At 42.2% G+C, this 219,333-nt stretch overlaps 18 protein-coding genes across 37 annotated transcripts; 9 read left to right on the forward strand and 9 right to left on the reverse strand.

The window, feature by feature from the left end:
- Positions 1-4,354: 4,354 nt before the first annotated feature.
- On the reverse strand, positions 4,355-34,899 carry cltcl1 (clathrin, heavy chain-like 1). Of its 4 annotated transcripts, XM_010876484.4 has the most exons (34): positions 34,652-34,899; positions 26,259-26,466; positions 25,549-25,551; positions 23,189-23,457; positions 22,848-23,009; positions 22,252-22,365; positions 19,839-20,012; positions 19,430-19,627; positions 18,979-19,179; positions 18,722-18,874; positions 18,264-18,386; positions 17,468-17,605; positions 17,194-17,358; positions 15,350-15,530; positions 14,884-15,047; positions 14,563-14,688; positions 14,298-14,440; positions 13,912-14,146; positions 13,681-13,803; positions 13,295-13,440; positions 12,693-12,876; positions 12,317-12,509; positions 12,020-12,177; positions 11,751-11,915; positions 11,519-11,626; positions 11,240-11,407; positions 10,595-10,744; positions 10,350-10,481; positions 10,150-10,260; positions 9,654-9,824; positions 9,181-9,402; positions 8,576-8,602; positions 6,930-7,005; positions 4,355-6,261 (listed from the first exon to the last, which is right to left on the reverse strand). In XM_010876484.4, the coding sequence occupies exons 1-34, from the start codon at positions 34,691-34,693 to the stop codon at positions 6,140-6,142; spliced, it is 5,055 nt and encodes a 1,684-aa protein (XP_010874786.2). In that variant the 5' UTR covers positions 34,694-34,899; the 3' UTR covers positions 4,355-6,139. The 4 variants fall into 4 exon arrangements, with proteins under 4 accessions (XP_010874786.2, XP_010874787.2, XP_010874788.2 ...); XM_010876485.4 differs by lacking the exon at positions 25,549-25,551; XM_010876486.4 differs by lacking the exon at positions 8,576-8,602 and having other exon boundaries at positions 34,652-34,898.
- Positions 34,900-35,654: 755 nt separating this feature from the next.
- On the reverse strand, positions 35,655-53,135 carry si:dkeyp-117b11.1 (B-cell linker protein). 2 transcript variants are annotated; one of them, XM_010876490.5, is made up of 19 exons: positions 53,037-53,135; positions 50,511-50,536; positions 50,370-50,404; positions 49,008-49,048; positions 48,820-48,913; positions 48,275-48,369; positions 47,907-47,964; positions 47,253-47,369; positions 47,078-47,106; positions 46,865-46,901; positions 46,576-46,654; positions 43,668-43,695; positions 43,534-43,564; positions 42,320-42,425; positions 42,014-42,051; positions 41,590-41,633; positions 41,013-41,081; positions 38,229-38,387; positions 35,655-37,743 (listed from the first exon to the last, which is right to left on the reverse strand). In XM_010876490.5, exons 1-19 carry the CDS (start codon positions 53,037-53,039, stop codon positions 37,627-37,629), a joined length of 1,206 nt encoding a protein of 401 aa, XP_010874792.1. In that variant the 5' UTR covers positions 53,040-53,135; the 3' UTR covers positions 35,655-37,626. The 2 variants fall into 2 exon arrangements, with proteins under 2 accessions (XP_010874792.1, XP_010874790.1); XM_010876488.5 differs by having other exon boundaries at positions 47,907-47,967.
- Positions 53,136-54,983: 1,848 nt separating this feature from the next.
- plat (plasminogen activator, tissue) lies at positions 54,984-68,961 on the reverse strand. 7 transcript variants are annotated; one of them, XM_010876491.4, is made up of 17 exons: positions 68,787-68,961; positions 67,763-67,816; positions 66,721-66,768; positions 61,637-61,721; positions 61,401-61,443; positions 61,136-61,270; positions 60,575-60,685; positions 59,311-59,485; positions 59,120-59,211; positions 58,770-58,947; positions 58,556-58,641; positions 58,228-58,293; positions 57,838-58,045; positions 57,618-57,754; positions 57,319-57,459; positions 56,578-56,726; positions 54,984-56,309 (listed from the first exon to the last, which is right to left on the reverse strand). In XM_010876491.4, exons 3-17 carry the CDS (start codon positions 66,765-66,767, stop codon positions 56,145-56,147), a joined length of 1,818 nt encoding a protein of 605 aa, XP_010874793.2. In that variant the 5' UTR covers position 66,768; positions 67,763-67,816; positions 68,787-68,961; the 3' UTR covers positions 54,984-56,144. The 7 variants fall into 7 exon arrangements, with proteins under 7 accessions (XP_010874793.2, XP_034152619.1, XP_010874794.2 ...); XM_034296728.1 differs by lacking the exon at positions 67,763-67,816; XM_010876492.4 differs by lacking the exon at positions 66,721-66,768 and having other exon boundaries at positions 68,787-68,958.
- A 5,395-nt stretch (positions 68,962-74,356) lies between these two features.
- On the forward strand, positions 74,357-97,974 carry ikbkb (inhibitor of nuclear factor kappa B kinase subunit beta). 3 transcript variants are annotated; one of them, XM_010876496.3, is made up of 22 exons: positions 74,357-74,461; positions 75,673-75,797; positions 78,900-78,994; positions 81,733-81,853; positions 81,966-82,035; positions 84,561-84,649; positions 86,013-86,102; positions 86,497-86,621; positions 87,237-87,344; positions 87,482-87,614; positions 87,768-87,962; positions 88,336-88,450; positions 91,805-91,928; positions 92,055-92,206; positions 92,404-92,465; positions 92,769-92,872; positions 92,980-93,029; positions 93,161-93,260; positions 93,373-93,520; positions 93,737-93,837; positions 96,006-96,105; positions 96,254-97,974. In XM_010876496.3, the coding sequence occupies exons 2-22, from the start codon at positions 75,693-75,695 to the stop codon at positions 96,311-96,313; spliced, it is 2,247 nt and encodes a 748-aa protein (XP_010874798.1). In that variant the 5' UTR covers positions 74,357-74,461; positions 75,673-75,692; the 3' UTR covers positions 96,314-97,974. The 3 variants fall into 3 exon arrangements, with proteins under 3 accessions (XP_010874798.1, XP_019908214.1, XP_010874799.1); XM_020052655.2 differs by having other exon boundaries at positions 74,362-74,461; positions 75,678-75,797; XM_010876497.5 differs by lacking the exon at positions 74,357-74,461 and adding an exon at positions 74,483-74,543.
- On the reverse strand, positions 97,895-108,392 carry vdac3 (voltage-dependent anion channel 3). Of its 3 annotated transcripts, XM_010876498.3 has the most exons (11): positions 108,297-108,392; positions 105,708-105,826; positions 104,283-104,354; positions 103,773-103,822; positions 102,743-102,745; positions 100,761-100,913; positions 100,517-100,569; positions 100,130-100,357; positions 99,766-99,916; positions 99,585-99,642; positions 97,895-99,001 (listed from the first exon to the last, which is right to left on the reverse strand). In XM_010876498.3, the coding sequence occupies exons 2-11, from the start codon at positions 105,820-105,822 to the stop codon at positions 98,910-98,912; spliced, it is 975 nt and encodes a 324-aa protein (XP_010874800.1). In that variant the 5' UTR covers positions 105,823-105,826; positions 108,297-108,392; the 3' UTR covers positions 97,895-98,909. The 3 variants fall into 3 exon arrangements, with proteins under 3 accessions (XP_010874800.1, XP_010874802.1, XP_010874803.1); XM_010876500.3 differs by lacking the exon at positions 102,743-102,745; XM_010876501.3 differs by lacking the exon at positions 105,708-105,826 and having other exon boundaries at positions 108,297-108,385.
- A 1,513-nt stretch (positions 108,393-109,905) lies between these two features.
- enkd1 (enkurin domain containing 1) lies at positions 109,906-113,469 on the forward strand. 3 transcript variants are annotated; one of them, XM_010876502.4, is made up of 8 exons: positions 109,906-109,977; positions 110,798-110,896; positions 111,015-111,239; positions 111,320-111,492; positions 111,735-111,920; positions 112,165-112,310; positions 112,408-112,544; positions 112,692-113,469. In XM_010876502.4, exons 2-8 carry the CDS (start codon positions 110,812-110,814, stop codon positions 112,850-112,852), a joined length of 1,113 nt encoding a protein of 370 aa, XP_010874804.1. In that variant the 5' UTR covers positions 109,906-109,977; positions 110,798-110,811; the 3' UTR covers positions 112,853-113,469. The 3 variants fall into 3 exon arrangements, with proteins under 3 accessions (XP_010874804.1, XP_010874806.1, XP_010874807.1); XM_010876504.4 differs by having other exon boundaries at positions 112,171-112,310; XM_010876505.3 differs by having other exon boundaries at positions 111,075-111,239.
- Positions 113,470-113,534: 65 nt separating this feature from the next.
- On the forward strand, positions 113,535-123,079 carry polb (polymerase (DNA directed), beta). The gene is made up of 14 exons (XM_010876506.4): positions 113,535-113,731; positions 115,940-115,997; positions 116,136-116,202; positions 116,289-116,363; positions 116,553-116,611; positions 116,965-117,014; positions 117,133-117,184; positions 117,304-117,358; positions 117,471-117,543; positions 117,681-117,751; positions 118,633-118,719; positions 119,076-119,143; positions 119,311-119,450; positions 122,126-123,079. Exons 1-14 carry the CDS (start codon positions 113,671-113,673, stop codon positions 122,218-122,220), a joined length of 1,011 nt encoding a protein of 336 aa, XP_010874808.1. The 5' UTR covers positions 113,535-113,670; the 3' UTR covers positions 122,221-123,079.
- Positions 123,080-125,955: 2,876 nt separating this feature from the next.
- dynll1 (dynein, light chain, LC8-type 1) lies at positions 125,956-127,916 on the forward strand. The gene is made up of 3 exons (XM_010876507.4): positions 125,956-126,082; positions 127,001-127,139; positions 127,533-127,916. Exons 2-3 carry the CDS (start codon positions 127,008-127,010, stop codon positions 127,668-127,670), a joined length of 270 nt encoding a protein of 89 aa, XP_010874809.1. The 5' UTR covers positions 125,956-126,082; positions 127,001-127,007; the 3' UTR covers positions 127,671-127,916.
- A 1,026-nt stretch (positions 127,917-128,942) lies between these two features.
- rpl6 (ribosomal protein L6) lies at positions 128,943-133,832 on the reverse strand. The gene is made up of 6 exons (XM_010876509.2): positions 133,683-133,832; positions 133,459-133,557; positions 133,119-133,262; positions 132,193-132,241; positions 130,349-130,533; positions 128,943-129,132 (listed from the first exon to the last, which is right to left on the reverse strand). Exons 1-6 carry the CDS (start codon positions 133,830-133,832, stop codon positions 128,980-128,982), a joined length of 780 nt encoding a protein of 259 aa, XP_010874811.1. The 3' UTR covers positions 128,943-128,979.
- A 2,808-nt stretch (positions 133,833-136,640) lies between these two features.
- acaa2 (acetyl-CoA acyltransferase 2) lies at positions 136,641-141,886 on the reverse strand. Its single transcript, XM_010876510.5, has 10 exons — positions 141,711-141,886; positions 140,487-140,653; positions 140,257-140,385; positions 139,892-140,008; positions 139,641-139,788; positions 139,310-139,485; positions 138,968-139,097; positions 138,808-138,878; positions 138,449-138,603; positions 136,641-137,669 (listed from the first exon to the last, which is right to left on the reverse strand). The coding sequence occupies exons 1-10, from the start codon at positions 141,724-141,726 to the stop codon at positions 137,585-137,587; spliced, it is 1,194 nt and encodes a 397-aa protein (XP_010874812.2). The 5' UTR covers positions 141,727-141,886; the 3' UTR covers positions 136,641-137,584.
- Positions 141,887-142,448: 562 nt separating this feature from the next.
- On the forward strand, positions 142,449-145,874 carry mrpl40 (mitochondrial ribosomal protein L40). The gene is given in 5 exon segments (NM_001303723.1): positions 142,449-142,610; positions 142,872-142,955; positions 143,422-143,577; positions 143,768-143,849; positions 145,301-145,874. Coding segments are annotated over 5 exon segments (612 nt in total). The 5' UTR covers positions 142,449-142,548; the 3' UTR covers positions 145,529-145,874.
- c13h22orf39 (chromosome 13 C22orf39 homolog) lies at positions 145,871-148,047 on the reverse strand. Its single transcript, XM_010876512.5, has 3 exons — positions 147,922-148,047; positions 147,269-147,436; positions 145,871-147,123 (listed from the first exon to the last, which is right to left on the reverse strand). Exons 1-3 carry the CDS (start codon positions 147,946-147,948, stop codon positions 146,986-146,988), a joined length of 333 nt encoding a protein of 110 aa, XP_010874814.1. The 5' UTR covers positions 147,949-148,047; the 3' UTR covers positions 145,871-146,985.
- A 103-nt stretch (positions 148,048-148,150) lies between these two features.
- On the reverse strand, positions 148,151-155,955 carry ufd1l (ubiquitin recognition factor in ER associated degradation 1). The gene is given in 12 exon segments (NM_001303732.1): positions 148,151-148,695; positions 149,028-149,112; positions 149,537-149,625; positions 149,755-149,805; positions 149,895-149,963; positions 150,051-150,119; positions 150,290-150,362; positions 150,952-151,082; positions 153,097-153,218; positions 153,309-153,341; positions 155,304-155,436; positions 155,835-155,955. Coding segments are annotated over 12 exon segments (930 nt in total). The 5' UTR covers positions 155,838-155,955; the 3' UTR covers positions 148,151-148,623.
- Positions 155,956-156,159: 204 nt separating this feature from the next.
- cdc45 (CDC45 cell division cycle 45 homolog (S. cerevisiae)) lies at positions 156,160-163,056 on the forward strand. The gene is made up of 18 exons (XM_010876514.5): positions 156,160-156,340; positions 156,582-156,641; positions 156,747-156,839; positions 156,931-157,068; positions 157,321-157,467; positions 158,101-158,159; positions 158,244-158,292; positions 158,375-158,436; positions 159,145-159,195; positions 159,326-159,445; positions 159,629-159,760; positions 160,024-160,122; positions 160,255-160,416; positions 160,620-160,758; positions 160,864-160,947; positions 161,089-161,207; positions 161,319-161,395; positions 162,730-163,056. Exons 1-18 carry the CDS (start codon positions 156,290-156,292, stop codon positions 162,792-162,794), a joined length of 1,707 nt encoding a protein of 568 aa, XP_010874816.2. The 5' UTR covers positions 156,160-156,289; the 3' UTR covers positions 162,795-163,056.
- Positions 163,057-173,578: 10,522 nt separating this feature from the next.
- Positions 173,579-174,960, reverse strand: cldn5a (claudin 5a). Its single transcript, XM_010876515.3, has one exon. The coding sequence runs from the start codon at positions 174,725-174,727 to the stop codon at positions 174,071-174,073; it is 657 nt and encodes a 218-aa protein (XP_010874817.1). The 5' UTR covers positions 174,728-174,960; the 3' UTR covers positions 173,579-174,070.
- A 1,001-nt stretch (positions 174,961-175,961) lies between these two features.
- On the forward strand, positions 175,962-201,524 carry zgc:63587 (uncharacterized protein LOC393431 homolog). The gene is made up of 12 exons (XM_010876517.4): positions 175,962-176,075; positions 180,680-180,728; positions 180,929-181,028; positions 181,171-181,257; positions 182,237-182,360; positions 183,727-183,861; positions 184,015-184,132; positions 198,071-198,172; positions 198,841-198,986; positions 199,460-199,543; positions 199,655-199,712; positions 200,656-201,524. The coding sequence occupies exons 2-12, from the start codon at positions 180,702-180,704 to the stop codon at positions 200,719-200,721; spliced, it is 1,047 nt and encodes a 348-aa protein (XP_010874819.1). The 5' UTR covers positions 175,962-176,075; positions 180,680-180,701; the 3' UTR covers positions 200,722-201,524.
- Positions 201,525-203,449: 1,925 nt separating this feature from the next.
- Positions 203,450-215,051, forward strand: sept5a (septin 5a). Of its 4 annotated transcripts, XM_010876519.5 has the most exons (12): positions 203,450-203,584; positions 203,742-203,755; positions 211,197-211,287; positions 211,402-211,488; positions 211,571-211,694; positions 211,852-211,986; positions 212,258-212,375; positions 212,579-212,680; positions 212,779-212,875; positions 213,220-213,355; positions 213,558-213,660; positions 213,824-215,051. In XM_010876519.5, exons 1-12 carry the CDS (start codon positions 203,539-203,541, stop codon positions 213,887-213,889), a joined length of 1,119 nt encoding a protein of 372 aa, XP_010874821.1. In that variant the 5' UTR covers positions 203,450-203,538; the 3' UTR covers positions 213,890-215,051. The 4 variants fall into 4 exon arrangements, with proteins under 4 accessions (XP_010874821.1, XP_010874822.1, XP_010874820.1 ...); XM_010876520.5 differs by lacking the exons at positions 203,450-203,584; positions 203,742-203,755 and adding an exon at positions 209,568-209,600; XM_010876518.5 differs by lacking the exons at positions 203,450-203,584; positions 203,742-203,755 and adding an exon at positions 209,754-210,144.
- Positions 215,052-215,144: 93 nt separating this feature from the next.
- Positions 215,145-218,514, forward strand: gp1bb (glycoprotein Ib platelet subunit beta). Its single transcript, XM_010876521.3, has 2 exons — positions 215,145-215,822; positions 217,786-218,514. Exons 1-2 carry the CDS (start codon positions 215,801-215,803, stop codon positions 218,439-218,441), a joined length of 678 nt encoding a protein of 225 aa, XP_010874823.1. The 5' UTR covers positions 215,145-215,800; the 3' UTR covers positions 218,442-218,514.
- The last annotated feature ends 819 nt before the right edge of the window (positions 218,515-219,333 follow it).

The raw sequence follows: 219,333 nt of genomic DNA on the forward strand, positions 1-219,333 counted from the left end.
AAATTGAGCATGTTCTGAGTGAACCAGATGATTCGTAACTTGGAAGTGAGAAATTGAAAGTGTTACAACTAACCCATGTTGTACCCATCCCCAGTCTCCCCTATCAGTCCCAGTAGAGAGAGTATTGTTATTCCAACTTGCAGGCAACCCAGCTGAGAAGCTGAGAAAGAGAAAGAGAGAGCCATGTCCAAGGCTGTACAAAGGGGCTTAGGACCCAAAACACCATCAATCCAGTGTTGTCCCATCAATCCAGCCTCCAGTTCCCACCAGTCCAGCATCCATCCAGTGTGATGCAATCAAAACAATGTTTGTACATTTTATGTCTTGTAGAATAATAATATCTAAATAAAGTTAACCACAAACATGTTATTTGTTTCCTAACAAAATCGACTTATGCGTACATATAAATGGTGTCACTTCAGGGTGTGTGGTTCAACATTTTTTATTGCCTTGTCTAAGGATTTTCCTTTATTGCGGTTTTAATTTTTGTTTTTATTCTCATTCTTAAAAGTTAACTTTTTACCTTATACAAAAATTATGTTGTGTTTTAGACACCTATTGCCACCTATCTATACACAATATCCCATAATGATAAATCGAAAATATGTTTTGATCAGAAATATCTGATATACAGTAGGGAGAACAAGTATTTGATACACTGCCCATTTTGCAGGTTTTCCCATTTACAAAGCATGTAGAAGTCTGTAATGTTTATCATAGGTACTCTTCAACTGTGAGTGACAGAATCTAAAACAAAAATCCAGAAAATCACATTGTATGATTTTTAAGTAATTAAATTGCATTTTATATCATGACAAAAGTATTTGATATGTCAGAAAAGCAGAACTTAATATTTGGTACAGAAACCTTTGTTTGCAATTACAGAGATCATACATTTCCTGTAGTTCTTGACCAGGTTTGCACACACTGCAGCAGGAATTTGGGCCCACTCCTCCATACAGACCTTCTCCAGATCCTTCAGGTTTCGGTGCTGTCGCTGGGCAATACGGACTTTCAGCTCCCTCCAAAGATTTTCTATTGGGTTCTGGTCTGGAGACTGGCTAGGCCATTCCAGGACCTTGAGATGCTTCTTACGGAGCCACTCCTTAGTTACCCTGGCTGTGTGTTTCGGGTCGTTGTCATGCTGGAAGACCCAGCCATCTTCAATGCTCTTACTGAGGGAAGGAGGTTGTTGGCCAAGATCTCACGATACATGGCCCCATCCATCCTCCCCTCAATACAGTGCAGTCATCCTGTCCCCTTTGCGGAAAAGCAACCCCAAAGAATTATGTTTCCACCTCCATGCTTCACGGTTGGGATGGGGTTCTTGGGGTTGTACTCATCCTTCTTCCTCCAAACACGGCGAGTGGAGTTTAGACCAAAAAGCCCTATTTTTGTCTCATAAGACCACATGACCTTCTCCCATTCCTCCTTTGGATCATCCAGATGGTCATTGGCAAACTTCAGACGGGCCTGGACATGCGCTGGCTTGAGCAGGGGGACCTTGCGTGCGCTTCAGGATTTTAAACCATGACGGCTTAGTGTGTTACTAATGGTTTTCTTTGAGACTGTGGTCCCAGCTCTCTTCAGGTCATTGACCAGGTCCTGCCGTGTAGTTCTGGGCTGATCCCTCACCTTCCTCATGATCATTGATGCCCCACGAGGTGAGATCTTGCATGGAGCCCCAGACCGAGGGAGATTGACCGTCATCTTGAACTTCTTCCATTTTCTAATAATTGTGCCAACAGTTGTTGCCTTCTCACCAAGCTGCTTGCCTATTGTCCTGTAGCCCATCCCAGCCTTGTGCAGCTTTACAATTTTATCCCTGATGTCCTTATACAGCTCTCTGGTCTTGGCCATTGTGGAGAGGTTGGAGTCTGTTTGATTGAGTGTGTGGACAGGTGTCTTTTATACAGGTAACAAGTTCAAACAGGTGCAGTTAATACAGGTAATGAGTGGAGAACAGGAGGGCTTCTTAAAGAAAAACTAACAGGTCTGTGAGAGCCGGAATTCTTACTGGTTGGTAGGTGATCAAATACTTATGTCATGCAATAAAATGCAGATTAATTGGATTTTTGTTTAAGATTCTGTCTCTCACAGTTGAAGTGTACCTATGATAAAAATTACAGACCTCTACATGGTTTTTAAGTAGGAAAACCTGCAAAATCGGCAGTGTATCAAATACTTGTTCTCCCCACTGTACATAAAATACCCTATGAAACTTTATTCAGTAGTTTGTGGATTGCCTTTGGCGGAAATCAGTGTCTTCTTGTGTATATTTTTCCAGATTTGCACACCGGGATTTGTGGAGTTTCTCCCATTTGTCCTTGCAGATCCTCTCAATCTGTCAGATTGGATGAGGATTGTGATGGACTGTGATCTTCATATCTCTCAACAGATGTTCAATGGGGTTGAAGTCCAGGCTTTAGCTGGGCTACTTAAGACACTCCAGAATTGTTTTGATTCTGTGCTTTGGGTTGCTTTCATACTGAAGAGTCTTTACCCTAGTCTGGTCAGGACCTCTCTGTACTTTGCTTTTTCATCCTTTCCTAAATCCTGACGAGTCTCCCTTTCTCTGCCTCCCTCTCCCCAAAGCACGATGCTCCCACACTTCTGGTTTCTGCCAGACAGTGCTAATTAGATTTTTGTCTCTTCAGACCAAATAAGCTTCAGACCAGAGGTCTTGGTGTTCATACTTATTCCATTTCACATTGATGGGGCCCGCTGATTAAGATACCCAGCCTGAAACCCCAAAGAACAAGCAAGAAGAGTTAATGCACAGTGTTTAGGAAAAACTCCCTGTTAGGTTCCAAACTCACAAATAAACCTAGAAAGGAACCAGATTGAGCTTATAAGACCTTTTGGGCCACTCAATGTTTTTACATGATCAGAAGATAATCAGGTCAATAAATGCATGTGGGCCATGTCCAGAGTCCTTAGATAGAATCCAAGTCAGCAGCAGTGGCAGCAGGGACCATCAGGCTGCAACTCAACCTGTAACATAACCAGGAGGACTTTGGACAGGGGTCATTTGGGCCAGGCAGTCCAGAGGCTTTGTCTAAGGACTCATGTCCTCCTGAGGTTAAACAGGACACCAGATAAGTTAGAAGCCTTCCTAGAATTCACAAGGACACATGAGCATACATTTCCGACTGACCCTTGACCCCATCACATCAGCTAATGCCAAGTAACAATAGGGACTTAAATTCAGTCAGTAAAATGTATTTTATAAAGCCCTCTTTACATCAGTAATTATCACCAAGTGTTTAAACAGATACCCAGCCCAAAAACCCAAAAGAGCAATCAACAATAAGAGTTGAGAAAGAAACTCCCTAATCCCCCCAAACAATCCCAACGTAATAACTAAGGACTTAGACGATGGGCTGGGTGGATATTGAGACAATATTTCCCCATACTGAGGGTGGCATAATAACGAGAAGGTCTGAGTTTGGGCTACAGGACATTCTTCCCAGGGAACACGTAACCCCAGAATATTGCAGTTTTAAAACTAGGGACTGAGACAGGGGACAGGACACACTCTGCTACTTCCAAGGAGTACAGGGGGGGTAATAGCTAAGATCAAGACAGGACAGAACCGACCGACCATAATCCCCTGTTACAATAATATAGAATAATACGGGCTGAAACAGGGGGGTCCAGATACACTGTGGCCCTGTCCAAAGGTAACGGAGATATCCTGAGGGTGGTTTAGTAACTAGAGTTGTCCTCCCCCAAGTTTGGGCTAAAGGACAGTCCTCCCAGTAGAACCTCCAGGCTAAACCTAATCATTATTTCAAGGGGTTTAATATTTCCAGAAGGCCCTGTAGTTGAGGCTAAAGATGAAATGTCAATCGAAAACAAAAAGCTTCATTAAGCCTAACTAAAACTTTATTTAGTTAGAACTTAAGTTAGAACTGTCAATATTGGTTCCTGAGGAACAGATGTTAGGTGGCACCAGGTCAGATGGGACTGTTCATCAGTCCAAAACTTCATAGCACACAAGCGTCATTAAAGCTTTATGTCCACAATTACCATGGTAGGCACCTTTTAAGTATAGCTAAGCTTAATGGGGCTTTCATTGCATATTCCTCCTTATGATTACAGAACAGTACTCTTGATTAACATGCTTCAAGATTGTGTACTCAAGACAATATTTTTGGTTCTCGGGTGATAGAACCACCAATTAGCGTTTCTCAACGAATTCAAAGCATGTGAATGGATCCTCCCATTTAATGAATGCAATTGAATTATTAAATATTTAGTTTATTTTTTATGATTTAAACAAATACTGTAAATCCAAGTTCCCTCTATTGAGTTACTACTAAGAGCATAGTGAAATGATCACAGCCAGATGTGTGTGTGTAAACTTTATTTGTTTTTCAGAGAGCATGACTTGTGCAGATAGGGAAGTGTTCCTATACAATTTAGATCCTGTTTTTCCTATGGCGTTTTTACAGTGGTACAGCTACGGGTCCAGTGGTGAACCAGTGACAGGCCATCCAGATTTACACATAAGCACTGGAATTTGCTACTTTCACTGGAAGAAAAAACCCAAGATGATGGCTGCTGCAAGCAATCATGCTAAAGATGTTCCTTTTTTTATTTTTGTGTAGTCTGCTCTTTTTATTTTCTTTAAAAAAAGTATAATGAATATGCTTAGGGCTACAACAATACACAATCAACGGTGTGCCATATTATGGGACTTTGATTAATACTCACAACATTTTAAATTATACACTGTTTATTCAGTACATGAAATGATAACTCTGAACCACTGTAACAGGGACATATATTCCCCTATTGCATTGGTAGTCATTGTGTAATATTGGAATTTTCTTCACTGTTCTGTTAGTTGTCAGTGGTGAGACAGTAAAGGTTTAGTTTTGAACACAACATAGGTAATACTTGATATAAGTGTAACATGGCAATTGTGCTCCTGGTTGCAGCATTATGATTGGCAGCACATGCACAGACATCAGCATATCGCAGTAATGTTTCACATCATCATCATCATCATCATCAACATCAACCAGAGCTGTGGGATCCTGTACCACACATCACAGTGTAAAGTGGAGAGACCCAAATGTCCATCTTGACCTGGTAATGGTCAGACAATATGACTAGAGGAAGAACAGAGCAAATCTTTCCGGTCTTGATGTTTTAAGATAACCTCGGTACGTTAAGTACACCATAACTCCAGTAAGTAGTATCACTAGTCCATATAGTCCTGTAGTGTTGCATCTCCAAAACACGGTACCTGCTTAGATGGGCAAACAAAAACTATTGCACAGGTAGTTCCCAAAAAAACCACGAGACAGTCGTGAAGCAAACCTGAACAATGACCCATATGTGACACCACCTGAATACTAGCAGTGCTTAGGGGAGTATGAGGGACCTTGGCCCCGCCCCTTCAGAATACTAGCAGTTGCTTAGGGGAGTATGAGGGACCATTGGCCCCGCCCCTTCTGAATACTAGCAGTGCTTAGGGGAGGATGAGGGACCCTTGGCCCAGCCCCTTCCCTGGCTGCTCAGTGACAACGTCTCTGTATCATCACTGCTGTGTCATTACCTCTATAAAAAAGAATGAGTTCAAAAAAGCTGCTCTATGGTTGATACACTATATCTACTGAAGAGCAACAGAACACCCGGACAATGGTGTACTCTACATTAGCTTTCATGTGTTATTATGTCTTTTCTCTAGGAGCTAAGAGCTGTGGTGTGTCGTCATGCTGTGTAGTGAAGGCGGTAGCTCAGTCCAGCCTTGCTGTAATCCACTGGAGAGGGAGGGGAAGGAAAAAGAGGGAGCAGAACGAGGAGTGGGAGGGGGAGCCGGATGAGGAGGAGCTCTTCTCGGTTGAGGGTGTATCTGTATTCCAGTGCAGGCTGAGTGTGGCTGACATTAGGGCCTGAGGTTGGGTGGGGGTGTTAGGAGCTACAGGAGGAATGTGGGGTTATCACTGACACCTTCCAGAAGGTCTATTTGACATGATGTACATGTTGTAGGCCGGTCTGGAAGGGCTCAACGTGGGGGGGCGGGCTCTCCGTTGGGGGGAGGCGGTCTACATGCTTTAGCCGTAGGGGGGGCCTGGGTGGGGTCAACATGTCGTGGGGGGCGGGGTTTCCATTGGGTGGAGGCGGTCTACATGCTGTAGCCGTAGGGGGTCTGCGTGGGGTAGACTGGGGCAGTGTATGCATAGCCTCCTGGATACCCTGGCTGGGAAGCCACCGGAGCAGCACCTGCCGTCAACATCAGCTGCTGACCTGTACACACACACACACACACACACGCGCGCACACGCATACACACGCACACAAAGTTACACTCAATTTAATCAATAACCCACAGCCGGCTTACTAGCACTGCATTCACTGCTCTAACTCATTGGATTTCCCCATAATCATAATTTCTTTAAAAGGCATGTTCTCTCCTCACAAGCACCAGCATCCCAAATAAAAAATAAAAAAAATCAGCCTGTCATTATCTAGTTGCTTAAATGATATAAGATTTGCCTATTTTCAGTTTCTGTGATTAAAAGAGCAATGTACACGTTGGAGAATTAAAGGTTGGGTATAAAAGCAAAGCCAAGATGTACCCCTCGTCCCCTCCTGCTTGGGGAGCGGACGAGGGGGACAGGCAGAAAGAAGAGCTTTCACAAGTTGAAAGCATCTTAGAAGTCATGCATTGAAGTCATCTTCTACTCACACTCACTCAAAGAGACTCATAGTTGTGGAGAGTGCATACATTTTCTTATTTTCCCTCTGGTCCCCCAATGGAATCAAACCCACTTTCCTGGTAGCTCCACACTCTTCTAACTGAACCACATTGGGACCAGTGTCATGGCCACAGACTATCAACAGGTAACCAGGGAAAAGGGACAGGAGCAAGTTGGGGATTTTAAACATCACATAGACACCATAACCAAACATACCAAAAACTATTGGAGGGGGTTCTGTGACTTCTTCCTCAGTCTTCCGTTGGCTTTCTGACTCCTCCAGTTTGTCCACCTGAGAACAGAGGCCAAACAGAGGTCAGAGAGAATTGGTGGGCAATCAATAATAAACCTGTATCATATTCTAAAAACTCCAGAGAGATATACTGGTGATATTCACTTTTGTCATGAAGAAAACTATGCACAATTTAATATGCTTTAGGCTAGTATCAATCTAGTAACTATTTCTACAGTGAGGATGCCTTAGAGAAGATGCCATGGCAAATTAGTGAGAAACTAGCTTTCCTTAGTGGTGAGGGAGCATCTGTAAACTACCCTAAAAGCAATGCTTGTGTACATTTATGAGGATTTCCTTGAGTATTTAATGACCATAAAGTTTGGTCCATGCCAAGATGCAGACACCACTTTTATTCAAACCTAGAAAATGCAAACATCCCAGTCCAGGAGCAAAACAGAAAAACCTAAATCACAACATTACATGCTCCTGTTACTCCTACATTTATTCTCATCTAGAGTGATTCAAAAGTATTTTTGCTTTTTTGGGCGCATGCATATTTCTTTAAGTTATGCAAGTGCTATATTTTGTTTGTAAATATTTCATGTTTCTAGCATTTCTATGCAGGCGATGCATCTCAAAAAGCCTGAATTGAACAAATCAGTCATGGTTTGTGATGTATAAGAGAAAAAGTTTAACTCAATGTAGAAAAATACAAATAAAAATCCCAAAAGTTATTCCACAAATGGCCCTCTCTAAATTGATTTGAGTAATATTATCAGTCGGTGGAGATGTGACTAAAACAAATGGAATAATAAATGTCATACCTCCAAAATAAAGCAGCCATGCAAAAAGATGTCTCCTCTGATGATTAAATCAACAAACATCTTTTGAAATTCTAATGAATGGTTTGCGTTCCAAATACTAGCCTATTCTCTATACAGTGTACTACTCTAATGGCTTGGATCCACTATAAGAGTGGGTTCACTGCCAGGTGATTTCTGTCCTCTGCTGATGTATTGTTCATGGCTGCTTCTCACCATCTGGTCTTGTGCTCTTTTACTGTCTCCTATCTGTGAAAGCTAAATGACAACACCCTTACATGCATTGTGTGAAGTAGCTGGCATTTATTCAGAGAAACAAAAAATGCCACTGCGAAAATTGTCGCCTAACAGTATCAAAACTACTGATGTAGAGGATTACAGTCCAGCCCCTTGTATCATGTAGCCGTGGTATCATGCATTTAGTATTTTTAAGAATCCTTCCTTCCTTGGGTCTTTCCTGTGTGTTATTGTCAACCAGGAGCAAGCAGTGTGGGGTTAGACATTAGAGACACTGTAGGGCGTCAGGTGACCAACCCTGGTCCTATTGGCTTTCTGTGTGCTGGCTTTTGATTCAGCTCTGCACTTACATGTTTCATTTAGTCTTCAACCAAGAAACACAAATGGCTTAATCAGGTAGGTTCATGCTGGGCTGAACCCTGCATGCTCTGTAGCTTCCCAGGACCAGGACTGGCCAGTCCTCCGTTAAGCATTCTCAGTCTACAGTAAGTCAATGTTCCTACATCAGAAACCTAAGGCCTATGTTAGAACAGACTCAACAAGTCAGAGAGAAAAAGGGAGCCAGAGACCGTCACCTTCTCCGCAACCTCATCAACCTGGAAGAGAACCCACATGGTGACCTCACATGTATTAGGGTCATAGGATATAGGAAGTGGTGTCATTAATAACGATAGTTCTAGAGGAATGTCAGTCTTCCCCACACAATGAGGGGCTACTCATTTAATTAGAAACAAAAAGTGAAAATAAAAAAGAATCAAGTTGGATCATTGTAAAATGTTGCTTTTTAAAAGAAGCATTTGAAAGCTTTTTCTAGCAGTGTTAGAGAAAAACCTTCCGCAACTTTCTTCTTCATTTGTATTGCCACAGTTATTTCTTCATCTCTGGACCCTGTCAGTTTTTTCAATACATACAGAAAGAATGTCAAGGACAATTGTCTTTCCGTCTCTGTCACAGAAGGGAAAAGAATCTGGGGAGAATAAGCCGCTCACATTAGGAGGAAAACATCCATTATTTAGCGCATAACAACCTCACCCACTGAGATCAACATTTGATGCGATTCCCAAACGGCACCCCATTTTGTATGAAAGTGCGCTCATTTTGACTCTGAGACATTGGGGAATGGGACGCCGTCTGAAGGCCAGCCTGTGCTTGCTGTGTCTGGGCCAGGACTTACTTTAGTGAGGTACTCCCTCATGACCTGGATGAAGTACGGCATGGCAAAGTCCATGATGTTGTGCCTCCAGGCCAGCTCCAGCACCACGTCAGGGTGCAGAAGGTCATAGGAGGCAAACAGACAAGCAGCGAAGCACTCCTTCCTGTCCTCCTCCAGGAACCATTGGAGCAGGGACTCGGCCAGCTCGGCGTCTTTAGACTCGGCAGCATACAGCATGGCATCCTGAAAAACACACCGAGTTAAACACAGCCACGCTCATCTCAGTGCGGCCTCACAGAGCCCATCGGGAGACAGGCCGACAGGGGGGAGGAGTGGGCCGGGTGGATGTATTGATTCAACCATGATGGAACATGTAGTCAGGCCTGACCCTGACACCAACAAATGCACTCACATGTGGCTGTAGTCAGAAAAGAGTGTAGGATAGGTACACATTAACACTTGGATTTTGTAGCAACAACTAATAAAATATTTACTTTGTATAACTTGTCCTTCTTGCAGAGTTCCACGCTCTGTCTCCATCGGTTGTTGCCTTTGTAGAGGTATGCTGCGATCCGTCTGAACTCAATCAGCTCATGCTTCTCCAGTCTCTGGGCCAGACCAATAGTGTCAAAGTTGTCATACGCATCGATAGACACCCTCAGGCCCTATGGACAACACAGACAGACACGTCATGTTCACTGGAGACCACAACACAATGCGCGCACACACACACACGCACGCGCCCACATGCATCCTTGTATTTCTATCCTTTATGGGACCAGAAACAAACAAAAAAGGTTTCCATAAAATGTATGTCTAAACTTAATCTAACCATAATACCTAACTGAGAAATCAACCCCAATTTTAGCACAAAGGTCAATATTAGTCTAACCTTAACCCCTAAGCCTGAAAGGGTCTTTATAAGAGCAGGTTATTTTGAACGACTTTCCTTGTGAGGACAAATTCAGCCAGTAAAAGGAATACACACACCTGGTAGTCCTCCTCCTCTGTGAGGAGGTTGTTGAGGGCTTCATTGACTCCCTTGTTATTGTGAATCTGCACTGACCTTAGGTAAGGCTTCACCAACTTCAACTGCTTCACCTGAAAACACACATCCGCACTGTGTTGCTACCAAATGTACCGTCTTGTATTGTCTGATTATTGTCAGCGAATTCATTTTCATCGATTACCTTGGCGAAGTAGGCGACGGCACGGCTGTGGTCTAACCGTGGAGACAGTATGGTCAGCAGGTCGTTCATTAGCAGGGGTTTGTAGTCAAGGTAAAAGGAAAGGGATTTGTAGTACAGCTCGACATTGGCCACCTGGAAACAATCATAAAAACACTGATGTTTCCTGTAGAGAAACTAAAGACAAGAAGGAGGCCATCTCCAGCGGTAGTTATCTCCAGGAGTGAGAGCTGATTAGGTTACGTTACCTTGGCGATGATGTCCTTGAACTGCACCTCCTTCCATGCGTCAGTAGGATGTGACATCATTGTGAGGACGGCATTGTCATACTCCTCGTATTTATCGTAGAGAAACACCAACTCCGCCCACAGATGGGACTGCTCCGCTGCTCGCAGCACCTTATTGGTCAGGAAAATGAGGTGAGCTTACATACAGTGCCTGGAAAAATGGAGCACCACCTGTCTGGAGTTCTGCATTCGACACTCAACATTATCACATCAACCAATACCTAATATTAGATTTGTGGACTGAGCCAAAGAAAAAATAACGTCCGCTAGGTCACTACACTTATTGATTAGTCTCTCAAGCCGTGGAGGAATTATGGTTCCCTCCTTCAAGTGGAAATGTCAAAACATCTGAATGAGGTTTAGTCTGGATTTTAACTAGGTAATTCTAAAACTTTACATTTATTTTTCCTCAACCATTGTCTGGCTGCATGAACACTGATTCTCCCTTTCATTGGACTGAGTTAACCTCGGGGAAAAATCCCCATTTCACCTGATTAGTACCTCACACACCTCAAAAATGGGGGCAAATACTTTTCATGCATTTTACACTTGACAGATGAGAAACACATTGCAACCACTTTTCTACATACGCACACAGACACGCACCTTTGGGATGTTGACACGGGACCAGAAGAGCTCCAGGTGTTCCCTCATCTTCTGGGGTTTGAACTTGGAGTAGAGGATGGCCAGCTCTGTGAACATGCCCATGTGAGCGCGCTCCAAACCCAACGCTGCCTCCAACAGGGCTATCAGCTCCTCATAATAACCTTGGTCCTGATTAACACACAGCAAAAGTTACCCAGAACACACAGGCACCAGCCGCCTCCCAACAGCTTCCCTTTTCCAGACACTAGGTGTAAGCAGGTGAATGATATCAGTATTTACCTGATAGTAACTGATGAGCTCCTCCAGTTCATCAGCGTGGATGACAATGTGAAGACCACAGATCTGAGCCAATCGAAACTCCTCACCATCCACACACGCAAAGCACACCTGAGTGAGGAGAGACGGGGCTCAGTCAGAATGTACGCACACAGCGCCATCTACCTGTTAAATGGAGCGCACCATCTGTCTGTTAAATGTGCAGCAGAATGTGGGTAACAATGTTCAGATGCACCTCCTTCCAGGTCCGTGTGCTGTTGGCTTTTCTGGCGCTGTCCACGGCAGCCTGGTACTCTCTCAGGTGAACCAGCGTGGACGCCAGGCGGGCGAAGTTGGACACATTATTATAAAGCAGCTTGGCAGCATCATACATCTCCTCTTCATAACACCTATCTCCCACCTGAATGAGGAGAAAAGGGAAGAGCAGGAAAGAGGGATGAAGAGAGAGAATTGCAATGTTGCATTGTGTCTGTATTTTCCCAGCGTACACAGGAGAGACTTTACCTGTTGTATATGGGCATTGTTAGGGCCACTGACAAACTCCTCTAGTTCAGCCAGCCTGCCTGTTTTAGCCAGCGCAAAGATGAGCTCTGTCTCCACATAGGATTCCCGGGCCTTCTTACGAGCCATCTGAAGGAACTTCACTAGGTCCTCCCAGTTATCTACAACACACACACACCTTTATGTTAATACACAACTTAGGCCACGCCCGCTGCTGCCTTTCCAGATCCATTCCAGCGGACGCCCTGTTTCTCTGGTCCCTTGGTATTCCTCACAGTCTAAGACAGCGTGTTTTCTCACTGTTCTTGCTGGCAGCGCTGACCACCTCCATGTAGGCTGATGGGTCATCCGCTTTGATGTACGAGTCGATGGCCTCTTTCACCAGGTCTCTGTGGAGCTGGGCCCGGGCCAACTGACTCCACACCGCTGCCTCGTTACAGCGCTCGGCAAACTCATAGGCTCGGTCCAGGTTATGGATGTGTTCTATGAGAACCTGCAAAGACGTGTGCTCAGAACCAATATGCTGTATCACTGAGTAACAGGTACAACCTAACCATTTTTGGAATAAACGTACAACTATGAAACAGACAGACAACAAACGGCTTGTGGACGCATGGAAATGAGGACGGTACCAGCATGAGCCTAATAGTTGCATCATCTTGCAACTGCGGTGTACCTGAATGGCGGAGGTGTTGACGTCAAACTTCTTGAAGATGGCGAAGGCCTCCTCAAAGAGCTCGTTGCTGATGGCGATGTTAGCGATGTCTGGGGCGTCATAGTTGTCCAGGCGGTTGATGTACTCCATCACACGGGTTCGGTCTGCCTTGATGGCCGTCAGGATCAGCAGGTTCTGGAGATTTCTGGGGAAGGAACAGACAAGATTCACATAGAAACTAGATGAGAATAAAGAGATGTATTAGAAGAACAGCAGCATAGCACCTTGCACCCTCTGCTGGCTGGCCTCTGAAGATGGGATGGTTGGTCCTGGTTAATCCCTACATCGGAGATTAGATGCTGCTGGAAATGGTCTTTGAGGGCCAGTAGGGGGCATCATTTCCTCTGGCCTAAAGAGATCTCAATGTCCTGGCTACATTTCCAATCTGGCCCTGAATATCTAATCCCCAGATTCCAAATTATTCATCCCCTTTCCCCCTTTTTAACTATTCCCCAAGCTGTTGATGTAAATGAAAATTTTACATACTTACCAGGTGAAATATTAGAGTTATACACCTAAACAGTGGGGTCAAGTAAAGTGTGTGTACGTGCATGCTGACTGACCGGTGTTCACTGAAGACGGAGTTGTCCAGCACGATCTTCTCCAATAGTTCAATAAGCTCATTGGGCAGGTCAGCTGTCATAAAAGCCTTGACTGTCACAGACACCTCCTCTGGGTCCTGGGTCTCCGAAAGAGCTGTTTGCACTACCTGTGAAATACAGAGAGAAAGGTCAGACCAGTGGTAAATGAACAAACCCCAGGTCAGACTAGTGGCAAATGAACAAACCCCAGGTCAGACCAGTGGCAAATGAACAAACCCCAGGTCAGACCAGTTGCAAATGAACAAACCCCAGGTCAGACCACCGGCAAATGAACAAACCCCAGGTCAGACCACTTGCAAGGAGACACACAAACCAACATACTATAATTAAGAGGGCATTCTACTGACCTGGTCGATGAGCTGGCGTCTATAAGGGTTGTTCTCCTCTAGAACGGTGGCCCATAGTTCTGGGTCTTTTCGTCGGACCAGGTAGCGGGCCTCACTCTTGAACAGTGAGTTTTCATTGCACACCTACAACAGAAGACAATGGAAGGAAATTAGTGTATCATGATGTAATCTGGCCTGGGCTGTGTGTGTGGAAGTGTGCGCCCACATCTGGGCAAGAGCACGTGTTCAGACCTTGATAAGGTCGAGGTCACACTGGCCCCTCTCGTAGGCTACGCAGGCTAGGTGAGGGTCTCTCTTTTCACAGTACTTCCCCACTACAGCGCTGTCATAAAAGGGGTTCTCCTTCAGGAAGCGCTCCGGGGTGTTGTTGCTGTCAATGTAGATCTTAGCCAAGGCATTGTGGGTAGCCGGCTCCTCACAGCCCTCGTGGATACGAGACTCCAGCCACGGCAACAACAGCTTCAGTCTGGGACGGACAGACGGACAGACACACACACACACACACACCAAAATGTCTTTACAACAATCTTTTGACACTTGTCTCACAGGGGGATCGTTGGTTGCCATTTTGAGGCAGGAAGACGGCAGAAGAAAAGGCCATGTTGACGTGTCTGTACCTGTTCCTCTTCTCCACCTCAGCCACCAGCTCATCAGTGGAGAACTGGCCTCTCACCACCAAGATGAGGTTCTTTATGACGTCCTCAGAACAGTCCACGTCCAGCAGTCCTCCGATCACCACAGGCAGACGACTGGGGTTCACCTACACACACATGAAGTACAGCAGCATTCCTCTAGCTTAGTGTTCCTGGTAATACCAACGATATGATCACATGCTGTCTTTGTCACCTTCTACGCCCCCACGGCCAGGCGAATGCCTCTCACCTTCTGAACGTAGATCTCAATGTACTTCTGTAGAGTGTTCCGGTACAGATACAAGACCAGGTCATGGACAAAGTCAAAGCGGTCACACACAATGATCAGAGGCAGCTGGTCAGTCAGTTTAGCCTCCTGATGGGAGAATCAGAAACAATGCAGAACTATCAATAGCTACACTTTTATTAGGATTCTGTTTGCATAAGAAACCCCAAAACAACTGCTGAAGATAATTGATAATTGAGACTAGTTCTCACAGGTTTACAACTGAAAAGTGGAGAACTTGGGTTGTGTTTTTTAGGGTTCCTCAACCATCACTGTTCCTGGTACCTTGAGGAAGTTCTTGACTCGGTCTGGGTCGTAACAGTTGCTCTCTCTGCAGATGCGCTCCACCTCCTTAATCTGTCCTGTCTTGCAGGCTGCCTGGATGTATTTAAAATGGACGTCAGGGTCCTGGCTGAAGTTTACGATGGAGCCAAGGAAGTAAAACAGACCTGGGAGAGGAAGAACATATTTGAAAATGATTCCTAGTGTCACCATGAATGCCACATTACATTTACTTAAGGGGTTTAATGTAGGTTATGACAAAGAGTCAGGGAAGGGACGGGGACAGGTAGTTCTCCGGAACTAACGTCCGGAACGATCAATCATTATTTCGGAAATCCCTTTTCACATCAACATTTGTCAAAAAGTGCTTTTGCAGATTCCCAGCCTGAAACCCCAAAATTGCAAGCAACAACAAGAAACTATGAACAGGCTATAAGCTGACATCTGAAAACATAGAACAAAAACGTACCCTCATAGCTCTTAAAGGACTCAAAGAGCTCCACAAGGGTGTTGGTTCCCAGCTGCTCGTGGTATTTAGATGCCACCTGGACACACAGCTGCAGGTTCTGTCGGATGTTGGCAGATAACATGGCCCGGAGACACTCTACAGAGTCCTCAACTGACAGGGAGCCAAAGAAGTTAACCAGCCACTGCAGGGAGAGAGGAGAGGGTTAACACACACCAAGTTGTTAAGACATTTCAGGACAAACCTTTTTCACAAACCTCTAACCATAAACCAAACCCCTACCCAACAAAATGTCACCAAAATGAACCCCATGTCAACACACCTACAGGAACATATGAGGTCTTTACTGACATTTTCAACCTGTCACTGGCCCAGGCGGTTTTCCCCACATCCTTCAACACTGCAACCATTGCGCCAGTGCTGAAACAGTCAACTAGCCTGAATGACTTCTGACCTCTTGCACTCACCCCCACAATCATGAAGTGCTTTGAAACACTAGATCCCTACCAGTCTGCCTACCGGTCTAACAGGTCTACAGATGACGCCATCTCCACGGCTTTACACTCTGCCTTGACCCACCTGGACAAAACCAACACCTATGAGAATGCTATTCATAGCCTTTAGCTCACCATTAAACACAGTCATCTCCTCTAGGCTGGTCAACAAACTCCATGACCTAGAGATCAGCCCCTCTCTCTGCAACTGGACATTGGACTTCCAAACCAACAGACCCAAGTCTGTCAGGTTAGACACCTTCACCTCCACCCTGATCCTGAACACTAGTGTTCCACAAGGCTGCGTGCAGAGCCCCCCTCCTGTACTCCCTCTTCACCCACAACTGCGTTCCTGTACACAGTTCCAACACTATCGTCAAGTTCGCAGATGACACCTTGGTGGTCGGCCTGATCAGTGACAGTGACGAACCAGCCTACAGGGAGGAGGTCAAGTGCCTTGCAGCATGGTGCACTGGCAATAACCTGGCCCTCAATGCAAAGAAGACAAAGGAGCTCATTGTGGATTACAGGAAGTCACGGTTGCAGTCAGACCCCAGTTCTCATCAATGGCACTGAGGTGGAGCGTGTGTCCAGCTTCAAATTCCTGGGTGTCCACAACTCAGAGGACCTCTCCTGGACCCTCAACACCTCAGCCCTGGTCAAAAAGGTGCGGCAACGCCTGTACTTTTTAAGGAGGCCGAAATAAGGCCTGTCTGTCTTCCAAGATCCTTGTTAACTTTTACTGCTGTACTATCGAGAGCATTCTGACTAATTGCGCCACAGTGTGGTTTGGTGGTTGCGCCGTTACCGACAGGAAGGCCCAGCAACGGGTTGTGAAACCCACCCAGCACATCACGGGTACCCAGCTTCCAGCCATCATAGACCTCCAGTGCAAGCATTGTCTGCACCGGGCAAGCGGGATCATCAGGGACTCGCCACATCCATCCCACAAACGGTTTGCCCTCCTTCCATCAGGCACGTGGTACAGGTCTCTTTGTTCCCACACCAGCAGGCTCAGGAACAGTTTCTAACTCAGCACTAACCATACCCACCCTTTCGATTTTCCTCGACTGCACATTCAGAATGCCACTGAGAATTGCCACTTTATCCCACATTGACATACATTATACTTAATACTTGTAAACTTTCTGCCCTCCTCTATTTGCCTCCGTGGCACGTTTAAAACTGCCATATGTAATGCATTTATTCCACATCTATACACTCCACTTGTACATACATATATTTAATATTTTCTGCCCTCTTTCATTTGCACTTCTGGTAAAACGTAAACTGCATTTCGTCGAACAGTACATGTTCAATCACAATAAAGGTGAATCCAGTCTAATCCAGTACCTCTGGGTTGAGCAGGTGTGTGTGAACCACAGTCCGTTTGATGTCGTACAGGTCGGTGTAGTGTTCCAGAGCTCTCTGCAGCAGGCCGGCCTTCTCACACAGCTGGGCGACATGGGCACGGTCATAGTGACTAAACATCTGGTTGCCCAGGATGGCATCGGCCACCTGGTTACAGGACACAGCACAACTGATTTTATAAAAAACAACAACACAAAATGTACATTATGAAAAAATGACATTCATTAGTCTTGGCTAATGGTGTGTGTGTGTGTACCTGGGGGGCATGAATGAGGTTCATCTCCAGTAGACGTGTCTGTAAGTGTCCTTCAGTTGGCTGGTTGTTCTTCAGAGCATCCAATAGGAATGAGGTACACTGCTGGATCAGACTGCCCTCCATGAACACATCCACTATCTACACCAATCAGGAGAAAGCAATAGGACATCAGCAGCCAACCAATCATAAGAGACAACGTGGTAAGCAGGAGTTTTCAATCAAATATGTTTAAGTCCTGTATCGTCTCCGCTCTGGTGTTTGAAAAAGGAATAAAAGACAATGAATATGGGCGTAAATGGGTATGAAATTACAGCGGTGAATCCCTATTAACATTTATAAAGTGATAAAAACAAATTAAGTAAGCTGTTGAACACATTTGACTAAATTATGCAGAACTTTTAAAATGTGACAAAATAATTTTCCCCACTGACAAAACAAAAGCAGACTCAAAAGGTTTGAAAACTCTTCTGCAGCTGGACAGAACGGAGTGTCCTTGATGAAAGGCACCATTGGAAGCGCAAATCCTAAACTCAGATGGATTCTTAAAAACCCAAGAACACTTTTTTTTTTACGTAGCTTGGTTTTGGCTGGCTAGTAACCACCGATCAGGCAACGTCACATTAGAGGAAACATGACTGAACGGTCAGCAAGCAGTGAGACAGCAACATCACTTTCCTCTGTGCGGTCATTTGCCAGACCGTCCTCCACAAGCACATTTTTAAAGGAAGTAGCACAGGCGTCTTAACTGCGGCCATTCAAACATCACCCAAGTATCCGTCGAGAGACTAGGTATTACCTGGTTAATGTTGGCCAGGGGCTCCTCATCTGCAACCAGCATCTGTGCAAACTGTAGACCCTGTTCTGGACTGACCCGCATCACATTTCTCAACAGAAACACCCAGTCTGGAGTGTAGCCCACCTAGACCGGGAGAGGAGACAACACCATTACCTGATGACACAAAACAACCAAGCTACTCCAGTCAGACATGGCAACATAACAGCAGTCTAAATAAATAATCATCAACATGACAGACTGACTGCCCAATTCACAAGGATCCCATTCCAACTGTATTCATAAGGACGCAATGAAAATGTTGCAACCTCAGAGTGCACCCTCCAAACAGCCTTTCCACTGACACGGGGCAATAAATCCCTGGTGAGGATCAGCGTACTACATAGGCAACAGGGCGCTTTTACATTACATTCAGATGAGACATACAAGAGATTTCCATCCAGTCAGGAAGGGAAGGGTACCTTCTTGGCATAAAGCACAATCTTCTGGAACTGGCCTGTCTCAGCGAAGCACTGGATCACCTTGTTGGGTACGTTGGCCCTGAGGTAGACACTAAGGGCTAGAGTAGGATCTACTGCCTTTACCAGGTCACCAAGCTCCTCAGAACACTCCAGCTACACACACACACACACACACACACACACAGACACACACAGACACTAAATATACTGCATTTCTTTGGGTGAGCACTGCATCAAACCTGCCCAGTCCCTCTTACCTTGTCCTCTTTGAGCCACTTCTCCAGCAGCTGCTTGCGGCCCTGTGCTAGGACAGGCCTGCACAGCTCCAGAGACTCAAACTTGTTGAGCTGGCCTTGGTCCAGTAGGATGCCAAAGTATTGTAGCAACGGAGAGGCCTGGCCCGGCTGGGCCGGCACGCTCTGGAACTTACGGATGGTCTCGGCCGTACGCAGGATTCCCTGGAGGGATGGGGAGAGCACCGGTCAGGGTTACTGTGTGTACCAGGCTCAGGAGGACTCATTAAAGACCGCACTGGCCTCATGTCACCATCAAGATGACCAGGTTCTCCGGATATCCTGCTTGAAGTTTTCAATATTTTCTGCTTTGTCCTTCCAGTCCCAGTATTCCAACCAGGATATTGGGAGATTTTGCACCCGTCCTGACCCAAACCCAGTCCAAAGCTTCCTCTCCCCTGGTGTTTGACCTCACCTTGGGCGTAGATGCAGCAACCTTGGCTGCCTCTGAGTAGGAGCCCTGGGAGAAGAGCGTGTTGAACTTTCTGGCAAACAGCTCCTCTGCCCCAGCCAGGTTGGAGCGCACAGCCATCCTCAGGCCGAGGTCTGGGTTCTGTAGCACGTTGGTGGCGTAGTTCACAATGTTCTCCTCCTCCACACACACCGACAACACCTGAGGCAGCGTGCGGAATATCCATGGATCAATTCAATAAATCATCAAGGCTTCTTGTGAAGACTTGCAATAAATAAAAAATAAGCGATATATAAGTTATAGCTGTGCGTGTGCGCATGTTTTCACAGGTACACAACACAACGTCACTAAATATCTGGCGTTTGTGGTATACATCCATCTAAGTTCTCAGGGGTCTGAGACCAGTTCTGACCTGTCCCTTCTTGTTAACCCCGATGATGCCGGAGGTGGGTTCATGGGGGGCGGTGACAAAGATGGTCTCTGCGCTGATGCGGTTCATGTAGATACACACCCCTGACTCGAGGTCATACAGGTGGATGTAGCCATACTTGGTGATCAAGTAGATCACACCGTGCTTGGTTCCAATCTGAGGACAGAGAATAAAGGGCGTACAGATTACACCACTAACCTTAGCAGTGTACAACACAAATGTCTTATTAACACTGTTGACGTGTTTTGTGTGTCAAAAAAGTGTTGAGAGGTAAGTATGAGATGAACAAAGCAGTCCATAAGTATTTGGACAGTGACATGTTGTATTTTGGCCCTGTACTCCAGCACAGTGGATTTGAAAACAATGACTAAAGGTAACAGCCCTTTCTATACACAGTCCCCCCATTTCAGGGGACCCAAAGTAATTTGAAAAATATGACCAGCCTTTAATAACGGCATCCTATGTATTACTTGCCTGTGACACCTTTGCGTTTGATAACTGCCTGAAGTCTGTAACCCATTAACATCAACAGATGATGGTTCCTAAACGTCACCAGATGATGGATAATAAATGTCAACAGATGATGGGTAATAAACGTCACCAGATGATGGGTCCTAAACATCACCAGATGATGGGTCCTAAACATCACCAGATGATGGGTCCTAAACGTCACCAGATGATGGGTAATAAACCTCACCAGATGATGGGTAATAAACCTCACCAGATGATGGGTAATAAACATCAACAGATGATGGGTAATAAACATCACCAGATGATGGGTCCTAAACGTCACCAGACGATGGGTCCTAAACGTCACCAGACGATGGGTCCTAAACGTCACCAGACGATGGGTCCTAAACGTCACCAGATGATGGGTCCTAAACGTCACCAGATGATGGGTAATAAACGTCACCAGATGATGGGTAATAAATGTCACCAGATGATGGGTCCTAAACGTCACCAGATGATGGGTCCTAAACGTCACCAGATGATGGGTAATAAATGTCACCAGATGATGGGTCCTAAACGTCACCAGATGATGGGTAATAAATGTCACCAGATGATGGGTCTTCCCTGGGGATGCTCTGCCAGTCCTGTATAGCAGCCATCTTCACTACCTGTTTGTTTCAGTCATTTTTGTTATCAATCTTGTTTTCAGCAAGTGAAAAGCATCCTCTAGATTCGGGTTGGGTGATTGACTTGGCCAGTTAAGAACAACTCCTTGGTTGCTTTAACAGAATGTTTGGGGTCACTGTCCTGCTGCAAGGTGAAGTGCCGCCCATTGACCTGGGGCATTTGGTTTAATCCGCCCAATGACCTGGGGCATTTGGTTTAATCTGCCCAATGACCTGGGGCATTTGGTTTTATCAGAGCAGTCGAGATGTTTCTGTTCATTTAGAGTTCAAATGTTTGGCGTCAGCAGTGACATCAATGATGACAGGTCAACCAATTCCAGTGGCAGCCATACATCCCCAAACCTCACAGACACATTGGTATGACAGTTCCATTGTTTCCCTCCATGTTTTTCCTCCATGCTTTCCTCTTGCAATCACTCTAGCACATACTGATCATACAGCATGTTTTTCTAAAACTCTGCAGCCTTTTTGGTATTTTTTAGGCTATCCAGCCTGTTTTGGGGCTAACTAAGGTTTTTGAATCTTGCAGTCCAGCCTCTGTAGGCCTCCCCTAGTCTTCTGCAGATGGTAGTGGCTGACCTCCCTGCCTGCCTCCTGGAGAGGGTTCCTCATCGGTTGGACAGTGGTCTCTTATTTCCTTCACTAGGTGAAGAAATATTTGGCCATCAACTGTAGAGGTCCTTCCTGGTCTACCCAGTCATTTGCCACTGCAGAGCTAACCAGGGCTTTCTTTCTTCTTGTTAATGTACCAAACAGTTGATTTTGGCATGACTTATGTTTTGGCTATGTCTCAGATATTTCTTTGTCCTTGTGTGGCCAAACACCAGCAACCAACCCCAAATGAAAAAAAGCTTGTCCACGCTCTAACAATTGCTAACAGACAGAACTGCCTCATAAAAACAAGTTGTCAGTTGTCAAAACACTGTACTTTTAGTCCCCTTAAATGTGGGGGACTATGTACATAACGTGCTGTTATTTCCAAATGGTTAATTCGATATGGAGGACAAACTAATTAAAGCTGACAGTTGTACTTTAACCCCATCATCGGCAAATACTTATGGACCACACTTTAGGTTTCTGTAAAGAGAACAGGAAACTTAACAGGAACATTAACATCTTCAGTTGTATCAGTTCAATGTACAAAAAGGGACAAACTCCCAGCAGACTCATGCCAGCTCTACAAATATGCGGCCTTGATCCATTATTTCAGGCATTAATAAAGGCAGTAGTTCCCAGGGGCTGTGTAGGAGGAGCCTTACCTGCATGGCAACGGGGAAGTCTGTCTGAGCCTCAGGAGGGAAGAACACATCAACAGCCTTCTTGGTAAATGGCTGGTTCCCTGTAGCCGGCTGACCCACCTCTATGATGTGTAGCTAGAACACAACACGGCCACACAGGTCAACCTACGGAGCCCGCAGGTCAACCTACTGACCACTCATCTGGTATCGTCATCAGAAGATTCAACAACAATTGTCCTGCTGTTTAAAGAAACACTTGAGATAGTGGCTATGAAGCCAATCTAATCTGAGTGGACTAGTTTGCGCACCAATTAACTAACTGCCGGCCAGTTTTGCAAACATCATTGTATCTGTGTTGAGGAGAGAAATGGGCCTTAGATGACCTTAACTTTCCCACGTCCGTCCTTTCTCATGAAGAACAGCAATAGATTATTCATCCAAAGAAGATGTCTCTTCAATACTAGACTGACCAAAAGGAAATTCACTGGGAAACAGTCTGGGCCGGCCTGCTCTTTGAGAACAGATTGTTCCTTGAATTTCCGGAAATTGCCATTAACATTAGAATGCGCTCACAGGGGGCATTGCGGTCCAGTATGGAACCCTGCCTCCATCCTCACCTTTCCCCCAGCCTGGCTGCGCACAGCGAAACAGAACAGAGTGGAGGGTTTGGTGTTGCCCTCCACCTTAAACTCCCCAAAGGCCGCCGCATGGCCCTCAATGGGCTGGGACACCTTCCTGTCCACAGAGTACAGCTGCATGGCCCCCACCACACGGTTTTGCTGCAGGACAGAGGAGGAGGAATGTCATTACCATCTGAACACGCAGGGCCACAGACTAACGTACCGCGCTTGTGGAACACAAACACCAACTGACTGCGTACGTCTAACCTGCACGCGTACTTTGAAGCCGAGCGCTGTGTAGCATTATGGAGACACACAACGCGGACAAGTTGGAGTACCTGTGCCGAGATCCCTATGAGCAGGAGCCACTTCTGCTGCTCATCCGTTCGGTAGTTTATGATCTGGCATCCAGCCAGACTGGCGTGCCGGTCAAACACTTTCACAGGCTGCGAATCCCCCTCCATGCTCCAATGGTAGACGGAGCCTTCAGTCACCAAGGCGACGGTGTTGACCGAGATCCACTTCCAGAACATGACTTCCTCTGTCATGGTGTGGGCCTTCATTTTACTCTTCATCTCAATGTTGAAGATCTGCAGGCACTTAGCAGCTGAGAGTAGAGGCAGGGTGAGAGAAAAGACAGTGAGACACCACATGCCTTGAACCTGAGTTAGGGTAATGCTAAACTGCAGCTAATGATCAACTAATTCCTTTTCTAAATATCCAGCCGGACGTGTGATTGGTGTGAGCCATCTTTTTAAATTCCCAGAAAACAAGCAGAACTTGAAGGGAAGTGGGATTAGGGGGGAGATTGATTAGGGGTTGGTTTGATGAGCTATGAAATTCTATGGTCTTTGCAGTAACCAGATCTCAACCCAATTGAACACCTATGGGAGACTTTCGACCAACGTGTCAGAGAGCATTCTTCACCACCATCATCAAAACACCAAATGAGGGAATGTCTTTTGGAAGAATGGTGTCCCAGCCCTCCAGTAGAGCCCCTGATACTAGCTAAATCTACTGTATGCCAAGGCACATTAAAGCAGTTCTATTGGCTCATGGTGGCCCAATACCTTACTGAGACACTATGTTTTTCCCTTTAATTCATCAACTGTCTGTGTGTTGGTGTCAAGGGTGGGAAGACTCAAATCATTTTCAGAACTGGAATTTAAGCTCCCCAAATGTTTTGGAATATGATAAAACATTACATTTACCCCACTTTGTTAAGAAAGTGATGTAATTACAAACCAATATTTACTCACTTGTTTAGAATTATGACACTTCTGTATTTCAAATTGGAAGGAACTTTCAAAAAATAAATAACATATGTTCTCCTAAATCCTATCAATCAGGAAGGGGGTCATAATATTCTGTAGCTTAAAACACTTCCATTTAAAAACCTTTACATTATTTATTTAAGCAGATGATCTTATCCAGAACATATTTTACAGTAGTGAAATAAAAAAAAAAAAAAATGCTTTTTATTACAATTGCATTTCATAGCTACCAGTTCTAGCAAACTTGAATTCTCTCCTGTTTTTCTTGTAACCCCATTTTCCTATCTAAGTGATGATCAGTGTGAGTGAGGAATGAAAGTGCTTTCACAGAGACCACCACATGTGGGTGAAGAAGTCTGACATACCTGGTATGCTGTAGAAACATAACAAAAAATGGAAACAAATACCAAGCACGCATTCACATGCAGTACATAGCTCCTAGGATGTATATAATCTGTGTCTGTATCCACAAAGTCTCAGTGGAAAAATTGGTCATAAGTGCTCAGTCATTTTACTGTTATTAGAATAAACACAATCAGTAAAGCTTTATTCATCAAATTCAAGTCTCCAAATATTTGACAGGTGGTGTCCGAACAGGTTAGGAGTTAACAGAATTTCTTTAATACACAAAATGCAATGAGTTGTTGATTCCTGCAACATGGACAGACAATGTTAAAAAACAACCACATTAACAACCATACTAATCCCAAACTAATTGCCAAAATAGGCATATCTCTGAGCTTTTGACTGTGGGTCTAACTTACATGCCAAATAACTTGTAGGCTAACATTTACAACAGTAATATTTAACAGTAATATATGTAACAGTAAAATTTAAACAACATCACAGTAGGATTCACATTATTGAGAACATCGCAATTGGTTTAAAAAAAAAAGGCTTTCCATGCCAACATATTAGTCAAAGTAAAAAATATTTTCAAAGAGTGTTTGGATCTAATATTTTATCATTGCAAAATGCTTAATGTAGGTTACAGTCACATTAACCATGGTTGTCTGAAGCGTGCTATAAAGTTCACAGCTGGCGATGCCTTATCCCCATTGGTTATCTCCTATCAAATGTCCATGAGCAACATACTGTACTAGTGTGTTTTCTGAGAGGATTTGTGGAAACAGACCCTGGTGACGCAACTACATCCACCAGTCCCATGGGGAAACCGAACGAAACGCTCTGCCAGTCAAAGTCAGGGGACTTGACATGTACATTTACAATGTGAGAATCAAAAGCTTCTCGTTCTGTCCTCAAAACAGACTAAATTATTGAAGGTTACAGATCGGAAAGGAGGGGGAACTTTTAATAGAGGGGAATGTTGACCACAGAAAACAGACAGATGGATAGACAGACAGACAGACATACGACCAAAAACACAGTGACAGACACAGACATACAGACAGACAGGAACTCACCGTCTAAAAGAAGGTGAGAAGACAGAAAGCAAGGGAAAGAAAGCCAAGAGTCAGTCGGAGAAAAAGATGTGATAAAGCAGGGAAAGGCAGACTTCAGAGAGACAGGGAACACTCACCCTCTGTTAGATGACAGAAAGCAAGGACAAGAGAGCCACGAGTTTGGGGGTAGAGAGAGATGTGCAGAGCTTTAAGAGGACGCTCTAGAGGTAAGGCAGAACGACACTAACATGACGGCTAATGTGCTTGCATTATGGCTCTAAGTGCTAGATGCAGTGAGGGATAATCTATTTACATGACCAATTCAGTACATTTAGGTAATATTTCTGAGTGCGCCGGCTATATTTATAGCATGGGAGGAAACAGTGCAATACAGCACACATACACCCAGCACTGCTTTTGACAGCTATTTTAAAGCTGGAGCCGCATAAATAGCAATCCTGTGTCAATACACTCAAAAGATCTGAATCTATTGGTCGTTAGAGATCACATGACATTTCATGCAGGCTGTGATGCTATGACTTCAATGGCCTTGTGTGCATGGTGGACGGAGCCCAGGAAGGACAGGTCAGGGAGTGGGATCACCAGGTCATCGTGTGTCCCGAATGGCAGACCGTTCTTTACTTAGGGGCCCTGATCAAAAGTGTTGCACTACATAGGGGGGAGGGGAATACACACTCAAGGGAAGGCAGTGAGGGGTGATGTTAGCCAACCTTTCAGGGCGATGACCTTGCTGGCAGGGTTCATGATGGCACTGTCAGCGGAGATGGGTCGTCTGCTGGGGTTATGTGGGTCGGCCATGTCTATGATTACCACCTGGTTCTGTTCGCCCACCTTTTCTCGGATACAGATGAATTTGTCAGATTCCATGGTCAGGTAGCTGAACCCAATGTTAGCCGGGTTCACCCCTAGGGTCTGCAGCTGAAACGCAGAAACACACTTGTTATATCTCGGATTGGCATTACAGACACAACTGTAATCACATAACAGGACCCAAAATTAGCCTCCAGCGGTTTTTTAACTAATGTTGAGTGAAGATGGTGTTCTACCTGTAGCCAACCACATTCTACCTATAGCCCAATTCATCAGAGTAGGTTAGAGTATAAAAACATAACAGGAAGCTCCAGATCCCCTGGTCTGATGGACTACAGATCCTCAGAATGTGGGATCAGCAGCCACTTTAGTATTTAAACTGGCTGTGGGTAGCGGCCCAATATAAATAGACTAGTCTAAAACAGCATAGACCACCCAAAGAAGAAGTGACATATGTGCAGGGGCTGCACCTCCATGACAAATACAAAAAATGAGGGGAAAAAATTGTAAAACAAACAAGCAAGTTGCTGACGTTTGCCGTGGGGTCGGTGGCAATTGTTACCAAAATGTCTCAATCTATTAAAAGAACTCCATACTGTTCCAATGTTCCAAGAAGGTTGTATTCTTAGAAGGTTGTATTCTTAGAAGGTTAGGCGGTTATGGCAAGCACTCAGGCCAGGGAAACAGTGTGGGCATAGCAAAGAGAAGCCAGACAACAACAGGATATTAGGTCGACTCTGGAAAGCTTTATTTGCTGTGACATCTGCTATTCATCAAGCTGTCACTGAGACATCATAACACTAAATACTGGACTCATTTAATTCAACACACCCCAAACTACACAGCAGTAAGCTACTTGTTTCAGCAAATCTCAGAGACACAGAACAATAAGGACCATGTTCCCATGTCATTATGTTGGTGTACCATAACATGTAAATAGCAGTTAAATGCAGGTGCAGTGGAACCATAAACACTAACTGACTCAGATCAGACCTCTGCCAGTGGATTCACAGGATAGGCCCAGAATGGGCCTCTAGGCAGCGTCCCAAATGGAATGTCCTAACCCATGTATGAACACTGGACGGAAGTAGCACACTACCTTGGTAATGGGATAAATTGGGATATAAGTCAGGGCGGATCCCTCTCCCAGGGGATCATAATATTATGACGATATGATTTGCCGTAGCAAATGTTCTCTATCATTGGGCACATTGTTAACTTGAGGAGATAACTATTAGTCTGAAGATGAGCAAATAACAGAGAATACTTAACAGATTAGTCACAACCACTACTACATTAGGCCCATCTCCTAAAGGTTTCATATTAAACATAAACCACTCCAATATTACTGTTCTGTTTACTGTCAAACAATTGTTGTCTAAATGGGGCATATTAGTTTAGAATGTTTTAACGTCTGTGATGAAAAAACATTTTTACTGCCAGTACTGCATATTGTTCTGTTCAATGCAATTTTCTCTTTTAAGTAACTAATTCACCAGATAGAGTGCCTATTTAAAAAACTAAGAATGTCAAAATTTTCTTGAAATCTCTATATAAAAGAATATGTATGTATAGACAATTTGCACGTCCCTTTGTTGGAGTCATGATCGGAGAAAGTGGAGGCGGGGTGACTTGTTGATTCCTAGAAGAATGGAGCCAAAGTAGGATTAGATGATGAATGACCCCCTAGTAGTACACCAGGGGCAACTGGGCGGCATGGCTCCGTAATGACAAAGGATGGGAGAAGATGAAAGATGGAAGGGAGGAAAACATCCTCAGTATTCCATGAGAAGGAGAGACAGTCCCGGGAATACTGTGCTGTGTAAGGCCTGGATGAGGGTGTGGTGGCTGAATCACCAGAAGAACACCCCCCTTTTGAACAATGAAGATTAAATCACTAGCAACCACAACCCAGTGTCTACACATGTGGACACATTGGCACACTGTTTCTAAAAACCTGTACACACACACACACACACACACCAAAATCCATGCGCATGGGAATCTCATCTGGGTGTTCACCACTGTCTGAATCTGGTCCACGTTTCTGTCTGCGTAGCCCAGATCCTCAGGGTCAGACAGTAGGCCTACCTCCATACAATACCAGGTTGAAACTATAGTGAATAGCAAGTAACAAATATGAGATGTGTTCACCATTCTTCTGCTTTTAATAGCATTTGTGTCACAGTCCCCATCCTCCAACTAGGCCCTTAGGGACTCCAACCTCTCCACTCTTAAACCCTAAATCACACAGCCATGCTACTGAAGTTAAAGACTGACAACTTAAGACAGTTAAAGCACAGTATAGCGGTCAAGTTCATGACCTGATGTTAGCCATCTTCAGTATTACCAGTGTTGATATGAAAGTCATAATATAGGTTAACAACTGTATGTAGATTCATGACAGCTTTATCCAGGTAGTTGCTGAGGGACGGGTGTGTGTGTTAGAAGTCCATTGCTTTGCATTGTGGCTGGGGTAGTATGGCTGAGTGGCTTGATGGCTGAGCGGCTTGATGGCTGAGCGGCTTGATGGCTGAGCGGCTTGATGGCTGACCGGCTGTGCCACAGACAACAGCCCCAGATAGAGACATAGCAACTCCAGGCAACAGTTGTGCTGTGACCCGAAGTGATCTTGCTTGGCCTGATGATCATGATCTCACTTCCCCTTCCTGTCCTGATGTCATTTACTGGGTTATATGGGCCTGCTTACCTCATCTGTCTATTAGTGGAGACAGCAGCTTCAGCCATATCTGTTATTACTGCAGAGTAATGTCCCCAAGCACAGAGCAGACCGGTCCACAACCCAAATGCCACGCTATTCTACAGTGCACTGAGAGCTCTGGTCAAAACTAGCACACTCCATACAGAATAGGGTGCCATTTAGGACATTAGTGGTGATGTAGAGCCAACCGCCCCACAGACTCCTCTCTCTCAGCAAGGATGGCTGCGGCCAATAATACTGAACTTCTATGAGATGATGTCAGGTACTTTAACCAATATCTGGCCAACATAACACAGAATGTCCCAGACAGAACCCCTAAAGAATCACCAATCTGCTAATAGACTAATGAACACACTGAACGGTAACAGTACTACTAAAGGGCATAGATCACTAATCTATTTAACCAAAAAAATACTAACTCCACACACACACACACACACAATCCTGGGACAATGTTCTATTACGCTAAACACTTTAGTGTTAATGACATGTTTAAGACCACACAATGTGACACTGCCAATGCTTAATATAGTGTGTGTGTGTGTGTGTGTGTGTGTGTGTGTGTGTGTGAGAGACTGAAACAGTCCAACAAGAGAGAGTGACAGAGACAAAAGGGTGAAGAGACAAGAGAGAGCGGGAGACAAATATGACACACACATCCAGAGTGAGAGACAGACCAGAGAGAACAAGAGACAGATCAGACAGGAAGGGAGACAAAGAGACAGGCAGGCAGAGAGACAGGCAGGCAGGCAGAGAGACAGGCAGGCAGGCAGAGAGACAGGCAGGCAGGCAGAGGGCTTAGTGTGTGGATTGGCCTTAAGGCTAGTCATAAACATAGAAAACAGAGCTGCAACATGGATGTGTTGATTTACGTCACTAAACTGGCAGCTCCTTGGTGTCCTAACGAACACTGTGTGTAGAGATTTGGGCCCTTGAGTGTGTAACACAACAGTTCCTTGCAAAGTACTAGGGGCAGTGTTGCCACTTGGATCCTCACCTATAAACTTGATACAACCAAGGACACTACAACTGCTCAAACAAAAAACCAGACAACATACACTGCTCAAAGAAATTAAGGGACCACAATCATTACAGTATAACACCAAGTCAATTAAACTTCAGGGATATCCATCTGCTTAGTTAGGAAGCATAAGCGATTGTGAATCAACATCACCTGTTTTGGTATAAATGAACATGACAACAGGTACACTAGAGAGGCAACAGCAAGACAACCCCCAATAAGGGAATGGTTTTGCAGGTGGTGGCAATAGACAATTGCTCTCTCGTTATCCTTCCTGACTGATTCTTCTCTAGTTTAGCATTTTGCTAGTGTCCTTGTCACTACCGGTAGTATGAGGCGGTACCTGCAGCCCATTCAGTTTGCACAGGTAGTCCAGCTACTACAGGATGGCACATCTATATGTGCCATCCCAAGAAGGTATGCTGTGTCTCCCAGTACAGTCTAGGGATGTCACAGGAATCGATACTTCGTTACCAAGTCGATGCCAAAATTCTAAAAACATGATGGTACAGGTTTTTGTACCGTAAATACCGGGATCCAACACGTGAAAGATGGCTACAAGTGCAGCAGCTCCACCTCGCCTTGTTGAAAAGCAGTATGACCCGCAAACTTTGCTTTTAGGGCGGATGATCAGGGAGTAATAAATTCGCTAAAAACACTATGCAAACAGTGCCTTCAAACTTGAGGCTAAAGGCGTAAACATTTCCAACTTAGGGAAGCACCTCGAAGACAGACATGCAGATTTATTTGAAGAATTCAAGATGAGTGAGTTTCAATTAACAATGTATGCAAAGTATTATCCTTGTTATATCCTTATGCTGAAATACCCGGTCCCATGATTTTTGTTTGAGACAGCTGCTGTGTAGCCAAGCCAACTATGTTCCATACGACGTTTGCAATGGCTTAACCTCTTAAACCCGGCCTAGAATGTCACTAGGAGGCCAGACAAGTTTGGAGGTGTGGCCTCGCGAGACTCGCAATGGCTAACCGCTAAAGGCTACCGTAATGTAACCTTAGCTCATAGTAGTAGGCTACCGTAATGTAACCAAAGCTCATAGTAGTAGGCTACCGTAATGTAACCATAGCTCATAGTAGTAGGCTACCGTAATGTAACCAAAGCTCATAGTAGTAGGCTACCGTAATGTAACCATAGCTCATAGTAGTAGGCTACCGTAATGTAACCAAAGCTCATAGTAGTAGGCTACCGTCCTTACCGTTCAGTCTTCTATCATCAAAATAACGTTCATGTTTTAAATAAATATTTCCAGACTAATGATCTGTCACTATGTCAGTAAATTTAAACTACTGCTTGCACTCTGAGTAGAGGGTTGGTGTATGTTTGTGTGCGCGCGCGTGTGTGTCTAGCCTCTGCTGATTTCTTAGGGGCATGGGATTTATTGTTTTGTTGTAGTTTCTTACAGTGGTATTGATTTGGGTATCGAGATTCATGGAATTTCCCTGGAATTGGTATCGACTACTACATTTCTGGCATCGTGGCATCCCCAGCAGTCTCAAGAGAATGGAGGATATACCAGGAGACAGGCCGTCACACAAGGAGAAAGGGATGTAGAAGGGCATCAACCCAGCAGCAGGACCTGTATCAGCTCCTTTGTGTGAGGAGGAACAGGAAGCACTGACAGAGCCCTACAAATTGACCTCCAGTGGACTACTGGTGCGCATGTTTCAGACCAAACAGTCAGAAAGAGTCCATGAGTGTGAAATGAGGGCCAGACGTCCTCAGGGGGATGTGTGCTCCCAGCCCAGCACCGTGCAGCTCGATTGGCATTCACCAGAGAACACCAGATTTGGAAGGTGCGCCATTGGCACCCTGTTCCCTTCACAGATGAGAGTAGATTCACGCCTGTCAATGTGTTCAATGTGTAATAGTCTGGAGATGCTGTGGTGAACATTATGTTGCCTGCAACATCCTCCAGCATTACTGGTTTGGCGGTGGGTCAGTGATGGTCTGGGGAGGCTCATCCTTGGAGAGTCGCACAGACCTCCACATGCTAGCCAACGGTACCCTGACTGCTGTTAGATACCAGGATGAAACCCTTAGACCCATCGTCAGACCTTACAACGGTGCAGTGGGCCCTGGGTTCCTCCTGGTGCAGGACAATGCCTGGCCTCATGTGGCCAGAGTGTGTAGGCAGTTCCTGGATGACGAAGGCATTGATGCCATTGACTGGCCCTCATGTTCCCCAGACCCGAATCCAATTGAGAACCTCTGGGACGTTATGTATCGGTGCAGCCGACACCACCAAGTAGCGCCACAGACTGTCCAGGAGCTCACTGATGCTCTGATCCAGGTCTGAGAGGAGATCCCCAGAACACCATCCGCCGTCTCATATAGGAGTATGCCCAGACGTTGTCAGGAGTGCATACAGGCCCGTGGGGCCCAAACACACTACGGAGTGACATTATGAGTTGCTGTGATGAAATTCACACAAGTTGGAACAGCCTGTGATTTCAATTGTTTACTTTGATTTTCGGTGTGCGTTTGAATCCAGCCCTCAATCGGTTGGTGATTTTGGTTTCCAATGACTGAGAATATGCTGTATTGAACTAGCCCTGTGCTTTTTATTCTTCTGACGAGATAATAACATAACATTTTTAGTTGATGGGGTGAACACATTCGAACAGCGTATTAAACTGGGATAATGTATAACACTGTTTACTGATTTTTCCCAAAGTATACTCTTTCATATAAGCCTAAACCAGGTGGCGCAAACCTTGAGCACCTTATTGCTGGAGAAGTGGAGAGCTTAAAAAGGTCAGCTAGCTTGATTGCCTACATTGTTAGGGAAGACAATTCCAACCTGTCAACACAAATGAAAAGACCAATGAAAAAATCCCAGACATAAAGAGAGTAAAGTGCCCAAAAAAACAACATTAGTTCTACACACATATATAGCAACAAAAGAAAAACTTATCAGTCTATAGGGCAGCATATAAATCAAGACCAAATTCTACCCAGACTCTAATGTGTAGAGGCTGTAAATACCAAGACAGGAAGAAAAAACGCTAAAGAACTTAAGGCCCAAACTCCTGTTTGCAAATTCCTGGCATTTCTCGCTCAGCTGGAGCCACCAAGAATCAGAGGCCTACCAATCTGAGCATGGGAAGACTAAAGGCATCCAACATCAAATAACAGTGTGAAATATATAACATTGTCAACATGACCTTTCAATATATGCATTCGTAGCACTGGAGGTGGAAAAGACCAGTAAGACTTGAACCAGCAACTCAAGAAAGCCCACCACCTTCTTGTGTGCTACAAAACTTCCAGCTGGCATCCCTCTCTCTTGATCTGATTTTTATATCAGGAACTAACAGATTTGGGACTAGGCTGACTCACATTTTAGAACAACTATTAGCTTACAAAAAGGTTATACGTTATCAAATAACACAGATTATGTTGGGAACGACGAATAGACATGCCAAATGCTGGTCAAAGGCTGACAAGTGTCCAGAGAGGTCTTTCATGAAAGGCCATTTCGGTCCTGATGTTGCCACAGCAACGAGCCACTGACGAGGAGGGCAGAGTGAACGTCACAAACTTTCTATTTGGCCCCAAGAAACCGATTAATTGAAACCGGGACCGTTTACTAAAACTTAGAACCGTCTAACAAAGTTGACCACAATTGACTTAAGGTGGTCCTTTATGCACGCGATGAGGTTTACCGCATAGGTTAGTTTCACGGAGATAAGATGAATAGTTATCTCTTTAGTTTTCTAGGTCTAACGTTACTTGCTCAAATTATAGGAATCCCAATTGCCACATCACAGTTGTGCTATGTTTATCTAACTGCGTGATTTCATTCTAAAATAATTCCAACAAGTTTATTAAGGTTATTATATAGACTGGCGTATGGCTAAACATCAACTGCATACCAATACAAAATAGCTATATTAAGAGACTGCAAACCCTACAGTATCCAAAACCGTTATCGTGTTATCTTGATTCTAGCTAGCTAGAGTGGATAGCGCTGTGATTTACGACCAACGACAATGGGCTTTCCCATAGCAATTTTATTTTTCTGAATTAACGTTTTACATTATACAACTATATACAGCGGGGATAAACTTTGTGTGTAGGCCTGCTGTACTAAACTGACAGGAATTAGTTATAATTTAAGTTTCAAATGGTTCAGTAACAATGCTGCCGTTTCAGAGACAAGATCCTAGCATCAAAGTGTCAAAACACTGCGGTTTCGGCATTGACCGCACTGGCTCTGAATATTTGTGACAGCGACGTTACTCCACTTGAACTAACTGCAGCGTGAATCACTGGCTGTGTTTTCTGGTCCGCGCAGTAAGCAGACCATACCAATACGATCTGACTGTTCAATTTTTACAAGTCATCATCTGCCCTGCACTAGCTAGCTAGGCCTGAGGCTATATTGAGCCCCCTCCCAGCAGCCTTATGTCATATTCCATTAAAATGTGGCGTGGTGTTTCAATGTGTGGGCCTGAAAACCTAAAGAAATGTGCAAAAACGCATCTGTAATGGAACGGGTTTGTTTCCCCGGGTGTTTGCGTCTTCTTACCTGCAGATGTTCCTGAAATCGTATCGGCAGTATTTGAGCCATTCTTGAGGCTCTGTGTCTCAAGTGTCAAGAGAAAAGGAAAGGGGAAGGGGGACACGCGGAGTTAATATTATGTATTGTATTAAAAGTGCCCAAAACGACCCCAAAAGTAAAATATGATGAGCAATAGTCAGGGTCTGGCCGGCTTGCGTTGATATCACTCGAATTCACAGGCTGCTCTCATTCAGTACCATCCAAAACACTCCTGAACCAAAAAGATATACGTCCGCTAAGTAAAATAGTCCAACTACTGGATTTAAAAGCTCTGTAAAAAGCTGTTATTGTTATTAAATTAATTTTGTTTAAGTATTATTTATAAGAATACATTTGCTACTTATGGGCCTACATCCAGCGAAAATAATTTCCCCATAAATACTAATGCAGATAAAAAAAAAATCCAACGTCCTCAGTGTACCCCTCCGCAGCCCCTTCCCCCTTCATTTTTTCCAACTTTGAAATAAAGACACGTGATGAGCACCCCCTCCTCTTTCTGATTTCTGCAAACTCAAGTGCTGAGAAATCGTGAATAGATAAATAATCCGCGGTGCCCCACCTGCGGAAAAATCTCCTAGTGAGAAATGATTTTCGGATAGCAAAAGAGGGTCTGGAATTGTGTATTAGTAAACAGAAGGCAACATGCACATCTTCCACCATATCTCAAGTAGTCAACATCTTAATCATTCCTATCGCATATCCGCCGTCATTATAATCCTATTTTTTCCCCGTGTCTTAATTTAGGGCAACGTAGACTGCATAGTTTGTTCTACTATTTTTATGACTGAACAAACATTTCTATAGTGATAACTATTGTGATTTGGTATGTATAGTGCACAGTTTGAAATAGTGAAACGCATTCGATTTTCTAGATCTAACAATAAACGAGTAGGAAAAACTGCCATTGAAGAACACACAAGTAAATCAAAACATTTGACCCCTTTTTATTATAAATAGAAACGTACAAAAGCCTTGATACCCTTTCTAGCCTATCAACACATGTAGATAAAAAAAGTCCACCATCACTCACTAAAACAATAGTAAATAAGAGAGTAAGATTACATTTTCAAATATACATTTCAGACTAGATGCAAGCCTTAGTGAATTAATCACTTTTCTACAAATAAGGTAATACATATGTTATTACAGCATTGTTAATGTTAAAATACACAAAGTACAAACATTAGGCAATATAGTGTAATATGAAAGCTACATCCTTAGTAATTTTCATTACAAAAAGAATGGGTTGGTTGTAATATTTTTAGTTATTGAAGTGACACCATATACTGTTTGACTCTTTTTAGTTTCAAATATTATGTATTAATGAACCACAGCAATGAGGTCTGTTCCACCCCCATCTAAAGCATAACACTACCCCTATAAAAAAAAAAATACATCAAGGCGGGAAGTCCCTTCCCCAGACAAGAAACCAACACCCTTGGACCAATTTTCCACTTTACTGAGACTTGTACCTACTGTATTGACTCTTGAATAATATAACACAGTTCAATTCTGTTGTACCCAACGGAACCAAACCTGAGCTCTTTTTAATGTTATGTCTTTTAAACAACCGGATAGTGGTCACTGTATAACCTCAAAATATGGGGGGAAAACCTGACATTTTGTGTATCATGAATGGTCAGTCCATTTTGATGCCCATGACCGGTCAGTTCAAACTCCCAGACAGCATGAGACAGCGTTGCAAACATTGCCACCAAAATATGGAGTTTTGCAGAGCAACTATCTACATCAATGCTGTTACACATCGTAGGTTGTCAATGAAAGGTCTACATAAAATCTAACCACTGATCTCTCGAACACTTTACTGCTGCTGGATCAACCAACATCTGTGTGGCAGTAATGACTGGTTTTAATGGATAAGCTAAGGTGGATTTAGAAAAATGCACATGTGGTCAAAAACGATATACATTATTATTTAGACCTTTTTAAGAAGGATATAGCAGTAGTAACAGTAACTGCTCTAAAAAAAAAAACTAAGAGGAATTTGAGTACGACCGTCCTGGACATCCTAACAAGAATTAATCATATTTATCTTCTGTCTGCCCATATTCTGGTTCAGCTCTCTTTAAATGAGTGGTTATATTTCTCTGGTACAATCTGCTTGCTTTTTCCAAAAACAGTAGTGGAGATACTTACTTATGGTTGCAACTGCAAATGGGGTCTTTTATTAAGTTTATGGATGGCTGGTACATGTGAAATACATTATGTGGGTGTGGGTGTGGGTAGGGTAGTTTATAGTCATGCTGGGTGAGATATATTGTGTTGGGTAAATGGTTAGTGAAGTCTATGTTCATGCTGGGTGAGCTAAAGTGCATTTTGTGTTATGGTTAGTGTAGGTTATGGTCACGCTGGGTGAGCTACATTGTGTTTGGAGTTATGATTAGTGAAGTCTATGTTCATGCTGGGTGAGCTACATTGTGTTTGGAGTTATGATTAGTGAAGTCTATGTTCATGCTGGGTGAGCTACATTGTGTTTGGAGTTATGATTAGTGAAGTCTATGTTCATGCTGGGTGAGCTACATTGTGTTTGGAGTTATGATTAGTGAAGTCTATGTTCATGCTGGGTGAGATACATTGTGTTTGGAGTTATGATTAGTGAAGTCTATGTTCGTGCTGGGTGAGCTACATTGTGTTTGGAGTTATGATTAGTGAAGTCTATGTTCATGCTGGGTGAGCTACATTGTGTTTGGAGTTATGATTAGTGAAGTCTATGTTCATGCTGGGTGAGCTACATTGTGTTTGGAGTTATGATTAGTGAAGTCTATGTTCATGCTGGGTGAGCTACATTGTGTTTGGAGTTATGATTAGTGAAGTCTATGTTCATGCTGGGTGAGCTACATTGTGTTTTGAGTTATGGTTAGTGTAGTTTAAGGTCATGCTGGGTGAGAGACATTATGCAGGGGATTTGGGTTATGTATTGTCTACGGACGGGCTGGGTATGTGAGATATGTGGTGTGCTTGGCCTGACTCTTGCTATCAATAAGCAGCAGCTGGTTATTCTTGTGATGAGAGATGATCTCCTGAAGACTACAGAAAAACTAGAAGAGAGAGATGGAGCGATGGAGAAAGAAAGGTTGAGTGAGGGAAGAAAGAAACAGATAGCAAAGAAAAGACAAAATGAAAAAAGAACAAGAGAGACAACGAGCGTTAATCAAGTTATTGTAAAGGTTACTGTACAAGACTGTCCTTTACTCCCACGTCCTCCCCCATCCTCCCTCTGGTCCCTCCTCTCTCATCTGATCTGTCTTCTCCTTTTGCACATTCTTTTCCCTCCCTTCTAATTCTCCCTCTCCTGTCCCCCAAACCACTCCCCCTCCCTGTCACCTATGCCACCTATCTGGCTCTCTTCTTCCTCTCTCAATAGACTGCAGCCTCATTTCACAGCCTGTTGAGCCGTCCACCTCTCTCTCTCCCACTATCTCTACCTAACGTCCTCTTTCTCTGCCTCTCTCTACCCTCCTCTCTAAAACATCTCTTCCTCTCTCTTTTCTCCCTGTCTCCCCCCTCTTCACTGCTTTTTCACCTCCTCATTCTTCTTGCCCTCCTTTCCAAGGGCATAGCTGCGCGTCTCTTCCAGGAAGCGAATGGGAATGTTATAGACCTTCTGTTTGTACAGAACAGCCAGTGTGTAGGGCTGCCGGGCATTCTGGGCCGAACTATGACGGATCAAGAAGGACCCATCCTATGCGAGAGAGGGAGATGAGAGAATCAGAGAATAAATAACCTTTATTTGCTAAGTACATTTACAAATTACCAAAATGTGAGGTGGTGTAATGGTGCTGTTAGTAGTAACAAATGTATAGGGACAAAATAAACAAAGTCTACACAAAGTTTACATATTTCCTAGATGATGGGTAGTAAGCACATGAGATGATGGGAAATGAATGGTCAGGTGTATCCTATACATTCATTTACATTAAGTTTCCGTTCCAGGATTTGCACCAAGCTTGATGTAGATGAGCAGAGTTTTTTCAGCAGAATAGTGCAGTTGTCAATTAACAGTTTGGAGGTGTCTTGATGTGGTCAGCAGCCTTGTCAGTCTCTGTGGGACTCATTGTTGATTACTGAGGGCCGGGGCACAGGGAATGAAACTGTTCAGGTGGCGAGAGGCGAATTTTTAAGGAGAATGTTTGGACCAGTGTGGGAGGGAGGTGGAATGATTTTAGCTTCATGTAGTCCTGTTACAAGGCATATGGCAATCAGTGGCCCGGACCTGGAATGTAATGCATTGCAATATGTGGACTTGTCAACCAGAGTGGTGTTATCTGAAAACCTGAACCACTTAACAGTTGTATTGTTGGAGGTCCAGTGGTGGTGTACAGTGAGAAGAGGAGGGTTAAGTAGTGGTGTACAGGGAGTAGAGGAGGGGTAAATAGTAGTGTACAGTGAGTAGAGGTGGTGTAAGTATTGGTGTACAGTGAGTAGAGGAGGGTTAAGTAATGGTGTAGAGTGTGTAGAGGAGGGTTAAGTAGTAGTGAAGAGTGAGTAGAGGAGGGTTAAGTAGTGGTGTACAGTGAGTGGAGGAGGGTTAAGTAGTGATGTACAGTGAGTGGAGGAGGGTTAAGTAGTGATGTACAGTGAGTGGAGGAGGGTTAAGTAGTGGTGTACAGTGAGTAGAGGAGGGTTAAGTAGTGGTGTACATTGAGTAGAGGAGAGGTAAGAGCATGCATCTCTGTGGTGCACTGGTGCTGAGGAGTAAACAGTCCATAATATATGCATGTTTATCTCATTTGGAGCTGTGAGAGGGGGAAGTGGCAGGTCAGGTGGCGTGGGATATTGAGTCACCTACTGATTTGGGGGGGTAGGGTTAAAATCTGCAGTACAACCAGTTGAATTTGTTTACGGTTGTACAACAACAATAGAAGGGTTTTGGATGCTTGCAAATGCATTTTTAATCAGGCTTCAAAGTTGGATTCTGTTGACCAATTCCTGAATTCCCTGAATTTCTCTAAAGAGACCAACAAGTGAAATTTAGAGGCCAAAAACTGGTAGAGGTGTACTCTCTAAAGATACATCTCTACCAGTTTTTGGACTCCTCCACTGTGACAGAGTAGAGAGCCCTCGCTGTAGAGGCCCAAAGCCTCACCAGTAAACTATGGCTTGTGATAGAGGGGAAGAAGAAAGCGAGAGAACAAAGGAGAGGTGGAAAGGAGGTGAAGAGGTGAAGGACAGGTTAAAGAGAATGGGGAAAAGGAGGGACAAGGGAGCGAGGAGGGGGAATAGGCAGGAGGAGGAACAAGGTAAATCAGTATGAAACCTGCAGGACCTCTGAGTCAGTGCCAACCTCTCAGGCTTAGTGATGTTGTGTGAGTGCCAGCTAAACCTAGAGGCGCTCACACACGCAAACACAATGTGGAGAGATTCCACTATCATATTCTGCACTGCCCTGTGCTTCTGCTGCAAACCTTTTCTGCCATAACCTCCATGCTAACCTGTATATCAGCCTGCAGTCAAATAATCTCTCATCATTGCGTGTCCGTTTTCAGCCAATAACAACACTGTGTACTGACCGTAAAGAGCCAGGGAAACGTTCGTAATTAGCAGCATTAAAAGATGCAAACAGAAAATGTGAGCAGCAACTGATCAGAGAAGGAAGAGAACCACAGAGGAACAGCTCAGAGGAACAGCTCAGAGGAACAGCTCAGAGGAACAGCTCAGAGGAACAGCTATGAGTCATAGATCAATGCAGGAGTTATTCACTGGAGGAACATTGCCTAACTTTAAATATAGTCCTTCAAAGCTGGGAGATCTACTTCTCTAAGTAATTTGTATGGATTTAATTTTTATGGAAACGTAAGAACTGTTTGTGTGTGTGTGTGAGTGTGTGTGAGTTTACAAGCACTGTATTTGTTCATACAAATAGACTCATACAATTGTGTGTATAGACTGATATGTCGGCTTGAATCCAGTGTGTGTGAGTCTACTTGTATCAAGTGTGTGTGAGTCGACTTGTATCAAGTGTGTGTGAGTCTACTTGTATCCAGTGTGTGTGAGTCTGCTTGTATCAAGGGTGTGTGAGTCTACTTGTACCCAGTGTGTGAGTGAGTCTACTTGTATCCAGTGTGTGAGTCTACTTGTTTCAATTGTGTGTGAGTTTACTTGTATCAAGTGTGTGTGAGTCTACTTGTACCCAGTGTGTAAGCGAGTCTACTTGTATCAAGTGTGTGTGAGTCTACTTGTATCAAGGGTGTGTGAGTCTACTTGTACCCAGTGTGTAAGTGAGTCTACTTGTATCAAGTGTGTGTGAGTCTACTTGTATCAAATGTGTGAGTCTACTTGTCTACCAGAGTCTAGCAGTGTGTCCCACCTTGTTGATCCGCATTAAGACGTCCTCAGCAGTCTTCCTATCACAGTCCTCAGCAAACCACTCTCTGTCCTGTAACACACCACAGTTGGCTGACACTATGCCCTGGCTGGCGCTTTACTTCATCCAACAGCTGCCCATATATCAGGGTTTATTACCCCTTTAATAAATACTTATCCTGTTTAATAAATCTCCCTCTACTCAACTGTCTCCACCACAAGATGGCGTGCTGTCATTATATTCTGCTATTAATGTGCAAAATCTGCTGTGATGAATGCACTGCAAAACCGCCTATATAATACATTTGCAGGACCTTCCATTTAGAAATGTTACAATATCTTTGTAATGCATAACACCAATAAAGTCCAAGAAACTGTATTTTTAAAGAATGTACAATTATTTACCTACATGTAATTGTTAATGGTCTATTCTCTCTATATCTCAAAACAATTCCATAGATTGGCTTAGTACAAATCATCAATTTAAGAGCAAAGGAGGAGTTAAGCACTATTTTACTACCTCAATGCTGTTTGATCCATTACTAAATGATATGTACAGTATGAGAGGGAAAGACACATACCTCCTTTCCTGCCATCATGGCTGTCTTCACACCAGAGGAAGAAACTTAGGCATAGAGAGCAATAATGAGTGTTGACCAACATGTTGAGTGCCCTACGGTCTACACATAATAAAACAAAGCCACAAGTAAGACTGGCAACGCTACCAATCAAAACCAGTCACCCACGTTGACCCAGGGGTTAAAAACAAACAATAGATTCCAGTTAACGCAGGTTAAAGAAATCCAACAATGGGCACATCCAATTTCTTTTTGTACAGGACGGATTAACAAACTTGTTTTAAAGAAATGAAAGATGTATAAAAAACAGAAAATACCGGAATAGGGAACCTAGATATAAAAAAGCCAGACATCCTTTTGGAAATTGAATTTGTCTCTATCTTTCATCTGTGACCAAAAAGAGCTCCTGTTCCCAGCATGCTCCTACCTGCTGCAGTAATGTCTACAGTTGGAGGGAGAGGAGGACTGCAACACACACACGCACACACGTCTATAATTAGCTAAAATACAATGATCAATAGATGAGAAAAATGGGCTTCAACAATATGTGAAGGGTAATTATGTTCAAAAGACTTGTGTTTTAAAGATCCTCTTTACAGCCCATAAAGCATAGCGCTTCTGCATTGATTATTATAAACAGCATGGGAATAATGGTCAAGTAATATTAAGTTGTAATACTGTATGTGTGTTTGAGTGTTGCAGGTTCAGCAGTGGCAGTGTTTCTAAGCTTCACCTGGGCTTGGGTTCCTTTAGCGAAGAAGGGAGGGGTGGTTTGATGCCCAGGGTGGGTGGGGGCAGCTTGCCAGGAAATGTGGAGCGCCTGATGTCAGGGTTGAGAGCTGGGGAAAACACATGGAGCACCTCCTGAATGTTCACAAGGTACCAATTGATTCTCTGTGTAAGGTACCTTGTTCCCTACATAGGGTTCCATGTTCCGTATATACAGTGGGGAGAGCAAGTATTTGATACACTGCCGATTTTGCAGGTTTTCCTACTTACAAAGAATTTAGAGGTCTGTAATTTTTATCATAGGTACACTTCAACTGTGAGAGACGGAATCTAAAAGGAATGGGTGAAGGTCATGTGGTCTGATGAGACAAAAATAGAGCTTTTTGGTCTAAACTCCACTCACCGTGTTTGGAGGAAGAAGAAGGATGAGTACAAACCCAAGAACACCATCCTAACCGTGAAGCATGGAGCTGGAAACTTCATTCTTTGTGGATGCTTTTCTGCAAAGGGGACAGGACGACTGCACCGTATTGAGGAGAGGATGGATGGGGCCATGTATCGCAAGATCTTGGCCAACAACCTCCTTCCCTCATTAAGAGCATTGAAGATGGGTCATGGCTGAGTCTTCCAGCATGACAACGACCCGAAACACACAGCCAGGGTAACTAAGGAGTGGCTCCGTAAGAAGCATCTCAAGGTCCTGGAGTGGCCTAGCCAGTCTGCAGACCTGAACCCAATAGAAAATCTTTGGAGGGAGCTGAAAGTCTGTATTGCCCAGCGACAGCCCCGAAACCTGAAGGATCTGTAGGATGGTCTGTATGGAGGAATGGGCCAAAATCCCTGCTGCAGTGTGTGCAAACCTGGTCAAGAACTACAGGAAAAGTATGATCTCTGTAATTGCAAACAAAGGTTTCTGTACCAAATATTAAGTTCTGCTTTTCTGATGTATCAAATACTTATGTCATGCAATAAAATGCAAATGACTTAAAAATCATACAATGTGATTTTCTGTCACTCACAGTTGAAGTGTACCTATGATAAAAATGATAGACTTCTACATGCTTTGTAAGTGGGAAAACCTGCAAAATCGGCAGTGTATCAAATACTTGTTCTCCCCACTGTACGTCTGTCGACAAGAGTAGTGTATGTAGGGAATAGGCCATTTGGGATCATTATCGTCAGTGTTTTCACAGTCAAACAGAAGGTAGGATCACATACCTGTTGTTGCCTGACTGATCAATACAGAAGTCTGGAATGCAGCAAAGAGTGAAACTAATTAAAATATGTGGGTGGTGTGTTCAGTAATGTGCCAGGGCTGTTTTCAGTAATGTGCTGAACACGGAGAAACTCACCGACTTGGCTCTGGGCACTGGCGGTTTTCTACAGAGAGATAGACAGGGTGGGACAGAGATCAAGCAACAGCCCTCATAAACTATCTGTCAGGACATTTACCACAAAGACACTGATATCATGGATTAGGTCAAGACTAGTTTAATCCAGTCTTTTGAGCAAATTAATTGAAATAGAATTAATGCATTTACATACATAAGAACAGAAGGAAAGTGATGATATCGTAGAGTGGTTTTCAAACTTGGGTCAGCAGAGGTCCATAGTCAAAGCACAATCATTATTATTACAGTCTTATTTTGTAATAGTCATTAACAACAACAGATTGAACAGTTTTGGCAAATTGATTTGTGGGATATATTTTGACGGCTCAGTAGCATGAGATCTTTGTTACGTTTCAAGGAAGGAGACAGAGGCAGGCGCAGAGATTTGAGGCGTCCTTTTTAATAAGCACAAAGGCAAAGAAAACCAAACGGCGTGCCGGGCACTGTGACATACTTAGGAGCTAGGAACACATAAAACATGACATGCACAATGACCGACAGAGAGAAAATGGCTGAACTAAATACACAGGTGGGGGCTAAACACAGGTGAAAGGAATGTATTGATTAACTGAAACAAGAACAGGAAAGACCATACAAGGACAAGACAAGTCAAGGACAAACAGAAAAAACAAAGTGGAACGGTCCCCTCAGGCTGGGACCGTTGCAGTCTTCTCATTACAATTTTAGTAATTTTAGTAATTTTAGAAGTTTTTTAGTAATTTTAGAGGTTTTAGACAAAATTATCAGGCAAGGATTATCTTATTGTAGAAAAGGAAAAAAGAACTGTGTCTGTGCCACCAGGCATAAATTGTAGTAGTAATGATAACTTTTTCATGGTCACTGGAAAGAAATGCTGTCGACCAGCTAAACTTGTGTCTTTTTTTGAGTCAACAGAGATTCAAGAATTCTCTCCTTTTCAGACTTAAAGCAAATTACACTTTCTAACAACAGTCCTGAATAACTGAAAACATCCATTTCCAATCTGATTGAGGTGAACAAATTAATTTTCGATACAGTTGCAAATCCAACTTCAAAGCAATACTACACAGGTGAAGTTTGTCATCACTTCAGCTTTGATGAATTCCTGAACTTCTTTGATGAAAAGATTACAACTATTAGAAAACAAACTCCTACCTAAATAAGCCTACTTCAGTTATCCTGAGATTGCAAAGATCTGCCAGGATCTTGGATGAATTGAGACCATTTAATTCTGTATTGCTCAATACATAATGAGTTCTAAACCCACCAGCTGTCAACTGACCCCTACTCCAACAATATTACTTATGCACGTCCTGTGCTTGGCCCATCTATGTTGAACATAAAAAATTGTTTCCTATCACTCTGGATGTGTACCAAACTTGCTAGTAATTAAGCCTTTTTCTGCCAACATCAAACCTCCTAATTGGCCAATACCGAACCTCCTATTCCTGTCAAGTTTAGAAAATCTGTTTCCCAGCAACTCACTTCCAATAATATCTAAAAAGTGCTCCAATCAGGTTTCAGGCCATATCATAGTACTGAGAATGCAGTTACTAAATACTTTTTAATGAAATGGCATCAGACCAAGGTTCTACACCAGTCCTCGTAGTTCTTGACCTTAGTGCTGGCACCACATTTCTAAAAAGTTGGGACGCTGTGTAAAATGTGTAACAATCTAAGAAAACCCATGGTATTCCTCAAAGGTCGATTTTGGGAACACTTTTGTTTTTACTTTATATGTAACAGTAATCCACCAATAAAGTTTTCAGCGTAACACTTCTTATGATCTTATTTTTTTAGACATAATTGTGGTTGATTTGCCGAACATCAGCTTGAAAACGACAACATTTTCACACTCTTGCCATGAGGGAGGACATCTCAAATATTTTTCACAGTACCAAAGGCATATTAAAGCTCCACTATTTTTACTTTACTCCAGTTGGGTTCTAATTAGGAAGGGTTCCCTGATGAATTTTCTATTACAAGTGTGTCACATGCATAACGTTCCACCAAAATAAGTTAAGGTATTTTCATATGTCACTAACTGTTAGTAACTCTGGATAAGAGCATCTTGACAGGTATACTCACATATTAGTTACTCTTGACAGGTATACTCACATGTTAGTTACTCTTGACCGGTATACTTACATGTTAGTTACTCTTGACCGGTATACTCACATGTTAGTTACTCTTGACCGGTATACTCACATGTTAGTTACTCTTGACCGCTATACTCACATGTTAGTTACTCTCAACAGGTATACTCACATGTTAGTTACTCTCGATAAGTATACTCACATTAGTTACTCTTGACAGGTATACTCACATGTTAGTTACTCTCGACAGGTATACTCACATGTTAGTTACTCTTGACCGGTATACTCACATGTTAGTTACTCTTGACCGGTATACTCACATGTTAGTTACTCTTGACCGGTATACTCACATGTTAGTTACTCTCAACAGGTATACTCACATGTTAGTTACTCTCGATAAGTATACTCACATTAGTTACTCTTGACAGGTATACTCACATGTTAGTTACTCTTGACAAGTATACTCACATGTTAGTTACTCTCGATAAGTATACTCACGTTAGTTACTCTTGACAGGTATACTCACATGTTAGTTACTCTCGACAGGTATATTCACATGTTAGTTACTCTCGACAGGTATATTCACGTTAGTTACTCTTGACAGGTATACTCACATGTTAGTTACTCTCGACAGATGTACTCACATGTTAGTTACTCCTGACAGGTTTACTCACATGTTAGTTACTCCTGACAGGTATACTCACATGTTAGTTACTCTTGACAGGTATACTCACATGTTAGTTACTCTTGACAGGTATACTCACATGTTAGTTACTCCTGACATATTTACTCACATGGGCAAGTGCAAAGGAACCGCTGCTGTCTTGGGAGGGAGGGGTATTCTCATGGGGCTGCGAGGAACAGGGGGGCAAGCTGGAGAGAGGAGAGACATTGGATTTATCTGACAGAATCTCACTGTAGTTACAACAGGCCAATCAACCACAACCAATGAATCAATCAATTCAGATCCTAGTTACAGCCTATTAATGGTTTGGTGCTACGGTTGTATTATTATTTCATTATTACTAAGGCTGTATTATTCGTTGTTACTAAGTCTAAGGCTTATTTGGTGGAGGAACTGACCTGCTGTTGGTTCGAGATACAGGTCGTCACCGTCTCCCTGAAACAGAGACATATATGAATCAGCTCTCTTTGTTCCAAGTTGGAACAGTCCAGGGACAAGACACATCAGGGTCGTATGGAAGTACACTAATATACTGACTGAACAGATTGGGTTAACTAGGACTAAGGTATGGGGGCTGAGGTGTGTGCCTGTTCACAATGGGTTGGACTCACCTGTCCTTCATTTGGGTCCAGGTAGACATCTGCACAGAGCAACAGAGGGGAAAAAAGGCTAATGCAGCAGCACTTGTCCCTCTAGTGGTGAGATCATGTAATAGCAGACCCATGTCAGGTCAGTGTTCTAGTGTATGATGGGGAGACTGGTGACTGTGGTGACTGTAATGTTCACCTTCCTCTGCAGGTGGAGGAGGCGGAGCGGGAGCAGGGGCAGGACGCAACGGAGGAGGGACAGTCTTCTTAGAAGTAGACCACTTGGCTGGCTTCTCCCTCCTGTCTAACTCGGGAGCTAGACAGCGACAGAGACACAGCAAGGGAGTGACGGAGAAAGAATTACTTAAACTCATGGCTCAAGAAAGAAATATAGGCCACCATTGATGTTCAATGCTTATAATCATGTGGGATGGAGTAGAGGACATAGATGGTGAGGACAGAGAAGGACGGAGCGAGGATAAACACAGAGAGAAGATATGGAGAAAGATGAGCTAGACAGAGATAGTATAGAGAGATGGAGGATCTATGAGGCCCCTAAAGGAACTTGCACCTGGAGGAACCCTACAGGGAGGATCTAAGTGGATCTATGAGGACCTATGAGCATCTATGAGGAGCTACGTGGATCTATGAGGATCTATGAGGTTTGAAGGTATGGCCTTGTCAGACTACGTTGTTGGGAACAGTTAATCACTACTTAAAGTAAGTGTTTCTAAATAGCAGTACTAGACAACAATAGATCAGAACAGTATCATTCCTAAGTAGAGCAGGGCTAGCCAAGCTGTAAATAAAGCACAGAGAGAAAACACAGAGGGAGGACAAAGAGAAGTCTTACGTTTCTTGGTGTTGGGGTCGATGTAAAAGCCCTCTGGGTTTTCAGGGCGGAGGTGAGGCTGCTGTTTCAAGAGTAAAAGGATGACATTAAATGACCTGACGCAAACCCACAGTTACCAAAATACAAGAAAACTGATAACATACAGACCGACCATGACAGAGGTTGACCGACCATCAGGCAAACAGGCTGAATTTCAGGTAGGTATAGGAAGTGATCAATGGTGTATCCATACGTTTGATATTTTGTGGACATTTGATATTTTTTGCAAATTGCACTTTTTTTTATTGGGGGTCAATTTAAATGCTTCTAACAGTTCCCACCTGCCCCCTCCTGCCTCAATGCCCTTGATATTTGTTATGACAGTTTACCTGTGTTTTGCCAATGGGCGTCATCTTGGCTGGCCTTGGGGGCGGAGCTGCCTGCCTTTTGGGAAGCCCAGGATTGGGCCTCTCTGGTGTTCTCTCTGTGGAATCGAAAACAGCCAATGAGAGATTTGTCCTGTCCATGGAGGACACCTCCCTATATATTTCAGAGTGTGGCGTTTTTCAGTTCAAGGGCAGCCACTGAGGGCTTCAGACATTTCAGTAGTCAGCTAGATGCTGGGATTTCCACTGCTCCATTGGTTGATGTCAGGGTCCAATTGAGTCCTGTCAATAAAGTGCAATGAAGCTTCATCCAGTTGGCAACATTAAATTAGTGAAAGCACTAAAAACAACTGGAGTCCTATATTCTACTCAAACAGACAAAACTGTTCTCTCCTTCAAAGCAAACAGCTCCTGGTTTAAATGGTTTTACTATCAAAGCAGAGCATATTAAACACATACAGTGAATTTCCAAGTTGGGTGATCATACAAGTCTCCCCTTCCCAACAGTGCATGTTTAGGTGAAAAACAGACAACAGAGTTGGTTTTACCCAAATACACATTCTCCTCCACTGGTCTGGGGGGAACCTTTATGACAGGTCGTTCACACGGGGGTGCCTCGTATGTGTCTCCATCATCAGCATCCTGTGGCACAAGACAACAGTACAGGACATCTCACAACTAAATAGGAAATGGTGTGTCAGTCTGTCTATGTATGTGTGTGTGTTCTCTTACTTACAAACTCATCTTCCGGCCAGCCACCAAACCCAGCATTGTTCTCTGGAACAAAACAGAAAAAGTAACCTCTCTGCCTGAATTTGAAGCAATAACCATTTTCATAGCCTGTATTGCCCTTACTTTTTTCCATCACTGTCGTGTCTCTTGCTATTGCAATTCCATCCAACTCTCGCTTGAAGTGGGTGGACTGGGCTGACACTGAGCGAAAGGTCTGGCTCTATACTGATGTCTTGTTCCTGTATATTTCAAACCCTGATCTATTTTTACCTGTTGTACTCTGAGGAACAAGATTTTGATAGACAAGCAGGTTGCCACTTCCCTTATCACTAGCTGGTTAAATTACTTCAGTAAAATGAATACCCTCCCTAATTTATTTTCAATGTATACCAAAGTTTATTCTAAAATCTTTTTCCCACATTTTTGAAATAAAAATAATCCAAGGATCCACAAGGTATATCTACAGAGCCCCAAACCTTTAGAGGAATGGTCCTGTCTAATTTAAAATTCTCATACTGGGCTGCCAGCTTTCATTTAAGCCCATACTGGATGCGTGCTGATGTCCCTCATACCTCTCCAGCATGATTACAGATGGAATAGCCCTACTGTGTCCCTTCCCCTTTGGCTTCTCTGGTACCTTCCCCTATTAGCTCTTCCACTTTAGGTAATAACAGAATTTTTTAAATAAAAAACACTTTCAGGATTTTAAAACAATTAAGCTGCCACTTCAGATAGCAAACCTCAGGAGTCATATTTTTCTCACTATCTCCAGTAGATTGTTCTCAATCTGTTTTAACCTTGGTATTACATCATTTAAAGATGTGAACTGTGTAGGAGCATTTTTGAGCTAATATGAGCTAATGAGTTAATAATTGCGAGACATTTTTTGTTGACCTTTGATCTTATGTAGATTTCAGAAAACAAATTTAACACTGTTTATTGTTTTTGTCTCCCTCGTGGCTCGTAAAGACAATACATGTTCACTGGCCTGTGGCAGGACACCACTCGCTCATCCCATTCTATTTAACAAGGTGTTCGACTTTTTTTCAGCAAGTAACAAGTAGCATTTGATTGTGACAGGGCTTCTTGCATATTCTGGATTCTTCATTTTTGGTATTCAGACTTCTCTTGTTCATCTGTGGTAATTTTCACAACAGCACATTGATGGTACATTTGCATCATTTCAAAAACTGTCAGCTAAGTTTCAGGTTGCAAATTGTTTTTTCTTTTGATATGTGTAGGCTTGAAGCTTTGTCTGTGAAATGTCCACTCAGGCAATACATTTGTATCATTCTACATTCTAACGTCCATAAAGAGGAAGGCTTTCTAACCAGAGGCATAACAAATAGGATTTCCTGAGACTCACCTATCCTTTTAGGTGGAGCTGGAGGCCCACTGTGTCTGCAATGAAAAATAGTAAAAAGGAATTGATGTAATAATGTGCCATGTCATGGCGGGGCTTTACAGTTCTGCTGAGATGAATATATCTAACATGTTGCCTACTTACATGTTCTTAAATTTTCCGAAAAAACTCTGAAAAAGTGAAAAAGAAAATAGAATATCTGTAAAAATTGAACACCCACCTAAAATCCATTTGAACAACAACTTTCCAAACTGTCTGTGTGGAATCCTACAATACAGAAAAAACTTTATACTATCCCACCCTCTTATCTGCCTTGTTATCACAGCTATTATACAGGTTTTGTCAATGATTGCTTCATGTACAAAGGATGACTAAGCCAGACAAAATAGAGCTTTAATCCCGAAACGAGACAAAATATCTGAATAAATGCAAAGAGGATGTAAGTGTGAAACATTGTCTGCCTTTATGATGAAATAATAATAACAATAATTATGTGTTTTTTTTAAATGTGACAAAAACCAGGAAGTGAACTTGGCTGTTTCTCAGCAATGCTGATTAGGGAGGAACGACTGATGTAAATATTCACGGAAATACAGAGTGGGGAAATGGGAGAACGAGATCAAGTCAGAAAGTGGCAGATGGAAAGAGAAGTCTAGTTTGAGTTGTTGAATCAGGTTCAAGTCAGCCCACACTGTGTAAACAGTGTCATTCTCAATCAAATAATCTACATACTCAATGTAAACAAAATGTCTAGGCACCATTGTTACGGCTAATCACCTTCACCCCGGACTGTCCCCATATTGTCGCCCACACCTGTTTCCCATTCTCACTGATTTTTATGCCTATATATATATGGCCCTGTTTCCCCAGTCCGTGTTGGTTATTATTTCCATGTCATCGTGCCGTGAGTACGACTATTCTATTCTATGCGTATGTGTACTGTATCGTTCCGCTCCGCGTGTTCTGTTTTGGAGGCTTTTCACCTCACTTTACTCTGGCCTTGCCCAGTCAGTTTTTGACGGGCTTTGAGTTGGGTTATAGAAACCTTTACCACATTTCTTTACATTTTAGAATAAATGTTCCTTATTTTAGAAGCAAGCCAACTTCTTGAAAAAGTGAATTTATGTCATATATTTTAATCTGTACATTAGGACTGCTATGTAAATTTCCATCCCATAAAGACATTTCCTTCATGGGATGGATGAAGATACAGTGAAATACACATCTATAGTGTGCATTTCTGGTTAAATATGGGGCACTTCTAAAGGAGATACTTCAAGTTTGACTTCTAAACGCATCTGAGGTTTGAAAAATATTTACTTGTTAGTGTCCTAAGCTAAACCTTTAAGCCAGGGTGAGCAAACAGAATGAGCAGATATAATTACATTGTTCTGGACTCCGGGAGCCCATAAGCCACCAAAAGGAAAGGGGAAATGGCTGCTTGACAGTGAACCTTATCTGATGCAAACAGGGATAGAAAATAGTACAATTGCACTGGCTAGTACTAAGCTGTTCACAGGTACATTATACTAGTTTCTATTCCAGCCGGAACCTGGTTAGAGCGCAACTGTTGAATAGGTAAACATAATCTCAAATGAACCATTCATTCACCTGAAATGTACTGCTTGGAGAAAAAGTTAATGACTGTATTTTAACTTAACATTTTCATATTGATATAAAATTAATGGTTCACCACAGGGAAAATGACTTTCCGCATGACTTGCGCTGCATGACTTGCGCTGCATAACTTGCGACCATGGAGGGTGTGGATGAAACCCTTTGTGGTCCTTGAAGTCCTTGATAGCTAATGGCTATGCTTGTACAATAGTCGCCCAATACATGTTGAATCATTACAGTTTAACCAGCAATGTTCTCAAAATGTGCACAGGAAAAAGTGAGGTGCACTCTGTTCCTTTTCTACCAATACACTTTCAGTATTTGATAACAATAGTTTTTTTTATTAACACATAAAGTGAGGGTCTTAGTTGCTGTACCGAAGTTGTGGCTTTGATTCCAACCTGCATAAAAACCTTTGAAAACATATGCAGCATTGGGGTCAATCACATTAAAATATATTATGATAGAAAACCTTAATGTTCTTGAGTTTCTGTATACGCCAGACTTCCTGACTGTTATTTAAATTAAACTGACCCTAAACCTGGCACGCACTTGATACTGATGTCGCTCTGGACAAGCGTGCCTGACAACATTTATACATTTTAAAAATGGAAATGTAATAACAAATGATCCATAAGTACATTATTATCAACTCAATAAAACGTTATAATCACAGGCATTACAGCTGTGTTTTTAATAACTTAAAATGGTTGTAAACAGTAACTGACAATAGAGGATTTACATGACCAAGAAAATAGCCCCTGTAGGAAAAGTCACCCTGCATAACCCTCATTAACAGAAAAGTGAATGATGCATCATTATGACAATTATCAGTCCTATATTCCACCATGAACAAGTCTATTGCTGTATATTCCGTAGTTTGCAAAGAAGATCTTAAGATGTCATTTGTTAAAATTATATATCCACAGGCCTAGTAAGTTAGTTGTATCATTTTAACTGAGAAGTCAAATGTATGCTCTATTATTATTATCACTATATTTATCTATTATTAAATCGTGTCAGAAAGGAAATAAAATAAGAACTGTACGTTACCATTGTTATTATTCAGGGGTGTCTCTCGTCTCAACTCATGAGGAGATTCCTTTGTTTCTGGCCTTTGATGCAAATAGGCATTCGTGTGAAAGAAGGACAAGGGACACTGTGAACAGGTAGGCAAGGCAAACAGTTACAACTGTGCACATACGATTATCCCCCTCCCTCTTAGAATTTGCATACCTGTCCGTCACTGACACAGAGCCACCTGGCTTTAGAGCATACCTGCCTGGCTACTGCAAAGGATTCCACAGCACATTGGTGAGTTAATGAGTTATATGGTACTAAAACAAGTAGGACACCACTATGTGTCAGCAATAATGTGGTCACGTCAGCAAGGTTTATTGTAGACACTAATGGCATGTTATAATTGCATAACTGATATTATGCACTGAATGTACAACAAAATGCATTTATATCAAAATGTACAAAACATTTTTTGCACTGAAAGATTCTAAGTTCAACACTTCTCACTTCTCCTCATCTTCTTCTCAAAATCCATTGGAGAAAGCCATAGGTTCCACTAGTCCAATGGGTTTTGAGATAGCAAATAGAGAGGAAGCAAAAGGTATAGAACTGACAAATGTCCAGTGATTAGGATAATCCAGGGTTAATAAAGATAATTTTACATAAAGCGCACTTTCACTAGTAACCCTACATCCCAACCTGGGCCTAATTAACCCTACATCCCAACCTGGGCTTTATTTACCCTACATCCCAACCTGGGCCTTTTAACCCTACATCCCAACCTGGGCTTTATTTACCCTACATCCCAACCTGGGCCTTTTTAACCCTACATCCCAACCTGGCCTTATTTACCCTACATCCCAACCTGGGCTTTATTTACCCTACATCCCAACCTGGGCCTTTGTAACTCTACATTCCAACCTGGGCCTTTGTAACCCTACATCCCAACCTGGGCCTTATTTACCCTACATCCCAACCTGGGCCTTATTTACCCTACATCCCAACCTGGGTCTTTTTAACCCTACATCCCAACCTGGGGCTTTGTAAACCTACATCCCAACCTGGGCCTTATTTACCCTACATTCCAATCTGGGCCTTTGTAACCCTACATCCCAACCTGGGGCTTTGTAAACCTACATCCCAATTAAGGGTGTTGCTATATACTGGTATTCATGATAACTGTGATATAAAAAAATAAGAAATATGGATACCATATTAATAATAAACATATGACAATACTGTATTCCCTATGTGAAAATTACATTGTATTCTTCGCAAAACTCCTCTTGGTTTTTCTATAGCTTAATAATGTCACCTATGGACAAACAATGCATGTGCTTAAACTATGAGTCTGGACCTATACACTTGCATTTCAACAACGTGCTGTTTTCGTAGCCTATTCACTAGGTGAGAATTAGTTTTTCCAAAAACTATTTTCTGTGCTAGGCCTTTTGTTCATCAGTTCATCTGGCTGCCTTTTCACTATCCATTAAGCGTAATTGTTCTTTTTGTACACTTTCATTTTTTAAATTTGTTTAAAGTTACAGACTCTTTCTCCACATATTTTGAGTGTAATTAATTTGCCAAAACGAGACAAAACACACAATAAACATAGCTGAAGATGAATTTGACAGATTTTCTAGATATCGCGATAATATCGTTATCGTGAATTATTTTGGCCACAATAATCATGTAATGAAAATCTGATATCATGACAACCCTAATCCCAACCTTTCCTTCTTCCACTCTGGACGTTTGGTCATCCGGCCCCTATGGAAAACGATCCTTGAATAATGTGTAATAGCGATACAATACACCAGTAGCTCCTTAGTGTTATTAACATGATCTGGTGTGTACCGGACTCATGACCCATGACTGAAAATTATTTTTTTACGTGTCCTGCTGACTATTAGAGCTTAGATCTACTCTGACGATAGGGGTATGGATTGGCCTTGTAACAAAACGAAAGAGATGACCATCAACATTATTAAAATGCACTTTATTTAAAAGGCTTGGTGTATGTCTTGTTCAGAAAAAGGTTATGGTAGCCCCAAACATAAATTATGAACATCAAGTTCAACATATCCAAAACTACACAAATTATAGAAATATTAGAAATATACATAAATAAGAACTAAAAGAAATATGTTAAAATTAAATTAAATTACAAAAAACTACAACCTTTACTTATGAGATAATATACATAAAAAGAAATATGAAAGAACACACAAGCATTGTACTTGATGGAGACATAAACACTCACTCAAACATACATTGTGTTCTGAGATGGAGACCAAGGGCTTTGCAGTCAACACCTCCCCACTTGTTTTTTAACATAAAACCACCAGTAAAATACAGTACATGTTGAATGCTGGGCTCAACCCAACAGCTATAAAATGGGGACACATAATGGTGGCACTGTTCATAATCCGGCTATATTCAAATCTGACAGCCTTTGTTCAAGACCTCCAAACATCCTGAAAAATGGGATTTCCCCCCATATTGCTCAACCCCATACTGTTGAGAATCTGAAGGGCTGAGGGAGGGGGTTGAGTATTCAGAATAGAATGTAGCTGCTTTCTAAGATTCACTCTGATCCAGCAGATTGTCTAATAATGCAGTTAGTGTTAAAGTGGTTCAGGATTAGATACAGTCACATACATTATCACACCGATGTCACGTCGCAATGTTCAGTCAGCAAGCCACCATCGTCAGACACATTATAAAATAGGAGTTCAAATAAAACATCTCCATTGGAGTGGCTTAATACATTCCAACAAAACATTATGTGCAAAGTAAACGTCTAAATGTCTCAATTCTGAGCTGAGCGTGGAGTGGTAGAACCAGAGCCATATATCTAAACGCATGTCTCCGTGCAGAGTGGTAAACAGCTGAGAGGGACTGAGACTCACGGCAGGATGAGCTACAGTCAACTAACTCTTAAGGCATATTGTTCTTCTGTTTGGACCTTGCAGCATCCGCCCTCTCAGCCCAAGACAATACACACACTGTGCCGGAACAACAGAGGTCTCTTTGTGCCTTCAGTGGTCATCCGTTCCTAGGTTAAGGCATTTCTTTGAGGTTGATGGACAGGAGCCTGATGTGTTCCCTCAGGCATCCTCTCCCCGTGTGGCTGGTTGTTTACTGGCCACTTCGCTTCTTGCCGCTGATCCAGTCAGTGTATTGTGTGATCCGTGTGTAGACCCCGGGCGTGTCTTTCTTCCCACAGCCGTCTCCCCAGCTGATCACGCCCATCAGAGTCATCCTCCCGTCCTTGGGACAGACAAGGGGACCGCCAGAGTCCCCCTGCAGAGAAGAGGAGGAAAGAATCACGTTTCAGCCGTCAGCTTAGACCTCAGTTTTTCTATGTAAAACACTCTCTTAATATGTAAAACAATCACTGGTGTTCCAGAGAGTGTTTTACATTTCAGAGCTTCACACTGGAGGCCAAATCACACTCCATTCCCCACTTTCCATACTATGGAGCACTGACTTTGACCAGAGCCCAGTAGGGAATATGGTTCCATTTGGGACGTAAACAGGGTGTTTGGTTCCTAATCGTCAACCGGCTCACCTTGCAGGCATCGTCCAGGCCCCGGGTGTCCCCAGCACACAGCATGTTGGCGGTGACCTCTCGGCCATTCAGGACCCCAGAGACACATCGGTCCTGAGGCCATAACCTCACGTGACCCCTCTTCACACGCTCAGAGTACATCGCATCGACTACGGACACAAGGCAGGGGAGGGCGTTAAACACCGAACCTTCCTGATTATCAGGCCATGCTAACACCTACAGCCTATACGGCCTTGTTAGCATACTGAATCACGGAAAAAGCAATATAATGTATTAAATGTACGCAGGGACCTTTAGGGAGTTCAGCAATGTTCTCCAAGCTTTACAAAATCTGAGGGTGATTAATGCTACTGCCCTCTGCCAAGAAATAAACCACCTAGACAGAACATATACTGTGTCTTCATATAAAGTATCTTCTTCTGCCCTATTGAACATACAGAAAACCTTACACATGCATATAGTTATAGCTTTACAGTGTTCTAGCTTGTGGTTTCATGCGTACATTCAATGTTTATACATTCTGTCTGTATTCGTTGTAGTGTCTTTCAGTATACATTTAAAGTGTGTATTCTGTGTACTGTTTATTCTGAATGCTTCTCTTTAGTAGGTCAAATATCTTCTAAATGCTAATGTATTTGGCGTATAAAGGCTACGCAGATTTTGATAAAAACCTAGCTACATGAGCAGTGGTTCAAAAAGACAGGAGTGAAAAATTTGAATGAAGAATGATGTCTGACTTACACTCCTTCTCTTTGCCATAGCCAGAGATCTCACACTCGGTCCAGTCGGGTAGGACTAGACCTGGTTCAGGAAGACAAACGGGCAGGACCTCCGGGGAGTACACTGCACAGAGGCCAATATCACTCTTCAACTTCAGCAAGACTAAGGTAGGACGGGAAAAAGAAGAGGCAGGATGACAGGGTAGGGAAGAGGAGTTCACAATGAGTCAGTGTGTACGAGTCTGGATATAATGGCATCCACATATTCACATGCTACATATTCACGCCATCCTTTGAGTGCTTAGCATTGGGTTGGCTCACCAATGTCATTGTCAAAGTTTTCTTCGTTGTATTTCTCGTGGATCCAGTACTTCTCCACCTCAAAGATCTGCTCACTGCTGGAGGAGTTCTTACGGAATGTCCGGCCCAGAACTACCTGGAGCCGATCTGGATGAAACCTGACAGACAAAGCAGATCATTGAGTCCCTGTATATATGTGTCTCTGCATATGTGCGTGCGTGTGTGTGTGTGCTTGACATACTCTTCTTGGAAGCAGTGGGCAGCAGAGAGGACCCAGCAGGAGTCTATCAGGACCCCTCCGCACAAAAAGAAGTGTGCTTTGTTTCTGGGCCGGTACACATTGATGGCTGCCTGCCATGGCTGCTCCGTGATGTCAGTCTGTCGAGTTCCCCCCAGGATACGGAAGGAGGGGCGACTCCGGTTATTGTCAGCCCGCTGTCCGCAGGTACCTTTGGGGCAAGGGTTTAAAGACTGTCAGTAGGTCGTGTTCTGTTTTGTAGATTTAAAAAAAAAACTAAACATTCAGCGGAAGGAAAGGCAAAGATGCGGGAGAGACAGGCTGGGGAGAGAGAGGAAATGAAGGGTGGGGGAGGAACAGACGTGATGATGAGTTATTCTGGGGCGGCGCTACCTTTGTTGCTGTCCTGGTCGCTGGAAGGGCCTGGTCTTCTAGGAGTGACGGAGATCTGTGTCCTCGCTGTAGAACAACACACAGCTCAGTGTCACAGAACATGTCAACTGTTTATGCAGTGTGGCTAATGTTTATGCATTCCATTTCACAGACACATACATGCATCTCAACAGACTTGAACCCTGAGAGAGCTTTAAGACATTGTCTTGTTAGTCATCACCTGCTTTACAGTAAGCTAGTAAAAGAGCGGATGTCCGTTCTTGGCATCAAACAGAGCAGCTGTGAGAGGAGGATGTCACACGCCTGGCGCTGATACAAGGATACTCACAGCATTTGGTGATGTCACAGAGTTCCCAGGTCAGTTTCATGTTCCGGTAGACATGGCACCAGGGGCCGAGGTCACCGTCCGGGTTCCTGGAAGAGACAGGAGTGTTTAAGGATGTGTCTGTGTGTGTGTGTGTGTGTGTGTGTGTGGTGTGAGAATGTGCATAAAGGTAAATGTGTCAAAGAGAGATATTGCGTGTGTGTGTTTATGATCCTACCTGCAGAAATTGTGACTGCCCAGCCCCAGATCCCTGGCATCAGACCTCCATGCATTGTAGAACTTGCGGGTGATGAGTGGTGAGTCCCAGGGGAGACAGTTGGAGCCCCCCTTCGTGACGGCTGTCGTTCCCCTGTAGGTCTGCCCTGAGCCCTGCATGCATTCCGCTTGCCTCTGTTCTAGAATACACAGGGGGCCAGGCACCGCTTAACTCACATAGCATTAATGTTGTGGACCACACAGGAAGTAAAACACCCTGGGTCATAATCCATTTCTTAGATACTAGTCATAGTTTGGAAAGGATCCATTTTTGCTAAAGCATGGCGTACTGTCATTATCTGGTGTTATTACCTGCAGGGCATCTGGGTAGAGTGCAGAATTCCCAGGCTATCTGGGTCCTCTTGTACACATAACACCAGGGTTTGGTGTCATTGTCTGGATTCCTAAGAGACAGGGAGAATAGGGGAGGAGTACATGATTAATGTACTGCATGTGAGATTTGTGCGATTTGTGTGTGTTTGTGCGCATGTGCATGTATGTACCTGCAGAAGTTGTGGTTTCCCAGCCCCAGGCTGTTAGCCTCAGGCCTCCTGGCAGTGAACTTCTTCCCTCTGAGGACTGTTGAGTTCCAGTTAATGCACTCAGAGCCGGTGTGACTGATACTCCACGTACCACGGTAGCCTTTACCCTGGCCCACCACGCACCTCTCACTGGTGTCTGTTGACAGGGACGGACATTAGTCAGCCCAGTCCAGGCAAACCGACACATATATAGTGTCCCAAAGGGTGCATTTCCATTATAGTGCACTAGTCTAAGAAGAGTACGTAAGGTTCAGGTCCTAAGAGGAGCACTATGTAGGGAATAGGGGGGCCATTTGGGACATACACGGGTGTCTATGAGGAAACGGTCCTATCACAAATGCTGATCTGACAGTCTGCCTTTGTACGTGTCTAGCTGTGGTCCTGGTAGCATGAATAAGGAAGGACTCACTCATACATCTGTCTGTGTTTTGTCTCACGGGTCGTACAGTCAAATACAACAACACACTTGTGATTATTCATTACACTCGTTTAGAGAACATACAGAGAGTTTGGCCGCTGCGGTTTTAACCAATGGCCCGGGTTGAGTGATGACGCTGATAATCATCACATGATGTGACTCTGGCCTCTCTCATTCGCCTCTGAACTCAGTCAATAGACTGTGAACATGTGTTTTGAATTTCCATACTGAATGTAAAGAGGGTGGGGTGCATTCAACGGCCTCCCAAAGGAATTAAACACATTTATTTGAACTAACCATAGGTTTCCATGGAGTGTGGTTCCTGGGGTGTAAACCGTGTTTTCCTGTCTGGCCCACAGACCAAACCTCCATATCTTTTATGAGTAACTGTACCATTGTGTAAATGTCTATTGGACAATGCTAACCAAACAGTACTTGCCAATCATACTCAGAGAAAAAGGGCATTGCAACATGAGCCCAGGGACACGGCCTGTCCCATTAGAAAACATGCAGATATTACATTCAGCTGAACCCATTGGCCATTCAACTCCGGCCAAAACAATTGTGGTTTCAATCATCTCCTTTCATTAAGCGCTCCAGGACCAGAGATAAGAAGCCCTGGCTAAGACTGTGACTCTGAAGATCCAGGGAGGAGATGAATTGAGTGAGAAGCATATAGCGCTAGAACAGAGACTAGATGTGTCGTCATACCCCCTTGTCCGTGTGGTTCAATATTATGTGGGTCCAGAGGAGACAGAGGAGATTTTGTGACAATGTACTGTGTTCTCTGGTCTGAGTTCTACTTACTGATCTCACACTGGGCTCCGGTGAAACCTGGTGGACACTGGCACAGGTAGTCCGAGGAGTAGACCGCCTCCTTACAGGTTCCCCCATTGTAGCACCTTGACTGATAGCATGCTACAGTGAGAGGGAGGGGGCATTATGAAGGACCTGTTTAGTTTCCACGGCACTCATTCTTTTGCTACCTCACCAAGAAGCCCAACTATTATGATAAATCTCCAAGCTTCTTTTACGTCACACATACTCATAACTTTCCTGTCAGATCGGCCTACAATTTCTGTTGTTGGCGTATGAGCTCACACGAACAGAGAATGTGGTAGTCATTTGTCTGTCACCAGAGGTGTGGCCATGCCTCATAATGTTGGTCGGCGGGGGTGAAGAAATGTGCGTATTGGAGGGCTATGGCTAAGAGCTTTTAAACATGATGAACGTCAAAACATGTGAGTTTTCCAACAACTCTATCCTTGACCAGTTCTTTATAACAGCCACCCCTCTCTGTCACACGTGTGGAGGTTAGTGAGTGTGTGTCCATATCGTTATGTATGTACTGGTGTGCTTCCAACTCACTTATGACCGGCACACTGTGACAGCGCTCTTGTCCTTGCGATGTACAGCGACAGGACTCCATGCCACGCCCCCTCCATCTCACCCATGTCTCCCCAACACCCCGCACCGCAGCCGACTGGGCATCCACACACCTCGCTACAGACACACACATACACAGAGTCATGGGGGTCATTTACAACAAGACGGGAGTAACACGTCAATAGAAGCGGTCAGTCGGAGACAGACAAACTGATGAGCTTAGAGGGAGGGTGCGGTCCGGGCTCACCTTTATAGTAGCGAGTTCCTCTCTTGGCGCGACGAAGCGCAACCTGCCAACAGATTGGTAGAAGAAGTGAGATTAATATGAAGTGAACTCAGATCTATCCAAGGTCAGTTTAGCATTTTGTGAGATTACACATTCTTTTTAAATATCAAAATCATGCCTCGGGAACCTTTTGGCTGAACTGACTTGCACCAAAGTATAACAACCAGTAGCTTTTATTACAGTGGTTTGGTACCTACTTTGTCCGCTAGGCAGCAGCAGAGAGCTAACAGGAGGAGCAACAGTCCCAATACTCTTGCCATGGTGGTCACTGAATGTTTTCTGCTGCAAAATAAAGAAATATATAAGTACCACTGAGCTTTAGGAAAGGAATTACTTTGGTTGATTCAGGAGTCAAGTCACTTGGTTCAGAACAGATCCATGAGAACAATAGGACAATGTCACCATTGTATTTCTCTGATACATACAGGACAAAAGTCCTTGGGAATTGCCATTCCTGTGAGGCATACAAGGAAGTATACGGCTCCGATAAAAATTAAGAGACCACTGCACCTTTTTCTTTCCAAAAAAGTCGAAAAGTAAGGTTTTGAGTGAGGAACAGAAGGGTTAAAAAGAAATCTGGAGCTGTAGTAATGCCTTTGTATGAGTGTATGTTAGTACCGTTACACCCCTACTCCTAGTTCAGAGAAAACTGCTGTGTTTATAACATCATGGTCCCTCTGGAATAAACAGGATGAAAAACCCCTTCACTTTTCCTTTTCACAATTATTTTAAAGCATATCAAACAAACAAACTAATGACGACTGAACACGCAAGCCTCTCAGGAGCTGACATTAGTGTGTGTGTGTGTGTGAGCTCACATAGTGCTCAAGCACTTTCTTGTACCTTCCAGTCCAGGGCAGCATGCTAAAGAGCATTGCCAGGGACTTTACAATACCATGTAAATACTTTGGTGCAGATACAATACATACTGCAGCTTTACAGTTTTACTCCAGTTTCCAATAAGGCTGTTTGCACTACTACACAGTCTTGAATGCAGAACTAGTTTTTGTAACAAAAACACTGTTAAGAAATATTAAGATACATTTTAATTGTTGTATGTTGTAATAGAGGTCTTATCCAAAACTTTAAACTAAGAAAGAAAGACGACCACATATCACTGCCATTGCAATAAAATACTTCTCAGTGTAAAAATTGCACAGCCCACTGTTTCTCTGTCAGCTGTGACTAATGTCTGCACAGCTGCAGAGAGAAGGCAAAGTTAGAAAAACATTTGAAAAATTGAAAGAGTGAAACAAGACTTAGGGAGAGCTCCAGCATTTTGGTCATTGTGCATAATGAAGACAGAGACATGAACCTGAGCTTCACACACGCATACAGAGACACTGCAGCCAGTTGGTGAATGTCTGACTCATCCCCTTTGGTTGCCTGGATTAATAGTGCTCGTGTTTTGATAGAAATTAGGTCAAACGGCTACGCTGGCAACCACAGAAACACACACAAACCCTTCAGGAATTTGAAAGTAATTAATTCACCAGATACAGGGAGATGTTCCCAGGACAGAAACTCCCAGATTCCTCACTAAGATAACTCTACAGGACTGTGTTTAGATAACATACACGGAGACACACAGAAAAGAATACACACCCTTTTCAAGCCACTTATTTCTCCGCTGGAGTAAAATCCCCAATGTATTCAGGCAGTTTCTGCCCCTGGCTGAACCTCTCTGATCGGCCTGTGTTTGTTGTTCTCTCTCTGTTCTGCGGTGTTGTCCTCCCTCCAGCCTGTCAGGCCAGGCCATATGTTTCCTGCTAACATTGAGCCTGTGCGCCCCATGTCACATTCTTGTTTTATCTGTCACACACACACACACACAGTCCCCACGCCCACACATGTCTTCCGTCATTAGCATGTGTCTATCACACATGCACATACTCAAACACACAAACATGCAAATGAACAAACACACATGTTTAACTACATTGAACATGAAAAAAACTGACAATATGAAAACTCTATTTCTTACCTAACCTCAATCCTAACCCCCAAACCTCAATCCTAACCTTATACCTAAACCTCGCCATAACAGCTAAACCTAAAACAAATTTAACCTTTACTGTTTTTGAGGACCAGCCAAATGCACTCACAGGTAAAATATGTATACGCCCACACAAATACATACATTATATAAAAACACACAGCGACAAACATACATCCTCCACAGAAATGTTTGGGCAACCATCAAAGACCAAGGCTGCCTCTAAAACCACTGAATTCTCAACTGCTGTCTGACAATCTCAATCTCCTAAAGCAGTATGTCTGTGTAGGACTGGGTAGTGGCCTGGTATCACTGCTACTAAACTTTCTCTAACAAGAACCAAGATCCACCACAGTAAACCTCAAACACGGACAAATACAGTTGCACCTCCACATCTGTATTATAACTGTACAGTCTCTGATCACACCCTGAAGTCTCCCATCACACCCTGAAGTCTCCCATCACACCCTGAAGTCTCCAATCACACCCTGAAGTCTCCCATCACACCCTGAAGTCTCCCATCACACCCTGAAGTCTCCCATCACACCCTGAAGTCTCCCATCACACCCTGAAGTCTCCAATCACACCCTGAAGTCTCCTATCACACCCTGAAGTCTCCAATCACACCCTGAATTCTCCTATCACACCCTGAAGTCTCAAATCACTCAAGTCTCTGTACTTCTTCATTTAGGAAGGAGGATGCTTCACACAGAGATTAAGGAGATCACATTTTAGTGTTGAAGTTAAGGAGGGCTGTTGGTGTTAAATTATTCATAGACTATGAGTCAACAGAATCAGATCAAAACAAACACTAGGCTCATAATTATACTAGGATAATAATTAACACACACACTCCTAATCAAACTCACCCACAACAACCACGTAGGGAGTTTGGATATGACGGTCACTCCCTAGCTTTGCTTCTTGAACCCTTTCAATGTTGAGTCATGCGGCAGGCTTGGTCAATGAGGCGGATTATGAGGATGATGACGATAACAGAACTGGCTGGCAGCGGTGCTGAGCACAGCTCCTTCTCCCCTGTGGCTGCCAGAGAGGCTGGTCCAGCTAGCTGACCCAAAAACCCAGGATGGAGACGTGCTGACCAGTTACTACAGGAACACTTCTGCAGGTATCGCCTCATTAGTGGTCAGTCCACCGCTCAGGGACAGGCAGTAGGAGATAGTAAGGGCTAGGTGTTTGTGTTAGGCGTTAGGGCTAGGTGTTTGTGTTAGGCGTTAGGGCTAGGTGTTTGTGTTAGGCGTTAGGGCTAGGTGTTTGTGTTAGGCGTTAGGGCTAGGTGTTTGTGTTAGGCGTTAGGGCTAGGTGTTTGTGTTAGGCGTTAGGGCTAGGTGTTTGTGTTAGGCGTTAGGGCTAGGTGTTTGTGTTAGGCGTTAGGGCTAGGTGTTTGTGTTAGGCGTTAGGGCTAGGTGTTTGTGTTAGGCGTTAGGGCTAGGTGTTTGTGTTAGGCGTTAGGGCTAGGTGTTTGTGTTAGGGGTTAGAGCTAGGTGATGGGGGTTGAACTCGACATTATAGTATACTGCAGTCCAATCAAAAAACCGCAATCAAACAGGATGAAAGGATGTTTGGAAATTCTGATCTCCAGATGTTGGAAGAAAAACGACACTGACTACACAAAACAAATTGTGCAGTCATGCAGTGGTACTGATGCTGCTGTGATAAACTGTGATTAGCAAGCAAGTTCCATCATCTTTTTTATTTGAAATGAAGTGAACAGTAGACAGAAGGAACTATGTGTGTGTGTGTGTGTGTGTGTGTGTGTGTGTGTGCGTACATGCAATGGTAGCATGTACAGATAAAACAATGCCTGTTCGTTAATGCAAGAAACCAGGCATACAGTGAGCTGACTAGCATCAGGTTCAACTAGTGTGAATCAACATGACAAGAAGCTCTGGTTTGGTTGTAATTATCTTAATTTTCCCATCTCAGGTTTGTTCCAATACTCTGAAATAGCATTCTTTTCCATGGGTTAATGTAAGGAAGGTTAGTAAGGAACATGGTTTCGTTTGAAAACACTTAATTGTATTTTAGTCCTACATTGTATTTTAGTTAGGTCCGGAAATATTTGGACACTGACACCGGTTTTGTTATTTTGGCTGTACATTCCGAGGGGCATGTACTGAATCTGAAAATGTGTCCGGAGTTGTCAGCTCAAACAGATGGACGATGTGTTGGAGTGAGTGAGGTTCGTAAAAAAAAAGAATGGACGTCTCATGCCCATCGGAGTGAGTGACGCGCGTAAAAAAGACGGGCGACACGTCGCCAAGGCGGACGGGCAGATTTCAACTGGAAAGGGCACTAGATAGCAAAGGGGCATGTGCCCTGCCCTGGTTGAGCCTTACCTGTGCACGTGCCTCGTATTCCTAACAATTATAAATGTGCACAGGGGCATTACCAAGAATCCTGGGCCCCCTGAAACGATATATGACTGGGCCCCCTGAAACGATATATGACTGGGCCCCCTCACCTATGAATGATATTATTAGGATCTCTGGGCCACACCAAGCCAAGGGCCCCGTGAATCATATCCACCAGTCCCTAAGTTAGAAACGACCCTGGATGTGGTATCCCTAGCGGTTATAGATGTGGTATCCCTAACAGTTAAAGATGTGGTATTTTTAACAGTTAAAGATGCGGATATGTTGGATAACAATAGGGTCAGAGCTTCAGAAACGTAAGCATTCACCACATTATGTGTGCTTGTTCTGGGATGTATTGTTCAGGCTTTTGTGGAAAGAAATTGTTGATATTTGAAAAATGATGTGTTAGCAGAGCCTTTAGACAAGTGTTTATCAACGAACAGAATAGTCGGTAGGTAATCTTTTTGTTAATTTAATCCCCACAAATAAGTCCAGAAAAGTTATTTTCCATGGGGGCAGATTTTAGTTCATGGTCTAGTTTTAATTTACAGTTGGTTGTCAATTAACTTGAATTCAGTGTAAAATCAACAACACCATTCACTGATGAATTTTAGTTACAGTTTGGGTAGGAAACATTAAGTTGTTTGATTAATATTTGCTAATAAAGTTAGGTTACCAAACTGTTGCATAGTCATTACTCATGATTGTTAGGTTGAAATTATGTAAACGAAACGTGAATTGATCCTGTTTTTCCCTATTACAAGTCTAGACACATGCATATTATCTCTTTTTCACATTCTGTTACAATATTTCAGATAATTTTTATAAGTTATGTTTATGTTTGGAAACTGATATAATGGAATGATGAAAAAGAGACATTTTGAGGAGAAAAGAGGAGAAAGCTCACCCTGAAGTCAACCGCAGTAAGTTGTTAAGGAGTAGTTGACTAATCATCCTTCCACAGAATATGGAGAGAACGGAGTGGAGACGGAATACAGAGGAGAAACAGAGACAACAGAGAGGAGAAAGAGACAATAGAAATTCCTATAAGCTCACTCTTTAAAGGATAAAGGAATGTTTGAGAGTGCTGACATTATGTTCCAAAGACAAATCACACTTCCCAGATTATGCTCAGAAACCTTGATGTGTTCTTGAAATACTAAAATCAGATTAATTATGATGATACATGATAATTGAATAACGTACTTATTTTGGAAGAGACCCCATTTTATGCAACACATAAAGCACTCTCAGTCTAAGACATGTAACTCTAAATGCAGATCTCTAAAACCAGTTAGACAGGTCTACAAAACTCACTGGCAAAGATTGCACTAAATGGACTCATCTGTAATAAAGATCTGGGATCAACTTGTTTGGACCATATGCTGCCCCTTAACAGCTGGTTCCTGGCAGGCAGTCACTATTGCATGGAGGCCAGCTCAGGGTAATCTCTTTTGTCTGAGAACACTAGGGTACTATTGTAGTGCCATGATACATTTCAAAGGAATTTCTGAGGTAGGTGTTTAAAAGACTAATTTTCAATGCAGGGCCTGTCAGGTACAGGGTGGAACCAACACACACACACTCGTTTAACCCCAGGGCATCCACCAGATTCCAAGAAAGAATTCTCAATGTAATCTCTGTCCTGTTATCTGAAAGTGCACCGATTCACAGTGCACAGGGGGGGTTGGAGAGATTAAGATGCCACACTGCTGAGACACCCACAATATGGTGAAAATAATGCAATAGACATGAAGTACATGAAAGCTACAAAATAACCTACACTATTTCCAACAGAATGCATCCCCATGTGACGGGGGCATACACCAACTACAGATAAACTATGGTCCAGCGGTCAGCGCCACATATGGTGACTCGAGCTCCTCGGAAACAGCTAGACTACTGGGATTTTCACAAAGGGCCAATTGTCTGCAGGTTTTTGTTCTTACCTTGTACTTGATTGATGAATTAGGTCACTACTTAGTTAGGATCTCCCCTCACCCCTAAAAAAAAAACGCATACAATAGCCCCTGTGTGAAATCAGGTTGGGACACCTGCGCAATACAGTCTAGAGTTTGCAGAGAATGATGTGAAAAACAAAAAAAGCATCCAGAGACCACCTGTTTTGTGAGCAAAAACACCTTGTTAATGAGAGAGGTCAGATGAGAATGACCAGACTCATTCAAGCTGACTGAAAGGCCACAAATACTCAAATAATATTTACAACTATTGTGTGCAAAAAGGCACCTCTGCACAAAGCATTGGGCTTTAAAGGGATAGAACCTTAAAATGATAGAATCTTAAAGAGATAGAACCTTAAAAGGATGGAGGGAAAAGTGGGTCCTACCAGATATATTAGATAGGTATACCTAAAGGGTGGCTGAAGAGTAGATCAAAATATGTAGAAATGACAATGACCCCTACTTCTTCTGGCCGGCAAAACTATTTTGACAGACCAACTAGAAAGAGAAAAAATAAAAAATGTGCAGAAACTCCTAAAGTGACCCTCAAGCCAGAACTTTATCAAATCCCTACAACACTTTATGTTAAAATCTAGATGGGATAATGTCTTCAAATTGGTATATAAATGAATGTAAACACTAAAGTATCAAATAATGTATGTTGCCTAAACGATAATAGGTCATACTATTTCATATGAACCCGTGTAACACACCCAGAACCACATGTGAAACGGATATAAAGAGCTAATTATAATAATCTACAACATGTAATTTAGCTAAAAAAAATAATATATATATATCCATAAAGGCAAAGCATGGAAAAGCTTGACATTTTACATTCAATTTGAGTTCTGCTTGAGTTCCATTTGAAATCAAATTTGCCAACGCATGCTTCAAAGAAAGCATTCAGCATATTTGTGCAGCGAAATGCAATCACTTCTAGCATAGCCTGTAAATTCCGTCCGAAATCTGGAAAGCAGGGAAGCGATTGTATTAACGTCAGTATCCTTACCTTCAATTTCAAATGTGTCTGTTACTCAAAATGTCACTGGTAACTGTCCTTGACCTCGTCCGTCCAGAGTAGATTTACGATAAGGTGTGATCCCCTGCTTTTAAAGGCGCGTTGACTCGTTTCTGTTGAAAAAGGAGGGTTGCTTCGAAACAGAGGCGGGCTTGTCGGATGATGTAGTTGGCGAGGATGATGATGGATTTGGCGCGGGTTCTGGATTGCACCATAACCCGTATCTAGCAAAAGTAACGGATGTATTAAAGTAAGATTATGAGGTCAGTGTCAATGAGGCAATTAATATCCGAATCGGAAACGATTGCTCCTGGCTCTTGAATCATCGCGTGTTCAAAAACCTTAAGATATTTCAATTGCTGCATTATTTGGGCCAAGATCTGTCTGTTTGTCATTCTGTCTGTCTGACATTGTTCTTTTTGTACTTACGGAACATTTCTGCGATTTTTTATTTCAGCTCATTAAACATGGGTCCAACGCTTTACATGCTGTGTTTATATTTTTCCATTATACAATATACTGTACAATGCACTATAACAGTGTATGTTAATTACTTAATTTATAAAACATTACATTTTTAGAAAGGCACACACCTGTCTAAAGCCAAGCTATTACATCTAAGAAACTATCTGTAGACCTCAAAGGTAGAATTGTGTTAGCATAGTTTTAAGGAAGGTTATAAACAAATCACTACAGCATAGAAAGTTCCCAGGAGATGTGGAGAAAATGAAGGGGTCAGAAAACCTTCTGTAAGTACTGTACATAAAACTTGTTTTAACAATTTCTTTGTCCAATCAAGGCAATCAAGTAGCAATAGTAAGATTGTACACATAGGTAGTGGGGCGCTGGCTTCACACCCATGGGAAGGGAAGCTAAGCTCTGCCCCAGCCACAAGGACTTTTTGGCAGGTGCCTATTTAGAACAACTAGTTTCTTGGCTTAAGGGATAGATTTAACATAAAATATATTGTAATAATTGGGTTTACTTTAAAGGTTCAGGCATTAAATGTCATGGTTAAACAATTGGGCTGGATTAGATTTAGGCATAGGGGTTAGATTATTAAGGTTAAGTTAGGGTAAGGGTTAGGGCTATGGGGCAGGAAACAATGATTTCTCATAGGGTTAGATTTTAAGGTCCCTCAGAAAAGATGTGTGTGTGTGCGATACAGCTCTTTCTATTCAAGCTGGTTGGTATGGATCTCCTTATGGTCAGGCCAGAGGGAAAGCTATGGGTGACAGGGTGGGTCCAATACCTATGAAAATGCAATTAGTGCTGATGCCAAGCCTGACCCACTGTCCCCTGGGGTTGTCTAAAATCCAACAATTCCTGACTCATCCCATCCTCAGGAAGTCAGGTCAGTCACCAATTCAGACAACATCAATTCATTTTAACAGAAAACTTTCTGAATGACACATTTCCAATGCAACACCATGGATCTATGGTTTGGTGCCAGTTTGAACTACAGCAATAAATATATTTGTATTTACCTCTGCTGGGATGTATACTTTTATGTATAGTGAGTTAACTTAGGCCAAAGGCGTCTGTGTACTGCTGTAGTACAATGATCCAAAAATATACAGCCAAAGCCACATTGGAGTGACTTAAAAAGAAAAAGATCAATATATTGGAGTGGCCCAGTCAAAGCCCAGACCTCAATTCAATTGAAAATATGTGGAAAGAGCTGATAATTGGTGTCAACCAAAAATCCCCATTCAACTTAACGGAGCAATTTTGCAAAGTAGAATTGACAAACATTGCTCTGTCCAGAGGTACAAAGCTGGTAGAGACATATCCACATAGACTCATGGCTTTAATTAATTGCTGCCAAAAGTGCCTCTACCAAATACTGACTACAGGGGGTGAATACTTATGCAATCAATAATTTTCTGTTTTGTATTTGTTATTAATTTAGAACAATTTGTAGATTATATTTTTCACTTTGACATTGTGAACTTTTTTGTGTTGATCAGTGGCAACATTAAATTAATTTTGATTTTATGTTGTTACAAAATAAAATGTGTGAAGGTCCAAGTGGGTAAATACACTTTAGAGCCCATGTATGCATTTTTTCCAAAACGCTATAAATGCCTCTATGACGAGGAAAACAACCACCATATTTAGTAAATGTAATAACCAGAAACTAGTTTCTCTAAACACAGGCCACTCATGTAAAAGGATTTACTATGTACTCGTCACAAGTGTACAAACTGTGTCTACCTCATACAAGTGGAGTTATTGCTAATAAATTAGTGTATACAGTGTGACTATAAACAACAGTAATGTTGCAAATCAGCCACTTATGACAAGGATGTTCCATGTTGTTGTTGATCTGGACGTTGAAACACCGATTACAAAACAAGGAAAATTCCTTTTGATTACAAGCTGAGTTTTAAGTGCTGTCATCAGGCTGGTTCACTTGTAGATGACGCTCGTCCCTTCGCTTTTACAACGTTGTGCTGACGTGGGTGATGTCATTGCACAGGACTTTGTAGAGAATACTGTTGTGTTTTAGTCTAGATAGGTAGCACACCACTGTATGGTATGCATTTCCCAATTCATATTTTCACTTGCATTCTCAATGGTACACAATTTCTACATACAAAGAATGGGACCACATAGTAAACACAAGTGCTTAAAGATGCGTTTCAGGATTTTAGTGATTGTATAGATTATGGACATATAAACAACGTGAGAGCAAACATTTCCCGTTTTAATTTTCACATGTTCTAGCAAGCAAGTTTTTTTTATATAGCACAATTCATACATACATACAATGTGTTTACAAAGAAAAAGAAAACATTAAACATTACAATTGCATAAAAACAAATACTCAAATGAAAACATCAAAACAACATCATAATAATAAAACATAGAATAAGAAAATAGAAGTAGAATAAAAACAGGATAAAAACATAGGAAGCTGTAAAAGCTGGTAGGCTAAACAGTGCGGTTAAGTTTAAGTGCTCAGTCATAGGCGCGAGAAAATACGTGTTTTCAACCTGGATTTAAAAATTGATACGTTTGGGGCACGTCTAAGAACTTCTGGTAGTTAATTCCAGTTGTGTGCAGCATAACTGCTATACACAGCTTCTCCATGTTTGGTTTGGACTCTTGGCTCTACTAGCTGACCTGTGTTCATGGATCTAAGAGCTCTGCTGGGTTTATATTCTTCAAACATATCAGAAATATATTTGGGGCCTAAACCATTCAGTGATTTATAAACTAAAAGCACCACTTTAAAACCTATTCTGTAACTGACTGGAAGCCATTGCAAAGATTTAAGAACCGGGGTGATGTGCTCTGTTCTCTTGGTCCTGGTTAACATTCTAGCAGCAGCTGTTTTACAGTCTTTTTAGGAAGTCCAGTTAAGAGACCATTACAGTATTCAACCCTACTGCCAAATTGTTCTAAACACATTAAGCAACCAAAACAATGAATACCCAACCTCAACACTGCAGTTACCCACAACACCACCACAATTGCCCAGACAACCATCTTCGTAGATGACATTATCACCACGTTAGTCCACACCAACACCACCATAGTTGCCCAGACAACCATCATCGTAGCTGACATGATCACCACGTTAGTCCACACCAACACCACCATAGTTGCCCAGACAACCATCATCGTAGCTGACATTATCACCACATTAGTCCACACCAACACCACCACAGTAGCCCATATAACAAACCCTGTAGCTCACACTATCACCACGTTAGTCCAACACAAAAATATATTAGCTGGGCTTGTATGTGAGCAGGGTGTGCTGGCAGTGCTGAACACATATACACATGTGCCTTGGTTTCCCGTAAATAGTAAGTAATTTCAGTTATTGTTTGTGTTGGCCTTATCATTGTTTTGAAAGAAGCATAAGCAACATGTCAAGAAGAGAGAAAGAGCAATCCAACCTTTCATGTTATCATTCCTGAAAAGACTGACTACCTCTGACCCATCAGTATATTGTATAATGTATCTGATTGCATATCAACAAGTAGGTGGAGGGGAGAGGAAACCTGCAGGTTTGATAACATATGATTTAAAAGTTTTTAAAAATGTACACTTCATACGTATCTGATCTGTCAGTGTGTAGTTAACTACACACTATTTCCCTTTTTTACGATGCATCACATTTTTTGTTTGTGGCTGTGAAATTGACCTTTTCACTATGGGGTGGAAACCCTGCCAGTGAGGATGTCTTGTTGAAATAAAAAATGTGTTGTTAAAGGGCTAACCGTGACAAAGGGTCACATATAGCCTGGACCAGGTGTCAGCAACCTGAGACGGACATTCCAAGAAGGGCACGCAAAGTAATTCACACCAAGGCCTTCAATTATTTCAATACAATTAAAAATATGATTATAATTGATTAACATGTGAATTAAATATGATTGTCATTGACAAGTTTGTTATTTTAAATAATTAGTTTGTGTTTCTTACATTTCAAAATATTTTCACCCCCAAAGAATAGGAGAACATCCTTGAAGATGTAGCTTCAAACGCATTTCAATCTTGATGGAGATCAGCTTTCATGCTGTTGCCGCAATGGGTTCCACTCAATTTGCTTATTCTTTCCCTACTAAATTTAAAACTCCCTGCTAAATTCAAAACTCTAAACTGTGCTGACGAGATGGCACATTGCTAGCAGATAGCATTTAGGTTAGAAAAAAATATTTCTGCTAATTTATTCCTACTTGGATGAAAGAATATAGATTTGTTACCGCGACTAATAACGTCCTTAAATGAAAACCAACATTTAGCATCTTTACATAACAAAATACAGGTAGGCCTACTAAAGCCACTAAAATACTAACTTAATGCAGCCTGCCAAAATGACAATTGCCTACTTACAAATAACCAGTGCTTTAAATGCATTCTTGTCAGATCCACACAGGTTGGGCCTTAGAATACAAGACACTATACTAATGGTTAAAATAACAACATAGCCTGTGAAAGAAAATCTACAGATTAATTTTAAAATATTTGCTGCATTCACCATCCCAGAGATTGCACCATGAGATGCATGTATGTAGGCCTAGATATGTTGGGAGGGAGCTTCGTGGCATTAAATAGACATGCTTCTGTTTGGTTTAGCCAGCTAGACAGTTAGACATGCACATAATGAAGATCAACTGGAATGCAGATCAGTAGAAATATCTGGATAAATAGTAATTTAGTACACAACACAAAAAAAGTTGCTGACCCCTTGCCTAGAGGTATCTGAGTATCTGAGTTGCTGGATAAATTCCAGAACGTTTTGACTAACGCGGTGTAGGGCAATTTCAGGCCAGTCCCTCCCTACAGAAGCCTACCTGAACCGACCTCAACGTACTTTAGCCCATTGCAACCCTTTTTGACAAAACGCTTCGCACGTACAACGGTATGTTCTTCAGCAGAAACGGAGCGTGCGGCCGATACATCGCACAGTTGTTTGATTTGATACATTTCGAAACTGTTTCGTTCAGTTTTTTCTGTTGAAGGAAACGTTATATTTTACGAAATGAATGCCCCCCACTAATCTAACGTATCAGGCTATTGTGGGTGGATCCTTTATTCACGCGTTGCAGGTTTACAGGAAAAAATACTTTCAGGAAGTACAGCAATACTTCGTGATTAATGACGATTGTTTTGTCGCTGCTATCGTAGTAGTTCTAAATAAAGCAAAGGTACTTTGATTATTAAATGTGTATCCTAGGTAGTTGGGGCAATCATAAAGCGAACTTTTATGGGGCACATTTTACGTTCCAGGTAGGACTCTTTACTGTCACTACTTGCGGTCCTTGTGGTGTCTAGTTACTGTTCAGACTACAGTAGTATAGCTACCTAATGGAGTTTCTTCGGGGAACCCGGCTAACTCCATGATCAGAATTGTATCGAAAAACAAACTGAAACGTGTGATGTTGAAACGCAATCTAACGAACATGTATATTGTTTCTAAATTGAAACATACTGTCCGGAAACATTTTGTTATGCATGCTATGCTTACTACGGCTAGCTAATGCTTTTTTCATACTACATTTTATTTAGTCCTCCTCTCCGCCACAGTAACTGACAATAAATAAAGCAGTTTCTTTCAAAATGTTTAATGTCTAGGGACCCCAAGCAAGTATAGTCCACGGGATTCTTGAAAATTGCCTTGAAAAGTCCCTTGTAGTTTCGAGATCTGCAATGAGTTCCCTTTGTAATCCTGCTTTTTTAGTTTGGTACATACTTAGTATTCTACAAATGTTTTAATTGCTTAGCATGCTCGGCACTAGGCCTACTGGGCCCCTGTAAGTACGTTCTGTTTGGGGGCCTGTTTGCTGCCTAATTGTGATTGAGATGGGATGGCAAATTGAGATTGGGTCACATGTTAGCTAAGTGAAGAACAAGGGAAGTTGATAGCAAGCAAGCTAGAACACTGATGTTCTAGCATCACTGATGAAGTGCAATTAACCCCTGCCTGTTGAACACAATAAATGTGTTAATGTAACGGTAAGACAAGTAGCTAGTCAGCAAAATACCAGAACAAATTGTCTTAACATAATGTTAACATATCAGCTGTAAAACAGAATGAGACATGCTAGTACAAATACTTTTTGTGAAATATGATGATTACCATTAGGGATTGATCAAAAAAAGTTGAAGATTCTGGAAGTATTAAACAATATTTAATTTCAGTCTAAATTGGTAATATTTGTATTTATATTTTATTTTCCACAGATCCCCATTTGTAGGTGTTGCGTTGTATTTTTAGTGTTGCCACAGCGGGAACATTCTGAATGTTGACAGGTCCTAGTAGGCCTGTCTTTATTGGTAGTAGGCAAAGTTACCTGCTACCTCCTGTAGGTCCAGGCATGGTTACAGTATAATAAACCGTGTTTCTGTTGTGACTGAGGTGAGGACTGTCAGACGACCATGAGCCGTCTACCCCTGCAGCAGCAGCAAAGCTGTGGTTCCTGGGAGCTGAAGGAGCGCCTGGGGACCGGAGGCTTTGGGAATGTCACCAGGTGGCAGGACAAGGTACTTTCGTTTTTCAATGTTGTCACCTTATTTACCCGATTTTGTGTGCTTGCGATGTTTTTATTATGTGAGAGCTGCCTCAGTGGTGGCATTTCATACTTTTAACTTTTACATTTCGATTATTTACCACACAATAGTGTCATCAAACAAGCTATGCTACTGCAAGCCTAGGAAGACTGCCTGATGACTATGGTGTCTGTGACTAATTACGTTATTCAGAATGTACTTGAGTTATACAATTTGGTTCTCGGATCCGGACTCATTGCTGATGACAAACTAACAGGCTTGAGCAAGTGTACAGGCAAAGCGGGACCTGTGTAGTCCTCCGCGTTCATATTTTACATTATATTCCCTTACTAGAAGAATGCCAAAAATGGAACCTACAGGAAGTGCACTCAGCTTTATCCTTTCACTGGCCCATAGAATTCTGCATCCTCCCATGTTTTTGAAATCACCCCTAGTCACAGCAGGATGGGAGGAACGTTCATCACCCCAAGGAAAACCATCCGCACCCATTTAGATAGCCCCTCCGGTACCAGTCGTTGCTGTCTCTGCCAAGGCTCCCCCCCCCCCCCCCCCCCCCGTCTGGCTGTCTGCACAACTTCATTTACTAGGAGTGCTTATTATGGTCTGTGTCCGGTCGGTTCAGTGTAGAGGATACAGAAGGACTGTGGACCCACACCAGCGAAAGGACGTAGGTCAGTGGTAATAATGGCGTCTGCCTGTTCGTATCGTATCAAATTCCCTTTGCTGGCTGATACTTTATACGCTTGATTTGATCAGAAACATTGCTCCTTTATAACAGAGTTATTCAACCCTATCCCCAGGGGCTCCCATTCATTACATGTATTCAGTTTGATCCAGAGATTGCGCACCTGTTTAGGCGCGTCAGCTTATCATCAAGCCCTTAATTCGTGAATCAGGTGTGCCTGTTCAGGGCTACAACAAAACGATGAAACTTCTGGGGGTACCTGAGGTTGAACACTTCTGCTTTATAACGTCCCTGTTCAGGTACTTTCCTCTCTCTGTAGTCTCTGAGGATCTCATGGCCTGTTAGCCTGCTTTCAGTGTCTACTTCAGAACCAGACCTACTTCATTGGTCATTCCACTCCATCACACATTGAGTGGGACAGCCTTTTTAAACCTCAGCAGCAGCAGAAAGTATCTGGGAAGATGTTACACCTTGCCTTCGAACATGACATGCAACAATTGACCAGTTCCGCTATAAAACAGTTATCTCCACTATAAAACAGTTATCTCAACTATAAAACAGTTATCTCCATTATAAAACAGTTATCTCCATTATAAAACAGTTATCTCCACTATAAAACAGTTATCTCCACTATAAAACGGTTATCTCCAACACAAATCTCCTTCATCCTAATACAACTATTGTGGTGTAAAAATGCTCCAATTTCAATAGTCAGCAGAAAGCTAGAAAGAATTCCAGGCATCACTATTGAATGAGTGTGTACACTGTATGATTGATATTCTTAATCAGTTAGGGGCAAGGTCAGGGTTGGTGATAGGAGTTAAAATCTGTTTGTAGTTAGGCAGGGCATCACCTTGACTTGTTCACCACACAAGGTCATTACACACTCTTATTAAAATTGATTAAAAAGAAGGAAACTAATGTTGTAAGGCTTGTGCGGCCATCACAGGCATTAAATACAGGAAAATCTTAAGGACTTTGTTGTCTTCTAAAGGTTTTACATCTCAAGCAAAAGCCAAATCTGCACTTTGGTTTGGAGTGGGAGAAGGCAGGGTAGATGTTGAATTTCCTTATAGTAGCAGTGCTATTTCCAAGTATCTTCGATAATCTCTGGAAGTGACACATGAGGAAATTACATGGAGGGAAGCTGGTGAATGGGAAGCCAGTGAATGCCAGCTGGGAGTTCCTCTAATACAACCCAACTCAATGGTGATGACGCCTTCCATTACTTTCTGGTTGCTGATGGTGTCATTGTAAATACTCAGTGTAATAAGAGAAGGATGTGTGTAATTAAATGCTGAAAGTTGGGACCATCTGCTACCAGCGGGACACAAGGGCCAAGGGGCTGCCGAGCAACAGCACCCTGCCCTGGGCGAAAGGGGTAACAGGCAAAACGTCAAGGGAAGAGAGAAGGAATGGATGCCGGTGCCGACCGGACGACGTGCAGGAGAGAGTGCTGTTTTGTTTGATTCAGTAGGATTATTTGTTTTGCTCATAGTTGAGCTAGATTTTTATTTCCATTGGGGAAACAGGTTACTCGCCCTTGCAGTGAATAAAGCATGTCTTTTCAGTTTCTTTTGTGTACCACAGTTGGTTTCCTGCCTCATCTTTTACTACACCTGTCCTGTGAATAGTGAGACCCGAAGTCAAAAGCTCACAAAGATTAATCAATCTGTTCTGGTTCAAAGGTTCATCAATCTGTTATGTCACACCTGTCTCCTGTGGGGAATAATTGTTACAGCATTCTTAATGGTCATATGTAGAGGGCACCCAGGTCAAACCACTTCAGAGTCCAGATACTTTGTCTTTAGAACAGGGTCCTTTATTTTCAAGCAACTGCATCGTCCTCAGTGTCAGACCATGAATTGTACTAAAAACAACTTAGGCGGTGCTATTTTTTATAGGGCACACAATTGAATCTAACGTTATATTGTTTTACAGGAAAATAAACACTTAAAGCCCAAATAAGTAGCTTTAAACCTATTTCTAACACCTTTTAATAGTACTGTACAAATATAAATGTCACGTTTTCAGCATTCTGATGATCTCTTAGTACGACTCCTAGGGTTTTACTGGGAACCGGGGTAATGAGATTAATAGAGAATTCCCTCCTGAACTCACACACTTTTCCTATTACAGAAACTGTTGAGAAACCTATGGCAGAGTGTGCTAACAATGGTCGAACGTCAATAAGTACTTCTGGTTTGAAAAGGAATGCTTGGAAGCTCGGTCATTTCTTGCTAATATCTCGGAAATCACATTTCGTAGATTCTCTGGAAGATGTTTAACCACAAAGAGACCATATGCTGTGGTTCAGGCCCAAGCTGTAGTAGTGTTTGTTTATCTGTGTGTCTCTATCGAAGACTATGAGTGTGTTTGTTGTTTTTTAGGATACAGAAGAGCAGATAGCCATTAAGCAATGTCGTCAGGAGCTGAGTGAGAGAAACCGAGAGCGTTGGTGTCTGGAAATACAGATCATGAAGAGGTAAGAGAAATTTTTCATATGTTGAAACAGTTCTTAATGGCTGCACTAAGATGTAAGCATGCTGGTATTATATTGGCTTTACCTACCTTAGGGTGTCTGTAGGCCTATCCAATGGGCTTAGGGGGTCTGTAGGCCTATCCAATGGGCTTAGGGTGTCTGTAGGCCTATCCAATGGGCTTAGGGTGTCTGTAGGCCTATCCAATGGGCTTATGGTGTCTGTAGGCCTATCCAATGGGCTTATGGTGTCTGTAGGCCTATCCAATGGGCTTAGGGTGTCTGTAGCCCTACCCAATGGGCTTATGGTGTCTGTAGGCCTATCCAATGGGCTTAGGGTGTCTGTAGGCCTATCCAATGGGCTAAGGGTGTCTGTAGGCCTATCCAATGGGCTTATGGTGTCTGTAGGCCTATCCAATGGGCTTAGGGTGTCTGTAGGCCTATCCAATGGGCTTAGGGTGTCTGTAGGCCTATCCAATGGGCTTATGGTGTCTGTAGGCCTATCCAATGGGCTTAGGGTGTCTGTAGGCCTATCCAATGGGCTTATGGTGTCTGTAGGCCTATCCCATGGGCTTATGGTGTCTAGGCATATCCAATGGGCTTCGGGTGTCTGTAGGCCTATCCAATGGGCTTCGGGTGTCTGTAGGCCTATCCAATGGGCTTAGGGTGTCTGTAGGCCTATCCAATGGGCTTATGGTGTCTGTAGGCCTATCCAATGGGCTTAGGGTGTCTGTAGGCCTATCCAATGGGCTTAGGGTGTCTGTAGGCCTATCCAATGGGCTTATGGTGTCTGTAGGCCTATCCAATGGGCTTAGGGTGTCTGTAGGCCTATCCAATGGGCTTAGGGTGTCTGTAGCCCTACCCAATGGGCTTATGGTGTCTGTAGGCCTATCCAATGGGCTTAGGGTGTCTGTAGGCCTATCCAATGGGCTTAGGGTGTCTGTAGGCCTATCCAATGGGCTTAGGGTGTCTAAATGCCTATCCAATGGGCTTAGGGTATCTGAAGGTGTGACTTGAGTAAGACAGAAAATAGGCACTGTCAATCTGACAAATTAGATTTATAATTTCAAGTGAACATTACGCAAGACCTGCTGTTTTCACAATGCCTGTGTACTTTGTTTTTCTTTGCTAGCATCATCATGCCTCAGCCTGCCTTCCATTGTAAACAGGCCAATTAATGCCACGGCACATTCCATGACATGGGTGACATTCCCCTCATTTGTTTCCAAGTCCTCATTGGGGCAGGAAAAATACTATGATGAAGCCACTTTTAGATTCACCAGTAGTAAAAATGAGCAACATCATTAAAAAGACATAAAAGCTGTGGCTATTTCGGTCTGTGGGTTCTGCGTTTGGCCATTTGGCACTGGATAAGTTGTGAGCTGCCAGCTCGCCGCCACGGTGCCACTCCTGTGCGATGAGCTGTGTGGGCGTCAGATTGGGTGGTGAGGGGGAGATGTGTGTGGGTGGAGAGGTCATCTGTTAATCTGCATACTTCTGTTTGTATCTGGGGGAAATAATGAGTGAAAGTTTCTTGTTTTCATGTCATGCTTTAACAAGTGTTTTGTTCTCAGGCAGACGTGGTCTTGGCCACAACCCCTCTCTTGCACCCACACATTTCTAAACACACGGCTGAACTACACACCGCTAAACCACACAAACATGTTGTTGGAGCTGTGCACATTATTTTATTTTTTGGTTCAAACAGGAATTCAACTTAAAATATTTTCAATTTAAAATATGCCCACAAATAAAGTAAGATAAAATACTGTCCCTTTCTGGGATTAGTTGTGGTCATTTTTTAGTTGTGGTATAATTTTCATCTTCCCCTGAACCGTATAATTATCTTCCCCTTAATGACTAAGACTATTTGCCTTCCCCTGGTGTAGACTCAGGTTGGTTAAATAATATTAATGTAATAATAACAGATTTGCAGCCACTGTCAAGAGAAATATTTATCTCATTAGAATGGGATTTATTTTTCTTAACCTTCCCAAGTCAGCTTCAACCAAGGTGTGTGTGTGTGTGTGTGTGTGTGTGTGTGTGTGTGTGTGTGTGTGTGTGTGGTCCCCATGAGTATAGTAAAACCAGATTTTTTTTTTTTGGGGACCTTTTAAAAATGTAGGCATAAATGTTACTTTATTGAGGTTAGGTTTAGGATTAAGATTAGGGTAAGGGAGCATACAATTTCTATTTTCTGTTTCCCATGAGGATAGCCATACAAACTTGTGCGGGGGGGGGCAGACTTTTATAGACACTTTATAACACCTCACATACTGCCGGACATAACACCTTATACACCCAGGAAATCTTACACTAAGAGACATCCCGTAAATTCACGTTCCGTCAGCGAACCTATCAGAAGTCTCTAGAGAGTACAGAGAGATGTTTTTCCGTATCTTTTCATGTCTCTAATGTATATTACGTCACACCTTGTCCAAAAGGGATGGAAGATATTCGATCATGTTTGGTTTAGCTGTCTTCTGCTTCTCAGACTAGGATCACGTAACTAATACATTAACTATTCACAGATGATTACCTCCTGACTATTTGTTATCGTAATGAGTACTATCATGGGTGGTACGCTTATTCACTGGTATTTTAGATACAGTATTGTAGACATGACAGTGTTATTGTTCCAATGTTACTGTTTTGCTTTAGAATCCGGAACTAATGAAATTGATAGTTTTCTTAGTTTTCATTGGACAGTTTAAGGTCAGTCTTCCTCTGTGTTTTTCTTTCAGACTGGACCATGTGAATGTGGTAGCAGCCAGAGAAGTTCCTGAAGGACTGCAGTCGTCCTTAGGCACCAACGATCTGCCACTTCTGGCCATGGAGTACTGTCAGGGAGGAGACCTGAGGAAGGTGTGTTCGAAAAATACACAAGCATACGGACCCTCATAACATATATTGAGTATGAGACTAATGAGTGTGTGTGTGTGTGTGTGTGTGTGTGTGTGTGTCCGTGTCCGTCCAGTATCTGAATCTTTTGGAGAACTGCTGTGGAATGAGGGAGGGTTCCATACTCATTCTGCTACGAGACATATGTAAGTATCTGTCCTGTTTCTCATCAGTTCCGTTGACATGCTGCGGGTGCTCCCTGTTGCCACGGTGTCTGTGTCATGTGTCAGGAGGTTGGTCACGGTCCTCCCTCCTGGTGGTGACATCACTGGGACACTTCCTGTGGAGTGTGATCAGCTTCCTAATGGATGGAGGATACGTGCCGGGCCTGCCGGTGTCACACACGTCAGTATGACCTACAATGACATCACCAACAAGCCCACTATGGGCCAGGGTCACCATGGAAACCAGTCAGACATGTTCGAATTGTTTGCTTCCTGATTAGGTCACACGCACTGAATTTTAGGGAGGTGAGAAATTTAGATTAGTTCGAAACCAGGGTCAATTGCAAGCTATTGGTAGTCTATTATCAAGAACTCACAAATCAGTTATCATAAACATATCTGCCATCAGACACAGAAAGCCCTCAGCAACTTCATAATCAATGCACCATTGACATTACAACCCTGTTTAGATATTGTTGTCTTAATAAAAAGCCAAACCTAACACTGCTTTCAAAGTTACAGTAGATTCATTATTTAGTATTCAGCCCCTGAAATGTCTTTTCACCCCTTTTATCAGTACTTGGTAGCACAAACTTTGGCAGCATTATCAGATTTGAGTCATTTGGGAAAGTCCCTATAAGCTTTGTAAATCTGGTTCCTGAAATCGTACCCATTCATACCCAAGTAGTTCATGTTTGCTCAAGTAAGGTGGGCATTTTTGATTTAAAGCAACTTTCAAGTCTTCCCACAGGTTCTTAATTAGATTGAAGACTGGGCCATTCCAGGGACACTTAGTTTCTTATTTTTAAACAAATCCAGCTTGTCTGTTTGTCCGCAGCAGACATTGACAGGCTGTGCTGAAATGCGCCTGGTGAAAACGACGCACGCGTCCTCTTCGGTTGCACGTGTTTCGTAATAACAGCTTAGTTTATTTCCAGCACAAAAGATACCTGGGTCTAACCAAAAAAGCCGGGTATGGTAAACTGTTTTGTTCTCCAATGTTATATTAAAAAACATGCACTGATCAGCCATGACATTATGACCACTGACACGAGAAGTGTATAACACTGATAATCTCGTCATCATGGCACCTGTCAGTGGGTGGGATATATTAGGCAGCAAGTGAACATTCTGTCCTCAAAGTTGATGTGTTAGAAGCTGTAAAAATGGGCAAGCGTAAGGATCTGAGCGACTTTGACAAGGGCCAAATTGTGATGGCTAGATGACTGGGTCAGAGCATCTCCAAAACTGCAGCCCTTGTGGGGTGTTCCCCAGTGGGCAGTACCTATCAAAAGTGGTCCAAAGAAGGAAAAGCAGTGAACCAATGAGAGGGTCATAGGTGGCCAAGACTCATTGATGCACGTGGGGAGTGAAGGCTGGCCTGTGTGGTCCGACCCAACAGACGAGCTACTGTAGCTCAAATTGCTGAAAAGGGTAATGCTGTGACTGATAGAAAGGTGTCAGAACACACAGTGCACCACAGTTTGTTGCATATGTGGCTGCGTAGCCGCAGAACAGTCAGGGTGCCCATGCTGACCCCTGTCCACTGATGAAAGCGCCTACAATGGGCATGTGAGCATCAGAACTGGACCACAGAGCAATGGAAGAAGGTGGCCTGGTCTGATGAATCACATTTCCTTTTACATCGCATGGAAGGCCGGGTGGGTGTGTGATGCTTACCTGGGGAACACTTGGCACCAGGATGCACTATGGGAAGAAGGCAAGACAGCGGAGGCAGTGTGTTGTTTGGACAATGTTCTGCTGGGAATCCTTGGGTCTTGCCATTCATGTTGATGTTACTTTGACATGTACCAGCTATGGCATTGGCCTTTTTCAGCAGGATAATGCCCCTCCCACAAGACAAAAATGGTTCAGGAATGGTTTGAGGAACACAACAGCGAGCACAAGGTGTTGACCTGGCCTCCAAATTCCCCAGATCTCAATCCAATCTAGCATCTGTGGGATGTGCTGGACAAACCAGTCCAATCCATGGAGGCCCCACCTCGCAACTTACAGGACTTAAAGGATCTGCTGCTAACGTCTTGGTGACAGATACCACAGCACATCTTCAGAGGTCTAGTGGAGTCCATGCCTCGATGGGTCAAGGCTGTTTTGGGGGCAAAAGGGGGACCTACACAATATTAGGCAGGTGGTCATAATGTTAGGGCTGATCTGGGTAGTTTTCTACTTATTTTGTCGGATGACATATGGCTGATATTTGAAATCTATTACATACAACTAATAGCATTTTAATGAGTTCATAGCGCTGTAGGCTAAACGTGTCCGGTACATTCTCAAATGTTGTGTAAAATAAAATGATGCAGTTCGCGTTGTCCATCGACAGGTTTTCCCAACAGATGCCCTGGTCCATTATATCATTTGTAACCATAGAGACTAGGAGTGACATCTGATGAGCTCAATCCATACTGGGTTGTGACTGGAAACATTTCTTATGTTCATTGTATATACCTTCTCTATCTCTCACTCTTTCTCCCGTTCTCTCCTAGCTTCTGCTCTGACATACCTTCATAAGAAGAGGATTATCCACAGGGATCTAAAGCCTGAAAACATTGTCCTTCAGCAGGGAGAGAAGAGAGTGAGTTTCCCCATATAATTGTAGGGATTGAATAGTGTAGTCACTCCTGGTTACATACAAATGCCCAGGCTTTAGCCCTGGCTACACAATCTTCTGTCTCACAGAAAACCTGGGATTATTACCTGGCTAATCGAAAAAGGAAAACTGGAACAAACCTAAGCAGCCAGTTCCTACTTTTCCCAATATGTCTAATTAGAGGAATTTCTACATATACCAATAGTCCTTTAACCGATATGTTTGCATGGTATGAGCTTATGTAACTAAGGCCAGACTTATTAAAGTTGCTAAATCTTTATGTGCACAAAACACACATACTTGTCTGGATTAAACTGACTGTAAAACATTTTTATTGTGAAATGTTTGAGAACGTTAATACTATATAACTTCCTGGTGAAATTATGTGTTAGGATTTCAATGCTTTGATAAAGTAGGGGTAACAGAAGAATTACATAACATGTTTTTTTTAATTGGAGTTGATTACCAATGTTTGCATTCAGTAGTTATTAAAGTAACTGCCCAGTGAAAATCTCAGTTTTAAAAGTTAATTCTCAGTTTTAAAAGTACCCAAATAATGTTGTTGACGCTCAGTTTAAATTGGTGTTGTATTTAACTGGTGAGAAAAAAACATTACAAAAACCCTGTGTCAAATTTGCCGTGGTGAGGTAATATGATGAGGAGGATGAGCTGGGCAGTATGTAATATACTCAGATTAAACGCATTGTGACCTGGGGTACCGTGAGACTGCGTGGGATAACGAGCTGCAGTAGTTCTGCTGTTCATTTTTTTGTCTTTATTCATTTGGACAAATCACAATTTCAAAGGTGTCTTTACAGTTTTGGAAAGGAAAGTGACATTTGGCCTGTAGGCTTTATTATATTTTGCAAAGAGAAAAGTGCTTCCTGATATTGGATTTGCCCAGGTGTTCTGTGGAAAGTTGAGTAATTTGTCAGCACTGTCCGGGTTTGGGGGGGGGGGGGGGGGGGGGGGGGGGGGGGGGGGTTAGTACTTTGTATATGGTTGCTGTGCCTTGTTGCCTCCATGAGCACCTGTAAGCACAATTGAGTTGGAATGCTGGAGAGTGAGTTCTTAGTGGCATGCTTGGGTTCCGGTCTAATCTTCTTTATTGAGCAGCGTGACAACAACCAGGAGGGCGCTGGATCTGCTTAGGAACACACATCTTCACATCAATTGTCCCGATTCAGCTAGGAGTTGCGGTGATGACATTAATTAGTTATCACAAAGTTAAAAAAGAAAAGTGGTGAAACTACTCATTCAAGTCCTGTTAATGTCTTACTAAATTGTAAGAATGTTCCATAAATGGTTAAAGACTAATGTTGCTGTTTTTGTCTTCTTCTCTCTGTAGTTGATTCATAAGATCATTGACCTGGGCTATGCCAAGGAGCTGGACCAGAACAGTCTATGTACCTCATTTGTCGGAACGCTACAGTACTTGGTGCGTGGTGCCACTGTGGCCAACACTACTTTAATTAGTTCTATTTGTTCATCTCTCTATCTGTGAACATAGTGATCTCACTTCCCCTTTCTGTTGCCCTAGCTCTCCACACTTCCTCCTTTTGCTTTCTCTTTCTATATATTTTTTGGCATTCATGCTTTCGTTGAGGTGCGACCATGGGAAAGAGAGGAAAGGTTGTGTGCTGAAATAGCAGTAGGCCAGAATCAAGCCCATGCTGTAGTGGTACATGTGCACTGAAGGCCGCATCTCATAAGGCAAAATTCCTTTTTTTATTGCAGTCTTTTTACAGTTTTTATTTTTAGGGGAAACTATCTCTGCTTTCAATTTGTTTGTCTGGCTCTCACACACACACACACTTCCCCTTCTACCACAGGCTCCAGAGCTCTTGGAGAGACAGAAGTATACAGTGACCGTGGATTATTGGAGCTTCGGAACATTGGTGTTTGAGTGCATTACAGGGTTCCGCCCTTTTCTGCCAACCTGGCAACCCGTGCCTTGGTACTGCCGCACAAATCAACACACTCACAACACACACACCCACGTATACATACAAATGGCGCTATTCATATACCTTCATCAGACAATGTCCTCTAGCTAAGAACAATGTTGTCCATTTGTTATTGTTTTCAGACAGCAATGAGACAGCAATGAGAACCTGTTGAATGTTATTCCTAGAGGGTGGGATGTTTGGTTTTGCCAGGCGTAGTCCACCCTCATAATATTATCCCATTTTTAAATGCTGTCAGTGTATCAAAGCGTAACGATTAGCGAAGAATGAGGGGAAACGCTTATCCGCTGCCCATGTGGACCCCTGTGGCCAGTGTTGACTGGCGTTGGCAAGCTCCCAGTGCCTGTGTGCGTGTGTGTGTACGTACATCCGGGCAAACTTACAAATGACCGCTCCTCCTGTCTTTCGCCCTGTCTTTCGCCCTGTCTTTCGCCCTGTCTTTCTCCCTGTCTTTCTCCCCGTCTTTCGCCCCGTCTTTCGCCCCGTCTTTCGCCCTGTCTTTCGCCCTGTCTTTCGCCCTGTCTTTCGCCCTGTCTTTCTCCCTGTCTTTCTCCCTGTCTTTCGCCCTGTCTTTCTCCCTGTCTTTCGCCCTGTCTTTCTCTCAGGCATAATAAGTTGAAGATGAAGCAGGATCATGACATTGTGGTTTATGAGGACCTGGCAGGGGAGGTTCGGTTCTCGAAACACCTCCCTCAGCCCAACAACCTCAACACGTGAGTCATTACAAAGCTACCAGGGGCCATTTCTCATGCCCAATAAAGTACACACAGTACTGGAAGAAAAAACAAGATAAGTGCTTTGATAAATTATCGTATGTAATAAAATGTGCTTGTGTGTGTTTATGCTGTAGTCTGTTGTTGGAGCGTCTGGAGAGCTGGTTGCAGCTGATGCTGAGGTGGTCTCCCCAGGAGAGAGGCAAGACGGATCCCCAGGCCCCTTCCTCTAACTGCTTCTCTCAGCTGGAAACCATCCTGGAGCTGAAGGTTAGCCTCACCACACGCACAGACACACACACCAACACACAGACAGTCTCTGATGTACTCCCTCAGTCTACTTCTCAACACAAGTCTCCCAGTATTCTAATGGGCACAACTCTGGGTTGTAATCCAATTCATTGTTTGGTTTATTCTCTCTAGCTGGTTCACGTATTAAACATGGTGTCTGCTAAGATCCACACCTACTCCATCTCGGCGAATGAGAAAGTGGCAGATCTGCAGCAGCGAATCGCGTGTGACACCGACATTCCTCCAGCCAATCAAGAGCTACTGTTAGAGGCAGGCCTAGCTCTGGAGCCACAAGGAGAAGCGGGGCAGTGTGCCATTGACTACACTGTAATCTATGTGATTTTACCTACAGTCCAGTCAAAATGTGTTTGTATGGCATATTGGACAGAGCCAAGTTAAAATAGTGCAGGTGTAAAGGTTAATAAGAAAGGTCAGAGAATGAGATATGTCTTCACATATCGTTTGTCTGTCACTAACTCTCTTCCTGTCTCTTCTGGTTGGTCTGTCCCTTTCTGTCCCTGTCTGTATGTCTCTTCTTGTCCCTCTGACTTTTTGCTCTCGCTGTCTGTTGGTCTCTCTTTGTCCCTCTTTCTGTGTTTGTTGCTCGGTTGGTCTGTCTGTCTGTCTGTCTCTCCCTCCTTGTCCCTCTTTCTGTGTTTGTTGCTCGGTTGGTCTGTCTGTCTGTCTGTCTGTGACTCAGGAGATAGATGGGAGGAGGACAGACCTTCCTCTGGTTTTCCTGTTTGACCGTTCCTCCAGCAAGTACGAGCCCCAGTTCACTCCCCGCACAATGCCAGAGAACATACGCTTTGTCCGTGAGTACAGACAAACGCAAACTTCTGATGTGGAACATTAAGCTGACTTTGGCTAAACATTTAAAGGCTAATTAAGAAAAATAAATCCCATTCAAACAAAGGATAATATTTGTCTTGAACTTAGCTGCAAATCGGATGTTATTATATTAAAGGAATTTAATTGTGGGCCAGAGCAAATAATTATTTACATTTGACCTGATCCTAAAATTACATTATATTTCAAAATATAAATTTTACATCTTGATAACAATGGGACATGTTTTTACAAATTTTTTACCATTGGGGAGGATTTGTTGTTTTTGGGGGATGCAGGATGGTTGTGCTGTTTTTTTTATTTTTCAGGTAGAAGTTTTGACTATATATCGCTCTTTTTTTTGACAGAATGCTGATTACATCTTCTTATTTACATTATAATCACAGCAAAGGCCTTTGTTTAAAAAGTAGTAAAATGCATCTGGGTGAAAAATACCTTTCTCAGAACACAAAACTGGGAGCTGTTTTATTTGACAGAAATAAAGGTTAGAAATGGACAAAAAAGGGATGATCTAATTAACAACAAATAGACTGGTTGCTAATACGACTAAGATCGTTTCCTTGACAATTCAAAGAATGTTTAGCTTAATGGAACATGCCTATGTGTTGGTGGTTTTGCAATGCGAGGGTGTAGGACAGGGTTGTGGTTGACAAAACATCGAATGATGTCTTCGGAAAGTATGACATTTTCTTAAGTACTGATGTACATCAGTATTCTGACCCTTTGCTGTGACACACCAAGTTGAGCTCCGATGTCCCCCGGTGTCCTTCGATAATGTTTTAAATGCCTCTAGAACTTGATTAGAGTCCACCTGATGCAAATTCAATTGTTTGGACATGATGTAGAAAGGTAGACTCCTGTGAACATTGCATGTTAGAACCTGTAGACCGTTGTAAATAGCCACTAACAGAGCTCCAGAGTTTTTCTGCAGAGATAGGAGAACATACCAGGACAATAATTTCTGAAGCACTCAGTCCTTTATGGTAGAGTGGCTGGATGGAAGCTACTTCTGACATACCACCTGAAGGACTGAGAGCATGAGAAAAAAGATTCTCTGGTTTGACAAGACCAAAATTGAACTATTATGTCAAAATGCCTGAAGGGGTCTGGATACTTTCTGAAGGCACTGTATATCTCCACCAAAATGACACTTAAATAAAACTTTATCTACATGTGGTCCCATGTAAGTTAGTGGGGCATGGTGCTTACAATGTCAGTAGAGAACAGAGCACATCTCTTAGGTTCTTAAATCTTTGCATTGGCTTCCAATCAGTTACAGAATATACTTAAAGTGGTCCTTTTAGAATATAAATCACTGAGCAGTTTAGGCCCTGAATACATTTGTTATGTTTAAAGATTATAAACCGAGCAGGTCTCTTAGATCCATGAACACAGTTTAGCTAGTATAGCCCAGAGTCCAAACTAAACATGGCGAAGCTGCATTTAGCAGTTATGCTGCATACAACTGGAATAAACTACCAGAATAATTTTTAAATCCTGGTTAAAAACGCCCTTTTCACCTGCCTATGACTGAGCACTTAACCCTAACCACACTATTAGCCTTAGCTTATATACAGTGGGGAGAACAATTGCAGATTTTGCAGGTTTTCCCACTTACAAAGCATGTAGAGGTCTGTAATTGTATTCATATGTACAATTCAACTGTGAGAAGTGGAATCTAAAATCAAAAATCCAGAAAATCACATTGTATGATTTTTAAATAATTAATTTGCATTTCATTGTATGACATAAGTATTTGATCACCTACCAACCAGTAAGAATTCCGGATCTCACAGATCTGTTAGTTTTTCTTTAAGAAGCCCTCCTGTTCTCCACTCATTACCTGTATTAACTGCACCTGTTTGAACTCGTTACCTGTATAAAAGACACCTGTCCACACACTCAATCAAACAGACTCCAACCTCTCCACAATGGCCAAGACCAGAGAGCTGTGTAAGGACATCAGGGATAAAATTGTAGACCTGCACAAGGCTGGGATGGGCTACAGGACAATAAGCAAGCAGCTTGGAGAGAAGGCAACAACTGTTGGCGCAATTATTAGAAAATGGAAGAAGTTCTAGATGACGGTCAATCTCCCTTGGTCTGGGGCTCCATGCAAGATCTCACTTCGTGGGGCATCAATGATCATGAAGAAGGTGAGTGATCAGCCCAGAACTACACAGCAGGACCTGGTCAATGACCTGAAGAGAGCTGGGACCACAGTTTCAAAGAAAACCATTAGTAACACACTACGCCGTCATGGATTAAAATCCTGCAGCGCACGCAAGGTCCCCCTGCTCAAGCCAGCGCATGTCCAGTCCCGTCTGAGGTTTGCCAATGACCATCTGGATGATCCAAAGGAGGAATGGGAGAAGGTCATGTGGTCTAATGAGACAAAAATAGAGCTTTTTGGTCTAAACTCCACTCGCCCTGTTTGGAGGAAGAAGAAGGATGAGTACAGCCCCAAGAACACCATCCCAACCATGAAGCATGGAGGTGGAAACATCATTCTTTGGGGATACTTTTCTGCAAAGGGGACAGGACGACTGCACCATATTGAGGGGAGAATGGATGAGGCCATGTATCGCGAGATCTTGGCCAACAACCTCCTTCCCTCATTAAGAGCATTGAAGATGGGTCGTGGCTGGCTCTTCCAGCATGCCAACGAAACACACAGCCAGGGCAACTAAGGAGTGGCTCCGTAAGAAGCATCTCAAGGTTCTGGAGTGGCCTAGCCAGTCCCCAGACCTGAACCCAATAGAAAAGCTGACAGTCCGCATTGCTCAGCGACAGCCCCGAAACCTGAAGGATCTGGAGAAGGTCTGTATGGAGGAGTGGACCAAAATCCCTGCTGCAGTGTGTGCAAACCTTGTAAAGAACTACAGGAAATGTACGATCTCTGTAATTGCAAACAAAGGTTTCTGTACCAAATTTTAAGTTCTGCTTTTCTGTTGTATCAAATATTTATGTCATGCAAAAAAATGCAAATTAATTACTTTAAAAAATAAAACATCTGGATTTTTGTTTTAGATTCCATCAATCATAGTTGAAGAGTACCTATGATGAAAATTACAACTTCTACATGCTTTGTAGGGAAAACCTGCAAAATCGGCAGTGTATCAAATACTTGTTCTCCCGACAGTAGTTACACAGATTCCTCACAGTTTCTACTACACAATCTACCAGTTTAGTAGATGTTTTTTATTGGATTTAATTCTTTTTTTTCTTTCTTTGTAAATCCCATTGAATTGCTTCTATGTATGAATTGTGCTATGTAAATAAACAGGCTTACCGTTGTGGGGTCTCTTTCTCTGTCTCAGAGACGGACCCTAGGCACGTGTTATCCTACAGCCCACTGAGAAGGACCTGGGGCCAGGCCTGGCACACCATCCGCACCCTGAAGGAAGATTGGCAGAGGTTACAGCAGGGACAAAAAGCTGCCCTGTAAGACTCAGACCCGCCCCCCCATCCAGACTGTCAAATGTACAAAAACCAGAGGACAGATGGCTTGCCCACTGCAATAGGAGACTTGTATATGGTTTCAAAATGCTCTCTCTCTTCCTCTACCAGTATGAGTCTGCTGAGACATAACAGCTCTCTGTCGAAGCAGAAGAATGAGATGGTGTCTATGAACCAGAGGCTGACAGCTAAGCTGGAGTTTTTCAACACCAGCCTGCACATTGACATGGAAAAGTACCAGGAGCAGAGGGCTACAGGAATAGGTAGACCACATGAAAAGGATTTTCCATCCAGGGTTCACAGCTATTGTAGCATAATACTGAATTTATCTGGACTAAGTTACAGCTAGGGTGTTTATGACTGTCCCAGACTGCAGAAGAGCACGGGGGAAATGAGTGTACAGTGTGTATTTCAACTGAGCCCACTAGTACAAAACAGGTCTAATGTTTGGTGTTTGTAGCCTCTGAAAAGCTGCTGGGTGTGTGGAGGGAGATGGAGCAGACTGCAGTCAGCTGTGGCCAGGTGAGCCTGTGTGTCTGCAGGGGTGTGTGTGTGTGGGTGTGTGTGTGTGTGTGTGTGTGTGCGGGTGTGTGTCTGCAGGGGTGTGTGTTTGTTTGTGTTTGTCTCTGCAGGGGTGTGTGTGTCTGCGGGTGTGTGTGTGTGCAGGTGTGTGTGTAGGTGTGTGTGCAGGGGGGTGTGTGTGTGTGTGTGTGTGTGTGTGTGTGTGTGTGTGTGTGTGTGTCTCTGCAGGGGTGTGTGTTTGTCTGCAGGGGGGTGTGTGTGTGCGGGTTGCAGGTTTGTCCGTGACATATGTGCATGTTGCAGGCAGAGAAAGTAACTGAGCTGGAAGAGGAGATGATGCTCCTCCAGACAGACATCGTGGACCTCCAGAGACAGCCGTGGAGGAGTGGAGAGGCCCTGGACACACTGTAAGACACATCTAGACATACATCCAGCTAACCCCTTTCACCAGTGTAGCCAAGGCCTGGCTTTTATGGAACTAAATTGAACTGTTCATTTTCTTTTTTGACCACAGTGAAGGGAAGGCCATGGAATTGTTCCGCAAACTGAGGGAAAAACCCAGAGGTTGGTTAACCACTTGTGCCTCCATGTTGAATACACTCTGGGTACCTGATGTCAGCTGGAAAACCTCCGTCTTTTTCTCATCTTCCTGTCTTTGTCGTCTTTCTGTCTGTTTCTCGTCTTCCTCTGCACAGACCAGAGGTGTGGGGGGGACTGTCAGGAAGTGGTTCGTCTGGTGTTCCAGGCCATTCAGTTCTATGAGAAGAAACTCAAAGACTTCTACACACACCTCAGGTATATATGCACACAAATGCTATTCAGCACACACCTAAGGTGAGGTGACATACATACTTGCATGTTTACTCTCTCCTTTGGGGTAATGTGTGTGTGTGTGTGTGTGTTGCAGTAAGACAGTGATATGTCGGCAGCGTGTGATGGAGCTGCTACCTCGTGTAGAGGGTGTGGTTCAGACGATGGCTGAGAGTGAACAGGTGCTCATGAATCTACAGGAGAGACGACAGCGGGAACTATGGAACCTGCTCAAAGTAGCATGTGTAAGTACAAACACAGAAACAAACACACACACCCCGAAATACATAGAGAACCCCACACAGAAATACATAGAGAACCCCACACAGAAATACATAGAGAAACCCACACAGAAATACATAGAGAACCCCACACAGAAATACATAGAGAACCCCACACAGAAATACATAGAGAACCCCACACAGAGTCCTGATCAGTGTGTGTGCTTGGGTGTTCCTCAGAGTAAGGTGCGTAGCCCAGTGAGTGGTAGTCCGGTGGATGGGGGCCGTTCGTCCTCCTCTGTTCCCCCACTTCTGACCCCCCGACCCAGTCTACAGCAGCTGTGAGTACACACACACACACACACACCACCTTTACCTGCCAGTCTTTTGGTGGCTGTGGAGAACAGCTGTGGATCGATGGGAAGACGGCGGCAGACGTCCAGTGTTTCCGTGCGTAGGTGTGGTTTGAGGAGACGATCACAGAGCATCTTAAAATGGCGGGATGGCGACGCGACTGAGCCATGTTAGCTGGCGTTTTATTAAGGTGGATTCGATGCTACCGGTTCTTCAGTAGGTCACTACAGCTGCTGAGGGGGTTCTGCAGAGCCAATGGAGTGTCGGCGAGCAGTCATCAGCCTGGAACCCTGGTGAGGTCACTCGGGCTGGGGTCTGTAGTCTTGCCATCCACCTTGATGTCATTGGTGACTCCCGGCTGCTTCATTTCCCCCTGCGTAGCCGTGCACTTCCACAGAATAGCAAGACCTTGAAGAGTTCTGACAGCACACAGCCTCGCCCGACCACTACCGGGAAATTGAAAGGCTCCTAGTTCAGGTCCCCCACCACCACAACACCATTCCTTTGTGGAACTGTTGGAAGGATATTGAGAAATGTTCTGTGTGCTCAAACTTCCTCAGATTCCTGTTCAGTGTGTCAAACCCCTTGGAGTCTACGAAGGTTAAATATCTGAGTTTCTTACAGTATTTTTCCTGTTGCTGACATGTGACAAGGACCAACAGTTCCCCGGGCTTTCTGGAACCCACGGTCTGACTCATCATCTCCAGTCGCTCCCTTCCAGGTCGGCCTGTCCAGGGACACTGTTGAGTGGGCAACGCATGAGCCACCTTGTCGGTTGGGGTGAGCAGTTTGGTCCCTGTAAAGGTCTGCTCAGATGCTCAGCGGTCTGTCATAAGCCAAGGCCACTTGTTTTCTACCAGAAGGAATTTCTGAAGTCACACCATTGTGCACGCCTGTGTGTGTGTGTGGTATAAGATGAAGGTTTTTAGAGTGGCTAATCTCACGGTTGAGGAGATGGGTTCAGTTGACAAGTGCCAGGAGACCATCAGCACCTCCTCACATTTGAAGAGGATTGATGGAATTCCTGTTTGTAGGAGAACTGCCTCCAAGAGTGTCACCAGATTCCCTGCCGGATCCGCCTGGAGCCATGGGGCACAGTTACTTTGTGTTGCCAATTTAATTCTGAAGATAGACTTTCCCGGACAAGAACTTTCACCTTTTCTGCCTTGCAAAACTCCCTAGTTCATATAGCAGTATCTTGCTGTAGAAAACGTGCTTTCACATGCATTTTGCTGCTGCCTTCAGCAGTTACATCATCAATGAAGACAAGTGAGCCAGTTCCAGTGGTTTATTTCCCAGATACATTGGTATGCTGTGGATTTTGGCCAGTTCCTTTATTTTGCCACACTTTCCTTTTTCAATCACTCGGGTACATATTAATGTCTCGGTTCAGAATAGCTCTTCCCAGAACGTTGCGGCCTCTTTTAGGAACTTTTTAGCGACACTGCAAAAATTATTCCACAGAAATAAGAGGGAAGAACGGGAAAAGACATTTACGCCGGTCAATTTGGAGCGCCTTGCAACTTGTTTATGTTAATAAAGTTTACAACTTTGAGTTTGGGATAGCCAAGCCATGTGAAACAATGTTGATTTGTTCACTCTATTTTTGAAAGTAAAAAGGGTACTGTTATAGTTTTAATTATTGGTAGTATAATCACAGTCAATAAATATATATATACATTTTACGTTGGGATAACCGAGACATCTGAAACAAAGTTTGTTTTGGTCTCTGCCTGGAAGTGTTCAAGAAATACAATTTTAGGGTTAATTAACACTAATTAAGCAAAGTATTAATGTTTTGTTTTACACATTTTTGGTGAGAAATTCTACACATGCAAAATTAAGTTGGTTTGATAGTCCCGGCTGATAGTTATATTGCTGTTGTAATAAAAAAAAAGAAATGATGCATTATGAGAAACATCTAGTTTCATTCTCTGCCTTTGGAAAACACATAAAAAAACATTTTAAGTTGGAAATAATTGTTTAATTAAAGGGGGGGAGAATCCGATATCACTTAACCCGCATAGTACATGTTAGATTCTAAATCCAAACTTCTGTTATATACAGAGCTAAAACAAGAAGAGTTTTTCTGTCCCAGTAGTTTACGTGTGTGTGTGTGTGTGTGTGTGTGTTTGTGTGTGTGCGTGTGTCTCAGTGATGAGTCTCTGTTGGTAATTGAGGAGAGTAAGACTTTTGAGAATCGACTACAGAATCTGCTACAGGACACCATCCAGGAGTCTGAGAGCAACATGCAGGTACACACATCCACAAACACACATCCATATACACATACACACCCACACATCCATATACACACATCCACAAACACACATCCATACACACACCCACACACACCAGAGTTGTAAAAACATCTAATGCTCTCTGGCTGTCTTTGTCTTCCAGCTGCTGAGAGAGTGGACATGGCTGAGTGGAAGACAGGACCTCTCCTCTGATATCTCCTGACTTCCGTGGTTTTGATCAGTCGTGTTGTTATCTCTTGAATGGTCATTGGAAGGATTGGAGTTAGCATAATGTAATCCTAGACCTGAGGTCCAAAGCCATTTTGTTCTCAATGTGATGTCAACAGGAGTGACATTCTAGACCCCGTGTAGTACTCTGCTGCCACCTTGTGGTGGGGAACACTTTCTGCCACAGATTGCATTGAGCAGTTTACATAATAACGGACTGAACCAAAATGTACGTTATCCCCTTTTAAAGGGTTAGTATTGCTCAAGCTATCCCTCCTAGAAAGGTACATCTCGTTGCCATTTTTTGCCAGGTTTTTTTATATATATTTTTATAAACTAATTTCTGCTTCAAAAATAGCTTTCAAATAGTAATAGTATTCATATGATTACCTATGCAACTGACCTTTACTGGATTTTACCAAGAGGTTGAAGTGTAAAATGTCTCAAAACAACAGGGGTCTGAGAAAAGGGTAATATTTTGGTTATCTTTTTGTTGCGCAGAAATGGCAACTAAGTACATGAAAGGAGAGAAGATACAGCGGCCTTCTTACATTAATGGTTCCCCCTTTCCGATAGAAATCACTTGATGTGTGAAATAGTGTAAATAAACTTGCTAGTAGCAAAATCAATCCGTCAGAGACATTTTGCTCAATTACAAAGAATATTTTTCCCTCCTCTGAAAAATAAATACACCATGGTTCATTTTAGACAATACACAGCAAGTAAATACTGAAGAAGAAATGGTAATATTTTACATTCAATTGATTGCCTAAAGTACCATCAAAATGCCTAGCTTGACTATCTGTCTAATTTATGTATTTTGTTTTTGTGCACTATTATAATACAGTTTGATGTATTTTATTTTTTTAGATTGGACAAAGTATGTCTCTCTTGCATTATGCAGTTGTTACATTTATTGATTTCTACCCCCTTTGCTAATGAGGGTGTCCATTCACATGCCCATCAGCCAGTATTCTGTACCCTGGTGTATTGGAGAAATCCAGGTTTGAATGGGGGGAAATGGATGCTGACCACTATGTAATTATTAAAGACGGCAGTATTGCTGTCTTTAAGACAATGGCTCAGTCAGATCTAAAACTAGTAATCCAAATGGCTGTCCTCCTGATTGCACTTAGTAAGGGTTGGTCTAGATTCCTAATGTTTCCTAATCTTTCAAATGTTTTATTTCATGCTGCCACAAAATATTGTCTGAACAAAGAATTAGCTGTCACTTATATTCAGCTGCTATATACTGTATAAACGCATTTTAAGGTAGGTTTGGGAGTTTATATTTGTCTTTAACTGGACATTTTCTGGATCTCTATGTACAGTATGTAATTACAGCCAATGTAGGATGTCTGTATATTAGGATTGTTACTGTTTTTAAATAATTGATTTTGCAACATTTGTCGGCGCTGTAATACAAAAAATGTTGTAACATCAATTATGGGTTGATTTTGCTGTATTTTACTTACAAATCAGAGAAATACAACTGCTTCACAGATTTTAACATACTGTACTGGTGACAGAACATTCACACCATGACTGTTACATTTGAAGGCAGTGTTTGAACAGGTAAAGTGTTTGACATTCTTTATTCCATTAATTCCTTTTGAGGTTTCAGCTAGGGAAAACTTTCCCTCTGCGAAGCACAGACACAAAATGACAAGACAAAAACAGAAACCTAAAGAACAGGTAACGGTGCCTCTATACCATCTCAAAACTCAGAAACAAAAGATCGTTCAAATTGAGAAATGTGCTGGGGTATTAGTTTGGCAGTTAACGGTACGTACACAGAATGGAAAAGGTCATAATTACATTGCTTTATGTTCTGGATTGGGAATATAATTGAGAATTCACTGTGGAAATTCACTCTGTGAATCTTACCATTGTCATGGTAAAATGTACTTTCTTTGATTTAGAAACTGATAATGAATTAGTCAAATTTTTTATAAAGTTCTAAGATGTCCATTTCATTGCAGCATGCTCTTGTCAATATCTCCCAATACCTTGTCCCTTGTCTGGGACAAGTTATTGGCTTTAATAAAAATGTATGTACCACAAATATACAAAGAATGTAAACTGTCAATCAACATTTTCTGTTTGCCAGTCAAAAGTGGATTAAAGCATGGTCACAGTTAGTGAAATGATACCACAGTCAACCCATACTAAAAAGGTGCTTTAAATGTAATCCCACACAGGGGAAAAAAAAAGTCTGCTTATGGGGAGGAAATTGAAAAATCGCTTGATGTACATATTTTGCATGTCACACCACTTGACAGCCCTGTGTGAAGTATTACACTGTGAAACAGGGTGTCATTGGAGACCCACTGACAGTTCGCTCCAGTGCCACGGTCTGACAGATTTTATCTAGTGGTATTGTTAAGGAGATGAAACATGGGAACCTAAAAACAACCAAAATAGAACTCTGTTCTCCACAGTCTGTCCCTTTGAATATAGAACGGAGGGTGCTAAGGACTGCAGGGTTAAGGCCAAAACACGTGTGTGTGTGTGTGTGTCAAGGTGTCATTGAGGTCTTGTCAGATCCAGGCTCTTCCTGCTCTTCTCCCATCCCTCCCTTTCCTTCAGCCTTATGCCTCCAGCTCAAAGCCCATGCCAACCTTGTGACCACCAGCATTGAAGTTCTTTCCATCAATCAGAGCTGAAAGAGTCAGCTTCACTCCTATGGACAGAGAGGACATAGACACCAGCCTTAACACACAGTACAACTGCTCCTTCATACAGACATCTATTTATATAGAGAGTCAGTGAACACTTAAGTATACCTGCTAGTTAACACTAACAGCCAAACCGCAAATCCTGTGGCTTCAACTCAATGCGTAAAGCATGCAGACATGGTCAGGGTTTAGTTAGTACAACCAAACATGAGAATGGGAAGACGCAATCTAAGCGATCCAATCGATCTTAATCCAATGCAGAACCTTTGAGGTGACGTGGAACGGGAGATTCACAGCACACATATGTGGTTGGAAAAACCATAGGAACCACATGATGCTATAGAGTCAGCATGGACCAGAATCCCTGAGGAATGTTTCCATCACCGTGTTGAATCCACGCCGTGAAGAATTCAGGCTATTCTGGACATAAAAGGAGGTCCTACCTGATACTAGGTAGATGTACGTAATGATCTGGCCACAGAGTTCCTTTCAAATATAGAGTTATTTTTGCCCAGATCCTTAAATTCCCTGTTTGTGTAGATGTAGACAGATGTAGCTAGGTATCTGGTAAAAGGGAGTTTCATTTACCTGGCCGGAGAGCCTGCGTGTAGCCGACTCCAATCAGACTGGCGTTGTTGACTTTGGCCTACAGGGGGAGACATAGAGGAGGACATGAGGCGTATTTGGACGGTTGTGTTATCCTGGTCTTGGCGATATGGACAGATATGTGTTCTCTGTTCTAGTGGGTATGTGTGATTGGGATACTCACAGACAGGGAAGCATCTTTGTCCAGCTGGTATTTGGCTCCAATGCCAAAGCGTGTGTTGTTGCTGCCGGCCGTCCAGGCCAGGTTGATGGCTGTCTCAAGGTGGCAGTTCACCTTTTGGTAAATGGAGCCACCAAACTCTGTACCATCATTACTGAAAAGATTTTTAAAAACACTGGTGACTTATTCAGTAGGGAGCTACTGAGATTCTGAATTCACTTCTGGTGGATCAGGACTGGCCCCATGGTAAATGTAACACTGACATTAGATTTGTGTAAAATGCATGAGGAAAGGTAAACAGTGCAAACACAAAGGAACCGGTGCTGTTCTGTGGTTTGGGTTAGGTAAACAGTGCTATAATACTCACACGTTGGTGTGGAGCTGGAAGTCCCCAGCCTTGTATCCCAGGGCGAAGTTGTTCTGGGTAAGTTTGGACTTGGCTGTGTCAAAGGCCATCTGGTACCCAGCCAGCCAGCCCTCATAGCCCAGTACGGCAGCAGCATGGACACTGGGACCGGCCATGTCAAAGTCCAGGTCACAGCCCAGGTTCATGAAGTCCCGTTTGTAGCCAGTCTTCAGCTTGGCACTCTTCTTACTGCAGACAGAGAGGGGGGGAACAGCAGGACCAGAGAGAGGGCGTCAGGCTTCACATGACATTATGGGCCTTGTAACCACAGTGACTACTATTGCTGTCACTGGTGCTGTGTTCATGTCTACGTTTAAATGGCAATGAATCAGCCAGTTGTCAGCCTACCCGGTGTTGGGCACAAACGACGTGTCCAGAGCCAACTTCAAGCCCTTAGCCAGCTATAAACATACAGGACAGAGGGCCAGGAGCTCTGTCATTACATATCGAAGAATCAAAACACTAAGAATTATGTCATAGAAATGATCTCAAAACACTTTTTCTTTAATAACACAATATCAAGTGATGTCTGGAGCTGGTTTAGTAGGCTGTTAGGTGAACTGGTTTTGGGCTGATCTGGTTACACACTGACCTGGTCCTCCATGGAGACCTCGGTGGTCAGGGTGTTGTCTGTGTTCCACTTCTGGTTGATGCTCAGCCCCAGCTCCTTCACCTTGTACTTGGTCTCCAGGTTACCTGATGCCTTCCCTGTGTCTGTGTTACTGGACCCTGAGGTCGCGAACTCCTGAAAAAGGGAAAGGGAAGGGTGGCAGGGAGGAGGGAAGTTGCTGGTTAGTAGCCGATAACTAAAAGAGAATTGCAGAGGAATCCGCAGCAAGAGAGAGCAAATGGAAGAGAAGAGAAACAGGTTTTATATGAGAGTATTCTGTTAAAGGAGAATTTCACTTTTCTTTTTCATTTAACGGTAGATGCCTCTACACCCTGAAAGACGTATATGGGCCCGGATAAACTGTAATCCATCGCTCTGTTTCCTTTAAAAGCCATTACCAGCCAGGCCCGGCCGCAGGATGACGGGACTGAGGGGGCATTTCTTATAAATGAGGGGGCATATCTAATTCATAAACCATTTGTTCATGGGGAAACAAAACTGGGGAGGCACAGATTCTATCTGGAGGGCAATGCCCTCCTTTGTCGTCGTCGTCCCCCTCCACGTGCTCAAAATCCACTAAAATAAACTGCACATTTTGATTGGACGCTAACTAAAGGTGATTTAATACGGCCAAACTAAACATAACATAAACACGCTCATATGCCCCATTATATCCACATATATCAAGAGCACAAGTTGGCTATTCAAAGTTGGAATTGCTGTTTAAATTAACTGGAAAACAGTTTCTCTCGGAAGACAAACACATTCACAGAGATGAATCATCTAACATCAAGTAAAAAGAAAGTCAAATTCTCATTTAAGGGGAGCTTAGCACACGGATGAAATAGAGGGTTATAAGTAAAAGCGAGGAATTAACAGATAAGCAACCTAAGCTCATCCCCACCAAGCAATTCCTCCCAGGATTGCATGACTGATTATTAAGAGTAGCTACCATTTTGAGTAGTAGTATCTAAATACCTGCCTCAGCAGTCAACAACACTGTGTTCGGGCTGTTGTTCAAACCAGCACACATTACTGAATTAATGAAGTCATCCTTGAGCAGTTCAATCAGGTGTGTCTGTGCTGGACTAGAAAAAAGCCAGTGTTGGTAACCACTAAATCAGTTACCAAGGGAATGCATCTTGGGAGAGGTGAGTGGATGAATGGGACTAGAAGGAGGCTGAGGGAAGTCCACAGGTCAAGCCAGTCATCTGGTAACTGGCAGACCAGTAACATACGGACCAGTAACTGGCAGACCAGTAACATACGGACCAGTAACTGGCAGACCAGTAACATACGGACCAGTAACTGGCAGACCAGTAACATACGGACCAGTAACTGGCAGACCAGTAACATACCGACCAGTAACTGACAGACCAGTAAGCAATAAACCACTAAACTGTCCAGTTCGACCAGTCAAAAGGTGTGTGTGTCTGGGGATACCAGTTAATGTCATTATGACCTTAGCAGCCATTGAGGGGGGTGGCAGCTGGGAGACAGCTGCAGGAAAGGCTGCAAGTAGGAAAAGACAGCTTCACTCAAATACACACACACACAGCTACAACCTAACCATCTGACAAATACACACACACAGCTACAACCTTACCATCTGACAAATACACACACACACACAGCTACAACCTTACCATCTGACAAATACACACACACACACAGCTACAACCTTACCATCTGACAAATACACACACACACACACAGCTACAACCTTACCATCTGACAAATACACACACACACACACAGCTACAACCTTACCATCTGACAAATACACACACACACACACACACAGCTTCAACTTTACCATCTGACAAATACACACAGACACACACACACACACACACACACACACACACACCCACAGCTACAACCTTACCATCTGACAAATACACACACACAGCTACAACCTTACCGTCTGAAAAATACACACACACACACAGCTACAACCTTACCATCTGACAATGAAGTCCAGAGTGGAAGCATAATAAATGCAGAGAGAGAGAGGCAATACAGTTAGGTCAAAACTATACAGAAATTCACATTGTAGTGGGGTCCTATATATGACAGCAGAAAATGCACTGTTTCAGGGAGCAGCAATGCTATGAACGGTATCCATTTTAAACATTGAGGGACATTATTGTCAGACAGTGATGCGCCGAGCTATATGAGGGATAGACAGCCTGCGCGCACACACACACGCGCACACACACACATTTTGCCAGCAGACAGTGAGTCAGTCATTTGACTTGCCCTCAGACTAGGGTCTAGACATGTAGCTTGTATGGCTGGACTAATACATGCATAGATATTTCCTGTGATAAATTATATGAAAAACTGAAATAGTGGGCGGCCAGTAACTAAAAGTAGCAGGCTGTAACCCACAAGTTAACAGCGTTAAGAAAAATACAGTACGTAACGCTAACTACTCTGGAGAGCAACTTCCACTAAATTGTAAAATATTAAACATAGTTTTTTTTTTTATTCTAACTAGCTTAGCATAAAGTCATTGGCTCATTGTGCTAACACAAGTTAGCAATCGTGTAAATGTTAGATAGCATATTTCTTCAAAACTCCAGACCAATACTGTAAATACAGGAGGAGAAATAATATACTTATTTGTTACATAAAACTCTAGACAAAAGGAGGGTCCACAAACTTTTCATTAAATCTTCTGAATTACAAACATTAACTCCTAGCTGACTTGTGAGTCAAGGCGCCAACATCTAAAAATGTGATTTGTCGACACACTTTGCTTGATTAACCAGAACAGTCTGTTTTCACAAGTTCATTGTTTTAGTCGGGCTACGAGCTAACAGAGTACTTTTGTAGCCTGATATTACTGTTAATTAATATATTAACTCTTGTTAACATGAAGAAGATGTGTACATGTTATTAGAAATAAAACAAGGAATTTAACAAATGAGAAAGTAAATGTGTGTGTGTGTGTGTGTGTGTGAGACATAGAGAAACAGTTGTACTTACTACTCCGCTCTGGGCCTTTGTCTTAAGGTCTAGTTTCACAATACCAAAGCCTGGATGGGAAAAAGAGAGTGAGGAAGAAGAAAGATAGGAACCGACCATATAAGGGCTGGAGATTATTCTCAGTAGCCCTTTATTATTGTAACCACTATTTATATGATGATTTTACTGAGGATCGTTCGAACTTCAAGCGTTGTAGTTGTTAAACAACAACAATTCAACTAATGGTCATAAATTAGCAGAAGCCCCCTCCCCTCATCTCTCTGGGTCATAAATCAAAGGCTAGACCTCACAGTCCTTGATATACAGTTGAGCAGAAGTAACATTGCTGGTAATATACAAGTCTTTATCCTTTCAAAATGTTTGTATGTGTATGTTTTACTTTTCAGAATTTATGAATGTTTATGTCACTTTTTAAGATTATTTTTGAAGATATTATTAATAATATATTTAACAAAATGTTTTCCATGCCAATAAAGTCCTGTTTAATTAGCGGGTGATTTGACAACTTACCATAGCCCTTGCTAAAGATGTCTTTGGCGGCTTTTCCCAGGTCCGAGTATGCAGGAGGAACAGCCATGGTGACTGTAGATAAAAAGAGACAGGTTAGGTTGTATCCTTCCCTTTTATATCTCAAGGGAGGCTAAAAGTTCATCAAGTAGAGCGCGTACTCCGGCACACAAACAGACATCACACCACTTCTCTATGCAGAAACACAGAACACAGCTCTATTTTAATGACATGGTACTGATCTGAAACAAACACATGCAGCATGTAGGCCTACATACAATATCCACACAGCATTTATCTAAGCTACACCCCATACACCACACTCTGCTCTAGGAATGTTTTCACACAAGCAAACACAGAAGATCTACCAGCCCATCTAACACTTAACCCTTGGTATGTCCCACCTAATCCTTGCTATATTGTTAATAATATCCACTCTACAGTAGCATGCTAGTCTATTCAGTATGTAAATACACCATGTCATACTAAAGTAACCAATATCCACAGTTCTGTTGACACTTTGAGCAAACGTTTGGGAATCTTATTCACCTTTATTAAGGTATGCTTGGTAATGAAAATATATTTACACACACTGAGCTTTCACACCAACCCTGTCCCATCAGGGTTGGTGTGAAACTCATGTACTCATGGAGTTCCCTTGTGTTTTGAACACTGCCAAACCAGGTAGCCCCTGACCACATGAGCACCATATTAAGCACAGTATGAATGAGGTCATGATAACATTAAAGGAATATTTTGCCCTTGTTTGGTTTTAGGATGAACTGAAAGAAAGTGACCATTGTTAGTAGCTAGCTGCCTGTGAATAACACTGTTAGCGTGAACTGGAAGATGTACGCCGAGGCAAACACTGTATACAACACAGCACTCACTCTTGCTGTGCTAATGACCTACAATGAGACTAAACCAGAGTTCTGTTGGTCAGCAACTATTCCCTGGTGAACACAACTGCACTTTGTTAGCAGTTATAACGTCACCAGTGTCCTGTTGTCTCTGTAAGGATAAAGGACAGCTGTATGTGTTCCTTTCCCTACATGTGGGGATAATACGTCCGATTTACGTTCAGGGGTTAAGGAAAAGAGGGAATCATTATTCTGGTCCCCACAAGGATGGAAAACAATCCCTGATGACACTTACGTCTCCCTCCCTCACCTCTCATTCTCCTCCACCTCCCACTCTCTCCCCCCTTTCTATGTCCTTCAAGGGCGTATGTTCGTATTGCATATTCGGGGTCAGGGTCAATGGATTCCAGGATTTTTACTCTTTTCTGCGGGGCCAAATTGCCACGTCTGTGAAATGGGGGAAGTCATAACCCCCTTGTTCCCACCAAATCTACGCCTGTGTTGTCTCTCCCACACTTCTCTTTCTCTCGCACTTCCCACTTTTGCCCCCATCACATCCCTCACTCACTCTTTTGGCAACATGGCACACAGGGAGCTCCTTTGCTCTGACTGTTCTTTGCTGCTGGACTCCCCTTGTCATCCTTCCTCTCCATGCTCAACTTCTCTCCTCCTTTGTGGGACATACCTCTTCAGATGTGGGGAGAGTACAAGAACAAACACAACACTTTCAGCAATCTCTGACTCTGTAAGAAAAACATGGACCTGCTTCAGCGTTGCCCATCTGTCCATAGCGTACCTGTTAAGAATGGATTACACTATATGGCCATTACAGTCCTCACACCACAGTAACTCCAATACTGTAAGAGTGTCATTAACTGTCCTCAACCTTGATAAAGCAGTACTCTATGACCCATATGACTGTTGGTCAATTAAAGCCAAGGTCTGTTTAGGAGACAAACACAAGCCCACTGACAGGAGCATAGTGATACCAACTAACACACACCGCTGCAGTGCCCAGTCATTTGGGGACAGAGAGCGCTGAGGGGTAGAATATATTTCCATGATGGTTACCCTGATGCCACAAGGAGTCTAGAACACGCACACACAAATGTGCACGCATGCACGCATGTACCTTGCACTCACCCACACCCAGGAATTCATAGCACACACACACACATTCACACACTCATATCCTGCCCTCCGCGTCTCTGTCAGTGGTGTTGCCTAGGTTCAGAGTCATCCTGACAGTCACCCGGCTGATGCAAGGGAGAATTCTACAGACCCAGCACGGTGTGGAATCACACACACACACACACACACACACACAGCCCCCTTTCTTCCCTCCCTCCTTGCTCAGTCCCTTCTCCCCTCAACCCCTGTTCTATAAATAACAGGCACAGAATTCTAAACCTCAGATAACCACACCATTTAAAATGGCTTCTACGCCTCTAACCTCTCTCACACACATACCATACTCTGCCTTGTCTTTCTGTCCCCAATCTCTCTCCTCTGACCCCATCACTAACCCATACCCTAAAGAGATTTCTCAAACCGTCGCTTAGCTCTAGGGGTCACAAGGACATAAAATCATCTACACACAGGGCAGGAAAACAGCTGCACACAAAGACAGCAACATGGCTGCCACAAATGACCGGATCAACATGACACATTCAGGGGGAACCTGGAAATGCAGTAACAAAATTCACCATTGTAGTCCTGGGTCTTCATGCCATTCAAACAAAAAAAAAGAAACAGTTGTTTGGGAAATTAGTAGGCTGCAAGAGTAATCATGCAAACACAAAGACATTGGGTTAGTAGAGACAGGAACATCTTAAAAGGTATCATTATATGGTTTGTTACACAGTTTTAAGCCATTATTCCTTGAGGTATTTTCAATTAAATCTTTAACCAAATTTGTAAGCTAATAATGTTTAGAAGTGAATACAATGACCTTCATATGAGGTGAAGGTCAGCAGGAGAAGGTGTGTTTGTGATATAAGGTTGAGGGCAGTTAAGTTACGCCTAGAAAATGTACAGCCTGAATGTATAGGTTAGGCCTAACTATGGTGACCACAGCCTGGCTTACTCACCAGTAGACCTACATTCCTGTAGCCAATATAATCACTTTGGGGTCATTTTCATATAAGGGTTATTATACTGTCCTTATTCACTGAGCGAAACAGTCTACACTATATTGAGACTCAAGGAACCTGACCAGTGATTAACAGAATTATTTCAACCACGTGAGACCAAGAAAAATACAGAAATGCGTTGCAGGATCAAAAATATTTTTTTTAGGGGGAAAAAACAATAATCAAGGCTTGGGTCATTCTTTGTTGTCCATAGTCGCAGTAGGATTTCAGAACTTCGGACAGCGGCAAAAGGTAGAAGAACAAAACACCTCTTCACGGTTCCTTCAAATTCCCTATCGTTTTTTTACGTTCGTTCCAGTTGGTGAGACTGGACATGAATGAGCGTAGTAGATGGTCATGTGGTTCTAAAAATCGAAAGTGGCTTATTTATTTGCAGCATGTTACATCAGAACCGTCCTGCGTAATGAGCACTGCCCCAACACGATGATAAACCTAACTCTTGTTTCTAGTGCATAAGCCATGCTGTTCATGGAGGTTCAAACGACACCTTATAATTTATGGGTAGACATACTGTTCTTTTGAATAAACAGATTGTTAGCCTTGACCTCCATTGCTCATTATTGAATGAATTGCTCTGTTTGAAAAATACACAGAATATACAAAATATATAAATGTAATTGAAATCTCAAATTGCGAGACTGTAAGAGACTGGAAAGACGCATTAAATATCGTGTAATGCTCAATCAAACGTTAATAATCAAATATAGCCTATAATAAAGCCTCGTAATTTGGCTACACCATGTTTTCGAATAAATCGTGAGTATCCATGAAACGCTGAGATGTGCTTGAAGTGCAAGCAGTTTCATGTCAGACAGGCCTGTAATGTCCTGACAGTCCTGTCCTACCCCGTAGCCAACCACACTACTCCGGCTTCCACGATTTACGCGTGGGACATTTAAACAACAATTACTCAAAATATACTTTCAGTATCAGTTCAGTCGACAGGTTTTTCGGCCAGCATTTTTCAGAATAAAATATCAATCATGGTGTCATAGATTCCCTACCTTATTGTCTGACGATTCGCAGCGGTTCAGGACGTTCTGTGTTAAACGAAACAGTAGGGCGAAGTGAAGGAGAAAGCATTGAGGGATGGACTGAGCATGCGCAATCATTCTGACACAGTGGGCGGGGTTGTGGTGTAATTGTCATTGAGGAAAGAGAAAGGGAGCCTAAAGCTCGAAATTGCAGTAATCTACACAGTGGTTCCCAACCAGGGGTACTAGGACCCCTGGGGGTACTTGGCCTCTCCACAGGGGGTACTTGAAAACACTCATGACACCATAGACTTACTAGTGAAATTAACATGAGGGGGTACTTCAGGGGTACTGAAAGCATTGCAAAAACATTTTGGGGGTACAGTAACTGAAAAAGGTTGGGAGACACTGATCTACTAGGTGCTCTCGCTCCTACCTAGAGCAACCTTATACTAGTGAGTATATTTTCTTAAATAACCGTTATAATGTAACGTCACAAGAACAGAAATCACATATTTTTCTAAAATAACAATGTAATCTACATTTAAATCATGGAATATTACTTTCCATTCCATCCAAAAAATACACCATGTGACCTTAAAAACAAATTCCTTCCACTATTAAATGTATTCAATAAATGGATACATTCTCTTGATAATTATCCCATTAATCTCGGTAATATAAATGTGTATGTACAAGGGGCACTGCTGTGGAACGTCACAGCTCTTTGGATCACTGGCCTCACTCTCGGGGGTGCAGGGGGTACGGTTGCAGCAGGGGGTGTGGTGGGTCGGGACCGTGCTTGGTCTCTATCATACATTTTTTGTATTTTCATTTTATATTGTGTGTTTCTATGCTGTTATCACAGCCAGACATCCCCTGGTAGGTTAATCAACGGCAGGATCATCTGTAAATGCGTGCTTTGGATGGGTATAAGCTCTTTCCTGAAAAAGAAAACCCTTCGAAATTCTGTGGTCATGTTGGAAAACGTTTTGTGGTCTGGCATAAAAAATAGGGTCGTTTTGTCACCTATTCGTTTGCTTAATCAAAACTAAGCTGATTCATTTTAGTCTGATAGCTTTTACACTGCCCATACTCTAGTGGACCATATTTTGTAAACAAACCCATGTAGTCGGAAATGTCTTTCACTCATTGGGTTGATGTTAAACGCAAAAATAGAAACGCAATCCCATTGACAGTATCAAGCCTATGCGCTAAACCCCAGGCGCTGATCTGTCTAAAACTGTAGTACTGTGGCATCAACATATAATACCTACTGTAGTGACCTCTGAAGGCAATTGCGTGGCTACACCTCAGCTTTTTTAACTGTATCAAAAAGGGTACATTCTAAGGCAATCAAGACTTTTCAGTTTTATTAGAATTTAGCAAAAATTATGTCATTTATTTAGACATAATACTTGGCGTAAATCAGTCACCCAAATCAATCAATCACTGAATTAACGTTAGTCCTCATGGGAGTGTTAAATGTCTACAATTATATCTAAAAGTACATTCCCCCAAACAAAATGTTTTCATTGCGAAACGTTTGATGAAACAGGTTCCTCAAAACAAATTAAATAGATACTGAAAGATACAAATCTGCGGGTGGGAGTGGCTAAACCGTTGCCATAGAGAGGAAATTAGCTTGAGTGTTGTTGGCTAGGCTGCTAGCTCACTCGCTACAAGTCTGGACTTGTGACTTTGTGCAAAGGTACTGTAATATCTGGTACATAATTCTAAAGCAGGTAGTATATGTTTTAGTTGCATAATTGTATGTATTCAGGCTAGCGAATTTTAAGTAACATCTCCATTACGTCACGAGCTACAGTGTAGCAGATATTAACAGCCTCTCTCCGCGGGTCAGCGAAACCTTTACTTTAGCTGTCCATAATGTGAACTCTAGTTTTAAATAACCTTGCTTTATGCCTAAACTTAACCTAATCCTATCATACATGCCTAACTATGAATGTCTGAACTTAAACCTAATTATAAGCCTTATTCTAACCTTAAAGTTCAGTCAGATAAAGCTTTTGGTAAAGTAAGGAACGGCCAAATGTCTTCCTTGTTTTGCTATTTGAAGGGCGAAGGAAGGAACACACACACATACAATCAATCAATCAATAATGTGAAGTCAGCCAAGTCTAAAGAATAGCTTACGACCGGCTATTATCGTCCGTTTCTTGCGGTTGGAAAACTACAGTAAATCCTCTCAATTTCAAAGTTCAAATGCACTGGAAATCAACGCCGGTACGTTTTGCTATTAAATATACACTTCAGCTATCCCACTACCGTTTCTATCTAGATGTATGGGGGTTGCCAATCGTGAAATTCTACTTGCGCTACAATTAATGAAATGCTACCTAATATTATTTTGTTACTAAGGCCTTATCACTAAACATTGACCACTTGATCAAATTATTACTCGGTACAAAAATATATATTTTTCAAAACTAGGGACAGTAACCGGATTGTGAATTTCTGTGTTAGTCTCTCTCCTTCTTGAAGCTTAATTAGCATAATCTAAATTGCAGTTGTTCAGACAGTGATGTGTGAGGGTCCCTCCATGATATCTGGGCCCATACCCCCGGATCCATCCCTTTTTCCCAACTACTACAAGCGTCCGTCATCTGGTAAGATAGCTTGCATGTGCATCTTTTCAAAATCGTAATATATGTTGGTACAAAATGTCTTACTGAATATTGTCTTCCTTTACTCTTCCATACCTACATGGATGTATTTTTATTCTAGCTAGGGGTCGTCTGGAGGGGAACGCTGATGGAACCTTAGCACTTCTCTCTGGTCCCTTAGCCCCAGACCCTGTGTTGTACCCAGGCTGCTACAGCGCACACAAACCTAAGCCCTACCGCATCGGCCCTAATGCTACACACATCCTGGAGAGGGGCCAGAGTGGGGTGGTGGGGGCCCTGCTCAAGCTGGAAGGGGTCTCCCTCAATCCCAACCCGTCTAAGCACAGTAGGTCCAACTCTTAGTTACTGCTTCCTAACTCTTATTTTCATTGTACTCTACTGATTTTTTTCCCCCCCTCCCCACAGAACAGCTGGTGCGTGACTATGGAAAGGAGAACGTGCGTCGGCTCAGGGAGATCCAGAGACGCTGCAGAGAACAGGAAGCACAGCGGGAGCGTTCCCGTCCTGTCCCTGTCAAAGCCCTGTGGACCTCACCCAAATACCAGGACGTCCCCTCCAGGGTCATGGCCCAGCTACAGGTGAGGTGAACTGGGAGATGGGCTGTCCTTTTGTTTTAGTGCACTGGGCTTTGGTGCACTTACACACCTTGCATATACCTGTACCAGTTGATGTCCCAGGGATTCTAGGCCCTCCTATAACAAACCAAGGCACTCCCTTTAGGGTTCATAACACTGTTTTTGTAGTAATATTGGATCCTACATGGCTGTAGTGATTATCATGTCACAGACCACACTCTATTTACTTCCTCTTCCTTCTGCAGGAGACCAGTCCACCAAAGAGACTGGATTGTCAGAATTTTTTGAAGGCACATTCTGTCTGTGGCTCTGCTGGACCCCCGAGACCAAAGCGTGCCATCTCACCCTCCCCAAGATCAAGCTGTCTCCTATCCCCGTTCCCCTCTCCTCGTCCAGCCTCACAAAACCATGCAGAGGACCAGAGTTCCCAGGTGAGACACTCTGACTAATTGAAGGAATGGATGTCCTTCTTTTAGTCAAACTCAAATATGCATTTACATTAAAGTAATTTAATAGATGGCATTGTCCATAGTGACTTACAGGATTATTTAGGGTTCACTGTCAGAATGGCAGATTTTTCCCTTTTCACCAGATCTGACTTAGCATCTCATTTGTACACTGTTTCCACCAAGAACCATATTAAATATATTAATGTTGCATGAGTAATATTTTCAGTTGCAGATGCAAGACCGTACAGTAGACTTTGTGAGCCACAATGCGCGGGCTGCTGGGAAAACTGTCCTCCGTCGTTCCCAGTCACTGACCAACCTGAAGAACAGCCAGCCCCTGCCCAGTGCAGTCAAGGGACAGGTGCCTCAGTAGTGAGTACACTGAACCAATATGCAGTATTCTCTCACGAAATTAACAGTAGTTAACTGTGTATTATTTTCGGACACTATTAATCATTCTATTTCTCAGCCTTGAGGAGCGTAAAGAGCAATGGCGTAAGGAGGAGGAGGAGAAGAGGAGGAACATTCCTGATCCATCCATCCCAGCTGGCCACACCCTGATGCCTGAGAGGGAGAGACAGGAGACCCTGCAGTCACTTAAAGAGAGTATGTCTTTTAAAGTACCATGACCCTTTTTAAAAATGTTCTTCGGGTATATATATCAGCTGTGTATTTAGTTGACATTCAGACTGAAATGGATTCTCATGATTCATTCATTCGATCTCTCTTTCATTCCTCTTTTTACATCTTAAGCCCATCAGTCTCTGGTGAGTGAGCTGCTGTCTCTTCCAGTCAAAGCTGATTCCCTGGGTGTCCGCTCGCGCCGTGCTCAGCTGGACCGCAGGCTTTCTGAGGTGGAGGAGGCCATCAAGATCTTCTCTAGGGACAAAGTCTACATCAAGACTGATTCCTAACTAAAACAGATGAGAGTGGGTCTTTTCAGAAAAAAAGACAAGCTACTGAAGATGATTCTGGAGTCCAAGAGGAAGCTGGGACATAGACTCTAGGGCTCTAATTTACAAAATGCATGTTTTGAAAATTAAGTGATTGATTTGTAAGCAGGCATAATGTCCATGCTTTAATTGCCTACCACTGAATGTATTACTTTCTGACTCACCACTGCAGAACCCAGGGGTATCTTTAGGAGGTCAATAGGCAATACAGCACTTCTGTTGTCAGAGTATCAACCGTAATCAACTATTTAGCTGTGGCGTGGTTATAATACATTGCCCATATTAACTGACTCTGTATTTCTGTGGAACGACTAAAATGTGATGACGGGGTTTATTGTCTGGCTTTTGTCATAAACTACTGTTTATTGACTGGGATTGTTAATAAGTGATTAGGTGTGTAGTGCTTTGATTCTAGTTAATCATTTCATTTAACTTGAATCCTCATAAATGGAAGAACCAGAAACCTCTCCACTATTTTTCAGACCTTTAGTATGTGTGTACCGTATTGTCGTAACACTACCACTCTGTAGTCTACATTTAACCACTTATTAATATAATAAAACCTTTATTTCATATGACGTATGTATGCTAATCAACATGTTTTATCTGACGTGTCACACAAGCCCTGCCCCCTCCGAGAGTGGAGTTCATTGTTCGCTAGCTTGTACTGCTAATAATATTTAGCTGGCTGGAGAAACTGTTTGTAACTACATCACATATTACAAGCAAGTAGAATAGCTAGCATAATATATTTTTAAATCAAAATCTATAATACGAAGATGAGTAAAAGGAAAGCACCACAGGAATCCCCAAACGAGGGGATAACAGACTTTCTTACCGGTAAGTCAAGAGACGTGGAGAGGTGTGCTTAGCCTGGCTTCGGTGTTAGCTAGCTAACGACAGCTGGCTAGCATAATAATCAGATGGTTTAATTAGGTTTTTGGATTTCTTATTTGTAACCCCATATTGCAACATGCAGCTAGTGAAATTATGAACTATGAAACACGAATAAAAAACTAGTAGCATGGGAACAGATATAGAGCACAGAGTTACTGTCACTGAGCGCTTATAATCCCAGTACGATGGGCATTGGTGGGTCTGATAATACAATTATTAGTGACTTACTGAGTTAAGTGTTTGATGTCATTTAATTTGAATAACTCTTCCTTGGCAGCTTGTTGTTATGACCTAGTAGCATCAACGCTTTGCTCTAAATGTCCAAATATAGTTTACATAACTGTGTAATTTAAGATATAGAGGTCTAGTCGGGCATTTGTACATCTAACAAATAATTATTTTTGAAGCTAGGCATTTGAGCGGAAGTTTCAGGGTTTGGGCTTTCATTTACACTGAACAAAATTATAAACGCAACACTTTTGTCCCCCCCCCCCCTATTTATCATGCGCTGAACTCAGATCTAAGACTTTCTCTATGTACACAAAAGGCCTATTTCTCTCATTGTTCACAAATCTGTCTAAATCCGTGTTAGTGAGCACTTCTCCTTTGCAGAGATAATCCATCCACCTCACAGGTGTGGCATATCAAGATGTTGATTAGACAGCATAATTATTGTACAGGTTTGTCTTAGGCTGGCCACAATAAAAGGCCACTCTAGAATGTGCAGTATCACTGTATTGGGGGGGGTCAGAAAACCAGTCAGTATCTAATGTGACCACCATTTGCCTCACGCAATGCAACACATCTCCTTCGCATAGAGTTTATCAGGTTGTTGATTGTGGCCTGTGGAATATTGGTCCAGTCCTCTTCAATGGCTGTGTGAAGTTGCTGGATATTGGTGGGACCAGGAACACGCTGTCATATACCCTGATCCAGAGCATCCCAAACATCCTCAATGGGTGACATGTCTTGTGAGTATGCTGGCCATGCAAGAACTGGGATGTTTTCAGCTTCCAGGAATTGTGTACAGATCCTTGCAACATGGGGCCATGCATTATCATGCTGCAACATGAGGTGATGGTCTTGGATGAATGGCACAACAATGGGCCTCAGGATCTCGTCACGGCATCTCTGTGTATTTAAAATGGCATCAATAAAATGCACCAGTGTTTGTTGTCCATAACACACGCCTGCCCATACCATAACCCCACCACCACCATGGGCCACTTGATCCACAATGTTGACATCAGCAAACCGCTCACCCACATGGCACCCTACACGCTGTCTGCCATCTGCCCTGTACAGTGAAAACCGGGATTCATCCTTGAAGAGAACACCTCTCCAAAGTGCCAGACGCCATCGAATGTGAGAACTTGCCCACTCAAGTCAGTTACGACAACGAACTGCAGTCTGGTCAAGACCCTGATGAGGATGACGAGCATGCAGATGAGCTTCCCTGAGACGGTTTCTGACAGTTTATGCAGAAATTATTTGGTTTTGCAAACCGATTGTTGCAGCTGCTGTCCGGGTGGCTGGTCTCAGACGATCTTGGAGGTGAAGATGCTGGATGTGGAGGTCCTGGGCTGGTGTGGTTACACATGGTCTGGTTGTGAGGCCGGTTGGATGTACTGCCAAATTCTCTGAATTGCCTTTGGAGATGGCTTATGATAGAGAAATGAACATTCAATACATGGGCAACAGCACTGGTGGACATTCCTGCAGTCAGCATGCCAATTGCACACTCCCTCAAAACTTGTGGCATTGTGCTGTGTGATGGAACTAAGGCACACCTGTGCAATAATCATGCTGTCTAATCAGCATCTTGATATGCCACACCTGTAAGGTGGATGGATTATCTCAGCAAAGGAGAAGGGCTCACTAACACAGATTTAGACAGATTTGTGAGAAATAGGCCTTTTTGAGAGTCTTAGATCTTTGAGTTCAGCTCATGATAAATGGGGGCAAAAACAATAGTGTTGCGTTTATAATTTTGTTTAGTGTAGTATCGAGCCAACACCTCCCTATTCCCCTAGCCTGTATAAGGTGATTTTGAGAGATGTGAACATTAACCATAATAGCCTGTTAACCTCTCAAATATCCAGTTCTTATGTTCAGTTTATGAATGAACATAACTATTCTATTTTCTCCCAGAATTGGCCAACTATGAGAGGAATGTCAACAGAGCTATCCATAAGTACAATGCATACAGGTAAGACACTGTTGTAAGATGTGGGTCTTCACAACAGGCACCTCAGTAAGTATTTTTTGGGGGGCTCCTTCAGTTCTGGGTCATGCATACATTTTAATTACAGTAAATACTTTTTTGCTGTGCCAATGTGTTCTTCAGGAAAGCAGCTTCTTCGATCTCCAAGTACCCCCAGAAGTTAAGAAATGGGGACGAGGCCAAGAAACTGGTGAGGGCAGAGAGAATGTGTTTGAGACTATACAGTGTTGTTGGTAGTGGATTGTCATCTGATTTGTCTTTATATATTTTAAATAGGATGGGGTTGGAAAAGAGATTGCCAAAAAGATAGATGAATTCTTACAAACAGGAACACTCAAGAAGCTGGAAAAGGTGAGTGTTTGTTAATGACGTTGTCATTCATGCATGGACAATGAACTCTGAAATTGCAGTCTGACACCTATGTCCCCAGTAAGTAAACTAAGGCACAAACAACTTTTAAATATTGTTGTTAGATTTTGAAGGATTTTGTTTATTCCATTTAGTTTGATGCAGGCTAAAGGATATTGTTTATTTTTCCAGATTCGTAATGATGACACCAGCTCCTCCATTAACTTCCTCACCAGAGTCACTGGTATTGGGTATGTCTTCTGTTTTGTTTAACCCTATCAGTCCAATGACCGCACTGGTGTGTTATTTCACTTTAAACTGGAATAGCTTCAAGACAAAATTACCAATTGTGATAAAATCACGATGATAGCCCTAACAATTGTGAACAAGTAGGCGTTTCAGTCTGTGCTGTGTGCATGCAGGTAAGGGGGTGGTGTCAGGGGTCAGAGGAGTGCACCCCCTTCTGCTGATATTAACATTTTAAGTGCATGACTGATTGGGATAAACCCAAAATAAATTTGCCAAAGAGCTAGTTTTTTGCAGTTTTGTTCCTGTCTTTATCTAACAGACCAAACCAGTAAACAATTTGTCCCTGCTACTTTAGACCTGCTGCTGCCAGGAAGTTCTTTGATGAGGGAGTGAAGACCCTGGAAGGTTTGTCCAACCTTTAAACTATATATTTGAGAGGGGATTGAGTATATACGGGAATGCTATACATTATCTGAATAATTTAAATTATACTGTATACTAATACAGCTAATTGTGCTTTTAGATCTGAAGAACATTGAACACAAGCTCAATCATCATCAGCAGATTGGACTCAAGTAACTGACTTTCCAATGTCAAGTGTTATGCTAATATTGTATGAGCTTCATTGGTTGGTTTCTCAAATTCCAATATACATTTCCTGTGCATTTTTGGTATATGTCTCTGTCCACCATAGGTACTTCGAGGAGTTTGAGAAGAGGATTCCTCGAGCTGAGATGACAAAGATGGAGGTGGGTGAAATGAATGTTGGTAAACATTTTAAGTTAATGTTTTCTGTTAAGTATATTTTCTGTTATGTGTATTTAGTCTTACCTCTGTCTTAAACTGTGAGTGTTTCTCCAGACACTTATTCTACAGGAGCTGAAGTTGGTGGATACTGAGTACATTGGGACCATCTGTGGAAGCTACAGGAGAGGTGAGTCCAGACTAGTGGTGGTTGGCTGTTTTTTTTTTTCTATTACGATCTCCGTGTGTAATAGTTCTGAGGTACACTGCACATTTTTCTCGGTTCGAGAAACCTCACAGAGAATGAGCACACACTCTCTACTACAGGTGCTGAATCGAGTGGGGATATTGATATCTTGCTGACCCACCCTAAGTACACTTCTGTGGATGAGAAACAGGTAATCCAACTGCTATTTTGGCACGGTTAGAACCCGCTTTATTCATTTACTACATTTAAAAATACCCAACATTGTTTGTCGTTAAGGGGCTGCTTGTGGTAGACAACATATAGGGAAAGTATACACCATCCAATTAAATCCACATTGTCCAAAATATTTACAAAACCTTTTCTTTTTTGCGTGGGACTCTGTATTTCAGCACTGGATCTTAAATGATGCAAAAACTTTGGGATTAAAGTCCAGACTGTCAGCTTTAACCTGTGGACATATTGAATGAACCATTTAGAAACTAATTAACATTTCATACATAGTTGCCTCATTTTTGGTACCAAAGGTATTGCACCTACTAAAAATGTAGGTGCAAAAATGATTACCAAGAAATATCAGTATTCTCCTTTTTTCAAAGGCCACATATGCATCTTTTGCTAGAAGCTCAATGAAGGTGCCAGATTTGATTATATTTTTTAGGTTTAACACCGCCCTCTGTTGTTTCTTGATTCCATAGTGAGATTAAGTGCAATTTATAATTTGGGAGTCGTTTTATTTTGTCCTGATTGACCTGTTCTGTTCGTCTGCCCTCCGACTGCCAGAGGAACATTTTAGGAACAGGTTGTAAACCGGGATTCTTACATGGTTTCTAGCCTTAGTCATTTATGTTTTTGGTGGAGGGCAGGTGGCAGCCTGCCTTCCAACCTGATTAACATAAAGAAAGGTACACTTGACTGCTACAATAAATAAGCCATTGTCTGAGTTTTGAAGGTAGCCTAAATTTAAATACATATTTGTTTACTGCCTGCATTCCTTACTGTCCAAAGGCTGCATTCAGAAGAATGTCTCATGAATTGTATTATGCTCATAACGTCTTTTTTTCGTTCTTCCAGCCAAAACTTCTCCATGCTGTGGTAGAGCATTTTGAATCCATTGGTTTCATTACAGAAACACTATCAAAAGGAGACACCAAATTCATGGTAGGTTTGCTTGTAACTAGGTAGCCACAGGCAAGGTTGCTTGATTTTGAGTTTTCAAAGTTTTAGTCCAACTGGTGACTGATTTTCTTAATATCCTAAAATCTTAGTGAAGAAAGTGCTTTCCAGCAAACAAGTGTGTAATGATTACAGTACAAACAAAGTAATTCCTCTTACTTATAGGGAATAAAGATGGAATTGTTCTTGAACTAGTAGTTTTGTCAGAAATTCTATTAATTTGCATTTGTGCCCAAAGTTCTTGGCACCCATGCTAGAGCCAAAAGCTTGGAAATATAGGTGCCACTACAAGACACTTATTTTCATGTCTTAGTCATCGTATCAATATTCCTACTATTTAGGGAGTTTGTCAGCTGCAGCAGAATGCTGAAGATGAAGAGGAGTATCTTCATAGGCGCATTGATATAAGGTGGGTTAGTGTACTGTAGGTAGTTAGCTAGTTACTTTCCACAAACCACCTAATATGGTGTCAATGATCCGTTGCCTGGTGGAATGTCAGACAGCATTTCTGAAGATGTTTTTTTTGCATGTGTATTTCCCCTGCTGTAGCCAATACAATTTCCCTTATCACTGCAGGTTAATTCCTAAGGACCAGTATTACTGTGGTGTGTTGTATTTCACTGGCAGTGACATATTTAATAAGAACATGAGGACTCACGCTCTGGAGAAAGGCTTCACCCTCAATGAGTACACCATCCGACCAGTGGGGGTCACTGGTGAGTCACAGTGAAATATCAGGAGTCCAAAAATTACTACGTGCCTCAATTGAGTGTACACGTGACATGTCTTCAAAGAAATTGCCTTTTTCCCATATCGTTAGCCTCATAGCATAATTGCCTAAGTCATATTTCAATGTTTTTGGAAAACAAGAAAAAACACAATTTTTTGAAATCACATTATTTTTTATTGATATTATAACAGTACATTCAACCAGATATGTGAACAAGTATGCAAAAATAAAAAGATCATCAATTGCCAAACAAATAAATGTGACTTAGGCAGAATATGCCATGACTTAGGCATTTTTTCTATTACATATAAATGCAAACATAACATAACAAAAGTTGTTTTACTCTCCTAATATAACCAAGATGTGTAACTTGCCAACCTTAACCAAGTTGTTTCTTAATGTCGAACCTTAACCACTGTTTTTCTTTCCCACCAAGTTCCGCTCAGGTGCTGTGCACACTCATTTTCACACTGTCTATTGATGAGGGAGGTTGTGATAGTACTGGTGGGCCACTCTTTGTAGTACTGGTTTCATTGCCTGCAAGTCACTGAATTTCCTGAGAGTAATTGGCAATTGGGCAGGAAAGAGTGGGACCCAGTGGAATGGTTCTTCGGGGATGTTGATTCGCTGAGGCAGGTCCTCCCATTCAGACTCAAAATCCAACTTGTACCGGATTCGACCATCAGCCAAGTACTGGAGAGCCCGGAGGCCATGGACTGTGGGGTCACCAACTTTTTTACCTGGTCGAATATTGGTGACATAGGCCCCAGATAACTTCATGAAGTCCTTGTGGTATAGCTGAGTCACCTTGTATGGGGAGCCTTCATGCTCTTCCCAAGCGTAACAATATCTGTCTTTGTTGTTCACGTTGAAGCAAGTAAAGTTGCGCATCTGTAATTTAGTTTTGTAATACATTGTACTTGCTTTCGTCTGGGGGCACAGAAGAACGCATTGAAGGTCCATTGTCCACACTGATTGTTTGTCACTGGATTCCTTTTTATCCTTTGCTTTTTCAGCTTGAGTCTGAGCCTTTAATTTCAAGTGAGTAGTAAGGGTATCCTGATCTGTATTTCCTACCTTGGCGCTGACACATACATCACACTGGTCTTTTTTTGGTAAGAACACCAAGTAATTCTGCTCACTGAACACTTTTCGAAAATATGTCTCACTCACAGCATGCGCTCCATTTTCACCAGCAGCTTTCTGATATTCCTTGTGAAGATCACTTAGAACTGTTCCCAGCTCCAGGAACTTCTTATCCTGATAGGAGGGAACCTGACGGCAGTAATGGGATGGGACTGTAGGCAGTCCAGAGAGCCATTCGTTCAGGAAGGTCTGGTCAACATCTGATATGGGCACATGTGGGCCAGTCTTGTTGATCTTGGGTTTACACGGATCAGATTTGGATTTCATGTCCACAGTTAACCATGATCCGATGGTTCTGGGGGCGATGCCAAGTGTTGAACAGAAAAGATTCTTACACACAGGTAGTTAACATCTATCTGCCAGTTGCAGGTGGTATAATAGGGACGTTGTTCTCCTTGATGCAACAGCTAATACATCACTTCTGGACAGCCGTCTTCTCATGTTTTCTGCCATTTTGTTTGTATCAAAACTGCCTAAGTCAAAGAGATGATTAAGGAGTGTTTTTGGATTCTAATAAGTGTTACATCTTCTTGTGAGCCATAGTAGTGTATATAGAGGGAGTATGGGAGAATGAAATGACAGTTTAGTGTTTCTTTTATATCATTGTGTTTTCCAGTAATTCAAAGTAATAGTAGATCTCCAGGTCATATTTCCAGAATTTCTCAATGAATAATAGGTCTATGGCAACTTTAAAGGCATAAGGCATGTGGGAGACTTTGAGACCAGGTGGAAAAAGATTCTCTTGTATGATGAGACCAATGTTGAGCTTTTAGCCTTAGTGCTAAGGACTGGGTTTGGTGCAAGCCTGACTCGAAACATCGTCCTTAGAACACAATCCCCACCCTGAAGCATGGTGGTGGCAGCATCATTCTTTGGGGATGCTTCTGTTGTGGTTCAGGGCTTGTTTGTGAACAGAGAGGGCAAAATTGGGCTTTTTTTTTTAAAGCTAGTAGAGACTTTGGAGGTACAAATAAATGGGACTACAAAGAACTGACATTGCTGGCAAAGGTGCCTAGACCGAATTACTAATTGGTTTAACAATGCAGAAGTTAAGACAACACATCTCTACACACGTAGTTAAAGACGCAGTCTGCTTCATAGGAAACTCTGGATCAAATCCAGCCAGGGCAACAACATTTATCTCTTCTAATTGCGGGCCGGCAGAACTAGGCTTGCCTGGTTCCTTGTTTGTGTTCATCCATGGTAAAACTCCTAATTAAATCAATTTTAAAATGTGGTCAAGTCTAGGGGTTGAATACTTTTGAGTCCCACTGTATGCATCAGTTGGTCACGGTTTATGCGCAGTTCATGCTCACACCTTGAGCGGTCATTTATTAGAACCTCCTAATTTTCCTTTCTATTGCATCTTCACAGGGCCACAGTAAAATATTGATTTCAGGATCTATAGGTGCTGGAACAGCACCTCATGGCCTTACACACACAATCCTTAACAATGTAAATGAAGTGACTTTTAAACTGTAAGGTTGTGTTAAATCTGTTTCTCTGTGGTTGTAGGTATGGCTGGGGAGCCTCTCATGGTGGACAGTGAGAAGGACATCTTTGACTACATCCAGTGGAAATACAGAGAGCCCAAAGAACGCAGCGAGTGAAAGGCTGTGTCTTGACAGGCAGCTCAATTCACCTTTTTCACTGGTCAGGAGACCAATGTAATGTGATTGGTCAAAACATGAGTCTGAACACACAGATTTTTTTTATTCCCAACATGATTACAACTGACTTTTTGCATCAGGAAATAGATATTGAAGATATCTATTGAAAACAAAACAGTACATGCAATCATGCATTGCTAACACATTGCTTAACTGTTATGTGTTCACAGATTTATTTAGCGTGGTCAGAATGCAAATGTAAAACGGCAACAGTGAGTCTCTGCTTTGTCATTTTCTCGTTTGGCTAGCTAGGCAACAAGTTGTCTTGTTGACTATAGAAATAGAAGGCATAGGGCTGCTGTTGGGACAATGAGAAATATTTGTGATGCCTGATTAGTCACTGCTGCAGCTTCTTTGTGAATTGTTTTCTTCTATCACTGGCCAGATTTATATTTATTGTATCTGAGACATTTATCATGTTTTTAAGATGATGTTAGTTCCAAGAGGAAAACAAAACTGAGTGATTAATGGATATTATGTTACATTTTATATGTAAAACTGAACTTTGGGTGTCAACGTAGCTACCCTCAAAATAATGGGATACGGTGTTCATTTCTAGGTCTTATGTACTTAGTAACTCATGTTTTAATTCAAGAGATGACACATGTTTGGTAAGTTCTTATGGTCCTATCATAAGTATTGATCAAGGTTTATGTTAGTGATACATCTAAGTATTTTGATTAATTGTTTCTAATGATGTGGTTGAAATAAAATAAATGGTTTTCCAAGTTCATTGAAAAGATGACCCTGTTAGAATACATTGATGGAATAAAGACTGAGTGTCATGGACACCAAGAGCTGAGTTACTAACTACTCTGAGCCATTGGTCTTAGCATAGTACCCAACATTTGAAAATGGTACTGTATGCATTTTTTGAGATTGTTCATGCATGCTGTCTGGCTTTTATTTGGGTGATTAATTATATGGACATGGTCAAACTGTATGAACAGATACAGATGGTTCAAACCCTGAATGCTGATTGGCTGAAAGCTGTGGTGTATGTAAGCAGTAAGGTTTGTGGGGGTGTGATATATGGCCAATATATCACAAAACCCAGAGAAGTCTCGCTGCTCTTATAAACTCATGATAAAAATAAAGTAGAAATAACTGGTGACATCATACCTGTGGTGTATGGTCTTATATACCACATCTATCAGCCAATCAGCGTTCATATGTTTTATAAGAGTATACTGAGAGTATGATGAAACTTTTGTTACTTTTAGTAATTATTTAAAATAACAATAAGGCATATCTGGGGTTTGTGGTCCAGTATGGTCTGATAATACAAGGCTAGGGCTCTATTCAGGTATTCACCACATTACGTAGTACAAATTACCTTTGCCATTACCTCTTGGCCGTATAGCACATCCTGGTGCTTGATACTTGTTGATAAGGAAGATGACCTTCACAACATAAGACATCAGGATGATTAAATGGACTTTGTCTTTAAAGTTTCCACTTTATATACAGGGTCAAATTGCTTTGTTCTGACAGATTTTCTTTGGGTTTGTTGGAAAACACTTGTGGGCCACATATTCTGAAATGGTATTGAAGTAGGTCTTTGGGCCACTACAACATTCACGGTTTTGTTCTATAGCCACTCAAATGTTGCTTTGCCCTTGTGCTTAACAAAATTTCCTCCCAAGCTTTAGTTTTTAGCCTACTCAAGCAGTTTCCATTTCAGTATTTTGCTCCATCCGTTTCAATTTTAACAAGTTGCCCAGTACCTGCTGATAAGCATCCCAACTGCATGATCCAGCCACCACAATAATTCACTGAAGGGGATTTTTCCCCCCAACTGTGTCAACTGAGCTTTCTCATCACAAGCTGAATACTTATCCTGGCAACATATGTTTTGTCATTTTAATTATTTACATTTACATTGGTTTTAAGTGCTTCAAAATAAAATATCAAACAGAACAAAATGTGCCGTGTAATTCAATAATATGAGAGAGCTGGTCAGGGGTTTGAAAACCTTTGCACTGTATAGGAAAGCACATTCTAATAGTATAAAAGATCAATAATTTCTTGCTCTGAAATGCATTTAACTAGGAACATATGCCAGAAAGAATGTTTGTTACTGCCTCCACACTTCACCTGACAATTTCATGTCTCTGAATTGCCAACTTACAATTTTACAACAAGACACACCGATCAGCCATAACATCATGACCACTTGCCTAATATTATGCTGGTCCCCCTTTTGCCGCCAAAACAGCCCTGACCCGTCGAGGCATGGACTCCACTAAACCTCTGAAGGTGTGCTGTGGATCTATGGATCGGACCTGTTAGTCCAGCACATCCCACAGATGTTTGATTGGACTGAGATCTGGGGAATTTGGAGGCTAAGTCAACACCTTGAACTCATTGTGTACCTCAAACCGTTCCTGAATCATTTTTGCTTTGTGGCTGGGTGCCATGTGTTCTCCAAGTAGGCAACGCATACACACCTGGCCATTCACGTGATGTAAAAAAAAAACGTTATTCATCAGACCAGGCCACCTTCTTCCATTACTCTGTGTTCCAGTTTCTGATTGTCATGTGCCCATTGTAGGCGCTTTCAGCAGACAGGGGTCAGCATGGGCACCCTGACTAATCTGCGGCCATGCAGCCCCATACACAACAAACTGCAATGAACTGTGTCCCCTAACACCTTTCTATCAGGACCAGCATTAAGTTTTTCAGCAATTTGAGTTACAGTAGCTCATCTGTTGGATCGGACCACACAGGCCAGCCTTCGCTCCCCACGCGCATCAATGAGTCTTGGCCGCCCATGACCCTATTGCCGGTTCACCGCTTTTCTTCCTTAAATCACTTTTGAGAGGTACTGACCACTACAGACTGGGAACACCCCACAAGGGCTATAATTTTGGAGATGCTCTGACCCAGTCATTTAGCCATCACAATTTGACCCTTGTAAAAGTTGCTCATATCATTACACTTGCCCATTTTTCCTGCTTCCAAAACATCAACTTTGATGACAGAATGTTCACTTGCTGCCTAATATATCCCACCCACTGACAGGTGCCATGATAACGAGATTCAGTGTTATTCACCTCACCTGTCAGTGGTCATAATGTAATGGTTGATTGGTGTGTTTGCTCCCAGATAAAAGATTGCAGGGTCAGACTAACCCTAAAGAATGATGTGTGTTGCACTGGCAAAGATATCTCCATGCAGTGACCACATTATAGGCCTTTTCACTCTGCATTGTTCTTAGTCCTGGGCTAAGGTGCAGTATGAACAAGCCACCAGCAGTCCTCAAACTGAGTGAGCAGCTATTTCAGTTTCTTAGAAGTAGTCAATTCTATTGTTACACATTTAGGGACCTGACTAAAAGAGTGAATATTACAAATGCTTTGGTGTTTGTTGGCCCTGTCACGTTATAAAGGCTTTTATGTCATTTAAGAGAGTGCCTTCGCTTTTTTTAAGTTCTGTAAGCATGCACATTGTGACAGCTTCATTTTTTTTCCATCTCCGCATACTGCTCCCCGTTCAAAAACATGGCTATCTAGTCCAGCTAATATTAACGTTAAGAACAGTTGCCACAGAAACCAACGCCGAGTTTCAGCCGCAAAGCACGATGGGGTGAAATAAAATGCAGCGAGAAACACCAGTGAAATCTGCGAGAGACTGACCAATGACTACACCGTATGCATAACGGGTCACCAATAGGAGATAGATGCGATCCTGTCCTCTGTAAATTACACACCCATGTTACTTTTTGTCAACCACTTAGCGGGAGTTGTAGCTGAGATATCAAGCATCAGAAAAGCAGATACAGCCAACGTTGGATAATTAGGTAACAATTAGCCAGGCTGCTCATCGTTATATTTTGATTGTTCATAGCGTAACGTAGGTGGTTTTAGCAATGATTTTCTATTCAAAATTGTTAAGTACACTTGAGACGGCTTTTTACGTCTGAATGTGGCACAACGCGCGTTACCATTCTGTACATCAATACAATGACTGTAACTAGTACAATTAGATTATTCTCGCAAGTAAGCTAGCGTTAGCTGTCGTTAACTACCGTAGTTCGCTAATTTCAGTAACGTGCTAGCTACGTTCAAGTTATATTGCCAGCCGGCTGTCATTAAGTTAAATTGACATCTAACAGTAGTTAGTTAATATAATTTCCTTAATGACTTGTTAGCTAGGTACAGTACGTCAGCGTTACATTTGCACCTGCTTTTGTGAGGTTTTGCATTTAGCTAGCTAAGCAAGCAGCCAACGTGTATGTAATGTTGCAGTATATGCTAATGATCTTAAGTCATTTGGATAAATATATTTGTCAGTAACAACTGTTGCTAGAAAAAGTAGCTACAGTTATAATTATTATTTATCAAAATGCAGTTTTTGTACGATTACCGTTAACGTAAATCTAGCTTATTCCATCTCCTTCAATCAAAGGAGTGTCCATATGAATTACGAAGAGCGCGGTAATTGTAATCGAAATTATGTAACGTTGCTGAAATCAGTTACATGCTGGGGATATACGCCCGTTATGTAACTGTGTAAGCCACACTTCGCTGTGTTAACTCTGATCTGAAGACGATACGTTTGTGGAGGAACAATGAGTCAAGTAGTGTAGTCTTTGCACGCGAAGTTGGTTGTTTCTAGAAAAGGTTGGAGCGAGTGCTGTGAAACGCTGGCCGAGTCCAGGTTGATCCTCCCTATTCTATGCCATTGGTTAATATCGTGATCTGCTTCGGTTTCTTAGGGCAACCATGTCTGACAGAAAAGCCGTCATAAAAAATGCCGACATGTCGGAGGAGATGCAGCAGGACGCAGTGGAGTGCGCCACGCAGGCTCTGGAGAAGTACAACATCGAGAAAGACATCGCTGCATACATCAAGAAGGTAGTCATACTCCGAGAACACTTGCCTATTCACTGACTACAGTATGAAAGTGGATATGTGGTAATCCATTAGAAGGTTATGCTATCCGTTATTTAATCAAATTAAGTAGCATTGATATGATCTCCGATCTTAATTCGGCCAAATACTCAAATTCTTCAAGTTCATGTTCAGTGGCAGAGTGTTTGTGCTGTTAAAATTACTCCAGCATCTTTTACATTTTCAAAATGTTTAAATTAAGTCAATAAAAAAACAGCAACACTGTGTGAAATGTACTGCCAGCTACCAGTTGGATTGGAAGAAAATATTTTAGGGAGGGGAACAAAACAATCCAGTTTTTGGTTTCCTCCTTTAGCACCCTGTTAATTGCTGTATTGCTATTTCTGCCCCTCCTAGGAGTTTGACAAGAAGTACAATCCCACTTGGCATTGCATTGTAGGGAGGAACTTTGGAAGCTACGTGACCCATGAGACCAAACATTTCATCTACTTCTACTTGGGCCAGGTGGCAATACTGCTCTTCAAGTCTGGCTGAAAGGACAGCCAATGCAGCTCAATCCCCCCCCATCAACACCAACTGACCATTAAATACTGACTGACTCAACAGAAAGGCTCTATCATTCCTGGTCAACGGGGACCGCCTTTTTCTGTGCTGCTTTTTTGTTTCTCTTTGTTTAAAGAAATACATGGCCATGTGAGAGAAATGAAACACTTGTATTTATTTTTGTTTACAGTAGATGTCACCGTTTTTGTAATTAAAGCAATATCATTTGGCTTTCTGGGTTGACCTCAGGAGTAGTTTTTCTTTTAGCTACTTCTAACACTTGGCTTTTCATGAGGCCCATCTAAATTGAATGAAAGCGTGTAGCTGTGAAAATGAATCTGAAAACTAATATGGTGTCAGATATTTGCATCCCACTCACCATAAATTGGCTAAGGGAAAACATCACATGAAGGGTTCTGTGCTAAATATTTTCATACATCTACACCAGTGGCATTAGGTACAGCTGAAGAGCTAAGGTACTCAAATCTTACCCCTGGAAGACCAGGAGCCTGCTTGTTTTCTGATCGTCCTGATCATTAATTGCACTCGCCTGCTGCCCCAGGTCTACCTAAGTTCGAGATTAAAGGAGTTGAAATGAAAAGTGGAATAGGCTTAGGTCTATATTTGAATACCAAAGCTGTAGGGCAGTATTTCTTGGCCCTGGGGGTCTGAAAGTGTGCACTTGTTTTACCTAGCGCACACACCTAATTCAAATTAGACCTGATAGGGCAACATTGGAATCAGTTGAGTGCTTGGCAAAAACATGCACCCCTTTGGGTCCCAAGGACCAGGATTGGGAAACAGTGCTGTAGGGGTGGCAAATGGTCACATGCATCCATAGCCTTATCTATGTACACACCCTACTATGGGTAGCATTCTGACAATGTAAATACATGGTTCGGAAGATTAAATAGCCTTTTGGTGCTTCGTCAGTTCAAGTAATCCATCAGGGCTGGGAATTGCGAGGTATCTCAATCTAACACTGATGTTGGTGCAAATATATCCAGTGTTGATTTCAGGCTACAATTTGTAATTATGTTCTGCTGCATGTCTGCTGTCAGAGGGACAACAGAAATTAACTGATGCCTATTTTATCACTGAAAGGTTATTTTTAAAATCTTGATGCAGCAAACAAACATCCAGGTGGCAGCCCAGCATGCCTCAAAATCCAATTTTAATTATTTAAGTGGTGCTGGACCACCAGAAAATGTAATACACCCATGTCATTGACTTTTTTTAAAATGCATACACACAAGCAGAAAGTATGAGGACTGTGGTGATAAAGTTTATTACAACACTTTTAGAAAACCAGTTTGTGAGGGTAGACTCCATTAGAGAGACAGAAAGAGGAGCGCAGGTAGCCCTTCAGTTGTGGAACCTTCTTAATAAGGGGCAGCAACTGAGAATCCACAGCCTTCTGGTCCTCCTTCCTCTGCTCTGTCAACTGGTACTTCTGCAGGGGAAGAGTGAACGAACAGGGTCAGAAATGGGAGTTGTGATCCATCAGTTATTGCAATTGTGCCTAAAATCCAACAGATGCCCCTGGAATTCATAAAACTGTAAATGGCATAATTCATCAAGTGATTATATTTGGTCACAGCGTATTGCATTGTTGGTTTATGATTGGAATTTGTATTTTGCCTGCAAATATGGGATGAACAGCTGTGGTGACTACCATCAATCGGTAAGACCTACCAATAACTCAAGACTAGGTAAGATGAGGCATTTCTTTACAGAAGAAATAATTCACTTAATGTAGTTACATAACTGCCAAAAGGATGAGCATACATATTGTTGGAATCATAGGCCAAGATAATACATTAAACATTGGTATGGCATGTGCTATTCCATGGCTGTGTTCTGAAACTGCCAAAACTCCAGACCATGTTGTACTTAAATTTTGTTGCTTGTACTAATCCAGTTTCAGTGTTAGTCTCGTTGTAACAGGGTACGTTCAGATCAAATTTCAACCTTACGTTTCATGCATGTATTTTTTATGATTTTACAATCCCAACAATACATACGCTTAACCTTTTGGCAGATATCTAACTCCATAACTTAACAGATGTAAAATTGCATGATTAACACCTCTGAAAACGTCCCCATTTACTTGATTGCATAGGTTTTGATTTATTCCATTATGTCTCTGAAGGGGAAACATTTGTTTAACAGTCAAACGTCTGACACTTTCCAAAATGAGCAACTGAAAACATGCAGAATCAGTCACTTATTACATTGTTAGTCAAACCAGACATTCCAACAAACAGTAATCCAACACTGAACTAAAGCCTCACTCAAATGAAAGACGTGAGGAAAACATTACAAGGAATTTAGGATTGGTGCACTGTAGCTTGAATGCTTTAGTACAAATCCAAAACAGAATTCAATACTCCATTTAAGTTCTGCCTACTTTCTGGTAGTCCAGTATAGGCCATGTAAACCAATTCACTTCATCCAATGCCTTATAAACCAAGTGAAATTCTATATTTAATAAATACTGTCTTACGTCTTGAATGAGCACATTTCATAACGTTCATGTTAAGTTTGAAGCCCATTCAAAAATCATATGGACTTACATAGGGCATGACATAGGGCAAGGCCAGACTACTCCTTACTCCCACTATTCCATAAATCTCAGGAGAGTGTAGATTTAGTAGTGTGTGGTTTACCTCTTTCTCAGTGTCAAAGATCTCTCCCTCCTGGTGGCGGGGTCTCCTCAGCCTCTTCTTCTTGAAGTAGGTGTCCGACAGAGTTTTTGGGATCTTCATGCCAGAGATGTCAACCTTGGTTGCTGTGGCGATGACAAACTTCTGGTGTGCCCTGCGCAAGGGGACGCGGTTAAGGGCCAATGGACCTAGAGGAGGGAGGGTGTTTGTTAAAGCCAAAAAAAGCAACTGCACACCTAAGGTTTGGACTGGTTCAGGGAACAGCAACTAATTAAAGCAGAATGTCCATGTTAGGTGAAAATGGCTGCCCCTACTGTCAGTGAATAAGGTCAACTTCATGGTAAACAGACATGGACAGAATATACATTTCAAATGAGTCTTAGAACTAATACTTAAATTATGCTTAAGTGACAGTTTGCAGGGCTCTTGTGACACTAAACATGTCCTTAGATTAAGGGAATTATTGAGGTGAACACTTGAGACACTAACAAGCTTCAATTCCGGTATTTTATTTTTCAAGTGTCCTTGGCCAAAACCAATACACTTTCCTCTTGCTTACATAGATGGCTGGCCAGCTAACAGCAAACCATACAATACATGCTACAGATTTTTTCCCAGGCAGGGATACATGATCTTCGAGGCAAAAAAAAAAGTAGCAACCAACACAAACCATCTGGTGACCAAAAACAAAGATATTCAATATTCTTAACGATTTAGTACTCCATGTTATTATTAGGCACTTATTCTACAGAATTAAGTTTGTTGCTATAAACGTAATGTCGCTTAACATGGCAGCTAATCTTCAACAGACCAGGTACAAACACGACCTTCAACGAAAACAGCCTTATAATTAGGCGTACTCTTGAGATGACGACATGACACTTTGCTAACCAACTAAAAGAGATTTTTGTTTCTGGGTGAGAACATAGTTGGCATTCATCAGAATGTTTTTCTGAACAGCAAATGTCCTGACGTAACACTGCCTAACAGTGAATCACTGGCATTTCCATTACAAATGATAGTGTCGCCATTACGTGACATCAGAACATGCCATGGTCAACCTAATCTTCATTAACACTAAGACCCAAACTGATTGTCCAATCGCTGACAGGGCCCTAGTGCATACTCATCTGTCAGCTTGATCCCAATGCTTAAAGCAAGTTGACCGGAGTTAAACGGTCCCATGCTACGTATGCCATCATAACTCCAATGCTATCAGCTTGACGAAATAGGAACTGGGATATTGTTCATTCAGTTGTACAGTATTGGTGACAGACTGGATCCCAGTAAGCCCATATGACAAGGACCGATTAGTTGTGCATTCCCAGGTGCCATTCTTCACGACTATTGTACAGCGATGTCACCTGCCGGTGTGGCCTGCCTGTTTCAACCTTAGTTAACAATACATTTTTGTTTTTTCAGGATTTGTCTGTAGCACGTGTTGCAACGTTCTTAAAACACCAAGGAGAACAGCAGTTTAGGACACTGGAACCAGCACCCTCAATGCCACAGTTGTAGGTCACCTTTTTGCCCATTCTAACAATACAATCAAACAGTAACTAAATGCACCCCTTCCCATCTGCTTTATATAACAAGCCAGATAACTCCCTGTTCCTAATAAACTGGATACTGAGACTCAGCTTTCCGGGAAGCTAGAACTTTGGAGTACTTGCCCATTTTTCAGATACCCTTTTAAAGGTATAGAAAATAATTACAGTCGGGGTTCGAACCAGTTTAGAAGTCGGACTGAGTGTTGCAGCTTGTGTGGTATAAATCTCACTGCAAACGACAACACTGAGCCAATTTACTCACTAACAGGACAGTTTGAAAGCACTGTTTTTTCCTACCAGTTACAAGCAGGAGACCACTGGAAAGCTGCTTCAGGAAGACAACGCGCTGAGGGGAGAAGAATGTGGAAAGTCACTGCAATGTTCAAGACCTTAAATGCTATCACTTCATTAGCATGTATTGATCACAAGTGTAATTGAAAAGTTTCTTATACGGTGAATTCTAAAGTGTGCTTTGCATTTCTATAAGAAAGAAGAATTTGTGACAGATTCAAACCCATGCTGCAGCAGTATATGTGCACTAGAGGCTGCCAGACCTCCCTAGGCCACACCATTACATAAATCTTCAACATCTGTTCAGATGTTGTTTATAAACTCAAGTAAAAATTCCCCACTTCACACATTAAAGTCCTTCAAATAAAATGCTGCGAATGTCCTCTTCCAATTGAGCGGCACTTCAAAGCTGACACGACAGCAGCAGGCCCAGCTATGTGCATTCAGTGTGTGGGCACTATGGTAGCCTGCCTGTGTGAGGCTTGAAAATGTGTGGGCAAGTGGGGAACTGATTGTCAGTGTGGGAGTATCATGCAGCTTATCGCAGGATTTAAAGCAAAAGAGCATCATGGGGGAGAAGTGTAACAAGGGTGTTTAAAATTGTGCACAACAAATCCAGCATCAGACTGCAAAATGATGCTGCATCCGAGTTTGCTGGAGAGTTTTAAGTGAGCAGATAGCTAAGCCGTCTTCTGACCAGTAAACAAAGTGCTGGGAGATTAAATCCCTCAACTGCCACGTTGGAAAAATATATTTGGTCAGAGCAAGTCAGGTAACTCCTGACAAGGTTACTTTGTGCTTGTCACTCTGGAGGGAAGGAAGCCCGCCGACTAAAATCCATCCTGCAATGGCAGGACAAAAGACTCTTCCAGAGAAGCCGTGTGTGGATATGTTCTGTCTCAGAAGAAGTGTATGCACAAGTGTGATCTCACCTTTCCGCGGTGGCGTCCAGTGAGCAGAATAAGCACGGTTCCTGGGGTGATGGTGGCACGCAGGTTCCTCTTGTGCTGGCAGAAAGGCTTCTTGCCATGGTTCTTTAACTTCCGGGCCACATCCTCTGTGGGGTAGTAACGCGGCTAGGGAGATACAGGGCGAGGGGATCAAACCACTTCACAAGCGTGGAAACACTTGCCACCAGCCATGTCTTGCTAACAGCCGTTATTACAGTGTCAAACATTAAGACTGCTTAATGTGTGAGCTCCAACACTGACAATTGTCAATTCAATGAGAATTTGACAAACACCAATTAAGTGAACCAAGCCAGGGACTCACCATCTTGCGGAGCTTAACAACACGATTGCCCCCATTCTTGTCGCCCCCAACAATCTTAGTGACTGTGGCTGGAGGCTTGACCTTCAGCTTCTTCTCAATCTGAAAAAACAACAGACCAAACATGTTTGGCACTAGTCCACTACACACTTGAAGTTGGTGACATCTAATATATTGAAGTCCAATGTACAGAAACTAAAGTGGCGACCACAATCTGCACCTCTCACCTTGGTTTCAGTGGTCTTGGTCTTTCTCTTGTACATGGCCCTGCGAGCGAACATGGCAGAGCGGGAGTACCTGCCAATACCCCTGGCCAGGACAGGGTTCCGGCTACAGTGAGCCTTTTTGGCCACCTTCTTCTTATCTCCCTCTGCCATCTGGAAGAGACAAGTAGTACCAAATGGGTATTTTTAATATACACAATCACCAGCAGGGATAGTTAACATTACAGTATATGTAACTAGAAGGCCATGAATAACTTCAATAAAAGACATCCATCTATCCATCTGTCCTATTATTTCAAGTGGATTATTATGCATGTCAAAACCATATCAATTAAGGAATTTACAAACAAGCATGGACATTCTCCGGCATGTTAAGTAACGCCTGTATTTTACTAGGTTATGTAAATGAATTTATATTAGTCTCATTGGTAAACATAACAAACGAGTTGATTCGTTTACAAAGTGTTGGTAACTCTACATATTAAATAACTCGTTATTAGGGTACAAAAGCTAAGCACTGGTTAAACGTGGAATCTGCTTACTGGCAACGCGCTAAGCTAACGTAGCTACAGGCCCGAACTTCCGAAACATAAAGCTACTAACATACAAGCCATCAAACACAAAACACCACAATTTTCATGAATATTAAAAGTTTAATATATAAATAGCATTTCCAAATGATTGGAAAATGGTAATTAACTTAATTTTGCACAGATGAACACCGATTTTATTTGTGCAGTAACGTCGGGAGAAGCAATTCTTACCTTTGCTATGAAAAAAAGACCGACATCCGGGGAAGTTACGTATATAACCACGTGGCATGTGACGTTGACGTAGGCACGCAAAAACGACGCAAAAAATGTACATTGTGGTTCGGCGAAGGTGAATAAAATCACAAAACAAAGCGTAGATAATTGGACAGTTTATATCTATAAAAAACATTATAAATAAAACATTTCAGATAAAATCATGATTAATGACACATATAGTTTTACTTAAGGCCAAATCTCAATTAATGTTCTTACTACTCTTACTCTTGATGCTAAAATAAAATTCGAAATGTTTGTTGTCATAATGGACAATTTCTAGGACATTGCATGCACACTGTGTAAGATAGTATAATTCTATAAAAATGTAATTACTGTCAAATTCATAGGCAGATCAATGGAATCAAGCTTATAAGCCATTTATGAATTATATTCTTCAAGAATTGATGGCTAGATAAGTATACATTTATTCATCCAAAATAATATTAAGAAACTAAGGACCCCAGCTTTCTCCAGGTATTATGACATGTTCCACATGTCCCTAGAGCAATGCACTGTCTATTTCAAATCCTCCATCAGTGTCTTGCCTGATCAACAACACCTGTATCTCTCAACTTTGTCCCATCTCAAAACAATCTCTGACAATGACTTCTTCAATTCATCGCATTTTGCTTAAAAGGCCAACAGGTCTACATGTCCTGCTCCATCTGTCAGTGGATCACTAACATTCTAACAAAGATTTAGCATCACAAACAGTCTTTTAGGTGACACAACACTGGTCACTCTCATTACTGACAGCAACATGTCTATGTACTGTGGAAAGGTCGCACCGGCCGCTGGCCAAGGTTACAAAAATAACCTCGAACTAACATGTGGTTTGGGACATCTGTGAATATGGTTTTTTAATCCTGTCATTTTGGGCTGGATGTATGTGTGAATAATCTATAATTAGAAGCACTATCACACCTCAGTTCCATCTTTCAAAGGGAAGTCATTTTGATGACATGGTGCACACATATTGGCACATAGTAAACTGTTTTCAGAGGGGGTGGGCATTCCGGATCGACACCCGACAACACACTACAACCAGTACCCAAAAATCCCAGTCTTTACATGAATCAGTGCCCGCTTGCTGCAGAGGTAAACTGCATTGTACGGTTCAAAGGGTCATTGTCTGCCACCTACCCTCCATAGAGGTCCTACAGTCATGAAAACATGCAGGCAAGATGGCTGACATCTTCCACCTTTGTCACTCACTGTTCTAGAAATGATCCTTCACCTGGTGGAGGGCAGTTCATGACCAAAATAAATCCAGTTTCTTACTCCAAACTGTGGCTCTCATTAATTGGCCGTCTATCACAAAATGACTAATAAGACTTGTTCACCAGTGATTCCGTTGGATTCATTTTACCGTGGCGCCCCACCATGGCAACATCTTTTTTGTGCATACATTACTAGGCAGGGAAGAGACAAGTGTCTTGAAAGAAAGAGACAATGGCACAGAGGAGAAAGCCAGCAGGGCACTTGGAAGAACAGAGAGAGTAGACCAGAGTGGAACAGAGAGAGCAGAGCGGAGAAAAATACAGAGGAGAGAGAAAAAAGTTAGAGAAAGAATGGAGGAGGAATGGGAAGAAGAAAGGAAAAAAGTTAAGAGATTGAGAGGTGAGAGGAAGAAAGGTAAGAAACATGTGCCTCTTCCCCAACTGCCCTCCCCATCAATGAGCTGAACTATAGGAGAATGAAGTGTCCCCCCGCTCTACATTCCACGCACAGCATATTCCAGAGGAAATTCTGGTGTTCACCACACCAAGCCACTATAATACTGCTAACTAAAAAATCTGAACTGTATTGATCCGGGAACTGCTGGCCTCCCTGCATCTGGATACAGTAGATGCATATACTAGAACTGTAAATCTCTCTCAGCATTAAATGTACATATCGGGTATACTCTTACTGAAGATATCCCATAAACTCATCAACAATTGGATATAATGTAAATATGTATCATGTTTATTTTGAGTTCTGTCCCTCCACTATATATTTTCTGTCAACCAGCAGCACGATTAACTCAAGTGAAATTGTGGTTTTGTGTAAATGTCTAAGAATATAAAGGTGACTATGGTTTTATGGTGTTTTCCCGACATAGGCCTAGGCAACAAGGTGAACAATAATTCCACATGACAAACTGATCATAGAAATTTAATTGGGAGATTATTTAATTAGGGGAAAAAAAGCTTTACAGGCATCCTAACAGTGTACATATCAACATGTCTTAAAAATATATTAAGGGCAAATTCATCCAAAAAAAAAAGTTTTTTAATGATGAAAATATTAATCCCAATGGAGTGATAATTCATATTTGAAAGGAGAGAGGCTGTGTAGAAAGCACATCTTATTCCATCCCTCCCCAAAACGCATGTTACCTAAACTTGAACCAGAGTCTTATGAACGGAAACATATACCACAATAACACATTCATTATTTAATGTGGGCAATGCAAGCATGGCTTGGGGTTAGGAGATATGAACAGGATGGTAAGCTGAATATAATGCACATACAGACATCACTTTTCTATTAACCTAAAGTCTCTTTAGCTCCCAGCCCATAGTGGATAGGCAGTCTCTACATAGCACTTGCTAGATTGCTTACATCCACACATGGGTGAAATTAGGCATCTTTGTTATCACTATTAGTTAACATTGTGTACACAAGGCCTCTTTAAGCAGATACCAACAGTATTGCTTCTATTTGTGAACATAAGGCAAAATAAAACTCCAAGAAGACAGTTTTTCAATGAATTTTTTTTTCTCACTTAATACAGAAACACCCTTGTTTCTATATTTAGGTAAAAAGACATTGTTTTCCGGAGTTAATGACTGAAACGAATTGTGTGTATTTCTTTGAATAAAGATGGAACAGTCTAGAGTTGTTTCAAATGCAGATGAAAATGTTTTGGGACAGTGAATATTCATACATTTCAAATTGATACGCAATCTGGTGATTTCACTCTGCATTGGAAAAAAAATAAGATTTTGAATTTAAGCATCAACATGGCAGGTATTCTGTGGATAGTACTGGAGGTGTACTTGAGTGTTGATGGTACGGTCTGTTCAGGATGTGTATGGTTTGCACTCTTCCTCAATGAGTGCTCTCTATGATGATGGCGATGCCCTGTCCACCACCAATGCAGGCTGATCCCACAGCGTACTTTCCCCCTATCCGCCTGAACAGAAAGAAAGAGAAATAAATAATTAAACTACACCTCTTTAATTCTGGTTAAAAACCTTGTCTAAACCTTTACATCAGACAACAATTTAGCATTCATATTTGTTATTATATTCTTCTAGTTCTGGATCAGGTTTCTATTGGCTCTTTACTTCTTCAGACTATGTATCCTGAAGGTTTTGCACATGCCCATTGACTTTAGAAGACTACTACTTCATGTAGTCCTCAGCTCGGATAGTCAGGCAATAATGAAATGGCTTTGTTTGGTGTAGGCCCAGTAACCCGAAGAAACACAGCCTGCTGAGGCAGCATATCAGATGTTATTTTCAACACAGACTAAGGAGGCAGATAGGTGCACTCGTAAAAAAATCAACTCACTTTATTTTTATAGATCAACAATTTACAGATAAACTGTCAAATGTGGTCATTTTCAGCAACTTAAACTATATGGCAGCTGTACTCAAAACACCACATAAAACATGGAGCTACATGGGTGATTAAATCAGGTTTCCCCCAGATTAAATGTGTGTAGACGGCAACCTGTAACCTGTATGAGTTTTTATCACTGTACTTCAGAAATGAAGCAGCGACGCAGGCTACTTGATCTTTATGAAATCATGGGTAAAGATGGAAATGTATAGTGGGAGTTTTAGTAGCAGATATGCAAGAAATGCTGCTGGAGGACAGGGAATTGGAAAGCAACTAAAATCAATGTCTTTTAAAGACTGATTCACGTCCTGGGTGGTAAGAAGATAACTGGTGTGATTTTGGGGTTACCTGAGCTCGTGAACCAGGTGGGCAGTGATGCGTGCCCCAGAGGCTCCCAGAGGATGACCGATGGCAATAGCCCCACCATCAGCATTACTCTTTGCTGGGTCCAGGCCCAACGCCTTGGCCACTGAGAGGTACTGAGCAGCAAAAGCCTCATTCACCTACAGTGAAAAGGGGAGAGACAAGAAGGGCAGGATAAAACAGGACAAAGAGCAGGAAAGACAAAGCAGGAAAAAGACAGGGGTGAGAGCAGAAAAAAAGAGAGAGTCAGGGGGGAAAGAAACACAAAAGGTGAGCAAAAACATACCGAAACAGGGCAACCAAATATAATTTCCTATTTAAGAACTTGAAATTGACAAGCATACCTCCACCAGATCCATGTCTTGGAGGGTTAGACCTGCTTTCTTCAGAGCTTCAGTGATTGCAGGTACTGGGCCTGAGTGGTGAATAAAACCTGATGTTACCAAGGGAAACCACTAGAGGACCATCATGATGCAAATGAGCCATTTGTTATCGGTCACCCACCAATTCCCATAATGCTTGGGTCACAGCCTGAGACATGATAGGCCACTATTCTGGCCAATGGCTTGAGATTGTGCTCCTTCACAGCTTCTTCACTTGCTATCACCACAGCAGCAGCTCCATCAGAAACACCCTGTGATTGGAGAGAAAAAGAAAGTACATTAAAAACTAACACAGATCCAGCACACTACAATCAATCAAATTCATTTATAAAACCCTTTTCACATCAGCAGTTGTCATCATTGTAAGTGCTTTTACAATGATTAACACAGGCACAATTTCCTAATATGTTGACACGACTGGATGAAGGGTTGGGTCCAGTGAATCAGTCGTATTTGAACTTACTGATGCATTGGCGGCGGTGACGGTTCCTTCTTTCTTGAAGACAGGGGGTAGCTTAGCCATCTGCTCCAGGGAGGTTTGGGGGCGAGGGTGCTCATCCTGGGTCATGGGTACTTTGCCCTTCTTTGCCTTCACATCAATGGGTGCAATCTCTGCCGTGAAGTGGCCTGCCTCCTGAGCTAAAGTTTAGAGAACACAGACATAGAGAGGCATGAGCTCAGCATTCAGACTATCGTGATATGCATCTGTGTTTCTGGTTATCCTGATTAACCAGGAAGAGTCTTCAAGGACCGTAAACGTCCGAGCTCATTTAAGGTAAGTGTTGCCCTCTGACCTGCCTTCCACCTCTGCTGTGTCTGGTATGCGTATTTGTCACAGTCTTCTCTGCTGATCTCATATTTCACTGCCAGGTTCTCTGCTGTGATGCCCATGGGGATCTTTATGTGTAGGTCAGTAAGCCCTGCCCACAGAGTGTCCTCCAGCTGAGACAAAGGAGACAATACACATTAGCTCTGTTGTTTGCTTCGGTTAAGGGCCATTGTGTTCAGCAATAAAACTATTGCTCCTAATTTACTCACTGAATACCTTGAGGTCGAGTCCAAACTTGGTTCCGAAGCGGATGTTGCGGACGGCATACGGTGCCTGACTCATGCTCTCCGAGCCTCCACACAGTACCACCTCAGATTCCTTCAGACAGATTTCCTACAGAGACACACATTCATAAAAGGGGATAAATGCTAATTTATCCCTAAGCCAAGGAAGAAATATCCACTGACATGCCTACAAACCGTAAAAAGAAAGTGTTGATACCGTCGCTGAAATCACTGTAGAAGCCTGTGACCTAAAATGCTCTGTGTTAGTTAATATTTATTTAGCAATTGTTGAACACCCACATTACAAACGTCCAGTTTGTTCAGAGATAACAAAATGTAGTCTCGTGTCTACTTTACATGAGCTCCACTGATGATGGACTGAAAGCCGGATCCACACAGGCGGTTCACAGTGAGTGCCGGCACAGGGATGGGAACCCCACATCTCAGGCCTACGTGACGGGCAATGTATGGAGCATCTGCAGAGCTCTGGAGGGGAGGAGGACGGCGAGAGAGGAAGAGAGATAACGTCAGCTCACAAGTTTCCTTTCTACCCCATACCCTTAAACTCTGCGGCATTCCAGGCCCACCTGCATGACATTTCCAAATATGACACTGTTGACAAGCTCTGGCGCCACTCCACCAGCGGCAAGTGCTGCCTTGGAGGCATGCTCTGCCAGGTCTGTGGCACTGTGGTCCTTCAGCACCCCACCGTAGGTGCCAAACGGGGTGCGCTTAGCAGACACAATGAACACATCTGGAGGGCGAGGAAAAGAAAGTTGTTGAGGACATGAAATTAGCAAATGTCTAAAACGGTAATGACTGGATAGCAGCATTACATTTTCCTGTCACAGAACTCCTTTGCAGTGTGTTTGTAACTGTCATGAATCTAAAAAGTTGAGTGGGTAGAGAGCATCAGGTTTCTCGGTGTCCATGTGACCAATAAACTTAAATGGGCAGCATACACACAGGCAGTTGTGAAGAAAGCAGATCTGCGCCACAACCTGCTTAGGAGGCTGAAACAATTTGGAATGGACCCTCAGATCAGCTGCACCATTTAGCATTTTTTTCAAAGGCTGCATCACTGCTAGGTATGGCAACTGCAACTGCCCTGAATTGCAAGGCGCTTCAGAAGGTGATGCCAACGGACAAGTTCATCATCAGGACCAAGTTAGCTGCTTTCCAAAACATCTATAACAGGCAGTGTTAAAGCCTTAAAGATTTTAAATATCCCCGGCTGCAGGCTATTTCCAAGACTAAAGACTGTTAAACAAGACTGACAAATTATATTAAATGGCAATCCATTTGTCCTCACCTTCATGACAATTTTACAAATGCATACAGCATATTTTAATTTATATTCAGGACTGGTCATGATGCAATAACATTTGATATGAAATGTCATTGTCACCTTTACCCTACATTAATTTCCATCTCATCTTGCCTTAAGAAATGCAACAAAATAGAGGCACACCGTCAGTTTATACAGTATGTAGAGTGTAGACACCTGACAACAAGAAATGTTACTTCTTTATGAGTAGAAACAAACTGACAACGGTCATTCATTCAATTAATTCACCCACAATAGTAAGATTGAGTGTGGAGGCTGAATAGTGACAGCTCCACAGATATAAATAATTTAATCAGTTCAAAGTTTTGAATATCCAATAACGACACCTAGAACTTTATCTACTGGCAGGTGTCTTTTGTTAGGAAAGCTATTTAACTTTGACAGACAAATAAGCAACTTGGCACAGAATCATGTATTTTCTTACCCATAAGCGTATAATACAAAATAACAAACTTTTACTTACTTCTGATAAGTGACATAATGGTGATTCCTACTCACGTCCACGACGGCCCGGGTATCGGTATGAATGGAGTGTGAACTTTGGTGCGTCTTTCACAAATATCCTAATGCTATCTGTCTCAAACGCTAAATCTTGACCTTTTGCCTAAATATTGTGTAATTTACAATTCAGACAACAACATTCGATAAAAGAACGTCTTGCCAGAGATTTTATTTAAATAAGGAGATGAACATCACTGTACCGCTCCGGCCTATGCTGATAGTCATCACGTGGTGCTGAAATAGTCATTCATAGCAGTAGCGTGACAAATAAAAAAACGCCAATATTATTTACCTATTATTTACCCATATAAGAACTTTTTACCTATTTCAAATGTTGGGAAATATCTATAATGGGGAGCTTTAAGTTCTCGTAATTAGAGCAGTTTTTTTTTATGTTGCTAAAACCCCTTTGACGAGTTCAAGGACTACACTGATTGTTTCAGAATTACCCACAATCCGTGGCTGTAAGAAAGGAGGGTTCCTATCTCTCCAAATATATATCTGATCTGGTTAAATTCGCTATACATGTTAACTAGAAGTATATCCTTTAATGGTTACTATCAGAATATGTATTGAGCGGTGTAGATATATTTAAAACATGGTCTATGTTATCAAATGATAAATGTAAACGAATCAATGTTGTAACAATAAGATTGAAAGTGTCCATGTGAAATCCGAGCTAAATTTACGTAATTTTTTTGTTGCACTTCCGTCAAAGATGCTTTCGAACCTCAAGGGGAAAGCAATGATATAAATGTATTGATAAACGTTCCAATTTTAATAAACAGACAGGAAAGACAATGTCCCTCGCGGTATCGCGCACCCTGTGTAAGATATTTTCACGACAGACTACAACTCCAAGGTGAGATGCCACAGGCACTGTGTGCAACAATGCTGTGCTGGTTATTAAAATTCAAGCTAACGTTAGCCTCAGCGTTTTGGTTGTTTTATTCTTGCCTGTAGTGGTGGATACACGATCCTGTCATCCAGTTGTTTGCTAAATCTTGTGGTGGCTAGCTGAGTTATATACTGTACTGTCTTATATACTATAGTTAGCTATTTACTGCAGTCTTGCGAGAGATTGAGGTTGTCTTCTTCCCTTCATTCATCTTCTTCTACACAGCTCATTTGGCATTGGAGGGGATTGTCATGTCCGAGGTCCTTGGTTTGCATCTGTTCTTACATTGAAGACATCTGCGCCACTAAGGTGAGATCCTGTTGTCTATAAAGGGTTTGTTGTACGCTTTCAGTTTTTACATTTGGCGTCTTATAACACTAAGTCATTTAGCTAGCAGACGCTATTATCCAGAGCGATTGACAGTCAGTGCATTCATCTTAAGATAACTATAGGTACATTTTAAACAGCATGGGCAGCAAGACTGGTGCAACATACAAGCCCCCCTACATCAATGTAGTAAAAGCAACAAAATACATGTTTTGAAATGGCTTTGTTAAGGCTCAGATTTAAACCCAGTTTATGTTATTGCAGAACCAAAAATGATGCATGATTACTGCTTGTAGCTCTTTATAGAAGAGTGGGACACAATTCCACCACAACAATGTGAGAGAGTGTTACACATCTACAGGAATCAGGAAGCATGGTATATGCGCCATTTGTTTTTTTTGTACTACAAGTTGAACTCACTCGTTCTGCCTATTTCTACTCTTAACAGAGCGGAGCCCAAGAAGAAAAAGAAAGTAGATCCTCGTAGAGAACAGTTGGTAAGAGAAAGACTGAAGAAGAAATTGAAAAAGTTGGAGAAGGTTCCTCCTGAGCTCATTCCCATAGAAGACTTTGTAACCCCAACTAAATGCATGGATGAGACAAGGTATGGCTCACACGCACACAAACACACCCCTTTAATGCTTGAATTAATGGATTTCTATACAAATCCCATTAATTAATGTGGGCACTACCATTTGTTACTATGAAGGGGGCACAAACATAAACAAGTACTCTCTGTTGTTTCACTCCACATCTTAACATCCAATTGTCCCTTATCTGTTAATATTCACTAGGGTGCGCAGTTCTCCTCAGCTTTCCTTTGAGGAGAGTGAACGACGAGCTCTTCTGCTGAAAGAGTGGTCCCGTTACAAACAGGTAAAAATGTTTCTGTTAGACAATGTTGGTCAACATTTTGTTTGTATCACTACACTCCTGTTAGAATCTGGTATGGAAGAAGTGAGCAGACCTTTGTGTTCATTTATATACAGTAGCAATCAAACGTTGGGACACGAGTAAACAGTCAAGTGTATTTCATTATCCGTACCAGAGCATGTGAGCGGAGTTGAGCGGGAGCGGGCGGATTTTGGACTGAGCAGAGCGGCATTTTTAAAAGGACGGAGCGAGCGCCCTATTTCCCACTCAGCTCAAACGCGAGTCTAAGCATTCTCAGTCGGGCCTGACCCAGAATCAATCTGTGTCTTGCAAAGTCATCAACATACAGTACAACAGACAGTAGACATAATGGAGTTCAAAAAGTACTTTAAAAAAGAATATGACAAGTCATACAGGTGTAGTATCAAAATAAAACGAACTAACAATGATAATGTGGTACAAGAAAACGAATGTGGAGACATCCTTTTTGTAAGTAAAGATTCATTTTGGAATCTGAAAAGATCTCTCGAAAAAACGAAAGTGTGCTACGTGAACACGCTGGGAAGACAGCAAAAGGTTAGCAAATTGAATACCTAACTTGTAACAAAGTTTAAATTTAATATAGTGTAATATTCAAACATTCGTTTTGTCATTCAAGTAGGCCTAATGGTTCGTTTTATTTAATTTGTGTCGTCCGTGAATTTGTATTTAATAGAGCGAGAGGAGGAGCAGCAGAAACAAAAGAAAACGGTTGAGGAATTCAAAAGTTTCTTCTCTGTACGCAAAGGCCCAACAATAACAAAGGAGAGAAAAGGAGAGCTGGATGTAGCATTTTTTAAAAAGGTTGTGGTCTGAGCTAAAAGTGAAATCTACATGTAGATTTTTTTTCCTTTTTTGGTGCCAGCAGGGGGCAATTTGAGTGGAGCGCGAAGCAAATGCGTTGAGCGCTGAGCGATAATGAGCGGAGTGGCCTGATGTGGCTTTGAGCGGAGGCGCGGAGGGGTGAACAGTTACGTGAGCGATGAGCTGAGATTCTCACCGCTCCACTCCGCTCATGTGCTCTGATCTGTACTATATTCCACATTGTAGAATAATAGTGAAGACACCAAAACTATGAAATAACACATGCAATCATGTAGTAACCAAAAAGGTGGTTGAAAGAATCATGAAGGTGGTTTAGAGAATGCAGTGTGAAAAATGTTCATCAAGTCTAAGGCTTGCTGCTTTAAACAATCTACAATAAGAAATGTATGTTGATATATATTTTTGGGTTACTACATGATTCCATGTGTTATTTCATAGTCTTCACTATTAAAATTGTAGAAATAAAGTAGTAAAAACAGAAATACCCTTGAATGAGTGGTATTTGTGTCCAAACTTTATTTATAACTTTATATCCAATTCCTGTGCCACATTTTTTTAAATGTATTTCCTCTTGTCCCTGCTATGAGCAGGCCCAGCACCAAGCTGAGATGGAGGCAGTAGGCATGGCAGTGGAAGCCCAGAGGGAGGCACTGGAGCAGCTACGCCTGGAGTCAGAGGAGCTCTACCAGGCAGCACTGAGGCCAGACCCTCTGCTCTTCCCTTTCAACCACCAGGGACCCAGCTACACACCACCCAAGGCCCAGTATGAAGCACCAGAAGGCAAATACAACAACATCACCAAAGTCTACACCCAGTGAGATTGAGGAGATATTAACATTGCAGTGTCTTTCCGTGATGTGAATGGACTTCATAAACATGTCGAGAAGATGAACAGACACAAGAGCTTAATTAGACCAACAATAGTGGTTGGATATTTCATTTGAAGTGGACGGGTAATTCAACCGCTTCCTGAACGGAGGACTGCTACCCTGTCACAGTCACTGTATTGACCACTGCTCTATCACAGACATGCAAGTTTCATTTTCCCCTCAATTTTCATTTTCCCCTACTGTAACGCCTTTTTATTTGTGAAGTACAATACAATAAATTGCACTTTCCAAATTTATAAAATGTAAATCAATAAAATCCAAACATTGGAATCAGAAATAAAGTCAAATTTTAATGTGTGAGAAACATACCAAGGGTTTGAAATAAAGGACCACTTTTATTCATATGCATTTTACCTGTATAACACGTGGTTGATAACGTATCCTGTGAAGTAATGAAAAAATGTAGGCAGCCACTTAATATGCAGATCGGCTGTCACACCGGGTGATCTGCTCCTTATTTATTAACTGTCAATATAAACTGTATAGTTTGCTAAAGATTTATTTGCATACTGCCAAGGGTGGTCCAGCAGTCTAGACCGCTGTCATTTGCTAAACATGTACTGTTTCAGCATGGTTGGGATCTGGCCCACTGCCTCTCACATCTGCTTCACATTTACTGTTTCAGCATGGTTAGAATCTGGCCCATGCCTTTTGCATCATATTGGTCACAATTTTCTTTCTAGAGATGTGTTCAGTGTGTTTTTACATTCAGAAACATTCAATCAAATGCAAACTATGCTGTACTTAATGAGCGGTCACTCATTCAGCTAACCTGGCAGTCATCTGATCCTTTTAGCAGTTATCCAAAATAAATTTCCCAGTAAATACACATATACAAAGTATACACACACATCTTAAATTTGTATAATTTGTGGAAAGAATACACAAGACAATGTCACAATGAATAATTGTCTTATTGATCTCAGTAAAATAGTAACTGTATAGCAGTAGAATATGCCTCCCAATGGATTGAACACCTCTGGAAAGATACCATCTATGCCAGAGTGCTTCTGGTCCAGTAGAGCAGGCTTTGCCAAACCCAGCACTAAAACCGCAAAACAGTCTTAAAAGCAAATTAGCTGGGCCAAAAGCCTTCACACCCAACAACGGGGACACACTCAGCAATGTTGCAGAACATCCAGATGGAATACATTGATTAAAACAGACCATAAACAACTGCCTTTATAAGAATATGTGAGGTAACAATTCAGCAAAGTTGTCAACAGATACGTGTGAAAAGCCCCAGAACTATGATTCTTAAGCCACAATCTTCACAGTTGAGAGGAAAGACAAGTTCTGTTTTTGTTATGTAGCCAATCTCAGATGTCACAATGATATTGATTTGCCCATGTTATGGGCCATAGCAGAGTTGACTATGGAGGTGGTTAGGACTGGGAGTCCGGAGGCTTGCCCTGGTGGAGGGGCATGTGCCAGTCTGTGGGTGGGTCTCGTCTCAGGTCCCACACAGGGGTGAACCTCTTCTTGTCCGCCTCTCTCTTTCTCTCACTCTGCTGTAGTGACTCCTGGTGGAAGGGGAAGACAGTTGGTTTGGGAACAGTGGAAGGCAAGTCTTTCAAAATCAATCTATTGTTACTGTTGGCAGCCAACATTTCTGGATGGCCAGCCTTTTCCCCATCACAGCAGAAGTGATGGAGTGCTAAACTGTACCTTGGTGTCTGGGCCTGGGTTCCTCTCCCACGCTCTACACATGTAGTAGTCTTCCTTCCACTGTCCGCAGGAGGGGGATGTGCCATGGGCATAGTAGTTATGAAAACGGTTCCAAAGGCTTTGGCAGTGTTTGAACTCACCCCAGTAATCATCACAGCTACGGGGTGGCTAGGAAGCGAAAAGTTACAGGTACATGTAAAAATACATATTTGCATACAACACATTTTATACATAGACTGCCATTTTGGGGTACGGCTTCTGGGATTAGATGTAGGCACCTTTCTTTTTCAATCCTTCCTGATAGCTAATATATATATATTTATTGCGTTAACCTGCAAGACGTAGCAACTATTTCAACAAATCACGTCGATATTTGTCTTTAATTCGCTTTTAACACCATTGGGAAATTTCTGTGTAATTCGTTGTTTTATGCACCGAAGACCAGGCAACGCAAGAAAGTAGTTACTGAAGATCATGTCCAATTTAATTACGTTTGGTGGTGTTAGCGTGCTGTAAGGCAAATTAGACTCGGAACAAAATTATGTTGTAACGCTAACTAACTCACTGGAATGGGCTATATTGGTCAATCGGGACTTCTATTATGAACGGTCACCTTAACACTTTATATACAATACATGTATTTAGTACATTACCCTCCACATTGATCCAGAATCAACCATCGGTGTTATCTTGCTTTTCAACACAGGGTGACCTGCTACACCACAAAGCAAGACTAAACAGAAGTCCCGCCCACCAACTTCCGCTATAACCGAACAGAAACTGAAATATCTGGAAAGATTCTCTCTTCTACCCAATTAATCCCCTGCAATACAGAAAAGTAATTCCATATACAAATAACATCAGGATTAAAGAGAGACTTCAAAATGCTTTACTTTATTTCAGAGTTCATAAATAAATGAAAAAGCAGTTAAGAATCACTCATTGTCACTGTCAAACGTTTCAAAGCCAAACGGGTTCCAATGTCCTTATTCTGTTATATTCCAAAATATCAATCCAACTCCATCTTGAACAATAACTCAAATAAAAATAAAAGAAATCATGATTTTTCCATTATGGATCAAAATGGTATAACAATGTGAATGAAAGCTTGGCTTAGGCTGGGCTCAAACCAGTTACTATCACTCAGTTTCTTAAAAGTGATGTATCATGTTAACCAACTGGAACTTTGTTATACCATGACCAACAGAAAGTTAAATCCTGCAGATTCTTTCTAAAGGACAGAAAAATGAACCCAGCTCTTTTCATAACTTGTCTAAATTGGTTGTAACTGCTAGGTGTGTTGGTATTTATATAATGTGCACTGTCAATTAGCCTCAGTTTAATACGATAGTGCTTCAAGGTTTTCTGCCACCTTTCTTGCGTAGTGACTGTCCCTCCCCAGAGAAGGCAATGAATTCAGAATCCTCCTGAAAATAAGCAACAAGATCCGTTTCAGCTCACTGTAACCAAATGTGGCACTAGTTCCAGAAAAAAAAAAGTGATGAAAAGTGGATCAAACAACTGGATTTAATGCTTTACTGGAAACTACTAAACAATATATACACAACCACCCACTGACTAAGATGTGTACCACAGGAAGCATTAAAATGTAACCAACAACTAACCAATGTAATTAGACCCCGATCCCATACATTGTAGCTAATCTGGCTCATATTCAATTTCATGCATTCTAATTTTAATATTTACAGAAAAGGGTTGGAGCAGTTTTACATGTTCCTTCTTTGTCCTGAGTACTTACATCCTCTGCAGTTTTCCTGGGCTGAGGCCTGGAGTTTCTGATGAACGTGATCCTCCCGACTTTATACTCATAGTTAGGAATGCCTCTGTATGGGGACAGGGAAGCGTTAAATGTTCAGACCAGGGCTGACCTTGAGGGCTTCACAAAGGGGTTTATGCAGGAGTTGTCTGTGTACTACATGTGGGTGTCATAGACCCCTGGCACAAGGAAGGTTACTTCAAAGCAATGTGGCTAACTAAAAGATGTTTATTGGCAAAAATGTATCAGTGGAGATCTACAGTAAATGCACAACTTGAAAATTACTTGTTGATTACCAGAGCTGATAAGCCTACCAATTTCCTCAAACACTAGCTGCTGGTATGACGCTCCAGACAGCAGTCCCAAGTAAAGCACTGTTGATGTCCACTTAGCATTCAACATGAGCATCCGGAGAGACCCTAGCCTAACACCGGCCGTTGTCTGTGCACCTGAAAAATGTACACCTATTTGCCGTTGTCACACTTCCCAACCTTTTAATGTCACTTGGATCAATGGGAACGGGGCTGGGTTCAATGCCCTTCTTTTTGCCATCCAGACGATTGCCAGAACCAGTGAAGGCCTGTAGATAGTAATCATAGGTTAATGAATAGTTTCAACTGAGAATGAATGTGCATAAGCAACACATAAATGGAAGTGAATGTGAACCATACAGATGAACTGCAAACATCATCGCTAAACATAATCTCACTCTGAATCTCATGTCCATGTCAGTCCAAGTGCCGGGGTCTCCTTCCTCCTCCTGTTATGAGGGCAGAGTGATTTAGAGGTAATCACAATTTACACTGTTAAGACTGGGAACACTGAAAATATAAAACTGGTGATTCCTACTGTGGGCTCCTCTGGTACTTTGTAACGTCTCTCCGGTTCTTTGTATCCCAGCGGAGCATCGAAGTCCACCTTAGACAACAACAACAATCGATTTCTAAGTGAAGCAGAGACATCTCCATCACCAGCATGTTGCTATAATAGTACAGAAGAGCTTACATTCATATCACATTCAATGATAGACACTGCCTTGTCTGGCTTAGTCTCCATCACTCGCAGTTCATAGATCTGAAATCAGTGGAGAAAAGAGGTTAGAAATATAACAGGGCAGGCACAAATGGATTTCATATCTAAAATTTAGAAGCAACATTCTGGTGCCAAGACAAATTCCATGACAGTTTTGCCTTGTTCATGGACTGTTTGTACATATTTGCAATTTTAAACCAATAAATAGTTACCTTTTCATTGTAGTTAATTGCGATAACATCTCCTGTGGTTAAACAGGCAAAGTTTCTTAAGGCATTTTCTAACCTATGAGACAACAAAGCAAAATTTAAGAATCTTTTCAAAGGTGTTTTTATAGCCATTTTTAAAGTCAGTAAATGTTGGGATGAAGGACAGTTGGACAAAGCTAATGAGGCATTCATACGTTATCTTCAAGAATCAATTGGTGTACAATGCCCTCCTTAATTATGTGCAACAAAAATTCTCTTCTTTTGGTTCTACACTTGACAAGTTAGACATTTCTATCAAACAAATACTAGTAAGTGTAATTACAGAATCAGAGCTTCTATTTCAGTGTATTTGTCTTTTTTTGGTTAAACCATTGAGAAATGACAAGTCTTTTCATACATAGTCCACCTAATTAAATGAAGCACTTGTGTTAGCATTCTGTCACATATCCTTTGAATGCAATAACTTATTGAGTGAGTCCAAAGTCATTGAGCCATTGATCCCACTATAGGCTGGGTGTGCTCTGCTTCTTACATTCTTAACTGCTGCTAAATCTAGAGGGCTTTGTATATCAAGATTTTATATAATGAAATCCAGAAATGTATGTAGAAGCTGATGATTACAGCTTTAAAATGTGCAGACAGATAAGGTTTATCACTGTACATACACAGCTTTGGGGTTAGTGATATCCAGGAAGTCTGGGCTCTGGGGCTGGAACTTGGAATATGTGGCCACCATAAGGTTAACACTCTCCACCTGGACTAGGCCCCCTTCCTCTAGCAAGAGGTTCTGCATCATCTGCAGGGGAAACACAAAGTCTCCCAAGTCAACACAGGTTCTCTAAACACAAGGGAACATGATATTAATGATCATGGCTTACAGTGGGAAGAACAAGTATTTGATACACTGCCGATTTTGCAGGATTTCCTACTTACAAAGCATGTAGAGGTCTGTAATTCTTATCATAGGTACACTTCAACTGTGAGAGATGGAATCCAGACAATCCAGAAAATCACACTGTATGATTTTTAAATAATTAATTTGCATTTTATTGCATGACATAAGTATTTGATCACCTACCAACCAGTAAGAATTCCGGCTCTCACAGACCTGTTAGTTTTTCTTTAAGAAGCCCTCCTGTTCTCCACTCATTACCTGTATTAACTGCACCGGTTTGAACTAGTTACCTGTATAAAAGACACCTGTCCACACACTCAATCAAACAGACTCCAACCTCTCCACAATGGCCAAGACCACAGAGCTGTGTAAGGACATCAGGGATAAAATGGGTCGTGGCTGGGTCTTCCAGCATGACAACGACCCGAAACACACAGCCAGGGCAACTAAGGAGTTGCTCCATAAGAAGCATCTCAAGGTCCTGGAGTGGCCTAGCCAGTCTCCAGACCTGAACCCAATAGAAAATCTTTGGAGTCCGTATTGCCCAGCGACAGCCCCGAAACCTGAAGGATCTGGAGGTCTGTATGTAGGAGGGGGCAAAAATCCCTGCTGCAGTGTGCGCAAAACTGGTCAAGAACTACAGGAAACATATGATCTCTGTAATTCCAAACAAAGGTTTCTGTACCAAATAAGTTCTGCTTTTCTGATGTATCAAATTCTCCCCACTGTATATTGTGGGGTCAGTAAACCTCAAATGCAATGAAAATTCCTCCCTAAAACAACTAGTAATGCTACATTGTTCAATACCAATGGTCTAGAACTCAACCTTTTCTGTAAATATTTTATTTAATAAATTGCTGAGGTGTTTGTTTCATTTTGGAACTCGAATTTAAGATAATTGTACAGAAACTTTTGTCAATAAGTGTTTCTTTCACTATATGTTGTTTACCACTGTCAGCACTTACACCAGGGCTTGACATTAATTGGTTTGGCCACTTATCCTTTGGACAAATGGGTCAGAATTGTTACTTGTCCAATGGTAGAAAATACTTGCCAGAAACAGAACTTTCAAGTATTTTGTTCTACTTGCACATCTGCAATAACAAGCAGTACATCTCTCCATCTCTAAACAATTATGGAACAAATGTACATACTATTTTCCCCTCATAATTAGGGAGGGAATATTATATATAAATAAAATCTGATTTCCTAACAGCCAAAACAGATTTGAACAAAAAAAAAACATGAATATTCAGTGTAATATTACTTAAATAATAAATGTATATACCACGTTAAGTTGTACGCTTCAGAGTTTTTACTCAGCGTACATTTAGTTAATAATTGAAGGTGATTCAGAGGTACCTGGTAAAAGCATTGTGAAAATGTACATTAAAATTATGCTTCTTCAATATGGTGATTAACTAAAATAGACTCACAGACTCCTGTACTATAAAACCAAAATGTTCACACAATACCTAGCGACAGCAAGAGAAATGTATGCGACTCGCCGCATTGTTTGCCAAATTCCACAAAAGGCTCAGTCATTCTGAGCATTGATCATTAGCCCTGGTAGGTCAGGAAATGTGAGGAGGCACTCCCTATGCAAATTGTCAGATTTCAATTACTTCATCCTAACTCATCACAGACTTGAGGTGACAGGGGAGACTGCACTGCTTCAATAAGATTGCATTAATTAAATTCAGCCTTTCCCTAAAATGGACTGTACACAGAAATGTTGGTTGGACACTGGTCCAGGATTTATGCAATGTCCCCAAATTAGGATAATTTGTCAGTGGTTTTAATTAAAGCATCCTTAGATAGAAAACTGTAATAAAGGAAATTATTTATGCTTTAGTTATTCAAACTGTACTAGTAAAAAGGAAAACAAGAAATAAAAAAAAATCACCCAGCTTACCCAGTGTGGCAGGTAACAAATCCCCTCATCTGCTACAAACTCCAAGACACCACAGTGTGTCATTCTGTCTGAGTTCTTGTTGGTCAGTTTGAACAGCATTGGGTAGGTGATGTTAAGTCTACCTATGAGTAAAAAGAGTGACGGGTAAAAACAGTTTAAATGTTGTGTATAGAACTCAGGTTACAGAATCTTGATAAAGCAAGAGTACTTACTTAGTTGGTCAAGTGCAGATGGTGGCATTATAACTATGAACAGAAAACAAACAAATCAATGAGTAGTTAAAAACACTCAACAGAAAAAACAACAACAAAATAATTCCCATTCCGAATTCACACAGTGTATAATAAACCTTGTATAATAAACCTCAATTTCAAGTGCACTCCTAATTCTAAGCAATTACAAGGCAACAGGAAATATGTTGTCCCACAAATTGCCACTTCAAATATCACATCTGACTAACGAATAGAAGTTGATTATTGGGGAACAATGATTTAACGTGTGACGATCACTTTTCAAAACGAATAGAATACTCTAACAACTCAGACAAAGCCTGGTGTAAAAGTCCATATAGTATTTTCTGGTATAGTTACAGTATTTTAGTTAATTGATCATATACAGTGAGGACAAAAAATATTTGATCCCCTGCTGATTTTGTATGTTTGCCCACTGACAGAGAAATGATCAGTCAATAATTTTAATGGTAGGTTTATTTGAACAGTGAGAGACAGAACAATAACAAAATCCAGAAAAACACATCAAAAATTATATAAAATGATTTGCATTTTAATGAGTGAAATAAGCGTTCGACCCCTCTGCAAAACATGACTTAGTACTTGGTGGCAAAACCCTCACAGAGGTCAGATGTTTCTTGTAGTTGGTCACCAATTTCGCACACATCTCAGCAGGGATTTTGTCCCACTCCTCTTTGCAGATCTTCTCCAAGTCATTAAGGTTTCGAGGCTGACGTTTGGCAACTTGAACCATCTGCTCCCTCCACAGATTGTCTATGGGATTAAGGTCTGGAGACTGGCTAGGCCACTCCAGGACCTTAATGTGCTTCTTCTTGAACCACTCCTTTGTTGCCTTGGCTGTGTTTTGGGTCACTGTCATGCTGGAATAACCATTCAGGACCCATTTTCAATGCCCTGGCTAAGGGAAGACGGTTCTCACCCAGGATTTGATGGTACATGGCCCCGTCCATCATCCCTTTGATTCTGTGAAGTTGTTCTGTACCCTTAGCAGAAAAACACCCCCAAAGCATAATGTTTCCACCTCCATGTTTGATGTTGGGGATGGTGTTCTTTGGGTTATAGGCAGCATTCCTCCTCCTCCTAACACAGCAAGTTGAGTTGATGCCAAAGAGCTTGGTTTTGGTCTCGTCTGACAACAACACTTTCACCCAGTTCTCCTCTGAATCATTCAGATGTTCATTGGCAAACTTCAGACAGGCCTGTACATGTGCTTTCTTGAGCAGGGGGACCTTGCGGGTGCTGCAGGATTTCAGTCCTTCACGGTGTAGTGTGTTACCAATTGTTTTCTTGGTGACAATGGTCCCAGCTGCCTTGAGATCATTGACAAGATCCTCCTGTGTAGTTCTGGCCTCATTTCTCATGGCTGTTCTCATGATCATTGCAACTCCCCAAGGTGAGATCTTGCATGGAGCCCCAAACTGAGGGAGATTGACAGTTCTTTTGTGTTTCTTCCTTTTGCAAATAATGGCACCAACTGTTGTCACCTTCTCACCAAGCTGCTTGGTGATGGTCTTGTAGCCCATTCCAGCCTTGCGTAGGTCTACAATCTAGTCCATGACATCCCTGGACAGCTCTTTGGTCTTGGCCATGGTGGAGAGTTTGGAATCTGATTAATTGATTGCTTCTGTGGACAGGTGTCTTTTATACAGGGAACAAACTGAGATTAGGAGCACTCAGTGTGCTCCAAATTTCAGCTCAGTATAAAAGACACCTCGGAGCCAGAAATCTCTGATTGAGAGGGGATGAAAGACTTAATTCCAAAAAAAAAATGCAAATCAATTTATAACATTTTTTACATGCCTTTTTCTGTATTTTTTTGTTGTTATTCTGTATCTCACTGCTCAAATAAACATACCATCAAAATTATAGACCGATAATTTCTTTGTCAGTGGGCAAACGTACAAAATCAGCAGGGGATCGAATATTTTTTTCACTCACTGCAGCTAGAGAACTTACTTTTTCCTCCTTTCTCAACATCAGACCGGTCGTTGGGACCCGCCAACATGGACACAGAGTAGCAGCGGTATTGAGTGGAGAAGCGATTTTGGAAAGCCCGTGGGATTGGGTGGTCAAACATGTTGAAGGAAAACTGTGGACGTTGTTTTATGTGAAAATAAATAAAGGATACTAAAAGGTCTGTTGAAAATACATCCGACTTACAAATATATACAAGTTCTTGTCACATTTATTGTCGTTGGCTAGTTGGTTAGATCAAACGACATCATCATACGTTAACTATCTGACAAAAGACACCCTATTATACAATTTCAAGTAGTACAAATGTAAGCAACTTAGTAAGGTAGGTAGATAACTATTTGGACGTATTTTTGTTTTTAATCAGACAGTGACAGTGCATCTTTAAGTTGAATGGCTAATGTATTTAGCTAAGCTAACTAGTTATTTCCTAATAAATTCTGATATGATGCGAATAGTTTACAGTCTGCCATTAGCAACCGTTAAAAATATTGTCATTTGCTAAACACTTACCATGATGAAAAGTAGCACTACCAAACCGTATTATATATAAAATAAAGCAATAATAAAACAGAGTTGTTATTATCCGTCTAACGGCTGAAACTCTTATGTTGTCTTCCGCTTAGCCACGATGACAGCAGGACGTGACGTATATAACAAAACAAACATAAACACGAATCAAAATCCTCAATCCAGGATTCTATCATACGTGATTGGGTTAAAGAACTGGGTGGATAGAAGTCTCATGCATCCAATTTCTATTGGTCAGTTTTACACATAACGATAAAGCAGAGTTATATATTGGCTCTTTAACCTTTGTTGGAAGACGTGGGGGTTTTGGCGCCATATTTCCAATAAGGAAATATAACAAGAACGCGTCTGGCTCCAAGTGGTGGAGTTAAGTGACCGTAACGTTATTTTTTATTGTGTTTTTCAGTTTTCTTACAGATTTACCAATATATGGTGAAATGTTTATTACGGACATAAGGAAAGAATTCTACGATGTTGTCGTGAACCAGGTGAGATTTTGTTATGACAATGAATGTAACAATTTTTTCTGCTCACTAGTACACTGCTTCAATACAAAACTAGCTACAGTCAGTTCCTAACGTTTGCTGAAACAATACAATACCACTGTATTGGCTATCTGGCATTAGTCAGCTACTTAATTATTATGAGTGAATTATTTCCCTGTTAGTAAAGATGTTTACTTATACGAACTTCTGTCAATGATATTGATATTTCCTTCATTGCTTTCAGAGAGTTGCCCTCCTGGTGTCATTGGATATCGATGCACTCTGCGCATGTAAGATCTTACAGGTAAGTCAATGACTCTGTCTCTTGCTAATAAAGTTGTCATCTGTTCTGCTGTGTGGTTGTCTAATTCATGTTTCCTGATTACATTGTCCACCCCCATCTACGCAGGCACTGTTTCACTGTGACCAGGTCCAGTACACCTTGGTACCAGTGACAGGATGGCAAGACCTCGGAACCGCATTCCTAGAGCATAAGGAACAAGTAATGTGATAATTAGTATTAATTTAATTATTGTACTAAAGCCTAAACGTATTAATCACAAGTGTATTTTTTGCTCTATTTTTTTCTTCAGTTCCGTTATTTTGTCCTGATCAATTGTGGGGCTAATGTTGATCTCCTGGAGACCCTGCAGCCAGAAGAGGACTCCATCTTCTTCATCTGTGATACACACAGACCTGTGGATGTAGTCAATGTCTACAATGATACCCAGGTAACCAGTCAATGCAATGTATGTCCCAAATGATGAGTAAGCACACTATCTTGGGAATCTGGGACACTATCTAGTTGCATCTGGGACATGGTCAGTGTCTGTAATTGAGGGAAATATCGTCAAGTGGTTGCATAACTTAAGTAGCAGTTGGAAAAATACCCTTTGAGGATAGTTAAAGAATAGAAGTTGTTATCCTGATGAAGAGTGGCCAGTACCACCAGTGTTCTAAGCTTTGGCTCCCACTGCCTGCAGGTCAAGCTGATGATAAAGCAGGATGATGACCTTGGAGTGCCCTCTTATGATGATATTTTCCGTGATGAAGAGGAAGAAAGTGGTGACTCTGGGAATGAGAGCGATGGTGACCCTGAGCCTTCTGGGAAACGAAGGCGATATGAGGAGGTATGCAATTTTTTTACAATGTTAATGGCTCCATCGTTTTTAGAAAATGCGTACATAGATAAACACCTTGCGCATTTGTGAGCTGAGTTTAAAGAGTGCAGTATCACGCCTGGTTACGCTGGAGTTCAGAGTTTGTAATATGTTGGAGATGGTCGCCCTCTGTCCCATGTCAATTTTGGTCCAGTGTCGCTCAGCCATGAGCTCTGGGCTTACTCTGGCCGGAATTTTAATTTAGGCATAGCCTATAAAAGTTATGTAAATGTTGAGTGTTTCTCATATCCTCATTTTAAACCGGCCTGCACAGTCACATATGTAGCGAATATGTGTGTTCTTATGTGTCTACAAATTTGTTTGCAAATTGGGTAAACAGGCGTTGAGTGTCTGGAGCAGCGTGTGAGAACCACTATGTGATCCATGAACTGGATTTGAGACACTGAACTCCACACACTAATCACGCCCTAGTTTTGTTCATGCAACGCTTTTAAACGGTGGCCCTTTGTAATGGATTTCCCCTTTTAACTGTTACACTGTGGAATTGGACGTGTATACTTTATGTAGATTTCAACAGTTGACAGTGCTGATGGATTGTAGGGTTTTTGCTGATGGTCATATCAACGTGTACTCATGTTTTAGGGGGCCGTGGAAAGAAGAATTGAACGGCAGCGAGCAAAGCGAGAGTGGGAGGCGAGAAGGTGACATTTCTTTAGAAGAGTTGAAAAGTTGTAACTGTCTAATGACCTTGTGCTGACGGTGACATTTAAAACGTTTCATTTCAGACGTGAGATCCTGTTTGACTATGAGCAGTATGAATACCATGGGACTTCAGTGAGTATGGAATGTGTTTTAAATAAGACTGGTTTATAATTATCTTCTGTAAAATACTAAAATTATAATTTTATTTTGTCAGGCTGCAATGATGATATTTGAGCTGGCTTGGGTGCTGACCAAGGACACCAAAGATATGCTGTGGTCAGTGATGTACAGTTCTTTATGTACTGGGTAGGAAATTAACCCCCGCTACCTGACAAATGTGGGTATATTTTTGTTTTGGCCCATAGGTTTGCCAAAATCACCAGCATCTGTGGCAGGTAAACATTAGCCAAAAGGACAGTTCAGAAAATACCTCCCAAAATGTGTTAGTCCTAAAAACAAAAACACAAATCAACTCTGTCCAGATTCTCCCTGAGTCTCTCTGATTGGACGTTCAACCACATATATCATGAGCGCATCACTTGGTTGAGTGGCAAGAGCTTTGGCTCAAAATCTATCAGCGCATTGCAAAACAAGTGGTGTTGCTCTAACTGTCCATATGGACGTAGATCAACACTTTGCTTTCTCTCTGGTCAGCTTGATAGCGGAAATATAGCAGCTGGGATATAAAGACCAGCAGTGGTAAAAGCAGCACCCTGTCAAAGCAAAGAAGAAACATTTGTTTTCTGGGAAGTAGTGACAGGATGAGGCCGTAAAGGTGCAAGATTGGCTAGTGTATGACGAACCAACAGCAAATGTACTGTTTGCCCTGTCATCAGTATTTCTTGTCATTTGTCATTTATTTTGTGGTGAAAATGTGAGGTGAACCAAAAAGTTAATTTCCTACCCTGTTTATGAATGTAGAATGTATCTTTATTGGCAGTATTCGTAATTACACAACGCTTGTTAAAAGTGATTTTTCAACAGGTGGGCTGTGATTGGGCTGACTGACCAGTGGGTGCATGATAAAATCACTCAGTAAGAATATTTAACTCGTACTCTCTTTCATTGACCTTAAAATCCGATTAATTTCTGAAAGGAGAGAAGCTGGTTTAAAGTGTAAGCAGTGCTAACGTCTTCTGGTCGTTTCTGTCCCCTCTACCTCCAGTATGAAGTATGTAACCGACATCGCTACCCTACAGCGCCATGTCTCTCGTCACAACCACCGGAATGAGGACGAGGAGAATTCGCTCTCCATCGACTGCATGAGGATTTCCTTTGAGTATGAGTATCCTTTACTGGCCAATCAGGAGAGGTTAGACTTGTCATTACAGTTGGTTTTAGACCCTTTGTTCGCTAGTGTTGTTGGCGAGATTGGCAAGGATTTGATTGTTGTCTCATTGTTTTGGCTGTCTCCGTGCCGCGTGTGTCCGCCGCTCCCTGTGGGTTGAGCCTTGACAGTGTGTCTCAGTCTGCGTCTGGCCCTGTACCAGCACTGGTCCCTGTATGAGAGTATCTGTAACTCCAGTTACTCCTCCTGCCACTTCAAGCTGTGGTCCATGCACGGTCAGAAGAAACTCCAGGAGTTCCTTGCTGACATGGGGTACGGCTTCTGTTTTATGGCTGTCAATTAGAATCTCCAATAACCATTGGTCACTTGGGATATTCAAAACCTGGATATGATTGCTTATCAATCAGCTACTGCTCTTGAATATTTGTTGGTCCTCTCTAAATGGAGAATGTATAGTTTAATGTTATCTGGTCACTGGTTAGTAATCTCATTTTGTATTTTATATTATCATTTGTATTTTTTTTTTTAATTCTGAATTGTTTGAAAGCATTGTCCATGTGTTTTTGTTTCTCCAGTCTGCCCCTTAAGCAGGTGAAACAGAAGTTCAACTCCATGGACATGTCAATCAAAGAGAACCTGCGAGAAGTCATAGAAGAATCCTCCAACAAATATGGGTGTGTCTGTGTTCTGAGACAAATCTGGAAATGTCACGGTTTCTATTAGGTTTTGTGTATGATAAATAAAATATGCCCCTTCCTTTTGGCATATTTAATTGGCCTCGTCATTGCTGTTGTCTGTCCCTGTAGTATGAAGGACATCCGTATTCAGACATTTGGGGTTCACTTCGGCTTCAACAACCGATTCCTGGCCAGTGACGTGGTGCACGCTGCTGCCGCCCTGCTGGAGAACACTGAGAAGGACGAGAGCCCCGGAGACAACTTCATCAAGGCCCTTGACTGCCTCTCTCGGTAGCACACACACACACGCTGCTCATTTAATGTGGATTTCATGTACTGTTTCTGCACTCTCCTGATTGTCATGAGGACTTCTAGCAGCATTGTAACTTGGCTCCTCACCAGTTTTTGATACAGTTTGGCCAATAGGAAATGTTGTTTGCGACAGGTTTTCCATTGCAAAGCAGTTTACAATGTGCACTCGTTTTCCTCTGTAGGAGTAATTTGGAGCGTCTCCATGGGGGCATTGCCCTGGCTAAGAAGAAGCTGATGGCCATACAACAGACTGTAGCCAGCTGCATCTGTACCAACCTCATACTGTCACAGGGACCTTTCCTCTACTGCTACCTCTTGGAGGTTAGTGGCGTGGGTGCGGGCGGCGTGGGTGTGGGCGGCGGCGTGGGTGTGGGCGGCGGCGTGGGTGTGGGCGTGCCCCCTAAAACCCTCTTCTCCTCTGTTCAGGGCACTCCAGACGTGAAGCTGTTCTCCAAGCCCATGGCTTTGACTTTGCTCTGCAAGTACCTGCTAAAAGCCTTTGTCTGCTCTGTAAGTGCCTTACTGTGCCCCACTTCCCCTGGGTTTCCTGGGCCCCGTCTGGCCCTTGCCCTTTTCAATTTGTTTTAAATGAAAATGACCGTTTTAGGTTATCCTTTGGTCCTTCTCATGTCTGCCCATGCCTGTTTGTAGACCAGAAATAAGCGCTGTAAACTGCTGCCCTTGATCATGGCTGCTCCCATGGACGTGGAGAAGGGAACGGTCCTTGTTCTGGGCATTCCCCCGGAGTCTGACACCTCAGACAAGAAGAAGTGAGTCCATCACTGGTCTGAGTGCAACATCACACAAGTTCAGTGTCCATTCCTTTGGAAACCACACATGGTATTTTTCTATTTGTTTCTCTCCGTCTCCCTCTCCAATAGTTTCTTCGGCCGTGCTTTTGAGAAGGCAGCTGAGAGCACCAGTTCCAGAACTCTCCACGACCACTTTGACACCTCCAGTAAGTAAAATGTTATTTGTAATTGCGTACCTTCAGACTTTTTACAGTAATTAAAATACTGAAATTGTAGTTGAGGTGTAATTCATCAAAATATTATCATTATTATAACAAAGTTATTTTATCAGTCACAATCATCAGCCTGGACCAAAATGGAATGCGTGTGCGACTTGCGTGTGCGACTCGCGTGTGCGACTCGCGTGTGCGACTCGCGTGTGCGACCTGCGAGGAGCCAGCCTGATATCAGCAGGTTGGCGGGCGCAGCCTGTGCATGGAGAACAGACTAACTATAGGTAGCCAATTCAAAACACATCTAGCAGTGGCTAGTTCTCTAATGACCTATTTATTTCAGAGTATTATACATCACTATTGTGTGGTTACCTAACTGAGGTGGTAGCATAGCTCAGGTACAACCCTTCACTGTTTAACTCTTGGTTATGCACGTGTCTTGAAAAGGAGTGTTTCATAGATGTTTGCTGAGAAGTCAGGGAGCTGGGGCTATAAATGTGTATTAACCCTGTATATTGGCCACATGAGGGCACACATGAGCAGGACTTTCTCAATGCTTTGTGGGGGATCTCGTACAGGTGTCTGAAGTCATTAACTGCTTTAATGATTATGTGATCAGAAGTTCAAAACACCTGTTTGCAATAAGTCTATCAGTATGTTTTGGTATGAGATGTATATCATAGTGTGACACAAATCTTCCTTAACTGGAAAAAACGAATGTTCACCCTAACACCATAACAGCCTAACGCCTTGTCTCGACACAAGAACAGTTTCTTTCTTTCCTCATGAACCTGCCCCCGGAGCCAAACTGACTATAACCTGCTCCCCACATACACACAACCCTCAACCAGACAAATCTATAACCCCTCCACACACACACCCCTCAACTGGACAAATCTGTTACCTCTCCCCACATAAACACACGCAACCATCAACTGGACAGAATCGATGACCCCTCCCCACATAAACACACGCAACCCTCAACTGGAAAAATATATGACCCCTCCACACACACACACACACAGACACACACAACTCTCAACTGGACAAATCTATAACTACACACACAACCCTCAACTGGGCAATTCTTGCACCTTACATTTTTTTTGCGTTAATTACACAAAATACCCAGTCTGTTTTTATGCTTAGTCCACTTCTTGCTTTTATTTCGTTATTGCAAAATTGCTGCCCCAACAGGCAATGCAACTAATTCTGAAATCTAATTCTAACCCAAACTTTAACCCCAGCTTTAGAAATGTGATTTTGTAAGGAGCGCTGACCAAGATAGGATGAGTACACTTCTCTTTACACATGTTTTTCCTATGCAGTCATTGAGCTAAAAATGGAGGACCGAACAAAGTTCCTGGATGCCCTCATCACTCTGCTATCCTAAGGAGCGGGTTGAGGTAGTGCTCCTATAGCTTAAGTGTAATTTTTATTCTGGGAGGGACTTTGTCAGTACAAGAAGGTTCAATGTCTCCGGTGTGCTTTTACTTTCAGTCTATGAACAATACTTTCCTTATTTTGTATATTTATTTTTCATGTCCGTAACCTTTGACACCATATCTATCTGTAGTGTACAGTTTTATCTAGTGGGTGTGTGTGATGATTTTAATGTTTTTACTGTCATGTAAATAGTTCTGTATTTTTTTTAAAAATGGTTTTAATGTAACTCATTTAATAAATGATCTATGATAAACATTATTGTTGAAGCTTCCATTTTCTCCATACTATTGTAATAACATTGCACAGAACGTGCTGTGGACCATAGAAACACTGATGGTTTAATCATCTCCTGTAGTCCACTGATCAGGAGCATAGGTTAGCATGCAAAACTTGGCCAACATAGCATAGTCTAAATGCAGTTTCCTGCTTTTTAGTTTGGTCTTTGTTCATTGCTGTGATTGCTAATTGTGGTTGCTAATTGACCCTGTTATCTCCCTGATCAGTTGGAGGTCACGTCCCATGGTACATATTTCTCAGTTTCTCCGGAAAGCCAATCTGCACGACACAGTGAAGGCAAAGCGTGCCAGAAGGAGCATCACAAACGTGCGTGCGCATATGCGCGTGCGTTCCTACTGGTAGGCTTATCTGACTTGTAAGGTTAGAATTCAGATTCAGTTTTGGCATTAAGGTTTAGGTGTTAAGTTTCAGTTCCAGTTCTGGAAGTAAGCGGTTAGGCAAAATAGTTTTTTATTAGTTCTATATTGCCCTGTCCTCACTTTGAAAAACCTACATGCGTGAAGGTTTGTCGTGTTATTTTATTACTGCATTCAGCACCAAGGTATGAATAAAAGATCTGACTTCCTGCTGATGGTATGTTTAGATGCATGCAATCATGTCTGCTTTTATTTACTAACCGATTTGGTCTTTCATTTGCTATTACCAGAGACAATGATCATGCTTTATACTGTTAACAGGTCTGATGTGAGTACAACCTTACGATGTAGAATTGTTTACTATTTTATGTCCTCTAAATAAATACAGTCACGTACACAACACACCCACAAACTACCGGGTGGCGCCCGTTCATTATCTAGGGATGTTATTATGGGAGTTGACAGAGAGCCAAATCATTGTTTATCTCTTGGTGAATTTAGTAGGTATGTCTTTTTCTCTTTCCCTCCTACCTAGTTAAGGTAGTTCATGTAAAACAAATGTAATTTTCTTTTTTTATTATTATTTTTTTAAAGGGTTCGGGTTAGTGGCCACAGAATGTTTGTGTCCCGTCTGTTTCCCCTCTCCCACTATACATTGTAAGCTATGCCTTATAAAGGATTGTTCTGCTGTTTCGCCAAATTACAGCAAGTTTGTGCCCCAGTTCCAACCCCAATATCACTCTGATTTACATAGCTTTTCCCTAACTCCTCTCCTATGCCACTTTCAATTGATAGAAATATTTCTGAACTGTCTTGAGTTTCCTAGTTTCTTCTAGACTAGCAGGTGGCATATATTCTGGTTTTTCCAAAATTAACTTCAGGTGCTTGAATATGTTCTGGGATCATACTTGTTGAGAGAAGGGAAGTAATATTATCAGAACCAGAATGACAAGCTTCACTCTCTCCATGCAGCCAAATATTCCCATCTGCTTTGGAAACTTGAAAGACGTAAACCACTACAAAACGGGTCCAAACACTGGTACATCTCATGACAGATACATTATGTTTACATAGTGTGTCTGTGAGGACACCTTCCCCATAACATAAAGAGGTCTCATTTTAGATACCAGTGAAACCTGGAGAAATCATGCATTCCACTCAATTATGGCCTCCCCCCCACTGACTGTTCTTTGGGGTAAACATGTCACTCATGGTCTCTGTTATGGTAAAAAGAAGGAATGAAAACATTTCTGAGTAAAGCTTCCACCCTGGTGAGTTTCCCCTGACTTAGAGATTTCTGACTGGCTGCTTCCCTTCACTTAGAGGCATCTAACTGGCTGTTCCCCTGACATAGAGGCTGCTAACGGCTGTTCCCCTGACATAGTGGCTGCTGACTGGCTGTTCCCCTGACATAGAGGCTGCTGACCGGCTGTTCCCCTGACATAGAGGCTGCTGACTGGCTGTTCCCCTGACATAGAGGCTGCTGACCGGCTGTTCCCCTGACCTAGAGGCTGCTGACTAGCTGTTCCCCTGACATAGAGGCTGCTGACTAGCTGTTCCCCTGACATAGAGGCTGCTAACGGCTGTTCCCCTCACATAGAGGCTGCTAACGGCTGTTCCCCTGACATAGAGGCTGCTAACTGGCTGTTCCCCTGAATTAGAGGCTGCTAACTGGCTGTTCCCCCTGATTAAGAGACATCTGACATCTCCAGACAGTTTCCACCCAATTCACTCCACCTCTCAACCCAACCATCTCACCCATGAAACCTCACCCTATTCCTCAGCCCCCTTCCCTTATAACCCCCAGCGGTGTGGGGCCATCGGCCTTTCCGCTGCTCTGCCCCGGAGGAATGTGACACTCTCCCCTGGTCGTGTTAAGCACAGGGGTTACAGCGTAGCTAGACCTTGGGCAATGGCACGGTCTTATACTGTAGCCTTCACAGATTGCAGAAGTAAGTCGTCTGGCTGGAGAGACTGGGTAGCATGTGGGTCGGATGGTGTTAGAGAGCCCAAGACCGTTATGCACGTTCATATTGCTTTCTCTCTTTATGGTTAAGCTACTTTGTTCACTGATTTTGTGACTACTTCACACGTTAATATTGCTTTCTCAGTTGTTTGAAAGTTCTAGAAGAAAAATCAAATTAAAATGTCTTAACCACTGACCAAAATTAACATAACTGTAGAGTAAAATCCAATTACATACAATTTAAGAATTATGTTTCTCAATGTAAAATAGCAAAGAGTTTGGAGATCTTATAATCTACAGTACATAATATAATTTAAAGATCCGGAAAATCCAGAGAAATCGCTGTACACAAGAGACAAGACTGAAAACCGAATATGGATGGCTGTGTTCTGCAGGCCCCCAGGCAGCGCTGCATTAAAAACAGACATGATTCTGTAGTGGGAATCATTGCATGGGCTCAGGAACACTTCCGAAAACCACTGTCTGTGAACGCAGTATTTTGCTGCTTCTACAAATGCAAGTTAAAATGGTACCATTGCAAAGTCGAAACCAGATATAAACAAGATCCAGAAATGCCACCGCATTCTTTATTCATCACTTCTCGCATACTAACCCTATTTCCATCTAAAGCCATTTCACTTGTTTTCTTCCTGGCCGTTTTTCTTCCTTGCCCTAACAATCCCAGATTCCTGACGGGATTATCCAGACCTGACAACCAGGAACAAAAGCCCACAGCTGACTCCCACTGCCTGTCGCCTGTCTCACAAAGTCACTCTGCTGAGGAGAGTGACTGGGCGCACACACACACACACACACACACCTAAATTGTCCCCCTTCTAGATTAGTGCTGTGTCAACATCAGTAGCTCCCCTAAACATCAGCTGGGGTCCACAGATTCCCTTTCACTGTGACACTTGGCTCTACTGACCACATCAAAGTAATAGGCCCCTGAAGATGGAATATAACGAAAAAGAAAGAATCCTAACAAAAAGCAGCACTGCGTGATATGACCGTGTTTTGCAGGACACATCTGGGTCTTCCACACTCAGAGCCTGCTGAGGATATCACACTATTTGAGGGAAAATGGCCTGGGGGGACTAAGGGAGTGAGGGGTTTTGTAACTAATTACATGTTCCCTTTTTCTCTTTGGTATTGTAGCAGTGAACCTGACTACTGTTCATGCATGCACTTTTTCAGGCTTTAATATGGAGCTTCCGTCTAACTCAAGACTACTTTTGGAACAAAGGCCCTGCCACTGCCACTGCTTTCTGAACATCTAAGCACCCACCCGCCGTCACGGATCTGTGACTATACCAAATGCCTAGACACACATGAACTGCCAAACACACACAGCATGGAGAGGCCAGTGACTCAGATGAGAGTCTTACTCACAGCCAGACACGAGGCCAAGTGACTCATTTCTACAGAAGACCTAGGACATTCTTCTTTACATTAACCTCCTAGGGCCTGTGAGAGGCATTCTTCACACTAGCATCCTGGGCCCCTGTGAGATGGAAAACCAAGGACGTTCTTCACACTAACCTCCTGGGCCCTCCAGTCCTAAAGGTCTTAAAAAGAAACATCTTGAAACCATACTGTTCGTTCTACTTGGTACTAAAATAAAAACTGTTAATATAAGATCCTAATACTCTAAGTATTATCTGAACACTCATTTAATCTTAAATGTTTAAAGTTGCTTTTGTTTTCATGCGGCGCTGTTGTGAATCTCAATCAACAGGGCCAATTCAAAGCAGCGCCTGAAATAGCATTTTCCTGCTAGATGCAATTAGTACCTAAACAATGCTTTCCTCAGGATCCCGTGTGTGTTACTTATTTATTTATCCTGGTACTGATTATCATTTCCCATGTAAATATGTAGGCCAACAGGCCCAGCTGTGTCCATTAATTAAAGTACAAATACCTTGAAATGACTGGTGGATAAGGAACCTGTGTGAAGGCGTGCAGGTACCCCATTGAGGTTATGGGCAGTTTTTCTTAAAATATTCATTGTTTCTCTACATGATGTATTGGAGGTCATTTCTGTGTTACAGTGCTTAGCTAAGAAGGTAGAGCCAGGCATACAGGCAGGGAGAGACGAACTGTGGAACGTTTTCCCTGAGCCATGATAGCCATGATAAATCAGACATTTCTCCTGATCTGACTCTGACATTTCAAAATGTTGGCCCTCTCCATCTCAGCAGTGAGCTGACTGGCATTTGTCCAGCCGGGCTTGTGTCTTTGCAGGATGTGTCTTCTGTTCTGTGGCCTGTTTCTTCAGGTATTTAGGGGTTTGTTGTTGTTTTAGGGGGCCTGATGTCGTTTTTTAAAACTGTGCATCTGTTAGGGATAATTTGTGTGGTGTAAATCCAAATATTCAGCATGCTGTGATGTTCTACAATGCAGTTAATAACATAACTTGAAACGTATATCCTCATTCTAGTGTAAAGGAACATAATGTTGCTTAATCTAGGTGAAAAAATATGGAATGGTTTTGCTGATGAGTCCCGAAAGAGCTCCAACACAAACACAACTGTTTTAGGATGATGTGGTGCCGGGAAAATTAGATCAGTCCATAGTCTAGTGCATGTGTGTTCATGTACTGTATGTGGATGGAAGTGTCTTTGTGTGTGTGTGTGTGTGTTGTGTACAACAGATACATAAAACAGAATTTTTTAAGGGGGAGACCTGGGGCTCGTTTTGGGAGTGGGCTATCTCTTTGACCTCTAAATACTTTATAGTGAATAGCTTTGGGAATCAGCATAGAATTGTGGTTCTGGTATTTGGGAGTATCCATCATGCTCAAAGCCAAACAGTGTGTGTCCTTCAGAAAGCAGGCTTGTCTATTAACAAAGCAAAGCAACTAGCACTGTTCTGCTATGTGTCAGTGCTTACGGAAAGTAGAAGGGGCTTCCTTGAGTTATCAATCAGTTTATATTCTTTTAATCGTTGCCATGTGATTTGTGCATTCACCTAAAGTATTTTTTCAAAAGTGTGTGCATGCTGTTAAAAAAGTGATTACGGAGCGTACATTTGCAAATGCGTACATACGTGCAAGTAAACATGTGCGTGGTTGTGGGTGTGTGTGTGTGTTTTTGTGAGCGGGGCCAACCATTGGTGTGAGACAACAATTAGAAAGCTCATAACAAGTGGCATTTCGCATGGGTAATGGAGCAGAGTTAAAGTCTTCCCACACCCCACATTTTACTTCCTGTTTCCTGTTACGCTGTCCAACAGGAAGTCTGAACATGCTACTGGGCTGTGACAAGGCTCTGAGTCATCCAACTGACGTACCCACTGGGATCCACTGCCATCTGACATTGTTGAATTGCAGTCTAAGGGTTCTAACGACTTCTAATAAACGGTTTACGGACTTGCTCATCCATTAAGTTTCGAAACGTACATTCATATATTTACTGGGAATCAAAGGAATGAATCCTCTATGCCTTGAGATTCTATTAGGGTGCATCTCCTTTGTCCGAGTCATATCCCTCTGCATTGTCTGAATTACCTTGTAAATGTAGAGGATGGGAAATGTTATTTATGGATGACCTGTTGGATAAAGTTCCCATCACAATCCCGTAATCGGAACTGCCTGTAAGTGTGCTCTTGCCTTTACTAACGCCCTTATTCCCCCGGTTTGGCTGGGGGTCACAGTACAGTGTGTTTGGTCTAATCACTTTCCCGGCAATCCAGCGGGTCTGAGTGGTTTTTGTGCCAACAGTGATGTGACAGCTTTTAGGGATGTGAACGCATGTGGAGCTACTAAAGGGAAGTGACTTGTTACTCCACTGACCACAGGCCAGGGATAAAGGTGAAAGGTCAGGTAATGAAAAACGTCAACTCCACATCTGCCCATTGTGTTCTGGTTCTGTGGAAATGTGTCGCGGGCAGGACAGGGCTTAATAAATCAACATTTCGTGGTGAGGTCTAGACCTAAGGTATTCAGAACATGTGATTACAGTTTTTTACAATCGCTATGACAGTTTTTTCAATACATTTAACAAGTTTCCTAAACTCTTAACGCACCAACACACCAAAAACACACAATTGGCAAAACGGTTAATTTCATGCTCAAAATCACACATTGTAAACTAAACTCCAAAACTAATTTACAAAATACAATAATACACTAACACAATACACTATGTCTAACAAAACACTGCAAACATGTTTCAAAATCAAATAATTATTCAAAACACTAACACATGTTCTCTTCCGACAGGAACATTTAGTCAATCATAACACAATGACAAAAAAAACACTATCATCAGCTGAAATTACAGAAACTGCATTATTTTATGTATCAGGTCTGCCCTTATACAATAGACAGTATATTGTATTGATCATAGATTGTGTTTTGCACTGCAGTTTCTTTTGATGCCACTCTACATTTTTGTTTTGTTGGGTTTAGTAAATGCATGCATTTTGTTTCTTTTGCTGCAGAAATTCAATACAAAAAATGAATGACCATCTTAGGGTAGCTTTATAGAATGAACAGTTTATGAAAAAAAAAAAGACAGAGACAGAATTGCTGCAGTAAAGACTTTATTTGTAAAAGGACATTGCTGCAAGATATACAAACAGAAAAAGCACTGGAATAATAATAACAAAAACAAAGTAATCTTCTAATCTGCCCGGTCTTCTGCATTTGGCCACATGTTCTCATCCTCTACCTTGTCCCACTCTTCTCCCTTGTCCTTGTCCCACTCCTCTCCCTTGTCCTTGCCCCACTCCTCTCCCTTGTCCTTGCCCCACTCCTCTCCCTTGTCCTTGCCCCACTCCTCTCCCTTGTCCTTGTCCCACTCCTCTCCCTTGTCCTTGTCCTTGTCCTTGTCCCACTCCTCTCACTTGTCCTTGTCCCAGTCCTCTCCCTTGTCCTGGTACTCGTCTTCCTCTCCGTCGTGCAGGCATTTTTTTCTTTCTTTCTTTCTTTCTTTCTTTCTTTGTGTCGCTCCATATTGTTACTTTTCCACACAATATCAGCCCAAAGAGTACTCTTTTAGAACATATGATCATGCGATTGAACGAACCTCAACACCTGAGTGTGCTTCCTAGATGGGAATCAGCTGTGATTTATATATTTTATATAACTTCAATAAGCTGTTTCTCATTAGCAATGGAATAAGATACAGGGAATATATTTGTGTTTCAATTCACAATATACACAGCTGTTTACCTTGACTTTAGCCTGTAAGGTTAGGTTTAGAACATGGTGTTATCTGTTCTGACATACAGTGTGAAAGCATTTGTAAATTTGACTGTAAAATTACATTGTTTTGGTCTTGGTTGAGCTTGTGTGTAAAAGAAGTTCAAGCATTTTAAATTTGTGTTAACTGTATGCATTTTGTGTCAAAGCAACAAGAAATGTGTTAATTGTATAGCCTACAAAGATGGATGTTGTGCTAGCCGTGTTAAGAGTTTAGGAAACTTGTTAAATGTAATGAAAAAACTGTCATAGCGATTGTAAAAAACTGTAATAGTTCAATTGTCTTTGTTACCTTCATGCACAGATCTCAGATCTGCTCATCTGACCTGTTTGGGGAGTCTTCACCTCCAAAAGTCCCCCCTTCTCTTCATGCTCCAAACCCTTCCCTCAGCTAGTATGTCAAAAACCATGGCGCTCACAATTTTACTGAGGTTTTTGAGCTCTTTCTGTACCGTGGTATCACATGAATTACAGTGGTTAGGGTCTGTTTTTTAACCTAACACACAATATTGTTGTAGTCTTATTGTTAATTGTTTTGGATTATGCTTTTCCCAAAAGCAGCTAAATGGTGAATGATGATTATAATAACTTTATAATAAGTGAGGACTTGTGTCTGAACGCTACATCATTCCAGATCGTCCCATAATAAAAAGAAACATGAATAAAACAGGAATGATGATGAGGTTGACGCTAGAACATACTGTAACATGGTAACCTTCTAAAACAGGGAAGATTAACATGTATGATATTTTTGCCTCCTCATTGTCATTCACACTATTTTAATCATTATCCATATTTATGGTAACATTGACATTACGTTTACGGGTTGGAACCTCTTCAATTCTTACTCACAATAAACGTTAAATGAATGCAGATTTTGTCAAGCTTCATAAATATGGGACAAAATATGAAATGCACTGAACAACGTAAATACACTTGATTGAGCTGTTCAATCTAAAGATTCATAATCTTTTTCCAACAAAGAAATTGACAGGTGAATTATACAGCTCAAGAAAATTAATGAATTTTTTGTTTGGGTTATAATTACGTTCGCGTTATCTATTATTACCGATTAGATTCAGATTTGAGCAGTAATAAAGAAACAAATCTCACCACCATTTGAAATAGTCAATAAACACTGAAAGAAAGATTCATACTGCTTTGTTCTTTGCCGATACACTGGTTTCTCCGGAACCCCTTTTTTCCGGAACCCCTTTTCACCCACCAGATGGGGTGGGTGCATGTGCGCGGGCTTGTCTTGGAATGTCTTCGGCTGGAACTTTATTAGGCTCATCCATACTAACACATTATAGATCCTGTATCTAGGCAACTGCAGGTCCTAAACCGTTACCATGACAAGGGCTCAAGAGTGACGTTGCTGGCCCTGTTTGCCTCTTTTTTCTCTGGAATAGGGGTCTATTAAGAGGTGCAGCAATAACTCTACCCCCCCATCTAGACAAAAAACAATCACTCACACTGGCTTCGTCACCCTCTCTGTGGTGGTAGGGGGAGTGGAACTAACAGTCCCACAATAACAGCCCAGAGAGCCAGCCCCTTCCCAACCAACTAGGGACTGCTTCTTTGTGCCCAAACACCAGATACCGGTATACACCAGTGTCTGAATGCCAATAGAGGGGTGAGAGGGAGGGATGCCTACGCTCCGGTCTTAGCGAAAATAGCAAAAGTTTATGATGTTCATCTGAGAGTTTATCAATGCACACTGCACAATAAGACCAGTTTTTTAACAATGGAATTATACAAGTGGTTGATCACCTTTGGGTAAAATTGGGTAAATTGTAATTGGGTAAATTGTAATTGGGGAAGGTTCTGGCTTCAAGAAAAATATTTTTGACCGGTGTCGAATATCACCGTGGTAAAAGTAAAGTTTGACTAAACATGATGATTGTCAGAGATACATCACGCTTCCTGTGTGTTATATGTTTTAGGTTATTATCGATTAATTTAATTTGCACTTAAGTCCTTAAAACATGATTAGGAACAGATAATCAAGACTCGGTTGGAACGTATTAATCTCTCAAAGAATGTTATTTCAAAACGAGAATCAGCCACGCTTCAGTCTCAAATCCACTATCACACGTAAGCCTACATATCCCAACGTTCCCATTGGCGGGAAAAAGCAATTGCGGACGGTGGAAAGACATGCGAGAAGACCTTACTAGCACCTTCTCACAAGCTTCAATTTGCACGCATGCTATACAGCGCTGTGGGTGAGGGAGAACTGGCTGAAAGGGGGATGGGTCGGATAGTATTGTGTACTGAGCAGCAGAGCCCCACTCTTACTGAATACGGTATTGTCATCTGGATTCTATAGTTCACCAAAATACTTTCTCCTGATGTGGGGGTTAGGGTACCACGGTGGGAGGACTCAACGTATTACGCGTTGCGCCTGTCCCAGCCAGAAATAATGTCTTAATGTTCTGGTGCCTTCTTCCATCATTCAGATATATTTCAAATTGTTTCAAGTAAACACAACTGTATTTTTGAGACAATGTCAGTTTAATCTCAGTATAACAATTGAAAGAATATTGCATCAAATACATAAAGAAACTTTACATCAAATATCGCCAAAACTATTAGTAAAACTGTTGTTTATCAACAAAACCAGTGGTACAACAACTGTGTACTCCTACAAATGCATAAAAAGACACATATCCAGCAAAAATGTCTATGTACAGATATAAAACAGAAGTTTGGAAACATTCAACGTTTTATCTGAAAATAATTTAGACTCCAGAATAGTTACTGCGGACATCCTATATTTAGCATCGAAATATATATGGTCCTAATTTGTTTAAAATATATGATTTCCCACTGTCATAGACACATGTAAGGATGCCTGAGTTGTGTTTTCGCTTAGAAATATGCCTATATATATGTTTTTTTAGCTCTCCCCACAGTCCCATGTAACAAAAATCCATTGTCCAGAAATCTTGTAGACTAGGTGGGTCAGAGTGCAACCACTTCGATATCGGTCACTGTAGCCTACACTGACGTACAAAAAACCCAGTGAAGATATTCATTATGAAATAAAAATATCACAATGGCAAACATTTACATTTGCAAAGGATTATGAGCTGTTGTAAAAAATATAGACTAGGACATTTCATAATACAAAACAAAGTAATTGGCTATCACTTCATATCCATAAAACAGTATAGTCTCCTCATTTTCTGCAGTTTGCAAAAAGGATGAATATGTTCTTCAATATTGTGTTTAGTTAAAAGTCAGTGTTACAAAAGGGAATGATGCTTTCATTGATTTCAAATTTCAGAGTGAACTGCAGGTGCAAAAAGGACGTTTAAAAATAGTTTTTCAAAAGACCATAGACCATATTAACGCACAGCCTAGCCACTCCATCCTGAGGGTGAGAAGCAGGTCTACACGTAATTCCTTTTGTCATATTCTCCTCCTGTACCATTCGGTGTGGCCCGTTTGGTCGGGGAATATTTGGCTGAGTAGACCGAATTCCCGTTAGAAGGACAGGAGCAACAGAGCAGCGCGCCCCCAATCAGCAGGAGCGCAGTGGCCGCCCAACCAATATAGAGCGCGGCCCCTATCTCCCTCTTCTTGGACGGGGGCACCTGTGGGTTGTAGAAGTCCGAGATGATGTTATTGGCCATCCAGCAGAGAGGGACTAACACAAACACACCACTGATGATGTAGATAACCCCTCCAGCGTTCACCACACGGGCTTTGACGTTTTCGGCGCGGATGCAGTTGGTGCACTGCGCCCCAGCGATTACCACCATCAGCCCCAACACACCAAACACACACGATATCACGGTGAGAGCTCGCGCCGCCTGCAGGTCGTGCCCCAGCGCAAGAACGGAGTCGTGCACCTTGCACTGCATCTGGCCTGTGCTCTGTACCACACAGGACATCCATAGCCCATCCCAAATGGTCTGAGCCACCACGATATTGGCCTCGATGAACGCCGTCACTTTCCACATGGGCAGCCCGCACGCAACCATCACCAGGAGTGAACCAATAACGCACAGCCCAAGCCCAATGATCTCCAGTCCCGCAGACACCATATTCGCTGTTTTTAACGAATTTTAAATATATAATATGTAGTCCTCCTTTATGTGCGTAAAAACGCGTCTCAGTCTGGATGTTGCGCTTTAGGAAATCTGAGCTTCCGTTAAGAACACCGTCGATTTGTTGGAGACTCCGCACATTACTCTTGCTACCAATAGTCTACAACGGGCTGTCGTTTAATATGTTACTGACTGGCTGTAAAAACAACTGGAAGCATAGAGCTGCTGGACCAAGGATATCTTTTGAGTGGGGAGGGGGCCACCCCACAAACGCCAAAGCTAGTGGAAAACTTTCGCCCAATCAGAAGTCACCGCATCCTCACAGCACCAATAAGGAGGCAGGGAAGAAAGATGAGAATGAACAAAGCAAGCAGAGCGCGTTGTGTGTGTGTCTGAGCCGTTATTCCAAACATGGTTAAGGAGGCTATGTTATTCGGTTGATAGGGTTGGGAACAAACATACAGAACACATGTTGCGCTTATGCAGGCAAGGTTGATAAAACAGACCTTCTAATCAAAGTAGCTTGCATTTCTTGAAAAACAACTTACTGCAGCCTCCTTGGGACCCAAAGGGGTGCACGTTTTTGTTTTTGCCTAGCACTCACACACCTGATTCAAATGTTGCCCTACCACTTACACACTTGATTGATGTAATCAACATATCATCAAGTCTTTCGTTTGAATCAGGTGTGTGAGCGCTTGGGCAAAGTGCAGGATTGGGAAACAGTGATTACTGAAAAACGTACAAACCCTTTCCCGGGAGGGTTTTTTTATGAAACAGGCTACTTGGTGTGCAGGAGCCTAATAAACTAAATTACAATTTATTATTAATTACTTATTTTAAAATAAAATCCAAATAATATCCCACTCTGCATTACAGTAAGCAATGTTGCACTTTGGCAAAGCTTGCAATCACAGTGTTACTTCCTACATAATCAGTAGGGCCTACTACTAGGCTAAAAAATAGTATGTTAGGGAAAATAAATGTTTCATCCTGTAAACTCCCGTATTAATTTGTAACGATAAAAGCGTGTATAGACCATTGGGCTGAAAGCAGACATCTAAATCTGACAACTTCCATCAACAACGACCGCTTCGTATAGAAACTGTTAAGCATGTCTGCCATCTTGGATCAAAAACTTCCTTCGTACATTGGTCCGCTTCCACCTTGGCTGGAGCAACAATGGCTCCAGTGGCACTGACTCCCCACCCGTAAAAACAGACAAACGGGCATCATGGGAGAAGGGCGGAACATTGGAGCGGTTTCCGGAATCCCTTTCCTGTTCTGGGATAGAAAGAAGAGCGAAAATACTTCAGTTTCTTTTCATTTCATACGTTACACACAGGTAAGGTTTCAAATGGTTGTATTTTAATGTTTGTCCACCGAACGAGTCTGATTAATAGAGAAAATTATACGTTTGCGCAAGATCAGAGAGTTGAAAGTTGGAAACATGACACCCCTCAGAAAGCAACTGGTGCATACCTAAGTTTGACATGAAACAATTATTTGAAAATATATTGAATTGATATGTTTATCTCTTATTAAAGATGAACCATATGCAATTAAGGCTACCTACAACATTCCTTCTTAAATTCGTCCTGTTATAGAATATTCAGATTTGTTTACAATATGCCAATCTTTCCCAAACAGGGTGTGGACATCAAAAGTGTTTTAGTCTTGCGGTATAGGGCCTACATAACACACCGACAAATATTTTTCAATACACAAATCCTGTCATTCACGGATGGATATTAAAAATATACAAAAACCCAAAATGTATAAGTATATATTTTAAAAGTTTGCAGGATGCAATCTCTTAAGTTTAATTTGGTTTTCTACGGTCCACATTGGGGACAAAATGAAATAATGCAGTGTAGTTAGAATAGAATTGTAGGGCAACTACCATATAATACTAATTTGAATAACAACAAATAATTAACAGGATAAACAGTTAGTAGATTGTAAAACCACTTCGGTGTGGAACTTCTACTGTACAACTACCAATATAACGGTTAAATAGAAGTACCAAGTATCTTTCTTAATTTTGAAATAACAAAAGACTCACAAAAATAACCACAATGAATGAAATGATAAATTATATGACAATATAAATAAAAACACACTATTTCTGTAGATTATATTATGCCTGTATATAAATGTAGTAAATGAAGTATTTGACTATTATCAAAACTTCAATAGAGAATAAATGTAAGATTCAAGCAAAAAAAAATAAAAAATGAACAGATTATATTACAAATTACTGGTCCAGATTAATGTGTATGCACATGATATCACAAACAATTGGAGATGACCATTTTAAATTGTTCATCCTCTACTGGCTATGAAATGTTTTGCCTATAAATGGTCAGTTCTGATTGTGGGCCAAAATAAAAGGCGTCACTTAAATTAAGGATTTCCTTCAGGAATAAATGTAACTATGTGCATGTATGCCTCCGTTTGGATTTTGTCTGTGATTATACATGTACAGTTGACTGTGAACAAACAATGTTTTCTTGTACTGGTATTATTCCAATTCCTTGAGACTGAAATAACATTTACTGTTGACCCCTGACTGTTCAGCACGTTCACATAAAATAATTGTAATGTTTAGAAAAGTCCACAATAACAGTAGGAAAAAATAATCAGTATTCTCATTGTGTGTCTCTGTGAGCTAAGAGATGGCGACGGGCCACTATAGAATAGCAATCATCCATCTTGGCTCATATCTTTTTCACTTAAAAAGTATGGCAAACAAAGAACATGGATTTTAAATTTAAACAAACCTTGTTTTTGCTGTTTACACTGAATATATTGCTAATAAAATAAATTATGCAATGTTTTGTAACATAATGATTAATATATTTTTTTTCTGACAATTTTTCCCAAAACTGTTTATATCTAGGCTACTCAAAATGAAAAAAAGCTAGAAATAATGGGGTGTCTGCTATGTTATGACACCTTGAGTAAAGAATTACGATTGTGATTATTGAACTACATACAGTAAAATAAGTGAATCAGTGCCAATTAACAGAAATGGGTAACCTAATATTTTTATAGGTCCTTAAAATGATTGAATGACCATTGAAGTTTAGATTCTCAGCTGGCTTGACAGATGCTTTTTTTAGTGAGGTGTTTTCCATCACAACATTTATGCAGGCGTAAAAGAGCTGTCAATCTCTAGTCTTGATTATAAGCTGCAGGTTTGCCTTTGGAGTCTGCTATAGGTGTAGTCAACGCATGCTAAGGGGCAAAGTGGTGTCAACGAAAGTCAAGTGCACCATTATAAGGCTGAAGGACTACAAAACAAAACCTTTTATAAGGATTAGTAAAACTGACAAACTATTTTTTTATGTCCTTGGGCGATGAAAGTATTTGCCCAGTAACAGAATTAACTTTGTGGTTCTCACAATTTGTCCCAATTTTACACAGTTCACTAGTCAGAAATTTGTGTGACGTGTTGGTTCCAAATGCATATAAATGCTTCTCCCAATTTTACACAGTTTTTCTCCCTTCCCAATTCCATGATATCCAGTCTTCCCCTACGGCCTCTGAGGCACATCTCTCTTAGCCATTCTTCTTCTTAATCACACCACTTGCTCAGCCAGCACTTACGCATTTGGAGGAAAACTAATTTAATGGCCAGCAAGCACAACTGAACTTGCAGATACCCAAAATATCACAAGTAGTTTGGATAGAACTTTACCACCCAACAATTAGCTTGCATGGCTATGAGCTTTAATCTTCTCGGCTGTCCTTTGACATGGACTGCTGTAAATGTTCTGGGCAGGCAACTGAAGGGTTTGCCCAGAACAAACCCTTCAGTTGCAACATGGCTCAATCGTGAGGGTGTTGGACCCCCCCCCCCCCCCCCCCCCCCCCATAGTTGTGCCATAGGAAGGCCAATGTGCGTAGTGAAACTTAATTTTATGATTGTGTTGCCTTGCCATCAAACCCTTCAGTTGCCTGGTTATTTCCTCTTTGGTCATGATCATCATAAATCGGCCACCCTGTGCTTCAAACTCTTTGTGTTAACAGCCCTGCTGGTTTCCGTCAGCTTGAAAGGCCTTCTCATTCAATCCATTGTTGTGTATTTACTTCTCATGGCCCAGATCATGGAGACCTCCTGAAACAGAGTATAACAACTTTATTATTGTTGCCCACCAGCACATACTAACCCCCAAATGACCACTTTATTACAGTCAAGCCTTCTCCCCCGACCCCACCCACACTCCTTTGTGTGTACAAGTGATTTCTAACTTCTATTTCATTATGTTACTATATCAGGCTTAAAACCATGTTATTTTGATTTTGATTTGGAAAAGCTTTTGATCACCTCAGAATTATTGCAGAAGTGCATCAGTATCTCTGCCAAGCCCATTCTGACTTTTCCTTTTTGTTTTTTCAAAAAGCACATTCACATTTTCAGCATCTACCTGAGAACTATTAGGGTTAACTTCATTGGTCAGGGATGGAAAGATTTTTTTTTTTTTTACTGCTGCGCCATTCTGGAGACCCTGTAAGGAATTTGGTTAAAATATTGTTTGATTTATATTTTCCGTTCACTGCCAGTCACAGAATCGCTCATCAATGTGGAGCTTTGTTGCCATTTCAGTGAGAGGTTTTTAACTAAGACACTAAAATAATAGAATACATTTAATGGTTAGGATAGTTAAAAACAGTAGTTTTCACAACTGTAGTGACGCAATTTCATAGATGACCTCAATTAGCTATTACAGGCTCCCATCCCCTCTAAGTGATTCACGAGAGTGTGGTAAAACAAACGAATCCCTGGTGTTGCTACCTAATTTTATTTTATAGAAAGTTAAGGTGACTAGCTTCACTGCCACTACAGCTCCTTGTGGCTTTAATCCATCTGAAAAAAAGTGTACATTTTACATTCCAGTACACTGGCTTAACTAAAGTGGCATTTTTCCTTCTTTACCAAACCGTTTAATCTCCCTCAGGTCTAGCCTTCTGTGTTAAACTGTGTGTGTGTTTGTGTACATGTTTGGTGTGTGTGTGTGTGGTCAGGTGTTTGTAGCAGCTCACAGAAACCTGTCCGATTAAATGGGTGTTAATAAGTGGGTATAATAGCAGCTTGCCCCCTGCCTGTATCTCCTGTAGTGTTGCCTTTCTGTTTTTACTACCGCAGTCATGGAACAGCTTAATTGGTCTAATGCTTGTTCCCACAGATGATTTCCACAAATGACACTTGGTGTGAATGTCTATGAAGGAAACATTTGGTTCAGAGAGATAAGAGCTTGTTTCAGTTCAGAAATATTACACATACCACCAAATTATCAGAAATGCAATAACTGCAATGTAACTTTCTACAGTTTGAAGGCCCCACAATTTAGATGAAGTCTGTGGTCTTGGCTGAGGGCCAGCGCACGTTTCCCTCTCCTATCCCAGATGATTGGTGATCCATAGGAAACCCCTCAGGAACCTGCGTGATAAACAGCCATTGTTCTCCTGAGAGCATAATGAAACAGAGAGGGATATCTGGCCATGCCGCCTGCTGCGGAGAAAGGAGGTCCTTTAACATTTTGGGATACTTCCATCTTTATCACTCTTTAATGGATGCCAAACAATATTCAAGTGTCAGATGCGGACACGCTTTTTACAATTATTTGGTTATGTTCCTTTTGTTGTTCTCTAATCTGGCGAGTTCACGGAAAACACATTCTCACTTACTGCAGAGACCCGGGAAATGGTTACACAGGGGATGAATGAGACAATTGGAAGTTGGGGGGAGGGGGGGGGGGGGGGTCAGGCAACCATAATTACAAATGTAGCCAACAAACACAATGCGTCTGGACACCTGTTTAATGCCCCATCTGAAAGGCAGAGACCTGTGTAGGGCAACGTCCCCTTTCCAACAGGACGGCCTGGTCACACCCATTTCACCTTGTCGAGAGACTCTTGTGAAGAATGGTTCTCTGGTTATAGGTGCCGACCAGCAGCAGTGACCATGTCTCAGTCTGGAGAGAAAGGGAAGGTGAGTGTGCCGCTTTAACACGCATTTTAACACCTTTACACAGCTGCTTTAGTGGGTTTTAACATGTCAAACAAATAAAAGGCAGGTCTAAAAGCTTCTTATGTAAAAGCACAGCTGGAAATGTCAGTCTGTTGACTAACTTAAAGTCCATTGCCAGTGGATCTAAGGGATTTCATTTAATCAAGTGTTGTGTTTCTCAGTTTCCAGAGGCGGCGGGATATGTGGGGTTTGCCAACCTCCCAAACCAGGTGCACAGGAAGTCAGTGAAGAAGGGGTTTGAGTTCACCCTCATGGTCGTTGGTTAGTGTGACTTAATATGTTGATTCCGTTCATGTACACATTATTATTATTTGTTCAGTAGTCATTAGAAGTCAGTTACACTATGTTCACCTTGTAGATGTATAAATTGCAGAGTGATTAGGCCCTGTCTGTTATTCTGCAGGAGAGTCTGGTTTGGGCAAGTCTACGCTGATCAACAGCCTGTTTCTGACAGACCTCTACCCAGAGAGATACATCCCTGGGGCTGCAGGTACACACACACACACACATACACACACACTTAGCGACCGAAATGGGGACACCAAAGATAATTGCCCCAACTTTTACTAATCCTAACCCTTATCCTAACCTCTACCTAAACTTTACCTTATCTTAACACTTAACCCTTACCGTACACCTCATCTGTAATGTCTAAACGTAATTTTAACCCTAGCCCCAACTGTAACATTTGCCCTAAACCTAAACACTTTCGTCTTGATGCAACCACAGTTTGAGGAAATGTTTCCCTATTAGAATTACAAACCTTATACCAGAAAGAGGAAATACGTTTTCAGTGACGAATTTATCGTCGCCAATGCTAAACATCTTGAAATACTAACATAGTGCTGAGATTGATTTTACACCCCACCAATCATCTCAAATAGATGCACACATCAACAAAACTGGAAAGCGCGCGCTCACACAAACACTCATTCACACACCCCTTCACTGACTCACTGACAGTAATAATGAAGACATGTCTCTTCTGTCTCCGGCATAGTATTGCCTTGAGTGGAATGTTAGGAATGTTTATTTTGTATTAGTCTTTAAAAAGCCCATAGTCTCCTTATGACTTGGATTATTGGCCAGTCTGAAAAACAAACTCTAGTTCCAACCGCTTCTGTGTTCCTAGTCCTGAAGCAGTGAGATTTAAGCAGCATGGTGATGGCTTCAGCATTAGTCTCGCATTGAATGAACCTCTGCCGTATTGCTTACACCTGTCCAGTATTTTAATATCTGCAGAGTTAGGGCCTGCCTGGGTTTGCTTTTAGAACTAGGATATTGTGTCCCGAGGCTTAGCTTAGGCAGACTTTAGTTATTTAAGCTCTGGAGTCACAAGGAGCAGAAGCTTTGATGTGAAAAGTAATGAAACAGTGTATTATTAAGCTGCCCCCCTCCAGGATCCCTTTCTAAGCTTGACCCAGTGTATTACACCGTCACACGTTCTCTCCGCTGCTCTCTGACCGTAGAGAAGATCGAGAGGACGGTGCAGATAGAAGCCAGTACGGTGGAGATTGAGGAGAGAGGAGTGAAGCTCCGCCTTACCGTGGTCGACACCCCCGGATATGGAGATGCCATCAACAGCCAGGACTGGTGTGTGTCTGTCTGTGTGTGTCGGTTTCTGTGTGTGTGTGTGTGTGTTAGATCTGTTTCCTGTCATGAGTCCCCTCTCCGCTTCTTGACCCTCCTGTATTCCCATCCTCTTTCACTCCCACTCTCAACCCCCCCCCCCCCACCTCACCTCCCCATCTTTCACTCTCTCTCATTAGTTTCCTCATGCTCCATCGCTGTATTTGTGTTTGTGTGCATACAAGGCAAACTTACTTGGTAGCGAGTAAACATTTCTTTATTTCTGTATTCTGTATTCTGTATTCATTCATTCATGTGGATTAGCCGCAGGGTTCTGTGGCAGGTGAACTGTTGGCCAACACTGTCTGAGATTATTTAATTTTTAAATCAAATATGGGTCTCTTGCTTCGTGGTGGCTTAGGCGCCTGTGAGCTCAATTGAGGATTTTGGTCTAAATGTCCTGGCTGAGCGAGCAGCCAAATAAGAACCAGAACAGCGCTTTGGAAGACACATCTTGACATCGACTGTCCCCTGATAGTTGTTGTGATGAAGCAGGTCCTTGATCGCACATCAAATAACACAACATTGGCGAGAAAAATGGGGTACACATTTAGAATTTTTAAAATGACATAGTACAACATTTCCTGGACATGTTTGTCTTGTTCTCGTCAATTTGCAATCAGTAGCAAGAAATCATGGAATGTATCTCTAATTAGAAATGTACACAAACCAACTCCCACCACATGCGCATATCTGTCTTTTTGTTATCCATTTAGAAATATGCTGGATGATGGCAGGAGCTCAAACCCCTCCCTCCCTCCCCTCACTCATCCCTTTTCCTCTTCTCCCTTTCTGTCTGTCCCCCTCCATCCCTCTCATCCTCTTCCCTGCCTCTATCCTCCCCTCCATCTCAGCTCAATTTCCTGTTGATGGTCCTGATCTGCCTGCCTGTGTCCGGGCCTGTGTCCGGGCCTGTGTCCGGGCCTGTGTCCGGGCCTGTGTCCGGGCCTGTGTCCGGGCCCCCGATGTTCTTTGGTAGGGCAGCTTTAGGCACCCTGCTAATGACCATGTGACCACGCCTGGTGGCCCTACAGGAAGTCATCAGAGAAAACGTGTCACATGGGACAGTTAATAGACAACATCTGAATAGCCTGAAACGTCTTTGTTTTATGGTGTCTTCCCTGATGCCCTGTCTTCTCCCTGGCTTTTTTAGTCAATGCAGAGGAAGTATAGCTTGGCCACCTGCTGTCCATAATGACGAAGGCTTTTGAGATGTGTTATGTGTGTTATATTTTCAAGAATCTGAAGTGTATTTCTGGAGAGGGTTTTTATTACAGGCCATGTGTCTGGTTGGATGTGACGTGTGTGTTCCTGTTCTGTTTCTCCTCAGCTTTAAAACAATCATCCAGTACATTGATAACCAGTTTGAGCGCTACCTCCATGATGAGAGTGGTCTGAACCGCAGACACATCGTAGACAACCGGGTCCATTGCTGCTTCTACTTCATCTCCCCATTTGGTCATGGGTAGGCACGCACGCACGCACGCACGCACATGCACGTTTCTATTTGATCCCATTACTTAGATTAGGTGATGGGGAAATAACAACTACATCTATTTAATTTGGCTACAGTAATTTCTGTCCCTCTTTATTTCTACCTGTCCTGGTATCTGTCCAGTCTGAAGCCTCTGGATGTGGAGTTTATGAAGGCAATCCATAGCAAGGTCAACATTGTCCCTGTCATCGCCAAGGCTGATACACTCACCTTGAAAGAAAGAGACCGCCTTAAGAGGAGGGTGAGCATGACCCACAGACAACCATGTACACACACAAACATATACACACACCCAAAACCATATACACACACAAACATATACACACACCCAAAACCATATACACAAACCCAAAACCATATACACAAACCCAAAACCATATACACACACAAACATATACACACACAAACATATACACACACAAACATATACATAAACCCAAAACCATATACACACACAACTGTAGGCGACAAGGTGGAGACAAAAGTTCTGTTTTTCCGACTGAACAATATTTGTGTAGAACTAAAATGAACTATTCATCTACCTGAATAAATCTTGTTGTGTATCATTACAGATGTAGGGTTGTCAAGTTTGATAGCAGACGTATTGTGCTCATATTTTTACCATAGACTATTAGGCTACATTGCACCAAATTAACAGTCTAAGTGTGCAGGGCCCCTTTGACCCACCCCACCTCGTGTGTCTGCTCTACTGAGTAAGCTAAAGGTTCAGGTGTGTTGGTGACATAATACCCATAATCACACCGCTTTGATGAGCCAGGTGCCTCTTCACACCTACCTCTGAAGCAAACAAACAAGAAGAAAACCCCACATGACGAGACATGTGCAGAAGATGCCTACAGGGGAGGGTCAGGGGAGCGATGATTGATTGGTTGATTGATTAAATTGATTAAGCCAATCCGGGCACTGAGACTTTCTCCTGGCCTCTGTCGTTTATTACATGGGCCAGGTTGGAAGGTTCATATTTGTGTAGAGGTGTCTGGGAATGACATTAGTGGCTGCATCAGCATCACTAGTTGTTCTGTGTTGTTTGTGTTCAGAGCCATGTGGTTCTGTCATTAGAAAGGACATTCTACAATAATAGCGTTTGGATCAGCATGTTGGCTCTGAGGCAACTATGCAAGTCGGACGTCCGTGATTTTGTATGAATAGGCATCAGCGTTTGTTTGTGTGTGAGTACTCATCAGTGTGTATGTTTGTTTGTGTGTGAGTACTCATCAGTGTGTATGTTTGTGTGTGAGTACTCATCAGTGTGTATGTTTGTGTGTGTGCATGTTAGAAACATGAATACAGGGGTTCTACTTGTCCAGAACTCCTGCCCCTTCTCCCATCCACTCTCGAACGTTTTATCATTTTATTATTATAAATATATTGAAGTGAATAAAACTTAAGCATCTGAGACTACATTTAAACTAATATTTCCTTTTACTTACCTTTTTTTATTTAGCTAAATAATGTCATAATTTATCATCAGTCATGTTGCATGTGAGATTGAAGGGTTGGTCCACCTAGCTATGATAACACCGGATTGGACGTGTGTGTGTGTGTGTTTGATAATGTGGCTGGAGAGTAGCACATTTTTAGAAGTGCAGAGAGAGGAAAGATCAAGATTAAATGTAGGCAGAGAGAGGGGTAGGGACATTTTGGTATTTGTTTGTTCTTTTATATGACTTTATCGCACACACACAAGGAAGATGGACAGAGAGAGGAATGAAGAGAGAAAGACAGAGGAGGTAGAAAGGGAAAAGAGAGAGAAAAATAGGAAGAGAAATACGCAAACCGTGTCTGGGTCACTGTCTTCTCCCTCCTGCCAGATGTTTCCTACTGGCGCAGGCACTAGTGTCTGGGTGCACACTTCCTGTGTTCTGTTGTCTGGTCTGACATCACACAGACACATGCACCCTCATCCAAGCCTTTGTGTAACTGTAGCCAGGTTACGCTTTGGCCTCCCTTTCATCTCACGGGCCCAGTAACACACATATATACATACACACACAGACCAGGAGAGGTGTGTTGAGCTGATATCGCCCATGTAGGGCAGAGCAGAATGAGGCTGTGTAAATAGGATGTCCTGCTTCTGTGATATCACTCCCCATCTCTCCTCCTCCACCCGGCCCACGCAACAATGGCTCTGATGATGATTTGGATGTTTTCGTTTCTGCTCCTTTTGATTCCGTATGTTTGACTTACACTTTTCTCAGCTGTCACTCTGGGATCAAACGGTGCCTTTCTTTCAGTTGTCGGAGAGCTAGCAACCAGATCAGACTGGCCTGTGATTGTGTGTGTGATCCAGGCCTGTAAACATGTCGAGACCAGATTAAAAAAACATTACAAACCGGTCCTCACATGGTTCTTGGCTGGTACTTGTTAGTGTCCAACTGGTGTCCTCTGCTCTGTTCGTTTAGCTTTTACACTAACCAGTCTGTGTGAGCTGTCTCCTTAGCTGTTCTCAAACCAGCCTGTGTGAGCTGTCGCCTTAGCTGTACTCAAACCAGTCTGTGTGAGCTGTCTCCTTAGCTGTACTCAAACCAGCCTGTGTGAGTTGTCGCCTTAGCTGTACTCAAACCAGCCTGTGTGAGCTGTCGCCTTAGCTGTACTCTAACCAGCCTGTGTGAGCTGTCTCCTTAGCTGTACTCTAACCAGCCTGTGTGAGCTGTCTCCTTAGCTGTACTCTAACCAGCCTGTGTGAGCTGTCTCCTTAGCTGTACTCTAACCAGCCTGTGTGAGCTGTCTCCTTAGCTCCTGGCAGCTTGAGCCACTCCCTCCTCCTTCTCCCCCTCCCTAATCCCTGTACAGGTCAGATCCAGCTCTAGCTGGTATTGGATGTTCAGTCCTAGACCTCCCACCAGGTTCTTTTAGACCCCAGACACAGTGCTTTTTCCCCTGTGGGGAAACCTCTGCCTGGCCTGTTTGGACCTAGAGAAGGGCCTGCCTTGCAGTGAGGGCTGGAACAGCTGTCTGAGCTGTGTGCCAGTGGACCCTGGCATAATCTACACCTGCTTTTGTGAGAGGTCTGGACAGAGCTGGTTCTGGTCTGGACAGAGCTGGTTCTACAGAGGCAGTCTGTATGACGGCAGACTCAGTCACTGGAAGGCTGCTTTGTGGGAAACTCAGACTGTGTGGTTGAGTAAGTGCTTGTTAAAGAAAACTCACAGAATCCTTCTTTTAAGCTGAGCAAAATTCAAACAATGGATGGATGTTTTACATTATGATCATTTGCTGTAAACAAAAGATACATGTTAGGTAGCTGTACCCAGTTTGTTTGAGGTTATTGTCGGCCTCGGGGGGGTTGATAATATCTCACACTCTTTCCTGTCCAACTGTCTAACACTGTTTGTCTGTTTTTCTTACTCCACTTAGGATTCCCTTAACTGTCAGTTACCAAACAGTTTGGATGAACAGAATACAGTGGGGAGAACAAGTATTTGATAACCTGCAAAATCTGCAGTGTTTCCCTACTTACAAAGCATGTAGAAGTCTGTAATTTTTATCGTAGGTACTCTTCAACTGTTAGTGATGGAATCTAAAACAAAAATCCAGAAAATCACTTTATGATTTTTAAGTAATTAATTAGAATTTTATCGCATGACATAAGTATTTGATTAATCAGAAAAGCAGATCTTAATATTTGTTACCGAAACCTTTGTTTGCAAAGGATCATACGTTTCCTGTAGTTCTTAACCAGGTTTGCACACACTGCAGCAGGGATTTTGGCCCACTCCTCCATACAGACCTTCTCCAGATCTTTCAGGTTTCAGGGCTGTCACTGGGCAATACAGACTTTCAGCTCCCTCCAAAGATCTTCAATTGGGTTCAGGCCTGGAGACTGGCTAGGCCACTTCAGGACCTTGAGATGCTTCTTACGGAGGAACTCCTTAGTTACCCTGGCTGTGTGTTTCGGGTCGTTGACATGCTGGAAGACCCAGCCACGACCCATCTTCAATGCTCTTACTGAGGGAAGGTCTGCATGGCCCTATCCATCGTCCCCTCAATACGGTGTAGTCATCCTGTCCCCTTTGCAGAGAAGCATCCCCAAAGAATGATGTTTCCACCTCCATGCTTCATGGTTGGGATGGTGTTCTTGGGGTTGTACTCATCCATCTTCTTCCTCCAAACACAGCGAGTGGAGTTTAGACCAGAAAGCTGTATTTTTGTCTCATCAGACCACATGACCTTCTCCCATTCCTCCTCTGGATCATCCAGATGGTCATTGGCAAACTTCAGGCGGGCCTGGACATGTGCTGGCTTGAGCAGGGAGACCTTTCGTGCACTGCAGGATTTTAATCCATGACGGCGTAGTGTGTTTCTGATGGTTTTCTTTGAGACTGTGGTCCCAGCTCTCTTCAGGTCATTGACCAGGTCCTGCCGTGCAGTTCTGGGCTGATCCCTCACCTTACTCATGATCATTGATGCCCCATTAGGTGAGATCTTGGATGGAGCCCCAGACCGAGGGAGATTGACCGTCATCTTGAACTTCTTCCATTTTCTAATAATTGCGCCTACAGTTGTTGCCTTCTCACCAGGCTGCTTGCCTATTGTCATGTAGCCCATCCCAGCCTTGTGCAGGTCTACAATTTTATCCCTGATGTCCTTATACAGCTCTCTGGTCTTGGCCATTGTGGAGAGGTTGGAGTCTGTTTGATTGAGTGTGTGGACAGGTGTCTTTTATACAGGTAACGAGTTCAAACAGGTGCAGTTAATACAGGTAATGAGTGGAGAACAGGAGGGCTTCTTAAAGAAAAACTAACAGGACTGTGAGAGCCGGAATTCTTACTTGTTGGTAGGTGATCAAATACTTATGTCATGCAATAAAATGCAAAATAATTATTAAAAATCATACAATGTGATTTTCTGGATTTTTGTTTTAGATTCCGTCTCTCACAGTTAAAGTGTACCTATGATAAATATTCCAGACCTCTACATGTTTTGTAAGTAGGAAAACCTGCAAAATTGGCAGTGTATCAAATACTTGTTCTCCCCACTGTGCCTGTACAAACACGCACGCTAACACAACAACCACAGATAATTTGACAAAAATCCAGACCCCCACCACTGTCGCGCCAATTAGATGGCCATGCCCCCAGGCCTATGAGTACACACCATTTAAACATGCCTGCTCTAATTGACCGTCTCTATCATCCTAATGGTGATGAGTTCCTGAATAATTAAGTGTAGACAGGATATGGAGGGCTATCAGAGGTCCCTATTTAGCCTTAGCATCTCCAATCCCAGTTAGCAGGGGATGTAATAAGGATGGCGATGTTAATGTAACACAAGGACCCTATGTTCAGGGGACATCCTAGATAATTCTAGCAAGTTCTTTTGTAAGCATTAATTTAAGTGGATAAATGCAATCTTTTCATCTTCTTGCCTAGATAATTTTGTGACGCTTAATGTCTCTCTGTAACCGTACATTGTGTGTTACATTCTGAATGCTTATTCATTGACAAGAGAAAACAGCATCACACTTGTAAAAGTATCCCGACCTCTGACCAATGACAAACAACAGATGGTACACTGATACTTTTCTGTTGAATATTTTATTTAAAAAACTAACAGTTACAATAAATGATTGTAAGGGGACATTTGTTATAGCCACCTTTCACTGCAGTAACAGATAGGTATTTTCGTAAGTATATACCAGCTTTGAACACAGTTCCACTAGAAAGGGCCAGTGATGTATTTTAAAGACACTCGATTACATACTTTGGTAAGTCAGTAATTAGAGGGTAAGCCTACATTATTTAATTATTTGTATGATAATTCTAATACATTTATGTGGTTTCTTTTCTAAAATGGTAGGCTGTTGTGTTACAAAGTACAAAATCCTGAAGTACAAAATAAATAATCGAATGCAAGCCTGCACCCGACACCAGAAAAAGACTACTGTAGGTTTCATCATTTGAGTTACAAATTATTTCTACTTTAAAATGCTATAGGATTTGCCCTACTGGTTTTGTTTGTTGGTCACTTACAACTAAATTCCAGAAGTTTTATCATTTAGTTCAATAACCCAAAATATTTGAGGGAACATTGGTCTCATCTGACCACTTGAGTGATTACTTCTTTCACCCTCAAATACACAACAGCTCAAAAGTTTGCATACCCTTGGAGAATTGGTATTATATGTACCATTTGTCCCAAAATACGAGTGAGCAGGCAAAACACGTCTTTTATTTCTTATGGGATTCACATTCCACTGTATGTCACAACAGACTGCACTATGTGCAGTCTTTTGTAATAGTTGTCTATGAGGCCCAGAATTCTTGCAGGTGGTATAGCTGCCCATTCATCTTGGCAAAATGCCTCCAGGTCATGCAAAGTCTTTGGTCGTCTTGCATGAACTGCACGTTTGAGATTCTACCCCGAGTGGCTCGATGATATTAAGGTCAGGAGTCTGTGATGACCACCCCAGAACCTTCACCTTTTTCTGCTGTAACCACTGGAGGGTCAACTTGGCCTTGTGCTTAGGGTCAATGTCGTGCTGGAAAGTCCAACAGTCCCATGCGTTGCTTTCGTGCAGAAGAATGCACATTTTCTGCCAATACTTTCTGATAACATGCTGCATTCATCTTGCCATCAATTATCACATGATTCCCTGAGCCTTTAGAGGCACACACCCCCAAAACATCAGTGAGCCACCACCATGCTTCACAGTGGGGATAGTATTCTGTTCACTATAGGCCTTGTTGACCCCTCTCCAAACATAGAGCTTATGGTTGTGACCATGAAGCTCTAATTTGGTCTGGTCACTCCAAATTAGGGTGCCTGAAGCTGTGAGGCGTGTCAAGCTGTTGTTGGGCATATTGTAACCAGGCTTTTTTGTGGCATTGGCACAGTAAAGGCTTCTTTCTGGCAATTCGACAATGCAGCTAACTTTTTTTTCAAGTATCGTCGTATTGTGTTACATGAAACATCCACACTGTGTTTTTCCAGAGCAGCCTGTATTTACCTGTGGGTTTTTGTTTGTATCCCGAATAATTCTTCTGGCAGTTTTTGCTGAAATCTTTCTTGGTCTACCTGACATTGGCTTGGTATCTAGAGATCCCTGAATTTTTCACTTCTTAATAAATGATTGAACAGTACTGACTGGCTTTTGCAAGGCTTTTGATATCTTTTTCCATCTTTGTAAAGTTCCATAACCTTGTTATACAGGTCTTTTGACTCCCCATGGCTCAGTATCTAGCCTGCTCAGTGCGTCCACTTGACAGCTAACAAACACATTGACTATTTATGCACAGACACTAATTGCAATTTAAAAAGCCATAGTTGTGAGCGATTTACCCTAATTGCTATTTTCACCTGTGTGTGTCACGTGTGTGTGTGTGTGTGTGTGTGTGTAACAAGGCCAAACAATCAAGGGTATGTAAACTTTTGATCAGGGCCATTTGATTTATTTTATGTTATCATTATGATTTAAAAAGAAGCCAAACAACTATGTGATAATAAATAGCTTAATATGATCACTATCCTTTTTGCATGATCAGGCATATTTTCAAAATCAATGCCAATATTTCACAATTTCTGCCAGGGTATACAAACTTGTGAGCACAACTGTATGAAGAGCTCTTGGTGTGATTGACCTGTGAACCATTACTCTACGAGCAGCCACTGAAATCTGTAGCTACTTCACATTGTAAAATTTTTAGGGACAGCCTGTACTCAGTCAAGTGTGCGTGGTGTGATGCAGCTTCCACTTCCTGATTATTGATACAACTGTCCTCACAGGGATAACCAAACACTTATTGTTATTTTGTACGCTTTTCCTAATTCATACAACTTTATCTCTAACTTCTGTAGAATTTTTTTTATTCCGAAAATGTGACGGCAGTTGTAATGGTTCATAGTTCAATAGTTAAGTAACTGGTTAAGTAATTGTGTCTTGTTAGGGCAATTTTTGTCTGTGCAAACTGAGACCTGTGCATGGGTTTTAGGCTTATACAAGCAAAATATTTCAGTTGAAAATGTTCTTACAAAAATCTCTCAACATGAAACCAATGCCACCTTACATTAATTGACTTTGAGTTAGAGTGTTTTAAAATAAACGTTATAATAAATAAATGTTCCATTTGTAATTCAGTGAAACGGAGTCTGAATGCTTCTGCTCAGGAGTACTTTATCTTGGCTCTACTTGTTATCCTTTTTTGATTCCTGGTTTAATCAGATATGTCATTTGGTTTAAACTAGGCTAGTATAGTACTTTCCTACTTCACCATGCCAGAGTCGTTGAGTACCAGTCCTTCCGTTGAGGCCAGAGGGTGCAGCCAGGTTGCTGCCAGTAAAAACCCTTTGCTCTAGAATGATTAATGACTGGAGTGTTTTTCCCCCCTGATATTTATTTGTTTATTTGTTTTTTGCTGGCCACTTCAGCATTTTTACACGGTTTGTCCGTCAATTAAATGTGTCCCTCTCCCTTCAGCCACAGTCCTGCTCTTTCTGTATTATTAGGGGGAAACAGCTTGTAGAGAACAATATAAGTTTCCTGCAATGTGTCAAGACTATTACACCAACAAGAAGTAGCCTGACGCCATACCCAATATGAGCTTAGAAGCCTCTGAAAAACCCATGCTCTTGCACTCTCTCCAGGTCTCTCTTTTATCCTTACTTTTTATCCCTTGATGTTTCTTTGTTATCCCCTCTTCACCTCTCCCTCTTCATTCTTTCTGATGCCACTTTTCCTGGCTGACATTGCTGTGGTCTGTAACTGTAAGTAGCCCCGAGCAGGATATATACTGGAGAGTTTATCCTCTGTGTCTATGACCCTCCAGTCATATCCTGTGTGGGCCTTTACCCATAATCCACTTCAAAACTGCTTCTCTAGCACAGGAGCTGGTTTATACCGGATCTTGTCTGGGACAAAGCTACTGAAGCAAAGTACACAAAGTCACAATGCAGAATTCCTGCCTATCCCTATCAGCTTTATTGTATTCATCCTTTAGGGGGGAGACATGTAAATGGAAAAGTGAACACAAATGACTGGAGCACTTGACTAGGTATTTTACTGTAAATGCTATAGGTGGTTTAACACTCTGATAGGTGGCCACTGTGGTTTGAAAGGAGGCAGAGGTCAGACAATACTGAAGAGCTCTGAAGGAGTTCAGTTCTCACAGAGAGCCGGGGGCAGAACCAATTGTTCAGCCATCTTCCCTTATTTCTCCCCCTCTAATCTTGTTCTGGCGGAAGGCAGTTTGGTTGCGTAGCTGCCATATTTCACCCAGGCCATGGCCTGCTGTGCTGTCTCAGCTTTCCCGCCATTGTCTTGCTCATGTGGACTCCCAGGCATTCTCAATCCTCCATGCCTGGCTCCTGCTGTGTGAACCAGCTGGACTACAGCCCCACATGGATACTTGTGGCTTTGCGTAGTGCTGCATCTCCGTCTCCAGTCTGATAGCTTAGCTTGCTGCTACGGGACAGTTAGACAGTCATATAAAGCAGCTGGCTTAGCATAGCATTAGCCTTGAACACCAGCCATTAGCACGTAGTTAGCCAAAGACTTAGTATTCCCCATCCAAGCCATGCAACATTTCTCTTTTCACCCTCTGAGATTTTTACATTTCATTTCACACACAAACAGATGTGTGTGTTTGTCCCCATTTATGTTGTCACTGCCCAGCCCTTTCCTGCCCTGTTACTCAAACACGCCGGGGTATTTATTTGTCTGCCTCAGTCAATGTGCCATTTAAAACAATACACATTTTTCTCTGTGGAGTCATTCCGTAGAATGACTGTAACACGCAAAGATCCCTTCAGGACTGGAAAAGGAACCGTTTCTTTTTTTTTTTTACTTTGAGATAATAGCAGGTTTCCTTGCTTTTGGAACATTATATGTTTACCGCTCAAAGTTGCTGTTTACCAACTGTCCTTATAACCATGTAAATGTGATACTTGGAATCTATTTCTTAGTTTAATAGACTAATAATGTAGGTAATTATATTATTTAAACATTTCTTTGTAACGCATTTATGCTCATGGCAGTATAGATGGACCAAGGACTGGGTGGATCAATTAAGGGTATATGGCTATAGATGGAGGAGGTAGTCCCATAAGATGGTTATAATACTGTTCTACAAAAAGGTTGGGGCACAGGCAGCCCCTGATAGAATGTCATTAGAGGCAACACACCACAAATCAAGGCAATTCTCTCTCACTCACACACACACACTCGCATAATCAGATGCCAGATTAGTCCAACCCATGAACTGAGGCTGTGGAGAGGTGTGTGTGCGTGTGTGTGTGTGTGTGGAGGAAGTGGTATTGGGGGTCAAATGCCCTCAGCCTGCCCCCCTCAGTGTGTGTATTGTTGGGGCTCTGTCATCCCCTCTGGCTCCCTGGGGGAAGCAGGAGGGTTTTAGTCTCAAGACAATTCCTGGAAAGACAATAATTTGTTCTCTCTGGGCTTAATGTTAACAAATTAAGTTTTGAATTAAAGTTTTTTTTTTGTGAGTGACCTAGAGTGGTCCAAGCATTTTCCCCAGTGATTACCTCATTGGTTATGTAATGTTTGTGTGCCCGGTTTGTTGTCAAACAAAACAATAATACATTTTAAATGTCATATTATATGTTATTGTCAACTTAATTGTGTATTGGAGAGCTGTAAGGCAGTGTCTCATTAAGCTATGGTGTAGCTGATTGCACAGGAGGACTCCCAAATGACAACATATTTATTTTATAGTAGACAACTTTTGATTAGGGCAAACAGGACTCTCGTCCAATTTAGTGTGTACTTTGGAATTGAGTGCTGTTTTGGGCATGGTCACAGAAATTGGGACGGTTTTTCACACAGTGAAACAAACATTGCATGTTACAAACACCATTATGTCACTGGCCATTTGACACTAAATGTACTGTGATGGAGTTTGTGTGGCTGAACCCAGGTGTGTTTGTGCCTGTTTTTCTACTGGTTTGTGGCTGTGAAGTAGTCATACTCGTGTGGGTATTTCAGACTGGACGTACGTTGAGGTCATGCTTATAAGTGAACCATATGACACAGTTGTTGCATTGTGTTTGTTGTGGCCTGGTGTCTGAACTCTGTAATGAGGCCTTTGTAGTGAGAAACAGGCTGTTGTTCATGTTAGTGTGGTTGGAGGACAACATGACTCAATGTTCCCTGTTTTGTTACATGGATTAAATATGTTGCCCTGATGAATGTATAGGGCTCTGGTCAAATAGGGCCACAAAAATACATTTACATTTAAATGTTTTGCACTTCTACAGAAGAGCAAAATATACATTGTTTTTTCATGTTCCGGGTGGCCTTACTGTGAAATTGTCAATACGTAGCTCAGGTGACTTTTTTTATCTAATGGTCAGAGAAAATCCTTTTAGTTTTTATCAGTAAGATTAATGTTTCCTCCCTTCCACTTTCATATACTTGTATTAGATCATGTATCAAAACAAATCAGGCCTTTAAATCAGTAGCTCTCACTTCCTTTTCTAATGAAAACTAAGGCAAAGCCCTCTGTGCCATTGTTACCAGTGACCTGGCCTGCCAACACAAACAGCCCTGAGCCACTACAGGATTCTGTGGGTATGCACTATATATGCAATATTTTGAGAAGGTATTGGTCGCCTTTTGGATTTTCTCGGTTGATTTTTCTCTGCATATTTCTGTCAATGAATGTTTTCAGATCTTCCACCAAAACTGTAATATAAAATGAAGGGAACCTAAGTGAACAAATAACATGTAAAAATATTTGTACACGTATTTCAAACTTGAAAACACTGAATCCCAACAGTGTGTTGTTACACACTATTGGCCCTATATCAGAGGTCAAGCATGGTGTGTCCATTGTGGTATAGGGTTTTACTGATTAACAGCATCCATGGCTGGGATGGTTTGGGGATGCTTTGCTGCATAAGGACCTGGAAGACTTGACATTTTTGAAGGCGTCGTAACTTCTGCTCTGTATTAAAGAATTCTAAAAGATTAAGTAAGGAGATCCAACTGGGAACTAAATCTGAAGCATAGCTTGGGTCATCCAGCAAGACAATAATACGAAACACACAGGCAAGTGTTCAGCGATATATTTAAAGTTTTGCAGTGGCCTAGTCGCCTAAAGCTAATTGAGATGTGTTAGAAGACTAACCGACAACTACAGGTTGAGGTTATTTTGCACAGCCAATAATTAATTGTATGGGTGACATTGGGTGTGGCTTAAGTTTGTTAACTAAATAAGTATAAAAATACTACAAGCTGTCTTTGGCTGATGTCTGTGCTAGAAGCTGTCGGTGTCTGAACTCTGTCTCTGAGTCTGAAATGGGGCTAGAACTCTGTGAGAGAGAGTCTGATGCGAGAGAGGCTGAGACAGTGAGAACAAGACGCAAGACCAGAGTTTTTTTTTTAATTAGATCTAATAGGCCTGGTATCCTGTGCAAGAACTATGTCTGTCAGAACAACTGATAGATGGCTGCTATAGGTCACTTTTTAAATATAACTCTTTTCCCCGTAACTTGAAAGTTTGAATAGACAAGTACAGAGAGTGATTCATAAATTGGACATCAACAAGAGTTGGACTGGCATTTTTTGTGTTAGTTGTATGACTGCCCTGAAGGTAGTCATGACAGGTGTGCATGGTTAAGTTGGACATCTGTAAATAGAAGTTAGGGTAAATTCCAGGTAAATCCAGGTAAATAGTTATTAGGCTTAGACTTTTTTGGAACCTGTCGAAACACCCGTTTAGTGGTTAGATTCCATGACTAAATATTCTATTTTTAGGTCAGTTCTTAACTTAAAATGGCGACCAACAGTCCAGTAAATCTCCTACTGATATCACTTTATGATTCATGTGAAACCTTGTGTTATTGTGGTTGGTTGTTCAGTGTGTTGCTAGTCGCTGTGGCTCTACTTCACTCAGAAACGTAGTTAATGTGTTTTTTTTGTAAAAAGTTCAATTCTCCTCATGACTCAGGTTTTACGTAACCGGTTTTGTTGTTTGTTACATTTTTCCTGCCATTGTGTGATATCTGTTTATTTTCCCGTGTCATTTTTCCCCGAAACTCCCCGTTTTGGTCCACCACGTTGATCACATTGATGCTCGCCCGGCACTGGTTTTGTGGATGTGAGTTTGAGATTGTGCTTGTCCGCGCACACATGCGTGCGTTTTACTTTGTGTCTTTTTATGGTCTGAACGTCTGGTCATGTGTCACGCTCTACTCTGGGTCCTGTAGGTCTGTTTGTTTTAAGATGTGGTCCTTAACAATGCCCCCCAAGCCCCCCCCCCCCTGCCAGACACGCACGCACACGCCTTGAGCGCCCTGAGAAAACAACCACAGCCATAACAGTAGCTGGAACAGTAGCCTGCTCTATAGGAAAACTGCTCTAACATCCTGGGCTTTCTGACTACTGTCCTTTATAGATTACATGAAAGTCTGTATAATGTCAGGAAAACAACCATTTACTTTTTCTGTGCAACACTCGTGCATTGTTAATTCAATTTTGTCCTCAGCAAAATAGAAAAAATGCCTTTGATGTATAAAATAATAAATATTTCTTTCTGTCCCCTAGACACTAGTGAAGAAACGCCTTTGTGTTTTAGCTTTACCACTGGGGTTTGAACAAAGGACGGGGGAGAACTTTCCTTATTACTCTGTTAGGCATCTTACACACACGCACACTCCTGCTCTCACCCTCCCCTCTCCTCCCGGTTCCCCCCTGGGGCTAGTTTAATTAAAGGCCCTGGGCATGCAGGCTGCACAAACACACCAGGCTGTTCAGGCTCTCAGCAGTGGACTGACCAGACGGTAGTCAGAACAGGCCTCTCCTGAAGTCACTGTGAAGTGGTTGAGTGGGGGGGAGGGGGGGGGCTTAAGTTGTGTTTCCCAGATTTCTGTGGAGGCCTTGGATAAGTGGGTATACTGAAAGTAATAAGGCTGTCATGGAGGCTAGGCCATGTCTGTCCAGAACCCCTGGCCTGTCGTGGAGGCTTGGGCATATCTGTCCAGAACCCCTGGCCTGTCGTGGAGGCTTGGGCATATCTGTCCAGAACCCCTGGCCTGTCGTGGGAGTGGAGGCGGCTGGGATAGGGCAGCTCCAGTGTCCTTGTGCAGGTTTCCTTTGGGCACGTGTGCCAAAACTAACCATTGATCACTAACTTCAGCTGCCTGTGGGGAAGCTTATGATCCTGTGCATTGATCGTCTGTGTGGATTTCTTTGTCTCTGTAGATCCTGGATGAAATTGCAGAGCATGGCATCAGGATCTACCAGCTGCCTGACGCCGACTCTGATGAGGACGAGGAGTTCAAGGAGCAGACACGAGTGCTGAAGGTACAACATGCCGAACGCCCCCGTCCAAAGACCCCTGAGTGGCGCCGTGTTCTGACGAGACGGCTGGATGTCGGACTGGGCTGCGTAGTCTCGTCTCGCTCCTTGCTGTTGGTTGGACGCTGGCGACAGTCAGCGTGTGAAAACCGCTTGGTTGAGCGAGCAGTCTGATGGGAAGTGGAGTGGCATGGCACCGGATGATACGTCTTAATCTTCTACTCTCCCAGACCTGCTGTGGAGTTCCAACAAGGCAGGGCCATAATCATGAACTGGACATTACCACATTGGAAGGGGAGAAAAATTGACATCTCAAATGGTCTACATCTCAAATGGTTCCTTCTCTCAACTCCAAATCTAATACACTACTTTATACCAGTCCTGTGAATAACAAGGACAAACTGGGAGTAAGAATCATACCTTTAAGCGTCATGCTTTTGATTAAACCAGTTTTTCGTCCATGTCAGACCTGAAAAATGTGTCATGTTATTATGCTCTAGTTAGATTCAACTCCTTATCGTCAGTTACCATGGCCCTGTTTTCTTTTTCTCCTATAGTTCTTTCCCTCATTGCTTAATTTCTCTAGCACTGTTGTAACACTCCTCTCTCTCTCTCTGTCTCCTTTCTCTCCCCTTATCATTCTCTCTCCTCCCCCTCCATCTCCCCTCTCTCAGGCAAGCATTCCGTTTGCTGTGATTGGTTCAAACCAGCTAATTGAAGTGAAAGGGAAGAAGATCAGAGGTCGTCTCTATCCCTGGGGGGTCGTGGAGGTGGAGAACCCCGAGCACAATGACTTCCTCAAACTACGCACCATGCTTGTGTGAGTCGCCACGACAGCACATTGTAACTTTTCTTTGCAAAACAATGGCTCAAACATGTAAGCATTATCTGGAGTTAAGGCACTGGAGTTCTATGCATGTTCTTAGGCCTACCATCCCATGGCTGTGTATGATCTACCGCCATCTGGTGGGTGACTAGAGAATCTCCACTCTGTCCATCTGTTTTTAATATGGCAATCCAGGGGTTTTCAGAAGATTTAATCTCAAGGATCCTCAAATATGATGGCCACCTACTAATAATACATACACTGAGGGACGGCGTATATATATAAAAAAAAATATATGATTACTCATTTGGGTGGATAGAAAGGACAGGACCGTTGGTTTAACAAAACATGTTCTACAGATATAATAAACCCAGATTCTATGACGACACTGTCTGTGTTCTCTCTTAACGGGCGACTCTGTTGTGGCCTAGTGACTGATGTGAGATGTGTGTTGGTTGTCTGTGTAGCACCCACATGCAGGACCTCCAAGAGGTCACCCAAGACCTGCACTACGAAAACTTCCGCTCAGAGAGACTGAAGAGAGCTGGCAGGTTAGTCCCATCTGCCGTGTCACACGAACACACACACACACACACACACACGACCTGTGTGGGGTGCGACCATTACAGCACTCAGTTTGTTGTGTCGAACGTCCCCTACAGAGCTGTGGAGGAGGACGTGTTGGACAAAGACCAGATTCTCCTGCAGAAGGAGGCTGAGGTGAGTAGCAGAACACAGCCAGGGGGAACACGTGAAGACAATGTTGTTAGCCTCTAACCTTTTCAGCCACGTCGTTTTATATTGTCGACATTCTACATTATGTGATTTGTCAGAGGATAATAAATGACCCTGTGCTTCCTGATTGCCCCTTGATTGGCCTGTTTGTATTGTCATGACAATGTATGAGAGAACAGGGTGGAGTGGGTAGCAATTAGAGTTGTTAGTAAACGTGCATATCCGGGCAGGATATAACATAATATCTGACTTCCTGTCCTAGATAAGTAGTGGTAACGACCCAGGCCGGGGGAATGTATTGAGAATATTCTATACAGAATATATAATGGCTGGTGAGGGTGGTTTTCACATGGGAGGTCAGATTTTTCAGACAACGTTTGTTCAAGCTTTATACTCTTTCTTACAGACAAGCAGAATCATTTTTTTTTTCTAAACATCATTTGTTGAGTTCTGAAGTTCCCTGATATAGTGTTGGTACTCGTTTGAATAGATTGTATTTTTTAACCATCGTACCAAATGGGGGCTCTAAACCTTCAGAGCTACATTCCTGTAGTAAAACAGCTTGGGTTACCCAATCAGCTTAGCGAAGTGTTGCGTTCATCACGTTCCTGAAGTCTACACACAAAGCTATCATAGTTAGTCCGGCCTGGCCAGTGACCTCTGTACACAGTAAGAGTGAAATGAAATGGTCCAGTTGATGTGCTATCCATGACCACTAGATGGTGATATGATCATATTTTGTTGAGAGATACGGCGTTACATTTAGACTATTAGAGATTTGGGCGGCCCATTGGAATATCTGTTTACAGTGTGTATCATTGTTCATGTTTGGAATAGCTGATAGCCATTTAGTATTTGTTTCCCTCAATTAACTCTCTCTCTCTGTAATTTCCCCGCTCTTTCTTCTTTTCCTCTCTTATCTCTGTAGCTGAGGCGAATGCAGGAGATGATTACCAAGATGCAGGCGCAGATGAAGATGAAGGGAGATGAGTGACGAGGCATCCACTTCTATTCCTCTGAGTGTCAACCAAATCATCCAACACATTTGATTTGGGTTTCCTCACTAACCTTGTTTTAACTCTTAAGTTTCCAAAATTGACCCTATTCCACCATGGTACGTAGATCCTATAATCCACTATTCTGAGGCCTCCATTCAATAGGATGGAACCTTAACCCCTTTGTTTTGGTGCTGTTGGAGGTGCAGCTTCTGTATGAGCTGACATTGGTGAGTGCCTGCTTGAATGTCTAAAACCACTCTCTTTGCATTTCCCACCACATAAGACGTTCATAACGTAAGGAGTGCAGGCTCTCGATAATATAAATAATTGCAGGCTTATGCATGGTCTCATGCTCATTCAGACGACGATAGGCACTCGGTTTCATTGAGACAGTAAATAGAACACCACAAACACACAAGTGTTTGAACATGTAGCCCAACCGCATGAACTTTAGGTTTGTCATGTATGTTGTTAGCCTCTGAAACAACTGCTATGTGGACGAAGCCTTGTACCCAACTGATAGAATCAAGTGTTGACGAGCAACTGTAGTAGTACCACCTTTTACCCTTCGGTGTTTTCCTTCACTGCGTAATGTAATGAAATGTAAAGTTGAGACATACTGTACAGACCACTGTTCCAGCACGTCTCTCGATAGGCGGCTAATAATGGTGTTCATTCGTCAGCACTAGGAATTCTGTCTCATGTATATAATGCAGGTCTTCCATTGACAAGGGTACTAATGCAGGTCAGTGGTTAGACAATGTTTTTTGGTTGCAAAATGTTAGGGGAATGTTTAAAGTATGTTACAAAAAAAAGTTTATTGGCTGCTGTGTTTGTGCTCATAACCTTCAGCCAACAGCTGTGGGTGTAGTAATAGGAGTGACCCGCAGGTGGCGTTTCAGTTCCGATGTTCAACACCACAACATGTGGAAAATAAGTATATACTTACCAGTATACGGGTGGTACTGGGGGTTGATACAGACTTTTGAGGAGGCATTCCACATACTCCAATGTTTTTATCTTGATTTTCAAATTTGGTCTGTAATCTGAAATATTAATGTAACAACACTTTGTTGTGCCTCTGGAGCCGTTTGCTCCAAACGGGGTTCCAACCAGCTGAATGCCGTAACCATGCAGTCTCATCATCGTCAGCAGTAACAACACTGATTGGGTTGTTGTCCGGACAGAGTGAATATGTGGCCTCGTGTTTGAGAAATGCTTTTAAATGACTTTCTGGCTAAAATATGTAACTGTCAAAAAGGTGGACGTACTGTCTAGAAAATGTGTTGGTGCATTAATTATGCAATTTATGAAATGGTTACACAGTTTTAATTGAAGTGTTTTCAAACCATGCAGAACAATATCATGTATCTTAACTTGAATATGCCTTATGTATTTCCAAAGACATGACTTCATCAACCTTACATTAACTTTTATGTTTACTCATTCTAGTACATTGCATCATGGGCAATCGTAGTGTTTTTTGTTTTCCTAAAAGGGTTTTTTAATTTCATCACAATGATTTACTGTATGCACATTATTCTTCTCATATTGGCTTACTCCTTGGAACTTACAGTATTAAACTGAATTCCATTCTCTGAATTCCTAACTACATTCTGATTCACCATGACTGTGGCTGTGCCAGCCCAGTTCTAGGCTACTGACGGTCTCATAGGGACGAGTGAACATACTAATGCCTCTCTCTGTGTTTAGCAATGTTTCATTCATGTTTAGGAGTGCTGTTGTCAATCAGTGAGGCACTGGTGTGTCTCAGTAATGTGTCTGTGTCAGCTTAGGTTGGTCCTCAGATGTGTCTGTTTGAGCCTGAGGCATTAAAAGGCTAGGTCACCCAAATTACAAAAGGGCACTCTGTGGAGAAAGTTTGACTGCAATCTACTCTTGGATTTAGTTACCCTGGCAGTGTTTCCTAATGGAAATGTGTTAGCATTTGTGTCAAAAAATTTCACTGATTATTAATTTACACACACATGTTCAAATCATCCCTAAGTGCTTTTGTTGAGCTTCAAACTGAATTGTCGGAACTTGGTTTGACTTTATCATGATGCATGGACATTTTTAACATCAGAACCTGGTCTTGGATGGGATTTGTGCAATAAATGCTAATTCACTAGAATTTGGTAACTGTGCCAGGGAAACTAAACTGAAGTATGGATTGCTCTCATACCTTGTCTATAGATTGCACATGGGTAAGAAATCCAATATTTTATTTTATTATTGGTTTAACCATCCCCTTTAACCTGACTGCTTCAGAACTTTTGTGTAGTGTCTCCATTTTTGTACTACTTTTTCAGGAATAAAGTTTGCAGAAACACATTTGTAGTGCGAGTGTTTTCTTCAGATGACTTATGTTTCATTTGGCAGGCAGTCTAGAACTCAATCAAACACAAACTCAGTCAAACTGAAAACTCCAAATTAGTTTCTGTTGGTGTAGCAATATTTTTTTAATAAAAAATGCTGTCGATTTGTGTCAAGGATCCATGGATAACAAAAAAGTAAACGTTTTATTCTCCCTTGCACTCGGTGGACGTCTGGATGTTGAACAATGAATGATTAAAACATTAGTGAGTTTGATTAGCATTCGTCATGGGTTATTGTAGCTACACAATGGATCATAATGATTGTAAGAAACCTCTTCATCGACGATTGGGTACCACAGAGGAGGGCGGGGCTCTGCGCGACGTTGCAACGCTCTTCACCCAACCTGTCTAACTGTAGTGGTAGCGCGGAGACAGCGGGCGCGTGCGTTTTCGACCAGTCTGTTCTGTAGCTAGACTGAGGGAGGAGTGGCGAAGATGACGACCAGCATCCGATACAAGAGCCGGATCCCGGTTAAAACCGGTAAGCATACTGATAATAATAAAGATTATACATAAAAGCACTTATAACGCCCTCCGTTTCAATAATTGTCTCTGTCGGTCTCTCCTATTCCTCTATGGGCGTCGTTCTGCATCCTTCCACCTGCGTTTCATCCCCCATCCTTCACAATGACCAATAGACGAGACGACGGAGGTATGGTGCTGTTTCCATTTTTATGTTTTAAATATACACAATTGTAATGTGCTGTGCATATTGGTGTAGGCCTAAATGCAATGATATGATATGTAGAATTCATATCAAGCATGTTAACCGACACAGGATACACTCCCTTTTCCCTCAATTGGTTTCGTATGGCCTCATGGGCTATGTGCTAGATATATTTAGCCATACGCATATGCATAGGCCTAGATCTAGTACACGTGAGCGTCATCATCATTCCGATGCCCTGAAGATTACAGTTGTTGTTATGCCACCGCATTACTGGGTAGAGTGAGCATCACTACGCCAGAAGGATTAGATTTACCATGCGGACACAGGATGCGCACGAATCTAGTAGTATCCAGGGCTCCTCATACTCGGGCATCCATCCTTCCATCCGGCCGCCCACCTACCCATCGATCCATCCATCCATTGATCCATCCATCCATTTCAGCAGGCTTTCCCAGTTGTGGGTGTGATAGCGACCTTCTCTCTCTGTAGTTATTGGTGTAGTGGGACTAATGACTAGCTATTAATTATGACCGATCAAACTCAGTGTCTTTTCTCAGTACATTACAAATCCATATCCCCAAAATGATTTAATATAGTAAATACAGGTTTCCTTGTCTATATATATGCCACAGGAGCTCCCATTCATTCATTCAGATTTGCTAGATTATCTTGAGCGATGTCTGGGTGTGTTCTTGGAGCTTGGTGGCTGCTTATAGTCATTGGAGACGTGTTGACTTCCTCTCAGGTGTATGAGTCTCCTCTGTCTTCTGGCTTTAGGGGCATTCGCATGACGACAGACGCTTTGGATGCTGTTCTGTTAGTCATAATTACTGTGACCCTGTTTAGCTACATTCACAGTAGCTAAGCTTTTCTGTTGCTGAGAGGCTTTTATACTGGCTGTCCGCTGGAATGAATTGGAGATATCTAAGCAGTGTCTGTTGCCATAGCATAGTAAGCACGCCCACTCACACTACCTGCCTAACCTGGTTGGGTGCTTGGGGGGAGTGGTTCTATGGACAGGGAGTGGGACTAACCAGACAGGGAGAGAGGATTTTCACTACTGCTTCTTATTGCACTTCTCCTTTCAGTTTGAACTGAAAGTCCGCTCACCAGGCAGGTTTCTCAAGTCTATATCATAAAATCATTACTCATCACCTTATCTACCTACAACATGAATCCAACCCACACACCACAGAGGTTCTGACAATGTAGGAAACATTTTGCAGATTTTGCCAGCCCATCCAACTCACATACATGGTTGTCATGGTAATGTGGTCTAGAGCAACGAGTCATGCATCAGGGAATGGTAATATGATAAACATTGATTCTGACTTTTCTGGCCTCAAACCGCACTCGTGCCATGGACATACACACTGTCTTACGCACACCCATGTGAGTGCACACACACACACACATTCTCTTTAGTACTGCTAGTTGCAATCACAGATGGGACCCTTCCTCTCTTCTGTTGTGAAGAACAGCTGCTAGGCTGGGGCAAGCATTTAGACAAGGGAACCCCTGGGGTTACCAGTTCATCTTTGTATTGGGGACATCATCAGAGGATAGTTGGAGATGACACTTTATGTAGGAAGCACCAAGTGTGCATAGATTTTATACCATGTTTCTACTAGCATACCAAAGATCTGTACCTACCACATACTCTGCTAGATTGAATTGCTTTTAGCATCTAATGGAAAAGGCATGTGTTCACCTGTGTTCTGTGAGTTTGTCTTTGTTCTTAATCTGAAATGAATGTGTATGTTCTCTCACACCTCATGACATTATGTCATGCTGATGCAATGCCAATGATCGTGTGTGTGTGTGTGTGCATGTGTGTGTGTGAGTTCATGACCAAACATATGAAGAGAAAAGTTGTGTTTTATCTGTAACCCCAGGATTCCTTCTCCCTGTACAGCTTGGCATGTCTCCTAAAGCCTTTTGGTATGCATTTAAATAGTTTTTGAAATAGCCCATGCCTGACCCAGATACAAGGATTCCAAACCCATTTTTAAGTTTGGATGACCTTGATAAGTTGAGATTGGATTAGATTTAGGAGTTCAATCCTAATAAAAGTGATAAAGAGCTTTAGAGGACTGGATCTCCATCAGATGGATTTTGTCGATTTTTTGCAGGGTTATTTTCAGAATGGTAATAGTGGAGTGATGATGTTTCTCATTATTACTTACCCAACAGTGTTAGAATTGGCTGTGGTATTCTTTTTGACTGCTGTTTAAAATTAGTAGACAGAACTGAAAGTAAAAAGTAAATAAGTCTCCACTCCGAGTGGTTTGAAGGAAGCATAGTGTTCTTGTAATTCACCAATATTTGACACCATGGAGAATACCTACGTGCAGCACAGAGAAAGAATGTTCTCTTTTTGTCTGTCACTGAGTATAACACTATGGGGAATTGCACTTTCACACGCAAACAACCTCAATACAGCTGAATACGGCAGCTTTACTGTCCATGTGGTTATACCTTGGCAGGCTTCATTTTGTAGGGACACAGATGGGAATAATTCCCTTAAAGTATTCCATTGGGAACACCTTGAAGTTCCTTTAGTTGGGCCAGAGCTTTTTCACGAGAATGAAGTTAATGGAACGAGATCTGGATGTGCTGTTTTCGGGGGCTTGTGGTTGCTTAGGCCGATTATATCAAATACATAGTGGAGATCCACTCGTTATTGGTTAACCCCTTCTGTACTTACACCTAAGGTCATGACCATGTCCTATAGCACCTTTGCATTGACGTTCTTTCTGCTTTTCAAATGCCCTGTGTCGTGTGTGCATATGGACCAAACCCAAGGGTTCTGGTTATGTGATCTGCTCTTTTGATTGTTTGCTAAATTAGCTCTGGACAGAGCGCTGTCTAAGCAGTGCCTCGCTCACATGGCAGGTGTAGCCCTTATCTAAGCGTTATTGGATTTCTTATTCGGATTGATTCCTCATATCGCACTTCATGACCTTTTTCAGCATACATAACAAACCAGGGTTATGTACATAACAAACTAGGGTTATGTACATAACAAACCAGGGTTATGTACATAACAAACCAGGGTTAAGAACATGAACCGATAAACATTACACATTTAATCTATATCTTTGAGTGTGTGTAAAGACATGCATGAACGCCTGGATAGGACTACAATGTAATCAGGAAAGGTCACGTCTCTTAAGATCTACATCCCAGAATCTTCTCCTCTCTTCTTTTGAAATGCTTTGGGAGTGTGTGTTTTTATCTTTCTATGTGTTTTTGTGTGTGTGTGTGTGTGTGTGTGTGTGTGTGTGTTGTAACAGGCTTGTAGTTTATTGCTGTGGCCTTTTCATAGGCACTTCCTGAAAGGCCACAACAGTAAACAATTAGATCAATGCAACTGACTGTGACTGACTGATATCTGGATCACTGCTTCTGGATCCAACAGGGGGGGGGTGTCTGTGTGTGTGTGTGTCTCTGTGTGTGTCTGATAGCTGTTGTCAGTTGGAGGAGGGACGTTTATGTGATGTAATGAGGTTTGATTCTGATGATCAGTGATTACTTTAAAGGACGATGGAATGAAGGATGCAGAAGCACGTGGTCCTCATCCAAAACCCCAAAGCCCCCTTTATTTTCACTCTTTCTCTCTCAGATAATTTTAGAGTGGGCTTCATTAGCATGCAAAATAAATGGGTAAATTAGAAAAATATAAATAAAATAATAATAATATACAAAAGGGAAATAACCAATCTGAAAGTCACAGTAAGTATGCATACACATGACAAATTATATAGAAATGTGAAATGTTATATCATTTGTGTCCCCATGAAAAATTTGCATGTACTTAAAGTATGAGTAGAACATAAACTGATACATATTTATGTTTACAATGTTTGTGCTTCTCTGTTTGCCTTTTTTAAGGCTTACTTCTATGATTGCACAGTGCAGTATTTTGCCTAATAGAAATGTGAGTTTACCAATATGTTTTTGTTTTGTTTTCAAATTCTTAGAGGGTTTACGTGACCTCTGGGATATAGCTCTCTTTATTCTGGTCATATATTTGTCAGGAGGTTAGGAAGCACAGCTCCATTTCCATCTCATTTAGTGGGCAGTGTACACAGTCTGTCTTGTCCCAAGAGCCAGGGTCACCATCTCTCAATAGCAGGGCTATGCTCACTACGCACAGAGTCCAGGTTTTGGCTCATTTTGGATCAGTCCCAATGAGCTGGTATGCTGCCACTGTATACTCTCTGGTTAGGGCAATGTGGCATTCCAATTTCCTCTCATTTTAGTTGATTATGTCCAGTGTGTGAAATAGTTAGCATTTTATTTCCTCAGGATTTTATTTGGTTTGTGTTATTTTTGTGTGTCATTACCCAGTTCTGATAGAACATGTGCCGATGACCTAGGTGCTACTGTAAGAGTCCAGTAATATGAGGTTGGATGCTACAGAAATTTCTAGTATGATTGCCAATTACTTTAAATAGATCTATGCCTTTCTCACTTCCAACTCGGTCTATCTCTGTTTTTCTCTCTCTTTTGCAAGCAGCATAGCACTGGCATACCTCTATAGTTAAGCAGGGTGGGTCCCTGTATGAGAGATCAGATGTTGCTTGAATTAGTGTTGGAGTGCCAGTAGGGGGCACTTTTCCCTCTTCACTTAAACCAATGTGTGCCCCCCTTTGCTAGAACCCCAGGAACTGTTGGTATGATTCATTATGAATCGGCGAATCATTTTACCTCTCCATCTGAAAGCTGTGTTTTCAGCAGTCGTTGCTGTCTAGCGACTCACTCAAGCTCTGAGGTTGTCAGGTGAGCATGCCCTCACAAGCCTTGACCCATGTGACTTCCTAGTTGGAAGAACAGCGTGGAACAGCAGAAAGGCTTGGCCTGGATGCCTACAGTATTATGAAATCTTGCCGTGATCTTGAAATCCTAGTTTTAATAATCAACAAAAATGTATTGAATACAACCACCCAAAGTTTTCTAACAACTAAGCGTGTCCACCTATGATGACTTGTGCACTTTGATTAGCCAACGTGACCATGACACAGTCTGTAGATTGGGATTTGATTGGACAGCAAGTATTTGACGATAGAGCATGAATTGTATCGAGGTGAACACCCGTGGTTGTATTCTATAAAAGTTAACTTAAGCATGAATTCTAGGCACCTCCCTGAAGGACTGCACAGGACAAACAGAATGACAGGTTATCATCTCCAGAATGTGGATCTTTCTAAGGATTGACCAGTAGTGACACTGTCAGTCCAGTGATGTCAGCGTGTGTCTATGTTTAGATGTATTTTGAACCTGTTGTGTCTCACCAGAGACCAGTGAGACAGCTGGCCAGTGAGAGGAGGGGCCAGAAAGAGCTATTGTAATGTCACTATAGGACATCTGGTCTATTCAGAAGGTCTATTCCCCCCTTTACACACACACTCAGCTCTCACCACACTCTCTCGGCCTGTCTCTGCTATCTGGATTCTCCATCCCGTACCCCACCACCCCACACTTCATACTGCCCCCAGCTCCACCCCTCCCCCACACTCCCTTCGACTGCCTCACCCCTTGAGAAAGACTGGATCTTCTCTCCAGTTCCTGGCTTCTCTTAACACTCTGCGTGTGTCTTCCTGTTAAGACTGGGCAGCGGCTGGGCCCCTCCCAGCGTTACACTCCTAGACGTGGCCCGGGCTCTTCATTCAACCAGTTGTTGGGATCCCAGGGCTGGCTAAGCTATGTGACCAGGTTACCGTACAACTCCTCAGAACCACACAAGAGTTCCAGGGCTTGTGCCTCTGCTGTGGTTCTGTGCCATTCTTTACAACAGACCACCATTATGGTCCGATATGGGTTGGTATGTCGGTCTGTCTGTCTCGGCATCAGGTCGTTACTGTAGCAGTCATTGCTTTCTTTTCCTTACGGTGGAAAAGGGAGGAACACGGCTGAATGAATGAGGGTCTTGTATTCCCTCTCTCTTCTCCCTCCTTTGCATCCTCCCTTAAACGACTACTTCTCGCTACCTCTCCCTCTCTCATTTTATTTCCGCCTGTCACCCCAGCTCTGTCTTCTCTCTCTCTCTCTCTCTATCAGAATTCCTCCACACCTGTCAGAACAGAGGCACTGGAGAGAGAGGAGTGGAAACAAAGGGAGAGAAGGAACAAAGACACAGTGAGGGAGAAACCAGGAAGGAGGAGTGTGTATTGACACCAGGCTAGGGGGGGGGGTGTCTAGAAAGAACTAGAGAAGCATTTAGCTTCATGTGAAAAGGTTGCTGTGCCTTGAGTGGAGAAACATTTTCCTTGTTGCTGTGGTGTTGGATTGGCATGGATGCTATCATGCTGCAGGAGAAACTAGTGGAACGCTTGCTGTGCCCTCGAGTCAGAACTGCCAGGCAGAAGGTAAAGAACTGGAACATGGCAGGAGAGAAGAGAAACACACACACATTAGCAAACTGATAGAAACTCCTTTTTCTGTCATTTTAGTGTAGAGAAGAACAGAACATTTTTGTTGTCCTCTCTTTAACAATGTCCTGTTGGTGTAGAGGTGAGTAGAACATTGTTGTCCTCTCTTTAACAATGTCATGTTGGTGTAGAGATGAGCAGAACATTATTGTCCTCTCTTTAACATGTCATGTTGGTGTAGAGATGAGCAGAACATTCTGTTGTCTTGAGTCACGTCCTGATGCATTCATGGACTTGTTGCCTGTTTTGTCTGTGGGATATTGGCTCCCAAACACACCCTCAAGGTAAAACACATATTTATCTGATTACTCATCGATTGCAAAATGTCCGCATTCTCTGTCTGTGTGGGGTTGGTTCAGCTGTGTCCCAGAGGCTGTCGGAAATGCTTATGACGGGTTATGACAGCTAATAATAGACCCTAACTGGGTATTTCTTTGGCCTGTGTGTTGGGAGGTTAAAGGACCATTCAGGACTGGTCAATACAGCCTCTGTGTCTCTGGGTTGGCTGCCAGACTCGGGCCATGGGGTTGTGAGGGGGGAGGTCTTCAGTACTGTATGTCTGGCCTGAGGAACGAGAAGCTGTGGATGATGTTTGAATGGAGTCATAAGGAGATGGTGCCGGGAAAGTCACAGAACGGGTTTAGTTTTCTCTTTCTTTGTCTGTGTGTGTCTGTAGAAGAAGCACAGCACCCGGTCTTAGAGGCCATAAATGGAATGTTATCAATGTATTTCCCCCCTCCTATTGTCAAGGGATTGGCCCATAGTCTAACTGTAGCAGTGGCTTGTGTTGACTTTATATTTCAACTGGATTTTCCTTTCAATGGAAATCTTTGCACTCAACCCTTTTGCATTTTGGTTAAGATCTCATTCACAATAATCTATGGTTGTTTATGCTACTTAGGCTCTCTCTCTCTCTTTCTGCCTCTCCTGTCTCTCTCTCTCTCTCTTCGCCTCTCTCCTGTCTCTCTCTCCATCTGTCTGTCTCTCAGGAGAAGCAGTATGTGGGGTTTGCCACCCTCCCTAACCAGGTGCACAGGAAGTCAGTGAAGAAGGGATTTGACTTCACCCTCATGGTGGCTGGTTAGTGAAAACACTGCTTTAGTATTTTGTGTGTGTTCAGTCATTTTGACAGTGTCAGTGTTTATGACCTGTGACTGAATGTGTTGGTGACTGTCTGTGAATGTCATGTTGTAGGAGAATCGGGTCTGGGTAAATCTACTCTGGTCAACAGTCTGTTCCTGACAGACTTGTACAAGGACAGGAAATTACTGAACGCTGAGGGTGAGTATCACACAAACACACATCCAAATGGTCAACCACAGCCAACAAAAAAGCCATCTCATCCCAGCTTCCCCTCTTTCAGAGCGAATCAACCAGACAGTGGAGATCATTAAGCACACAGTGGACATTGAAGAGAAAGGAGTTAAGCTCAAACTGACCATTGTAGACACACCAGGCTTTGGAGATGCTGTCAATAACAACGAATGGTGAGATATCTCTCTGGTCCTCCTCTAAATCTATAGACACAAACGTTACTGGGTTAGAAGATTGATCTCAAATGGAAGAAATGATGACCGCAGTGAATCTTGCATGTTGCTACTTTAAGCCATGATTGTTTGTGTGTGTGTGTGTGTTTTTGTGTAGCTGGAGGCCAATCACAGACTACATTGAGCAGCAGTTTGAGCAGTACTTCAGAGATGAGAGTGGGCTGAACAGGAAGAACATCCAGGACAACAGAGTCCACTGCTGCCTGTACTTCATACCACCGTTTGGACACGGGTAACGCACAAAAACCATCACCATTCAGAAATCTTACTTTCCCTAAGCCTAATCACAAACCCCAAAACTCAACTTTTACCCTAAACCTATCCCAATTACATGGAATTAACCTTTTTTCTAGTGGGGACTAGCAAATTGTTCTCACAAGGCAACTGTTTTGTTGTTTTACTGTCCCTGCGGGGATCCTTAGTTACCGCTAGGTTAGTCAAATGCAAAAACACACAACCACCCACACACACTGAGCAGGTCTGTCTCCTTCCATCCCTCGCAGATTGCGCCCAGTAGATGTTGAGTTCATGAAGGCTCTCCATGAGAAGGTGAATGTGGTTCCTCTCATCGCCAAGTCTGACTGTCTCACTCCCAACGAGATCAAGAAACTCAAAGACAGAGTGAGTCCACCAGAGATGGCAGACTGCACATACTAAAGCAACAGCCACGTTATATCAAGGTTGGATGCAGAAACCTTAGGAAGTTGAAATCATTTCAATGTGTTCAATCAGTCGCAACTTTGGTGCTTCCATCAAAAACAACGTCTTAGCAAGTGAAATGTGGTGTGGCGTGTTTGTGTACGTGTGTGTGTGTGCGTACCTAGGTCCGGGAGGAGATTGATAGGTTTGGCATTAAGGTCTACCAGTTCCCAGAGTGTGACTCGGATGAGGACGAAGAGTTCAAACAGCTGGACAAGGAGCTGAAGGTGAGACCCAACAGGGGCCTGAATGTTAGGAAAAGTAAAAACCAAATAAGAATCCTGTCAACTCGACCATACTTTGTCCATTGTGTGTGTGTGTGTAGGAGTGCTGTCCATTTGCAGTGATCGGCAGTAACACAGTCGTTGAGGCCAGGGGTCAGAGGGTGAGAGGGAGGCTGTACCCCTGGGGGATCGTGGAAGGTTGGTGACAGCACTGGAGGACCGATAGAAATGTTACTCAGGGCTTTGTCAAATGACATGTTATACATATATCATATTATCAAGGGAACATTACTGGAACTCAAGACTTTTTGATGTAAAATCTAAGTACAGTATCATAACGAATGTGGCATCAATTCCCAGCCCTACTGAATAAAGTCCAAGCTACTCTAATGTTTCTACGCTGATGCATTATGACAAACTCAGGAGTTTTCTTGCTCAGGTCACATGGTCAAGGAAAAACTGGCGTCCATGTTGGTGAATACAACAGACGATGTAGTCTAAGGAAATCATGTGAGTATAATTTCACTGTGTTTGTGTTTCAGTGGAGAACCAGTCTCACTGTGACTTTGTGAAGCTGAGGAACATGTTGATTCGCTCTCACATGCACGACCTGAAAGACGTGACCTGTGACGTGCACTATGAGAACTACAGAGCCCAGTGTATACAGGAGATGACCAGGTGTGTGTATTGGAAAAAAGAAATATTCAGAAATAGAAACAATTGTAATTATTTCTACAATTCAGCAACAATTCAAATAGAATTACAACAGGAAGTTAAGAGACTACTGAATTTTACATTTTGATCTGAAGTTTTGTTTACCTCCACCACATGACCTTCTGTAGTAGTCTATATTCATGTTCCCGGTGTGTTTTCACCTCAGCAAACTGACGCAGGACAACCGCATGGAGAGTCCAATCCCCATCCTGCCTCTGGCCACCCCCGATGTGGAAACAGACCGTCTCATTAAGATGAAAGATGAAGAGGTAAACTTATATGGCATTTTGGGTGACATCACACATACAGAGTCCACATTATAAAAAGGTGTGGTAGAAAATACTGAAATTATTTTCCCACTTTTAATCCTTCTGTTTTTCTCCTTTGCTCCCGTATTCTCTCTCACCAACCCCACCCCCACCCCACACCCAGTTGGCGAGGATGCAGGAGATGTTGAATAAAATGCAGCAGCAGATACATGATGGGAAGGAGCAGTGACCCCTACAGCCCCATCTACTGGCCAGACAGTGAACTAAAACCACAACTTCAGAAATGAGCGACTTGTAAACTAAACTTATGTGACAACATGATACTTACTGATATAATCAGCAGTGTGTTTGAATTGGGGAATGGGGGGGGGGGGGTCAAGAGCTGGAAATCCATTTGACATTTGTTTTTATGGTGCTTTGTATATTTGGTATGTCCTGCAAGGATACATCTGAAGTTTATCAATTTTTTTACTGTACCTTCATTTGAACCCCATTAATATAATTAACGCGCCTAATAATATATGACAATATAAAAATGTAATTTAAATGAGCTGTTGTATGTATCTAATTTATAAATATGCTGAATACTTTTGGGATATTCTGTAAGGTTATGAATACACATAACAAAATGTTTTGTAAAACAGTGATATTAATGATGTTAAGGTGTGAAACTTGTTTATGTTGAGAGCATGTGAGTGAGTGAGTTAGGAGAACCTCATTCTGCTTTGAAACTGTGAGAGTCTGTTTTCCCTTTTTTTGTGGCATTTCTTGTAGTTTTCATCATGGTGAATACATAGTAACAGACTACCTACTGAACAAAAGCCGGAACACCTTATTTCCGCTGGTGTCCAAATGGAACTTGGTGAGAAATTGGAAACCCCTTTCTCCTTTCATTTTCTATAATAGTGTTTTGCAGCCTACAGGTCAGGTGGACAGTGTCTTCGGTGCCAGTTGCTCACCATGCAGTGAATTGAGAGCTATTGACAGACCAGGCTAATGAAAGGGTAGCTACTGAGAGATAAGTGGTGCATGTGCAAGTATGCAAAGGTCCCTCATAACCGCCTACAGCTACATATCCACCCTTTCACATTATGCAATGCGGTTGTCTTGTTTAAAGAAATGCATTATGAACTACGCCTCAATCCCACTATGTGATGGTAAACCAAGGCCAACTGTTAAGAGCAGCTACAGGACTGTGTATGTTTCTGTCCAGTATGGCGCGTGTGCGTGCGTGCGTGCGTCCGTGCGTGTGTGCGTGCGTCCTATGTATTCTGTCCTCTGGCTGTGTTGTACAGAATGTGGATGGTGGCTTTTATAGTGCTAAGTGCTCAGAGCGCGTGGTGGAACTAGTGACCAGGTTGTGATGAAAAATAAACAGCATTGCTCCATTATTCCTCCAGCTGTATTCTTTCCCAAATACAAAGTCGTTTCTAGTTGTCAGTGTCACTAAAAGCAGTATGGTTTTCCTTTCATAGTGAAACTACTTTTCACCAGACTCCTAAGGGCACTGTGGGGGGGGGGGCATTTATGAGGCCAATGAGATAGGCAGCCCATAAAGTGCAGAGTCAAAACTTATCTCCTCCAGCTTCATTTCCCCAGTGGCCAAAAGTGTCAGATCCATCACTAACCCAAGTGACAGTATGGAGCTGAACGATGACCAGGATTTTGCAGCAGCTCAAGTACAGTCGCTTTGGGAAATGGATAACCTAACATCCCTGTTAAACCGTTCTCCCTGGCTCGTGACCAAAGAATGGTGAACCTTTAAGGGGACAGTTATTCTGGGTAATGTCCAGAGCGATAGGAGGCACACAGTGGTATGTGCTAAATAGTATGGTGAAACACTGCTGGAGATGCCATGACATGGTCCAATAACCTTGTATTAAGATCCCCCATTAAGCATACATCAGGCTTCTCGGACAAGAGACTATGGACAATGACAAGGAATTAAAAGCTGCTGTCATGAAATAAATATATGCTTCCTTCCTTCTATCAGAAGAGAGAGAGAGTGTGTGTGTGTGTGTGTGTGCGCGCACGCGTTTATGCATTAGTGTCAGGGTGCTTTATCAGTGCTGGCCAGCTGTGACTTACTATGTAATGCCTCTGAGCTAGAAGTAACACAGACTTACCAACCACTCCTGCTATGACCAAACTCAACGGGGAAGGTAAGACACTTATCCTGACCATACCAGGAACATTACACCTTCTGTGACCAGACTCTGTATCGTTTGAGAATGGTCTTTGATTTCAAAAAACGTTTTGTTATAATAATTGACAAACATTTCTGCCTAATACAATACTTTTCATAATTTGACAATAGCTGTGACATGTAACTGCCATGTTATTGTAATTAAAGGTTATGTAGTCGTTCAGTCTATGTATTGTATTATATCAGGCTTATAACATCAGACATTAACATTAACTGATTGTAGTTTCAGTTTCTTACCAGTACAGGACCTAGTCGTTTTTATTTTTATTACATACAATCCCGTTTTCAAAAATGTTGGGACGCTGTGTGAAATGTAAAGAAAAACAGAATGCAATGATGTGCAAATCATTTAAACCCTAGGATTATTAGAAAATAGAACAATGACAATATTATATGTTTCTTGAAAAATACAACTCTAGAAAAAATTAAGAAACCACTGCACCTTTTTCTTTCATTTCCAAAAAAGTTGAAAAGGAAGGTTTTGAGTGAGGAACATAAGGGTTTAAATTAAGAGACCACTGCAAATTGAACGCTTCTCTTCCTCACTCAAAACTATTTGGAAAGGAAAGAAAAAGGTGCAGGGGTCTCTTAATTTTTTCCGGAGTTGTATATGCCCACTTTGAATTTGATGCCAGCAACATCTTCAAAAAAGCTGGGACAGGGGCAACAAAAGACTGGAAAAGCTGTGTAATGCTAAAAAAAAAATCTGGTGGAACATCACAACTTATTAGGTAATTGGAAACATGATTGGGTAAAAACAAAAGCATCCCAGAGAGGATGAGTCTTTCAGAAGTAAAGATGGAGAGAGGTTCAACACTCATATAGTGCAACAATTTAATAGTGCAACAATTTAAGAATAATGTTTCTCAACAAAGAATGCAAAGAGTTTGGGCATGTCCTCATCTACGGTACATAATACCATTAAAAGATTCAGAGAATCTGGAGAAATCTCCATGTTGCAAGGGACAAGGCCGAAACCAATATTGATCACAGCCGTGATCATTGGAGCCCTGAGTAGGCACTGCATTAAAAACAGACACGATTCTGAAGTGGAAATCACTGTATGGGCTCAGGAACACTTCTGAAAACTAATGTCTGTGAACACAGTACGTCGCCGCATCCACAAATGCAAATTAAAACTCTACCATGCACAGAAAAAAACATATATAAACAAGATCCAGAAAAACGCTGTCGCCTTCTCTGGGCCCGAGATCATTTAAGATGGACTGAGGCGAAGTGGAAAACTGTCCTGTGGTCTGATGAATCAAAATGTGAAATAATTTTTGTGAATCATGGACGCCTCATCCGCCAGGCTAAAGAAGAGAGAGACCATCTTGCTTGTTATCAACACAGTTCAAAAGCCAGCATCCGTGATGGAATGGGTGTGCACCAGTGCACATGGCATGGGTGACTTCTGTGAAGGCACCATTAAAGTTAAACAATATACACTGGTTTTGGAGCAACATATGCTCCCATCCAGATGACTTCTTTTTCAGGGAAGTCCTTGCTTATTTCAGCAAGACAATGCCAAACCACATTCTAAAAGAATTACAACAGCACGGCTCTGTAGTAAAAGAGTCTGGGTGCTAAACTGGCCTGCCTGCAGCCTAGACCTGTCCCTTATTGAAAACATTTGGCACATTATGAAATGACAAATACAGCAAAGGAGACCCCAAAAAGTTGAGCAGTTGAAATTCTATATCAAGCAAGAATGTGAGAACATTTCAATTTCAAAACTAAAAAAAAATTTTTTTTAAAGAAGAGGCGATGTAACACAGTGGTAAACATGCCCCTGTCCCAACTTCTTTGGAAACGGGGTTTAGATTACATGTGTACATAGTATTATTTATCTCTGTGAGCCTTAGAATATTAGACCACCCTTCCACTGTAACAATTGTACCTCCTCCCTCTCCCCACAGTGATGTTGAGGGGGATCCAGTCATCTCTGACCCGACTCCTAGGGCTGCTCTTCCTCTTGGTGATAGTGGAGAGGGTTACAGGGTCACCAGGCTGTCCAGCGTCCTGCTCCTGTCACGGTGATCAAGTGGACTGCAGTGGTCGCCTACTCACCACCTCCTCCTTGCCCTCCATATTCCCATCTACCACCACCACGCTCCTTCTCCACGACAACCAGCTGACCATGTTACCCAATGGGCTGTTGGACTCCCTTTCCTCCCTGCGCTCCGTCTCTCTTCATGGGAACTCCTGGACGTGTGACTGCGGCGTGCTCTATCTGCGTGCCTGGCTGCTCAAACAACCAGACGACTTCACCGGCCACCGAAACGTCACGTGCAGTTTCCCTCCCGGCCTGCGGGGGAGGCTGGTGGTGTACCTGGCTGAGGAGGAGGTGCTGCAGTCCTGTCACTACTGGTACTGTGACCTAGCTCTGGCCTCCCAGGTCTGTCTGTTTGTGTTTGTGACGGTGCAGGCGGGGCTGTTGGCTGCTGTGGTCGTGTTCCTGAGGAGGTTTGAGACACTGTCCCGCGAGGCCCGAAGGACCACAGAGGAGAGTTTCGCTGGGGGGGATGGACTTGAGTATTCAGAATATGAGACCCTGAAGGACAGCAGCATCTGACCAGGAGAGGGAAGGGCCTGCTGACCAAGGAGTCGGAGGTGACAGCGAAAGGCTGAGTGGAGGCTGTTGTAGGAATATAGCTGGTGAGCAGTGAAGGGAAGGAGCGCCTCTCTGGTCTGTGGTAAGATAACGTGGACAAGGAGAAAAGGAATTGTTAAGTTCACTGGAGACCGGAGATTACAGAGACTTTCACAAGACAAGAAACAAGGCAAAATAGAAGTATTCTGTAAATATACTTATTCTTATCACTCAATAAAACTGTTAGGATGTTAGAATCACTCAATAAAACAAATTACGCTAAGAATTTAACATTAAAAACTGCCATATTATATGATTGTTTTAGAACAGGTATTTGTAATATTTTTAGCTTAACAAAACAACAAACAAAACACATCTGTTAAAGATCCATAGCACATCCTTAAAATGTTATCATGTGACCCCATTTCTATGCATTTGTGATAAATGTTTGTATATTTTGATTGATAGTTCTCATGTCATTCCTAATTCAGCCAATAAAAAATTATATTGGAAATATATATTGATTTGATTGTGATAAATGTCGCCTAATAGAATTGTTACTGACAAGCAGGCTGTCGGCTTCCATTGAAAGACAAGACATTAACATAAAAGCGGGGAATATATAAATCTATTTATCATGTGTTGTACAGCTTGTGTGCTCTACAAATATTGTTTCAACTATAGATCAGTATGAATGTTGGTCATTTATGTATCATGAATTTGATACTTTATTAGACAGGAATGTGGTGAAAGATTGTTTGCTAAAAGATGTGTCAACATATGCCGGAAGCAGTGGCTTACACTACCCTAGGCCACAAGTAATTAGTATTTGATTAGGCTAAACAGAAATTACCATATAAACAGATTTCTACTA

This window comes from Esox lucius, chromosome 13 (assembly GCF_011004845.1).
Source record: "Esox lucius isolate fEsoLuc1 chromosome 13, fEsoLuc1.pri, whole genome shotgun sequence".
NCBI classification, from domain to species: domain Eukaryota; kingdom Metazoa; phylum Chordata; class Actinopteri; order Esociformes; family Esocidae; genus Esox; species Esox lucius.

What these genes read in the sequence shown, in the direction of transcription:
- gp1bb (XM_010876521.3), top strand. Translation starts at nt 215,801, where the DNA reads ATGACCAAACTCAACGGGGAAG. An exon ending in GACCAAACTCAACGGGGAAG is followed by an intron (nt 215,823 to 217,785) that starts GTAAGACACTTA and finishes CTCTCCCCACAG; the next exon opens with TGATGTTGAGGGGGATCCAG.
- c13h22orf39 (XM_010876512.5), bottom strand. Translation starts at nt 147,948, where the DNA reads ATGGTTGATTCTGGATCAATGTGGAGG. An exon ending in ATTCTGGATCAATGTGGAGG is followed by an intron (nt 147,437 to 147,921) that starts GTAATGTACTAA and finishes TTCGCTTCCTAG; the next exon opens with CCACCCCGTAGCTGTGATGA. An exon ending in ACCCAGGCCCAGACACCAAG is followed by an intron (nt 147,124 to 147,268) that starts GTACAGTTTAGC and finishes CCCTTCCACCAG; the next exon opens with GAGTCACTACAGCAGAGTGA.
- cldn5a (XM_010876515.3), bottom strand. Translation starts at nt 174,727, where the DNA reads ATGGTGTCTGCGGGACTGGAGATCATTGGGCTTGGGCTGTGCGTTATT.
- dynll1 (XM_010876507.4), top strand. Translation starts at nt 127,008, where the DNA reads ATGTCTGACAGAAAAGCCGTCATAAAAAATGCCGACATGTCGGAGGAG. An exon ending in TCGCTGCATACATCAAGAAG is followed by an intron (nt 127,140 to 127,532) that starts GTAGTCATACTC and finishes TGCCCCTCCTAG; the next exon opens with GAGTTTGACAAGAAGTACAA.
- sept5a (XM_010876518.5), top strand. Translation starts at nt 210,070, where the DNA reads ATGGATGCTATCATGCTGCAGGAGAAACTAGTGGAACGCTTGCTGTGC. An exon ending in GAAATTACTGAACGCTGAGG is followed by an intron (nt 211,489 to 211,570) that starts GTGAGTATCACA and finishes CCCCTCTTTCAG; the next exon opens with AGCGAATCAACCAGACAGTG. An exon ending in GCTGTCAATAACAACGAATG is followed by an intron (nt 211,695 to 211,851) that starts GTGAGATATCTC and finishes GTTTTTGTGTAG; the next exon opens with CTGGAGGCCAATCACAGACT.
- vdac3 (XM_010876498.3), bottom strand. Translation starts at nt 105,822, where the DNA reads ATGTCCCACAAAGGAGGAGAGAAGTTGAGCATGGAGAGGAAGGATGAC. An exon ending in TGTGCCATGTTGCCAAAAGA is followed by an intron (nt 104,355 to 105,707) that starts GTGAGTGAGGGA and finishes TTTTATCTACAG; the next exon opens with TCACCATGGCTGTTCCTCCT. An exon ending in CATCTTTAGCAAGGGCTATG is followed by an intron (nt 103,823 to 104,282) that starts GTAAGTTGTCAA and finishes TTTCCCATCCAG; the next exon opens with GCTTTGGTATTGTGAAACTA.
- cltcl1 (XM_010876484.4), bottom strand. Translation starts at nt 34,693, where the DNA reads ATGGCTCAAATACTGCCGATACGATTTCAGGAACATCTGCAG. An exon ending in ACTTCCCCGTTGCCATGCAG is followed by an intron (nt 20,013 to 22,251) that starts GTAAGGCTCCTC and finishes CTCTGTCCTCAG; the next exon opens with ATTGGAACCAAGCACGGTGT. An exon ending in TTGAGATCTACGTTCAGAAG is followed by an intron (nt 14,441 to 14,562) that starts GTGAGAGGCATT and finishes ATGTGTGTGTAG; the next exon opens with GTGAACCCCAGTCGTCTGCC.
- enkd1 (XM_010876502.4), top strand. Translation starts at nt 110,812, where the DNA reads ATGTGTGAGGGTCCCTCCATGATATCTGGGCCCATACCCCCGGATCCA. An exon ending in TCCCAACCCGTCTAAGCACA is followed by an intron (nt 111,240 to 111,319) that starts GTAGGTCCAACT and finishes CCCTCCCCACAG; the next exon opens with AACAGCTGGTGCGTGACTAT. An exon ending in CAGAGGACCAGAGTTCCCAG is followed by an intron (nt 111,921 to 112,164) that starts GTGAGACACTCT and finishes TAATATTTTCAG; the next exon opens with TTGCAGATGCAAGACCGTAC.
- si:dkeyp-117b11.1 (XM_010876488.5), bottom strand. An exon ending in CGACCCCAACACCAAGAAAC is followed by an intron (nt 47,370 to 47,906) that starts GTAAGACTTCTC and finishes GTCGCTGTCTAG; the next exon opens with CTCCCGAGTTAGACAGGAGG. An exon ending in TGTAGACATTACTGCAGCAG is followed by an intron (nt 41,634 to 42,013) that starts GTAGGAGCATGC and finishes TCTATGCCTAAG; the next exon opens with TTTCTTCCTCTGGTGTGAAG.
- plat (XM_034296728.1), bottom strand. Translation starts at nt 66,767, where the DNA reads ATGATTAGTCAACTACTCCTTAACAACTTACTGCGGTTGACTTCAGG. An exon ending in CGGAGCCCAGTGTGAGATCA is followed by an intron (nt 59,486 to 60,574) that starts GTAAGTAGAACT and finishes CCCTGTCAACAG; the next exon opens with ACACCAGTGAGAGGTGCGTG. An exon ending in GCCTGGACGATGCCTGCAAG is followed by an intron (nt 56,310 to 56,577) that starts GTGAGCCGGTTG and finishes TCTTCTCTGCAG; the next exon opens with GGGGACTCTGGCGGTCCCCT.
- acaa2 (XM_010876510.5), bottom strand. An exon ending in AGTTTGGACTCGACCTCAAG is followed by an intron (nt 139,789 to 139,891) that starts GTATTCAGTGAG and finishes CCTTTGTCTCAG; the next exon opens with CTGGAGGACACTCTGTGGGC. An exon ending in AAGACATGGATCTGGTGGAG is followed by an intron (nt 138,604 to 138,807) that starts GTATGCTTGTCA and finishes TTTTCACTGTAG; the next exon opens with GTGAATGAGGCTTTTGCTGC.
- cdc45 (XM_010876514.5), top strand. Translation starts at nt 156,290, where the DNA reads ATGTTTATTACGGACATAAGGAAAGAATTCTACGATGTTGTCGTGAAC. An exon ending in GAGTTCCTTGCTGACATGGG is followed by an intron (nt 159,761 to 160,023) that starts GTACGGCTTCTG and finishes TTGTTTCTCCAG; the next exon opens with TCTGCCCCTTAAGCAGGTGA. An exon ending in GACACCTCAGACAAGAAGAA is followed by an intron (nt 161,208 to 161,318) that starts GTGAGTCCATCA and finishes CCTCTCCAATAG; the next exon opens with TTTCTTCGGCCGTGCTTTTG.
- polb (XM_010876506.4), top strand. Translation starts at nt 113,671, where the DNA reads ATGAGTAAAAGGAAAGCACCACAGGAATCCCCAAACGAGGGGATAACA. An exon ending in GGGACGAGGCCAAGAAACTG is followed by an intron (nt 116,203 to 116,288) that starts GTGAGGGCAGAG and finishes TATTTTAAATAG; the next exon opens with GATGGGGTTGGAAAAGAGAT. An exon ending in CTGAGATGACAAAGATGGAG is followed by an intron (nt 117,359 to 117,470) that starts GTGGGTGAAATG and finishes GTGTTTCTCCAG; the next exon opens with ACACTTATTCTACAGGAGCT.
- zgc:63587 (XM_010876517.4), top strand. Translation starts at nt 180,702, where the DNA reads ATGTCTCAGTCTGGAGAGAAAGGGAAG. An exon ending in GTTCACCCTCATGGTCGTTG is followed by an intron (nt 181,029 to 181,170) that starts GTTAGTGTGACT and finishes GTTATTCTGCAG; the next exon opens with GAGAGTCTGGTTTGGGCAAG. An exon ending in GAGACCGCCTTAAGAGGAGG is followed by an intron (nt 184,133 to 198,070) that starts GTGAGCATGACC and finishes TTGTCTCTGTAG; the next exon opens with ATCCTGGATGAAATTGCAGA.
- rpl6 (XM_010876509.2), bottom strand. Translation starts at nt 133,832, where the DNA reads ATGGCAGAGGGAGATAAGAAGAAGGTGGCCAAAAAGGCTCACTGTAGC. An exon ending in CTGGACGCCACCGCGGAAAG is followed by an intron (nt 132,242 to 133,118) that starts GTGAGATCACAC and finishes TTCTCCCCTCAG; the next exon opens with CGCGTTGTCTTCCTGAAGCA. An exon ending in TGGTCTCCTGCTTGTAACTG is followed by an intron (nt 130,534 to 132,192) that starts GTAGGAAAAAAC and finishes TCCCTCCTCTAG; the next exon opens with GTCCATTGGCCCTTAACCGC.
- ikbkb (XM_010876496.3), top strand. Translation starts at nt 75,693, where the DNA reads ATGAGCCGTCTACCCCTGCAGCAGCAGCAAAGCTGTGGTTCCTGGGAG. An exon ending in TCACCAGGTGGCAGGACAAG is followed by an intron (nt 75,798 to 78,899) that starts GTACTTTCGTTT and finishes GTTGTTTTTTAG; the next exon opens with GATACAGAAGAGCAGATAGC. An exon ending in AGAGAACATACGCTTTGTCC is followed by an intron (nt 88,451 to 91,804) that starts GTGAGTACAGAC and finishes TCTCTGTCTCAG; the next exon opens with AGACGGACCCTAGGCACGTG.